The sequence below is a fragment of the Xiphophorus hellerii genome, chromosome 6, assembly GCF_003331165.1.
Source record: "Xiphophorus hellerii strain 12219 chromosome 6, Xiphophorus_hellerii-4.1, whole genome shotgun sequence".
Lineage (NCBI taxonomy): Eukaryota > Metazoa > Chordata > Actinopteri > Cyprinodontiformes > Poeciliidae > Xiphophorus > Xiphophorus hellerii.
In genome coordinates, this window is record NC_045677.1 from 12,673,857 (window position 1) to 12,907,310 (window position 233,454).

At 39.1% G+C, this 233,454-nt stretch overlaps 11 protein-coding genes and 1 long non-coding RNA gene across 28 annotated transcripts; 6 read left to right on the forward strand and 6 right to left on the reverse strand.

Moving 5' to 3' along the window:
- Positions 1-1,248: 1,248 nt before the first annotated feature.
- Positions 1,249-44,309, reverse strand: LOC116721750 (potassium/sodium hyperpolarization-activated cyclic nucleotide-gated channel 2). The gene is made up of 8 exons (XM_032565663.1): positions 39,488-44,309; positions 35,869-36,292; positions 32,044-32,205; positions 20,732-20,950; positions 9,839-9,985; positions 9,359-9,599; positions 9,105-9,269; positions 1,249-8,605 (listed from the first exon to the last, which is right to left on the reverse strand). Exons 1-8 carry the CDS (start codon positions 40,657-40,659, stop codon positions 7,653-7,655), a joined length of 3,483 nt encoding a protein of 1,160 aa, XP_032421554.1. The 5' UTR covers positions 40,660-44,309; the 3' UTR covers positions 1,249-7,652.
- A 125-nt stretch (positions 44,310-44,434) lies between these two features.
- On the reverse strand, positions 44,435-50,492 carry rnf126 (ring finger protein 126). 2 transcript variants are annotated; one of them, XM_032565665.1, is made up of 9 exons: positions 50,337-50,492; positions 48,681-48,739; positions 48,539-48,599; positions 48,221-48,459; positions 47,019-47,087; positions 46,848-46,917; positions 46,502-46,595; positions 46,187-46,302; positions 44,435-45,585 (listed from the first exon to the last, which is right to left on the reverse strand). In XM_032565665.1, exons 1-9 carry the CDS (start codon positions 50,409-50,411, stop codon positions 45,430-45,432), a joined length of 939 nt encoding a protein of 312 aa, XP_032421556.1. In that variant the 5' UTR covers positions 50,412-50,492; the 3' UTR covers positions 44,435-45,429. The 2 variants fall into 2 exon arrangements, with proteins under 2 accessions (XP_032421556.1, XP_032421555.1); XM_032565664.1 differs by having other exon boundaries at positions 48,539-48,602.
- A 467-nt stretch (positions 50,493-50,959) lies between these two features.
- On the forward strand, positions 50,960-59,803 carry sugp1 (SURP and G patch domain containing 1). 2 transcript variants are annotated; one of them, XM_032566128.1, is made up of 14 exons: positions 50,960-51,092; positions 52,262-52,430; positions 52,561-52,664; positions 52,865-53,113; positions 53,272-53,395; positions 53,488-53,588; positions 54,323-54,446; positions 54,560-54,885; positions 54,976-55,082; positions 55,869-56,046; positions 56,164-56,270; positions 57,890-58,035; positions 58,441-58,570; positions 59,281-59,803. In XM_032566128.1, the coding sequence occupies exons 1-14, from the start codon at positions 51,074-51,076 to the stop codon at positions 59,305-59,307; spliced, it is 1,911 nt and encodes a 636-aa protein (XP_032422019.1). In that variant the 5' UTR covers positions 50,960-51,073; the 3' UTR covers positions 59,308-59,803. The 2 variants fall into 2 exon arrangements, with proteins under 2 accessions (XP_032422019.1, XP_032422018.1); XM_032566127.1 differs by lacking the exon at positions 50,960-51,092 and having other exon boundaries at positions 52,213-52,430.
- Positions 59,804-61,295: 1,492 nt separating this feature from the next.
- stk11 (serine/threonine kinase 11) lies at positions 61,296-79,698 on the forward strand. The gene is made up of 11 exons (XM_032565029.1): positions 61,296-61,440; positions 63,046-63,994; positions 69,514-69,597; positions 69,772-69,861; positions 70,633-70,765; positions 71,695-71,831; positions 71,910-72,037; positions 74,399-74,456; positions 75,144-75,337; positions 78,113-78,359; positions 79,007-79,698. The coding sequence occupies exons 2-10, from the start codon at positions 63,711-63,713 to the stop codon at positions 78,319-78,321; spliced, it is 1,317 nt and encodes a 438-aa protein (XP_032420920.1). The 5' UTR covers positions 61,296-61,440; positions 63,046-63,710; the 3' UTR covers positions 78,322-78,359; positions 79,007-79,698.
- Positions 79,699-83,073: 3,375 nt separating this feature from the next.
- Positions 83,074-103,291, reverse strand: cbarpa (CACN subunit beta associated regulatory protein a). Of its 4 annotated transcripts, none has more exons than XM_032565031.1 (11): positions 102,760-103,291; positions 102,284-102,529; positions 96,802-96,873; positions 92,108-92,259; positions 91,926-91,987; positions 91,658-91,820; positions 91,399-91,579; positions 91,187-91,324; positions 87,903-88,101; positions 86,412-86,616; positions 83,074-86,343 (listed from the first exon to the last, which is right to left on the reverse strand). In XM_032565031.1, exons 3-11 carry the CDS (start codon positions 96,847-96,849, stop codon positions 84,495-84,497), a joined length of 2,997 nt encoding a protein of 998 aa, XP_032420922.1. In that variant the 5' UTR covers positions 96,850-96,873; positions 102,284-102,529; positions 102,760-103,291; the 3' UTR covers positions 83,074-84,494. The 4 variants fall into 4 exon arrangements, with proteins under 4 accessions (XP_032420922.1, XP_032420921.1, XP_032420923.1 ...); XM_032565030.1 differs by having other exon boundaries at positions 102,343-102,529; positions 102,760-103,290; XM_032565032.1 differs by lacking the exon at positions 102,284-102,529 and having other exon boundaries at positions 102,760-103,290.
- A 5,758-nt stretch (positions 103,292-109,049) lies between these two features.
- On the forward strand, positions 109,050-116,181 carry LOC116721367 (midnolin). The gene is made up of 7 exons (XM_032565035.1): positions 109,050-109,662; positions 109,838-109,925; positions 110,028-110,084; positions 111,745-112,236; positions 112,346-112,439; positions 113,617-113,850; positions 114,267-116,181. Exons 1-7 carry the CDS (start codon positions 109,454-109,456, stop codon positions 114,437-114,439), a joined length of 1,347 nt encoding a protein of 448 aa, XP_032420926.1. The 5' UTR covers positions 109,050-109,453; the 3' UTR covers positions 114,440-116,181.
- A 3,298-nt stretch (positions 116,182-119,479) lies between these two features.
- Positions 119,480-123,745, forward strand: cirbpa (cold inducible RNA binding protein a). 6 transcript variants are annotated; one of them, XR_004339708.1, is made up of 8 exons: positions 119,480-119,600; positions 120,235-120,347; positions 120,458-120,564; positions 120,659-120,797; positions 120,872-121,004; positions 121,083-121,141; positions 123,380-123,474; positions 123,561-123,745. XR_004339708.1 is itself a non-coding variant. In XM_032566141.1 (7 exons), exons 2-7 carry the CDS (start codon positions 120,248-120,250, stop codon positions 123,382-123,384), a joined length of 543 nt encoding a protein of 180 aa, XP_032422032.1. In that variant the 5' UTR covers positions 119,480-119,600; positions 120,235-120,247; the 3' UTR covers positions 123,385-123,476. The 6 variants fall into 6 exon arrangements, 5 of the variants coding, with proteins under 5 accessions (XP_032422032.1, XP_032422029.1, XP_032422030.1 ...); XM_032566141.1 differs by lacking the exon at positions 123,561-123,745 and having other exon boundaries at positions 123,380-123,476; XM_032566138.1 differs by lacking the exons at positions 123,380-123,474; positions 123,561-123,745 and adding an exon at positions 121,646-122,483.
- Positions 123,746-124,564: 819 nt separating this feature from the next.
- On the reverse strand, positions 124,565-127,229 carry ndufa13 (NADH:ubiquinone oxidoreductase subunit A13). The gene is made up of 5 exons (XM_032566143.1): positions 127,064-127,229; positions 125,721-125,799; positions 125,569-125,640; positions 125,418-125,487; positions 124,565-124,796 (listed from the first exon to the last, which is right to left on the reverse strand). Exons 1-5 carry the CDS (start codon positions 127,155-127,157, stop codon positions 124,677-124,679), a joined length of 435 nt encoding a protein of 144 aa, XP_032422034.1. The 5' UTR covers positions 127,158-127,229; the 3' UTR covers positions 124,565-124,676.
- Positions 127,230-127,809: 580 nt separating this feature from the next.
- Positions 127,810-152,144, reverse strand: LOC116722044 (transcriptional repressor p66 alpha). Of its 7 annotated transcripts, none has more exons than XM_032566133.1 (11): positions 151,982-152,144; positions 139,875-140,389; positions 136,172-136,301; positions 135,431-135,559; positions 134,801-134,878; positions 134,582-134,701; positions 134,090-134,287; positions 132,146-132,407; positions 131,624-132,048; positions 131,272-131,530; positions 127,810-129,028 (listed from the first exon to the last, which is right to left on the reverse strand). In XM_032566133.1, exons 2-11 carry the CDS (start codon positions 140,384-140,386, stop codon positions 128,889-128,891), a joined length of 2,253 nt encoding a protein of 750 aa, XP_032422024.1. In that variant the 5' UTR covers positions 140,387-140,389; positions 151,982-152,144; the 3' UTR covers positions 127,810-128,888. The 7 variants fall into 7 exon arrangements, with proteins under 7 accessions (XP_032422024.1, XP_032422026.1, XP_032422022.1 ...); XM_032566135.1 differs by lacking the exon at positions 151,982-152,144 and adding an exon at positions 151,690-151,853; XM_032566131.1 differs by lacking the exon at positions 151,982-152,144 and adding an exon at positions 151,570-151,853.
- Positions 152,145-166,120: 13,976 nt separating this feature from the next.
- Positions 166,121-170,143, forward strand: armc6 (armadillo repeat containing 6). Its single transcript, XM_032565542.1, has 8 exons — positions 166,121-166,235; positions 166,485-166,630; positions 167,722-167,807; positions 167,893-168,463; positions 168,553-168,698; positions 168,773-168,904; positions 169,050-169,187; positions 169,276-170,143. Exons 2-8 carry the CDS (start codon positions 166,510-166,512, stop codon positions 169,486-169,488), a joined length of 1,407 nt encoding a protein of 468 aa, XP_032421433.1. The 5' UTR covers positions 166,121-166,235; positions 166,485-166,509; the 3' UTR covers positions 169,489-170,143.
- Positions 170,144-171,121: 978 nt separating this feature from the next.
- slc25a42 (solute carrier family 25 member 42) lies at positions 171,122-182,599 on the forward strand. Its single transcript, XM_032565543.1, is given in 9 exon segments — positions 171,122-171,494; positions 174,463-174,628; positions 176,443-176,555; positions 176,707-176,732; positions 176,928-177,094; positions 177,176-177,292; positions 179,046-179,197; positions 179,765-179,883; positions 179,885-182,599. Coding segments are annotated over 8 exon segments (894 nt in total). The 5' UTR covers positions 171,122-171,494; positions 174,463-174,623; the 3' UTR covers positions 180,080-182,599.
- Positions 182,600-195,860: 13,261 nt separating this feature from the next.
- Positions 195,861-210,110, reverse strand: LOC116722189 (uncharacterized). Its single transcript, XR_004339728.1, has 3 exons — positions 209,915-210,110; positions 205,145-205,239; positions 195,861-196,586 (listed from the first exon to the last, which is right to left on the reverse strand). It is a non-coding gene; the product is annotated as an uncharacterized LOC116722189 (long non-coding RNA).
- Between the last annotated feature and the right edge of the window lie 23,344 nt (positions 210,111-233,454).

The following is a 233,454-nucleotide window of genomic DNA, read 5'->3' on the forward strand; positions in this document are numbered from 1 at the left end:
GACAGTGGATGGACGAATGGACTGTGGATCCTCAGCTGTATTTAGGTCTGGACATTGATTACCTCACATCAATACTCCAACTGTTCAATAGCACCTGGCTGAATGTCAAAATGATGTGAAGTGTTTTCTGGCACACGTAGTATTTTGCAGTCAGGCCGGGAAATTCCGCTTAAGTGACCAGATCTGACCAGAGCTACACTTTTAATATTTGGACAGTATTGTCCAGTATTTGTGCCCTTACTGTGCAGTTCTGTTTTTGTATAGTTTCTATTTTTATCTTTGTGTGAATCTTCATGGTTACCAGTCACTTCGCTGCCATCGCACTGGAATTTCCTCGCTGTGTGAGACAACACAGTAAAGGTTTTTGCTGTGTTGTCTAAATAGCTTATGGCAAACTGCAGACACAACTTCATTTGGCTTCCTTTCAACAACGGCATTCATTTAGCTAATTCTCCTTAATGGCCTGGTTTTGAGAGCAAACAACTGATTGACGTACTTTCCACAGTTTCTACCACTTCGCCTGTGAATTTCTGCAGCTCTACCAGAGGTACTATGGTACTCTTGGCAGCGCCCCTAATTAAGGCTCTCTCTTTAACTTCTCTTTATTCCTGACCTGTCCGCTGTATTCCTTTCTCTTAATGTTGCTATTTGTTTACTAAGGTTATCCAAGAAACCTCTGAGACCTACAGAGAACAACTGTATTTATATTCAGATTAAATTATACACAGGTGGACTTTATTAATTTAGATGATCTCTTAAATTAAACTAGATTATACATATACATATATGTAGGGATATCATGGGCTGAGTAAAAATGCATTCCAAACATTTCAGGTTTTGATTGGTTTCATTTTCCTTCCATTTCACAGCTTTATCCTGGGTGTTGAGCCATCATATAAAACAGAAATAAACAGTGCATTTGGTGGTTCTGCTGCAAGAAAATGTGGAAATGGTGCATTAATACTTTGGCAAGGTTCTCAATTACCCCGTTTCCACTGAGAGGCACGGGTCAGTGCAGTTTAGGCTCATCGTCCAGAGTATCCAGAAATGAGGCGGTGCGAGTCTGTTGTATGGGCCGCTTTAACAATAGAAACAGACATAATAGCATACCAAACGGCACTAACCCATGCCATACCGCTCAATGAAAATGAGGCATTAGTTAAATGTTCAACACTCACATGCTCAAACTACTGATTACTCAAAATACCAACAAATACAGGCTGACAAAAAAAGGTCAACACACAGGGATAAGTATGCCAATGCGCTCATTTTTTTATTGCACAACAAGGTATTTTATGTCTGTTTATGGATGCTGAAACAACATTGCCACTGACTGACAGACCAGCTTATTGAGATAAACCAGGGTGTGGTTCTGTGTTGTTGACCAACAAAGGTGGTGGACAAGACAGCCTTTTGGACACAGGAGCAAATCAGCCCCTCACCCCAGCCACCAGCTGTGTATCGCAGTCTGGAGAGACAAGACGACTACAAAGATCACCCAAACCAGCCCCGTTTTCCCACCACCATCATTTTAGACCAATTTGGTAAGAACTGCGGCTGGGGCTGGGAGCTGAGTTGTCACTGGAATATAAACATCAACTTAAGACAGAGTTGAAGTTGAGTAATACCTAAGCCTGTTTTTGTATGAGCAGAAGCCGAGCACAGCCTGAGATGTTTGCAGACTGGTTTTCATTGAGAGAAGAGACGTGTTTCAGAGATCTGTGCTGTCATCTTCATGGTGCTGGTAAAGTGTGTCTGGATGCCCACACTGAGCCGTTCGTGCAGGCTGTGGAATGCTACTAAGTCTAGGATGTGCTAGAGTCAATTCTAGAAAGCATTTCAATATTGTTTAGAAGTTTCAAAACAGCTGTGGTTGTGACCTTTTATAGGTGTTTTTTTATTATTATTTTATTTGTGCTGGCATCTCTCAGCTATGTGTGGGTTTCAACCCCCTAAATGGCATCATATTCTCAAGTGGGACCAACATTATAGAAGGAAAGGCACAGGAACACACACACACACACACAAACTCAAGCACACAGAGTCCTGAAGCAGAGAGAAGGCTTAGGTAAGTTAAGCAGGCTACAGTAGCTACGACACAAAAGTTAAACTGTAAGACTAAATAAAATCATTGTACAGTAGTTGGTACACAACAGTTTCTAGATTTGAAGGTCCCACAACAATCATACACAGAACTCTGCTTAAATGAGAAAAATACAAGCATGCACTCCTGCTTTGTCTGTCAGCTAACTCATCTGGGAGTCATGTTTAAGACTTGCTGTGACTCAAGATTTGGATTCAGTCTTGGACAGAATTATTTTTCCCTTTAATGGCCAACACCAGATCAGTGTGCAACCAGCATCAGTGTGAAGGGGTGTGCAACAGCACAGACCGACGATAATCCAGCATATGAACAGCCTTTTATTTATTTACGTATTTATTTTTTTTATCATTTTGTATATGTATTTTGATTTTGTGCAAGCATTTCCACAGTTTTGCTAGTTAACTTCTGCTGTTTTTGGCTCAAGCAGCTTTCCTAAGCTAATGTCTAGACTGCTGATATCCACCAGGAGCTAGCCAGAGCTCACCCTCTCTTTGTAAAAATGATGCTTAAACACCAGGTTGTGGTGAAAACCCGAGAAGGTGCCCCACATCTCTGTGTATACCATATGTACAGAACATGAACGAACCGAGTACAGCGCGCATGGTGTTGGAAGGTTCAACCCAACATAAAATGTGCAATTTTGTGTTTCCCCTATCAGGGAAAATTGTATATACTGACATTGTCATTGTAATTTAGCAATACTAGTCATCTAATGGTTTGTACATATATTGCAAGTTGGAAATAAAAACACATATTTGCAGTTTTACAGGCACATACATACCACAAAGGAGACTATGTGGAAACTAGATGTACTAGGCACAAGGTATATACAGTCCAAGTGCAGAGGGCACATTGTAAATATAAATCATAAATCTACAACCAAATAAAACTGACTGATAACTCAGAAAGAACAGACAAACATAAGACCCTGATTTGCTAATAAATCAACACCAAGGCATTCAGTACCCTCAACATCTGGTACAGCAAGAGTGAGAGGCTTGAAACTTTGAGATTCTCAATCACTGTCAGTCAGTGCCAAACACATTTGAAGGAATTCATTCCCACTTTACAGCAAAGTCCAGAAGAATAATTATTAAACAATCACACTTTGAACCGGCCCACCATCAGGCCAATACAGCACACACGTCTCAATGGCAGCTAGAAGCCGACACACTGAGCAACCCGTGAGACAAACACAAAAACAGATAAACTGGCAGTGTGCGCTTGGCCGGGGCTGTATCGGGCCTGTGGCTGACGGTTCAAACGGAGCGGTGCCGATCAAAGTGTCTCAAATGCCATCCTTTGAGTAGGAGGGAATTACACACTACATGTAGATGCAATGAAACAGAGACGGTGCCTGATATTGCCTGAAACATTAGCTCTTTAATTCTCCATTCATCTTGCTCTTGCCGACTGTGGACTCATTCAGAGACCTGCACAGTCTTGATAGCAGCTTAACAGGGCAAACTCTGGTATTAGCAAAAAGAACTCAGGAGAAGGACCAATTAATCAGACAGAACAGTACTGAAGTGCACAGAAAAACACAACTCAGACAGATTTCATTCAGAATGGTGTTGGTGTTTTGGTGTTCACTTTTCCCACAGGAAAAAAAAGAAAACAATTTATGATTCATGTGTCACTGAAAGGTTGGGGAGGCGGTACTGTGACTCAGGAAAGACTAAAATAAGTTTTTTTACTCTTTTGTGAAACAGAAAATTTAATTTTGTTTCCTTCATTGTAGGAGTGTCTCAGTTAGTTAGAAATGTTTTGAAACGTAGATTTACTTCAGTAATTCAGCTTAAAAAGTAAAACTCGTATTATAGATTAATTACACAATTCAAACTTTTGTTTCCATTAATTTTGTTGATTATGGCTTACAACTAATGAAAACCCACTTTCTCAAAAAATAATTTGACATGAGACCCATAAGTCAGAAAGCACTAAAACCCTCCACAAGGAGAACAAACCACAAAAAGCCACTGCTAAAAAAGCTGTCTGTTTATAGCATAATATCCAAGCATATTAATTCATATTAATGAGAATCTGAATGGAAGAAAAAACAGTTGTAAAGAAAGGTGCACAGCAACAAAGATGAGAATTAAATTATTCAGAAAAAAAACTTCATTCAAGATTCTGGGGAGTTTCAACAAGTAGTGGACTGGGGCTGGACTCAGTGATGATGATGATGATGATGATAGATACTTTATTCATCCCCAAAGGAGACATTTATGCATCCATTTCAGTGCTTTAAGAGCCACCACACAGAGATCTATCTAGGACAGACGTTGCATTATTTGTTTAAAGCCAGTCCTGAACCAGCGAGGTCAAAGATGTCTCATTATGACTAAGGAGAAAAAGGATTGGACAATTGCCAAGTGGCCCAAAGTACTTTTTTTCAAGATGGAAGGAAATAAAAATAAAGATCCTAGGGTATGGAAGAAAAGTGGAGAGGCATATAATCCAAACTAATTGCTGTCCAGGCTGAAGTTTCCACAGTAAGTGGTGATTTTGGGAACAATTTCCACTGTGACTAAAATCAGCACAGCCTTATACCAGGAAACTTCACGTGACAAGCTTTACAAAATTAATACTGATTTAATTTTCTAAAATGAAAACCCACACTAACAATGTCCTTGGTGTCACTGAGTTATACAGACCAAAAAGCTAATCTGACTTGTCAGTGTTTTCAAGGGGCAGATGAAAGACACAAGACTCAACAATGAAGACAAGCTGAAGGCAGCAGTTAAACTAATCTTGGGCTTCCTTGACATCTCAGCAGAACCTCGTGCCGAATACTTCCTTCTTGTGTTGCATTGATGCAGTAATTCATGCAAAAGGAGCCCAGTCAAATATTGAGTGCTGATAAAGTGCAGTACATGGACAGTCATAATCATCAAAACAAACAGAAATACATACATGCTTAAAATATTAAACTGCATAAGAATTTCAGTTTTTAATTTGAATCACTAAAATAAATAAACATTTTAATCACCTTCGAATTTTAGTTCCAACTGTACAAAAATGACCAAAGGTTCACAAGCCATACAGTGAAGCCCTTGGATAAAGACTGTCACCAGTTTTTAAGATCTCACAACGAGAGACCAACAATCTTAGGATTATTACTTCATGGGGTTTTTTTCTGTGCCAATTAGAATTACTCAAGACGATTACGTAAACGAGCTCAAAATATGGGAATAAACATGTCTACATAAATCAATGGAAAGCCACATTGTGGCAATCAATACATAGCTGTGAGAAGGTAGCAAACCTGAGTGAAATGTCCAGTGATTTTACAGTTTGGCTCCAAATCAATGTTCAGAGCTGAAAAAGTTGGCCACCATGTTTGTTTAACATAATGAACCAGCTGCCCCAGTTGACTTCCCTTTTACTCGTCTTTACAGTTTAACCATATATTGGGTCCAGAAGAAGTGTGACGACAGTTTTGAGAGAACAGAACATTGAATTTTTTTTTTCTTCCTTTTTTTCTTTTTGATTACAAGGTTGTAGTGCAACACAAGGTGCTTAAGTGGACGTCCTCACTTCTCACTTTGGACAGAGAGGTTCAAAGTAGTTCCAGCACGCTCTCATTCATGCCCTTTTCGGTACATTTTTTTAGACTTTCGTTAATATTCAGATCTGGGGTTATTGGGTTGTAGTTTAAATGGTAAATACAGCAACCTTCAACCCAAATAAGCATCAACAGACTATAAAAAAAGATCACACAGACACTCAGCAACTCATACAGCAATGCTCAGTCCCCCCTTGCATCATAAAATCCTCTGTCCCTTTATTTACATGGCAGTTTAAAACTGATTAGCTGTCGTCCTCCTCGTATGGCATACATTCAGCAGGAGAAGGAGTTTTTAGATTCAACAGGATCAGAATGTTTCGAATAAAAATAATCAAAGCCTCGACCCACTCTCGCACTTCGAACCAATGGATTTCTGTGCACCTAAAAGTGGAGACATTCACCGGAGTTCTAGGTGATTTTTTTTCCAACTGAGGCGTCTGTACCCCATATTGGCCACCCTATGAATTTAAACATTTGAAAATGCCTTTCGGGTGACATTTTTGAGGATCTGACTTGCTGAGCTCAAACGTGGATTCATCCTGTGTCTTTAAACCAGTTGTAAGCAGTTAGTCTAGTGTTTTGTTTTCTTTTTTTAACACAAAAATAACACAGCAACATACCCTTTCATTCCCTCACACATTTTTGGTTAAGGTAACAACATGGTCACTGGATTACAATACCTCAAGTGAAGCCACAATAGCTGCTGGATTCTTTAAAATGTCACATAATAAAAAACAAACGAAAAAAATACATAAAGAAACATGTCCACTTTCCTGTACAGCATAAGTATAGATATTCATATTTATATATATATATATTTATATATATAGGCGGGGTAGAGTATTGCAGAATTATATTGCATGTGTTAATCGATGAACCTAGACAGAAACAAGCAAGTATACAGTATGGGTTGTTCACAAATGTTTCCTTTCAGTAAAGCTCAGATTATTAAACCATCTTTGCCTTTAGGGTTACAATCAGTATGTTGAGCAAACAGCTGACCTCTTTCCAGATGATTCATGAAAACAGGGCAGTGCCACCGTCAGCATTTCCAACCAGTCATACTTGACGATGCGTCGTAGAGTGCATGAGTCCCTTCTCTGAAAATGGAACCAAAACGTATAAACAAAAACTCTCTGACGCACACGTACTCACACGCACGCACACACACAGCAACACTCACATATATGCATACACGCAAACCAAATATATGGCTTCTAACGTTGAATCAAGGCAGTTAAATAAATGGCATTTTCTTCTATGTTTCTTTTTTAGTTGATACAGACACAACCAGACTTGGTGTTCAAGCTCAACTTTGGTTTTGGGTAGATACAATGAATATAACGTCCTTCCTTACTTTTTTCATCGACTATTTACACATTGATGTAAGATCGACCAGCGGTCTAAAACACTAACTCCACTACTAGTTTGAACGGTATGAAGATGTGTGTTCTTTTGCTACGACAGCTTATACGGAGAAAAAAAAATTACATTTAAAACACTTTTGAACGCTTAAAATGTCATTGTCGTTTGACCTCAAGTCCCTGATTTTCATTTTTAAGTCCAGCTCCTGCTAGATTGCATTGCATGGATTCTACACAGTATGTAATTGGTACATTAATCATACTTTTCATCATATCTTTACAGTAAAGTCAGCGATATGCAGTAGGTGTTTGGAAGCAGAGTGAAAGGGGTGATACTAAGACTAAAGGTGCTGGCACAGTAGACCAGACCAGTTCAACCTTAATTTTATATACTAATATAATCGTATTGACTCCCTGTAGTCAAAGTACTTCAATACTTCGAGCAGCTCCTTTCTTCCTGCTGACACCAGCACACAGTGCACCAAGGTTGAAAGACTGGTGGCGCTGGCAGTAGCTGATTGGTCATTTAGCAAGCTGAATGATCAGCTGGACTGACCTTTACCGCACTGATTTTCCTACAAAAAAAAGGCCTCTCTACTGAACTCCACTAGGGTCACAAGTTGGAAGACAGCCGGGATCTGGCAGAGTCTAGCTCCGGAAGGCTGACAATCGAATCTTTCTTGGGAACTCCAGAGTCTGGAGGTCCCGGTCCAGCAGCTGCTGCTACTGCCCCCATTCCAGTAGGTCCACCTGGAGGAGGAGTGGAGGCAAAGGCCACCCTCTGCTGGGCTCCAGCTGGTCTCCCCACACCCGAGGGTCCCGGTAAGTTGTGGTGGGGAGGTTGTTGGGGGCCAATGGAGGAGTTGGAAGTGCGGGTGGAGGGCGGGGGGCTGGGGGCTGCAGAGGAAGCCTGTGGTGTTCCTTCCTGGGGGAGTGAAGGCTGAGATGCAGACAAGGCCCGGGTGTCCTGGCTCAAACTACCCATATGGAGAGAGTGGGTGCTTTTGTGTGAGGCGGGCCTCTGCTGGGTGGTCTGTGTGGGGCTGGGTGCATGGTGCTGGACAAGGGACAACTGGGACCCCGACGGTCCCACACTCGCCATGTACTGAAAAGTCCGTCCTGTAGCTGTGAGCGGGCTTTGGACCGGGGGGCTAGAAATAGCAGATCCAAATGCCCCTCCAAGTGTTTGGGGAGGTTGAGACTGAAGGGGAGACATTGAGATCGGACTGGACAAGTTCTGCATCACCTGAAACCGTCGCACCATGCGCGGGGACTGCAAAGTCCCCGGACCCACCAAAGGGCTGGCCATTTGAGGGCAAAAGCTCATGGCCACAGCTTGCTGGAGGGTGGCAATTGCAGAGCCAGACTGAGGCTGACCCGGAGGGGCAAAGATCCCACCTATAGAGGGAGTCATAGACATGGCCCTCGGCCGCTGCAGATCCACTAGTTTCACCATCTCACGGTCATATTTGACGATCTCCTGGATCATTTCGTTCTCCCTGTTGTTGAAAACACCGGAGTTGAGATCATGCTGAACCTTGTGCATCAGGATAGAGTTCTTTTTACCTACAGGAAGGAGCAAAGAAAAAAAAGAGGCGACATTAGAGAATATAAAAAGCAAGGACAGTACAGAAGGAATAAAACAGCTGAACAATGCATAAAAAGAAGCAAATTAGAATTTGCACAAATAAAGCAACAGTAGCTTGATACAGGATGTGATGTCCTTCACACCAGGTACATCCTCTGTTCAAATAAGCCCTAGGGAAAGTAATGGAGTCACTTTGTACCTTCATATATTGTTACGGTGTCCTGTGTCATTTTCAGAGAACAAAGCATATAATTTTACTGCCCCATCTACATTTACTGCCTGAAAACATTAAATTTTTGTAAATCACGATGCAAGAATTCGTTAATGGTGACAATATTAGACTTAGGACAACATATTTCATGCCTTGAATTAACCCTTAGCCTAACCTAGAAAACCTTTACCAGATCTTTGTATAATCATCAAAATGATGCTTTGATGTGAATCTAGTTCCTTTGGATATTTTCTCATTTGTTGTACCTATACGATCTAGCCGATCAATGGCGACGGTTTCGAAGGCTCTTCTCATCATTGGATACTCTTCTAAAACTTCGTTGAAGTTGTCAACAGACAAAGAGTAGAGCCGACAGTACGTCTCTGCTCGCACGCTGGCTGTTCGTCGACCCCTCGTCAATAAGCAAATCTCTGAAACAGCAAGGCAAAGCTTGAAAATAAATGTAGGAGCAACAGCACCTAGGAAAAGCAACATATCCAGGACAAAGACAATATCCCACCTCCAAAATAAGAGCCATCAGACAGTTTCATAGCAAGTGTGCCTTTGGTGATGACACTGCATACGCCGTGCTGGATGAAGTACATTTTTTTGCCAATGGTGCCCTCTCTTATAATATAGTCTTGAGGTTGGAACACCTCAAAACGTAGCTTAGTCAGCATTGCTGTAACAAAGTTTGGTTCTGCGTTGGCAAACAGCGGCATGGATGCCACCAGTTTTCGGCAGTTGAAGTTCACTATTTCCTAAAGAGAAATTAAGCACAATCAAGCACAAATATACATATAGATAGACTATGCTCTCTTTCTGCATAAAACCTGTCACAGGAGGAGTGTGTAAACACACCTTGTAAGCTAGACAAACACACATTAGCTAAGCAAAGTCTGCACTAAGAATGAAACCATCCATTTCAGTTTAACTAACGGATGAAAAATCAAAACTCTAACCTTATTTATGGAAAATAGGCCAAGTTGATAGATCTTACCTCTCTGAGAGGTTCACTGAGTTCCCCCAGGATGCTTTCTTCGTCAAACATCTTGCCCTGGTACCTGTGCTCATAATAGTCATGGATTTTCTGTCGGAAGTCGGCAGGCAGCTTGTGGAAGGACATATACTGCTCCACTTGTTTGTACTAAGAGAGAGAGTGGGAAACACAGACATGATGTGCTGTTAATGCACTGCGTAAAAACTGCTTTTATTGCTACCCTTTCAGCTACAGTATTAAAGAACATAATACGCAATAGAGGCTGCACATTAGCGAGGACAGAGATGTTGCATGCACACGGCCTCTCTTTCATTGTTTTTCAGTGCACCATGGTTTAATTTACTTATTTCTGTCCAAGGGTAAATGGAATGATAAAGTACACCGTCCTAGAAAAAGACCAAAGGAAGCGACAAATTGATTTGCACACAGTTAGAGAAGCAAAGAGTATTCACCCACAAAGAACAACCTTGGTTTAAGGACAACCCAAACTTGGACAAATGTCTTCCGACTCACCTTAAACCCAACTACATAAACTGAGAGATTATGCTCTAATCTTTGAAGTGTAGTAATTGTGCTGACTTGTGTTTGGAAGCCCAGTTCTGTTGCCATCCTGAGGGAGCCTGCCCCAAGCAGGCAGCTGGTCCAAGTAAAGATATGCAGACATAGCAGCGAAAAGCAAAGTAACAAAAATGAAGCACAAGGAAAAATATTAAGTTGATTCTGTCTCTGAATAATGTAGAGACGAATAGATTCTAACAAAGAAAAGCCACATTAATTAAAAAGATAGATGTGTTTGTTGAAATCTCTAGGTCTTAATAAGAAAAGTCAAGTATTGTTAATCAGAAAAACAAGATTGTATTTTATAGTTCAACTTATTTCAGAGGCTTACAGAGTGGACCAAAATTGTCAGGATCTGTGTTTTTCTGTGTTTATTTAGAGTTTTCTGTGTCCTTAAGTCTCTTCGTTGTCCTGTCCTCCCCTTGATTGTTCCCTGGTGTGTCTCGTTTCTGTGATTACCCTCCCCTGTATTTAACTCCACCTGTGTTCCTTGTTCCTCGTCGGGTCCTCGTCTATGTTTAGTCCGTTCGTCGTCGGTGTGTCTCTGTGCGAGCTGCCGTGTACTGGACTTATTTATTATTAAATCATCATAATTCATCTAACCTGGGTCCGCTGCCTCTGCCTCACCACCAACACCACCTGCACTTCATGACAAAAATATAAAAAAGTTAAACAAACACAATGCAACAGAAACACCGGTACTTCTAGCCAAATTTTACTATTAATGAGCCTCAACCCTGATGAAAGTTTAAACATTAAGCTTACAAAGAAAACAGAACTACATGTATCAGTGATGAATCATTTGGGCCATCATGATATTCAGTGTCCAATTGGACCATAATAAAAAAGTGAAAAAACATAATCTGCTTATTTTTGTTTTTCATTTAATCATGCCCTCGGTCACAAGAACGTAGAAGGTCCGGACATGCATGGCAAGAACTAGACAAGTTATTATTAATACAACAATGACCACATTCTCTAAATGTATCAAGAAACGTCCTCTGATGTTTGCTTCAATAAGTTTAGCTCACTGTAACAACACAAACCAAAAATGCACAGTTCCTTTCTGCAGCAGAATACACTGTACATACTGCCAGATGCCCCAAGCAAAACAAGTCCAACTGCTCAGTTTTACAAGCTCAGAGTCCTCAAGAGCAACATATAAACTCCTCCAAGGCAAATTGTTTGTCAGAAACAGACAGCCTATCCCTTTGCTTCTAAAACCAAGAACATTTGGCAAACAAACATTTCTGTTGAAACAATGTGGACACAGAATAACGGCTTCAAAACTTTGCTGCTCAGGGCAATGAAATCTTCACCTTTCACGTTCCCTGGTTTTATGATAGAAACTCAGTGATCTGTAATACTGAATAGAAAATAATCCAAGCCACTCTATACATGATTGTGCATATATATTACATTTAAATGAAAAAAAATAGTGATGAAAACCTTATCCCTTATAAGATGTCGAATGTCAAATTATTTTTTAAAAAGGCTGGTTTTCAGCTTGCAATTTGTGTTAATTGTGTATTTCATGAGGTTTAAATGAGTCTTACTGTTAAAAGATTTTAAATGAGATTTGACGTGAACCGAAGAAGCTTAACGTTGTTTGGTTTTGCTCTGCGTTGGGAGCTATCAGTATGAACATTAATGTGTGAGGCTTTCCTGCTTGTTTACTGAGAGGCCACTGCAAACTGCTGCCAAACCCAGCAGACTACAGGTGGTGCTTTAGGTGGAGCGTAAAAAAAAACCCTCCCCTGCTACTGAAATTGATCTTGTTAGTGTTTGTACTCTAGTGGTGAGGTGGATTGGTAGAACAGGCCTAATTGTTACTAGGAGACTTTGTCAGTGCAATACATTTCGCAGTCCCTGTAGTGCCTTTTTGTCTCTAATCATTACTCTTAGGGACAAGTATATCATGTGTGTTTTTAGGACTATCCTTGCCTGGAGACTTACAATATCTTATCATAACAGGGACACTTTGCAGAGACAAGCAATGTCTTCACTGAGACACCTCATGAGTCAAATCACTGGATCCAGCTTTTATATGAACACACTCCCACTGTCAATAAAGTCCTTTACAAACTTCTAGTGCATTAATGTACACAGTGAAGAAAAATACACTGCTAACCTTTAAGAAGAGCCACCTTCGCTGCTAGATCAACACAAGGCGTTCAGCATGGCAGGAACACAAACAGTCAGCTTCTATTGTTGAAATATGCTAATAACAATCCAAGAGAAGCGGCTGACAAATTAAGAAAAAAAAACAACTAGGAGCCAAAACTGCAGAGGGGAGAGTGGCAGAACAGTTTAGGTGCTGCTGGAGATTTCTCCTTGTACTTTGCTGTCAGACTGTGTACACTTCAGCCCAGCTCAAATGTAAAGCCTCACAAGACCACAGCTCAACCCAGAAGCTATAAAGCTGTCCAAAAATTTAGAGACGTTAACAGCCTGGGAGACACTGGGAGTACTCACAACTTTCAGGGACAAAGGAAAACACCATTAATATGCCGCCTATCACAGATGCACAACCTGAAGGTTTCAGCGTCCTCTGACGTCACCTTGGGTAGGTTCAACTCACTACTGAAAGACAGACCAATAAATGCAATGGCTTAGGTTCATTTCTTCTGCAGACAACTCTTATGTCCTGCCAGAGGCCCCAAGCAAAACAACGAGCTCTGAGTCCTCGAGAGCAACGTCTAAACTCCTGCAGAGGAAATTGTTTATTATCAGAAACAGGCGGCCTTGCCTCTCCGCTTCTAAAAGAAAGAACAATTGACAAACAAACATTTGAGCTGTGCTCTGCTGAATATAGGTGTACACAGACTGAATGTTTCAACTCCTCTCTGCTCAGGATAATAAAAACCTTCACCTTCCATATTCCCTTAGATCATGACAGGAACACAATAGAGCAGGCAATCATCCAAGTTGCTCTATTTCAATATTTACTTGATATTTTCTACAGTGCTTTGCAATGGCAGAGCAGTGGTGGGCTGAGCCACACTTTTCAGATATTTGCATGTAAATATTATTAAAATCCACATTTCCTTTTCCTTTCAGTTCACAATTATGGACTACCTTTTTCTTTGTCTGTTGCATAAAATCAACAAGTTGATGTAACACAAAAACATGACAAAAATCAAGAAACTTGATTAAAGAAAATGCTATTTTATCAAGCAGCAGTTAATACTTGCATAGAGAAAAAATGTATTCATAGTTCTTATTTTCCATTCAGATGGTTTAAAAAGACCAATAATAAAACATTTCATTTGCAGAATAGCACAAAACATTCTGATTTCACAGATATAAAACCGGAAAACCACGTTATACAGATTAGTTTGCATGATATGAGGGAAAATATGCCACCATGTTATAAAAAACTTTTTTTTTTTTTTTTACTGATACGTAAAAGAGAGATTCCTCAATAAGCATTAAACATCCAGCTGTGGTTCACAGCCTTAAACTAAGCCCCTATGTGAGGAAAACGTCTTCTTCACACAGCCGAGCGTGTTTGAGTTGCCCGACACAAACTCTCACCTGCATGAGTGACTCTGCATCCTGATATCTGCAGATGGATATCAGCCTGCAGAAACGACCCTGCGTCACAACTACCCGACATGCTGACACGGACTCTGAAGCCGGTGTTGCCCTGCAGTAAATACAAGCGCTGATTGTAAGGAAAAGTGTGTCTCTGGGTGAGCCTGTCATTGCGGGGAAATATCAAACAGGTAGAGCGACCGACCGCACAGCTGATTCTGCAGCTTCTGACTCAGCTAATTCTGGACTAATGAGGCAGATTAAAAACGAACCGCGGTAGATAGTGACACACCGATGACTTGGCTTTTCTTTTAGCCCAAAATTTCGATCAGCATTAATGAAACAATCTGCATTTGCTGCTTCATTTTACCACAGTTTTTCTCAGTCTAATTTACTATTTAGGAATTTGTTGACATTCACAGGAAGCATTTATGGACAAATTCTACTGAATTGCACATTTTCTTCCTCTCAAGTATTATCCCCATTAACCCAATTAAGCCATCTGTTTTTACTCTCCTCTCTTTCGTTACGCAAATTCTACTATTCTGATTTAGGTTTGCCCCGAACAGTCATTTGGGGCGCATAATTCATTCACTTAATTTGTTCCCAGCTAAATCGGCTCATTACAATATGAAGCTCATTCACCGAAAGACAGGAGGATCAGATAGCGGTAAGTCAGAGCTCGTCTTGTCTGCCTTTAGTTCGGAGATGCGCGCAGAGGCAGCGACAGCACACTGTGAGGCCTCACACAGAACAAAGTCTCATTAAATGAAATGGAGCTTCTTAGAAAATGCTCAAAATCCCGACGTGCATTCAAAGGGACCAGAAGATTCCGCCTGATAAGGGACGGTTCATGAGCCGCTTTTATTTATTTATTTATTTTTTTGTCTTCTTCTTCCTTTTAGCAATGATGTGAATATGATCCAATGCAACGGAAAAGGCCGTTTTTGCGGGCCGCTATCTGCAATGTCAGCCTGCTTCTGGGTAACTAGAGGGATCAATGACGAGCATACAGAGGGGGGAAAGGCTGTTGTTTAAGGTGCTGAGAGAACAAAAACATCCTGCAGATCCTTACAGAGCGCTCCGACTTCCGTCTGTTCCTCTGTTTTGCTGACTGAGCTCGGTCTCCAACACCTGATCTTTAGAGAGCTGATTCAGTGTTAAACCTTTTAGAGGAGGTTATCGATGCAACAGATGGATCTGTGGGGTTACAACACGAATCCGTTTTGATCAGAGAAAGAAAAGATCAAACTGTTACAAACTGTTACTTGGACGTCTCTCAGAAGGATTTGTCACCGGCGAAGGTTTCGGTGCTGAACCACACTGGTGCTCCAGTCACTCCAGTTTGCAGGAAACCAGTGCTGTGGAGGCTGGACTCTTGTTTCCAATCATGTGAACCAGTTTCCTCTGACCTGATGGTGAGCTTCAGTCTCTTTCCAGACCCAGATAAAATGGCCACACTTGTAAAAAGTTGTTTTCATGTGCAGTTTTTTTTGTGTTTTGTTTTTTTTAACTGGCTGTCTTTGAGTTTTTGGTTGCTTAAGACATTTCTGTCTGAAGTCACTCTACCATCTGCTTTCTCACATCAGCACTGATCTCCCTGGACTTTTCTGCCGGCCTGCAGCCAATCCTAACACTGCTTTAAAGAAATAAGCAAGAGAAGAATCAGGTTGGCACACATATGATCCGAGGTGTAAGTCAATCAGCAACAGAAGTCTGAGAGGGAAATGGAACATGGACAACTTTTAGGAGCGTTCCTTGAGGACCGAATTAAATTTTAATCCTTTTGTGTGATTTGTGTGTTGATTAAGTCAAATATCACAGCATTTTTAAAGCTTTCTAAATAAAATGATTATATCCCAGAAGAAGAGCAGAATACCTCATGTCTTCACAGATGCAATGTTTTTGTTTTTTTCAGTTTTGAGTTTTTGTGGGTTTCTCTGATAGTATATTTTGACTCAGTAAATGAGTATCAACAACTGAAAAATACTGAAGTCATAATTAATTATTCCTACTTAATTACACAGTACTTTAAAATTACTATGTAATTAATTAATTATTTAATAATTTTTTCATTAATATGTATTTGCTCTTTGTAGAGGCTTCACATGGTTGTTTGGTTTAGTGTGACACCTTTCTGTAGGGGATTTGAATTACTGCTGCCAATAAACCTAAACCTTCTCCTCATAGGTAATGAGCATAATCCTTTCTTTTAACCTTGTCTCTCTCTGTGAAGCTACTGGCTGATCATTTGCTGCGACTGACTGGATGTGATCTCTTTCCTCCTACAGACTTGTAATCTGGTTCAGAGTTTGGCTGCTCATCTGTTCACACTGAGTCAGGTTCTGCTGGAGGAATCATCCTGTCGACGGAGAGGTTTTTTTTTCCACTGTCACCTCATGCTTGCTCGGTATGAGGGATTACTGCAAAGTCAACAACGCAAACAATTTCCTTCTGATGCTATGTTTTCACTCAGGAGAAGTGAATGCTGCAAGTTAGAGACTCGATACAATCAGCCAGATTTCCTTAGAGACGGCTTTTTAAACTCATTTGAATAATAAACTAAACTTGATTGTTAGCTACGATCAACTGGAATGCGATTACTTTACTTTGAATGTTTGATTGGAATCAGTTTACTTTTTTGTGACGTGCCTTGAGACAACAAGCGTCACATAACTAAACTGAATTGAAAAATGAATTGAATAATTGGACAAAGAAGCAGATTACAATTTTGCTTGCACAATGCCATGAAATAAACGTCTGACTGTGGACAATACAATTCGGTCTTCCTTAATAACTATCTCCAACTTACCTCAGCCTGTTTATAAACATTTTATATAACTGGAAGAGTTTTTAGCAAGCATGTGTGCTTTATTGGAAACATTTAATTCTTTTTGCTCAATATCTCTAATCTCATCCACCAGCAACTCATCTGCTGAACTAAAATTTGTTATTAATTTCCGCAAACCTTTCTTTGCCTTTCTTCCCAGGTCTTAGATTCATTCATGTTTAAACAACATGAATGAATCTGAATGAATTAAGATACAGATTTATCTTTTTCAGATATTATGAGATATTTCCCTAAGTATAAAATACTTCTGCAGTATTATGATTATTCTATATCTTCATAACACTGTGCAGCCTTGTTTGGGCTGTCCCCACTTTGTTACGCTGCAATGTTCAAATAAGACATAATATCTTCACCAGAGCAACTGTAGCTAAATTCTCTATTAATACAGCCTGACATAACCTCTGGGTTGAAACTGAAACCTTCACACTATGGGCTGTTACACACTGCCAGCAGTCTTATTTTGCTAACACCCTCAAAATGATTATAATGTCACTTTTAGTCCTGTCTGTCGGCACGGCAAATCCCCCCAGCAGCATCAGAATCAGCCGCAGTCGCACAGCCTGCACTTCTCTGCATTTTTTATTTATTTATTTTCTGTAATGCAAACATCTTCAGCTAAAATACTAATCCTCCCCAAAAGAAGAAAATCTGACAACTGGTCAGGGGAAAGAGCTCTAAGAAGTGCACTTTTTTGCCCTCAGAAGGAGAAAAAAAACATATCTGTGATGGGAGGAAGTTATACAAGAAAAGGTTTAAAAGCATGTGGATACATTTAAAAAGCACCTCTATGAGCCCAGTTCTGACTTAATTGCATGTGCAGAACAATGTGAAAGTTTCAAACCACCTTTTGTGTCTTTAAATAGTACTTTTCCAAAGAATCAAGAGTTTCATGGCCTTTTAGAAAAGGTCTTCATCAGTTGTTTCAAAGCTGTCTGAAAGATTTTTTTTTTTTTTTTGGGCATTTTCAGTCCAGTCTTTGTCGCTGACCATGACGGCATTTTGTTCAGGTTCTCTAAAGCCGAAGGGAAAGAAGAGGTGTCAACAGATAAACAGTTTCTGAGAATAGTGTCTTAAAAAACGAGAAAAAAAAAAATCAGCCAAGACCTGAAATGAAATCTGAGAACCGTATTCTCAATTAGTTATAGAATGATAAGGGAAAAACTCTGTGGTTATAATCATGTTGGTGCTAGCAATTATGCTCTGTTTCTTTATCTTTTGTATTTTTATAGAATCAGTGTGAAAATAAAGATAAACTATCTTTATGGCTTTAGGCTGTTCTTAACAAAATGCCTGAAAATGCAGTTCAAACTTGGTTCTTTGCTAAATTGAAATTCAAGAGCCTTTTTATGGTTGAATGACTAATAGGTCATATCTGTGGGAATTAACTTATAGCAGCTAAAAAACCCAGAAGAAGTCATTAACAAGGTCATTACAGAATATCAGAATATATTTAGTGGTTTAAAAGCAAAATGGGAAGAAATTAGGGTTGATTCAGCAGTCTATCCTTTAAAAATTAATACAAATTCATGATATAAAGCTGATCCTCTATGTTGTGTCCCTGATCAGGCTTTAAAATCTCACAAATATTTTTACTAAAAGCTTAAACTAGCTGCAGGGAATTTAAAAGCAGGCCAAATAGTAAAAGAAAATTTCAAGCTTTAAACATGTCAGGAAGCTCTGTTCCATCCATCACCTAAAATTCAGGGAGTTTAGCATAAGTGCAAACCTACCAAGAAGGGACAGTCCACCTAATCTGACAGAGTTGACTCAAAGAGGGACGAACAGCAGCCCTGGAAGGAAACCTGGTACAGACTGCAAGATGGAGGCTTGTCTTCCAGCAGGACACTGATGCTAAACAATGAAATCGTTTTTAGAAAAATGCTGAATATTGTTGTGTTGGAGTGGCCTAGTCCAAGTCCAGATGGAGATACAATTGAGAATCTGTCAACCTGAAAGCTGCTGTTAACAGACATTTTACGTCCAGCTTGAGAAGCCAAACCTTCCTAAACCTGGTAGAGACGTGCAAGAGCTGCAACTGCAATTGCAACAAAAGTTGGTTTTCAAAAGTAGTGACTCAGACGAGCCTCGCTACAAATACTTACTACATTTTACAGATTTGTAATTGCAAAAAAATGAAAACAGTGTTTTATTTTCCTTCCACTTCACAATTACTCACCATCCTGAGTTGGTTTATTTCATAATTTCTCTCTACAAACTAATTTATTGACCATTTTATTGTACCATAGTTGTCTCTAACAACAATAGCTGTATATAAAACAACCCCTCGACTAAAATGTAAAAACACAGCCCTCAAATATCCAGGACTCCTTCTCCTACAGGTTTCCCCTCCCCCTTGCTTCGCTCCCTGTAGCAGCGGTACAGCAGCAGCTCCGCACCTTTCAAGGACACCACCAGCAGAGAGGACAGAGGATGCAGAAGACGAGAAAACAAAGAGAAATTCAGATCAGGAGGTGAGAAGGGAGCGCGATGGAGGAAAGCGATAAAGCAGAAAACCAGGTGGAGACACCGAGGTGACGGAGATACGGACAGGAGGCGGATGATATCACATGAAGTAGAAAAGCTTAAGACAGTGTGTGGTGTGGGTTGGGAGTTATCAGGAAGAGACTAAAAGGAAGGCAGCCATGCTTGCTTACGTCACCTTCAGGATGACATTGGCAGGACACAAGGGCCTGCTGCCTCATCAGTTCTACAGCTGCCCAAGGGGACATCATAGAGTGGGCGCACCACACACACACACACCCATACTCACACGCACGCACTCACACAGCTTTTATATGCTCAGCTCCCTGGCAGCATGGCTCTACCTGGCCAAACACACCCGCAGCCTCTGATTGGCTGCTGACAGCCAGCAGCGCGGCCCCTGCTCACCAGCGAACCAGACTCTGCTTGGAAACAGAGAGGCTGAGCTGCGAGCGCCACAGGCCACTGCTGCAGCACCCAGCAGCATGGCTTGGTTTCAAAAGACAGAAACAGCTGTGCATGATAAATACTACCTCACAGCTAGAATGAGATAAATGTGGGGTTGGGGTCATAGCCTAACAAATTGCTCTGGTTAATCGGTGTTGCATTTTTCTGTTGAATTTAGAGTCTGGAATAACTATGGTGGGTTTGGCTTGTATTAGTGTTACTAATTATTCATTTGTAAAACTTAGACAACTTATATAACTTTGATCACCAATCAGAGAGAAGAGAATTAAATAAATGAAAGTAAATAACATAAAATTAAAACCTGTAATTTCATTCCTTCTCTCCAACATCAGAAAAGTTACATATTAAACTGGTAAAGCAGCGATTGGACTGTGTTTTAGATAAATATTCAATTTGTATTATTCATGTTAAATTTAGTGACATATTCAGTTGTGAAAAATCAAAACTTTTCTCTCTGCAACACAAAACCATAAAACCTGACACTGAAGCATAAAAATCAAACATTACCAGGCCACAGTGTTTCCTTCCTGAGAAATTGTTATTATACTTAACTTTCTGTCCACATCAAGCAAAAAAAAGATATCTGGTGTACATATAGGAACTGGTTATGTGTTTCAAACAACTGTTCACGTCCCTCTCTTCCCAGAGTTTTTCTTATCCGAAAACTAATAACTTACTAAGCCAAAGGCAATAAATCCATGAAAAATCTGAGTAATACTGATGATTGCTGTCCATTTGACAAAAAGGGAAATAAAACAACTTTTTTTCTGTTATTCTGTGGAAAGGTGAGAGGTTTTCAGGTAGTCTGATGTTCATCATATTTAATCAATTTCATAAATTGATGCTTGGCAAAGTGTGCAAATTTCGCAAACCGCAAATCTTCTTTTTTTGAGAAAATAGAAGCGATGTAAACAGGTTTTGAAGTGTTTTTTTTTATACATTAATAAAAAAAAAAGTAAATGTAGTGTTGAGGACATGGGGCGCGGTTGCTCCCTCACCTTTTCTTGATACTGTCGTCTGGATGAGTCCAGGGACTGGATCAAAGCTGTTGCATGGCCAATAAAGACAGCATAGCAGGTCGCTCCCACAATCATACTCAGCATCGTCAGCCAGATATCTGACAGGCTCTCCGGGGCCTGCCGGCCGTAACCGATGCACAGCATGTGGCTCATTGCCTTGAAAACTGCAAAGGAGTAGAGTTCTGACCAAGTGTCATTCTGTGGAAAGAGAAGAAAAATAGGACAAACAAGCAGTTCAATAAAGTGAAATGACATGCTTGAAGAGAAAGTGGCTGCGGAGAGAGGACGGCTTAACTAACTCTTTGGGGACAGTCGGGTTGTGGAAGAGCATTCACACAAATGAGAACTTGCGGGACTGTGTTGCAATAGAAGGGAAGACGGAGGAAGTGGAAACAACATCAGCGAAATCCTCCAAGGCCTAATCAGTGAAGTAGAGGCGGTTTGGAAACGATTTCCTCAGAGAGATGATAATGAGAGGTCATTAAATATGCCCTTTCATAGCTTTGTGAGAAGGAATCTACTGCAGGCAGAGACAGGCGCGCGGCGGCCACCGGGCCGCGCTGCACGGAGAGTCAGGGCTCGGAAAGCAAACTTCCGATTGTGATTTACAAAGAGGCGTTAACAAGGTTGTTCGGTGAGAACAAGCGATGAACGCAACATTTATTACAACAACACAAATAAAACTTCTTCTGCTTTGTTTTTCCCAACAACACTGTTGCTTTAACACAACGCTAAATCAGATTGCATTTTATTTATTACTGTTTTTTTCGTTGTTTTTGTTTTGTTCACTTATCTTCACAAAAAACAGTTTATGTGACAAATGCTGGCACACATGAAAACCAAACCAAATACAAAGCTGTGAAAAAGCTTTCATTTGGCTTTATGTTCTTTCTGATTAGCAGTTTTAAGAAGTACACAGAAACTGACCTTTGACCTTGTCAATATGCACTTGAAAGTCAGTTTAGTCGGTTCCTTACCCCTGGGAAGGCTGACCATTTTCACTGGAGCCATGATGTTTGTTTTTCAAGATCCACTACTTTGTGTCAGACATGTTTCTGGCTGTAATTAGGCCTTGGTGGGTGTTAAGATTAAAGACGGGATGAATAATTACAAAGGGGGGATTTATCATTAATATATACATTTTAGTGAATTTTGAGGTAATTAAACCTGAAATAAAAACCCAACTGTGTGTGTCAGTCATGGTGCTCCTGAGACAGGTATTAATCTTCCCCGTAACTTTTCCCAATCTACCAGTAATAGATGAATTAAAAATTACAACTTTTCCCAGAGATCAGTGAAGAAAAAAAAAACTCACAAGTTTTAAGTGAGGATCATGTTCCACATAAAGGTTTGAGTCAAAGCAACGCCAAAGGCCCACCGAGTGATAAGGGGCCACTACATACCAGTAAAGGAGACTGGGAACTCCAACAATACGTACAGCTCCACCAAGTGGGCTGGGAGTAAATGGTGAGTTTGAGAACAGTAAGAGAAACAGTGGAGTGAACCATGTTGAATAATATATGAATGGTGAGCACTTTGATTCTGAAATAGCACAGCATTGAGAGCAGGAGAGACTCCATATCCACCTAAGTCTCAACAGTTCTCCTCTGGGATCTCAGTTTGGGAGCTATCCTTTGCTTTGCCGGTAACCAACATCTCCATTAGCGGCACAGAGGCTGTTTGAACCTGCCAGATAACAGAGGGGGCTTTGCATTCATCTCGCCGAGCTCTAAAGAGTGTCTTTGTGTGGGCTGCAACATCACTGTAGTGCATGCGGCCTCGCAAAAATGCTTTCATTTTTGAGACTTCATTTGTAACAGTGTTTGTTTTGGACTCGATATGCTGAATATTATAGAAGTATAGAGGAGAAGGATTTGGATTCAACTCCTAAAAGTTTATCTATTGCTAATAATGTTTTGTGGATTTCAGTCTGTAGAAAGTATTTTCATCAAGTTTTAACCTTGTTGAAATGTGTTGCTCTATGCCTTTAAATTTTATATGCACGACTCAATTAATATGCACATTTAACTTAGACTCTGCACGAGCTGCTCATCTTCAATTTCACTGTGATATTGTAAAATTCACCATTATCCATATCCCGTCAAATCAGATAATAACTGGATTTTATACAACATGCTGCCAATGCTAATATTTTTCCAGATTTTATTTTGTTTTGCATGTTTAAGAATGTCCAGCATGCTCCTTGCAACATTATAGCAACAGCAGAAAAAGCAAAATGTCACAAATCAACAAATTTAAAAGCTTTTAGCCTGCTAGACATTTAGGGACAATCAGTAAAATAGACTGACGTGGTAAACAGTCAAGATTGTTTTGTTTCTGGTCTCATCAGCTCTCACTCTAAGACTCTTGGTGGACATGGACGTAAGATAAATCAGAAAGAAATTGGAGCAACAGAGAAACTTTAAAGCTCAAAGTGGACAGTCTGGTTTTACACATCCATAAATCATTTTAAAAAGTTGTATTTTAACAGTAAATGTCTGCAGAGGATTTTTATTGCCCTCAATAATTTTCACAATTAATTGCACCGCAGAAACAGTATTAATCTAATCTAATTTCAGTACTTATAGAAAAGAAAGGGATACACAAAGATTGTCTATTCATGGCTTTATTCACTGCAGAAAAAAAGTATTCAAGCTTTTTTCCACAAAGATTTTAAAAAGTCATGGTTGGTTGGCCTATTTGCTGACTCAACAATCTTTAACCTCAGTTAGATGCTTTTAAATTTACATCTTCTAACATTTCTATTAGGAAAGAAGGTACTGCCATCTTTTCTATGGCTTCTCAGCAGGGAACCTTTCACATCTTGACAATGTTGTTCTCTGTGCAGAAACCAAAAAATGACTTTTGTTGTTAAAGATGAAAAGAAATGAAACATTCTGATGCTATTTTGTTTCACTTATCTTTTAAATTGAATACAGGGTTGATGCTTAAAATTGTCCAAGCATTACCTGCTTGCGATAAGTCAGCATCTGTAATGTATGCAGGAGACAGCGCTCATTGTCTAGTCAAAAATCAATAGACATCTCTTGAAAAGATGCTTGTTGTGCTAAAACTTTGTTCTGAGCTGCATAAATTCAAAGAGGAGTTAGTTACTTTTATCAAGGTCACTGATACAACATCGCAGCATCTCTGAGGATATCTTCTGAGCTTGATGACCTCTTCATCTTTGGTCTCAGTCTGATCCAATGAAGGGTTTAAACCCTGAGATCCCACCTAAAGATGGAATTAACATGACGTTTGTGTTTTTTAAATCCAGCATGTTGCTCTGTTATCTATTGATTAATAAACCTTTATTGAATTAATCGTTGTTCTCTGCAGGTTCAGAATGACATCAGGTGAGTCCAACTTCAGCTTGCAGCTTTAGTCTTTACACGTTAATGTTTTAACGGTGTTTTTAAATGTGAAAGGAAAAAAATGCAAATAAAATCTCAAACACTTCGATTTTTCTCACAATGTTTTTTAAACTGGAGTTTTTCTGCATCTTTTTGAGTTGTGGACTTCTTGGCACCTGCTCTGATAAAGACGACTTGAATAGTTCTAAAACTTTTTGTGTGAAATTATGCTACTGAAATTAGAAAATACGTTTATTTGTACACTTGCCCTCTCTGTTTCCTCTTCAAATCAAACTTGGATGGATACTGCTTTTACCAAATCCATCATCCACTATTTCTACCTCCTTGCCACAAATCTCCTTTACCCTAAACTGTTGCAAGCCCACAATGCTTAACTATATTTTCATATTCTTTTCTATGTCAAAAAACAGATGAAATTATGCATAATTATGCCAGAGCTTGGAGGCTGATAAGCTGAACAGATACCTACACATGTAACAAAGCCTCTCATGAGGCCATAAGCCAATAATTTAGTTTACTCAGGCTTATCTGAGTTTATTGAAAAGTCAGCGCTGTCTCCAGACTCTTTTTCACTCGCCTGTCTCGGTGTGTGTGGGATCTTTATAGTGTGGGCTGAGAAATGTTCTTATATTGAATCTGGAAGGAAGAGCATCCTTGTGATGAAAGTTCAGTATTTGTGCATCCTCTGCAGCAGATTATTCTGAAACAGGTATTTTCCTATGATTGATGGGAAACACAAACACATCAGGAGAGGATAGAGAGGACACACTGTGTTATCTGTAAAAGGAAACAGCAGGTTGACACCACAGTAATGCCCAATGTTTAAAAACTTAACACTTACTAAATCGTCTGGTTCTAATGTGTTTTTAAAAAACAGGATAATTTAATGTTATATAAAAAATTCCAGCAATACCACCATGCTCAAAGTTTTGAGAAAATGTCAAACTTCAGAAAAAAGACTGAAAACAAAGTATGGCCCTGCAGCTTCCATACAAAAGTGGCAGCAAAGCTGTCAGCAGCCACTTGACCTACTGTTCCAGTAAGAAGTTGGCAAAAAGTAATCTTGGGCAGGAATGTCAGGTCAGTTTGGGGCTTTTAATAATTTATTAGAATCATTCCTTTCCCAGGGTGGAATGGTTTTAGAGCAATAAAGGTCACTGTATTTTCTTTTTTTAAAGGTTCAAATATAGACACTACATACAAACTTCAGAATAATACTGAGAAGGAAAGAAACTCCCACTAATGTTTGACAAGTTGTAACTTAGACCACACACTTCTTGTAGCTGATGTAGTCCCTGCATAATTCAGACTGAATATTTAAACACTCTTCTTAGCAGAAATGGTAGAAATCATTTAAACTGGCAGGTTTCCAGTTTTAAACATTGTCTATAAATGCTCAATAAAGTTCAGTAAGGTCAGCGACACCCAACAGTGTCCAGTTCACTATGTGTTTGGCTGTCTAGTTATCCTTCATCCCAGTTTCAACCTTCTTTGATTAATGCTTGTAGAAACATAGAAGAACCTCAGCATAATGCAGCCACTACCAGGCTTTTGGCAGCTCAATCATGTGTCCTCCAACCATAACGCGCTCCAGTAGCACGCATTAGCTGAGTCAGAGCCACTTTGAGCCATGCTTGAAGGCACTGATGCCCAGTATCTCCCAGTTTATTTTGGCCTTGATCCTTTTGTGGCTGCTGGGTTGTTACTAAGTATCATGAACAATTTCCCACTCACCTGAGACAAACAATCGTGTCAGATGAAGTAAACTTAATTTGCCCACAACTACAAGGTTGGACATTTTTTCAAAGGCACATTTGTGACAAGAGACAAACCAAACTGAATGAAATCTATAATTTCTTATAAGACAATCAGTCAAATGTCCACCGATAATCCTTCAAGAAGCTTGTTGATTTCTACAAAAGAACGTGGCTGGGGTTTAACTTCCTACGGATATACACTTTGTTGACATTCATTTTTAACACTTTGCAGTGCACACACGAGCAAGATTAGATTTAAGTGTCTTCAAAAAATTAGAAGCACTGCAGTAAATATAAAACATTGGATGTAAAAGTGTTAAAACAAGAAAATATTTTAGAAGCATAAAAATCTGTACAAATGCACAAAATAGCACAAGAAAAAAAAGAAAAAGAGTCACTGACAGTTAAGCAGCATGAAGGTTGATGGCTGAGGAATAAGCTGTTTAAAAGTCTAAATCTTGTGATCTGTGTTTATCATTTTAGAAATAAACCCACAATAAATTCAAATTTCTGCACCTAATTCTGTTTATTAAAATGAATTGAAGTGGTGCTCGGTACAATCACTGAATCACTTACCAGGAAGTGCATCATTAAAAGCCCCTGACTGATGGCTTTTATGCTAATTCTTGTGCTAACTTCTGACCTGCGCTGCAAACGATGGCGTGGTAACGCTTCTTTTAGACATGAAGAGCTTCTTCAGAGAAATAACTAATATTATCATTTAAAAAAATCCCAGAATGAAGAAACCAGGGTTCTTTGTTTTTTGGTTTTTATACAAGCAAACAGCTGAGATTCGACAATTAAAATCCTAGCTAAGAGGTTTTTCTTCCTCCAATCAGGAAGCAAATAGGCTCCCTTGCCTCTTGTTTGTTTGTTTAGGTCAAACACCAACTTGCATTTCTCATGTCTACACTTTGTTACTGACACTAGTGAGTGTGTTAAATCAGATCTGCAATGCACAGCAGAACTGTAGTGCTGCTGTCTAGTCCAAAATATTAGCTGCACATAAATAAAGTGATTTACCGACATACGTAGTGATTGTTTCTTGATCTGGAGACCACCCTGTGTTGAAGCCCCTCCTGCTGATGGCAGAGGGAATAATGGGGACGAGATGTCTCCGTGATGAAGATACATTGGAGGATGGGTGCACATAGAGTTGTAATTACACAGCTGAAACTCGACGCTCTGTCAGTGTCTGTCAGTTAGCGCTGCTGTCAAAATTATTTCTGTGTTGTCTCTGTGGGGAAGTAAAACTCACTACCTCACTTTATCATGGCAATGATATTTACGGATAGTACAATCTTAGATATGCTGTGGAAAAGTATTTCAAATTTATAGATTTCTTCTGTTTTTGCCGTAACCCTGTAATGTTTCAAATCCATCCTTTCATCATCTATACTCACTTATTTTTGCAGGGCTTGAAGGTGAGTTGTTTATTTCCAGTTGCCATTGAACCCTGAACAGGTTGGGTAACAGAAACACAGGACCAGCAACCATGCACTCAACCCCACAGGCAATTTGGAGAGACCAATTAACCTAGTATTCTTGTTTCTACTCTATGAAAGAAATGTTCATATCATAAGAAAATCTGAGTATATGCAAAATTTTATTCTCAAATGATAATTTTAGTCAAATATATCCAAACTACTTTTATCTTATGTGAGAATGTATTGTCTGAGCTTGCTAAATCATGAATTAACTATAACTCCCCAAGAAATAATTTAAACATGTCTGACAAAAAAAACAAACAAAAAAAAAAAGCAGGTACCTCACAAGAGCAACACCAGGCTCCAATTTAAACCAATTCAAGAACAGAAGATGAAACAAAGTTACTGGCATGTTTTCAATTTTAAGGACATTTTTTTAAGATTTTGGGCCTGCAGCAAATTACAGTGAGAGCCATTAACTAAAAAAAGGAGAAAACATGGAATATTGGTGAACTGTTCAAAAACTGGCTTTCCAACCAATTTTACCCCAAAGATGCATTGATGAATCATCCAGGAGTTCACAAAGGAACCCAGAACAACATCTAACATACTGCAGGTTGCACTTTCCTCACTCAAGATCACAAGATCAATAAGAAAGAAACTACAACGTTCCTAGTAGTTTTAAATGTTATCAGTGGATATTGCTGTAATGCAGTGCTGAAGGGGGAGTATCAGAAAGGGTAGGATGTTCTTAAAGAGACAGGGGCCAATTTCAGCATGTTACACAACAATGCTGTGAAGTCCAATGTTTTTTAAGTTGTTTTTGATATATACTGCATTTTCTTAAAAACTGATGGCAGCTGTAGTTACCTGTCTATGGTATAAAATGGTACCAGGAGCCTTGAAAATACATAATAATTTAAAATAATAAAGAAGAGTGAGTCTAAGTTCCTGGTGTAAAAGATTTCTTGCCAGTTATGCTTGAAGTTTTGCACAATACCAAGAGTTACACGACAAATTATTACGTTTAGGGGCAATTACTTTTTCACATAGTGCCAAGCTGGTTAGGAAAGCTTTGTTCCTTAATAAATAAAATCAGAATTTGAAAATTGCATGTTGTATTTATTCAGGTTATCTTTGCATGCTGAGGCAGCCACTCTTTCATGGCACTGCTTTTAGGGTGCAGGTTGGAAACAACCTTTACTGCCTGAGCCATTTCATTAACTGGTTGGTGGACGTCACTTGAGGACAGGTTGTTCTAAAAGTCCTCCATGGTTCCTGCGTCTGAGCTTGACACTTCCCTAGCCGCTGGGGGCAGCGGGGCTGGATGGAGGGCCGGCTCCAGCACAATAGCGACTGTCACAAGTTGTCAGGCACTCAATAGGAGGGTGGTCTCTGGTGGCCCTATGCAGCCTGCACCGTGCCACGGCGTCTCTTTCGTTTGAGAGCGATGGCTCTCTGGAGACTCTCTCTGATTATGAAGTGAAGAGAGCACTAAAGGAGTCAGTGACCTGTCCACTGCAAACTTCAGCATCCACTTCTTTAAACTCTCACAGCACACGGTTATATCCAGAATGATGGCAAATAAACTCAGATGTACAAGTCAAGCATGAGAAATTAGTACAGGGGATGCTTTGATTTGATGTGTAATTGAAGTAAAATAAAAATGGTATGAAGGTGTGACACAGCTGCTATTCACCTGATCAGTTTCTCTTTCAAATTACAAATTGTTTACAGTTAGATTCTATATATTTTTTCATACGTGAGAAGTGAAAAAATATGTTCGAAGAAACTGTGTGCAAAGCAAAATGTCCAAATAATACAAGTCTGGAAAAAATTAAGAGACCACTCCATTGAAACTCCATTGAAAACCTTGTGGTTATTCCACCAAGAATTTATCTCTGAACTCTTCCTAAGTTAAAACATTAGTGTTGTTTCTAGATGCATATGAACTTGTTTTCTTTGCATTATTTGAGGTCTGAAGGCGTTGCATCTTTTTCATTATTTTGAAGATTTCTCGTTTTCTGCAAATAGATACTAAAGTTTTGCTTGGCATTTCAGACATGTTGTCAGTAGTTCATAGAACAAAAGTTTCATTTTACTCAAACATGTACCTTTAAAATGTTAAATCAGAGAAACTGATCATTTTAAGTGGTCTCTTAATTTTTTCCAAAGCTGCATATAAGAAAAATATAAACAGTGTGGCGTGCATTTTCATGTAGAATCCCTTATTACTGATACCCATGCAAAAAAAAACAAGGTTCATCAACTTGCCTTCAGAAATCCCTTACTTAGTAAATGTTTTAATTTCAGTATAAATCCAGGTGTTCTGCAAAACCCTTTGAGCTGTAGGAATGTTTTTTGTTGTTTGTCAGTAGATGAGATGAGACGATGAAAGGAGCTAAATACGGGGCAATCCTACAAGAAAGCCTGTTAGAGGTTGGAAAAAAACTTCAAACAGTGTGAGAAAGGACCACAACCCTAAACATGCAGTCAAAACTGCAACTGGAGGCCTTAAAGCAAAGCCTGTATCAAAATGGACCAGTCAAAGTCCAGATGCATTTCCATTTGAGAAATTTAAGCATTGATCCTTTATGTATAGATGTGCTCTCTATCCAGTCTAACTGAGCTTCCACTATTGCTCTAATTACAGTCAAAGGCTGTTCCTGAAAGTATTAACTAGGTGTAGGATTGAATTCAAATATGAGACATTGTTTAAGACATGTTTTGCAAATAAAAAAGAAAACAAATATGTATTCTTTTGCTTCCACTTGACAATTATGTCAAGGTTTGTGGATGTGAAGAGATGAAGTGTGCAAAAGGCACCAGCTGGGATTTGCACTGAGGAACTCCTTGTTGTAAACTCTCAATTTATAATCTTATTCACTAAAAATGACCCTACATTTCAATTCTCCTAAATAATCTAAGAAAAACTACATATCATGACATCTTTCCACCGTCTGAGTCCTTTGTCAGTGCAGTTTTTGTGCAGATTAAACAAGACAAATCAAACAACTCATGAATGAAAACATCACACTAAATCAATTTCAGTGAAAATATAATATCTACATATTAGTATTGCATACATTACACACAGTTATGCAGGATCTGCTATCAGATTACGTCTCCTCCAGGAGTTACATCTGTAGACCCTAAAACAGAGAGTCAGAAGTCTCAGCCAGAAAAACCTCAACACGGAAATTTACGAGGAGTCTTGCCCGACTTATAGTGGTCTTGAAACGGGACTCAATCTGTTTACAAAACAATTTGGACAACCGCCTCGTGTCCGGGTCGGTGTGGTCTTCCCTTGCACAGTAAAAGGCAGCCATGACAGACAGGCCTATAAACAACCGGCTTTTATCTCCAAGAGAGAGACGTGGCAACAAAGAGCCCAGCTGCCGGGCCATATTCCCCACATCCCTCTGTTCCCCCCTTTTATCTTTCCTGTCATCACCCCACGGCGCTGAAGTGGAGGCGCAGGGGGGACCGAGAGGTGCGCTTAAATCTCTAGCTTCCTTTTCTGTGCTTCTTCACTGGCAAACTTTGACTGTTCTCTGTCACAAGGGCTAAACGGCACCGCAAAACGTGGTGTTATGAGGGATTTTCTCCGTTAGAGAAGTGGGAGCATATGAGCAGCAAACATCAGCCAGACTAATAATGTATGCTACCAAGCAATGTAATGCTAAGCAGGTGCATATGGCAGAGATTTCTGTCTCTTTTAATGATGTTCATTAAAAGATATTCATTTTTAATAATTAAGATCCTGAATTTTCAGGCAGTGACACCAGGTTAAATGTACTTCCGGGGTCCTACTGAATGCATCGTATTGCTCTCCGTATAAGAAATTTGTACCGAAAAATGCAGAGTACTCCTACTTCCAGTTTCAAGCAGACACAGTTTAATCTGTAATCTGAGGTCGTACATCCAGTTCTGAGCTTTTTGTCTCAAATTGAAGAAATTGAATATCAGTCTTTATTACATAGAGGTCCATAAAGCTGATTTTTAAATTGACCAGGCTCTACCTTTAAAGTTTTACTATCATTGACATGAATGTCATATTAATTCTGGGCTTTTATTGATGCATTTGAACCCATATTTCTCCAGGATGTGCAAATAGAAAAATGTACTTCAATTAAATATGAATTTATTGTGAGTTTTCTCTCATCTATGCAGGTTCAGAAATAAATGTAGGCTTAAATATGTACATAATGTTTCTCTCACGCCTTTGCAGAAGTGAGACACTTTCATAAACATCTGAAAAAAAATATTTTGTTTGTACACTAATGTTTAATAAGAATAGTGAAATGACAAGTTGCATAAATGTAAATTATTTAATAATATTTTGACTTCTACAGGTCCTTGGTTTTTGTAATTAAGGTTTTATTTGGGGGCGACTCTCTCATACTAAAGTAAAAATAAGCCTCGTCTTCTACATTTTTTGTGTAAAAGGTTTTGAAAACCATCTAATTTCCCTCACTGCACATTGACAAACTGCTTTATGTTGGTTCATCACAAAAATAAAACTTCAATAAAACCTTGAAAGAGTTCAAGAGGTGTGGCCCCTTTTGCATAATAGAAGATGTTTTTTCACCCTTCAGCAGATGTAGAAGAATCAGACATCCTGGTTTTGTGCAGTTTTCCCCTCTCACCGTTTAAATGAGTTATTCCGCTTATTGTTAGGAAAATAACTTTGACACTTTTCGCACAGACCTGATTCTCTCTCACACACATACCTCCATCTTGTTAAGGGAAACCCAGCAGTCTGAAGGGAAGTCCTGCAGCATGGGGACCAGGAACTGTAGGCAGCCGTCCCAGTGGCACAACAGCAGCATCATGCCGATCAGGTTGATGATCCGCATCACCGCGCTGGCCAGGTCGTAGGTCATATGGAAGATCTGGAGTGTGACCATAAAACGCGAATAGGAGTGAAAGCATATTTGAAGTATAAGGAAAAGAAAGTCAGAGTAAATAAAACCGAGAGCCTTCAATCGCTGTTTTGCAAACTGGCATCACATTCAACTATTCTGGATCATGCCAGGTTTGATTAATGATCAGAGGGCGTGATGGACCATCAGTCCTAGCTCAAACGCAGCAGGAGCGGGCAAGACACTTTTCACACAGAGATACGTTACATCAGTCAGAGTCTCCATCACGCACAGGCTCCAGTCACAGCCATGCTGCACTCACGCAAGCCTGCCAGCACAACGATCCAACTAACGGCAGAGACAGATATGTCAGCACATAGACTTGCACTCATCCACAGAGTGATGGACAGGGACCATCGTGATCCTGAAGAACTGATAGTCTGGGTCGTCTCAAGCATCAATCACCCTCAGCCTCTGAGCAGCCCGTTAGGTCAATCATCCCCCAAATGACCCAAAGAAACCTCGCCGTGACGCTGCTTAGTTTGCCTGGATGCAAAAATAATTTAGCGAGAGGTGTAAACGTGTGATGCTGACGGCCCCCGTTCGCAGGAAAACACGTGTGACTGTCTGACGGAGTCGACTCCGAAGGAAGTGGGTCACTTCTTACTCAGTGCCGCACAGAGAAGTGATACTTGGTGATAGGAGTGAAGGAGAACAAAACTGGACATGAATCACATGCACTGATCTTTCTAAATGCAGCTTTAACCTTTATGAGGTTTTCACTGTCAGCTTCTATCAGTCAGGAACTGAAAAAATGGAGAGCGTGGTCGTGTTTCATCAGGACGCACGAGGTGACACTGTGCTGCACGCAGCTGTGTTGTCTTACTTGCTGAAGACGTTCAGTGCCATGGACAGCTCTAAAATGCTTGAAAGACTAAAAACTGCTTCAAGCCCAATTGCCCAAATCCTCCATGTAGCACAGAAAAGATGAGTTCAAAAACCAGAAATATGAACTGACCGTTTCCTGCACCATCTCAGCAACTGACTCGACATCTAATCTTCCCTCATTTTCCATGCATGCCTTGTATCAGTTCCCGTCATGCAACGCTATGTGTGTATCAGTGTGCGTGCTATCACATCACATCTTCAGAAATCCAATTATCCAAAGGTCAAGTGAGCAGCCGAGCCCCACTGTGCCGTTCACTGCTGCAAAATGCCAACGCCGGCCTGCCGACGGTGCCACAGACGAAGAGTGGAGTGATCTCATGACTCCACCGGACCGCTTGTGTCCCAGACTGAGGCTCTCCTTCAAAGAAGGATGTACTCCAAGGAGGAACACCATTCTGCCCATAACTCGTAGTACAACTTAAAATTTAATGACTTTTCATGTCTTCTTTTGAAATATCTGCCTGTGGAGCTTCCTGATGAAGACAATTTCCTTAATGTAAGGTCAAGAAAGAAAATAAATCAGCTGTGTTGACAATTTTAGAAGTTGCACTACTTTGTGTTCTTGCAGTATTAAAACTTGAGATTCTGAATTCATGAGGAAATACAGTCGAACCTCTCCTTCATGGAAGAATGCTTTTTTAAAATCTCATTTGAGAGACAAAGGAATAAGCTACCGACCTGCAAGTTGACTGAGCTTTATGCACTCTTTGATGAGTAGGATCAATTAGAATGTTTGTGCGACTAAATTGAAATAACTTGTGCCTTGAAAGGACATTTGCTTCTTTAAAAAATAAACTGAATTGTATTGAAATTAATTAAATTGATATTTTAATTGGTTTGCATCCACCAGACCTGCTGACGGTGCTGGAGAATATGTTTAAGAGCAATTACCAGTGGGAACACATTACTATTTATATTTTATAAAGTTTGATTTTTATCATTGCCACTCAGCAGAATTTGCCTCATGTTTCCTACTGGAACTAAGAAATATTCATTTGCTAATGGAAATATTACTGGTAAAACACTAAATCTAAATATCCTCATCTCAAAACTCTAAATGTAATCTGTGAGAGAAGTCATTATTGCTTGAATCCTCCCTAAGCGATTCTTAACAGTCTGTTGTAGTTATTAATGCTTATCTACAGTATATTAAACAGGAATCTCACAAGTAATAGTTTAAAGCCGCCTCTTTCTTTAGTTTGTTCTTTATTAATCTTCCAGGTGTGTGTCATGATCCTGGCCCTCCTCTGTACGCTGATTATCTATGAAGTGGATAAAATCTGTGACGCAACTACTAATGAACTAAACTTAGCAAGTTTAATAAATTAGATTTATCTCTAAACAGTAGGACAACAGTCATAATTTTCTTTTTTTTGTCTCTAAAAAAGTGTAATAATAATAAGCTCAGAATTTAGACTGAAGTTATTGAATGAATACAAAAATAAATATTTTTGGAATATTAGATTGTAAAAGTGTTTTAAATGTGTTTTTTTATATATATATATATATATATATATATATATAAAGATAATAGATAAATGCATTATGATGCTAAAAAAAATTACATTTGAAATATTAATTTTAAATTTAATGTTATTTTTCATATTTGATCTGAGTGTCTGGTCTCAAAGTAACCATCCAGCCACCCAATAATCCATGTTTAGGGCCTATTAATATAAATAATATAAATAATATAAATATAAATCTGTGGAGTCTCTTTATATTCGAACATTCAAGACCCTTGGAGGTGAGGGTCCATTACAAATACACAGTGAGAGTTTGTAATAGATCACCACCTCCCTGAAATCATGTCAGGACAAAAACAAAACAGTTTTTGTAGAAAACTCTTTTGAGCACTTTGTGTATTCCTAGAAGCAGAAATTCTTCTAATTGTGATTTTTAAATTCTGTTCAGTAAAATCTTCCAAACAGCTTTCTTTGTTAAGCACTTTTCAGAAATCTACATAAGGTTACAGAAAGATTTTTTTAAAGAAAATAATTTCTAAGTGTATAGATGAGTCATATTTTTAGTTGCATTGCTTTTGTATTATAAGCACGTTACAAATATTTAACAGAAAACTCCAACAAGGAATTTGTTCTGCAAAACAACTGCTAGCTAGAGTAGCCCTGTGTATGTCACACTTGTTCCCTTACAGCATTTGTTTTTTTGTTTTTTTATTTACATATGTTCCCATAATGTAGTGTTTTATATTTGGGTCTATAAAATTGCCCGGTCATTTGATCGGTGGTGCAGTTTGTAATTAATTTGTGACATGTCTAATCACAGCCAATGGCCCCTGCAGTGCTGAATATTATCATTATCCTCCACCTCTGCTGCTCCACCTGTGGTGCCTTAATTGATTAACTATGTTTGCCCTGATAATAGGCTGCTTATTAGACTGCCTGTTGCCACGGGCAGGACTGCAAGGTCACCGAGGCAGATGTGCCATGGACCCTGTTTTGGTTTTTTTTTGTCTGTGCTCCAAATTCCTTTTATTCTTGTATTTGTCAGGAACCTGTTTTTCTCAAGTTGGCAAGTGACAGCATCAATAAAGCCGCATTCAGGTGAAGGAGCGCAGGCTACTTGGAGCAGATTGAGAGGCAGATTGTCCACTTGGTCGTGAGCCAGGACCAGCATATTGGAGACAAATCCGAGACCTCTTATCCTAAACTACAAGGGACACGCTGTCCTCTGTGTCTGTCAGCATTATAATCAATAAGTGCAACTCTACAAACGTGTTCTTACCTCTTCCCACTGGTGAATGTAGCGTATTAATCTGGAGAGCCTCAGCAGCCTCAGAAGACTTAGGATCTTGGTAAAGCGGACAATCCTCAGGGCCCGAGCCGTCTTGTACACCTCCGAGTCGATCCCTTTCTCCACTATGAGGAATATGTAATCCACCGGGATGGAGGAGATAAAGTCTACAATAAACCAAGTTTTTAGGTACTTCTTCTTTATAGTTTCAGGGTCCAAAATGATGTCTGAGTTGTCCTCGATGATGATTCCAGTGCGAAAGTTGAGCACCAGGTCCATGAGGAAGAAGGTGTCGGAGACAACGTTGAAGATGATCCAGGGCGTTGTGGTTTCATCTTTGAAAAAAGTGATGCCCACGGGGATGATGATCAGGTTGCCCACCATGAACAGCAACATTGTAAAATCCCAATAGAACCTGAGTCGTTTGGAGTGGTGAGCAACGCCGGGCGTGCCGCAGTGAGGGGAAGAAGAGTGAGACAAACACAGAGTCAGATCAGGCAAGAAAAGAAAAGTTATAAACTCAGGATGGAAAGCCAGGAGCAAAGTGCAATATTTAATCGTTCCCTGCCTAGAAATGCAAATATTTATGATTAGTAAAGCTAACTCAGTAGCTACTCTCACCAAGCATAACATTATGACCACTTAAATGGACCAAATAACAATGATTTTCTACTTGTCGTCGCACTTGTGAGTGGTAGGATAAATTATTTAGCATGTTATCCTCAAAGATGTTGAAAAGTATAATCATTTGAGCAGGTTCCATGATGACCAAACTGTGATGGCTACACAGCTGGGTCAGTGGGAACATCCACAAAACTGCAGCTCCTGCACAGTGTTCCCAATCTACTGCTATCAATATCTAATAACTTTGGTCAAAGTAAGGAAGAGTGGTGAGTCAGTCACAGGTTCACTGATGCACTTGGGAAGCAAAAACTGACTTTTGTGGTCCAATGCAACAGATGAGCTACTGTAGCTAATAATGCTCAGGAAGTTAATCCTGCTTCTGACAGAAGGAATACACATTGTGTTGCAGTCAATGTGCCTGTATTGGTCATAATGTCATGCTTGATGTATGTATTTTATTATGCATAGTAGTTAAGTAATGAAATAAATAAATAAATGGGGAAAATTTAGTTTTTTTCAGTCTTTATCTGATTTTTCCAATGATTTTAAAGTAAGTACATTCTGCTTCACCTAACCTTGATTGAGTTGTTTGTTTATTTTTTTACATTGTCATTGTTCACCTTCTCTGCTGCCAGAAAATTGCACAAGTTTTTTATTTTTATTCTTATGTTTGTAAAATGCAGCTCAGGAGGGAGAGACTTTATTGTTCTTTTCTTGGTTAATAACAATTTCTAAGTTTTTCTGTCTGAGGTCTGACCTGCTGGTTACAATTTCGACCAGTTGCATTTCCCTAATGTCTATAACACAAATGAAGACAAAAAGAAGGGCTTCAGCTCATTTGATAGAGATAGTCCTTTTGATTCCAACTCAAAAGGAAGAAATTGCAAGTTTATCTCCATTTAAGCAACAAAAGCACAACTCACACCTTCAGCTGATTTTCACCAAGTAATAAAATGTCCGTCAAAGCACATCTGCATGTGTTTAAAGACTGAATCCTGTACTGTCTGACATTTTGATGCGTTTAATGGAATGATTGTCTGGATTTGACCTGCCAGTGAGCAGGCAAAAGTTAATTAAGTGAAAACTGTCCCGTTTCGACGATTAGCCAATGGATTGGTGCATCTCTGGAGTCATCTTCATTGCATGTGCTTTATTGTGTTTTATTTTCGGAACTCAATTGATAAAATAGGTAGAATAAATTTTAAAAAGGCATAAACTAAGTAGGTTTTCTTAGGGAAATGGACAGAATAGAAAGCCCTGCTGGTAGCAATCAAAGATATAAACCAGACTGATTGTTCTTCTTTTGTTGTTTTTGAAGTAGGCCAAACTTTTTTTTCTTTTTTTTCTTAATTTTCCAGTAAATTAGTGTCTTGGTGTTGCCAATGTTTCCTTAAAAAAATCACATGTAACTCTATTGCTTTTGTTGCAATTACATAGAACAGACGTAAACACTTAAATGAAAAGTTTGGTGAAAAAACGGCAAGAAAAAAGGGAAAAGCAGTCAGAAGATAAAAATGTTTAAAAAAACTATTATCAGTTGCCCAATGTCTGATGTCAATAGAGCCATGTGACTTGCAACATTTTACCATAATTAAACATCAATTTAGAACAAAGCAGCACAACTAATAGGGGGGGAAACTGGTAATCAAGTGTTGCCAGAATGAGTTTAGTTTATTTTATCAGGCAAATCGTGTAAATAGTGGTGATGTAAGGGTCTGGAGATGGGGATGGAGGAGAAAAGGAGTGAGGTTTCAGCCCGTCAGAGGAAGCTCTGCAGGACAGGTGCAGCGCTGAGTCATTACACTGCGACTTATGCAACAAGCTCTGCTTCCTGCAAAATAAATACACGCCACGAAGATAATATTTGATGCAACTTTGCTGCTGAGCCTTAATGAGAATAAGAAACGGCGTGAGAGGGGGGGAGAAGGGGGCGAGCAGCCGAAACGTCTCATTGTGTGGGTGTGAGGGATCTCTTAAGTGACTCGTCATCGAATTATATCCGGACAGTTGTTTTCAAGTTTGGCTTTTAGTGCTCATCTGACTCGGCGTTATGTGATACAAGTGGGCCAAACATGAATGGTGCCGAGAAAGAAGGAGGGGAGCTGTCCACTCCCTGTGGTGCTGATCCTCAGCCGGGTTCAGCCCACATTAATAAAACCCGCCGCTTTTCTAACCCCCAATACCTTTCATCAAATAAAACGCTTTCACGGGAGGACGTTAATCACACAGAGCGCTCTTTCTATCCAAATATATATATATATATATTTGAATAACGAAATAGCCGCTGGATCTCCAGACGGGATTCTCCGCAAGTCAAACAGGGCGCATCCATCGATAAACGGCAGGATCCCGGAGTCATTCGGGCGGATCTGTCTCCAGCGAGCACGCTTAGGGGTTTTTTCGCACACTTGGCTCAAGGTGACATTCCGTTACTGAGTGCATCGCGTAGACACATGCATGCACTCCCATCTACCCTACATCCTGTCAGCACAGCTCCTGTCGCAGAGCCGATGTTACCGCGATCATTAGCCGCCTTCTTATTGCAATAAAGACATTTTTTTTTCTTTTTTTTGCGTGATGAGCAATAAATCTCGTCGGAGCGCTGCCTTCTTTGATGAATGTGTGTGAGCGTCGGGCTGTGAGAAGTGGAGATGTAATAGCAGGCCTGGCTTGCGAAAACACCCCAGACAAGCTATTGTTCCGACTGCAACAGGATTTGTTTACAACCTTGAGAGGACACTCTTCGCTAAAGTGCCTGACAACAGGTTGTTTCGTGGGGTGGTGGGGGGTATGTGCTGTTGACGGCGTCTCTTTGGTAAATTGTATGCAGATACGTTTGAAATGCCAAATCAGCCGCAGGTAGCGCTGGACGGTAACAATGCATGTGTTTCCTGCGCTTCCACTGCACTCAGGTGTAAAGTAAGTTGTAGATGAGGACCTTTGCGGGCCTCTAATCACTTCAACCAATGGCAGCCCCGTCTCTTACCTGAAATCGCTATAAGGGTGTATAATCCAGTTTCCAGCTGATTTTACCCTCTCCTGCTCCTTCTCGACTGCTTTCTGACTGCCATACATGCGCAGGGAGAATTTGTTAACTCCAGGCTGCAGCATGCTACTGAACTGCCGCTGCATGAAGCTGGCTTGGCTGCCCCGAGGTTCTGCATCCTCGGCGGCCACAATCGGCGGTCCATCCTCCTGTTTCTGGAAAGTTACAGAGTTCCTCGGCTGCTGGGTCTGAGTCTGGGTCGGGCCGTGCAGCGAGGAGGAGGCTTTCCGGCTCGGCGCGTTGGAGAAGGACACCTTGGAGTCCTTTTTCTCAGGCACACCGCTGGACACGGGGGTGGCGCCCGGGTTGGCGCTCTCCCCTCCTTGCCCTCCGGTTAGAGACCCGCCTGGCGTGATCGAGCCGTCCATACTGGCGGTGGTCGAGTTACAGGCTCCCCGCTTGGCAGCGCCTCCGTCCTCGGCTCTCCCCGATCCCGCTGTCTGCTTCTCCTGCTTGGGGATTATTGAGCGCAGGCTCCCGGTACCCGAGTCCCTTCTGCATTCTCCGTTTTTGTTGCATTTCATGCTGGATGCTGGAGCGACTCCGCTGCGACCATCACCCGCTGTCGCGTTGGAAACCTCTACCCCGACCGCAGATTCCGACGCCTCCGCCCCAGACGCTCCGCAGGTCTCGCCGCGTTGGGCAGCATCGCCCGGACAGGGTGTCTCGGTCGCTCTGGAGGCAGCAGTGGGTCGTGAGGCGGAGGGAACGTCCTCTGTGTGCGTAAGGCAGAGCTCCTTGTTGGAGTTTCTCCTGAAAGCCGAGGACGCGGCTCCCCCTCCTGGCGTAAAGTTCTTCATCCTGATACTGCCGCCTCCTCCTCCTCCTCCACCACCTCCGCTGCTGCCGCTCCCCCCGGCTCGGCGCAGCCGCGGATGCTGAAACCTGGACTCCTCTTCTCCTTCCTCCGTCTCATCCATCACGACGTCGCTGGTCAGTCCGGGCTGGCTACCGCTGGCTGCGCCGGGGTTCAAGCAATTCTGTCCGCTGGGGCTTCTGGAGCATTTGGATGGGGCTGCCTTGGGTGCGCTGATGCGGCTACACCCGCTGCCGCCCACCGCCTTCTTTTTCACGGTGGTAGCAGACGCCGGTGAGACCTCATTCCTGTCCATGACATTGAGCGTGTCGAGTTTTGCCTCCAATTATCTTTGAGAAAGGCCAGCCAGCGAGGGGTGGGGGGGAGGATGCAGAAGAAAAGGGACAGTGGGAGAAAGGAGGGACTAAGAGAGGGAGGGATGGACGTGACTTCTTTCTTCTTCTTTTTTTCAAACTATTGCACTCCCCCCCCCCCCCCCCCCCCCCCACGGTCACCTGTCCACAAAGCACCATTCTAAACGAGCCGTTTACCGAAATCTAGACTAATTAGAACTACAGGTAAATCCTGCACAGATCACCGAACTTTAAAGGAGGTTTCCAGCTCACGCCTGTCTCGACTTAAAGATTGAATGTGAACCTGAAAGAATGACCTGAATACATTCCAACATATAACCAGCTAACAAAACACCGCTGAATCAAAACGTGTTAATAAACGTTCACATTAACTCGTTTTTTTATCCCCGTTTTTGACTATAGCAATTTCCTTTGGTCGATGGTACCCCAGGCATGTGTTTAGCGCCCTCTAGGGGCTACATCTATCTATTCTGACCCAAAGCAGATGGTCACAAGCAGAAGCGTAAGGAGAAGGTCAAATCATTGAGGGTTTGGCGGCCTGAAAAATCCGATAAATTAAAGCAAAACTTGCATCTGTATTTGTAAATTGTTCCTGCAGTTCATTACTGAAGTTCACTCAGGATACAGATCAAGCCATTGAACTTAATGCTGGGCTTTTGTCATCCATATTAGGCTTTTCTTTTTTTTTTTTTTTGTTGGGAGATATTGCAGTGGCATTGCTGATCACCAGAATGTTCATTAACTACTGAAAATTGTGCTTACAAGATTTGTCCCTATCAACTACATAGCCCTGCAAAGGTTTTTCCCCATTTGATCCTGTTACAACAATAAACTCCAATATTTGTTTTATGAAATCTCATGAAGTATTGGAAGGAAAAACATTCTATTTTTTCCCCTAAAGTAATTCTGCAAAGTGCTATATGCATTCATGTCATCCTCACTTTACTCTTTTCCCCTCAAAATATAATCTAGTGAAACAAAAACCCACCTAACGCGTAAATAGAGTCCATCTGATTTCATCTCAATTTAAATCCAGCGGTTCTGCCGACGTCTCGGAAGTTTGTTGGAGAACATCATCAAACAGGCACCATCATCAAGACGGGAGGAAAAGAACACAGAGATAAGAAGCAAAGTTAAAGTAGAATTGAATGGTAAACATCCAAACAAAGGTGGAACACAGAAGCAGTTAAGAGGCCCATGGCAACTCAGGAGAAGATAAACAGGAAAACTCCTATTTATACGCTGCAGAATCTGACCTTATGGAAGAATGATGAGAAGGAATCGGATGCAGAAAGCAACCGCAATAGACCCAAACTGTCACATGACATGTTGGGTCAGAGCAAAAACCTACATGAAAAAAACACTTTATGTGATGACAGAACAATAACACGGCAATGTTCCTAAACATGATGATTTATTAATTCCAAAGGGGAATTAAATGATTTTGCAAGTCAAACTACAAAGAGTCGTTTTAGATTGTGATGGCTGAGGTTGGGACTGATCTGTTGGAGTCTGTGTTGCAGCAGATCTGTAAGCATCCTTTTACTGAAGACACTGTTGTTGCATCACAGCATTGTGAAGAAGATGTTCAGGGTTGCCTGTTATGCTCTTCATTTTATGAAGTGTCCTACATTGATCTTCAGAGGTTCCAGAGCAGTCCTCACAACAGGAGCAGTCCTCACAACAGACCCGACTCCCTTTATCAGCTTTTTGGAAGTCACTGGCTCTGATGCCGCCACCTTTCACTTCACAGTTATGAACTACAGTACTTTATGCTGGACAGTCACATAAAGTCTCATTACATAACATCTGGTGAGTTTATTGTGACAAACTGAAATATTCTAGTTATTTATGAATACTTTATAAATGTATTTCCATTTCAGTTCAACCCATCCAAAAGCAGAGCAGTTTCCAAACACACGAATGTTGAATCTCCTCGTTGTCAGATGCATATGATCTACCTGAAAACAGATTTACCTCGTGACAGGTGAGTTTTAAATTAGAAAAGCTGTAGTTGAGTGAACCTTTCCTTACCTCACTATAAGAAGTTATCAAGCTGGTTTTAAACAGTACAGTAGACTGAGCGGGATCTCCTCTCCCACATTTTGAAAGCACATGTGCCGAAAGCCAAAGCCGGAGGAACCGCAGCGCACCGTTCTTACACATCTAGGCCATGATAATCGAGTGGTCTCGTAGAGTGGAGATAAAGTGTTTAGCCTGTTTTCTCTGATCTAGTTTTGATCTACTCTAATTTTGGACCCAGATTTGATTTTAGAGACTTTAGAAAAACTGTTGTGGTAGCTAACACCGGCACTTAACATTTATAAAGAAAACATATCGCCAAAGCCAGTAAACAGATTTGCAAAACAGCATTCTCTGCTTCATATTTCAGTTCACCTTTTTTTTTTTTTTAAATCGGCCCTGGGAAGTCCTGAGCTTCATCTCTGTTCTTCTTTTTTTGGTTTATTTGTTTCTGCCCACCTGTTCTTCCCGCTTCTCTTTGCCTAATTAGTCAGTAGCATGTTGCTGCACTGGGATTTGTTGTAGTTACCTAAAGTCACACTAACTCTCATAGTTAACAACAAATGACTTAAAGATAGCCAAAGACCGATGGCAGAATAAAGCAAACAGGTGGAGCTGCTGGCCTAGAAACATGTTGCTTTGATACACAGGTGGAGACACATCCTAATAAGGTTCATTCATTGATCATAGTGAAGTATGTTCACCTAAATAAGGAAGATGAAGTGATGACCTTGTTGGTCCCGAAATGTCCCGAAAACAAAGAAGAAGGGAATAGACTTCTACATTAAACTTTCTAACCACAGTCATAAAACTCACTGAACTTCCCTTTAACTACTCAATACTTCTCTCTGTCATGGCCGTGCAAACAAGTCACCAAATCCAACCAAACAGCTTTTTGCAACTGAAGAATGTGCCAACACCTCATCTAGTGGCACTTTGAAAGCTTCGGCAATAAAATGCAATTAGTTGTACCTGGTAATTTAAAACATGAAAGCCCTCACAGGTTGATCCGGTGACTCATCCTCCACCTGGATGTTAATCAACCCTAAATTCTCAGCCTTAGTCTGAGCGTCTAATAAATACATGATGTATTTTCAAATAGACAATCTTCATCAAGCAGTTCACTAATGTTCTCCAACCATCCTTGGTGGAGTGCTTTTTATTAAGATGTTTTGAACTCACGTGTCATTTTCATTCCACTTTAGTCACTTAAATTCAATTCAAATAAAAAAAAAAAAAATACTTTGATCCCAAAGGGAAATTAAATGTTGTTGGAACTCGATTAATTCAAAGTTATTGAAAGAGTTACATTAGATAGCGGCGGCTGAAGGCAGGAAATATCTCCTGCAGAGGTCTGTATTAATGCATGGCTTTGTTAGTCTATTATATGCAATTCCTACTAAATTTATTGATGCTTGTGGCTATGCAAATACAAGGAGGAAAAGATATGAATGCCTTAGGGATGACGTGCTAATGTAATTCTGGATGAGTAAGTCAGAGAAAAAAAGAAACATATATATATATATATATATATATATATACTGTACTTTTTTCATATATATAAATGAATTTGAAGTTTGTTAAACATCTCTCTAAATGAGGCAACATTTTTTGCACATCAAAATTTGAGTAATTTAATCTTCTCTGATGTCAGTAACATTATTTATTTATGCATCAACAATGGGGAGTCTGGAATTGGTTGTTTTTAGCACTTTATTGTGACTGTACAAAAATTTAGCAAATAAAATAACACTTATTATGTGAAATTCATTTGGCCAGTTCCATAGAGGTAAAATAATCCCATGCCATTTGCTTTTCTTTTCAATAACTAACATTGCGTACGTTGTGTTTCAGTGAATGCACAAGTTTGTAATTTTTTTTTTCCACTACAAAAATAAAAGTTGTGTCCACTGCTAAGCTGCAACCATCCCTACCGTCAAAATATAGCAAACACATGAGTGAGCTCTTCTCAAATGGACCATAATAAAAGAAAATGGGGGGGAAACCATCCTGCATAATTAACTTTATGGGACTTCTTTTTTTGCCTTTTCTGTACAGTAACTTGATCCAGATTCACATTCTCACCCTCAGACAAAATCCTGTGCAAAATAAAGAAGCAAATAAATTAAAATCAGACACACGGCCTCATTTTTCCCCAAGAGGCTTGGGTTGCTTGATCAATTAGATGCAAGTGGTTGACATATTATTTTTTTTTAGAGGATTTCCAATCTGAGCATCTAAAGAGTCAGTCCACCACCACTGGCAATGTTTTGTTTTAAAAAGAGCATTTTGTTGATGGTTTTTTCTTTTTTTTTTTCTTTCTTTTTTTTTTTTTATCTAAAATGTGTACCCGCCATATGACGAGAACATTTCCCACCAAAAAAAAAACAAAAACAAAAAAATAAAACCCAGTCCACTCTGGTTCTATACTGCTTCTGATCAGGTCACAAACCCACCTCTAATTTATTTCACATTCCTCTTTCACTCCTCATACACTAAGTAACAATAGCAGCAGGGGTTGGACCCAGCGTCTGTTCGGCACAGAGGGGTGGAATGAAGACTAAAAGTCAAAGTTCTTGTCCCCGAGAATTGAGACATAAAACTGTTGTGGTCTCAGCTGCAGAGAGGAGCTGGTGGGTCTCAGCGGGGTGCCGTCAGATGTGAAGGAGGACATGGGGGTGGTGGGAAGCCTATGAGTTGCTCCCTGCATTTTCATTGCTAGGTGAGCTTGGAGAGGAAGAGGATGAGGAGGAAGGTGGAGAGAAGTTGATTCCTGATAACACCGGTGGGTCTGTGGCCGTGTTCTGACCGCTAAGACTCTTCCTGCACACGGGACATGTGTCATGCTGGAAGAGAAAAGGATCAAAAGTGTCACTCAGTCATCACCATTAATACTTTACATATCTATTTATAGTGCTGTGAAAAGGCATTTGCCTCCTTCTGTTTTTGGTTCTTTTGATTAAATGTTTTAGGCCATCAAATTAATACCAAACCAAGATTACCAGAGTAAATGCTTAAATTATGGCTTATTTATTAAAAGAGCTAAAAAGATCTGAACCAATTTGGCATAATGTGAAAAAGTATTTACCCACTTAATCTAAAAAAATGTTTTGCCAGCCTATGCAGCATCAACTGGAATCAAGCATTTGTGATAACATGGAACTATTCTTTAACTTTCCATTTTGGACCATTTTTCACTGCAGAATTGTTTCAATTCATCCACAGTGGGAGGTTTTGAGTTTTGTTTGGAATTCGATCAAAACCAGATGCATCACTAATATTTTCTTTAAATACATATAAGCCATATATTAACTTGTCACTGCACAGGCTCTTTAATAAATAACTTCAGCCTAAATAGACACAGATACACCGACTGTTGTAACTAATGATATCAGCAACAGTATGATTTGAAATGAAGTTAAAAGCAGCGCTATTAAATATCCATACCTGCTCCAGCCATGGAACTATACAATCATTGTGAAACAAATGATTGCACGGTAGCTGCCTAACACTCTCGTCAACACTGTAGTCTTCTTTGCAGACAGGGCACTCTAACCCAGCACCTGGACAAACACAAAGCCACATACCATCTGTCTGTGTATATTTGCAATGCAGAGTCACAGAAAAAAGCTGCAAAGAGAAAAAGCTGTCAGACCGATTCTGTGCATTCAGGCTAACAGTGTATTGAGCTTTGCTACACATCACTAAACTAAAGCTTCTCTTGAGTTCAAACAACAACACCATGGTGTAAAAGGAACTTACCAACGTGTTCTTGTGTAATGGAAATGGTCGGTAAACTCTTTATTCTTTCTTTGTCAGCTGGCGGAGGACCGGTGTTTTCAAACTGGTTTAATAACTGCAAAGCAAAAAACAGAAACATTTTCATAGTTACAGACCGAGGAGAAATTTGCATGAAAACATGTTTTGCTTTCGTACGTGACAAATGCATGGATGAAATTTTTAACAAATGCTATAAATAAATAAACTGCTTCTTTTGTGGGTGCTTTTAGTAGTTAGGGTTAATCTGCACAGTGAAATTGTTCACTGAATATTTGAAATCTAAAATATTTTTATCTGCAGTCAGAAGAATGAGTAGATAATATTAAACCTGTGTAATGATAGCATCCAGTCCATTAGCCCCCCAGGCATAGTCCATTGGATTGGAATGTAGCATACCCCTGCAAAACAACAATACAGTCCTGTAAAAATATTCAATCACTCACACTGTACAATAACACATTTTTATTAACAATCTCACAAGTGACTTCTTGAACCCTACCATGGTCCCATCCCGGTATTTGGCATGGCTGCAGGTGCTATGATTCCATTAACGAGCTGCTGGATGATTCTGCTCAAAGAAAAGACAAAAAGCATTAATTTATTTATCATCACACTCTTGATAACATCTAATGGCAGAGTGAGTGTCCAGAGTTACTTCATTTTGAACCATTTACTGGCAATTCACAACATACGAAGAATAAAATATGTACACCAGTCTGTGTGTTCCTTAAAGCTATGGTCGATCTTAAAGCCAACAGAAAATGTCATCTTATTCTATGCAGCGTTTTGCTAAATATTCATATCCCTGAAGTTCTGCAGAGACTGTTACATTACGACCATAAATTTCAATGTACTTTAAGTGATAGACCAACAGAAAGTAATGCAAAATTGTGAAGAGGAAGGCTATTCAAAATGTTTCACAAATCAAAATCTGGAAAGTGTGGCAAACATCTATACTCAACCCCTTTTACAAAATATCCCTACTTAAAAATTTATGCAACTCACTGCCTTTAGTTGTTTAAAACAATGTAACCTATTTCTTATTGTGTGGGTCTATCATATATACTCCTTATTACATATACTGACGTTTGTAGTAGTGACAAGAAAAAATGTTACTACAAGGTACTGTGTACAATAAAAAAATGTTTCGTACAAGAATATACAGTTTTCTTTCCAAGTTTTAATCTAGACTGCTGTTTTCAAACACAAATGGGACTGTTTTATTTTCTAAAAGGGTAATTTCTGAAATAACCACAGCAGCCAGATGAACCAAAATCATCAAGTCAAAAGAATGTTGTTGTTCTAAGTTAAACCCACACTCCAATCCCCAAATTTTGTAATTTGCTTTGTCAGCTCAACAATAAACTACAGGTGCAATATTTTAGTGAAACAAGTTACGCTGTAATTTCTAGGGGGAAAGGGATCTGCAAAATGCTGTAGATCCAAGACATATAAAGAGTCTGCTCTCAGAAACAAGAACAAGAGTGCATTACTTATAATGTAGAAATGTTTGCTACATTATGTTAAATTTACTAAACTGATTAAAAGCAGATTTTGGGTGCACCCAGGTCTGCTTCTGAATAAAAGTCGCTTGGGAATTGTGATCTGGTTTATTACTAGAATGAAAGCAAAAAAATGAATATCAAAGATGAATACTTGTGTTGAAAATTTTAAGAAAAATTTCAATTTAAGATGTCTCACCCCTCCAATGTGGGCACTCCTTCGTGCCGCGAACCCTGCCGGCGTGGTACGTGTCGACCCCGCGGCTGCCTCGCACTGTATCGCTGCCGTGAAGCCATTTCCCTTTCTCGCCTGTTCTCTGCCTCCCGGTTGTCCTCTGTGGATAATCTCGATCGAAGGTCAAAGTTTTCGTCGAAAATCCCAAGGGCGAATGGGCCGTACCCCGATGGAAATGTGAATAAATGATGTTGATCCATGTTCTATTATCACACATTTAAAAGAGTAAAGTCAGTGTGCAACAACGTGTTCTCCTTGTACTGGGCTGACTGTCGTACTGACCTCAAAGCTGGAGCGATTCTGATCACTGGCAGAGGACGTGGACGCACACCCATTTTCAGAACTGCTAGAAAACACAGAAAATAAGACTCAGACATTTAGAGATCAAACTGATACAGTTCTTAAGATAAATACAAATCCTTGCCTTGGTTCTTCAGGCAGTTCCTCAATGAAACCAGACTCACAGCGTGGGCATGTGTAGTCCTACGAATAAGAATCAGAAAAACTGAATTTATTGCCAAGCATTCTTCCACAAGCTAGTAACGTTTCTAGACAGGAAAGGACAACATAATAAAACCGTCAAGATCATATTGAAAAGCTGACATGATGGTGATTTTTGCCTGTTAATAAACACCTACAAATAAAAATCTAAATATCTTTCGTGGTACGTTTCTACCTGCCTTGCACATGTTCTGTGCAAAATAAAATAAAGCATGGAGAGACTGGATGGAGAGCATCAATGTACATCATTTTCTGGTCTTGCAGAGATTCTCAATTAGATTTTGACCTGGATTTGACTAGACCATTTGAACACCTAAATATGCCTGGATCTGAACCATCTGGATTTAGCTCATTCGAGCTCCTCCAACTCTACTGAATACAAGAATTCCCACAACATGATGCTGCCAACACTGTTTCACTATAAACATGTTGTGCTCAGGGTAATAAGCCATGCTCTTTTTTGTTATTATTTTAACAAGTGCTCCACAAGCTGCCTAAAGCTAGTAATATTATTTTACAACTTAGTCCTAATTTAAACATCATAATAACTTTATTACTGACCGATCTGATGTCGTCATTACACTGTTTAAAGTCAATAATATTCTCTAACCAATCTTTGAGGCCTTTCCTGAACAGTTACATTTAAACTGAGCTTAGCTTGCACAAAGGTGAGCTCTAGTCAGCAATTAAATTACTTATGAAACCAATTCCCTCCACTGTAATTGAAGCTGCACACATATGACAATAAACTATTCATATTTTGATTTGTAAAATAAAGAAAGAGAAAAAAGAAGGAAAGAAAGAAAATCCATTTCTTTCCACTTGACAATTGTCCATTACTTTGTGTTGGCCCATCACTTAAAATTCCAATAAAATACACTTAAATATTTAGTTGTGATGTGAAAAAAAAAATTATAATAAAAAAAACATGAAAAAAAAGAGACATTTTTAAGGATGTGAATACTTTTGTAAGACAAATCTAAACGGTTTGATTTCCTAACAAAGAGCCGAACGGCAGACTGATTAGAAAGTAAATGTTACTGTAACATTCAAGAAGCTTCCAATGAATAGCCTGACAACAAACAGCTGGGGCAAGCTGCTGGAACAACAGCAATAATGACTGAATAATAATACTATATATATATATATATATATATATATATATATATATATATATAGTATTATTATTCAGTCATTATGGCATTATTGCTATATATATATATATATATATGGGATAACTTATTTTATCCAAACAAGTTGACCTCAGTTAGCCTGATGGTGTTCCACCATTATTAAATCCGTCGGGCAGTAACGGTTTCTTCTTTCTAGCTGAGTCTTCATTTGACAGTACCGCTGAAAATACACCTCCAAAACGCTCGGTTGTAACCGGAGTTTATCCTTAAAGTTTGTTACTGACACTGACACTCCACTGCTGCCCTGAAGGGTTAGCTGAACCGACGGGGCTTTAACCGCAGCAGATACTCAACGAGGCTCTGTGAGAGCTACACCTGTATCCAGACCAGTTCAAACATGATTGCCCACCCTTCTCAAAGGCTAAATATGTGTCAGTGATTCTTACCGGTAGACGGGGCGAGATCTCTGCTGAACACCGGTGACAAAAAAACCGGCTGGGCCGTGGAGGGGCTTCGGCCATTTCTAGTACTGGGTGAGTGCTACTGTACGGACGGATAGCAGCAAGGGACACTAGAGCCTGGCGTTTGCTTTAGCGACAGGAAAAGGAAACGGCAGCGCTAGAGAATGTAATGTAAAGTGTGTAAATATTACCAAAAAACTTCCGGTTTCGTGTTGACCAAAGAAAATAAAAAACGCTCCATACAAATATTCCTTTCAAATTTTCCAACTAAACAATTGCTTTTCAATTTGACAAGAAGAACATTTTTTAATTTTTTTGTTTCAGTCTGAAGGAACTGAGTCTTTCTGTCCTCATGACTCTTAGCTAATAGGTTTTCCCCTGCATCATACACAATGACATATTAAGATCTGCAGTGTGCTTTCTCACAGTTTGTGGGGTTTTCCTACCAATCTCAATCTCATATTATTATTATTATTATTATTATTATTATTATTAGCAATAATAATAAAGTGTATGAACAAATACTATTTTGTCATAAAGTTTTGTGTTGAACAGCGCTTGAGCAGACTCGGCTGTGCTTTTAATTTGAAAAACACAGACCGGAAGTGGCGTTTTAATTGACGTTAGCGTCAGTCCGTTAGCTGCTACTGTGGAGAGCTGGAGGCCTCGTTCTCTGCTTTTTTTTCCCGTTTTCTTTGTATATTTATCCTCTAGCTACGACCATGGAGTCTGGCGATGGAGGTAATTATTCAGTGTATCTGCAATATAAAAATAAATATGCTAGTTGCACTGCCCGACGAAACAAATTGGTCGGCTAGTTTTGCAATTACCTAGCTTATGTCGTATTTGAGACAGTGGTCAGCCAGTGTTAACCAGCTGACAGGTGAACTAACTAGCTATTACATTACACAAATTAAGTCAATGAATATTTCTTTATAAATGGAATGCATATCAGTTGCTATTTCTATCGGCAAAGAATTATCTTAAGATCCTTGGTTTCAGCACTCTCGTCTATTTGTATGCACCGTGTCACTTCAGAGTATACAAAGCTATACCATATTCACAATTATGTAAACGTATATATTGGCTTCCGCATTTAACAACTCTAGATACGTATTAATAGAGAATATATTAACATTAAATACTCTTAACCTTATGTTCCCCAAGAGATACTAATATAACTAAGTAAACAGAATGCTTTACAATCTGATATTTTTCAAAATATGGATATGACTGGGTTTTGAGTCCTTAAAAAGGCTAAATATTAGACTTCCTTTAATGTTCTTATTCACAGTAGCACTTAGCCATTTTAAACCCCTTTTTTACATGTGGGGATTTTGAGTGCCAGATCGACACAACAAGTAGTATGTACTTGTTAAGAAGCAGAAAAAATGTTGATAATTTTCAAATTTTTATCCATAAATGTATGAAAAGTGCAGTGTGCATTTTATTTTTGACATCCTGGCCACCATGCCAATGCTTTAAATAGCGGCATTTCGCTCCAGTAATAGCTGCAAGTCTTCCAACTTAGCACATGTAGAGACTGACATTTTTGTAGATTCGTCATTGCAAACTAGCCCAAATAATAGCGTATGAGAATAGCAATTTTCTAATCTTGTCACAGACTTTTTAAGATAACCTTCTGTGGTTTCCGCAGGGAGATGGTGTGTTCAATGTGATGTGCAATGAGGAGTTTGTGCTCTGAATTAATGAGTAATAAAGGGAAACAAACAGTTTTATCTTGTTGAAATATCCCTATGTAGCAATTTTTCGGGTTCCTTTGAGTTACCCGAATTGTATTATCAATGACCAATAAATGGATTAGGTAATTTGTAAACTTCATAGTAATTAGTCCTGATCAGAAAATCAACTTTTTATGGTTGGATGTTGTGCTTTCAAATGTGTCTTAGGACGAGGAGGGTGGATGTCCAAACCAGGTCAGCAGCAAAAAAACAAAATGAACATGAATATTCTTCGCCAAGAGAAACTGATCGCTCAGAAGAAAAAGGAGATTGAAGAAAGAATGGCAGAGCAAGCAAAACTGAATGCTCAGACAGCAAGCAAGTCCCTGCCTCCAAGGTAGTCAAACATCTGCAAAGCTGGGATTGACATTAAATATTTTAAAATATATTAGTGTGTTTTCTGGGGAAATTGTTTTATTCTCGTGATCTTTGAGTAAATTAAGAGATTTGCTTTCTTATTCCTGTAGTTTACCCATCCCTCAGGGACCTTCTTCAAATAAATTTGCAAATGATGGAAGCTTCTTACAGCAGTTCATGAAGATGCAAAAAGAAAAAACAAACAATACTTCGGGTAAGTTTCTTTATTTGCATTGTTTCCTTATTGAAATTACACATTCTTTCACTTCTGTTTGGTGGTCTAATGTTGTTACATTAGATAGTAGCCAAGTATGAGAAATGCTTTACATGGTTGTTTTAACTCATTAAAAATAACAATTATTGGATATGTGATAGATGCCAGAATAAATAAAATTTTCATTTTACACTTTCTAGATTCCACCAGCGACTCCAAGGCTCCTTTAAGTTCAGGTCCATCTCCATCGGGAAACACTTTGCAGAAAAAAAGCGCTTTGGTCGGCCAGCGGCCCGGGGTTAAAGTTAGCAAAATGCTCAGTCAGTTCAAGAGCTACGCCCAGCCCAAGAAGAACCCAGTTCTCAGCCAAAGGCCTAGCGTGTTTTCCTCTCCTGATGATGACGATGAGGAAGAGGAGACTGATTACTCCAGGTTCTTAGAGATGAAAGGTAATTCAAGGCCTGTATCTTATAAATCTGACTGTGGACCACTCCGTGCCTTGGACAGTTCAATGGTTGCTTTGCGTACTCCACTGGAACAGTTGCCTTGTGTCTGGCATATTGTCATATGTGCCTTTTGAGTAAATATACTCATAGCCTGCTTAAAGTTTCTCCCCCAGTGGATTCAGACACCAGACTCATTATCAACAAGATGGCCTCTTTCGTGGCAGAAGGAGGACCTGAGCTGGAGAAGAAGGCAATGGAGGACTACAAAGATGATCCTATGTTCTCGTAGGTTTTAATATCTCGGTCAGATTCATTTAACACAGATTGCATTTGTTTTTGTATACTCATAAGAATTCATTATTCTTCTTGCCTTCCAGGTTCTTATTTGATAAAAGCAGCTTGGAGTATCTCTACTTCAAACACAAAGTTGCAGTTTTGAAGAACAATTTGCAGAAACTTGAGAATAAATCAGAAAATGGTAAAAGTTCAATTTATTTTTCACCTTCTATTTACTTTTATCTGTTTTATATGCATTTTTTCAAACAGACATTTAGGGCACACAGACTGTGCTATTATTAGATTATTAGATAGAACATTAAATAATTTAAATAATTCTCAAGCAGCTTCAGAAGAGATGCCATTTCTTAAAAGCTGAGTCAGCTGTAAAATGTCAAAGTCTGTTCTCCATTGTTAGCAGTTATCAACAGTCTTGCAGCAGATTCAAATCATTTAATTGAACCTTTACTGTGCTAGCCACATTCACTGGCACACTTGGTAAAGATGCTTGAAAAATCTTGAAATAAATTAATGTTTTCTTGTTAAAATGTCACTTAAGGTGGTCTCAGTTATTTGAAATTAAATATATTTTCTAATTGTACTTGAATCTAGAAATACATAATCTCTTGTCAGTACAAATACTGTGCAAACGGTATTTGTACAAAACGTTTGTCTTCTATAGCTAACTTTGCAAAACATTATACATATAAATAGAATATTAAAGTAGTCTCATTTGGGTTAATTTGTTTATTTATTGTGCTAAAAGCCTCACATCCAAAGATTTCCCCATTCACCAGCCCTGTCCATCCTTGCTCCTCCTCCCTTTTCCTCTTCTTATTCCCTATTAGCTCTAGACTGGTGCTGAGTGAGGGCCAGTTGAGTACGGTACAGTAGTAGAGTGTGAATTGAGTCCCAGTACTAATAGGCTGCTTAAAGTCTCCCCCCCAGTGGACGTGGAAACCCAGGAAATCATTGAAAATCTGGCCCGGTTTGTGGCGGAGGGTGGCCCCGAGGTTGAAGCCATCGCCATTGAACGCAACAGAGAAAATCCCGCATTCAGGTTCGTTTGTGTTTCTATTACTTGTTTTCAAATTCATTTTCTGTCTTTTTTTTTTTGTACTATTTCTTCCTTTCAGATCTAACAAGAATGTTTTTCTCATCTCCATTCTCCAGCTTTTTATTCAACCAGCAAAGTCCAGCCTACTTTCTCTACAGAAAGAAACTACAAGAGTACCATTCTGCATCTCAGCGCTCTTCACCGTCACCAGCAGACTCCAGGACAGAAGTCCAGCGTCCAGTTGTGTCTTCATTACCTGTACGCTCTCCACAGCTGACCAGCACATCAGTGGCTCAACATGAGGAGTCAGAAATGCCTCCTGTCAAACGAAAGAGGAAGAGCAGATGGGGGTCTGAAGAAGACAAAGTGCAGTTGCCAGTTCCACCAATTGTTATTCCCCAAGATATTAATGTCCCAGATCCCAACACACCCTCCTTATCTGGTAAACCGTTTGCTTAATTCAGTTGCATTGTTTTTAATGCTGTATATGTACATTATATTTTGTGAATATTTGCTGTATGGTCTCTTTCAGCTCAAGAGCTGAGTGGACTTGGTTATAAGAAGGGAAAACCTCTTGGTTTGGTTGGAGTGACTGAGCTGTCTGAGGACCAGAAGAGACAAATCAAGGAACAACAAGAGGTAGACAGTTGCATATGTCATTGTGATATTTTTTAGCATGTTTTTTATATTTATAATTTTGTATAAAAAAAATAAATAAATTGTGAAACAAGGGTAAAATTATAGTGGAGTTTAAGCTGACTTTAGAAAATTAAAAAAATTAAATTATGAGAATAAAATCATATGAAAATAAAACAAGAAAAAAGTTCTACTATTACCAGAATTAAGTCACAATATTACAATTTTATTCTGGTAATATTATGACTTAATTTTCCTAAGAGTTTACTCTTGTAATTTCATTTTTTATTGTTTTTTAGTATGGCCGTATTGCTCTATTGTACTGTAGCGTCTTACATTATTGATTATTACAGCTAGGATTACTAAAACAACAGTATTTATGTATTTTCTCTATAGAATATTGATTTTAATGCTGAGATTCCCAAAAGGCTGCCATCATTTCAAAAGCCAAGATGTTGCATTATAGACAATAGTTGAATAAAGACTCTATTGGTTTCTTGAGGGCAGCAGACATATTGTGGAAATTAAATACTCATGACTTTATGTCTCCTTAATTTTAAAACCTTCTGACACTGAATATTGCTAACTTTGACTAAATGTCTTTGTATTCTCTTATTGGAAAAGATTGAGCTGAAAGTCTTGGTGTGTCTGTTCAAACAGCGCTACATAAATCTTACCCTATGTTATTGTTTTATTTTTTACTAATAGAGAAGCATTTAGCAGCCATAACCATTTAGAGCTCATCATTTTAGTTTTTACTAAACCCTCATCCCCCTCTTTCCCACACAGATGCAAGAGATGTATGAAATGATCATGAAGCACAAACGTGCAATGGCAGACATGCAGAAGTTGTGGGAGAAAGCCATTAGAGATCACCAACATGAGTATGACAGTGATGAAGAACTGGACCAGGATGACGGTACCTGGGAGCATCAGCTGAGAAAGATGGAGATGGAGAAGACGCGTGGTAAGCCAGAGAAATCCAATAAAACGTTGCTGTGCATTGTAATCTCGGCGATCACTTATGAAGATTTCATTACCATTTTTATATGACTAATTTCATTTTTTTTTCCTTCAATTCCAGAGTGGGCGGAGTCTCTGACAGAAATGGGGAAAGGGAAACATTTCATTGGAGACTTCCTTCCCCCTGAGGAGCTGGAAAAATTCATGGAGACCTTCAAGGCTCTCAAGGTTTGTTCTACTTTCTTTTCATTTGTTTTTAGTATTATGAGAAAGATCTATAAAGAGTAATCAAATTCATAAACCTTAGTATGTCATTTGTTGGGATTTACCAGATGACAGTGATGACTCTTTGAAATTATTTCATGTTAAGTGTCTGGTCACAGTGATATCAGTTGATTATCAATCATTATCATCTTGCTCTTTTTGAGGAAGTCTCACAGGTTTAAGCTTGCATCATTTTCAACTAACCTGCAAAATGATATTTTGAAATAGAATAGTCAACACAATGGATAAAAAATGATATCTAAAAGTATCAAGTAAAGAGAAGAAACCCTACAAATAAAAATGTCAATATCCAGTTATTTTTGCTCCAGGGCCTTAAAATATGTTTGAAATCTTCCACCTTCTGGCTTAATAGTAGATTTTTTCAAGTGGAAATGGAAAGAAAAGTGTTTTTTTCTTTTGTGTGTATTGGAGAAACAGTTTGTGTGAACAATGAAGGCCAGTTATCCAAAGAGTACAGAGTACAGCACTGGGCAAGAGGCTTGTCCTGTAATAAACTTTAGTGCGCCATAATGTACTACAACTACTACAGGACCAACAGGAACATTTGTACAAATAATATCAGCTTGAAAGAGCGGTAGGAAGGATGTTGCAACAAGTACATTTCTTTGCAAGCAGAATTAACTTAATTAATTTCTAACAAAGAACAATTGTTTCCTGGGTTTGAAACTGCAAGGAGTATATATTATTTTATATTATTTGAAAACATATACTTGGTTTTTTTATACATTTGGTAAAAATTTGAAGTGGGAAGAATATGACTATATGTATGAAATGGAACCTGAATAAGACCAACCTTTGTCATTCTACATTTCTGTCAACAGCATAAATATAGATATGAACAAAATTAACTAATATTAATTACCGGTATATAAAAACATTTGGCCCTAATGCAGGTCTAAAGGGGCATTTTTGGGACTTTCTAGTAACAATAAATAAATCCAATTAGAAAGATTATTGAAAACCAGTCAATGGCTCCGTTTGAAATGGCTGTATCTTAAAGTTTTTGGTAACCCTAGCAACTGATGTTTTTTGTTTTCTATCAATCAATCAATCAATCAAATTTTATTTGTATAGCACATTTCAGCAGCAAGGCATTTCAAAGTGCTTTACATCATATCAAACACAGAAACACAATGCAATATAGAATCAACAATCAAAATATGACATTAAGTAAAGTTCCATCATTAAATTGGTAATTGATTGTGTTTCAAATACAATCCTGGACAGGTGGGTTTTTAGTCAAGATTTAAAGGAAGTCAGTGTTTCAGCTGTTTTACAGTTTTCTGGAAGTTTGTTCCAAATTTGTGGTGCATAGATGCTGAAAGCTGCTTCTCCTCATTTGGATTGGGTTTGGGTTCAGTGTAATGTCTGCATCCATGTGAGATTTAAACGCCTGCGGCTGTGGAAATAAATCCAGTTATCAATTTAAAAAATCAAGATGCGTGAGACAAGGTGGACATGCATAATCTCCTGGGCAGACAATAAAAACATCTGGATCAAATTTTAACTGTGTCGGATATATGTCTCGGATACTTAAACAACTTTGTAATATTGACTTGCAGGAAGGCCGGGACCCCGACTACTCAGAATATAAAGAGTTTAAGTTGACGGTGGAGAATCTTGGTTTCCGAATGCTCATGAAAATGGGCTGGAAGGAGGGAGAAGGCCTTGGCAGTGAAGGACAAGGAATCAAAGCTCCGGTTAACAAGTGAGTCGTTCTCACTCTTTAAGTTTTGCTCTTATAGTAACAAAAAAGAAGAAAATTTCCTTCTATGTATATTATGTCCATACATTCATTTAATGTAGTGTTTATATTGCAGGAGTGGAATATGAATATAAAAATAATTTTTATCTGGGTTTCAGAACTTGAAAGACAACACACAACACAAATCAAACTTATATTTTAAAATATTTATTTCACAGTTTTAAAACTGCAATGCAGCAATTCTCATCAGTTTAGGCACAGGTTAAACTAGATATTATTAATTATTAATTCAGTCATTATTATTATTTACATACATTTTTACATTCACTTTCTAGATAAAACACCAGTATTTTGCTCAGTCATGAACCACAAAGGTGATTTTGTGTTTTTCTCTCCGTCCCGCTCCAGAGGAACTACCGCCATGAACGGTGCAGGGTTTGGAGTCGATCGCCCAGCTGAGCTATCGAAAGGCGATGATGAGTATGACGCTTTCAGAAAGAGGATGATGCTTGCCTACCGCTTCAGGCCCAATCCCCTGGTAATAAGTTTTTCATATTTTAACGAAGTTGAATTGTGCAAAGAGTGTTTGTTTAATTCTACTAATTCCTTTGTGCTACTATTGATACACTTTGAACTTCTCCACATTTTGTCATGTTACAAACACAAACTTTTAACGCATTTTATTGGATTTCATGCAATGGACCGACAAAAAGTAGCACATAAGAAGATGCTTCTGGTCAGTTAAGATCATAAGTACTTTAACTTTCTGACATCTAAATGCTATGTGTGACTGTGAACTAATATAGTTGTGTAAAGATGGTGGAAGCAAATCCCAAAACACTGGCTCTATGAAGTAATGAGTCAGAGAGGCTGAATACAGAATGCATGACATATTTTTTCAAAACTATTTGTATAAAACATTTCATACTACAACAGCAGAATAGTAAAAAAAACTCTACTGGAGCTTTCTACTAAATATAAATTTACAAAACACTTTTTTTTTTTTTTAAATAAATAGAATACCATGTTTTGCTTTAGCTTCTACTTTATACCTAATGCATTAGTTTATTTCATTGTCATTAAAATCCTAAAAACTATACTGAAGTTTCTGGTTTAATGTTAGAAAATGTGAAAAAGTGCAGTACTTTTACAAGGTTCTGTGTGTATATAGTCACTTTTGTAGTTATAGTTTGTACATTGTATTTCTACTGTGATATCCTAATGTGATCTACTGTCTTTTATTTGCAGAATAATCCACGGAGGCCATATTACTGATAGAGGACTGTTTCTGTTTATGCTCGTCATTTTATTGTAACAAAAGGATAGTTTGTGCATCCGCTGCTCATACGGTTGGTTGCAAAATGAAAAGTGTTTGACAGTAGAAATTTTTGCGTACTTGTCTGTCAAAGAAAAAGAAAGAGAACATCTCAAATGTTGAAAAAGATTGTTAGGAAATGTTGTATATTACACTAAACTATCAGGTTTCTATAAACATTTGCTAATTTTGTCTGTTACTTCGCGATGAATTTGTGTAACATGATAAAATATATGAAGAAGTCCATCTGGTTTTCATCAGTATTTCACTCCTGTATTTTCTGGCTTTCTTCTGGATCTGTGCGCCCTCAGCTAAATAAAAATTTTGTATAAGTTCACGGTCTTCTGTATAAGTTCTCACATTGAGTGAGGTTGTCACTGTGCCGCAATCATTACAATGTATCATAACTTCCATTGTTCACAATAATAAAAATAAAAAAAAACCTTACCTGAAATATAAAGCTCTGGAAAATACTTTTTGATTTCCAATTGCTGTACGTGTTTGTCTAGAAACAAATTTGAGGTACTCATTTTTTATGTTTGGGGGAAAACAATTTGTTCTGTGCACTGGTGTTCAAGTGCCTTTGTAACTCTTTATTTCTGGTTCTGGATGACTGCGTCAGTAAGCGGTGTTGACTGGAGAAACCAGCGGTAGGGAGAGTGACAGATCAGTGAAATCAGACCTTCAGTTTGCCATTCCCTAGAGAGGTTTACATGGGATAAATATAACTCAAGAGGTCCCAGCTAAGCAAGAGCTACTTTTTGGCCACATCATCAATCAGATACAGGAGAGATCATAAAATTGGTCAAACTGATGGCATGCAGCTAGTATTTTAATTTGTCGCTCATAAATCAAAATGGCTGAATAAATTTTAAAATGGTAATTTTCATTTAATCAGCAGGTTTGTCTCTGATTAGATATGAAACATCTCATAAATGATAGGACAGCGTTCAAGGGGTGTTACCTAAAACAATAAAATTCTGGTTTCATTCTTGATTTAGCAAAAGAAAAAATGTCACGTTGAACATTATTTATACCTATTTAAAAGAATGTGTGAAACATTTGTCATTACAACCCTTGTGGTTTATAATCAGCTTTGTGCATGTTTTCACTGGTATTTTTGATCATTTATCTTTTGCCATGAGTTCCAAGTTTTTAAGGTTGAAAGGTTCTCAGCTCCCAAATATTAGTACAACTTCCAACCAGAGGTAACATCCTGATAAAGTCAAGATTGCATTAAATCTAAAACTGCTAGGGGTGTAAATAATTTAGGCTTACCTGATTTTTTTTTTTTTTTAAGATGCTGGCTCAAACTATTAAGACAGCAATTGACCTTATGGGCATAAATGTTGAATGTGAGTACAGCCATATTCCCAATAAACTGTAGCTTTTGTTCCTTACTAATATATATAGTACTAAAATTACAAACCCAGCCACTTGTATTAAAATTTCCAACAGATGTCTGGCCCAAAGCGTGACCCAAATATCATTTTGAAATATTAATAGTAATTATTAGTAATCACACTGGAGATAGTTTTTATAGTTTATGTCAAGACTCATAATTGAGAAAAGTTTTTATTGCTTAATATTTTTCTTTAAATAACTTAATTTTATATATATATTTTTTTCCTCTAAGCAAAACTAATTGCATGAAAACATCGAAACTTACACAATTTAAAATAATTAAATTAATAGGTTTTTGGGACTATACTAAACTGCACTGGGCTCCATCTACTCAATTCAGGATGTTCATACCGAAAACAAGTAAAAAAAAAAAAAAGAAAATTTTGAAAAAAAATATAAAATGTGGTCATTTAAATATGCAATTCCATAAAACCTCTCCGCAGTAATCATTCATGTTTATGTAAATAAATAATTGAAGTGAATGACTAAGTGAACAAAAGGTAGCAGAGGTCGTTTCCTCACTGAAAACTTTGATTTGACGCAGTAACGTGTGGGGCGAGTTCAGGGGGGAGGTAAACAAGATGGCGACAACCTGAGAGGCAAGAGTAGCACGAATAGTCAGAAAATTTTATTAGTATTGTGTCAGACGAGAGGAGCAATAGTTTTTGTCGAGGACGGCCACGCAGTGGGTGAGTAAAGCTCATAGTTAAGACATGCTTGTAGATTTAGGCGAAATTCTGCAGCAGCAGCTAGTTAGCTTGTTAAATGGCTAGTTAGCAGTTTACATTGGAATCTGAGCGTCTTGCTAGCTGTCGGTTAGCTTGCATTAGCTTGCTTCACCTGCAGTATTTTGTGTATATGCATTTCTAGGAGTGTGCAGGTGGTTAAAGCCAGTGTCCGTTCAGCTGTGGGATGAACATAATGCAGCAAAGTCAAATAACATTGTTTTCATAACCCAGTATGCCGCCGATTCACCCGGCAAATGAAGTTGGATAGCAGCCGCCGCTGCTGTACATCCAGCCCTTAGCTGCACTTGTGTGACGACGTTTCGCTCGTCCCCCTCTTGATTTTCTACCGTCAGCCCTCGGGTGAACACAAACGCGTTTCTGTTGGTTTTGGTACAAAACAAGCTGAGGTTGTTGAGATTTTTGGCTCTTTATGAACCCACGAAGCGAACATTTCTATTAGAATTTTTTTTTTTTTTATTCAGCCAGAGTTGCTAAACAAACTTAGCCTACAGCCTTCAGATGTTTACATTTCTGCTAGTTCAGCTGTTTAGTAATACAGTTGTTACAAAAGTTGGCATCAGGACAACACCGTGCCTTGTGAAACATAAAATTATATTTGAATTTAAATTTTTTTACAGGTGCATTTCTGCCATTGTTATTTTTAAATGTAGCCACAGAAGTGGAATAAATGTAGCTTAATTGTTGAGGCTTTTGTGTACATACTTTGCAAAAGTACTCATTCCCCTTGATCCCATTTGTATTTTGTACATTGTAACTTCAAACTTCATTTTATACAGTTAATCAACACAAATACTGCATATTTGTAAAACGGAGAAAATAATACATCTTTTTCACAATGTATCCAAATTTAAGTAGAAAAAGTTTAGTGCATTTGCATAAAGTCCCTTTTGCTCTGGTGCCTAATTGTCTTCTTGGTATTTACTTGTGTGTAATTTAATGTCGGTATGAATCCAGTTGTTCTGTGAAGGCCTCAGTAGTGTGAGAACGACCAGCATCATCAAGAGCAAGAATCAAGTGTTGGAGAAGTTAAAAACGGAAACAAATCTCTAGCTTTGGACATCTCAGAGCGGCGATGCAATGAAAATGTTTTAGATCAAAGCAAGTTATCTTTCAACGTGAAAATGTGTTATGGTTTTGTTGTGGGTTTATTATATGAATAGCCAAAAACTTGCATTCAACAAAGAGACTGAGTGTGTTATCCACATTAGAGGGATTCTGCATGTTAGGGACTGTAATTTATAAACTCTTCCTCAAGTTAGGATGTAAATACCACTGAATTTAAGCTTTAAGCACATGCTTTGGTTGAATATGTTGTGGCAGACTATTGAAAGAAAAAGGTAAAAATTAATGCACATTTTAGACCCAAATGTTTCAGTAAAAAGCTCAAATGGTGGCGTCACATTGAACAGTTGCAGTCTTACCCCTGTTTTATGGTAGCTATGAAGTGAATAAGATTAACATGCTTATCTAAAATTGCTTATGTTTTTATTTTAAAGCAACTTATAACTGAATTAAACTGAATCTGTTATTGTGGCCATTCTTCAGATGCCATGCTGGGGAAACTGTGGTGACATGGAGGACACCTAAGAACGGTTCAGCATATTGGATGGTCCAGTCAACCTTCTGGAGTCGACTACAGCTTCGGTTGCTGATCTACACTGAATCCAGTCCAGCCATATGCACACTTTAAGTCCTTTAGTATGGACCTCTGATAGAAATGCGTTGCTGTAAAGCCTTAAAGAAAGACTGGTGGCCTTTACCTAAAGTCGTGGGGTATTAGAATCCTAAACAGATTATTGAGACTGACTGATCAGAATTAAATTGTGAAATCATAGCCTTTTCCATGATTTCCGTTCAGCATTAATCATAACAAACCTAGCTCACAATGAATAGTATTAAACACTAACTCAGCACTGGAGCCAGTTTGTTCTGCACCTTTTTTTTTAAAACCCTATTGAGTAAAAAAAAAGATCCTAATGTTTACAGGTTTCAGGTTGTTCACCCAGCTGTTTCCTCAGCCCTCAGGCTCCATTTCACTTTCACCTGTTTTCACAGTTTTTTTTTTATCTGGTTTTCGTTCGTTTATCTCCACTCATGGATCTACTTAGTCTAGTTTTAAAGGGTTAACAGCAGATTACGCTTCAGCAGCAGTCCGTTTGCAAACCTTTTGCCGTGCACCCAAGGATTAAGCTGTTGTAAATCTCGTCATCATGAGTGACGGCGACCTGCCTCGTCTCGAGTATCTCAATGAAAATGAACTCATGGAGATGGATACGTTCATTCACCGCATTGACTCTACCGAGGTGATCTATCAGCCGCGGAGGAAGAGGGCCAAGCTGATAGGGAAGTACCTGATGGGGGACCTGCTGGGGGAAGGCTCTTATGGCAAAGTAAAAGAAATGCTGGACTCAGAGACACTTTGTCGCAGGGCTGTCAAGATACTGAAGAAGAAGAAGCTTAGACGGATTCCCAATGGAGAAGCCAATGTTAAAAAGTAAGTTCTGCTTCTCTTGTTTTCATTTTTGCTTTTTCTCTGGAAGCTTTAAAGATTTCTCACTGATGATTTAGTGATATTAGTTTGTGCTGTGTCTTGCAAAAGTTTTCATCGCTATTAAAGATTTTCACATTTCAGTCTTTCGAAGGGGTGGACTTGTCTGTGAAAGATGCAAATTAACATGTATTTTTTTAAGGAAAATATTGTTTCAAAACATTTTTTATATGAACATTTAAACATTTGGGTATGAATTTATATTAAACCCCTCCAAGTCAATATCTTTTATTACGTCTTGGTGAAATTTTCAGCTGTGAGTCTTGGTATATGGCTCTTCCAGCTTTGTACTGAATTTGTTGCCATTATTGAAAGTAGCTCAAACTCTGTTAGCTTGGAGTGAGAGGATCTTAGATTTCCAAATTATCAAAATACAAGCTGGAGTTTTTAAGCTTACTTTTAACAATTACTTTCCTGTTGTCACTGTTTCATAACTTTACGAAGTGTACAACTTGTAGTCGTCATTGCAGCACATTCTTATCCTTGAGCTGTGGTTCTCTGCAGCTCTATTGGCTTATGTAAAAACCTAACAAAATGCATTGTTTTTAGTCGTAACAAAATGTCTAAGGGGATATGCTACTTTCGCAAGGCACTGTGCTTCATAGGTTTCTTATGACCTGTTAAGGCACGCTCATGTTTCTCACATTGTCTTGTCGTGCTTGTCTCATCATTTATTCACCATGTTTTAAACAACAATTAAGAATCCAATTAGCACACCGTTTATTGATTCTTTTTTTATGCCTGAACATTTTCTGACGGAAGGTTTGGTATCTCACCTCATAAAAGAATCACTGAAATTCATCGCTTTTTACTATATCTGTGAAGTGAATGCGTAGGATTATAGATTACAAACACGAAGTTTGTTTTTCTTATTTATTGAGCATTCACTTAATGTAGTTTCAGACTGTAATCTATTGGATGCAGTCCTAATGGGTTGGTTAAAGGAAACTGAAGTTAATGCCAAATATTTTTTTAACACTGAGTTCTTGTTTTGTATTATTTGTATTGTCTCTTTAACTGGTGTGAACAAGGGTTAAGAGAAGATGACAGAAAATGTTTTGTATAAAATCTTAACCATGATCTTCGTAGCAACTGTCTGATATTAGTTTTTGTTTATTTAGTCTCTTTACCAGTCGTACTGTCGCTCATGTGTGGTCATCCTGCATATCTACCCAAATGCTTTCTGCTTCACCCATTTTCTAACGAGCAGCCGGGGTTTTAATCACATCAGTCTTATTAAATATTACCTCAGTCTTTCACTGTGGGGCTGTACTAATATTAGACTTACTCTTAGAAAACTGTCAGAATGAGTTCACTCTGAGCCTACGAAGCGCTGAATGTTTTTAGGCCACATTTAAAACAGAGATCAGGCTGTATTCACTGTGAATGACAGATTTTGTGGATGATGCGGTTTCTGGTTTTATTCGATTCCCTTGACTTTGGTTGAAGTTTACCATTTTTATACTGACAACTTGTAGTCAAACTACAATTTGCTGTTGGTTAATGACCGATCTGTCCAGGCTGCAGCTGTAGTTCTCCATCACTACCACTGCTTTTTCAGTGCTACTTTGTCTTTCTAAAACTACTGGGATTAGAATACAGTGCAGCATATCCCACCAAACTGTGCCATGCTGTATATTTAGTTTTATCTGCATTAATTAGTGGTGTTTTATTTGAGATGGATTGCTCACGTTTTCACAGAATGAAAACGAAGAACCATTCAAACACGTCAGCTGTCGCCTTGCCGCACACTTCAGTTCATTCTTCAAGCATTGCTGTCAGAATGTGGCTTCAAGGCAGAAAATTCTCTCTGGTGGCTTCTGGGCAGAACGCACTCGAGGCGTGACCTGAGGCAAAAGGGTTCACAAATTGCAGTGCTTTGTCGCCGACCCATAGTGGATGAGGCACCTTCATACTTGATGATGTTTTCTGTTGATGTTTATGTCAACTTCATGTTGTTATAATGTAAACATAAAATACTGGATGGAAAGAAACACGCAGGAGAGCAAGGAGAAGAAAGCTACAGCAGTTATTGATCGGTATGCAGACTGCATATCGTCGTGTTCCTGCTGGTTGGAGAGCTGTTCTATAAACTAACAGCTTAATTGGAAGAGTTTCGTTATTTTGAAGGCGTCTTTTTTTCAGTATATAGTTTTGCTACATCACCACGGTAACACTAACTAAAAACAAGTTTTGGAGATTGATTTCAGAGTTTGTTTGTTGAGCAGATCTTTTCCTCCATATCCCAAACAGTCACCAGTCATCTAGCTCTCAGTCTACAGAAATTTGTTGGATAGAAAACTCTTGGCTCTCTGACACTTTCTTTGGCGTCTCATCTGAACATTGTCATTGAAAATGCAGTGCTGCCGAAAGAATAACTTTTTGTACCTTGATGCCGGTATTTGACTCATGCTTTTACATGATACAGTAAATATTGACCTAAATATTTAAAAGGTAGGTTTACTTAGCAGCCTAAATAGTAGGCCACTAACATGACTTGCAGAAAAAAATCTGTTTTTTTTGCAGCACCCCTCACTTTCCCTAATTATAGCAACAGTAACAGTTTCTCATTTATCATCTTTTCCACGAATGCATACTGCTGCTTTCTTTGAAAATTAGTCACATAACTTATTATCTCCTCTTTTATAACTTTATTTATGTAAAATATGTATTGTAGGCAGACATGTCAAATGAAGTATGAACTTTTCAAGTGGTTCATGTATTTTAATTATTACTTACGATTGGTTTTAGGTGACAACTTTTGCGTTTGCCTTTAGATTTGCGGATAGCATAGAAATGACCTCTGCATTCAGCAGCTTCACAGTGTCCTTGTTAATGAAATGGTTTCTCTTTCTAGCGTGTTGCTGTTGGGATGGGCGTGCTCACGCTGCTACTGATTGAGCAATGCCACTTCTGTTTCTATGGCAACAGTCTGTGAATGCCTGTCTGGAATGACAGGAACGCAGAATGAACACAAACACACCTCTGGAGCCCAGCGCAGCATAGATTGAGGTTCGGATAATCTGTTTGTGCCGCTGCTGCGCCGCAGCCACCTCAGTATCGCTGAGTGTTGCAATCCTGTCAGCGCCGCAGCCTGCGGGCCAGTAGTGCACAAGGTCTTTCGGTACAAATTTGAGCTGCAGATGGACTGCAGCAGTGACTGATCCTCCGGTGTCAGCACAGATTCTGTTATGTTACTCTGATGGAAATGAGTATCTGTGGGGATGCGGTGCCAAACACACAAGCGGTGCATGTGGGATGTCGTCTGAGCTTGTTCAGCTGGAGAGGAAAGACACTTTACGTCTTTGAATCGGGGTAGATAATTACTGGTTAGTTACCGTCATCATGTTTTTCTTTTGACTGTGCACGGAGAAACTACTTCAGCTGGTGCAGTGATGCAGCAACAACTGCTGGTGTGTTTGTGTGAAACAAAGACTCACAATATCCATTGTCAAAGATGAAGATTGAATTGAATCAAAGCCACAGTTTATGAAGTTACAGAAACCAGAGAGGTCGAAAGCACTACTGACTTCAGGACTTAAAAGCTGCTGCTGTCAACTCTGGGCTTTTCTATAGTGTAAAAGCTGCAGCCTGCAGTGATTTTAATTCAACAACCCTTTCTGCTGTGAAACACTTATAGTTTTCTCTGCTCGTAATTATATCACATGTTTACGTATGAAACAAAGAGAAGTTGTGTCACACAGATCAGTAAAGTAGCAGATTATAAAATAAGAACAACTTCTACTCAAAGATGGAACCACTTTAGTAGGTGTATTTCATGTGTTTTTCTACATAGTAAATATTAGGGCTGTTTAATATCTTGTCTGCTAAGATGCAGTACTTTCTACTATATAAGGTCTGAAGTGCCTTGCTTGCAAATTCTGCATCCTAATGTATTTTTGGCCTGTTGGGTAGATTGTCACTGCCCTTTATGCTCACACTTGGTGTTTATTTTTAGTGGCAGAGATACTAAAGTTTACACACTGGGTGTGTGTCAGTTTGAGGAGAGACACTGTAATGAATGAAAAGAAAGGAGAGGGAGTTAAAAGAATACGGGTTAGTCATTAATCACAATTTCAGCCATTATGTTGTTGTTACACGTTTTCCTGGAAAAAGAAGATTCTCCTTGTAAAACTCTCCAGCTGCCTGCCAACATTTACAAATCTGACTTATTTAATGGTAGAAAAGACAAGTCAAAAAAATCTCCATTTCACTAAACACCAGTGTGAGCATGGCCAGGATCTAAACTTCTTTAACATCATTTTCAGCTTAGAGAAAAACTTATTTCACCGTAGAGTTGGTATTCTCAAACTAGTGTTCATCAGACGTGCGTCGGTACCTATGATGTCGCACTCTTATCATTAACCTACCGTACAAAAGTATGCCAACAAAAATCTGTTTGGCTTTTTGGTGATTGTTAAACCACTTTAGATTTGAGTTGTTTCACGTGGTTGTATTGGCTTTTAATTGGACTTCGGAACCATCAGCAGCTCAAAATAAGGGTTGGTAAAATGGGTTAATTAACAAAACACCTGGGGTTTAGATTTTTGTGGTATATTTTGCATCGATACGCAAGAATGAAGCTAGCAGCTTCTCAGCTTTCAACAAACCTGAAATGTCACTTAAAACTTTGCTTGTGTCACTGCTAATGGTGGAATAAGGAAAATGTTAATATTTCTTAATATATTATAAATACCACTAGTTATGAATAAAATTTTGATGTATAATCAAGTCAGAAGAATCCCGTCTCTTTACTGTTTGGTACAAAACGTGTATCTAACACATTTGGATGTGGGGGCCTTTGTCTTTTTGAGTTTATAGTTTTTATTTTGTGCCGTTTCCATTAAGATCTAGTATTTTAAGTCACAGGTGTCAAACTCCAGGCCTGGAGAGCCACTGCCCTGCAACTTTTAGATGTGCTTCTGATGCAACACACCTGAATAGAATAATTAGGTCATTAGCAAGGCTCTGGAGAACTGATCTACACAAGGAGGAGGTAATTAAGCCATTTCATTCCACTGTTTTGTACCTGTGGCACATCTAAAAACTGCAGGACAGCGGCTCTTGAGGACTGGAGTTTGACACCCCTGTTTTAAATCCCAGGAGATTTTCATTGCTGCATCTCCTCAAATATTGATTTGTACCCATATTAGACGGGCTATACTGATAGAAATCACTGCAATATATGAACGTGTGAGTTAATGGCATAGCAAGCTTCAAATACAAGAAAGATCCATGTTTGGATCGCAGTGGAAAATATTCTCACATCTCCTGGCAGCAGTTATTAAAATAGACTGTGATCATGTTCTTTATAGCGGCACTTTTCAACTGGAGTCCTGATGTATATCTGCCATTTTGCCTGCATTCAAGCAGAAATGTGCCACCGTTAAATCGTACATCAAAGCTCTAATGTTGTAGTTCTTTTTTTTTTTCCAATGTCTTTTTTTTCTTGTTTTCATTTATAGGGAAATTCAGCTGCTAAGAAGACTTCAACATAAGAATGTGATCCAGTTAGTCGACGTACTCTACAATGAAGAGAAGCAGAAAATATATCCTCTCGCCTCGTATTCAATGAGATTTTATTAACATTTATTGTTATGAATTTAGGCTCATTTTCTTATCCCTATTTTTTTTGTTGTTGCTTGTTTTGAACCCTAATTATTGGCTCTTTTTTAATCAAATTATCAGTTTGTGTGGCAAATTCTCCTCAACTCCTACCTCACGTATATGGTGATGGAGTATTGTGTTTGTGGAATGCAAGAAATGCTGGACAGCGTCCCAGAGAAAAGGTTTCCAGTATTTCAAGCTCACGGGTAAGCCTCTCATTTTTTCCTCCCCTCTGCCCTTTCCTCTTCTTCTTCCTCCTCAAGTCGCTCTTTCTCTGAGCTTCTCGGCTATATTTAGTCTGAGCCCTGCTGCTGCTGCTGCTTCTCCAGGCCTAAGTTTAGATCGGCGTCTGCAGGGTCAATAATGTTAAAATAACCAACCAGAGACTCGACGCCTCATCGCCGCCAGAATGCTTCTAATGATTGATGAAGATCTTTCTAATCACACCGCTGTTTGTTGAAATTGGTAATTGTTTATGCGCTTTGCCATTAAAAAAATAAAACTACTATGTTGGTTTCATATTTTGACAATGCTCTCTATAAATTGGAGGGCTGCAACTGATTATTTTAGTATCGATTTATCTATCTCTTATTTTCACAATTAATCAATTAATTGGTAAAAAAAATTGGCATTTTGGAAGATTGTTAATTTAACCACTTTTCACAGAATATTAGAAATGCATTAAAAGGTGCAAATAAATAATTAAATTTTTTAAAAGAAATAATGATTAAGTTTTGACTTAATTACTGCTCTGTGTTCTTTCAGCAAGTTTTTTTTTGAGTCTTTGTACTCCAGTTAGCGTTTAATCAATTACTGAATTAGTAAACGATTACATCATTTAATTCATCATTATGAATCTGATTGTTTCAGCAATAATAAAATGTGGCTTTTCTCTGAACAGCTGCTGTATTTCTGCTTCTCTTTGAAGCACATGCATAAATCCCTGTGATTTTTTTTTTATTGCTGCTTCTCTGCAGGTACTTTTGCCAACTCATAAATGGCCTTGAATATTTGCACAGCCAGGGAATAGTTCATAAAGACATTAAACCAGGAAATCTGCTGCTGACCACAGATGGGTCTCTTAAAATCTCCGACCTTGGAGTAGCAGAGGTAAGCTGAAGTCCATCACGATTAGTTTTCATCACTTCAACCATCTGTCATTCGCAGTTAGCTGGAGGTTTTAATTATCTCTGTAAAAGCACAGATTATTCAATTACTATGAGTTATATGGTCAGTTCTTTTCTTTTGTTTACAGTTCCCTGCAAAAGCATTAATGCTTTATATTAACAGTATATTAATATAGTTTTAACTTTATCACCTTTTGTCAAGTTCAAGATGAGAGCATCTACTATCATTTCCACGGATTCCCATTTGTCTAGACTTTAAGTGTTCATTAATATGCGTTGATTCAAGCCATTTAGTTTCGGCTCTGGCTGAAAAACAACAATAATAATAATAATAATAATACAGACCTTTGGTGTCATCCTGTCGGAAGATGAAACTTTTCCCTGCAGCCTCTTGCAGGTTTCCTCCCAGGATTTATTTAGCTGTATTTTTATCTTCAACTTGGATCAGTGCTCTGTAAAACACTAAAATGTTTGCATATTGTTTTAGAACCAAATCACAGAACGGCTTCATTTATCCTTAGGTCACATTTCAGACTGTGTAGGCTTGCGTAGTGATCTCTATAAATAATATGTTGCCCTGGATTTTAGTTGCAGGTGTTAAGAGTAAAATTGTTCTTCCTGTCATGATTGTGCTCCGCTTTGTTGTTCTGTCATTTAAAATCCCAAGTGGATACACTGAAGTTTGCATGTGTTTTTATACATTAGAAAAATGCTTTATAAAAAAGAAACTATACACAAAAGCTTGAAGATTTCTCTTGTTGATAAAATTCCAGCCGTAGTTTCTCACCTGTATAATTTGCCTTTATGAATACAGTCACAATAAACTACAATATGACTTAATTACTCTTTCAGATGAAGAAATACTCAAGCAAAAATTCAGCACAATTGCATCTCCTCTCCCATCATTTTCAGGCCCTTCACCCATTTGCAGAAGATGACACGTGTCGTACGAGTCAGGGCTCGCCGGCCTTCCAGCCCCCAGAGATCGCCAACGGACTGGACACCTTTTCAGGGTTTAAAGTGGACATTTGGTCTGCGGGAGTAACACTGTGAGTCACTCTTACCAAGATGCTTACATCACTCTGTTACTAAACTCTGACTCCTGACTTGTGCTTCTTTGTGCTCAGATATAACATAACAACAGGTCTTTATCCGTTTGAGGGTGACAACATCTATAAGCTATTTGAAAACATCGGTAAAGGAGACTACACTATTCCTGAGGAGTGTGGGCCTCTCCTGTCGGACCTGCTGCGAGGTGAGCACGGCTCTGAACCGAGCCAGAACAAACAGGATTATCAAAAAAACACAATTCAGGCAACAGTCACATATATACAGTACAGACCAAAAGTTTGGACACACCTTTCTAATTCAATGGGTTTTCTTTATTTTCATGACTATTTATAAGGCAAGAAATCCCACTTATTAACCTGACAGGGCACACCTATGAAGTGAAAACCATTTCAGGTGACTACCTCTTGAAGCTCATCCAGAAAATGCAGAGTGTGTGCAAAGCAGTAATCACAGCAAAAGGTTGCTACTTTGAAGAAACTAGAATATAAGGGGTATTTTCAGTTGTTTTACACTTTTTTGTTTAGTGCATATTTCCACATGTGTTATTCATAGTTTTGATGCCTTCAGTGTGAACCTACAATGTCAATAGTCATGAAAATAAAGGAAATTCATTGAATTAAAAGGTGTGTCCAAACTTTTGGTCTGTACTGTATGATGATGCAACAACATCTCATAGGGGTTTCTGAACCTTTTTAATTTTTTCTTTTTTTACTCTGTAACCTTAATAAAAAAATTATTAGATATTATTAATACCTAATTTAAATTCATACCCCTTGAATTTTTCCATGTTTCACTTTCTTTCAAACGTCTGTGTAGCGTTTTATGCTATATATCAGAAGTTTCAATCTGTGGCTCTCTGGACCGTCCACAGTGCCGCTTCATAATCTTTGGCTAAAAATAATAACTGTGACCAAAACTTGAGAAGTAAAGGTATAATAAGCAAGGGCAGACTGAAGCAGATTTTCTTTTTTATTGCATTTCCATAACAGAATTCAACTAATAAGTTATTTTGTGATATATCCAATTTTTTTTGTCCTCTTTCTAAACCTAAAAATAGAAATAAAATGCTGGTTCTGAACAAATAACAAATTTCCTACTCTAGATGAAAAATTACAAGTCGTCTTTTCCCTAAAGATGATGTGACATTAGCAGCTCTAAATGAGTTTTATTTTACTGAACCAGGGACAAAAATAGCTTTTTGATTTTTGAAAGTGATGCATCCCTGTAATGGACTAACACAAAGTACCATGCTATTGTAAAGTAGATAGAAAATGATGGTTAATTTTCACTTTTTTACAGAGAAAAACCTGCAGTTTGTCTGTTTCACTAAGCAAGTAACTTCTGAAGGCTCCTAGTCACAGTTTGTGACAAAAATCTAAAAAGTTCAAGGGGTGTGAATACTTTTACAGATCATTCCTCTGCATGTAATTTCAGAGCGGTCTTATAAGGAGGGTTGGTTGTGCAAAATTAAGCAATTGTATGAAAAAGATTTTTCATCATTTTGTTGTTTTTGGATTAAAAAAAAATCCAAGTTCTCCTCTTTTGTGAATAAAATGTTCGATACTGGTCTTTCCAGTATACACCCAGTAGGTGGCGCTGTGACCTTGACAGTAAGAGTATCTGCTGTACATGCTTGGCTTCCTCCTAACAGTAGAAATCCCTTCAGCTGCTGACGTGGTTTCCATTGATCTGAAGCAGAATAATAAACACTCTATAGTCGGGCTTTGCTTTTACCCAGATGAACACTGCATTATTTTTTTCCCCTCCTTAAAACTAGAAACAACTCGAGAGTCTCTGGTTTTTATTTTCTGCAAAAGAAATTCTTTGTCGTGCATGCTTATAAGTCAAGAAGAATGTTGGGAAGATTATGTTTGCAGCAGCTAAGGTAAAACCCGTTAGTAGAAGCTAAATGCTTTAAGAAGAAATCCAGCCTCATGTGCAGATTCTTCAAACTGAAATCCACCTGCGCTCCATTTGAACAACCTCGTTCGCATCGAGCGTTGGATTCATAACAATGGAGGAAGGAAAAAAGAAAAAAGGCAATCTGTGCTGTTTGAAAACAGACTTGGCCCCCATTTTGTGAGTGTGACGTCTGTCTTTGATGACGCAGCACCTGAGAGATAGTCAGTCCATAATTGCATGGTCTAAAATAAGCCCAGCGCCACAAAAGGTGTCCTTCAGCACTACTATCAGCTCTCCGCATTCTGCCCTTTTCTGCTTAGCGGCTGACGGCTGCATTATTAGTAAAAAAGGCGCCACATCACTTCTGCATTATCACCCTGAAACTCAGCTTTACAACAATTAAGGCACAAAAACGCACTTGAAGGGCTACTTGTGTTCATGTTTCCTTACTATGACTAAAATTAAACAGAGTGCATTAAAATATTTGTCTTTTGAAAGAATGAATTAAAGAGCTTCTGAGTATTTCAGCATCTTTCCCCCCACATTTCTGGTTTCCAACCAGCTTATCAAAATTCGGTGAGAAGAGAGAAGTGAAGAATTGTTTGGTAAAGTGATTTAATCCACCGTTTAATGTGTTTTCCAGGAATGCTTGAGTATGATCCTGCAAAGAGGTTTTCCATACAGAATATAAGGCAACACAAGTAAGTGTGTTTTTGTTTTTCTTCCTTTTGAACAGAGAATGCGGTTGGCATAAAAGTATCTGCTGCAGTAAAAAGTACACCCAGAGAAAGACTTTATGTGTCACAACATATTGAAAAAATAATATTTTAAAGTGAAGACATTAGATTAATAACAAAAGAACTAAAACATAGGAAGCATACATTAGAGCATTGTGGCAAAAAATGAATCCCATTCTTTATATTTGCAAACATATCACTTTGTTTTAGATTTGTTTTACCTTATTGAACTTTTAAAATGCTTTATTTTTATTTTTAACACACTTCTGGATTTGTTGCCATGTCTTGCTTAGTTGTAGCTGTTGCACCAATTGCCTAACATAAGAGCTGTTAATATTTTGGTTTTAGATGTATTGAAAACCAAAATGTGAACCATGCTTTTAACGTTTTTGTAATTGTTTCGTTTTTAACTTCAGCACTATATATTGAAACCGGGGACCTTGTAGTCTGAGAGCCAGCCCATTTTCTCCGATAGTTTTTAATAATGACTTTCTAGGTTTTTCATGTTGTTGTTCATCCGAGCTCAAGAGGGTGTAGTTTCTGGCTCCAAATTTCGATGCACATTAAACCAAACCCAAAGGTATAAAATGCTGTAAACCAGCGGTTCCTGTGTTCTTGATCACACCTTCATCCCCGTCAATCTCTCGTCAGCTGGGTGCGAAAGAAACATCCTCCGTCGGAGCGCCCGGTGCCCATCCCTGCCAGTGCAGAGAGCAGGGACCAGTGGCGCAGTATGACGGTGGTCCCCTACCTAGAGGATCTGCACGGCTACACGGAGGATGACGACGACGAGCTCTATGATGGAGAGGATGAGATCATCTACACTCAGGACTTCACAGTGCCAGGTGAGTCAGAGTCTCTGCTATCGGCACCTCTGAGCTGTCGGTGAAAGTCTAAATTAGACAAACTAGCAAAACAAAACGAAAGATTTTAATACAGTTAAAGGCACCGGGTTGATGAATTCTAGTTGTCTCCTCGAAAACAGATAAAATCCAAGCTCTCTAATCTTAATTTTGCTGTTTAGATTACCTTAATTGAGGCTTCAGCATAATTAATGTCGGATGGTTTCTAGTTGTTTTTAGCAGCGAGTTAATAAGTTCATCATCTTGTAGCATGTTGAAGAGTTTAGATTTAAACCCACAGTGTGTAAAGTTGGATTTCTGAGACATAAACCTAAGTGGGATTTCACCAGACTAGATTTCTAAATCTAAATTAAGATTCCTGTAGATTCCTTCAACTCGTCCTATAAGAGTGCGATGAAGTGACGATTCAGTGGTTGTTTCTTATTATTTATTTCTCCTTCAAAACACTCATATTTCGATTTCTCTTTCAACCAGAACCAAACTAATTGACATTTTTGTTAAGGAAACTTATAACAAATCTCTCTCATTTCCCTTTTTATGAATCAGTTTTGTCTTTGAGGCTTTATATTCTCTTGGGTTCCAGCTGAAACATTTTGGTTTACAAATCCAGCAATAAAGTGTTGCTCTGGCTTTAATCTTGAAACTTAAATGTTTCCTACTTTTTTAAATTCATTCTCTGTCTGGTTTTGGTCTGAGGATTCAGTGCTGTGAGTGATCCGTCCATCTCACATCATCATTTCCACTTTACAGGACAGATACTCGGTTACCAAATTGAGCAACTTGAATGATTCTTTGAAATCTTTTGAGTTTCTTTGCAGATTTATTGATTTTTATTTTAAAGGTCAATGTTTTTGTTTACATAGGTGGCGATTTGGGTAGGATATGTCTTTATTTTTAAAGATCTCCAATATCACCTGACTGGATATTTTATTACATCCGTTTTAAAATGTTGGACGCATGTAGCCACTAAGTGTTACTGAAAATGAATTGAAACAACCTGCTGTGAATAAGGTCCATCACCAAATCAAGCGAGTGTGTGGGCAATATCCAAGCTGCATTTGTGTAATCTCTTTTTAATTTCCTTAACATGCAGCAAAGGTTTCTATTAATTAGCCGTGTTTACAAACTGTAGCCACAGTTGACAGATGTTTGGGAGAAGAGACATTAACAGAATGCTTTAACTCGTTTCCTAACTCTGTTTTCATCATACCTCCCCTCTACACTTGAGATCCTCCATCTGTTGCTAGGTAACAGCCTGTAATATAAATGCAGCAGTCAGTGTTGGGTATCTAGAAGTGGTGCCCCACATAAAAACCCAACAGAGCTGCAGAATGTGAATGAAGCCAGCTATAAATAGCCCAGTTGAAAGGGTTTCGGTTTGGGACTATGAATGGTTTCCCAAGGTTTACTCCCACACATGCTGGGCATTGTCCCTCATAGGAAGCTGTATTTGAATGAAACTGGAGCTTGAATAATAAAACGAAGGACTTTGTGTTTTTGCTGTAGCAGAAACTAGAACACCTCCAGGGACCAGGGAGGGGGGAAAAAAATAAAAAAAGATTTTATAGGTGATTTCCGACCCGTATTTTGCTGTGATTTTTACCTGAGTGTTGCAGTTTTTGTGTGTGGGGGTTTTCTCAGAGGCCCAGCAGCCACACATGCTGACTGATGCATCTGCATGAAAAAACAAAAGGTGACATTAAGGTTGGAACCTGTTTTTCACTTGATGGATTTCCTGTTAGTGTTTTTTTTTTTTTTAAATCGTGTGGGTATTTGACCTTGTTTCACTGTAAGTCTGTGAGATTCAGATTTTCTAGTTCTTTTGTAGAAAGATCATAAATTCCGATGTTCAGATGCTTTTTATGTGTTTCTGCTTCAACACATGCGATTATCAAGCATTAAGGTCAACAGCTTCGCTCTGTATAGGTTGAATGCTTGGTGATGAGGTAATTCAGCCGTCTGAGTCAGGTGTGTAGGATTAGGAATGTGTCTAAAAGATGCAGCACATCGACCCTTGAAGACGAGACTTTGAGATTCCTGTTGAAGTAATCGTTAGAGATTATAATAAATTGACTTACTGTCAATAGAAAACTCTCTTGACATCTTCTTTTAGTGTAAATCCAGATTAGTTGGTCATGGAGGCTAAGCTGCACAACCGATGGAAATTCACTAGTTGTGAAGACATTAATTGTGTTTCCAATTGGCCTTAAAATTTAGCAAATTCGAATTAGGAAAATAAATTTGCTGAAAGGAACCTCACCAATTTCAGGGGGGAAAAAAAGGTTTTTGCGCTAGGATGAGGTTGTTTTCCCAGCTTTGTTGAAATTAGTGTATTTTCAAAACTCCAGTGGAAACTTTTTTCATATTACACTAATCATGTGCTTAACTACTGGATGTTACTACTGGGGGGGAAGAGAAAGAAGACAACAGGAAGTGGTAGAAGGATGACAGTGTGGCATGTTTTTTAATGACTTATGGCATCAACAAACTGATTCACACGTGATTTTAATTGCATTTCTTATTTAATGGAAACACCGCAATGGCGAATTTGTGCAGTTTTTGCAACATTAGGGGAATATTGACAATGTTTTGCACACATTTGTAAAGGAAACGCAGCTTTAGACTGTTCTTAACCTCTTAGCAGCACCCGATCTGGGGAGACAAAATTATCCATGCAATGGTGCTTTTTATTTTTCAAAGAACGTCAGCTGTTGGGATTTTGGTTGCCATTGTTTTAAGGCTTTACGTTGCCTGCAGGGCAAGTGGCTGAGGAACACCAGGATCAGGGGAACGCAGACCACAGCCCAGCTGTCGCCAAGCCAGTTTGTGTGAACGGGACAGACGCCGGGTCTCTAAACAGCAAGACCAAAGCCGAGCGCAGGTCCTCCTCCTCGTCCAACCCCTCACGTAAAGGAGTTTCCACAGCCAGCAAAATCCGCAAGCTCTCCACCTGCAAACAGCAATGACAGCCCTCCGTTCCTCTCCCACGACAGCAGCCCATCTGGTAAGTGATCACCGCTGAGTTTGTAGAAAAGAAAAAAACTAACCTCCAATATTCCAATATGCTACAGATCCAGTAAACTGTAGTGAGGAACGTGTTTCAGAGTGGAGTGTAGAAGGGAAACGGACTGAGAGACAGAGTTGGTATTCAGCTTACAGCTCTCTGACTCATCACCACTTCTCTGACAAATACAAGAGCGATCTCTCTCGCTCTTTTCCTTTTTCTATGCCACAAAAACACCTCTGGACTAGGCTGTCAAATATCTTTTCAACTGCTTGTCAGGGCTCCTTGTTCAAATCAACTAGGACATGTTTTCGCTTCAAGCATTTTGCCAAATTTCGAACAGGTTGTCTTCTTTTTCCAGCTACCACCCACAGCCGCTCTCTCCGTCTTGCACACATCCGAAGCTCTCGCAGAGCGAGGCCGTTTGTCACGGGCGCAGTGCAGAAGAGATGCTGTGTATTAATTTGTTCAGGCAATGACTCATCCCGAATGAGATAAAGTGGGTTGTGGGATGTTTGTGTCTTTCTCACCCTGTGGGTTGACTCTTTCCGTTTAACGCTACAAATTAGTTTTCGCCTTGTAAAAATCCAGTCGTCTGAGAACGTCTGTCGCGTTCTCATCCGAGCCCCTCTTTCTCTCTCTTTCAGGTCATTCTGTCTTCGTCCCTTATTGTCTGGAATCCTGATGGCTGGGAGTGAAGCCTGCTGACATTAACGTCCCCGCACCTCCCCGGACCGCCAGCCTGCATCGCCTCTCTAGAGGAGGGGAGGGAGGCTCGACCGGGAGGAGAAGGATGGCATGAAAAGTTCTGTTTGCTCTGAGACTGAGGCACTTGCTGTGAAGATGTTTATTTTCTCCCAATATTTTGCCTCCTTTTAACTTGTGTCATCCGGTTCTGGTTATTCAGCCCCCTCTCTCCTGCCCCCAGTTCTGTCATCCTCGTCGGATGGCCAAGTATTGCACCGGACGATTCAGACGCCCCTCTAGCCCCGACCCCTGTCCTTCCCTCCCCCGACTTCTGTTTCTTCAACTACCTTTGTTTTTACTGAACCCTGATGGCCATTTTTAATACACATTGTGATGTGTAAAATATTAAAGTGAGGAGAAAAAAAAAAAAGCAAAGCTATGGATAATTCTGTATTTAAATCTACTTTGTGAGTAATCATTATAGCAAGACCACCAACATAAACTGCATGCAGTACAGAGCTGAATGAAAAGGGAAGGCGATTGGTTCGCGAAGCCCCGACTTAAATCTTAATTTAGGTTTAAATTTTATTTTTCCAGTGATTTTATTTTTTTTTTATTATTATTATTTATAAAGAATGTGTCCCAAACAGTCTGTTTTGCTCAAGTTTTTTTTTTTGCTAGCTGGGAATATATTTTGCACATTGCACCTCACTTAATGCCAATCAATAACTTTTATTATTGTATTTCTTTGTTACATTCTAATACAAATAGGCTTAGAGAAACGTACTGATACAGAGGAATACCCAGATTTAAAATCCATATGGTTTCAAAACCAAACAATTGACTATTACACTAACTAAAAGTACAGTAGGTAACCTGCGAGAGGCATGTCAGCTAGGAAATCAGGCGTAGATTACTCAAGCAAATAGGTTAATTAATAGCGATGCACCAATCAGGCAATACATTTTTAGTCATTCATGTCTGTCCTGCTGATTTTAAGGTTTTTTGGAAAAGAATTTAACAGGAGTAGCGTTTGCTGCAGGAGGTATTCATTTAGAGTCCAACACAAATGGAGGAATTATATTATCACTGCTTTGTAAAGGGTCTATTTTTCGAGCAGCGGTCTGCAACCTGTGACTCTGGAGCCACATTTTCATTTTTAGCTCCTCTACAGAGGCTCTCTGGCTTTAATCAAAAAATGATTTCATCATAATGGCTCAAAGAGAGGTTGGCTTTAGCAGCTCTGCAAAGTTGTCAGTGAATTTCTATGACAGAACTACTAATGCTTCTTTTCAAACTTTTAAATGCTGTTTTTTTTTTAGGTGAGCTGCACATTTTTCCTCATTAGTTTCTGTTTATATAGTTTGCGCTAAAGTAGCCTGGTTGCACAAGTGACTCTTGAACACTTTATTATAAAGGTTTTATGCTGTTTTGTATTCTAATATATAAATATTTTACTTTTACAATTGAAGGATATCTTCTTGGCTTTATGGACTGCAAAGGTTGCTGACTCCTGCTCTAAACTTATTGGAAAACTGGCAAAACATCAAAAACACAACATTTGAAGTTTCTACAGACGGTTAAGGATATTTCTTTTTTGTAAGAAAACTAATCAAGAGAAAATCTCTGGTTAGTGCGTCTCTATCAAACCAGCTGCTAACAGCTTAGACTGCAAACTAAAAACATTTAGTTGAGGTTTATTGCATATCTTGGCTGAAGTCATATCAATCAAATAACTGCAAATATTACAGATGCAATAACTAGTAAAACACATTAATCTTGCAATGGCAAGGAAAACATCAGCTCTCCAGGTTTTAATTAAAGGCAAATTGGTCTTAAATGATCAATTTTAGTTTTGTAAATCAAACCTTTTTTTTTTGCTCTGAATCAAATCTGTAGTTGTTTCAAGTGATAGTCTTTGCAGATGCTGCTCAGTTGAAGGCAGTCGGTGCCGAAAACTGCCCAGTAAACTTTTTTTTTTGTTTGTTTTTGGGGGGAGGTTTTGCACCAATCACATCTGTGGGAGCTCTGCCCCTCTCTTGTGCATCATGAGCTCCTGACTGGGAACAGATCAGCAGGTGAGTCACAACTGTGAGGGGAGGAGGGAGAGCAGCGCTTTCCACGTCAGCAAGGTCAGCCCTGAGCCTCCAGCCAGAGACAGGAAGGGTGCAGCGAGGATGGAGAGGCACTGTGAACGCTTCAGTCCAGTGGTTGGTACGGCAGGACACACTTCATGTGTTTGGTTTAATTGTGAAGCTTAGACACCCAGCTCTCTCTCACACACACACAAGCTCGAATGAGTCATCATGGGGGGGGAGGCTAAAATGTATATTTTGCTTCAGTTTGTGCCACAAAGGCTTCATTTTTGTCGATGCTGCAGAAACTGACATGTTTATAATAACATGAAGCAGTGTGGATGGAAAAGGCCACTGTTTCTATCTGGAAGTTACACAGGAACTCGATGAGTGAGTTTTATTTTTTTAGTTTTGGAGGAACATGCTGGGGTTGTTGTGCATTATGTTTGGTAATGATGCAGATAAAAGCAGCAGCTAATCTTTAAAATCACACTTTCAGTCGAGGTTGCACTGTTTAATAGTTTCAAAATATTTTCTTAATGTTGGAAACTAAAGGGAAAATTAGTGGACCTGCTTGAGTTCAGCTGATAGAAGATGTTTTATAACTGTAAAGCCTTACCTGAATGTAAACATTTTACTCACCCCGGTTTAATATGCCATGCTTCTGTGATGTTCAAAGTTATTTAAGAAGTCTGTCTTTAAGGTGTGAAATCCAGGAATAATGCAAAAGATAAAGAAGCAATCGGACTGTAAGTGTGAAGGCCTCCCTCGTCAGCTGCCATTTTTAATTACTTACTAATGTTTCCTGTCAGATTTTATTCTGGTCTTCTAAAATTTGTAATATTCTCCTGGTGAAGTAAGTAAAACTTTATCAACGTAGCACCTTGTAAGATTTAAAGATCACAAAGTGATGCCACTTTTAGTAGGTTTGGGAATCAATAAGGATATTTAAAAATAATTTTAAAAAAATAAACTCTTTAGAAACTTCACTTTTCAAGCAGAAACATAAAGGTTTAAACTTGTCAGATATTTGTAACGGAAAAAAAAAACATCAAAACAAAATGTTTTAGAAGAAAGTATTTTTTAAGTCAACTAACCAGCCTTCTCCATTTCATTGCTACTCGTTAATGCAGACATGGAGGACGCAGCATCATTCTCTCACCTGTATAAACCCGAACCCAAGCCATCCTTTTATCCATCCATTTTCTGTACACGCTTGTCCATTAGAGGGGTCGGGCGGGCTGCTGGTGCCTATCTCCAGTGAACGTTTCGGGCGAGAGGCGGGGTCACCCTGGACAGGTCGCCAGTCTGTCGCACTAACCCAAACCACAGCTTTGAAATCCATTTTCTTCTTCATCTTGGTGAGAAACTCAAATGCAACTAGGAGAGCTTTTCACCTTCAGTGCTGCCACCTGTGCCCTAATATACCAAGGATGAGAACAAGAAGGTGAAAATATGTGGATATGTTAATGCATATAAATGTTTATGCCCCCCACCAACTGCATCCACTCACTGATTGTAGCTAAAGCTAAATCGGGTAACATTTAGCTGGATGTATTCGTTCCTTCAAATGTTTCGGAAAAAAAAGACATTTCTGTCATGTATGTTGAGGATTTAGTTCTTTTTTACTGATTCAGTTTTAAAGAATGAAACAAATTTAAGCCATAAAATGGCTATAAAAGTGGCCATAAAATAATTCTTTCATCTTAAATTTATTTTTGAGATGCAAAAAAAGCATTTGCTCATCTGCCAGAGTGAATTGAGAGAATTAATTATTAATTCTCGCCTTTTTTCCATCTTGAGTAATAATGACATTTGGTTTGCACCATTACTTAATAAATATCACTGCGAACTTTCCAATAATATTAATTTCTAGTCACTTTCGAGCCATAAACACACATCTTATGTTCCACATTTTTTCAGTGAAACATTTCTGATTATGTGTTGGGGGATTTTTTGGCATTTCTTGGGAGATTATGCAGGGTTATGTACCATCGTACTCAAAAGAAACAAACTATCAGACTCTGCAGATTTGTTTTCGGGAGAAAAAAAAGGATTATTCCCACGTTTTTATTTGGACGTACACAGTGTGTTAATCGTTTCGTTTTCTCCTGGGCACAGGGCAAGGCCACCTCTGATTATTCAGCATGACAGCCTGAAATCCTCCGTGAGCAATCTGTTTAAAAGCCTCGGAGGCTTCTGTGTCACTCACTTCAAGCATCATCCGTCAGTCTTCCCTCTGAAGAGTCCCAGATACACTAAAGCCCACGCCTGAATGCCGTCTCCTCAGCCGTACTACATAACAAGAACTGATGACTAACACATATAAACACAACTTAAATATAAGGAGCAAATACAAAACCGCTCACATGTTTTTTTAAGTTTATTGAAGTGCATCTTCTGCTTTCCATCTGGTTTTATAGTGATATCTTGAGACCGGCTGATAAAGTGTAAATGAAAGAGAGGGTAGCTGTAAACATGTTTGGTATCGTTCTTCATACAGTACCTTGCAAATCTATTCACACCGCTTTTCTTTTTTTTTTACTTTACAACCACAAAATTATAGTTTATTGAAATTTTATGCAACACAAAATACTGCCTAATTGTTAAATGAAATGAATAAATGATCTAAAACTGAACCATTTGGCCTACATGTAAAATGTTGCACACCACTCACCTTAGCTGTCAGAGAACCCTAATCATAGAGCAAGAACTTCATGGCCCAGTCAAAGTCCATACCTAAATCCAATTGAGATTCCGTGGCAGGACTTGAAAATGTCTATTCTCATTTGTTCTCTCTGGTTCTACAGCGTTTTCATTCATTTAAAAAAAAAGAGAAAATCCAATTTTGCACTACTGCATGTGTGTCTGTCGTAAAATTCCACCTAAACACATTTTTGTGGTTGTGAGTATAAAAGCCAAGGGGCTGTGAGGACATTTGCGGTTCACTGTATCATTATTCGTGGAATCGACCGCTCTCACACGACCATTCAACCTCATGACGGCTGAGACAAACATGAGGTTGTCCTCCTTGAGGAGGAAAGGGACATGAGAGAAATGGCTGACAAACACCAGCGGTAGCTTTCATCCCATCAAAGTGCTCATAGAGGTTGAAACTGTACATTATTCACAGACACATAGGTTGGACTTGTAGTAGCATGCTGAAAAGTCACAGGTAGGTCAGAAAATAATGTTTTCTAAAGATGCATCTACATCTTTGAAGGTCGGCCATGAGTTCTCTGGTTACTGACGGAGGGACGTCACAGTGGCAGTTCAGATGTGGCTGGACGAGTTGGAAGCTAATGCTGCTAGAGATGCCTGACACATGATGTTTGACTTATTGTGGTTTTATAATAAATACAACGGCAGGGAATTATGTGGGATTGGACCCCGGTGAGGCAGTTTGCGTCACGATGACCTCTGACCCTGCTTGTCGGGCCTTCTCTGCACGGCGCAGCCCACTGTAGAGTCTCTCGTCCACCGACGCCACCAGCTTGTCTGCTAGGCTGTTCTGGGCCTGCAGGGAAACCTCTGACAGGATGGCCTGGCTGCTGTTGTTGTTCCTGTTGTCCACTCTGGGGTCCATGTGGCTCATTTGCGCTGACAGAGAGCTGCTCGCGATTCCCGCCTCCTTGCTTGTGGACACTTGGCAGCCATCAGTCTCACCAGCCAACTCTGGGGAGACGCTTCTTGTTGGGTCTGTTCCGTCGGACGTTCTGTCGGTCGGGCTCCCTGCAGCTCCTTCTCCTACCGGATCTTCTGCTCTCTCCATTGCCGCCTCCTCAGAAGCCGCGACCTCGCTGGCTTCTTCATCAGCAGCGCTCGCTATTCTCGACAGGGTGCTGTGGTACCTGGTGTCCAGCGGGTACCCTGCGCTGTCCCCCCTCCTGAGCGGGATGAACCTCTGTCTCTCTAGAGACGGCGAGTACCTTCCCCCTGAGGCCGAACCCGGGTCGCTGTATTGCTTGTGTCTCTGCCACTGCTTCCGGAGGTGAACCCTGGACCTGTGCCTGGAGCGCAGCGGGGAGTCCTGCTGGTCGAAGCGCGGATCATGACGAAGGAACTCATTGAAGAGTGCGTCTGTCTTCTCATCTATGCTGTAGTCACGGCGACGGAGACGGGATCGATGAGGACTCGGGGGCTGTGGGGTCGGGCTCACCAGCGGAGAAATAAGCTGAGTTTGTGTTTCTGGAGGCTTCTGAGGATGGAGGGACTTCAGCAGCTGATATGGCTCTTGAAGGGTGTGAGAAAGACCGTCACCCTGAGATTTCTGCTTTAGTCTGTCCTCTGTGTCTGCGCTGAGGGTCATCTGGTCCTCCAGCTCCTCCTGAAACAACTTGGTCTCCACGCTCTCACACACTGAGCCTTTCCTCCCAGAGCTGGTAAAAAACAGTCTCCTCTCAGAAGCAGTCTTCCCCCGAGGGGCCCCAGGAGTCCCAAACAGCCTCATATCTTCAGGGGCTCTGGATGGCGCTTCAATGGAGGCATAACCACTGTCCATTTGAAGCAACTTCCTGTTTCCTCCCTCCGCCTCTCCTCCAGCTCCATTCCCCATCTCCCCGTCTCCCCCTGACGCCCCTCTGGTTCCGCCCTCTGCCTCACCATCTCCTTCAGGCTCATCGTCCAGGTCTTGTGACAGGCCGGTGTCCAGGCCCGAGCGAGCTCCTGCGCCACCAAAGGACGAGACGCTGTCTGCGTCACTGCGGACCGACTCACGATCGGTGCTGCTCTGATCTGAAGAGGCATATTGCTCCAGAGAGGCTCTCAGGCTCCAGATGTCTCTGTAGAGGGACGGGGGTGCGTCTGAGCTCTCTTGGCGGATCATGAAAGACAGAGACGAGCCTGAGTCTGTCCTTCTTCTGGTCACGGCTCCCAATGGCGCATCGTCTCCCTCATCTGTCCCTGCATCGTTCTTTTTTCTCACACCAGCCGTGCCAACGTCTGTTTTTGCATCATCGGGTTGTCTCAACAGCTCTTCAAACCGGTCCCGCCTGGTCGGTCCTTGCTCTGCACCAAACAGGTCGTCATCTTCCGCAGACTCCGACTCATTTCTTGTTGCTTTGGTTCTTATCGCTGCTCCAAACACCGTTTCTTGTTCCGCACGGGTTCCATTGACGGCAGGCTCAACCTGACCCAGAGCGGGATCAGATGGGAGACAAAGTTCGGCTCTCTTGCTGCTGCTGGTGCTGCCGCCTACCTCCACCATGGCCTCCAGCTTTAGCCTGCATAGGAGAGGAACATGCAGTCAGAACCTGATTTTGTTGAAATCATTGTTATGTGAGAGAATTACCTCCTGAGGAAGACAGAGGATGTAGGAGCTGTCTCAGGATGAGGCAGAGTCTCAGCGGAGAGGGACTGGAGGCCGCTGGTCTGGATGGGAATATGTGGGAAAGACTCAAAGGCGTCATCTCGGAGCGGAGAGGAGTCTTCATCGGTGTGGTCAGTGGTTTCACTTGCTGCTCTCTGTCTCTGAAAAGGCTTTCTCTTTGGGGAGCCTGGAAGCAAATCAGACACATCTTCACATTTCCATCTAGTGCCAAATGTGTCACAATCCAGAGAAACCCTTAATAGTTAATCATTTCTTATTCTTACGAAACATGGGGAACCAATATGTAGCTCTATACTTTTACCTTTCTATAAACTTTTTATACTTTCTCTTGCTTTTCTTTTGTTGTTTTGATTATATTATATTATACTACTATATATAAGCTATATATATACTATATATAGCTTTGAATTGCCTTGTTGCTGAAAATGTGCCATATAAATAAAATTTCCTTCTCTGCCTTACCTTACGATAACATTAAAGTTATTACTTACACTTGTCATAACTGAAATGAAATTGGAAATGGAGTAAGAACATTAAAAAATAAATGTATTAATACATAAAAAATTATGACATACATAAATGAGTTAAGTAAACAAATCAATTGTAGATATCAAGGTAATTATATAAAGAAATGAAGTACAAGGTTGTAAAGTAGCACAGTTAAATAAGAAATTGTACCTTAAATGTCTACATATCAAATAAATTTGATTCTTTTTTTTAACAAAAGGCAGCTGTTTTACAATTTATGGATTTAATGTGCGTATGTATTTGTTTATCTATTCTTCTTAGAGCCATTTCTGGCATATTTACTAACTTTCTGAAGACCAATGGGCTTTATAGGGACCAAAACGCAGTTCTAATACGGTGGACTCTGTTGTTTAGGGTTAGAGGTCAGGTTTAGAGGTAAAGTGTTTTTATTAGGCATAAATTCACTCACTACAATGAACGAAAGTCAATGCAAAGTCCTAATATGGGTAGAAATAGAAATCTGTGTGTGATATATTACATAGTGGAACTGGATGATGCTGTAATTTCCTGTGCAGATTAACCAATCAGAAGTCAGACAGATCTGATGAGCCGCAGCGGCAAATAAATCATTTTATGGTTCAGTGTTACACAGGAACCATGAAATCACTTAATACTGTTATAATTACATATGCTCATGATATTTAATGAATTTTTAATGAATGAATTTCACATATTTATCGGCTCATATATTTGATTATTAACATAATGATAATAAATGCATTTATTTATTAATTTAACAATTTGTATTTGTATTTATTTTCATTGAGACAAGCATAAACAACAATATTTTGTGGTACTATAGTTCTGAATACATCTCATCTTTCTTTTCAAACCAGTTGAAACCAATTTAAAGTTTAGTTTTTAAAAACAAAATACATATTTATTTCCTGAAAACTTGTAGCTTTTCCATGAATCTGCACAAACCTTTGGCGTCCAGACTGGCGGCCCGATGGCTGGTGTCGAACTTCCACCTCCTGAAGTACGGCCCGGCCCCCTCCAGGCTGGCATGTCGCCGCAGTTTGGAGAGGAAGTGCAGAACAGACGTCGGACCCGGGGCCTGAGCCGACTCTCCCCTCGGCCCCCACTCGCTCTCGGCCTCACCCCTGTCTCCGATGGCCTCCATCTGACAGAAGAGATGAAGGCAGAGGAGGATGGAGGGGAGGTGGAGACGCATTAAGGAAGGACATGCGGCTGAGATGGATGGTGACGATGAGAGCCAGAGTCCTCAGGGGACGGCATTTGTCATGTTGTCACTCAGCTGCAGCGATTACTGATGCAGCAGCAGCTCTGAGCCTCTAGCAGGCGACTGAGTTTCACTTTGTGTTGGAAATCAGTGGATTTGTTTGCACTGTAGAAATAAACCAAGTTCAGTACAGACCAGCTTGGCTTTGAGTTTGAAAACAAAAGTTACACATTAGCAGATAAATAGCAGCTAATGACCTGGTACAGACAAAATAAGTGAAGCAAGATCAAGTTTGGTAAAGTACAGCTGTGGTTTATGTCTCATTATGTAACAAAGAATGTTCCCTGTGTTCTCGCAGCTTAATTAGATCATATTTCATAAGAGAAAAATGATCCAAATGAGAATTGAAACCACAATTGATAGAAATTGGATGTAATGCAACATCTTCAAAGAGATATGATATGATGTGCAGATTAACCCTCTTAATTTTTTTTTTTTACTTTTGGAGTTCAGGGGATAAAATCACAAGAAGGTTTGTGAACCTGTCATCTGTGGCAAATAAGGCGTGAGAATTGTTAATATTTTTGTTTATAATCTCCACAAATCATAAAGAACGTTTCCCTTGCATGCTTTAGTGATGAGTGATGGCTTCACAGTCTCTCTTTGTAGATTTCACAGTAAACGTGATGTTGAGTTTGACCTTCATCAGCCGTACGACAGAGGTATGACAAAAGGCCCGTTTTTCACTTTCAGCTGATAGATATTTGGGGGGTTTCATACATGTTTACCCAATATTAAGTCACATCACAGCATCTAAAATCTTATAATAAAAATTTTGATGGAGAAAATCTTAAAACAATCTTTAGCTTTTTTGAGATTTAGAATGAAAGGGTTCTCTGTGTGCTTTCGGAGTTCTGCTGTTCACTTTTTCTTTTCTGTCTTGCATTATAAATATTGATATACAACAGAAAGGTTAGCTTAGATTTTGACTTCATTGAATGTAGTGTAATAAAGAGTATTCCTCTGATGGAAAACTGCATCGGAGGCTGAAATGTGTCAACAAAACCTGAGTGAAGTTGGTCGCCCCACCTTCTCCAAATCAGACAAAATTGGTGTCAAATGTTTGTGCAACATTTGTGCTGGTATGTGCAGCAAAAATTTTCATTTGTGCTGCTATCATTTTAAAGATATTAGGAAATGTTTCCAGAGGTAATGAAATTTCAACCAGTCCCCCCTCCCCCCCACCTTCTTCAAATCAGACAAAATTGGTGTCAATCAAATTTGGCATTAAAGTTATTAATGAAAGTTTAAAGGTCATTTTGATTTAGTAAAAGTGGGAGGCTGGTTAACCGTTTGATCATTGAACTTTTAAAGTCAAAGCAGCACAAACAAAAACATTTGCTGCACAAACCAGCACAAATGTGGTCGAGTGGATTTGCACCAATTTTGTCTGATTTGAAGAAGGTGGGGGGGGGAGGGGCTGGTTGACCTTTCATGACCTCTAGAAACATTTGCTAATATCTTTAAAATGATAGTGGCCAAACAAAAAAAATTGCTGCACAAACGTTCAACAAAAATGTTGCCTGATTTGAGGAAGGTGGGGGGGGGGGGCAACTTCACTCAGGTGTAGGCCTGTCACGATAAACGATAAATCGATTAATCGTACGATAAATTAAAACTATCGACGTCATTTTAATTATCGGCATTATCGTCTCTTCCGGCCTTTTTCTCTTTCTGTTAATGACACTGAATGAAAAAAGGCTCAACTCCGGTGCTCTCCACTGACTCCTCCCTTCCTCATTTCCTTAGTGTAAAGCCCAGCGCACACTACACGATCTTAGAGCTGTCGGCCGATTGTCGGCCCATTTTCAAAACCTGACAGATCACACATTACCCGACAGAAATTCTAGGTATATCTGTTCGATCGGGATTCGTTCCTGCCATGTGGTGTCCAACAATGGGCACAAAATAATGGCTACAAGTTCAGTTAACTAATTTTAAAACCAGGCATTAATCAATGCTTTACTACAATCTACCTGCAATGCATGTGGCTAGTGTCAGCGTAAAGTCCTGACTGAATGAAAATCATTATAACCTATTTACGTCACGTTAACGAAGAACAGCTGAAAAGTTACCCGGTGCGGTAGCAATTTCGCTCCAACTCCTCCTCTTGTCATTTCTATATTCTTTGCATGTTGAATAAACATTAATGTTGTTTCCACATATCATCTCCAATGTCCGCTGGACTTCGGGTTGCGTCGTGTCAGCTGTTTGGGATTCCCCTCAGTAATTTCCCCTCAGAAAGTGCAGAGGAGAATCCGCGCTTTCTGATTGGCTGCCTGTCACATTCAACAGGCTGCGTTAAGATCCCAGTCGGTGAAAACCCCTGATTTGGATCGGAGCGGCCACGATGATCTACCGTAACACACCACACAATCTTAGAAAGACCAACGTTTTAAGATTGTTGTAAGGGGAAAAATAGGAGCAAAAATCATGTAGTGTGAACTATTGCATCAGGTAGTCGATGTGCCCATTTTCTCTATTTAAATCTAATTATTACTGAAGGGCAACATAGTATACAGACTTCATAATCTGCACTCTTTTGGTTGAATGCAGTATTTATTTCCACTTTTACTTTATGTTGTTTAGTTTTTTTTTTTCAAGTGCGTTTTTTGTTAATGGAGACCATTTTATTTTCGTTTTTGGTTGTTTTGTTTATTTTGTTTATCAGTTCCAGTGTTTAGTGTTCTTTTGAAAATAAAGTGTATCTAACTTTGGCAGGAAATCGCATGGATTATTATGTCATTTCCATTAAATCAGTGTAAAAAGGTCTTCAAACAATATTATCGTTTATCGCAATAATTTTTGAGACAATTAATCGCTCAGCAAAATTTGCTATCGTGACAGGCCTACTCAGGTGTAAACAAAGTTACATACAAACAACAAAAGCAAACAAAAGATGAACAGTAGTAAAGTATGCTTACACGTTCAAAGGAAACAAGGTTAATTAAAGTTAAAGACTCACTGTCTGAGAGCGCTGGGACTTGAGGACAGATGAGGACTGCCTGTCTCTGTGGTCCAGGACGGTGGAGTGGTGTGGATCTCCAGGCAGCCCCCCACTCAGGCTCTGTCCCAGCCAGTCAGGGACTCTTCTCTCAGCAGGCTGGAAAAAGGAGACAGAAAACTGCATCAGAAGCTGAAATGTGGCAGCTTACCGATCTGATGTTGATCAGCTACCTGGTAGATGCTGAGGAGCATCTTGGGAGCTGAAGTCTCGCTGATGTTGATGGTGCTGCTCTCCGTGGAGTCACACTCCATGATGGTGAGTATCTTCAGGTCACACGGAGAGGGAGGCAGGTGCAGGTGGGTCAGCCGGGCCTTTTTCAGGTGATGGAAGTCTCCTTCGGTGAGAGTGTACCTGAGGTCAAGGCATAAGCATCTGATCTCTGTCCACCAAAGAGGGAGGAATACCCAAGTTTGCTCAAGTGGACGTTACCTGCGTCCTTTTTCCTGAGTGTTTTTTTCCTGCTCATACAGCGCAGATTCATTGAAGGACACTCTGCGGCCAGTGGAGGCGGTGGAAACAAATCGGTCCGACTCTCCATTGTGACAACTCGACGCTGAGAGAGCATCTGATTCATCCAGACGAATTGTGATCTCTGAGCAACAAGGACGCGCCGATGAAGAGGAACAAAAGAGGTCTGTGACGACACCGAACCAGAAAGTATGCGTGAAACTGGAAAACAAAACAGCGCAGCTCTGACCTTGCGTGGGCTGAGAATCCTCAGCATAAGTCGTGTTTGTCTTCTCAGGGTCATCGCTCGCTCTGCGGGGAGGAAATTACTTTTTACTCTCCGTGTTTTTAAACACAGAAGGACTAGTGCTCTGTCACGCTATGGATGTCTAAAGTTGCAGTCCACACCGACCTGGTTCTGGCAGGACCCACCTGGAGTAGCGTCGTCCACCCAAGCAGCAGCGGTGACAGAAGAGCAGCAGCAGGGACAGGAGGACCAGCGTCCCGCCGGCGAAGACGCTCAGTAGCACCAGCAGCAGCACGTAGTTCTCTGCCTGGCCGGTCGACACGGGCACATCCTGTTGCTGAGCGATTATTGAAGAAAGGGGGGAAAAAATATGTTACAATTGCAGACTCAGTTGCTTTCGGCTGTTTTACATTTCATTTCAGAAACATTGGCTGCAACAGCAAATGACACAATGCGTATTGATATGCATCGTGGTTTCCTGTTCCAGTCTGAAGAACAAAACACAGAGGACATTTTGGTGAGGATTCTCCAGTAGAGAGCTTTGAACACTGGACTGGACTTTGACTAGGACGTTACATCTAATTTACTCCGGTACCTCTCACTTTATGTTTAGGGTTGCTGCCCTATTATTTTTGTTTTTTCAAGATTGTCCTGTATTTATCTTCTCTTCTACTCTGACCAGCTTCCATGCCCGTGCTGAAGAAAATCATCCCAAAGCATGATGGTACCACCACCATGTATCGCAGTGGGAATTGGATTGGGAAGCGACTTCCAGTCCAACCAGTCAGTCTGGATGGACGTACATGTCTTGGTACGTTTGCTGTTGTGGCTATTATTTTCTAACCGCAAGGTGCTTTAAACTTCTCCTCAACTTTCTCCCTGAACTTGCTGCTGTTCTTCCTTGTTCTTCATGATGTTGCTGCTTCCCTAATGCTCTCTAACAAACCGTCTTCATAGAAAAATCAGGCGACTTCTGGTTGCTGGGGATTCTATTTGGGGCATCACAGTAAAATAGGTTGAATGCCATACAATTAAAATGCATACCACCTTTTTTGAAATTTGAAACTTTGCAAGTACAGTATGCAGAACATTGTGTAGGTCTAAAGCAATAAAATACGTAGAAGTTTGTCTTTTTAACGTGACAAAATGCCAAAATGGTTGTGGATATTCTTTTTGAATTCACTCACAAGCGTACTTCATATTCGGAAAAAAAAAAAAAAGAAAACATTACCGGCAAATCAGTGCTATAAAGTCAAAAGGACATAATTAAATCCTGTTTAAATGCGAGCTGCACAGAACGCTGGAGTCGCTGGCCTCCCACGAGAGGGTGAGTGAGATACATTTGTTTCCATCGGGGCAGAAATTTTACCAAATTACACAGTGTAATCCTGTTACCAGCTGTGCGTGGGTTGGGGCAGATCCCTGGTTTTCCTTTTTTCCCTTTTCTGGACACTTTCCTTTTTCTGTGCATTCAAATGAAATGCAAAGGACTCTTAACCAACAACATCCAGGCTGAAGGATGAAGATAAAATACCCAGAGACAGTACAACACATTGAAGCTCATGATTCTCATTTGAATATCTGATCTTTTATCTATAAATATCCCTCTAAACATCATTGTAATCACTTAAACTTTGATCTTCTCTGTGGCGGTATTGCTTGAGTTGCGGCGCATGAATTTAATTTCCTCTCCTTGCATTTGCCCGTCATCTCCAAAGGCTCAGACTCATTCATTGACCAGCAAAGCCAGGCAGAGGCCTGGCAGAGTGGGTAATTTCCACTGCTGAGTTTTGTTAAGGGAACATGGTGGCAGAATTCACTCTGCCTGGACTGTAATTGATTGTCTTTCTTTTTTTTTTCTAAAGAGCAAGAGAGGACTCTCTTTGTGGTGTTACACTGTCAGCTGTAAGCACCATAATATTTAATGAGTGGAATCAGCACTGGAAGACTCTTAAGTCCTTGCCTCCTCGCTGCAAACACACACCCAGATACACACCGCCTGTTCGCTCACCCCCACACGCACGCACTCACGCCGACAACCAACTGCTCTCTTTTGATTAATACACTCAGTCTCGGCTGAGCAGGGCTGGGGATGCTAATCGAAACGTCAGCAAGACCCTTAATTCAATTTCCCAACTCTTCTCAATGAGAGGGAAATGAGGCCTTTGCAGGCTAAAAATGGAAATCGGAGGAGGAAGAAGAGGAGGAGGAGGATGAGGATGCCGACGCACATGAGCAATCCCCACTGAAGACTTTCCTGGCTCTTCTCCGAATGTCAGTTTCAATGGAAAGAGGAGAATAATTGGACTCTTTCTGACCGCATGAAAAGAATATTAATCAATTGAAATGTTTGATCTTGGCTAATGGATGAAGATGTATAAAGAGAATTATCCCGTGAGGCTCAAGAGGGGAGAGAAGAGCCCAGGAGTTCCTCATGGAGTGCAAAACGACTTCAGGATAATAATAGTGTTAACCGCAGCTGCATTTCAAACATCTTTCAAAGAGAGAAAATGTCTGTTTCTCCGCAGACAGTTGAAACCAAAAATGTACAAACTATTGGTGAAAAGACACATGATGCCATCTATTTGTGAAATGTACCAGTCAGTAATTTGTGAACGTTTTCATGCTTGCAGGCGTCTCTCTTTTCCCTCCAACAGAAACAATTACGGCCAAACGCTTCAGTTGGACTTTCATCAAACCAGAGGACAAGTCTCCAAAAATTAAGCTTCTTGTTTACGGCGTTCATCCGTAAATTGCACTTTAGTTTTTATGCTTAATTTGAAATGGCCTCTTCCTCACTGCGTGGCTCTTCAGGCCATGACTGTTCATTATTCTGGCTCAACACATAAAAAACTTGAACGACGACAGTTCAAGTTTAGTTTGATTTAATTCAGACAGTTAGAAATAATGTGTCTTCTGATACAGTGTATACATCTTGTTTCTAGTGCATATCATCATGACTCCAACATAAAGCAGGACCGGCGATAGATCCATCTGAATTCAGCCAAGGGTAATTTCAGACAATAAAATATGGGTGGGAAAGAGAAAGTCTGCCTTCAGTCCTGAGCGTTGTGGTTCTCTAGAACCACCAATCAGACACCCAGAAGATCCGTCTAACAGCATCAAGTCACTGGATATAAGTCAGGGTGAAATAAAAAACTTTCCTTTTTATCCTTCAGAAAGCAGACCTGGCTGGCAGTAAGTGTGGACACACATAAACAAATTTTTTTTTGTTCAATATGCCCCTAAACAAGTAGCCTCAGGTGAGAACATGTTAACCTAAACCAAGTTAAAGATGAAACAAAGTGTTTTACATCCAGCAGCCCTCATCCATGAGGCAAGAGAAGAAGCTGGAAGCTGAATATGGTTTGATAAGTGGCTTAAAGATTCGAACCAATTTCGCTTCTTTACACAAAAAAATATATACCAATATTTATATATACCAGTTGTTCCTTAACTGATATAAGGATAACCTGGATAGACTTAACGGTGACTGATTTCTAGTTAATTGGTAAGTTCATCTTGTTTTAATGTCTTGTTATAGGAAACAATGATAATGACAGAGTCCCTGGTGTCATGCTCTTTAATAAGATTCTCAGGGCATTTGAAAGAAAACACAAGCCCACAGCATCACAGATCTTCCACTATGCCTCACAGTGAGCATTAATTTTGCTTTATCATTTATCCTTAATCCAATCCAACCTGGACTGTTTGCTGAAACTTACTCTAATCTGACCAAACCACTCCATTAAAATCCAGAGTAGAGTTTAGCAATCTCAGTATGTTTATGTTAGTGACAGTAGGACATTCACTACGACATAACAATGTGGAACGCATCAAATGATTGTTATGGAGACTTGGTCTAACTTAAACACCAATTAGTCATTTTTACTGAAGCTCTCAAACAGTGAGCATTGGACTTTTTTTTTTTTTTACCTCTTTTATAATTCTAGTTTATCACGCTTTATATTGTTTTAACTTTTTTATCATTACTGTGACTCTATGGGCAAGTGGGAGTTTTGAAGATTATCGCACATTAGGTCACAAGAAAAACAGGAAAAGGTGAACACTTGGATTTATTTAAGAAAAATGCAAAGTATTCATTAAAGAAATGGTTAATTTAGATTATTTATGTTAAATGATGAGAATAGCTATGTCATAAAAGAAATCTTTCTCATACTTTTATTTAAATGTTTCACTGACTTTTGTTAGATGGTTTAACAAATTGAAAAAACACAAAACATTGAATGTACTGGATTCATGATGGGTTTGGGGCTCAGTAGTCTCTGGCAGAAGCTCAAGGAAAATGTAAAGAAACTAGGAATGAGGCATATTTGAGTTTGAAACAACCATGATTACATTTGTGTGTGTGTGCGTGTGTGTGTGGGGGGGGGGGGGGGGGAGAGAGTGTGCATGTATCGGAGCAGCTGTGACTTAATGAAACCTGCTGTTTCTACAAACTCAGCCAAACGGGAAGCAAAGCTCCATCAATCAGGCAGAGCAGCGAAGCCATCTTTCTGACTCACTGTGCAGAGCAACATGGAAGTCGATTTTCCGTCTCCACTGAGAACTCAAACTGACCAGCAATCAGAGCAACCAGCTCAGACTCCTCCTCTCTCTCTCTCTCACCCACCCAGACCCATATTCAGTTCTGGTTTTCCATCAGCTCCCCATCTGCCCGTCACCCCCGCAGCACCCGCAGATTGAAGCCGACACCTGGAACACTGTTTCCCCAACATGCCTTTCTCCGTGGTTCCCACCCTGATAGAAACCCAGCAGGGATTCAGAAAACATCGTGAGAGTTTCTTCAAGCGTAACATCAAGATCCAGCACCATCTGAAGGTGCGGACAGCATGTGTTGCTGGAGCAGCATACTCACAGTGGAGTTCTCTGTCAGACTTGTCAGGACAGGCAGATCATTGCTCATGGTCCAGGTCAGAGTGAGTGAGCCCTGTGGAGGAAGCGGAGAAAGACAAGGCCGCAGATCAACTTTAAAACATCCAGTTCAGATTATATAAATGTTATACCATCCTTTACAGAATACAGACTGTGCAACTGGACTTCTAAATACACTGAGATAAAGTTTGATTAAGCTGTGGAGCTACAAAGCTGGTCAGAAGTTTACATAAGTTTAGATAAATGTCACTTAAACTGCAAATACCGCAAACTTTTTGTGTCTACCAAGGAGTTTGTGGAGTAATTTAGGATTTACTTTTGACCATTATTGGCAGAAATTCTTCTGATAATTTAGAACAACTGGCTTCCTGTCAAACTTGGCCTTTAAAGCTGCAGTCCAAAAATTTTTTTTAAATTTTCCTCAAACCACCAACCAGCTAAGCTGTGTGTGTACAGCAAGGATGGAATTGTAGAGGTCAGAGCTGAGAGGTCAGCCTAATTTTGCTAATGTGCATACTAAAAACTGGACTGTGCAAAGTTAACACTGCCCAGCTTCTTACATGGCACTATGTTGACATGTGGATCCAAAACTGAAGCTTGGCGCTTGACTGTTACACCCTTACAGGCTTCAATTTGTTAAAAACATGTGTTGATGATGGTGACATCTCTTGTCCTTTTTAATCTGAAACCCCTGAAGTAGTTTCTGTCACTTTTAGGCGACCTCTCCTGAAAAAGTCACTGTGATGTGTATGCAAATACAACATAGAAAACAGCTGCTTCTTCCTCTTTGGACATTTGTTTGGAGTGCCGGACTCGCTGGTTGTTTGTTTAATCGATTTTTTAACATGAAATTGACACACAGAACGATGAAGGTTACTACACACCAGCATGACAGAGACTTGCTTTTACTCTTTCAATGATCTCTTCCTAAAACATGCATCCATGTTTTATTGCCTGCTTTCAAGCCTTTGGGCCTACTTTCTGCCAGATGTCATAGAGAACTGCACAATAACACTAGAACTGCTTCCAATTTCTTCCACTTCACTGTAAATCACATTCAGAATTAATCAAACAGATTGGGCTTAATTGACTGCTGCCTCAGCTTTACTTGATGTCAAGTTATAGTTACAGCGAGGAATAAAAAGTCACATGTAAAGTCATGGACTAGCACAAATATCATACAAATTCCTTACAAATATTTCTAAATGAGCACCACAAAATCTGTGATTTTGATTACCCCCCCCCCCCCCCCCCCTCCCCCCCACAAGAACAATCGTAAAATTCTAGAGGGACATCTATTTATTAATTAATATTTTAACAGTTTTATGGGTTTTATCGATACATTCTGGCTCAACCGGCCCTTTAAGAACATTCAGCTTTTTGATACGGCCCAAAATGAAACTGAGTTTGACACCCCTGCATTAAATCAACAACTTAATGGTTCAATCATGAGTTCCAACAGAACAATTATCCAAAAACACATTAAAATTGGTTCTAGAAGAGATGAACCAGGCTGAAATTAAGCGTCTGGAATGCATTTTCCAAAGTCCATGACTCAACCTCTGTAAAAATGACAGATCTGAGGTCTGCTTTGTACCAGGAAACCATTGAATTTATACTTGTACAAATTCAGCCAAGAATAGAGGTCATGTGAGCAGGTCAGGTAGTGAATGGTCATGGTGAAACTTGATAAGAGACATAAAAAAATAAATAGTTATGGGAATTTATGCATATATTAGTGCCTATGTGTATTATTCTGATTTTGTGGTGATTTGAGAAAATTCACAATAAATTTGGTGCCAAATTGTTTTGCTTTTTCCCAAATTCACTGCAGTTGAGTTTGGAAAAAAAAACCCATGGCTCCAATGAATCATTTGAAGCCCAAAATTAATCTGACAGTCATGCGCATGATGAGTGTAGGTAACCTTGGTACTGTGCTTCCCACAAGCATTGCAGAGAGCAGGAGCTGGCTTTGCAAAGTGTTGTCTCCTGAGGGAGAGAATCGCTTCCTTTGGTGTTGATTCAAACTTGCACCAAGAAAGTGTACATACTGTAACACATCAAAGAAAAATGAAAAGATTCAAACTCATCAACTCTGTCCTTTTTAGCGCTTTTTAGCTGAAGTTTCTATTGAAGAATCTTTTCTGCAGCAGCTATGATATTCAGTCTTGTATCCTTTAAGTAGTGATATGTGTGTGAGTGTGTGGATATTAACAAGGAGGGGTGTGTGTGTGTGTGTAGGCATGTGTGCAGGCATGTGCGTGGGGAGGGGGGTGTGGGCAGGCATGGCAGGTGTGTTAAGGCTGAAGATTAAATGAAAACGACTAAAAAAAAGCGTAAAAAGATCAATTAGACACAAATGAAACTGCATAGAAGTGAAGTTTTTGATTGAGTTTTTCTGTAATTGGATCTGAGTGTTAAATCGATGCCTTCTCAGACTGCAACGAATTCTTTGCCAAAGTTGCAGAAATGATTTTCTAATTGTTCCCATCCCAGGCTGTACTTTATCATTCAGAGACATCAGCTGCCCAATTTATCTCTGTTTGAAGGTTTTGCATTTAATGTCAGCTCAAATTTTATTAAAATGTTCCACACAGTTCACATTTTTGTCCCAAACTTCTGTGTTTATATTGGACTTTCTGAAAACACCCAACACAAAGTACTGCACTTCTGTGAAGTGGAATGAAAATGTTTGTCATAATGTTGCACAGACACAGTTTAAAACTTGTAATGTGCCTGTGTATTCAACTTTTTAGTTATTGTAACTCCTCTAAGTATAACCCACTACAACAAACTACCTCCAGAAATGACTTAATGAATTAAAAGGACTTGTTGGTTTGTCATTTAGTCTCAGGATAAATGAAGCTGTTCTGTGAAGGCCACAGTGGAACAAACAGACCAAAATTTAATGGAGAATCTGTGGCAAGACTTGAAAATTGATGTTTAGTGATTCTCGATATGCAAACTTCCACAATTTGAGCCTTTTTGCAAGGACTCATGGGTAAAAAATTTCTGCAAAAAAAAAATTACGCAAAGCCTAGATCTGTAGGCTTTGTGTACAGAACGTTACAGACTTTCTGTAATTGCAACAAAAGATGGTGGTGCTAAGTATTGACTCAAGATATGGGTGTCACATTTTCAAACTTCTGTTTGTGACATATTTTTTAAACCATGTTTAATTTGCCTAACATTTCACAATTATGTACTTTGTGGAAGTCTGTCCTGTAAATTTACCAAGAAGATGGACCAAACGGTAGAAAAATGAGCATTTATTTTCTAAGAGGACTGGTGGTGAGTGCAGAGGATGTTCAGAGACAGAACGGATCACTCTTAACCGTTCAAATCACGTAAATCTTTCTAAAATCCATTACGGGCTGCGTGTGAAGTCAATGAACGGAATCTTGAACTAGAGTAATGTCTCCATTTTGTGTGATTGGCCTTATGATCATCCGGCTCCATCTCTAAGGTTAAAAGGACTTTTCTGCAGTAAGGCGTCTATGCACCTTGTGTAACGTCAATCCAGGACTGCATTCCTCACACATGCTGATAACCCGGCTGCACATTCCCTCGCCGTGAGGGAGACTCATATTTTATGTAATATCTCAGCTCGAGGTAACTACGACGAGGCCGCAGCTCTGAACAACACACCATCGCTTCACACGCTGCACATGGCCGCGAATCCTTGCTCTGATAAATAATCTCCCCCGGTGATTTACTCATAATCACAGCCCGTTTGTTATTCTTGTCCTGACATTTGTGAGTGTCTTTTGAGAGTTTTCTCTCATTCACACCTAACAGGAATAGAGCAGCCTGATATTCAAATGTTTTTCAGATGCAATGGTTGAAATCTGAAGTGGATTTTCAGAAGAACTGGATTGAATTTGTGATCACACTAAAAGGTCAGATGGAGTGGAGAAGTAAAGGGAATTTAACATAAATGTGATGACCTCATAATTTAATTGGTTAAATTAAATTAGGAAATATCAAAGTTTATATTAAACTACATGTTTTTATGAATTTTATTTAAGGGAGTAACAGTAAAGGGAGAAGAATACAAATGCATGCCGCACTTCTCAGATTTTCATTTATAAATAAAGTACCACCAGTTATACATTATTTTGTTTCAGTCTGTCAAATATAATTCCAAGAAATACATTGAGGCTTGTGTCCTGAGACAAAATGTGAAACATTATGAAAAGTGAATTCTGAATTTAGCAATTCACACAGAGGTTATACGTATTAAAACAACATATATATTTTGGGTTTTTTTATGGCCAGAGTTGCAATGTGGCAAGAAGAAAGCCCCTGTATGAAGAAAGCAATAAAAAAAACCTTTATGGACACAGCAGACATTTGCAAGAAGGTGGTTTGCTGAAGTAATACCAAGTTTTTTTTATCTGAGGCATAAAACTAAAAGAAAAAACCCACTGAACCATGGTAACCTTACTATTTGACCCAGGTGTTGAAGCAAAAACACATCTTAAAGTTGCAGGACACCAGTCCTCTGGGACTTGAGTTGAAGTCCCCTGCAGTATGTGAAGGTCCTAGTGAAAGTTCAGGCCTAAATCCAATCTAGAAGACTTGAAAAAATGATATTCACAGACGCTCCCCATCCAGGCTGGACGAGCCTGAGCTCTTTTGCTCGATGTGCAACGCTGAAACGTACTTAAAAAGCCTTTCAATGCAGCAAAAGGTGGTTCTTGAAATCCATGCTGCACTTTTCAGGTTTTTATTCGTCAAATAATTTCCAATTTGTAGTTTTGCACTACTTTGGGTTGGTTTGACACAGAAAATTCCAAGCAAACATGGTGAAGCAGCAAATAGCAAGATAATTTAACAAAACAAGATTTATTCCCTATGGATATGAACTCCCCCTCTAACATGGCGAGTCATAGGACACACCTTATTAAAGCAAATTCACTTAAAATTTGCTTTAAATGATTTGACCCCAAAACATCAAACTGTTAATCATCGGACTTTTGTTGCAACTCAAATGTGTTGTGCACTAGTAAGATTTAGTCAAATTCATCTATAACTTGTTAGCCCTTTCTTAGGGCTAACAACATATAAAAAACATATATAATTATTGATTATTACTATAGCAACATTCTCAAAAATACAACAATGCTTGTATTTCTAGACTTTACAGTTTCGCATCCTATCTGCCAGCACTTGTTTTGAAGTAAGCTCAAAAAAATAAATAAAACTATATCAACACTGACTCTATGTTTTTGAAAAATGATAATCTGGGATTTGAGAACATGTTAGATTGTCACTTCATCTCCGGTTTATCATCCAGGCAGATGGGCGTTTGGAGCTCAGACACACACTTTCTAGCTCCCAGCGCTTCAATCACACTGATGGTGTTTGTGTCTTTATAAATACCATCAGCGGGAGGAAAGCAGGAGGAGGGGGAGTGTGGGGGTGGGCGTGGGCGTGTGTGTGCGTGGGGGGGAAGACTTTACTGCATAAAACCCTCAGGTGAGAGTGGGTGTTGAGGGGCTCCAGATGTGTTGCGTCTTACGGTCTATAACGGGAGGTGTCACAGGAGCTTCCCTCCGCTGTCTGCGTGCAGCTGCTGGACTACAGGGACGCGCTGCAGCCGGCGGTCAGCATCAGCACCATCAGCAGCAGAAGCATCTTCCCTTCTCCGCCGAAAACCCCCCGATCAGCAGGGCTGTCCCATGTCAATGCACCGCCCGCCCTCAGCCCTGTGGGGAGGTGGGATACATCACGACGTGGACCCCGGCTCATGCAGGGAAATTCCGCCGTCTGACACCGCTCACATAAACACGGGTCAGCTGTGTCGCCCGAGTCTTACATAATTTGAAACAGAACCACGTTGAGACCGCGAAAGAAAAAAAAAAAAAAAAGCCAGAGCCGGTCCGGGTAAAGTAAGAGGGAGGGGTAAAAAAAAAAACAAACAAACACAGGGACTCACCTCGTTGTAGACTCGGAGTGAAGCGGTCCACAGCCAGTCTGCCCCGTCTGCATACTTTATTCTGGGCTTCAAATAACGACTGTAGTTATGAATGAAACCACACGCGATTAGACACACCCACCCCCCGCTCCCGAAGCGCCACGTGACCAGCACTGATGATGATGATGATGATGGTGATGATGGTGATGGTGGCGGTCATGATGTGAGATGGCAGAGGAAAGCCGTCCTCATTGAGCAGCTTCGTGAATGGCGTCTCTCATCCCATTTTCATCATTAATGAAGCTCAGACTGCCACATTCAATCTGCAGGATTTTTATTTTTTACTTTGCTGTGCTTCACTCAGCCTCCGTGTTGGGAGATAAGATGCTCCGACAGACGGACGGGTGCGGTAGAGCTTTGTGTAATTTCACACTTGGCCACTTGGTGGCAGCATTGCACTTTTGCCTCTTCGGTGGAAAGGAGTCTAAAATTCGGTTTGTTTTCTGAATTAGATCCAGTCCACCTCATAGTAGATCAACACAGTGTGTTTTAATTTATGCTGCTCCCTCTAATAAAAGTCTGTTTGTAGGATGATTTACATTTTCTTCAATGTTCGTGTTAAACTAATTTGGCCAAAAGGACACTTTGTGTTGCGATTTCACTTTCACATTCACATGTATGCCTTGGAAAAATATTGAAAATCTTTGACATTTTGTCACACAGCAGTCACAAACGTCTGTGAATTTCACAAGGATTTCCTTTCACAGAACAACAACACATTACAAAGAGTTGTGAAGTGGAAGTAATGAATATCATTGTTTTTAAATAATCTTTGACAAAAAAAGAAACCCAAACAAAATAAATAATTTATGCTTTTACTAATCATCCACTTGAAATCCTGAGCAACTATTTGAGTTAATTTTTTGTAACACCACATTTTCTTGAAGTTAAAAGTCTCTTCAAGGTCTGTACATTTAAAAACTGAAACGTTTTGCACTGCATTCACTGGAGTGCAGATGTGAACATCAGTTTCTAGGTCTTGTTAAAGCTATCTTCTGTTCCTTGACTGAAATGCTAGCACCTGAAAAAGCTATCCTGCATAACATCTCGATGTGTCGGTGTCCTGCTGGACAAAATCATTTTTACTCCATTAGTCAGCATCCCCATAGCATGACGCTGCCACTTTTTTGTCGTAGGAATGATGTGTTCAGAGAGATGTGCAGTGCTAGGTTTTCTCTATTTGTAACATTTTCCATAACATATTCAGTCCAGTGTTGAACATAGCTCTCTGTGAGACGTTCAAAGCTTGCAATATAAGGCTTTGCTGAATGTTTTTACTTATGCTACATCTTTTATCGTCTGCAAGGTAGAATACTCAGCTGTGTTTTCAGACAGTATCTAATAGAAAAAAGACGTGTTTCCATTTCAGCATCTGCAGTGTGCGCCCTCTGAGTCTGCTACATAAAACAGACAGAGCATCAGTGCTGGCATGGCAGGAGGCCTAATTTGAGACTTCATGATATCAAGAGAAGGAAAGATATCACATCTGAAGAACTCATTTTCTCTTTCGGCACAAAAAGCGTAAACAAAACAAAACTTTGGAAATCTGCTTCATAGTCATGGTCCGGTTTGTTTATTGGCAATCATTTTTCTGCTTGCCTGCGAGAAACTGATAAACGCCTAACCTCTCAAAGCATCTGATTCAAGGTGCTTTCAGAAAGATTCTGCCACAATGGTATATGTAGCTCTCCCTTTGACTTTACGGTTCACTGTGACAGCTATCAGTGATCTCCTAGATCAGCTTTCTAACTAGGACAGCAAATAAAATACTTCTGACTTAAATATATATATATATATATATATATAATTATATATATTTTCTATTTGTTAGTCTTTTTCAAATTGTCCTATTTCAAGGAGTGATACTCTCAGAAAGAAACTTCTGATTTACTGATCTGAGTTTTGTGGGATCATGATGACTTTGACCAATCTTTGGAGACAGGAGTGGGGAAGTGGCAGGAGAGCAAAGCAAGCAGTGTTCATCTCTTCAATTAAAAGATTATTAATTTCACTTAAAAAGGCTGTGGAAACCATTCCTCCTTACAAAAAGAAATTTGCCTCTGAAAAAAATTACACAAACCAAAAGCGAATAAAGTGCTTTCAAACTGAGCTCAAAATGCCTCTTTTGTGTTAAATTTGTAATATAACATCTTTTGAAAACGCTCAGTTACATCTTTGTTTCTGTTGATGATGAGGCTGCTTGAGTTGGTGCATGTTATTTTCACAAAAAGGCAAATCAAGCCTCCATACCTATGTGTCCTGCTTGCACATAAAAACTTTAATTATTGCAAAATGCAATGATGGTGCAAGATGTGTAACTTTTTGAGATCGCTTAGCCTGCTTCATGTTGACATACAGTTTCTGTTTAATTGAATTCTTGACTGGTTAGTAATCAAGCTTTGAGCATGACAAGTGACATTGAACAAAATTGAAAATTCAATTGTGAGAAAAATAACAGCTAATTTATAACCTTGCATGCAGCCTGAGTTTAAATTTCACATTACCCTTATGTCTCTATGCATGTCACTCTCTGATGGAGAGATGATGGCTTGTCTCAAAGTGGAGAAAGTATGCAAAGCATGAAAGGTCTTTTCCCTAAATTTAGACAGGAGACGTCCATCATATCCTTACCTCCAGATGCAGATATGCAATAAATTCTTTAATAGTGAGGCTCATTTTTAAACAGCCTTTGCATCTCTTTGAAATGAAATTATACTTCACAACACTCTGTGCCAAGAAACTTATTGCATATCTGAAGCCATGAATGGACAGTTGTCATTTTGCGTTTAATTTACCAAATTACAAGTTTAAAGAGTTCCAAGGAATTATTATGACAGCAAATATGCTGAACAAATTTTCCTACATGTGTATTGCTGAAGGGTATCCACAGCATGACTCTGCCACTACTATGTTTTACCATGGACATGGTGTCTTATAGTGATTCGAGGTGTCATGTTTCTGGCAGATACATACAGGCCAGGAAGTTCAATTCTGGTTTCACAACTAATTCTTTTCCATTCAGTAGATTCTCACACATAAACTATAGATTTCAGCTGTTCTCTATGAGCATCTTGCCTCATTCCCAGATTAAATATCTGCCTGTGAGTTTATGCAAATGGTTCTGTGTTGGTATGTTTGCAGTCATGCCATGTTCTTTTAGGTTTTAAATGACATACCAAATCTTGAGATATAATTTTGTAATTCTACCCTTCTTTGCATTAAAAACACAAAAAAAAACTAAAAAAAAAACTAAACGTTGGCATCTGTGGTGATTAAATGTGAAAAATGTCAAGGCATGAAAAGGCTTTTTTGAAAGACTGTATGCTTGATTAGATATTAAAAGTGTATTTTTTACATACAAGGTTTTTTTCCTTTGAAAATTTCCAAGATATCAAAAGCATGCGATCTCTCAAAACTGAGATATTTGGGAAAAGATGCCAGCAGAGGCCATAAAAAGAGGTGGAATGTGAAGGAGAGGGTGAGTGCAGTGTAAAAAGTGTGTGTGGGGGTGTGCGTGCGTGGGTGTGTGTGTGTGGGCGTGTGCGCGTGTCTGTGGGCGTGTGGGTGTGTTCGTGTGTGTGTGTGTGCACGCGTGCGCGTGTGTGTACTGTTTGACGTCAGAGCTGCATCTGTCTGAGCAGGACATCCTGTGGAACTGTTCTCACCGAGGCTCGAAGCATTTAAAGCAGCTGCTTTTCCCACCTCAGAGAAAAGCCTGGATGAGATTGGGGGAGATGGGAGGCAGAGGAAACTCTCCATCAAAATATCACAAGACCGTTGAGGTCATAACAGAAAATTAAAAAAAAAAAAGAGGGACCACAGAGGGAATCCTTCATAAGTTCAGCAAATATTTAAATGACATTTAGGAATTTGATGAGATCTTCTGATGAGATGATTTCAAACCTATGCTGCTAGTAGCACTTAATTGATCTTTGAAGGCAACATGAAATCTGAAGAATCAAACCCAACCCGTCTGCCCTGAACAAACATGTAAGGTAAGATATGGGAGGGTGGTGACGCAGGCGAGAAAGCCGGAGTGTTGCTGCTGCAGCTATTTTTGGCTGCGAGGAACCATAAATCAGCTCCATTTCTCCGCCCTCACTCACTTCCTACGTCACGTTTTACTCCAAGCTCTTCTCTCTGCTCTGCATCATATGACCTCACTGCTGAAAATGTGAGAGACTGCAGAATACTAAGTGCTTTCTGTGTACATCTCCTGCCAACGACTGAACCATGAAACTGGGCAAGACTCAGATATGCAGCTAAAATCTTCACTATGCTTTTCTGTGCACAATACCAGCCGGACAATGTATGCAAATCTGGAATTTTCATGGCAATTGATAAATTAAAAGGGTAACTTCTCAATGCACCCCCACAATATGACAGTTTTTTTGTTATGGCTTTATTGCAAAGTTTCGCTTTACCAAAATAATACACAAAGTGGTACACTTGTTAAAAAGAAAAACCTTCACAAAAGAGTGGTACAGTTGCTAAACATGATGAAAGCCGTAGTTACAGCTCCATATCTAAACTTCTGAATGTTGCAGTGAAATGGAAGAACCTCATTCCCTTAACTTTTTCTCTCATGAAATTCCTGATAGAGTCAAAAGAAAACAAAAAAAAGGAACAAAAACCGCTTTACAAGAGCAAAAGAGCATTTACTGAGAGCTTCCAAAAGACCTAAAATAACTTTTCACATAAAAGTAATAAGTAATGGACTTAACTTCAGTGGTCCCTATACACACTCTCTGCACAAGACTCCACTGCTGAAGAAAAAGTATGTTGAAGCCTGTTTAAAGTTTGCAACAGAACATTTAGATAAACTAGCAAAATACTACGGGAATATAATCTATTTAGATTCTATTTAGAGTCTATTTAGATTAGGCCAGTGCTGAGCTATTTTGATTTCACCATTTTTGGAGGACAAATTGTTCCACACATCACTCTGAAAACTCCCCACAAAAAGTGAAGTTTGTAGACGGGAGCATTATGGTGTGGGTTACCTTCATATGGTTCTGGCAGGTTCATCTAACTAAAGGAATGCATGATGGAGAAACACACCAACTTTTTGTCACATTTAAAACACAAAGTTCGGGACATATTATTAGGATTTTTGTAAGTCTTTGGAGGTAAGCCTCTACTTTTCCAGGACTTCTCTGGATTCTCATTCATCTTCCCTTCAACTTCAGCTTCTCTGGTCCTGTTGAAGAACAGCAATCCCATGGCATGAGGCTGCCACCACCATGTTTCAAAATGGGACGTACTGTTCCCACCAAATAAAACCTTCTGTGAGTATACAGGCCACAACAAATTCAATTTATGTCTCATCTGATACAAGCATCCTCCTTGAGGTTTTTGTGTCTCACTACATTGCTGCGATCTTTAAGTTGAACTTCTTGTGGCTTACTTTCATCAGTATTCTGGCTATTCTTCCATAAAGTCCAGATTTGTGAAATGCCTAGGTTATTGTTGTATTTTTCAGAAGATTCTCCTACCTAAGCTGTGCATCTCTGCAGCTCCTCTAGAGTTGGCACGGACCTCTTGACTGCATCTCTGTTTAAAATGCTGCCCTATCCAGCCAGTTTGTTTAGATTTTGCAGTGGTATCATACATTAGCATTTTCTGATGATAGATTGAAAACAAACATTGGCCCATGAGATGTTGAAAGCTTGGGATATTATTTTAGAGCCTATCTCAGCTTTTTTAACTTTTTAAAGACTATATACATGACCTGCCTGGTGTGTCCTTTGGTCTATTTCTTGGTCTATAACAAACCTCTGAGATCTCCACAAACATTTATGACATTTGATTACACACACCTGGCGGTTACAGGCAGACTTCGTTTACCAATTTGGTGGTCTATGAAGGCAGTTGATCGCACCAGATTTTATTTAGGGGTATCAGAGTAAAGGGAACATAAACACAAGTACACAATGCTTTTTTAAAATTTTTTAAATTTAAAACGTTTTCTGCCATAAAAAAAACATTGAGGTTTATCGTCGTATATTGTGACAAAAGTTCAACAAGTAAATAATTCCAATGGTGTGCCACAAAAAACATTTTTTAGTTGTTCGACAGGTACAAGCGGAAAGATGTGCAGTGTCAGCGAGAGACTTTACTCATTATATACAAAACAACAACAAACTCAAACGTAAAAATTGTAAACTGTGGAGGTGATCTAATAACTATTTCAATTTTTTCCTTGTGAACTGCAGACAATTCCTAGATATTTAAAGTATGTTTTATGAGAAAAACGGACATTTCCACATGGTGACATCCTGTACGAACCTGATTATGTTGCATAATTTATGAATGGTGAGGAAAGAACAAACATGGGTGGAGCAGTGTAGACACAACGGTATCGGATTGGACAAACTGCTTCCTCAGTAGTGTTGTAGCGCTCACTGATTGGCTGCTGGTTTCAGTGGGCGGGGCTTATTCCTAACAAGGATACGTTTTACTCTTAGCTTAAATCGGCTCTGTCACACTCAGAAAAAGCAGCTGTCACACCGTGTGCTGCAGTTAAATCGCTTGTTTTTGGAGTTTTAGAACATGCCTAACCACGGATGAAGTAGTCTGGCGATTCAATTCGATTGCAGCTGCTTGTTTTCACCAAGGTTCAATTTTTAAAGACCGACTAAAACAGTGACTCTGCATGGAGCAGCCGAAGACGCAGCGTCGGGGCTTCCCTACTCCACAGCCTGCAGGCGGGGAGCCACCGATGCGTTTGACCATCACTTCAACAACCGGCTGCCCGGTGGAGCTCAGTGTCCAGCGGGGAGAGACTGCGGAGGGGCTGAGGAAGCTCGTCTCCCAGAAACTGGGGCTGCAGACAGACAGAATCATAGTGGTGCATAAAGACAGGTAGGTTAGCTCTGACTGTGTGTGTGTCTATGTGTGAAACCAGTGGGATGCTGGCTTGAGACACTTTACCCGCTTCCACTGCGGCTGGTGGTCGTGAATGGGTGAATGAATGTAGTGTGAAGTATATATGTACAGGTCACTTACCATAAACTTGTACCCTTTTTGTGTTATAAAGCCACCTGACTGCAGGGACACTGATGGAGCAGGGTGTGACAGATGGCAGCAGACTGACTCTAGTCCCAGTTATTGAAACTGGTTCAGTAGTAAGTTTGTCTCCCACGTTCTCTTTTTACAAACGTAGCAAAATTATATGCAGCCATGAACAAAAACTAAGCTATTTGGGGGATTGCCGTTATTTATTGCAGAGTTCAACTAGAGAGAAGACGGTGATGGACACGTTGGAGAGTTTGACAGAATCCCAGGTGAGAACCTGCATTAGGCGCTAAGTGGACGTTGTTTTGTTTATATATATATATAATGAAAAAAATTATTTTCTTGTAAAATATTCTATCATTTTTATTTATAACTGAAACCTGAGCTGAACTGCATGCAGGTGATCTTAATTTGTAATTTAATCTTCATCTTGCACCAAAATTAGCACCACAAGGCTCAGTGTTTGGTACAGTCCAGTTTACTGAATCTGCTCATGCTTCGGTTGAGAAAATTTATATGATCCATAAATTATAAATCTATAATCATTTAATCAGATTAAAAGCTGGTACTACAAACTTGTTGACTTAATGCAGAAAAGAAATATATATATGTCTTTGGGCTACATCTTCTTAAGAACAAACTACTTTTTCACTTTGTTATTAAATAAATAAATGTCTGGATGGCATTCATTTGACTTCAAGTACTAAAATAAAGAAACTTATTATCTCCGACTATATTTTTGACTGGTGTAATATTGCCTGGTCAAATACTTTGGCATTTTAATTGATTTAAAGTCTGTGACTTCAATCATTTGGGCTTACTTTTTAGCATTTAACTGAGTTGTTTCATAACAAATTTGTTGATTTTTACGAGTTTTAATCAGAATGTTTATATGATTGGATTGTGTTGAATTTATACAAATTCAATGGATTTGAATATATAAACTTTACACAAAAAGTGAGGAACTGTGTGGTATTTTTTTTTATCTCTCTTAAATTGTACTGCATTTGTAAGGAAAACACAGAAGTGTTGTACCCAAGAAAACTTGACAAATATCTCTGCCAATGCCAAACAGTTTATGGTGGCGGCACTATGATGGTGTGGCACAATACTAATAATGAATGCCATCTGTGTCACCGGAAAAACAATGATCGTCATCACTGGAGGTAGTCTAGGTTCAGGGGAATGTCAAGATTATAATAATAATAATAATACATTTGAATTATTATGCCCTTTATGTCTTGGGGCAAAAGGCAAAAACAAAACTAGCAATTCCAATGGATAAAAAATAATTAAGTAAATGAATAAATAAGAGATTAAAACCAATATCTAAGGAAATAAACCAAAAATGTTGCTAAAAATAAATGTCTTGATGCCTTTTTTAAACAGTCGGTGGATTGTGAAGATTCACAGAGTGTCAGGGCGTGTCATAGACGGCAGTAGAGAAGGCCCTATCTCAGTTTGGGTTTTTTGTATAAGGAGTGGAGGGAGTGTGTTGTTGTGTTAAGCAGTTCGTTGACCAAGGTGGGTCCCTTTCCATAGATGCATTGGCGTGTGAGGAGGGAAATCTTGAATTCAATCCTGGTGGAAATGGGAAGCCGTGAGATTCTTTTTGACATTGGGACCATTATAAACGAAATAAACAGGGTTTCTAACACAACGCAAATTTTCTTTATTTTGTAAATTGCAGCTATAATAATTGATTTATTATGTTTACTATTGTCATCAAGACAAACTCATTTTTGCTATTTATTATTTCTTTAAACAGAGTTTTGTCCTTCTTGGCCTCAAATTTTCTCTGAGCAGTTCTTAACTCACTTTCATTGTCAACAAGACAATGGTTTTCTCATCAGCAACTTTTCTATCAAATTCGGGATGAAAATCTTGAAGATTTCTTTTTCCCTGATTATTTTTCCGCACTTCTTGCAGATAGAGGACTTCCTTTCGGGTCGCCTGCCTCTGACCCTCAGCCTTGGAGCCGGGGCCCACACGATGTATGTGCAGCTCCAGCTGTCGCAGGAGGTCAGGGAGCTCCAGGGAAACATGGACTCAGTGGTTCAGACCAGATGCAAACCTCAAATTGCACAGGCGAACAATGGGAATCTCCTGGAGGCATCCTCTGCAGGGTCCTCCTTAGGATTCACCAGCTCACAGACTTCCTCTCCGCCCTTGCCCTTGGCTCGCTCTGCATCCTCCCTCCAATGTAGCACTCAGAAACCCAGAACTTCCTTTATCTCGTCCACAAGCGTAGCACGTGAGCACTGCATCGATCCTCCGTTAGTGCGGCACTCGCAGTCTGACTGCAAACCTGCTTTGCCTTTGGACTCTACACATCCTCCAAATCTACCTCCTGCAGCTACACCAGTCTGTTCATCCAGACCCACCAGTTCTGAACCAGGACCAACTTCAGCCTTCATAGAGGTCTGTGATTATACCTGTTTTCCTCTTCCAATGACTGTAGTTAACAGAAAACATCCAAAATTCACTTTTAGTTTTTTATAGACATTATTGACTTATTTTTTTTTAACAGGGAGATGTTCCTGCACATAAGCCACAGCCTCCAGGGGCGGTCATTGACAGCGTCGTGAATCACTCTCCAGGCGTCTTCTCTGGAACGTTTTCTGGTAGGTCTTTGTAGAAACAGCAGTCTGTAAATACATACAGTAGATCCTTCCAAAAGTTATTTTCACATTTCAGGTTAGAAAAGCAAACTTTAACTAAATGTATTGGGGGGGGTTTTATGTGATACACCAACATAAAGTAACATATGTGAAGGGGAAATAGTTTTTTTTACTAACTTAAATCTGAAAAATATGGCAGAGTTATGGATTCTGTTCCGTTTATTCTAATACTTAATAAAATTTGATGCAACACCTCCGGAAGTCATTTACTTAATAAACAGAATCCTGTGTGTGTAGTTTAATCATGATACAGATCCATGATTCATGCTGTGGAGCTGTTCAGTAAAGGCTTCAGAGTTCATTAGTGAACAAACATGAAGAACAAAGAGTGCAGCAAGCAGATCAGGGAGAAAGCCTAGGAGAAATCTGAACCAAGTTTGTGTTTGGAACATCTTAAAGAACACTATCCAGTCTATCTACTGAAATTACTGTAGAGTGACTTTGGGACAACTACAAACCCACCAAGACATGGCTGTCACGTAAACTAGGAGAGGAAAGGAGAGCACATAGCGAGGCCACCAAGAGGCCCATATTATCTCTAGAGGAGCTGCAGAAACCCACAGCTCAGGAGTCAGAATGTGTCATCAGGAGCCCTATTATTCATGCACTTTATGATCCTTGCCTTTAGGAATGAGCAGTAAGAAGAAATCCAGATTCAACATGCAATGCAAAAGATTATATCTGGCAGGAAACTAGAACTGCATATCACCCTGAAAACGCTGCGAAATGTGGTGGCAGCATCATGCTGTCGAGATGATTTTCCTCAGTAAAAACAGGAAAGATCGTCAGGATGATGAAGCACATTTTTCAGACTTTATTATTAAAAATGTTGATCATTTTCCATCCTCTGTGTTGCAATATAATATATCACATAAAATCACAATAAATGACATTGATTTGTGTGGTTATAATATGATACTTAAACTTCAATGGGTACTTTAAAAATGTGCCAGACTTTTTTCTTTTTAATGTAATCAAAATGAATAAATAAACATTGTAACAAGTTTACCAAGAAGGTGAAAGTTTACACAAATTGTTACCAAAGACCTAGCTCGACAGCTTTTACCATTTTATCTGTATATCAATCATTAATATTTCTAATAATTTCCAATCCTATCAGGGACTCTGGCCCCGTGCAGTCATGGAGGCATCACTCATCCTCGTCGCGGCATCGCCATCATTCTCCAAATCCTCAACGACTTGCTCAGAGCTGCCTGTCACCACCAGGGGGCGCTGCTGCCTCCTTTATGTAACGAGTGCACTGCCTCAAACCTTCCAGGCAGCCATCTCACCGCAGAGGATCCCTGCATGGGAAGAAACAGACAAACACCAACCCAAAGCACAGCGCGCAGCGGTAAACTAACATTTGATGCATAATTCAGTGTGCTGATCCACTGTTTTATTGTTGTCAAATTATAACAAATGTCATCTGAAAGCATTTTTTTTTTTAGACAAACTGGTCCAGTTTAGACTCAATGTCAATTTGTATTAATTAATTTTATTCCAAAACTATCCAATCATCTACGTAATTGCATGTTTAAATACATTATTTCGAATATTATTATAAGATTTTCAGCTAAAGTGTTCAATTAGTCCATTTTCCAACAGAAATGTGTAAACAAATTCAAAATTTTGAATGCTATACATATAGATATATAGATATATATATATAAACGTGCAATTTCACTCTTTGCAAATTAATTCTATAAAACCTATTTGTTTTCACACACATGCATTGAGTATAACACAGTTTTTTTCTTCTCTCTCTAGGAGGGGATGCGAGTCAGACGCTTCACTCTTCTGAAGAGAATAAGACGATGCACTGCAAGATGGAGCGCCTGCAGCTTCTGATGCATCAGAGGCGTCGCCATAGGCGGATTCGTAGGTGTTCTCTCCTCCATGGATTCGCTCAACCAAACCAGCACCGGCTCCACCGTTCCTAGTGTACGCAAACAGCTCACTGTGATTTCTTCTTGTAGCTATTTGAACAGAAGGAAACATGTTCATAATATGCAGTACATAAAACCAGAGCAGGTTTTTTCTGTTTATAGTGACGTATATTAGACATACAAAAACGTATAAGGTTTATACAGCTCTTTTCCTGCGTCCGTTTACTGAGCATGATGGGGATAGCTCTTTATGTGGTATAACATTACAGAAAGTTCTTTTTTGTTTGTTTGTTTCTCTGTTCTACATTTTTTAGAGTTTAGTTACTGTGAGCAGAAACGAAACATAAGTACTTCTGATAAAGAGGGTTTCTGTCAGTTCTGTGGGCCTTGGGGGCTTGTTATTCTCTGAACACAAAACAAATAGCAAATCAACCTTGAAAATGATGCAGGACTATGTCGTTTTTAACTCATGAGTTGTGCCTTACAACAACATGCAGTATTTACAGATGGTCCTTCTAGTTTTCCTCCTTCACCAGTAATACTATCCTTAGCTCATGAAATATACATTATGTTTTCCTCCTCATCCTTAAAGGGATATTTTAGGATTTTTAAATTGAGGGTCTTTTAAGGTTTTACTATCTCAACTGAAGTTAATAACCCTTCTTATTTAGTATAATCTTTGCAGACATGTTTTCAAATAACGCCAGGATTATGTGTGCAGGTTAGAATTTAAAACAATTAGTGTTCTAGAGCCTTACTGAAATCCCTTTAAAAAAGGGATTAATCAACTAAATTGATTAATATTAAAATATTTTTATATTCCTAACAAGCCTCAGTGGTCACTGTTACTGTAGGACATGATATTTTCACAATCAAAAATGACGACAGAAAATATTCTGCCTTGAAACAAAACATTCAACTTGTTTTATTTCTAAATCTTTGGTGGAAATAACCTTGAAAATGATCATTGAGGATGTGTTTGTGCATAAAATAAGCTGATTTTTAGTTTCTAGCTCATTGAAAATACTTTTTTTTTTTTAAAAGTCATTTATGTTCTGTAATCAGAACATGCTTCAGGAGGATCATTGGTGGCGCACCGCCTCCAGCCTACGCTGCTCGTGTACATCAGCTTCTTTGTAAATAACCACTTGATGGCTTGACATTTCATATGAGCATTTGCATAAACTTCTACCACGTTTATGAGACTTGAGTACTTTTAAGCTAGAAGTGTACTTATGTCGTGGCTCCTCTTGGGCCAGCATTAGGTTCGGCCTCCAGGTCTGTCTAATCTGATTATTGAACGGATACTAGAAGGGTTGTATTATATATTTATAATATATTAGCAGCTCAAAACCTTTGAAAACCTTTTAAAATCTTGAATTATCCCTTAAAATATGCATTGATATGTTTGTGTTGGTTTCTGGTTTACCTCCACGCTGTAATTCCTGTAATGTGAACGACACAGTCCAAACACTGTGACTTGTCTTCTTTGACATACTGTTCTGTAAATTTTATGTAAATATTCTACTTGGTGATGTAGTCTGAGTTAATTTTAACTTCAAAAAGTTGAGATTTATCTGTGACTAGATGAGATCAATGTATTTGATCAGGTGACTTACCTCTTTCATGTTTATTAAAGAGTGTGCCTCTTACAACTGACCACAACTCTAAGCAATATATTGCCTTATCGTGAATGTTAAGAGTCTGTGTCATCTTTGGAGAATATTCCCTTTAAAAATGAAGAAGAGCATATACACAATAATGAAAGCAGAGACTTAATAAAACCTTGAAAAGACTTTATTAGTTCATTCGACTGTTCTATGTGGAGTTCACCCTTTCATGTTGAGACATTTATTGGAAGAATCAACTGGTTTTGTGATATTTGTTGACTGAAGGAGTGTCCTCTACGTGTTATTCTGTCTTTTTCCTCTACCTCTTTTATCTGCTTACACGCACAATATTCCACGCTTACATAACCATAATATAAGACTGGCGTCAGTCACACATAGCATTAGATAAAACTGATAAGGATTGTCAACACTTTTTGGCGAGGGTGGGGAACAAGGAATAGATCAAATCAAAACTGGCTCTTCATCCTTTATTTCATTCAGTGTCATCTTAAAGGTGTGCTGAGTGGTTGACTGTGACTGTATCGCTGCTCCAAAATGAGTTTGTGTTATACACTGCATCATTTGACATTAAATCTTTTTATATATAGCTAGCAAGATCCTCACTTCTTTACGTTGAAAGACAAATCTCTGGTCTGGAAAAAGATCTCCAGGTGAAAATTCTTTTAAAAAGTATTTAAAGGAATATTCAACTGAATGAATATTTTAAAAATATATTCGTACCATAAAAGCAAAGAATGCATATTTGTATATTCTCTGTCTCACTGACAGTGTTTATTGCTTTGCTTCCTGTGTGTTCACGCATGTGAAACGCACAGGAGATTTTTCTGCTGGGTTTTAGTGTGTTGGAAAGAAAGACATCCATTTCCTCCTACGCTCTCCTTCATACTCCTCCTCCTTTTAGCACTGCAGAGAGAAGCTCCCCTCCCCCACACCTTTTGTCACAATCCCTGCCCTGTGGTGAAAAGACAAATCTCATTTGTAGTGTGACATGCAAATACCAAGTCTGAGCCAGACTATTCTCCATTAGCATTCAAAGTGTGGATTTTGTTCTTTTTCAAGGAGAACCTCCCAGATCTTCTTCAATCCCAGGATATATTTTTAGCTCTCTGCAGTGTGGCTATTAGGCTAACGCTAGCAACATACATGCTTTGCTTAAATAAAGAGAAACACAGGTTTGTCTAAATCCTGCCATTTATAGCTGTTCATAAAACTCTCCTGTTTCACTACTGGGGTGGATCAAAAGTGATGAACACCAAGCGTTCAGAACAGCATCGAGAATACAGATGGCGTCGTAGGTGGAGCTCTGCTTATAGAGACAAATCAGTTGCACTGAGAGGAGCTGCAGCAGCCGGGGGTGTGCTGATAACTGATAAAACACATGAGCATGAATGAAAATACTGTCTGGGCTTTGTACCCAGTGTTAGAGAGGTGACATGATGCTCTGTAAAATGAAGACTATGTGTCACAGAGACCCTAAAAACAAGAAATGCATTGGGTAAATCCAAAGCAGGGCTGGTTTCAGGTTAAAGGACCATCGCTCAGAGGACTACAGCTTTTGGAGAGGAGAGAGGCTGATTTCTGTGCAAACCTGAACAGCCAGTTTTCAACCAACGGCTCTGTTTGAATGTTGAGAGACCTGAAAGGCCTTTTCAAATGCAACTACACCTCTGCAGGATAGTAACAACTGGCTGATGACCCTCTGGTTTATTGTTAGGCTTCTCACCCCCACGTCCTGTCTTTTTTTTTTTTTTTTTTTACAGAGACAGCTGCAGAGAGACAGAGCTGAAACTCCTGGGGGTGGCTTTACATATTGAAGCACTGAGAAAGAGCAGTGAGACTGTAACCAAAATTAGTCAAAACAAGGTAAAATGGGATGCTTGTGACAAGGTCATCTGATATGCAACACATTTGATTCCCCAATCTACACTGTCTTGAAAAAGTATAAATGTACATTTTTATTTTGTCAAACTTCTGCATCACTCTACTCCCAAGTATTTTATTTATTTTGGTAGACAACATTGTGAAAATTGTTTAGGGCTAAGAAAATGATTCATGCTTTACATTGACTTTTTTAACAAAAATAAATCTGAAAAGAACAACTTGTAATTCACCCTGGTTAGACACATCTGAATAAAACCAGACCCTCTCCTGCTTGGTGAATAGAGTTCACATATGTCCTAACTAATCCATTTAGCTGTTGTATCCTCCTGCTGCTTGGAAGACATACTGTCTCTCCAGTGTTTAATATTTTTTGCCCTTGGTATAAAACTGTTATGTGGTCTGCCTGCTGATGGAGCCAACTCGGAGCCAATAGAGACTCTGCGCCTTTCTTGGAGATTTAATTTGACCTGTTCACGGGTTTCTGATCTTGTGGCTCTCATATCATGTGCATGGTATAAAATAAACAGTGCATGGCAATATTTTTTTGTATTTTAAGTAGTAACCACAGTTTTTCAATTTTACACTAAATGCCAAAACAACCTACTCCAAATCTCAATTGCCATTTTAGTTCCTAATATTTGGTGGCCATTGTAGCTTTTTAATGTTATGGATGCTTTTAGAGATTCGTTTACTTCACACACTGCCACGTTGGTTATTGGTCTTCATGAAAATTTACAAATTGGTCAGGTCTTGCTGCTTGAGTTCACATAATCTAACCAAAAGAAACAGACAAATAAAAAAAAAAAACAATTCTAAGAGGGGAACCCTTAAATTCATATTTTTAGTAAATGTAGGGAAATGCCAGTTTGTGTAGCATACACATAATATCTAAGAGATTTGTTTTCTTTTTCATATTAAATATGAAACCGATGAAGATAACAGTGAAGTTTCCAATCCTCATTTCACAGGCAAGTGGATTATAACAAAGTTCATGACTGACACCACCCAAGAGAAAGAAGGAAAAACACGTACAAATGGTGTGTATTATTATCAAATAGAATATATGTAAGAGAGAGATGAAACACGAGATATCTCAACATGTTTTATATATATATATACTGTATATACATAAAAGACACTACGTAAAATAGGCAGACAATGGAAAACAAAATGCTAAGACTTTCATACACAAACACATTTGTCGCGGTGACAAAATGACAAATGGGTATTCCAAAATGGGACGTTTGTGTTTTTTGGACAGTAAAGAAGTTGGATCAATGAGGTTTGCAAAATGGAGGGAACATGAGGACGAGATGCCACGAAAAAAAAAAACACCGCCCCAATAATTACCACCCAGAGATTCGAAATGATAAATGTAATTATGCTATTATATGGTTTGCACACAACAAATATGGTGGACACTATGAAGAACAGTTTAGGTTTGAGTGCGAAAAGTGGAAAGACTTCTCGTTCCGTAATCGAAACGAAGTGTTTTCAGCATGCCCACAAGTTGTTTTTCAGCCTGGATTAGTAGTTGTTCAATGCGCTGAACGGGAGATGGCAGTAGAGTTACCATACTGTTGAACAGCAGAAGAAGTGTTCTGAGCCCAAGCTATAAAAAGGGGCGCCTCCCCTTTCCCGGTCTCACTCGTCTCTTATCGGCACCACTTTACGTTCTCCTGTTCTCCACATAAGGACAAAAGGTATTCGCGCCGTTCGCATTTACTGTAATTCTGATATTTACGTAGGGGGAGGTCGACCGTTCTGCATTTATCATTGTATTTTGATGTAAGGTATTGGTGTGTTTGAAAGATGTTATATTTTTAGTAAACGTTAAAGATTAAAATTCTAAAATTCGTTGTATTCTTCGTACAGAACATATGAGAAAACCAGACCAGGCAATTCTTAGCCGGATTTGGTTGTTTTGAATACTTATGTAACCCTAAAAGTAGGGCAGCGTGCTGCACTTAAGTAGGTCACTAAGACAAAGACCAGCCCGGTTACACAAAATGGCGACGAGGAAAAACCCGGCTAATGGCTAAATCAAACAAAGGCATCCCTTGTTATGAAATCGAAACGATGTTGGGTTTTAATGAGGATAATTAGGTTTACACCGTTTATTTCCCACATTTTACTAGCCAAAAAGGCATTTGTATTACTTCGAAAAAACGCGGTGAGCGTCTGACCAGAAAGTGCGCAACTGCCAGGCGCCATTTTGTAACTGACCTACTTTGTGCTAAAGCTGCGTCATGGTGCCTGCTGTTTACTCGACGAGGCTGGAATGCGACTTGTGGGATTTTCTTTAACACTCTTAATATTTTTTTAAACCTCTTTCAGTTACTTTGTGAAAATGTCGGATGAGGGTAAGCTGTTCATCGGAGGGCTGAGCTTCGAGACCAATGAAGATTCTTTGGCTGCAGCTTTCGGCAAATATGGAACCATCGAAAAAGGTAGCCTATTTAGATGGATTTATGTAACTGTATTCTATTCTGGAAAAGGGTTTCATTATATATTAAATGTAAGTTTAAAACTTAAAAAAAAAAATTTTTTTTTTTTTTAGTTGATGTAATCAGAGACAAAGAGACCGGAAGATCTCGTGGCTTTGGCTTTGTGAAATACGACAATGTTGAGGATGCTAAAGATGCTCTGGATGCCATGAACGGAAAGGTAATTTTTATGCCTACATATACCACCCTAGCAGTCTGCAACTGAATATTTTAAGACATAAAAGCTTATTTTTGTATCATTTAATGCCCTCCAGACACTTGATGGACGGGCAATTCGAGTTGATGAGGCAGGAAAGGGTGGCCGCTCCAGAGGAGGCTTTAGCTCTGGCCCACGTGGAGGCAGGTTCAACTCTGGTGGCCGTGGGGGGAGGGGACGTGGCTTCTCCAGTCGCGGTGAGTATTACAACCAAACTAATTCACTTTTTTTTCTCTCTCCTTTGTATGTAATATTTGCTCTGTGCATTTAGGTGGCAGCTACGGTGACAGAAGCTACGGTGACAGAAGCTATGGCGACAGAAGCTTTGGTGGTGGAGACAGAAGCTTTGGTGGCGGTGGATACAGAAGTGGAGGATATTCCTCAGGTGGTTACAGGGACAACAGGTAAGTCTGCTAACCAGCCTTTAAATGGCAATGTCTACAAATGATAAAGACAGTAAAACATACTTTGTCATCTTTTAGGGGACAGGGTGGATATGGAGACCGCTCTGGATCCTATCGTGACAGCTATGACAGCTATGGTAAGCATCTTTTATGATACTTAAATGTAGCTATTTTTGTGGGCTGTCAAACCTTAAGTGATACCATATGTTGTAGTGCTGTACTAAAGACGTTGACAACTTGCCATAGCACAAATTTGGAGGATTTTTAAAAAAAGTTCTTTCAAACTGCCATATTTAAGTAGTATTAAGGATACCTTTTGTAGCCCTAATATTTAAGACTCATGTGTGCCCCTCAGTTCTGTACCTGAGCCCAAGATCAAGCCTCATTGCATACAGTTGCCTGTCTTTGCTGTCCCGTTCCACACTGAAAGAGGCTGGCGGAGACATTTAAGCTCTAAGGCAGATGACAATGCCACCTTCAAAAGTCGCTCACTTCTCAACTGATGGAGCCCTTTGAGCAAAAAAAAAAAAAAAAAAAAAAAGGGAGGGTTGTAGCACTAGCTCTAGTGGGTTGAATGGATATTGTGAAACACCAGTGTCAACATTCAGTGTCTTTACCTGTGCCCACTTCTTATCCTCCAGCGACACACGAGTAAACCTCCCTGATTCAAGATTCATCACTTGGCTGGCCGTATTTGAAAGCTGTGCTCCTCAAGGAAAAAAACATGTCCACGTGTATTATGTAGTTCTGTTGTAGAAGCTTGGCATCTGACTTAAATGTAGCCATGAGTTTTGGTTATTTCTCAACCATGTTACAAATTATAATTTAGTAGTCTTGCTCAATTGACCACTCCCATCGTTCAAAACATCTGTATGATCTCACTACTGTACGATCCCCTTCTTTTATTACGTGGGGATAAAGCAGCTATCCACATTGCTTTCTGTCGATCAGTTAATCAGCTAATTTCTTTTGTCCAGCACTTTAAAGTGTTTTGTTTTTTTATAAGATCTTAATGGGGCTTTTTTTTGTTATCCTTGTTGATAAACTGACCTACCTCCTACCAAATCTTTAAACTGAGGAAAGAACTAGCATACTCAGATTAACCTTTGGGGGATTTTATTGTTAAATTTCTTAAACTATTGAGAACCTTAGCTTACCCAAGGCTCATTTTGTGTTCAATCTCCCAAAAGAGTGAATTCCTGGTGAACTACACATCCGAAGTGGCCGGCTGTTCATGAAGTTGCAAAATGCAGCATGCTACAGTCTGCCCAAGGTATCTTCTGTGCTCTGCTCAACATCTGCATCTTAACTGTGCTGTAAATGGACTCTTGTTTAAAGTGATCAGAAAATGTAACTTCGTTACCAGAGTAAACTGAACGGGAACAGTTTTTTTGTACTTTATGTTCTTTGTATGATCCAAGATTTTTTTTTTCTTTGTCAGTTTGGCTTCATGGAGCCTATTAAAACAATGTGAAATGATCCTGATTCCGTTGCCTCTTCAAAATGATCACATGGGAAATGTTAAGGTGGTGGCTAACTCGTTGCTGCGTGGGAACACTGTTTTATTCCCAACATCACTTAAAATGGATGTTGTGGAATGGCACTAAAATTTGGCTTTCTTCCATGAAAGATTAACTTGTGCAGCTGCTTAATTTCTATCATGTAAGGTTAGGCAAATTTTCTTTTGATCAAGTGCCTCTTGTACATTTGTTAAGGGAATTTGATTTAAATCCTATCAAGTGAGTTCAAACTTCCAGTGAAATTAAAATTGAAAGTGACACGAGTTTTCAAGCCATCAGCTGGTGTCCTGTCAATGCTTCAGTATGTTCCAAGACCTCAGCTCCTTCAAAAACCTACAAGTCCTTGGAGAGAAGTGTTGCGCCTGCCAACAAGTGCTCAAAGATGAAAAGCTGCTCTTGCCTATATCATAAATGAAGAAAGTAGGCCAGTGCACGTGAGGTAAAAATCTCCTTTTGCTTTGCTCACATCCTTGAAACGCAGTTCTCATTGTTTCCATGAATACCTACAATTGTGTAAAGTCCTGTGCTTCAGATGTCTCCTGCAACCATGCCATGGCCTCTTCCCCGAATCAGATAATGCCATAATGAGGGAATGTTTTAAGGAAGCTTCCGGATTGTAGCGCTCTAAAAGTCCGCAAACATTTGCCTCTAAGTCACGGATAGAATTGTGCTCGGTCAAGTTCTGTTCACCCCCCATTGCTCCTCAAAATTTCCTCCAGTAATAACTTTCCAAGTCACCCATATTACTGCAACCACACTACTGAAATGTCTGTTCTCCTATGGCAAGTTTAAGTGTTGCATGCAGAATCTCGTGCTGCCTGTGTGTTTTTAGGCCTAATTGATGTCTTTCTCTAGGTTGAACTGACCAGCTGAGACTTGACTGGATCTCATCACAGCGTGGTCTGATGGCTACAGCTGGCACAGTGCCTAAAGCAGACTCACCTTAGCAGGTAAAAAAAAAAAACACCACATATAGACCTGTGCAGGTGAAACTACTTGACATTTTGAGTAAACTTGGCATGTTGATGTGTTGCAGGTCGCTCTGAAGGAGTGGGTTTGGTGCAGTCGGCACCGAAATGTACTGAAGGTCCTTTTGGATGGCTTGTCAGAAACGAATGTGTAAAATCTAAGCAACTGAAATGTTTGACATCAAAGACGATTGAGACATTCTGCAGCTAATGCTCCCTTTTATTTTTGTAAAATAAAGCGAAGACTAAATCACTTGGTCTTGTTTTCACTTTAAGTATTTATTTTTGTGATACTTGGGGTTGGAAAAATTAAATGGTTGGTAAAAGGGCCCAAAAAGGCTTTTCTACTTGACGGCCTTCTCATTTGGGAAAACTATTTCCCTTTGATGGGTACCTGGCAAATTAACGGCTGTTACTATAGTCCAAGAGCATCCCCTCATTGGTTGCTAAGGCAATTGTCCATAGCAACAGATGACTCGATGCTTTGACGTAATCTGTTACTAAGGGTGTTGACCAATAGGTGGAATGTTTGCACAAGTGCAATAATAGTTGGAGGATTTACAACTTTGCAAGTGAGCATCTCTAAACAGTCCTCATTAGTCTGCAGTGTTTATACTAGATGGGCAGAAGCCAGTTGACAGGCTGGGTGCTTTCAAAATCTCAATTTATCCTGTTGCACTTGACTGGATTTAGTGGCATCACCATCAAGTTTTGTAATTCTAAGCACTTGAATCTTTACAGATTTGTAAAATTTGACACCTGTCATGCTTTTCAAAAAGCTCAAATCTATTTTGTTGAAAAGTTTTAGATGTTTTCCTTTTTTAATCGGCTGTTCTGGAGCAGAAAACAAGCAGGACGGTGATCCTGGAGCACCAGGTTTGAAAAACTGATCCAACATCCATCCCACAAACTGACAGCTGCTATATTTAAAGCTGCCCCAGTGCAAATATCTGCCAAAAACAGATACAATGAAGAAATTAAGAATTCCAGAATTTCTTTGAAAAGTGTACTAAATTAAAATGTGAATTTTTTTACACCTAAATTAAAGCCAAAGTTTAAAAAAAAAAACAGATAAGGGTAAAGAAAGAAACTTTATTATTGAACATTTACAAGCTGAAGTGAGCGAGGGCTCAGGTCCACATGGGCGCTGATGGAGTCTGGGACGATCTTCATCACAGCTGGAATCACACATACCACAGGAAGCCAAAGCGCTTGTGCAAGTACTGCTCACGTGGCCGGAGGCTGAACATCTCGTCTGACAGAGGGGGAACCCAGCGATCAGTGTGGAAGACCCTCTCACCCACCTGCAGGAAACATCACAGCGGCAGATTTTACTGGGACTTGAATTTGAAGTCAGATAAGATTGGAAAACATTGGAGTCAGAATTTTGATGAGATTTTACTGAAAAGGATATATAGTGGTCATCTGGTCAATTTGATCTCTTTTCACTCATTTTCTGATGAATTTATGGCATTCATGAAAGTATTATCATTTTTCCAACCAGAATATTCATGGGTTTAATTCTACCTGGCAAACAATTTACTAAGTGCTACAGTGTAGTAGAAAATTAATATACTTACTGATCACCATGTTTACTCAGCTCAATTCTGTGTGATTGAGTCTTCAATTTAAAACATTTTCAAAATATTGTGGCGTTCAAGTAGGTCATTTATTACAAAAGTAAATAATAAAGATAGTAAAGTATGAATATTAATGTTCCCTCTACCTCACTTTCTGTAGTTTGATCTTAAGATATTGGAATAGAAGGTGCAGCATTGTAAACTTGTGTATGAAAATAAAAGCTAATGCAAGAATTTAGAAGTTTATGCCCGAGAAGTGCATGTGATGCCTCAGAATATTATATAACAGTTATGAAAAATATAATATATATTATAAATATAATTTTGTGGATATATATTCGCTACCTTCCAGCCTGGCACATCTTTCATGATGATTGACTCCTCTTCCAAGTTTTCCCTCAGCATCCTTAAAGTTCTGTGGGAACGTGAAACACATTTTGTTACACGACGATCCGATCCCACTTCTGAACGTCGCCACGCGCGTCCTTGTCCTCACCTTCGGTCGTGCTCTGCCTGAATAAGCGGCATCAGTGCTATCCTCGCCTCCAGCTCCTCGATCAGCAGGCGCCTGCGACACAAACATCACAACCCCGCTGTGGCCATCGCAGACAATCTGACAGAGGATCCAACACGAGAGCCGTGCCTTACCTCCTCTCCCTGTTCCAGCTAAACATCCGCCAGTAGCCGAACGCCATGATGCCGATCCCGATTCCAAACATACTATACCCTGGTAATTAGAAGAATAAGTCACGCGTTACCTCTTGACTCTCCTCACATTAATTTCAGCTGTTGGAATTCACAAATATAAAGTGGATTACTTTGCATTTAATTGAATTTCCCTTTGGGATCAATGAAGTATTTTTTTTTTTAACTGAACTGAATTCCACATGTTTATATATGTGCAAATACAATGAAAGATCATTTTTCTTTAAGTAACATTGATGCATTGTGTGTTAACAATGTAGATTAGATTTGACTACTCTAACTTATCAAGCAACACCCCTCTTGTCAACTACAGCATCAAAACGGCCTTATTGTTTGTAAAAACAGAGTAAAGGCTTCAAAGACTTTTAAAGAATCTCTAATCAATCTAGAATATTTCAGTCCCATTTTAAATTGTCTTAAATATTGGACTTTACACACTTGATCCGATCTAAGGACTCAACGTGATGATGATGTCTGCCTGGAGAGCAGTAGTAAACAGTAATATCATACAAAGATAACATAACTACACCAGCAGTTTTTAATGAAGATTTTAAGTATTATGAAGAAAAGTTCATTCAAACTGAGGTACACTTAACAGGCAAGGGTGTGGTTGGTTTATTAAACTAAAGAAAAAAAACGCTCATATCAGATCATTTATAGTCTACCAACCGGCATAATACAGAGATTTTTGGACAAAGTTCCCTCTTAATAAGTGCATCATTATTAGACTGCGTGTTGCATTAAATCCTGGTTATCTTTGCCTGATATTAAAAGTTGTTTGATCCATTAAACTATTGTTCTGTCTTACAATAGACACATTTGGTAGTCGAGATTCATTCAAAGCAGTAATTAAACCGAAGTATTCCAGGAATTTCCAACTGCAATTGAAGTAACTCTCGCTCAGCTGCAGATATGCGTTAAACGAATCAGATCATCACAGTTTTTCACCCCAAACGAAGCTGCATCCTTGAAAGGGACCGAAGTAAACAAAGCAAACATGCTAGCAGTTTGGCAAATCCCATCGCTTAAAGTGTTTTCCTAGAAATGTATACGTTTAATTCACTAATGCACAGCACCGGTGCAAATCATAATACTGTTTCTTTACGGGAGAAGCACAGCTAGATAAAAAAAAGTACCAACTACCAACAGCGAGTCTTTCATTTCAGATTGTCTCTATATGAGCTATACACCGATCAGTTAGCATGGGCTAATGTTGGGACACTGCAACCTCTCCAGTCGGACTGGAGTTTCTCTGTTTTCCCGGATATAAGAAGGTTTATATGTACCCGATAATCCTCGTTTCGGAAGATTTCTCTTGTAATCAAAAGCAGGGTATCCTCCCGAAGGAGGCATGTCCTGCTTCACCTTGGACCCCGCCATCTTGCCCAGGCCTCCTCCTTCACAGACAGGGAGAGTCTTCTTCTTTAATGCACAGAGAACGGACTGCAGATGCGCTCCACATCGCCCCCACGTGTTCGATCAAGAAAAAACATTTTAATGCACGCCAAAGACTAGTGACAAAATTATGTAGATATATACTGTAGAGGTGAGCAGAGTAACTAAGAGTCTTACTTGAATATTATGTTAAAATTATGATAATGACGTGGAAACAAAAAAGCAATCCAAGTAAAAGAAAAATAGTATTGGGCAAAACAATAAACAGACTTGATTGTAATCAGACTCTCAATTACCTGCAACATGTCCATTAAATCCAATAAGATGGTAACAAGTCAGACAAACCAGGCATGTCTGAAGACGTCATACATCCAGCTAGACATTAACAGATTTAGCAATAGCTGCAGAGTTGAGATGACAGCTAGATGTTCTTTCAGCAACAAATCCATGTTTGTACTGGAAAATAATTCACTTCCTTGTTTGCTCAACAATGGCACATTGGTGCACAAATGGCTGCTTAGAAATTGTTAATAGAATGCCCTTGAATGACAGAACCAGTGCACTAATAAAATGTCCAAAGATTAGTTGTTTGTTGTAAAACCTACTCCCCCCCCACACACAAAAATGACAGGAGCCATTTAAAATGTATATTTTTTTTATTTCTTTAGGAGCTAGGAAAAGGTAAACCAAATAAACTTTAACATAATTCCGAACAATGCAATAAAGATTTTGGAAAGCAGAGAAATTTACCCATGATGGTGAGGAATTCTGGATGTTCTTGTGCAGTCCCAAGTCTTGGTAGCTGGGAGGTGTAAGAAAAAACGTCTACCCAGCTTCTTGGATTCTGAATTATTGGAGGCAGGAGCTCTGGCTCCAGTGCAGAAAAATTCAGCTCCGTCAAGAGTTTGCAGTGATGACATATTCAAAGTCTTACAATGTTGACAATAATATAAAATAAGTAGATGGTAATTACAGATGAGTTAAGCAATGACACCGCGCTTCTTCTGCTAAGGTGCAAAACAGGCGTAAGGATAGGCATGCTGTTAAACAGGGAAAAAAAACAACAAAAAACAAACAAAACAAAAGCTAGAATAAACTCAGTAGAAAACACTTTCATACTGAGCGATTTTTAACATCAGTCAAAAGCAAAATAACTTACTGTAAATACAACGTAAATTCAAACCTTTAACTACACAGAGAGGATGTAATGAAAATTTTACAACTTGGTGATTTTACCTCAAATAAATGTATTTTGTTTAATGTGAACTCCTGGGTTACAACTAGAACTATTCAAGTGTCAAAAATTAGGGTTCATCTGACCGCCACAATGGCTGATAACCCTAAATCTCAATACTTTTCTCTTTAACAGCAGATGTTAAGCTCTTCTCACACCATTTCCCTGCTCAGTCTGAAAGACAGAGCTCAGGGAAAGCCCTTCAAGTATTGTTTATTTTTATTATTTTTTTTATTTTTTGACCCACTCAAATAAAAATGGTTTGTCCATAATTACCAAAACAACAGCGTGAACTTCAAAAATAAAAACAACAAGAATAATGAAAACTAAAACATAAAATCTTACAAAGAGATTTCAGGAACGTTTCTTCACTTTGAGAGATTGTAATTGCTTAACAGTCCTGTGGGGGCGCTGCGGACCAGGTTATCTGGAGATGAGGAGCTTGGACACAATTTCTGAACAGCAGGGCACCATTGATGCAGTTATTTCCACGTGTTTGCAGTCTGCGAGATGGAAGAGCGAGAGGGGATCATGTCCAGCAGGTACTCTCTCTGACGGGCGTCCACAGTGGCCGAGGTCTTGTGACCGGTCAGGCTCGGGTTCACGTAGGCCATGGTCACTCCTGCGAACAAGCAGCGGTCAGTCTGTGGAGCTCGTTGTGGAGAAATCGGTGGAGTAGTACGACTACTTGAATACGAAGCCACCCAAGGTCCCCACGATGCGCAGGCAAACACAGGTGCAGTCAGAAGTTTACATACACTCGTTTTTTTTTTTTGTAATCAATTTGAAAAAGGCCTGGGTCCAAGAGTTTCTTTTTTTTTTTTTAAACGTACAGGCTCAAATCTAATAAATATTTATACACATATAAATGATATAATGTTACCAAATGTTCATTTGCGAATGGCACCTCGATCAGATGCTTTCTAGCTTGTGGCATAATATTTATGCCTGAATACTTGACCACTCTTCCTGCCAGAGCCAGAGTTTACTTACGTTTATTGACTCTTTGGGAACTGACCTGATATTTATTTAAATGTCCCAACGTTTTAAGCAGAGTTGAAGTAAATTCATCCAACATCTTTTCCACATTGCGGACTAATCGTTTGTCTCCTTTGATCATAAAAGCCCTCCAAAGAAGGCATATTTCTGTCCTGATTGAGGATGTCAGTTGTGGAAGCAATGCCCTCTTACCTCCCTTTGGAAATTGGCACTACTCTGCCAAAGGTTTCTAGTTCATGTCAGACTTGGGCCTTGGTGGTTCCTGGGTTGCTCCTGAATAATCCAAGGAAACCCCTTTCATCTGAGGGTCACAGTTTGGGTCAAAACTGTGACTGTGTCCAACACCTAGTTGTGTTGGACACAACTGGGTGCCTCAACAAGACAATGATCCAATCAAAACTGGCTTTGGAATAAATTTAGCAGGCTAGCAGTAAGCCTTCAGAAAGTCCACAACTATAAGACAAAAGTATTTTATAGTTAAAGGCCAGCATCGTTCAAGAAAACAAACTAGTTCAAAATATCATTACCTAATTGGGCCTCCTTTAGCTTTGACTGTCGAATGCATTCACTGTGGTATTGTTTTGATGATCTCTGAAATGTCTGAAGATTCACTTCAGCACATCCCAAGGCTTCTCAATGGGGTTAAGGCCTGAAATTGATGGTCGTCGACGTATGTGTGAAAATCATATTTCATGCTCCCTGAATCACTCGTTCACAATTTGAGCCTGATGAGTCCCGGCATTGTCCTCTTGGAATGTGAACACGCCATCAGGGAAGGAATAATTAACTGGTGGAAAAACCTGATCATTCAGTATTTGGGTAGTCAGCTGACTTCATTATGTTGCTGAAGCTGGACCTGGCAAACTGCAGCAACCCCAGATCACAGCGCTGCCCCCACAAGCTGTTACAGAACACTCTCCGCACTTCTTGCCCTGATGCCCCTTTCCCTCTGGGTAAATCTGGACTCAGACCACATGACCTCCCTCCGTCGCTCATGTTTATGATTCCCTGCAAGTTGGAGCTTTTTTCTCCAGTTAGCCTAATGTATTATTAGTTTTCTTATGGATGCGTAGCTGTTTGGTGCTTTTATACTATTAAAAATATGAGTGAGTTCTAGTGGTCTTTTTCTTCAATTTGATTTCAAACATTTAAATAATTACTGATTATTCAGGATTCCTTTCTCACTGTATTTCCTTCTCAAAGACGATGGTTTCCCACTTCCAGTTTCTATTGATGCGTTTTGACGGTTTGCAACCCAATTTTTGTAGCTTCTTCAATCTCGTCAGAAGTTTTCTCTGCTTCATACCGATGATTTGACCCCTCTAAAACACACCTTAACACCTCTTCCAGGACCACAGGACGATACGTGAAATAAGAAGCTACTCGTTGCATCACTTGGGGTTAAATAACTTGTCACCTTGTATAAATTAGAATTGGTTTTCTTTTTCTAACTTTTGGTGTAATCGTATTCCTCACTGAAAATAGGAAAAGTAAAATAAATGATTGAACCATGTTGTAAACTTCCGACTGCCGCTGTGTTGGAAAACTGAAAGATTTTCTACTCTAACACACTTTACAGCAGACACCCAGGAAAAACATGAGCTCACCAAAACCAGGGGACTAAAGTAGGAAAAATGGGATCAATTCCAGGAAGGGAACTCCAGAGTGGGTTTGCCTTGTCCGAAAACATTTCCTCCCGTGTCATTTTGTCTTTCTGATCTCAGCTAATGTTTTTCACTTAATGCGTTTCTAGGCACTACTAGAATTTGGACGAAACGTGCTCAAGGATTGCTTTTGGACCAGACAGGAGTTGAAAGAGAGGAGATGTCAGGCGCCAGAGTTGGGCTGGCTTTAATGCGGGTCTACCTGCGTTACTGCTGCTCTGCTTCTTCCATGCAGCTGATGAGGCACTACCTCCGCTGACATTCCTGCCGCCGCTGATCCCACTGCTGCTCACCTTTGAACTCTGGACAGAGCGGTGGGAAACGTGGGCATGCTTACCTGGCCGGCTAACCAAAGCTGCGGCCGCCACCGCACTCTGCAGCTGCGAGGAGGAGGAGAACGAGTGGGGGACACCCCTCATCCCCAAAGAGGAGACGCCGTGGGACAGGTGGCCCTGTGAGCTCTAAGGCGGACACAAACGGACAGCTTGACTTGCACCAACATTTGCTAAACAAACTCTTCTCTTAGATGAAAATAAAAGCATTGTCCCCCCCACCTGCTTAATGGAGTGATGATGGAGGATGTTGGCTCCCCTGTTGGCCTGGTGGTGGTGCTGGAGGGAGGAAACTCTGGCCTGAACCTGCTTCAGCTGCTGAGACACCAGCTGCTCTGCCTTCAGTGACGAGGCGGCAGATGAGGCGGATGACGAGGTACTGTGGGAGACCGGGGAGGACACCTGCTGGATAATGCGCTGATCTATCTCTTGCTCCTGCTGCAGCGCTTTGACGAACGCAGCTTTCAGCCGATTGGTGTGCTCAGCTTTCAAAGCCTTTTTCTGATTGGACGACATGCAGTCTTCGCAGAGCACAACCCCGCCTTTAGCCTTGTCCTGCCTCCAGCGGCAGGTAAAGTCAGTATTGCACTGGGTGCAGATGAAAGGGTCTCGGATGACTTGCTTAGAGAGTGGCACACCCGTTTTTCCTGGGTAGGAAAGGAGGGGAAATTCTTTAGGACTGACGGAAAAACAAAATCTTGGACTAGAATGGTTTGCAAACTTTCCTCTGTCTGGCCAACACACCTCTGTGGATGGTATCAAGCAGGTTCTGCACCACTTCCTCCAGTCCCACCAGGTAGATGAACTCATTGTTGGCTGCAGAGGGCAGGAAGTTAAACTCTGGCGCAGGTGGCTTGGGTGGGGGGATCTCCAGCAGGGTCTTCTCCAGTTGTTTCCGCAGGGCTAGCTTAGCCGCAGCCTGGCGGCTAGCTGGAGAGTCGTTGACACCGACCACAGAAATACCACTGCTTCCCAAGGAGGAGGCCTTCAGACCGGATGCAGACGCCTTCGTAAACAAGCAGAGGCAGGAAGGAGCTAATCATCAGGAACAGCTTTGATTACCGTGAGCTTTGACAGTTATGAAATGGTTCTTTGTTTCACAATGCAAAAATAATGACACTCCACAGATCAGCAGAGGCCTGTTTAAAACCTAAACTGATTGACAGTTTTACCGCCATCATTGGCATAACTGTATTTTAAGATTTCAACTGAAAAAGGATCATTTCTAGACATCAAAAGTCACTTTAGTGTAAACTTTCAATGTACTTCTAGTGAAAAGATTTGATTATCCTATTGTGAAAATTTTATGCATTATAGTGCCACTTGATTAATTTTAGAATGTTGATTACTGTTTTAGTTTGAAATTGAGCCGCAAAATATACTGGATCACAATTTTAATTGCAATAGACTGCTTGGATGCAATTGTTTGTATACATTACATATAAATATACATATAAATAAAGCATCATTCATTCAATCTCTGTATGCAAAGACCTTCTTTGGCTGGTTGGAGGGACTAACTCCCCTTTATGCTCACGTCAAGTGTGTATTTTTAGTGGCCAAGATGCTAAACCTCATGTAAAATGATTTAGCTATCACAATGCTGGTAAACACCTAAACAAGCAAACCGTGGACTGGCTTATATTGAAATGACGCAAGATTCCAAGTAGAGATTAATAATACTAGAAAATCATGCAACTGCAATATTACTGATGAATATGTTGATGCTGACTGTGGTTAACCCACATTCTCAGTCCTTTCTGGGTGCTTCAACATCTTGGTCACCAAAATCATTAGCAGGCAGTGAAACACTTGCTAAAAAAATATTAGCATGAGATAAGATTACTCGAGCAATCGTAAAAATATTCTATAGAGTACTCGATTACTAAAATATTCTTTTTCCCAACAGCCCTAGCACAAATGATGGAAAAAAGTAGATAAATTCTGAAATTTATAGCGTAGGAATATCACGTCTGAAAAAATATATATGAAATAAAAAAAGGGGAAAACAAATGCATGACTGAAAAACAAGACTTTTTTTTTTTTTAATTACCAGTTCCATACTGACGGTAGTTTTACTACTTTTTACTTAAATCACATTATTATGAAGTATTGCTACTATTACTTGAGCAAAATTTCCGGATATTTTATCCAATCCAAGAGGCTTAACAGAATGAAGAACAAGTTTGTTTTAACCATCCATTGATAATTATCCTACTACATGTATTCATTTTAGTATATTATTGAAAAATGGCTGGGAAAAGCGTTTCTTCTGCCCGAATGTATTAGGTTTTTTTTGTTTCCCATACTTTTTTCATTTTAGTTTTTAAAGTGCCACCATTTGCATGTAACTTCACATTTTTAGATGAAATCAGATCAGATCATCAGTTACTCTATTGCCTTTTTACTTTTACATGAGTATTTTTCTTTACATTTACATTTTACCTTTACTTGAGTAAAAATATGTTGAACAACAGAGAAAAAAACAGGTTCTCAACCAATGGCCTACTTAAAGACTGTAGGCCATTGGTAGTGATTTATTGGATGTCTGACATTCTAGGAATGTAAAACAAGTGACTTAAAACCTGTTTTCTTTTCCATTTCTAAAACCTCTGCTTCAGTTTAAAGAAACTCATCTTGATCTTTTATTTCCTAAATTACAAATCTGAGCCCCTGATAGATACGAACCAGCGCGTTTGCACTGTTGCCGACCCGGATCAGGCCCGACTGGACCATGCCTCTTTGTCCCTGGGCCGTGGTGGCCGAGTTCCTGGTGCCCAGTAGCAGAGGAGGGGGGCCAGATCCTGAACCTCCGGTTGCTGCCAGCTGCTGCTGCTGCTGCTGCTGGCGGAGAGCGTGGATCTGCTGTGGAGACACGGAGATGGGCTAACCAGGACAATGAGAGGGAGGACACGGAGTCACGTCATGGATGAGGGAAGCGGAGGACAAGGGGGAGGGGACATAAAAAGCACCAAAGCAAAGAGAACGTACACAAAGAGACAGAGGTGCAAAGAGAGATAAGTTCTAGTTACCATAATTACTTTGCAATTGGTCACTTGTGACCCAACTGCGAGCAGTAAGACTGAATATTTAGACTGTGTATATCCAACAAACCTAACTGTGTAAAGACAGTCAGATTAATACAGTACCAGTGAGATTATTGTTACTTTCGTGGCTTACCTGTGCCCCTCTAACCAGAGGAGGCATTATAATCTGGGAGCCATGTTTGGACGACACTTGCTGTCCTCCTCTGACCAGAGGGGGAGGGATGACGGTCCCTGAACTTCTTCCTGTCAAAATCTGGTCAGAGATAAATGACACCAATGTTAGATGAACAATGACTGTCCTTTAAACACCAATGACCAGCCTGAAAGCATGCGAGGAAAATAAAACATTAACCTGCTGAGAGCCTTTATTGCTTGAAATGGTTCCTCGAATTAGAGGAGGAGGAGCAGAGGAACCGGATAAACCTGAGGGCTGAAAAATTACAGAGAACATTAATCAAAAAAAAAAAAAAGAGTGCTCATCAAGTATTTGGTGCTTTTACAAAAATCCAATACGCAGATTTTGTAACTGCTGAACAACTCAAAAAGGTTTCCTCCATCAGAAATTTATTGCTTTTGAGGAAGGAGTCATAAACATGGGCGGTGTCACACTTTATGTTTTATTATTTAATAAATCAACTACATACATGACCATGAAATATTTAGATGCTCCTCCAGTGACTCATTATGTTTGGCTCCACACTGACCTGCAGTGAATGACTAATCATGACTCTCCCCTCCAACTCCTCTGATCTTATAGTGGCACATTTGACATGACCTCAGCCTCATTCAGGTTCACTAGAAACGGACAATCTCACAGGAAGCCTTAGCTACCATCTTTGTCATCCCAACACAAGTGGAGACACTATGAACCCGTGCTCCAGACTTCATCAGAAGAGCAGCTAAACCCTCTATTCAGGTATCGGTCACTTGCACAACCGTAAGTGCGAAGATACGGTGGCTGTTGGTGAAACGTATCGTTTACCTTTTGCAGAGTGTCCCTCTGAATTTGGCTCTGTCGAAGTTTCTTCAGCAGCACCAACTTGGCCTCCTCTAGTCTCAGCTCCTCTTTCAGCTGCTTGATGATCCGTTCTCTTTCTGCTGGGCTGCTCTTCTGCACACAACAGTAAAATGAGAAAGTCACTCATTTTGAATGCAAGATAAAAAAAAAACAAAAAAAAAAACTGTAAATATGTCATACTATGATCAATTGTTCACTGAAGGAACATTGTATTATTATTATTATTGCATTATTTTTTTGAACAATAAAATGTTTAGTTTCTTATTTAATAAAATGCAGTGAATTATCTGTTTGTTTACTCCATCTAATGTATTTCTACAAAAAACGTGCCAAATGATACAATCCAATTAATCACCACAATAACGGCCACAATTGTTAAAATAATTTTAGGAATTATTTTAATTACTAAAATAAGCTAAAATTGTAGCAAAATGCAGTCTAAACACATGAATACACATTTTTCATTTTGTTATGTTATTGTTTCACAAGCTTCAGTGTATTGTATTAAACTTTATGTGACTGGCCTACACAAAGTCGTGCAGGAAAATTATACATGGTTTTCAACATTTCTTTTTTACTAAAAATAATCTTGGATTCAGCTCCCTTTACTCTGACACCCCCTCAATAAAATCCAAGTGTTTCATTAATACTTGTGCAAAGAATTGTAAATGTGCAACTTATAAACATTGTGTGTTTTTGTCCAACCATGAGCAGGTCCGTGTCCAGCTCCTTGAAGTGGCTCAGGCCGTTCATCGGTGGACTCGGGGAGTCGTTGTCAGACAAGATGATGACGTCGTCGTCTTCTGGGGACGGAGGACGCTTCTCCCTTTTTATACTGCAAGTCAAAAGAAGGCAGCAACACTCAGCATTATGTTTCAGCAGCGTTTGAATACAAACTTGAAGGAAGAAGTGAAAGAGACTCGTTAAAATGTTTTTCAAGAACGTCATGAAAAACTTCGAAGAGAAGCTTTTAATCCTGCATGAATACGCAGAGCGATCCCGCTTTCATTTTTATTATTTAAAAAAAGGCTTCAGGATTAATATAATTCAAATAGTGTCCCGCCATTTTCCTTCAAGGAGGTCTGCAATACTGCAGCAATTATACTTTATGACCACAGGTTTATCTGCTCCACTGTAATCTAACAAGTCTAGTCATGTCTATGCTATTCCAACTAGAGGAAAATACACCTAAATGCCAAGGAGGGGCAACGTAGTCCCTTAAAGCTCCAGAAAATGTCTTAAAGTCACAATGAAACGGCTGTTTTAGAGGGAACCCATTTCCTTCTGAAATGGGACAGAAGCAGGGTTTTAGAAAAAACAAAAAACAGGCGTCTCAGGCATTTGGGAGTGACCCATACAGGGGCTAAATACGTCACACAAAGAATGCAAAGAAAACGAAAGCAAATGGAGATCCAGAAGAGAGTATGAATCTACCCATGGCGATCAGCCTTCGCTCTGCTAAACCACACTGTTACACATATTTTATTCAACCCCTCCGCTGTATCCTCTAATGCAAAGTAACAGGTTCCGCTGCAGGGTTTTAATCGCTTTTATTTGCTCAAAAACCAAACCGGTGTAGAAATGTTTCCAGAAATCAAGCAATGATTGCAGACATTAAACATTCCTACAAGGCATAAACATTTTCTTGACGATATGAGGCCTGCCTCCACTAGCTGTCCTCCTTGTGTGTGTGTGCAGCGCAATAATCTCTCCTCAGGGGCTTAGCGCCATCATCATCACTTCCTGTGGATTAATCACGACTCTTCCAAAGAAGTCACATGACCTCAAAGTCAGAGTCACGTGACACATTAACTCCCCCCTGTTCCTTCCACGGTGGAAACCATGGCAACAGCCGGCTGGAACCAGTTTGTGACACACGGCTTCATTTTGTGTGAGGGGAGTTTTTAGGGTTCAGGTGGAGAGTGGAGGGAAAATGGAGGTAGACTAAAAGATGCGCCCCCACGCTTAGCCTCCCATCAAAACAGAGTCAGAAGCAACATAAGGGTTACTGAAGTGTCCCAATACAGCCTTGTATGTTCACATAATTAAAGCTTCAAAAAGTGAGGTGTAAAGAAATATAAAGTAGACACCAAAGTAGCTGGCAGTCTTCCAGTGAACAAAATAACTTTTGAAGCTGAAACAACTGATCATTCATGTGATCAGACACACGAGTTAAACCTCGGTGGCATCAGGATCTACAGCTGGGAAAAGCCAGCGTTGAACACATCGAAAGTTTTTCCTCAGTAAATGTGTATTTCTATTACAGCTGTTGACATGAAATTCACACCACATGTTGGGAACAAGCCATGTAACTTGCGTAAAAGAAATCAACACAAATTAGTCCATAACCTATGAGTAAAGAAGCAACGCATAAGGCAGAAGTATTAAAAGGATGAAGAAAAGCTGCAAAAAAGACCCAGAAAGCCAAGAGAATAGTCTGAATCTGTCAGTACTTAGAAAGGAATCCTGCTTCTTATCCATAATGGTTAATATTCATTGGTTTTGTGCAAACTAATGGCCTATAAAAAGGTTTCTCATTACTAAGGTATCCCACAAGCACCACGTAATGATGGGTAAAAGCAAACAGTTCTTATAAAACCTTCCTAACCCTGAAGTTGCAAAACGCAGTGATGCAACGGTTTTAAAGGCATATTTCTGAACTTTTGGAAATTCCAGTGAGCACCATTAGGGCAAAAATTCAGAAGTGGAAAGAACGTTATTTCATCATAAACCTGCCACAATCACATGCTTCTCCCAAGATTACCAAAGGAAGAGTCAAGCAATTATCACAAGAGGCTCCAAGAGCCAATGACCTTCTGGGGTGACCTTTACAAAGACCTGGAATTAGCAGTTTTTCCCTGATCACATAAAAGGTACAGTGCCCACTATGAATGCTCACTGCACAAAACTTCACTCCTGAAGAAAAGGCTAATTTAAAAGTTTGCTGTAGAAAAATTGGACAACGGCAGGAAATACTGAGAAATCATCATCCAATCACATGGCACTTTCTCTATAATTTGGCAAAATTAAAATTCTCACTTTACTCCCATTAAATTTCTGTTATACCCAACATAGAAATAGAATTGACACATTTTAGTTCAAACCTCTTTTAACCTGTGAGTTGGTTCGATCCAACTCACCCTGTGCACTACAGTCTAAAGATGAAGTAAAAAGCCTGTTCATCTTGATGCGATCTGTCCAGTGATGCAGCCCTGAGGAGGAGCGGTAAAGGAATCTGGATCTCAGTTAGCTTTATGAGGGTTATAACAGTGTTGAAAACCTGGCACAGCTTGCACTGTTCAGGAGGAGGCTGCTCAGACCTACCAGTCTGCAGCATCACCATGTGAACACACACACAGCCATCTTGCATTCTCTGACTCCAAACACCCCGGCATTTGTAGAAACAGAATCCGATTGACTATTTTCTGACCAAACCTAGCTGTGATCTCTTTAAATAGTTTAAAGCATGCCAGAGATCAAACTCAACATCTCCCACACATTAGTAGAGTTCAGTTACGCTGCGTGACTGAAGCATCTTTTGTGTCAAAGTGGATATCCAAAGAGCACATATTCACACATAAAAAAAAATAGAATAACTTCTTTTTTTGTGGGTTTCTTTTCAACCCACAAACCACCACGTCAACAGTAAAGTTAGAAGGCCACTGGGGGACCATCATGGTGTTTCAGCATATTGTATTTTCCCATTCATGTAGCTGAAGGAGGAATGTCACAGGGATATTTTTGATAGGAATCTGGAGAAAAACTAAACATGGATTTTTCAGAAAAAAATTCCTAATCATACAACCAAAGGAACTCATTTGGTTTTCGAAAAAAATAAAATATAAGAAGATGAAAAAATGCCCCAGTCACTCACCTGACCTGAATCCAATTAAAAATCTATGGAAAGAGATCAGAGTCATGGATGGGGCCCCAACAACCTTCAATATTTGGTTGTTTGGAAGGATGGGTCGGAAACACACAATTCATGTGACTAGTTTCTCCATTTAGGAGACATCTTGAAGATCTCACTACCAGAAAAAGGATTTTCTCCTAATTATTGTAAAAAAAAAAAAAACCTGTTTATGTGTTAAATGCTTAATCTACCACTGCCCTTTATTATACATAACTTTTAAATTGATCTGTTTTCATTATTTTTCGGTGAGGATTACTTGTTTTGCTACAGACATCTGGTGTGAATAGCCCCAATATAAATAGATTCACTAAGAAAAAAGAGAAAACTACTATATTTGGAAGTGCATGGACTGCATAGGTCTTAAACAAAACAATGCAAAACTATCAAAGGTTTCCTTTAAGTTTGAAATGCCTTCTACTGTTTGGTTGTAACAAAATAATCTAAAATGTCGATAAAGAAACTTTGAGAGCGTCATTGCTTTGTTTTGTGTCTCACCCTTTAGTGGTGCTCATGTCCACAGGCTGCTCTGTCTGCACTTCCACTTTAATGGTTGCCTTCACCTCGCCTGCAGCAAGAATCCCACCAGAGGCCTTCGGCTCCGACTGCCGGAGCCGGCTCTTTTGGTCCGTAGTCGGCTCCGTCCTTGCTCTGTCATTGCAGTGAATTCGATTGTCTGAACCGGACTCAGCCGTCTGGTGTCTCTGTGTCCGATCCCGATCGTCCTTCACCGACTGGGAAGTTGGGGGTAACACTAAGGGTAACGGCAAGCGGCTCTGCTCCGGCTCCGTTTCAGGATCTGATCCGGGTCTAGTCCGGCTCGCAGCATCCTGTGCCAGTAAAAGATCAGGCTTGGGTTTAGTTTGTGCCTCTGACGCAGGGTCAGAAGGGTCCAGTTTGGGTTTTTTGCTTTCATTGTCGACATTGGAGAGGTCCACAGACTGTGGGGCAGCCTCCCTCTCCAGCGCCCTCTTCTGGCTGCGAGTCTGGCGGACAGCCTCCTCAGACATCCCCTGCAGAGAAGGAAAAACATTAACTGAGCTGCTCCATTTTCACACAAACCAAGGTTATATAATAACTTGGAGTTATATAATAATTAAAACTTAGAATATTAATTTGAACTCAACTTAAAAGTAATGGCAAACATTTAAATCATATCAGGTCTATAGAAAAGGTTGATTTTAGACAATTAATCTGTGAAAAATCCTGTTTAATCTCGTTACATCAGTTTGACAGTTCCAATAAGAACAGGCAAAACATAATTACACACAGGATAACTCAGAGTAAAGATGGAATATTAATTTATGAATATTTTTACACTTCCATTCAATACTTTCTGATTGTTTTTTCTTTTCACAGCCATCTATTTTTCTTAAATTGGGTCTCTTTTACATAAGGCTATTTTAAAGGTATTTTCTATCCCGGAAGACAAAAGTTTGGACTTCAAAAAGTCCAAAAGAAACAAAAGTTGGACATGGACATGCTGGAAAGGAAATACTGGCAAGCTATTGGAAAGAGTTAACATTTGGGTCTACAAAAATACACATGGCGCAGAGTTGATCACTAATTAGATTCTAAATCAATTAACAACATAATCACATCTCATTTTAACACACATGCATACAGTGAATAATATTTTTAAGGTAATTATTATAGTGGCAAGAAAAGAATATCTTGGATGCGAGTCAAGGTTGAATTTTTAGAACCCTCATGATTTAAACTTAAGACCTACATAAGATGTGAAATATAAAGTAACCAAATTAAACAATATAAGTAATAACTATATACTCATTTAGATATAAAGGAGCCCTAAGAAACAAGAGCAGGATTTCTTAAGGGTGGGCCAAACGTACGACAGCCATTGCAATTACCCATAAACAAAAAACAAAAAAAATCACTTTAAAATATTAAAATTAAAAAAGAACGTTTTTGGATTAAGTAATTAATGAACAAAAACAAATTTAAGATGCAACTAAATGCAATTTATGGCCAAAAATCTAAAATGTGAGCAACTCTGATTAATGTCTTCTGGTCATTAGAAGAACATTAAAAATCAGCAAATCAGACTTAAAAGAAAACCTAATATCAGCACAATCCATGTATTTGTACTAAATACATTAATATAACAATTTCAGTCCACAATAGTGAAATCTAATCTGTCACCTCCTCCTCTTTAACTGTCATTGTGAAACCACAGACCTCCATTACTGAGGGATTACCTCCAACAATATGATTCTCTCTTTCTCCCAGCTAGCACTGTTTTGAATGCACACCTACCATTAAGCAACTGCTGGAGACAAATCTGACCTTGAATCTGCAGCAGGGCACAGAGCCACACTGACATGGCCCCAAGACAAAACAAGTTGGATTAGCAGCCCGGGCACATGACCGAGATGTTGACTCCAGCGTAATTCCAAAACATCTAATTATCCAAATTTCAGTCTGAACCAAAAACCAAAGTAAGAAAATCTGACGCAAACATGGTACTATTTAGCAACTGTTCAACGCTACGTGCAAAAAAATAAAATAAAAGAAGAAAGAAACTGAAAAAGACATCTGAGGATCATTAAAGTGCTGCAAGTTTTTTTTCCCTTCTCCTAGAATGACTTTTAACAAACATGCTGAGAGTGAGACATCAGACAGCTAAAATGACAACGTTATCATCACTTCAACTAAACTAAATGATGGACTATTTAAGCACAATTTCAGTAAAAAAAAAAAAAAAACCCCTCCTAATTTAAAATTTTATTTGTAGCTTGTGGGTCTCAGACCTTTTTCTCTGGGTCAGATGATCACCAGATCCATTACATGGAGCTGTCCTCCCCTACTGCAGATTCTACCCCATCAGATGCTAAAACACCACCAGGAGTTGAACCAAAGACAAAAGGCAGCTCTCTCTCTGTCACATAGATGAGCATTACAGAGTGCCCTCGCAGAAGTGCTCCAGTGCATGGCACGCAGTGTCACACATTAACCCCGACACAGACTGCTCTGAATCCCTCCTGTCATGTCGGAAATAAGAGAGAAGCAGGCAGACGGCGGACAACATCAGTCAATACATGATGTCTGCTGCTCTGGTCGTAACGATGCCCTCCATCACCATGTCCCCAGCTCAAAACTCGCATTCCCCCAGTAGGCTGAAGACCACTTACACTTTTTTCCTTTTCATGCAACAACCATATTAAATTTTAGTCCCACTTATTTTGGATCACAAAACAATGCACAGTTGTGAAAATGAAAATTTAGAAACAAGAAAGAAAAAAACAATCTGAAAAGTGTGGAGTCCATCTGATTCGTTTGCCCCCACCAAGTCAGTACATTTTGCAGAAGAAAATTTAAAACTTTGTCTTTCGACCAAAGCCCATTTTTGTCCCCTACATGGCTTTATAATAATGATAAACTTTATCTAAAAGGGGACACTGTACAGCTTAAACATAAATGTCACCATGTGAAGCAATGTAAGAGATTATAGGATAAGCTAATTCACATCTGCAGTCTCTTTAAACAGGACTTCTAACATCTATCTTTCCACAATGCCTTTATTGGTGCCACTCTTCTAATAAAGGCAGATTTATGGAGTGCCCGGCTCCCACACACTCGGGCGTACTTCACTCCGCGTAGGTTCGCGCCTGCTCAAGGAAGATGTGAAGCAAATATCCACCGAACCTATCCGTGCTTTGTGGGAAACAATGTTCACATTGAACTGTTTTGTATGTCACACCGAGCAGATGAGGTTAAAAGTCGTCGCGACCAATCACAAGGACCTGCATCAGCCAGTCAGTCACTCTCAGTACTACACTGGCAGGTCGGTGATCTGATCTGATGGCGAAGATCAGATCAGATCACTGATCTGATGGCGAAAAAACGGACTAGGCACTCAACTAGCACAAACTTGCTAGTATTGGCTCCGGATTGTGGGAAATGAAGGAATTTATCATGAGAACTGTAGGCAATTGGTAGAACTGACTATGAAATCTCAATCGTCCACAGACAGTGCGCACCGTGTCGACGTCGTCGCTATTGCGTACTATGTGAATCAACCGCTTTACATTTTTCAACTTTGTGTTGCGTCGTTAACCCGTGTGCACGTTTACATCAACATTCCACGTGTACAAATTCCACTGGTCGCTTAGCTGAAGGAAGGCAATAGACAATGAATGGAGAAGGAGCGACTTCGCTGCTTGTATGTTGAGAACCTTACTCCAAGGAAACAAGAAGGGGAGAAATAACTCAATCCACTCTTTGTCAACCAGTGTCTTTGGTAGAAAAAGAGCGAGAGACAAAAACAACCAAGCATGCAACTAGAAATTATCGCCCTCATTTTAATGTATCATGTGATTAATAGATTTATTGCTTATCATGACAGGCCTAAGCAGCATAATTCAGACAAAGCATGTCTTAGAAGACTTGCAAGTCAGTCAACTTGCAAGTCACCTTAATGAAAAAGCACCCAACTTCATTATAACAACCATTTCTAACACTTGGATATATTGGTTTGGATCACTTTGATACACACACAAGTGGCCAGACGAAGAAAAAAAACCATATGAAGTGCATCAGGATGAACGTAGCCAGAAACTGGGCTTGAACCTCTGACTCATTCCTTTCTTCTTCCCTCATATTTTCTTTGTATAGTTTGTTTACACTTCATGAATGCATTCCAACAAGATGTTTGAAAGTGCCAACACATATTTTCCTACAATGTACCTACAAATTTTAGTCAAAACTTACAGCATAACCAGAACATCAGAACATAAACTGAATCCACTGATAATAGATGAACAGACAATAAATCTGTCATCAGTGGTAATACAGGTATTCAGGAAAAATGTAATCAAATTGAGCAGGAGTTTCTTAAATACAGCCTATATTTGAGCACTTAATAACAATAATTAGAGTTTGAACTGAATTTAAATATCATGAAAGTTTAAAATTGACTTTATTTTGAAAAACCAACAACGCCGGCTGTTTGTCTGTCTGACCGTGAAGCTGGACATTGTGCGCTGCATTGCTCTTAGGAGTGAAGGCATAGGTGGAACGAATATGAGTTTGACTTTCTGAAATATAACATTTTATCATGATATTCCGATTTTTAAAAATCAACTTGAATCAAATAATAAATACTCATGTCTAACGCAGAACCACTATGCGATTTTGCAAGCAGATACCTTGGATCGACTTTAGCCATTAATAGATGTGTTGTCCAGCCTCACATGATGCAATAAGAAAGGGTCCGCTCAAAGGTCACTAAATGTCGAACAGGAACAGCAGGTAAGACTCAAACACATCTCAGCAGTCACTGGATGATCCCAAGTTGCAAAAGCTGCACAGCTATGATTCAAATCATAAAAAAAGGACCCAGCCCTTCATATTTGTTGAGGCATGCCTGGAGTCATTCTACAGGAAACTATTGTTTCTTTTGAAAGTGGGGTAACAAATGAGTACAACCAACCCCAACAACCTGGCTGCCCAGACCTTCTGTCCCCGCCCCTTCCTCTGCTCCAAGTTGTTACAGTGGTGAGCATCCAGTCCAGTTGGCATATTCAAAGCATACCTATAGAGGACATACACACAGTGCCACAGCTCAGTGTGCAAAGCAACCATCTGATAACCTAGAGCTGATGAAGTTTTTTTTAATACTCTGACATCACTGAGACACACATGACATGACCCTTCCCAGGATTCAGTGGGACACACAAAGCACTTTTCCTGGGAACCGGTTTAAACCGGTTGTCTGGTGTGTGTGTGTGTGTGTGTATATATATATATGAGTGTGTATGACGGAGAGAGGCTGAGGCTTTTGTTAACCCTTCAGGTGCTGGAGTGAGAGTGGAGCTTGTACACAGAGTCATTATAAAGTGTGTGTGCGTGTGTTGATTTGCTGTTATGATTCTGATAGATTCAGAGGTTTGGGGTAGGTGGTGGGGGTGGGGGGAGTCTGTGGCAGGGGGATGACGCTGCTAGAAGAAGTTTGGACCGCCTCAACCTTACACGGACACCAGACCTATCTTTGTAATGGGGGACGTGAATGGCTGACAGGTCTCGCATTTCATCTCCGTGGCAGTTTACACATAATTCCTTGTATCTCACGCACACACACGCACGCACGCACGCCCACACACCCCAACCAGCCGAAGAAACTGACCTCACAGACGCCCTAAAAAGAAAAAAAAAGCCCCTAGAAGCCACTCCCACCAAACATAACTTCACCATGTAGCCAGAGTTCAGATCAAACGGCTTTTGTCAACAAATGCACCAGGAACCCCAGCAAAATAGTCCATTTCACTATTATGCAGTCTTTGAAATCAGGAAGTGCAATTCTCGAAGTGTCACAGCACAGTTATCTGTCCTGTCTAGCATACATTACCCTGATAATTATTCAAAAAAGATGAAAATACTCTAACAGCTTTCAGGAACAATGAAAGCCACCACTGACTGCTAACGAGGATGCATATTATTCCGATTATTAACATGCAGTTAAGGCAAATTTCTCGATATGGGATAAAGAAACACCTTGCAAACTCTGTTTCTCTTCCAAGCAGAATATACAGCTTTTACCATGGATAGATAAGTAAGATGCATGCAAAAACCTAGATTAAAAATTGCTTTAAGGTTGTACCATGTGTCCAAAATAGTGTTTCTCTTTAAGAAGACATGTCAGCAAAGAATACTCAGACGTGCTGCTAACCTGTTTAGAATGAGAACCGCACAAAATATCAAATCACAAATGCCATCAATATCTGCAACAACGCAACCAGAAAGGACTAAAAATGCAGCAAAGAATTATCATGGACTGTAATTGTACAATTTTCAGTTTCAACCTTTTAGGAAGGAAGCTTCAAAAGCTGATCTTGAGAAAAATACTTTTTATTCAAGTTTGGCAAAAAAACAAAAAATAACAAAACAAAAAGCACTTTCGACCTTCGGGGGTTTTTTTGTAGTTTTCTTTGAATCATTTTGATAAAAACTAGAACAGAATCTGAGCTAAATGTCTAAAGGCATCTATAAAATACTTCAATAACATTAAAATGACAAAAAAACAACAACAAAAAAGGCAAATCTGTGTGCATTTACAAAAAATATAATTTGAAAGCAAATCAAAAAAAATGTTTTCAGGCAGAGTTGAGCTGAAATTTCATGAGGAACTCTGAAACTAAAGTATGAGTATCACCATGCTCGTACTGATCAGACAATGATTTTGAATTTGGTATCAATATTTGCGATATTTTGGATTGAGTTGTCCACCTCTGATAACTACTAAAAGATCTCTTGACAACACATTTCGGTGTTGATGCAACTTAAAAGATAGAAATTTTAAGTATCGGTGAGGTATTTAAAAGGTCAAAGGATGTTTATAATATGTAGCCAGCTATTTGAAAGGTAACCATTTTACACAACATATTGAGTTCATTTAATATGATAAAGATAATCATTTGCTACCAGATATCCAATAAGAATGTTGCTGTCTATATATTTTCAGCTCCATAAAGTTAAAAGTCTCCAAACTTAAAAGAAAAACTTTGACAAGGTGAAACCTCTTTGCCACTTTGCTAAACTCCTTTTTGAGGGGATAAAGAGACACATGAATAGTAGCTTCAAACAAACATGTGGACAACATCTGCATATTAGCTGGTGTTGCAGTTTCTGCAAATCGTAGTCGTCACAGTTATCGTCAAGAATAGAGGCACACTGCCATTTTCCAGTTCTTCCCCATGCTTGACTTGCCGACTTTGGTTCTTTTAAACCCCAAATTTTAAAAAAATAAAAGTAAACTGAAAAATCTGTGCTTTAAGTGTTGCGACCTGTTGAGTAAACTAACCCAGTTTGCACACAGAGGCCAGTGTCATACATCCAGCACAAAGCAGGGCTTGTTTAGATGAAAGTTGGGCTGCAGTTTCTCTTACTGCAATTGGACAGAGGAAATTTTAATGTCCAACGACAATTAGCATGCGAGTAATTAATATGGACGCTAAGTAGAGATAATGCTCTGAGCTAATCTGTTCCGGTTTTCAGGACAGAATTATGCAAAAACATTTCAACAAATTGTGAGATTAATGACAGAAATATTTATAGCGTGGATCAGGCAGTGATATTACTGACTGTGTCACTCTGTGTGATGTAAACTGCAGCGTGGGTGGTGTGTAAATCATCTATGTGGTCAGGTAACATCCGAAAATTACCAGTCATTCACCAAACAGGTCAAGTAACAGCCACTTAGCGACTCTGGTCAGTCTATGTAATTAACCAACAAGAATGGCCCAGTTCCAGTTATCAAAGTACACCAAGCTTTCTTTTTATTTTTAAGGATCGCTTCAGTCTTCCATAGCACCACTGCTGGTGTTTTAAGGTCCTAGTCTTTGGAGTACAGGTGCACCGATTGCTGTTTTGTGGCGGATTACCAATTTTTTAAAAGCCTGCCTATGATGATTTTTTTTTTTTTTAGAAATATAGCAACATTTCACTAAGTTGGCAACAGCAGGTTGACTATTGTTAACTGTGCACATGAAGACGTGTCCTGCTGGATAATCTGTCGGTCAGCCCTAGCTCAAAATAGGACACTGGGTGATTTTCAGACCTTTGAAGAGGCCTGAAAGGAGAGGCCGATAAGATCGGTTTCTCATGTAAGTGTCAGCCGACCTCCAATCTCCCCAAATTAAAAAAAAATCAGGATCGATTTATTGGTGCACCCCTAGTTTGGAGCACAGAGCAACACAGTGCTGCTCCATCCCAACTTGTTGCCTCACACTGACATTCTTGGGAATGTGTGTGGGTGCAAAAACTAAACATAGTTCATGCAAGCAACAAAGATAGCTTATTAAATATAAGAATATTCATTGTAGTTACAGAGTAGCTCAGCCATAAAAAATGGCACAGAACTCATTAAACAAGTTTTAATTGAAGGTTACCACTAAATTTGTGGCTTAATATTCAATATTCTTGCTGTGAAGAAAAGTATTAACATGTAACAAATATTAAAACTGTAATCAATAAGTCATGCTATTTTACCAGCAGCTGTATTGATTATCCCTTCCTAAATAAATAAAAACAGTTACAATAAAGTAATATATCAAGATATTTCTCCTAATATTCTCAATATTAGCCTTTTCGAGGGACTTTATGAAATACACTTTTCTACAGTGTCATTGCTAACTAATGCTCATGATTAAAAACGATATTTTTTTTATGTTAGTTCCCTATAATTCAACAGCAGTGAAGGAAACTGCTTGGTGGTTGCTTTGCTCTACAGTCACTTCATTGAAAAGGCTGAGTGCAGAGATACACAAAAGAGACAAAAAGATCGCAGTTCTGCTGCAGCCCTCGTTTCTATGTGTATTCATTGCTCAAGGTACAGTAGCATCATAAACACAGGGCTTACTCTGTGGAAAACATCAGCTCCGCCACGTCCCTCCTCATTACACCAGTAACACGGAACATTATCATGTTTAGATATGTTTTAGAAATCATACTGCAACCTATATCGCAGGTTGATGCTTAACACGTTATTCGTCCCCGTTATTTGGGGTGATGGTGAATTTAACCCATCATCTCACTAATATCTGCTGTGTAATGAAGTTGCAGTTTTCACCAGCAGATTTCAACATTCCAACATACACAACCTTTCGCCTGGCCGCTATCGTGGCACATTTCATCTGATTTCTTGCTTGGAGGTGAGTGTTTATACTGTCGCTCTCAGATCCTCAGTCGAACCTACAGTATGTGCTCAGCATGCTATTTACACACAGACAGACCTCTAGCCTGCGAAAACCAACGACTGGATCACACAAAGATTTCAAAAAGAGAGCAAGTATGCAGCCACACCACCTCGTCAAACTGCGGCGCCTGCACAAAAAAAAAAAAAAAAAATCCTTTCTGAGAACCTTTTTGACCCGGCTCTGTCTATACAATGAATTATATCGAACATACTTTCCATAACTGACCGTAGAGCCAACCTGTGACCCCGAGTTGTGCTGTGCAGCAACTTAAAATATGGCCAGCAGATGACCCTTTACAAAAGCATGGATGATTACACAACAGCGCTAGACCTGAATCATGTGTGATCGCTGGAATGGTGCTTTCTGGGAAGGTCATAACTTATGAGCAGTTTCTGACTCACATTTTTAATGTTCATACAACGATAAAACCAACACTCCTGGGTGGACAGTACTTCTACGGCACCAAATTTCCACTTAACCGCTGTAGTGGAGAGGTAGTCCAATACAGCAGACCCAGGGTCAAAGCAAGGCCTTTTCTAACAGCTGGCATATTGTTAACATGTAAACAAAACTTTACACGGCCTTTGTTCAGATAAACAACTGATGGTTTATTCTGGATCCTGACGGAAAAAAAAGGCTGATTGTGTTTTGGAGCAATCTGGTTATAGTACTAAGTATCCAATAATGACTGATAAAAAAGACTAAACATTGTCTGACTGATTACTCAGCAGAACTGATAGCTAAGTTTTATAATTCTTCCCTCAAGAGAGTTAGAAACATGATGGAAAATTTTGAGATGTTGCTTTAAAAAAAAAAAATGCCCCAAAACTATTCAATTGTAAAATTTCAAAGCCACATTATTCAAGATTTAAACTGAGTAGTGGCACATCTGCAGTTCTACCAAATAATGGTTGTTCACAACACCAATGAAAACTTTGGAGGAGCTGCAGAGATCTAAAGCTCTGGCTAACATAAAAACTATTAGTTGTGCACAACAATGGAAGAAAAGCCATAGTTTAAAGAAAGCAATAAGACGCCCTATTTACAACATACCATGTAGTACTTGGTCGCAGACGTAACTGTCTGAGCTACGTGCAGAAAGTTATATGTGGATAAAATCAACACTTCATATCACACCACATATTTTTTTTTAGCAGGAATAGACATGGAAAGACGATGAGAGGATGGATGGCAATAATCACAAAGCAGGCCTACAACTACTTTTGAATAAGTGGCAGGACTTAGAAATGGCTATTTAGAGATGTTCTCTATTAAATCTGGTTGAGTTTGAGGTACTTTGCGAGGATGAATGGGAAAATGGTTTCAGTTTATAGATGTGCAAAGATGGTGGCAATACACCCACAAGACCCACAGCTGTAACAGAAGAGAACGGTGGGTCTACATAGTGTTAACACATTACATCAACACACTTTTCAGATTCTCCCTAAACCACATTTAAGCACTCCTTTGTGTTTGTCTGTTACATTAAATCCAAATAAAATACAATAAAAAATGCCAAAATACTACCACAAACAGCTGTTACATGATATAACTTTGTAAATTAAAAATAGTATTTAGGTTTTTACCATGAATGCAAATAAAAAAAAGTTGTTATAACTTAATGTAAGAGCAGCAGACACCAGAGTCTGCATGGCGTGTTGCTGGATGCTGAACGTGGTTCCCGCCGGCTTCAGTCATATTCAATCATCAATTATTAACTGTTATAAATCCACCTTGGCGCGTCATCATAAGCTAGAGATCAACTTCTTAACATAAACCGGTTCGATGGCAAAGAAAGCCCTGAGATACAGCTTTGTCCTGAAGCGCTGGAAACTCGTGTGGAGAAATGTGTGTGTGTGGCTGTCTGGCTGAGAGGGAGAAGCAGAGTGGGAGTGTGTGCGTCGTGTGTCACCGAGCGAGTGAGTGTGTGTGTGTGTGTGTGTTCAGCTTTAAGAGGAGGAAGACTACGGTTGTCACAGAGAGAAGTAGGAAGATTAGCTATCAGATAGCAGAACCAACGGTGGTGCCACGGGGCTTAAAAGCGGGCAGCCGCGTCCACCATTACCGTTTCAGCAGCCTACACACCGTCCAACACCACAGTCAGCCCTTTAAAAACTAAACCCAGCCCACAGTACATGTGCAACTAGCCGGCTTTTTATTACTGACGCCGCCTCGGAGGAGGTGTTATTAGTTAGCGAGCTAACGTTAGCTAGGTCGCACAAACAAAAACACTAAGACCCTTTAGCTTCGGATAAAACACGGTCAATGTCCGAGCAGCATCAGCTGACAGACACTTTGACTCCAACTAGTAAAAGTCCTTCATCCCAGCTCCCGTTCGACACTGCGACCCGAACCACCAGAACCGAGCCCGAATCGCTGACCTGGCTGCACCCCGATGCGGGACAGCTCGAAAGGAGGCACAAACTTTCACCGTAAAGCCCTGAAAGTGGGACTGCTCGACTCTGGCTGGGACTGTTTACCTGTTTGCCTCCTCCCGAGGTAAAATCTTCCCACTCGGAACTCATAAATTTCACCCACCGGGCCCACGGACTGAGCTTGCCGCCGACGAGCCGCCGGCAGTGTAACGTTGTAATCCTCACCTCATTTAGCGACTTCTAACGCACGGAGCCAACTCCGGCTGTCACATTTACACACCGGCGAGCCTGAGGAAGGGTAAAATAAAGCTAAATTTCGGCTGAGCGAGCCCCCCCTCTCCCTGCCCAGCGCTCAACCTTTGGCTCTGCGGAGAAGTGTTACTTTTCAACAGCCCATCAGCTTCTTTATCGTCACAGATAGGTGGACGAAAACCTGGCTCCTCTCGTCGAGTCCGAATAAAAGGCTCCCCTCGAGCCACTCACTAAAAAAACTTAAGCTTCGCATAAGTCAACTTACTTTGAAGCTTTGTCGCCCGTTCTTCGCCGATGGTCGAAGAGGGAATGTTTAATCTGCAGTTAACCTCGATAAATCGTTGCTTTTTTTGAAATCCAGGGGATATCCTCTTTTTTTCGGCCCTCCCCGCTGCCGCGTCTGTTGCCAAATAATGCGCCTCAACACACATGGAGCCGCTGCGTCCTCTTAGTGGGCATGCGCACCTCGGCATACCAGGGCGACGGGAGAACATCATGTAAGCCGGTGGCCACCAAGGGCCAAAGCGGGGCCAAGGTGTCAGGGTCTTTGGGGTGACCCGTAGAAGGACCAGCGAATTAAAAGCACATGCTCACACTCAGACACACAGGATGTCACAGTGAGGGAATAATCATCTGAGTACAACTAAAGATTTCCCCTCCAAATACTTATGTTTTCGTCGTAAAAATGCAACCTCAAGTCAAGATGTGGAGCTTAAGCTCTACTGGGAGAGCTCTACACTTTAGTGGCAGAGGCCATTGGGGCGTCACCTGAAATAACCTACTAGTTCAAACTTAAAGATGCTTCAGAAAGCTTCAGAAGAAAAAGAGGTCAACTTCACAGGTTCTCTTCCATACTTCTGTGTAAGTTGCTTCAATGAAACATACTTGTTAGAGAAAGTTCTGTTAGCCACCAAGACAATCACCAATTAAGCCAAAAAATATATCTAAGATAAGACATGCCACAAATCGATCATAGAATTGCATGAAAGTCTGCAAATTAAGTTGGGTGGAGCTGCCTTGATTTGGCCATCTGTTTTTGATCAATGTCCTGATTAAAGACTCATTGACAACCTACTATCATTTTCTTTCTTTTAATAGGCTACCTGTTTTTTATTTGAAATTTCCTCATACCAACATCTTGGTACTAACATTCCTACAGCTTTTTAGAGAGAAGCACACCCTCAGCATAATGGGTCCTCCACCCAACCTAATAGCTGGTTTGAAGTCCTTTTCCACATTATTCATCCTCGCTGTAAGGTGAGGTCCAACCAAACTGGAGTATTCTTTACAGATCATATAATTCCTTATTCCTAAGTTGCCGTCATTAATCACCAATAAAACAGAGTTTGTAAAAAGGGGAAAGAATAAATCCACTAAACTGCCAAAATGTTTTCATTCCAACAGATCCCTGAAAGAGTTATATCCACTCAAATTTTGATGAATTTAATATACAGATATCAGAAACAGATAACTGTCCAGTGGAAGCAGTTCCACTTAGACTTTATTTATGTGGTGATATTGGGCTCGACAAATGCAAGAAAATTTAATCTAAGAGATTCTCTGTGTGGTACTGATACAACAATAAAGCTTTGACTATGCAGTAATCAGGCATAACATTATGACCACCAAGGACACTCTGACATGTCTGCATACACAACAATGTGTAATGTGCTTTGTGTTCTGACAGAACCAACCTCAACTTATCCAGATATTTGAAACACAGATTGTCTGTTGAATCAGACCACACTGCCAGCCTTCACTTCCCTATGTGCATCAGGGGGCCATGGCTGCCCATGACCCTGCCAGAGGTCACCGCTGTTCCTTCCTTAGACCCTCTTTTACTAGATAGTGGGAGCTGTAGTTTTGGGAATACTCTGACCTAATAGAATACAATGTGGTTCTTGTCAACCTCACACAAATCCTTATGCTTTCCCATTTTTCTTATTTCTAATCCACCTTGAAGACAAAATGTTAATTTGCAGACTAATATATCCCACATGAAGAGATCATTAGTGGTATTCTCTTCACCTGCTGGGATGAGTAGGTGATGTCTGATTGGTGGAGACTTTAAAACACCCGGAAGATGGAGGTGTAGAAGTAGTCAATCCAAATCCTTCCTCTGAAACCGAAACCACAACGTAAATTTCTGTAAAGAGCACATGTTGCATTCCTGTGGAAATGTAATACATTTGTGTTTCCCGCTTCTCAAAAGGTTTATGAACTATAGCACCCAGTTATCCACTGAAGTCATGGGTTCACCATAACAACCCAATTTGTCCCTGTGACCTCAGATTAAGATCTAAATCACCTCACACGAGAAACCATTCAGTTTTCTCCTCATTCAAAACCTCTATTACGTAACTACAAATAAGGGTCAATGAACTACGGTCATGTCTCACTTTTGAGTTGTCTTCAGAAGAGTTTTGCTTTTATAAAGGTACATCGTGGTCCAAACGTGCAACTCCAGAGCGTTTGTAGCAGGGTTACTCCATTAACAACATGGTCGTCTCTGTAAAGACTCCATTTGGCATCAACTCTCCTGATGACAACTCTGTCCACTTAAAGCATCCCTCTCTGAACCAAACTAATCCTCACTTATCCACAAGCAGGCACGGAAAGGCACACATACGATATATGAAATGCTGCGATCTAAGTAAAAGCCTAAAGTGGGGAAGGTATTCTCCAGCCCCGCAGAGTGGGGGGCATGAAGTGCTTTGTCAGCCTCACCCCTTCGTTCTTTAAATGACAAAAAATAGCTCTTTCTAGATGTTGCTGTGTCATCAGGTCTAGTTGTTTGGGCCTCATCCTAACACTCCAGTCTCCTGAGGTTGGACAGTATGTAGAAAAGCAATCAATGCTGCAGCGAAGGTCTTCTTTTAGTATAACTGTAACAATGTACGTTAGAAAATACTCTTAGCTAGTACATTTGTTCATGTGGATCCAGAGACACACAAAACCTACCGGCCAGAATGAGCTCCACAAAAAAAAACTGTCTGGTAACATTAATTATAAAGATAAGGTTAGTCTTTTTAGATTATTGTCATATGCACGCTTTTTTATATGTTTCTTTCAGAGATTTTGGCAGTTTTTTTATGACTCAGGGAGAATTAAAATAATTGAATTGTCATAGTTTGGTGAGGTTTAGCATAAACTCATGGACTCAGCATGGGGCTACCCTCAGATATAGTGACAAACTGGATAAGTGACTAGTTTACCTTCAGCCGTTGATCCATAAATGATTAGACAATGCTGTGAAACCCGTTCTCTGAGGGGTGAGAATGTCTGTGAAACAAGTTCTTTAGATCAGTTTCACATGTTGTTGTTTCACTGAGTGGTTTCAGTGCAGATTTAAATGATCAGAATTTTAAGGACTTATTGTGCAATAAGTCAATATTTACCCACCAGAATGGCTTTGTTCAGAGCACGGAAGAAATGAAATCCACATATGATAAGGATTTTGGTGTCTGGTTCATGTTCTTATAGGTGAGTGGTCCAATTCTTACATGACAAGGTTATTTGTTGTTTAAATGAAAAAAGAGCAATCGCTGACAACAATTAGCGGCTTACAATAAAGTTTATTCCACGTGGGTTATAATTCCTTTAAACATTTAGAAAAGGTTACAGGCAGAGGTGTATGTTTAAACAACCCTGAAAAACAAAGTTTGCGTATTCAGTAGGCATAGCCCATATAAATCTTTAATTTTTTTTTTTTACCCCTCCAGGGGGTCTTTTGTGGGCTCTAGTGTCCCTTATACGACAGTAGGCTGACAGGAAACAGGGAAGGAGAGGGAGGAAGACATGCGGCAAATATCGTCGGGTCCGGGAGTCGAACCCGCGACGGCCGAGTCGAGGACTGAAGGCCTCCAAATATGGGTTGCGCTATCCCCTACGCCACCACGGCACGCCATCTTTAATTATTTTTAACAAAATCGCAAGCAACATACTCCTCCAGTGGTCAGAGGAGCTGAAAAAACTACCCTTAGCTGAAGTCCAGTTATCCAGTCTGTTCTGTCTTGACACACTTCTGCATTGCCTGTCAAATGTGTGTTTATGGCAAGAAATGATGCGTATGTGTGTGGCATGTAGTTGTTTCGTTGTGTTTGTGGCACAAATTCCCCAGCCAGCTGGTCGCACATTTGTCTTTTTTACATCACATTTTCTTGTCACGAAGCCAGAATGGACCGTTATGAGACTGTCAGTTCGCACCTCTGACGTTGTGTGAAAGACTATTCATACGCCACAAAAGCAAAGAAAAGTTTATTTTCCTCAAAGTTTTAAGAATAACAACACGTTTGTTTTTGGTCAAGGTTAAATCAAGTTAAGATTCAAGTACAGAAATATTCACACAATTATGCTTATAATATCAAAGACGGCTTTTTCCAGGCCTGCTTTCTTGAAAAACTGTTTGGCATATGGACTTTTAATAAATGTTATGGGAAGATGGACACCCAAAGTTTTGCAGCATTTCTCTAGTGAGCGGTGGAGAAACCTTACCCTGCTTTACCTCTCAGTGCATGAAGACTGGTGCATGATGGCAAGATAAAAATACATGTTGTCACTCAACCTTGTATGTCGTGGTTGTTTCGTTAATTATGGCTCTGACTGTACTTGTGGGGTAGTTTAGGTGAGTCCAAATTTTCCTGAAGTCATTTCCTGGCTTACAAAGGTCGCATCACATCTCTCTTACTCGAATGACATGTTCTATTGTCTTTCTTATGTTTAATAGGATTAAGAGCAGAAATGAAATTGACTTATGTCATGCTATTCATACCCCAGTAAAACGGATATGTGTGTATTACTAGAACGTCCTAGACTATATCATCAAATAATAAAAACATGCATTAAAAAACTATCTATCTATCTATCTATCTATCTATCTATCTATCTATCTATCTATCTATCTATCTATCTATCTATCTATCTATCTATCTATCTATCTATCTATCTATCTATCTATCTATCTATCTATCTATCTATCTATCTATCTAACTAACTAGCTAACTAACTAACACTTGCGGTGATGGGGGTAATTTTCAGCTTGCAGATAAGACTTGAATTTTTCCAAAATATAAGATCAAGATATAAATGGGCACATGTATTAAATTAAGCACATCTGTATTTGTTAACAGAACACAATTAGTGAGCTGGTCCTGTGCAGGTATCAAACCCTAATGAGATCATCAAGCCTCCACGGAGATCCTCCGTCTCTTGCCCTCCGTGCGGAGCACCATGACAGCTTCAACTTAATCCTCATTAAGCACTGTAACAATGCAGGAAGTAGCTGCTGCAGTCACGATTATATGGGCTCACTATTTGGCAGGAAATGGCTTCTTTCAGCTACTGCGTCCAAGACACTTAGAGCGTCCAGAAACTTTTCTCTTCTCGGAGTCGCAACCTCTCTCCTCTCTGCGGGGGGAGGTCTGTCGTGGGGGCCGTGGGGCACGAAGACATACAAAAGCGCAGAAGGAAATATGTTTAGTGAAATCAGGGCAGTTTATGAAAATAGATATGTTGATCTTTGTAGTTGATTTTTACACAAGACAAGAGCGCAGGCTGCATTTCATCTCTAATTAAAATAAAGCCAAAAGGAACGCATATTTAAGTTAGTCGACTTAAATTTGCTTATTTGATTCAGACTAGTTGCACATAGATGCATTGTAACAATAGAAAAAAATAATTTATTAATCAGAAATTTAATGCTTACAACATTTTTCACTCTGATTTTAAATGATTTATTTGCGTAGCGAATTAATAAATTCATTACACTTTAACATTTAAAGTCTAAAACTGATTTATTCTGTCTGTCCCCAGCTGGGCCCTTGGTTGCATTTACTTATAACAATAGCATCAAAGACGGAAAATTGGCAAACACATATTTTAGCTGGTTCTGCTTAATGCATTTCTTCATCTGTAATCTAAACTGAAACTAGTCCAAGTTCAGTTTTAGTTCTGCAGGAAGAGAATTACACATTAACTTTCCTTAAGAGGAACCAAAAGATGTCTGTGCTCCCAGTAACCCTTGCGCTTAAAAGTGAATGTAAGATTTGATATCTTCATAAAATTTTCAAAATTAATCAAATACAAATTTTGGACCAAATGGCAGTGATGTGCACTTCCTGGCTTCTTGTCCAAAGTCTTTGTTGCTTGATTATTAATCATCTTTAGTAGTTGTTTGGGCAGCTTATAACCGCAGGCCTTTAAACAGTAACTTAAATGTAAAAAAAAAAACACTGAGTGCATAAAAACATTCAGAATGAAATGACTGACTGTATCTAATCAGTCTGATATAAGTTGGCTTTCACAATTCTGCTCACCTTCTTCACTTGCTTGTTAAATTTCAAATGAGAATCCAGCATAATGGCAAGAAATTTTATTTCTGAAACACTCCATATTAATATTTAGATTAAGCAAATCAAAATAGTTGAATCAGCTTTTAACATAAACTTTAAAACTAAACACTTTGACAGGTGCATGGAAACAATTACAGCACCAGTACTGGCTCTATGTTGTCACCACTGGAATATAAATATGGTAAATTAAGTACTCTGCATCCACAAAGTATTCACAGCATTTCACTTTTTCCACATTTTATTATTTTACAGCTTTATTTGAAATTGTATTAAGTGAATCTCTTTCCTCAAAATTTCGCAGTGAATATTCCACTGTGAAAATGTGGATAAAGGCTTTTGAAATTTTTGCACCAAGAAATCATAATTAAGTAAGTAATGGACTGAATTTATATAGCACTTTTCCAGTCATTTTTGACCACTCAAAGCACTTTACACTAGAGTCACATTCACCCAGTCGCACTCACAAACACACACACATTTATAACACCAATACGCAGATCGGTAGGCAATTTGGGGTTAAGTGCCTTGCCCAGAGGCACATCGACATGTGGCAGGAGGAAGCTGGAATTGAACCTACAACCTTCCGATCACAAGACGACTACCAAAGAGCCACAGTCGCCCCGTATTCACATCTTTGCCACTCAAAATTGAGCTGTTTCAACTCATGATCCTTTAGTTGTTTCTGAGGCTTAAATGGAGTCCATTGTTGGTAAATTCAATTAATTGAAATTGGTTTGACAGAGAAAATTGACACACCTGTCAGTAGAACCTTCCAGAAGAACATCCATCTCTGCCGCAATCCATCAAACAGGCATATATGGTAGAATAGCTCAGACTAAAGCCACTCTTTAACAAAATGGTCACTGATCAGGAGTTTGCCAAAGGACAAAGCAAGGACTCTCAGATTATGAGAAACAAATATTGAAGTCTTCGGTGTGAATGGCAGGAGGAAACCAGACATGGCTCATCATCGGACCATTCCCATCCCCATCATGCTAAAGGGATGTTGTTGAAGCGGCAAGGACAGGCAGACTCATCAGAATAAAGAGAAAGAGGAATGCAGCGACATACAAAGACATTCGGGATGAAAACTTGCGTTCGTTGTTCAGGAGGACAAGGCCTCAAAGCACATGGCTAAGATCTCAAAGGAGCAGCTTCAGAACCATTCAGTGAATGTCCTGGAGTGACCAAGACAGAGTCCAGACTTGAATTCGATTGAACATCTCTGGAAAGATCTGAAAATGCTGCAGAGATGTCTCCCACCCAATTTGATGGAGTTTGAGAAGAACTGCAAAAAATGAATGGGACAAAATGCCTGAAGACAGGTGAGCTAAGGTGGTGGCAGTTGCTGCCAAAGGTATTAAGCAAAGACTGAATACTTTCTGGATGCACTAACCAAAAAGAAGTGGATCAAGAACTGAGTGTTAATTTTTCAAAATGTTGATTTCTTACCATCTCACCACACACTTTTCACAGTCAATAAGATATATTTGTAACTACTCTAAACTTAAAATAAAAAACTTGTTTTTTTTTTTCAAATAACTATTCCGAGATTTAAAGTACCAAAATTATTTTTAATGATAAACTCTTTCAACACTTTTACTTTGATCAAGAAGTAATTTAATATGCTAAATTAAAAAGCAAGACTAAGGCTCTGTTTAATAATGTGGATGATATCCAGATTGCAAATGATGCAGATAATTATGAACTTGTAAGTGTCTAATGAGTTTATTTGCCATCTTATCCAGAACCTTTGGAAAAACTGGCAAAATCCTAGCTCCCCTGTTGTAATGGATAAACTAATGACACATGTGAAAGGAATTAAAAGTACATCTTTGTGTTTTGTTTAGAAAAGACATACCTTGATAATTTATTATTCATTGCAAATATAGTTGAGACCATAGACAAGCAGAAATGTGCTGGAAGCGTTACTGTTTCCTCGTAAGCTCTATGACAGAGTGTTTGTGTGTTTCCAAGGTCTTCTCTCTTCTAACAATAGACTTATGCAGATGTATTACAATGGAATGAATTACTCAATATTCTTGCAGGATTGTTAATGTTTTTCTTCTGTGGTACCATGTTTGGGAAAAATTAAACAAAACCTTTCAATCCTCTGCACGTTGTCTTCCTTTGTTATTCTCACGTCCAGCCAGTCAGACTCCGGAGGGACAGCAGATTTTCAAAACAGCTTTACAATATTGCATTTCACCAAGGGGCACATATATTATGTGCAATAAGCTGGTATTGTTCTGTCTTCAAATTGCAAACATCTGGTTTCAAATATGTTGTGACATTTACACCACATTCCTACATCCTGTGGAGCTCATTCCTGTGCAACTCATTTGCTGAAATGACTCCAGATGACCTCATATGACCTCTCAGATAAATGGCTTTCACCTCCCATGACCTGAAACAAGAAGCCTTTTGATGACGTTTGCTTCAAAAAGGCAATGGCCATAGTTTTCTCTAAAGTTCACATCCACAAGTGTTAAGGCTTTGTTGTTTAGATTTTCCCAAATCATTGGGTTTGTTCAACATCGTTTGGTACAGGACCAGCATGATGGTGCAGCTGGTAGCACCGTTCCTGGGTTTGACTCTCAGCCTGAAGTCTTTCTGCATGGGATTGCAATGTTCCATCTGGTTTATCTGGTTTCCTCTCTCAAACAAATCCTAATAGGTTAATTGGTCTGGCTAAATTGTCCTCTGGTGTGTGCATGGATGGTTATTTGTCCTCTGTCTTTCCCAGATTTATCCCTCTCAAATACTTGCCCCTACTTCTGTGCAATATAGACTCCATTGAAAGTGTCTGTGGAAAAACAAAAGCAATTTTCAAGTCCTACCACTACAAATTGTCAATTGTATTTTTGGTCTAGACTTTGACTGGGCCATTCACACACACCATCATGCTTGAATCTGAATCATACCCATGTAGTTCTGCTAAATTTTTATGGTTGCTGGCCTTTTGTAAGGTTAGTTTCCATCTAGTCTCAAGTTTCCAGAAGGTTTTTCTTCCGGTATTGCCGTGTAGTCAATACTGTTCATCTTTGCAACAACTGACCAACTAATATTCTCTAACAAACCTCTGAGGCCTTCACACAGTAGTTATATTTATACACAGAATAAATTACACACAGGTGAATTTGTTATTTATGTTGTGAGTTCAGCCAGGAGGTATTGCTTTGGATTTTATGTATGGGTATCAGGACTTTGAGTGGAAATACACACCCCACTTTTCAGACAGTATTGACAGCCATGTGTCATTTTTCTTTCACATCACAATTATAATCGACTTTGTGTTGGCCTATCACGTAAAGTTCAATAAAATACAGTAAAATTTGTGGCTGTAATGTGACAAACGAGGTAAAAGGTTCAAAGTACAGTATACCCGGTTCTTACTGCCTCGCATGCCAACAATAAGTTTGATTACTGAACCTTTCAAAAACGTTTTCTTTGCTCCACAAACTTTGCTTTATGGGACTTAAGACTTTTATGGCAAACTGAAAGACAGAGCAAAGAACAAACAAAATTACATTTTTAGCCATTTTTTTGGTCTTTCAAACAAAATAACAGACACATGATTTGTGCATAAGCTTATAATTTACAACACTACTTCACATTTCAAGTGCTACATCTGACTAAGTTGTACAGCTTAATAAACTAAGAATGTTAAGAATTAGTTGTTTTTTTTAAACTAATTCTTAAACAGCTGCAAAATCATTTTCAAAGGCTAACATTACTGTGAGAAAAACATTTGATATATTCTCTATTTATTTTAAGGAGAAAAAAAGCATCTGCGTCACATTTCAACCACAATAAACCCTGTGCAAAACTTCTAACCTGGTAGGCTACATTATCCTCCATTTCACTGTCACTCTGAAATATGCGCAACAGACTGTACAGTATAAAACAAAAACTTAAATTTTCAACTCTGGCAAAAGAAATTTAACATCTGAGCAGTAATTTTACATAATATTGAAACTTTAATCAACAATACTCACAAAGTGCTAGTGTTTCTGTAATGAAAACCACCAAATTTACATCAACGCAGATTTATACTGCCACCTTCTGGAAGAGATGAGAAAAACAGGAATAGAGACAAAGGCTTTTCCACTGGGTTGAAGAAAATCAAGAAAACAAATAATCATTCATTGTATAAGAAATAAGACAAATATATATGGCTACAATAAGTAACAGAGGCCTTTAATGACCAGATAAATCATTACATGTTTCTTCAGCCCAGGTAAAAATGATGTAACATAGAACAATGGAGAGCAACCCAACTATGCACTGCAAAATTAAACTGATTGAAAATACCTCAATATTTTTCTGATTAATATCAGTTTCAGTACATATTTACACTTCGAACAATATGGAACATTAAATTACGTACGGGATATCAACAGTTTTACAGCCTCTCTTCAATTTGTCCTCCATGAAAGCTCACACTTAGTTTTCAATATTTAAGCACAATACTACAAAACATATAAATACTTACACATATTTAAAAAACAGGATTGTAATTCTAAACTTTCATGTTTAATACAAATATGGTAGGCATGTTTATGAAATACACTAATGGAAGAATGTCACTCCTCCAAAGGCTTAAATGGATTAAGATACACACATAATTATGACACATATATGACTCAAAGTCATGTGTGAACGAAAACAAATAAATGCTTCTTCTGGGAATATAAGGTATGTCAAACTACATTGTCTGACATCCCCACATTTCTTTCCTGTTTATGACACAAACAAATTACACTTGTGGTAAGTTTGTGCACACAAAGTCATCACTCAAAAAAAAACAAACAAAAAAAAACAATGATTGGTATTATGAGTCAAGTTTTAATCAGTTATCAAATGTTTGGGGGAGAAAAGGCCTTGTACTTGGCTACAAAAGTCCTGAAATTATTAAAATAAAAACTATGACAGTTTTAAAAGAAAAAAAAGAAGCTAAAATAGGTTCAGTGCAAATCACAAAAATCACAATTAAAAGATTAACATCTAATAGAACAGAGAAGAAATACATAAGAAGAGGTGCATTTTTAGAGCAGTATGTGTTTAATTTTATTCATTGTCAAGTTTTTAGAGTTTTCACATCAGAATTGACTCATTAAAAACACATTTTAATGTTAAACATTTAAGCTTTAACATAAATATGCAAGTTTTCCATACAGTTCTGCTAAGGGCAGAATGTGTCCCATTCTGAAAAGTAGTTGCATCACTTTGTTTGTATATCAGGAAGAACACTTTTTGAAAATGTGAAGCTTTCGCCACTAATATTTTAAGTCACTAAAAATCTATTTTTGATGGCCCAAAACTCTTAAGATTAGAAAGTAAGGATCTTAGATGTAGTCTACCAAATGACACCACGAAGCTTCTGTATTTCTAATTTCTTAAATTTTCATTTCTTCTTACACTGCTCTCAGTGGCTCTTCCTTCTACCCTCTGCAGTGTGTTATGACTGTGGCGTTGCATCAGCTCTCCTGTGTCTCATTGTCCCAGACAGCATCTTGTTCTCAGAGCACACTGCACATGCTGTTAGAGGGTCTGTTCTGACTGAGGCAGAAACTAAACTGCAGGGGTCTGCCTGTTCCCGAAGTACTTAACACACCACCAAATATTTTCACTGTCAGTCCAATTAGGATGTAACAAGTCATGATATAAAAGGCTAGTGTTGCATTCAAATGAGCAGGATCTATATTCAAGAAGCCTGAATCGCTGCACAATTATTCTGTGGGGTCTTTTTTATAGTGATTATTTGAAACTGGTGCAAGTAGGGAGTGCAAGTAAAACATAACATGTAATGTCTTTGATAGCAAAATATAAGCATCTTAATTCTTTGAAAAGGTAAAGTGTTGTTAGTGTCTTTATAAGGTTGCTTGTCTCTGATAACATAATGGTAGCAGCAGTTTGCTTTAATATAATGTTGAGTCTGGTTTGCAAGTGCAGCTGGCGACAAACCCACAAAACATAAGTAATTGACTGTAGTAGAAATATTCCCAATTTAATTGTAAAATCTTCAAAACGAAGTAATGCAGAGGATTAAAAATAGCAAGGTCTGTATTAAAATCGGTCCACATATCTTCAGCTGAATTAAAAAAACATGTGAGACCAAGTTATTATTTTGAAACAATACTAATATGTTTATACCCAAATAAATGTTCACAATTTTATCACATCATTATCAAACATTTCAATATGATTTATTGTGATTTTATTTGTTAGACCAGTAAAAACAGACCTTTTCAGGTTTTTATTTTCAAATAAACATCTAAAAAAGTGTGTTAAGTGTATATGCATTCAGCCGGCTTTCTACTGATTCTCCAAAAATAAACATCCAGAACTTCAAGTCTGAGATCTTGGTGTTGCCATGTAATTGCTTTCTCTCATGCCTTCATGCAGAGCAACAGCTGCAGTTATGATCCCATCTGCTGCTCTAAGATTGCTGTGCAACTGTTTGCATGTTTTGATGGATAAGGGATGTAGTGATCAGCAGACACACCCTGTGGTTTCCCAGAACAAATAAGATGGGGGAAGCAAAACTGGAGCAGATGGGCCAATCTCTTTAGATCCTCTGCAACAGGCATCTCCAAACTCCTAAAAAAAAAAGCCTTGCTTGATTACGTGGTTCTAAATCATTTCATCTTGAAATTTACAAAAAGTGGACTTAAGAAACTCAGTGTTGGAATAAAACCAAACACTCTCCATCCTCTCTAAAAAAAGAAGTTTGTGGCTATAATGTGACAACCTTTGTGAGAAATGTACACAGACATAGATTAGATTAATCTGTTTTGTAAAATTTACAATTGTCACACTGTGGTATTCCCAGTGAGATACACCAACAACAAGAGAATTTGTTATTTAGAGTTGATCTCCAAATCTAGATAAATCCATGAGTTCAAATTAATTTAATTCTGACACCTAGGATGAACATGAGAAATTGAACTGTAAAGGAGCCGTTTGCCTGTGCTTCAGCACCAGAGGCCATGAGAAAGAAAAAGATTATATATTTGTTAACATGTTGTAGCTCCTGCAAAAGAGTTAACTGAAAAAAATAGGAGACGAATAAAGAAATGTTTCAGTATGCTCTTCTCATGCAAACGACCCAACAGCATGTGAAGCCAGTAAATGAGAACCTGGGTTACAAACCGTCACAACTCAGAGAGCATTCACAATGCATCCAAAAAGTCTTCACAGTGCTTCACTTTTTCCACATTTCTTTTTCCAAATCAAGCCACATCAACTGAATTTACCACAGGTGGACTCAATTTAAAAGATGATCAGTGGAAACAGCTCAAATTTGAACTTCATGACAAATGAGTGAATACTTCTTAGTTTTCTGTTTTTAATATATTTGCAAAACTGACAAAAACATTTTTCCTGCCCTTATAGGTTGTTTGTGTATGACATTTTTAAGGAATAAGATTAATTAAATACAATTTGGAACGAGGCTGTAAAGCAACAAAATGTGGAAACAAAGAAGCACTGTGAATACTTTCCAGATGTGCTGTAAGAGACTAAAAGTGTTTTCTTTTTTTCAACAACAGTCTGATGATCTCTACAACTTATGACTCACTTCTTAAATGGACTTGTGCCTTGACAAGTTGGTACATGGCAATGGACTCCAGATGGATGATCTGGAACGTGGACTGGATCAGAATATTATCCCAAGAGTTGAGTAAAAGCAAGCAGATCTATATAATTTAACACTTTCATGTTAACAGATTATAATAAAAACTTTAATAAAACTTTAAATTTGAGCTCACTAAACATTAAATTGTCTAATATTGTCGCCACGCTTTTCATACATTTATTTAATCACCATGTTCCCTTTATTTTGAAAGGACGTTCATTGAAATAACCTTACAAAGAAACACTGCCGCACTCTGCATTACTTTTTTTCCAGTTTGCATTTTATGCATATCTGCAGAGAACTTTACTCACCTAAATGAAATGTTTGTTTATTTACTTAAAACTGCTTACAGGAACGAATGTTTGCAGTCTTTGTTTTAACGGACAAAATATCTGCGTGCACAAAGTTGGGCGGATTTTGCTATTCACAAAACTCACTTGCGTGCTAATGCCCGCTTACTGTGTTTCCAGCTGCGCTACTTTCGTACATCCAATCACACCGCGAAGCCGGTTGTCTGTTACTACATAGAGGTAACTGTTTGCTGTTTTTCACAGATGTTTTTCCGAGGTTGCTATTTTAGATAAGAACTTTATACTGTACGATAAAGACTTTATTTAACTGTGGGTTTACTGCTGCTAACACAGTGAAAAGGAGAACTAAAATGAGCCATCCCATTAGCTAGCAATAACGAGCATCATTTATGGTTATCCAAAGTGTGGCTTGCTTAGCATTGAAGAGTGATCATCTTTTAACACCGCCATGTTCGTGTTTTATGTCAGAGTTGGGAAGTAACAGTGCGAAGAAATGTCGAAGCGACGCATCACCCAAGAAACATTTGATGCTGCTGTCCGGGAAAACATGGAGGAGTTTGAGATGGATCCAGATGAGGCTCTGAGGGAAGCCGTGGAGCAGTTTGAGTCTCAGGGTAAAATAACTAAAGAAATGCACACTAAAATCAAGAGGCAAAGCCACAACATGTGGCTATTTAAAATATTACTTGTACTTGTTTTTGTGTCACTGGATACAAAAACATTACAATGATCTATTCAGTATTCAGTCTATGTAAGTATATAAAAATTTGGGATTCTATTTTATGGAATCCATCCATTCATCCAACTATCTATTCTGAAATTTGATATTTGAACTAGAGCATTATTATATTGAAAAGCAGTCATAGTCACAGTATTACTATGTGGAAAGTACTGTTTGGATACAATATTCTGAATAGCATAGAAAAAAATCTTAAAGTCCTTACACTGACTCCTTGTATCTCAGAGAATTTACTTTAAAAGACTTTTTTTTAGTTTTTAAATTACTGAATGGCATAGCCCCAAGATACCGTAACTATTGAGCGCATCTAAATACAAGCAGCAGCCGCTAACTTTAAAAAGAAAGTTAGTGGGTTTTTTGCCAGGTGCATTAAGAATAGCCAAAAACCAGTCTCTTAAAATATATATTTAAGAGACAGAGATGTTAAAGTTTACAGAGAGTGATGGGAACCTTGTGATGATGGACAAAAAGGAGAAACCTGGGGCAAAGTTGGGTTGATGAATTCCAGCATCATCATCACTATTCAGCAATGATATCCCAGCAATCTGCAACCCTAATTCCTACTTTAAAATTTCAGTTTGTAAAAGGTTGTTATTTTGACCCGAAAAATGTTTAGAGCCCGGCACCAGTGAGTCACAACGGATGAATGAAACCTCTGTCTCCTGTTTGCATATATTTTAGCTCAACACAATAAGACCGAAATGATATTCAAATCTATACCAATTCAAATTATTTGCAAATTACATATGAAAAGGTGCAACATTTGTCTAAGCTCTAAAACAAAAGCAACAACATTGAAAATGTACATCAACAAATATTGAACATAGTTTAATAAATGACAAGGTAAAATATAGGTGAAACACTCAGAGATGGAATGCAAACACAAATCTGTTTACAAATTGTTTTGGAGCTTAGATCATCTTAACATGGGAATATGGCTGATAACAGGTTTATTTGCTGATGCAGGTGTGGATCTCAGTTGCATAGTGAAAGTTGTTCCTGCTGCATCATCTGATGACAATCAAGAAGAGCAAACTCACGAGGTCTTACAGGTGAGTCTTGATCCAGCTGATAAAAACATTTGTTTTTTACACAACCTGTAATTTTTACTGTGTTCACGTCTTGTCCTGATCGCAGGCTTTGGAATCTCTCCGGATTGGAAGCGACACCGCCGCTCTGCCTGATGCGACAGCAGACATAAAATGCTTCACTGAGCAGTGCTCACTTGGATTTGCGCAGAGGTACTTGGCTGCTCAGAAAGGCGCGTATCCCGTCATTCTCTCCTACTGCAAAAAGAGCGTGGAGGAGCGAGATTGTGCCTTGGCTGGGCTGTCTGCTCTGGCCGCGCTGACAGACGGACAGCCAGACCTGTTGGACAAAGAGGGACAGCAGTTTCTTGTAGATGTTCTTCAGAAGTACCAGGCAGATTCATCGGTGACGTGTGTCGCCATCTGTGCGGTGCGTCACTGCTGCATAAAGCATGAGCAGAACAGACAGGATCTGGTAAAAGGCGGAATGCTGCCGCTGCTTACCTGTGCCATAATGCGACACAGCGGCTGCGCTGTGCTTGTCAAAGAGGCCTCCTGGGCCCTTCGGGCCATGACATTTGATGACGATGTCCGGGCTACTTTTGGGCATGCTCACGAACACGCCAAGAGTATTGTTCTAGAGCACAATGGACTGAAGATTTTAATTGAGGCTGCTAAAGGTGAGGCCATCTGATCAAGTTTTTGGTCTATAAATAAAGTACATTTCATTGCTGTAAGAACTTTTATTTTGTGTGTATCTGCTTCACAGCTCATCTTAGCAACACTTCTGCTCTGAGTGAACTGTGTGCCACTTTATCCCGACTGGCTGTCAGGAACGAGTTTTGCCAAGACATCTGTGATCTGGGAGGATTAAAATTCATGATGACTTTACTTGCGGACAGCTATGAGTCACCGGTAGCGTACACAGAAAAAACAAACAGATTCAAGTGTGCTTTTCTTCTTCTCTGAATTGTTTATTGCTCTTGCAGGAGTTGGTCCGGCAGGTCCTTAGTGCCATACGGGCAATAGCAGGAAATGATGATGTGAAGGACACAGTCGTTAATGCTGGTGGGGTTGACCTTATTGTTATTGCCATGAACCGACATATCAACAACCCTGCTGTGAGTCCTACATGAATGTTACTTCTCTGGCTTTAACTTTAAATGTCTTGTGCAGTACCTTGTGAAAGTATCCACACCCCAACCTGTTGACATTTTTGGAGATAAACAAATGACGATGCTGGACTGTGTCCATGCTGTCCTGCAGGTCTGTGAGCAGGCCTGCGCGTGCCTCTCTGTTCTTGCACTGCGAAAACCCAACAACTGTAAAGTCATCGTGGAGAACGGAGGTGTCATAGCTGCTGTGCAGGCCATGAAGATCCATCCAGGTTCTGTGAATGTACAGGTAACACGAGATGACTAAAACTAGTTATGCTCACTTAAAGATTGTCAGCTCTTAATGTCTGATTTTTTTTCTCCCTTTTATTAAACAGAAACAAGCATGCATGCTGATAAGAAATCTTGTTGCGAGAATGCGTAACTACTGCCAACAAATCCTGGAACTGGGAGCAGAAGCTCTGATATGTCAGGCTGTGCAGACACACGAAGACTGTGGAGACATCGGTAAAGCTGCTCTCAGAGATCTGGGATGTAAAGTGGAGCTTCGTGAGCTCTGGACTGGGAAACATGGCAGCATTACCAACTAAGATTGGAATAAAACAACAATGGTCATGTTACAGCTTTAATATCGTCAAAGAATGCTGTAAGATTGCTACACTGTGTTCATGGACAATGATGAGTACAAATACACCTATCTGGTTTCAATGTAGATGTTAGTACACAGTTAATGTCCATCCATTAGAATTAATGTACTCTGGTAAAACCCAAATATCAATACAAAGAAAAAAGAGTGATACAGTATTGAAAACGTGAAAATCAATGCAAATAGGATTTTGTACAACTTTTTTATTTCATTTTTTTAATGTTCATTAGGTGTACATTTTTGCTTCTTTCTGTATGAATTTTCTGTTCAATATTGTAATAATTTATCTCCTATATTGGCTGAGCCTCAACACCAATTGAACGCCTTGCACTGCTAATTTTCTTTTTTAGTTGGTAGTTTCTTTCTGTTTAATTTTTATTCTCCACTTACCATCAAACATCTTCATATTATTCAATTTTGTTTACTCTTCTAATTTGCATTCATATAGGCATATTCAATATAACTGTGAATATGTCACGTTCATAGTCTTTGTGAATATGATCGTGGCATTTCCCAGAATGCCACATTCATATTCATAAAACAGGCACTACTGAAGTTATGAATTGACCCTAAATAAAAAAGTAAACAAATGCAACATATTTTATTTGGTTATTTATTTTGTACCTCACTTCTCACCCCATGACAGCTGAAGATAGGCAACATCATCCTCTTGTGTTACATTATAAGAGAGAAATATATGTAACATGGATTCCAATTGAGTTGTGTAGAGTCAGATTTACATACTAAAATGTATTCTTGAAAAGTTTTATCAAGCTAGCCAGAATGGAGCATGTTACTCAGAACTGACTGTCACCTGAATTAGTTAAGTCAAAGTTTAGAAAAAAAAGTAAATCAAAAATCGGCCACAAAATTTTTATCAGTACATTTCTAAGTAAATATGATTAATACCATCAGCGAGATACGTAATGTTTTTGAAGATTATTGCAGATATGGAGGTATTTTTTAGCCTAAAAATAATAATGGAAAAGAAAATCCCATAGGAAAGACTTCATTTTTCCAAAAATAGTATCTGAAAAGTGTGATGAAAGTTAGAAGGTTTTAGACTTCCTGGCTAAGACATTACTCTGTATTATGACTTATTTGTAAAAATCTAAAATCAGAAATCTACTAGAGTAATCTCAATCTATAGAGTGGGAACAACTTAGATCAATTGACAGATTATTTTCCTGAACTTTAGTTTGCAATGTTATGTTGTTTTATTTACAGGCTATGCACAGAAAAATAGAAAAGTGTTATATATATATTTGTGTAATTTATTTACCCCGGTTCTATTTAGGTATTATTGACTAAATAGCCACTAAATGACTGAAGGACTGTTAAAAGTAACTACATGATCATAATGATCTTTTCTCAGCAATCTCAATTTATTCACAGCAGAATAATTTTCCACAAAAAAAAGAAGAAAAAAAACATCAGTGCCCTGGAAACATTACAGTAACCATGGGAGAAAATAAAACTAACAGGGAAAGAGTCTTTTAAGGCTGTCGTTCACGCCCCTCTAACCCACCTATCCAAGCGTGCTTCGTCTCGTTTACACTCCATTTCCCACAATGCCACGCTGCTCGTCCTTGTCAAACCTGCCTTGGGTGGCTGACAGGAGTAGTAACGGTGGAGATACAAGAGCGTGGATGATGTCTGTCACATGAAGTCACTGCTGGGCGGCTGGCGTTTTAAGCTGTACAGAAAAATAGTGCCTTGGAAGTCCAGATATAACTTCTGTTAGCATTCCTCCATAGTTTATGTCTGAGCTGCGCTGTAGAACAGAGTAGCGTGGACGGTAATGTAGCGGGAGGAGCTAACAGCTAGCTTACATTACTTAACCTAGTACCGGTTGGTTAAACATCCGCTGAAGATCCCGCAGACGACTCAAAGTTAAACATCAAGAGTGGGATAGCCGTAAGAACCATTCGAGCTGGTGTGAGCTTCGAGGTAAGATACCGGGTGAGTTTTTTTTATTTTTTTATAGATGGCTTCATCCAGCTGGATGCAAATATTCACTGGGTTTGTTTGTGGACAAGTTTCAATAAGCCTGGGGCACCAAGGAGAGCGAAACACTTAAGTTATTTCAGCAGTTAACTTTATAAATGTCGTCACAGCCTAGTTGAGTAATATGAACAGTCACAATACAGAGTATTGAGTAATAAGTATAAAAAGAGCCCCATGTTTTATATGTTGCTCCTCTTTAACACGCCAGATTCAGATGAGTGCAGCTCAACCAAAGCCTGCTAATCAGCCATCAAATGAATTCAGGTCTGCTAGAACAGGGAAACGCCTAAAAAACATGTAGAGCAGCGTGCCTGGAGGACCAGGGTTGGGAAATACCGGTTAAAGGGATGAGTGGTGGTTATAAGACTTGTCACTTATGAGCAAATACCAGAACATTTTAACAGATTTAAAGTAAAAAAAAAAATGTTTAGGTGGACAAAGTTTGTTTGTTTGTTTCATCAGATGAGCTTAAATTATTTCTCCTAAATAATACAATTTATTAGCGTGGGGAAAAATGTAGGAGCCTTAGTTCAGCCAGCTGAGCAGCAGTTTGCAGCAACAAGTGAGGTAGGGTTAGCTTAGTTTTTCTTTAAGTGCCATACCTCCTCTGACATTTCATTAAAATACTTTTAAACCATACCGTAATGGTGTTATGGAAATATTTTCTCTGCTTTCTTAACTAATGAGTCTGTTTTTGCATTTTTCATCCATATTTTTCTTAAATCTGTTAGTGATTGTCTTATCAGCAGACATTAGGTGGCCCAGTTCAACCAGAATGGTGGCTAAAATATGAGGAAGACTTTATTAGATAGGCAGGAATATTAGTCAAGAGAGGAGAAAAATCTCAAGCATAAGGAAGAATTGGGGAGGATGTGAAACAAAGGCCTCTCCTGGTTCTCTAATGTGTTCATCTGAGAGTCTGTTCTCTTAAAGCTCTGGCGTACTGAGGCCAGAGTTGGTTACCTCTAACAACACGACTTTCCAGGAGACTCGCTGTTTGTACTCATGTTTCATTGCTCTCTTTGTCGTTCTGCTTCATTTCTGCGAAATGTTCAGTTTTAATTTGTAAAAGTTTTCAGCATCCAGGGAATTTAAACAGAGAAGTCAGCAATCTACCAAAATAAAATTTTCTGAAGTTTGGGTTTGATTTAATTGTTCTGAATCTCTTGTTATTGTTTGTATATTAAGCTGAACTTAAGCACTGCTTTTTGCAGATGAACTGTGTCCTAGTAGACAGTGACTTCAGTTTGTGGCTCCTCTCAGGTCTCAGAGCATCACAGAGGGTTTTATCTCATTGTCTTTCTGGCTAACCCTCACTATGCTGCTTTTGTTCCCTTTTGGCACAAAACAAAGGACGCTATTGTTCTTCAGGGCTTTGCTGATGAGACACACAGCTAAATGCTAGCTGGGACAAAGAGTAAAGAGCTAGAGAGAGATTTCTATCTGTTCTACTATCCTTTTTTTTATCGCTATCTCAGTTTATTGTGCAAATAAAGTTTTTGGATTAGTTGTCAAAAGGTCTCTTGCCAGAAATTTTAGGATCTGTTCAATTAATTTTATTAATGCATGCAAAAACAAATAAAAATTTTATGGAATGCAGGAATCTTTTAAAATAAATGTACATGTTAGCACACAGATTTACATTTAAAGACAGATTTTTTTTTTCATTGCATCAAACAAAATATTTGTTCCCTTCCTGTTTAATAAATTGTCTGAGCTTTTCCTGTTCAGGTTGAGTTAGGATTACTGGAATAATTTCTAAATGAAATTGATGACACCTGAGATTGTTTTACTTTTCTCAAATTTAGTACTTGACAAAAGTAAGATTACTATGCCTTTAAAACTTTGGAAAGCCCAGTTGAGGACATTACTTGTTTAGCTTAAGCTAAACGAAGACACATATGATGATGTATTTTGAGGCACACCTTAAACACACTGCTTCCTTAAGTGACATCACAAAAAAACTATTTGCAACAAATTACCTAAACTATAAAAAGATTACTCAAAACATTACACCCAAGTCATCCAGTTCCCAAGTTTAAGACTGGGCAATTTAAGAATTGCCCAGTCTTAAAGGGCAATTCTATCAAATACAAAGAAGATTTCTCAAAACTTTTGAATTTAAAAAAAATCAAAAATAACCCATGTTGCTATTCTGGCAACTGAACTGATTTTAATGTCTGACTAATGTCTTTTTGTTCACCTTATTTGAATATCTGCTTTAAATTGTACATACCAACACTCTCAGGCTTACGCATGTGATTAAAAGTTGTGAAGCTGACCCAATGTTCAACAGCCACTCAAAGGGTTAAAGGTTGCATGAATGACCAACTTGTGTGGTGAGATGATTAGCTCATGGGAAAGCAGGCAAGTCCCTTTGTTTCCAAAAGTAATGGCATTTCAACTCAAAAGGTTTGTCACTAAAACCTGATCTCAGTCAAGAGTTTTCAGATTAGATTGTCCTGATAGTGGAGGACGTGTTGTAAAGCCGAGATCTGGTGTCTTTGGCACTGGAGTTTGCTGAAAAACACAACAGACGGACACCTTTCACCTACTTACAGCTGGAAGTCCTCAGCTGTGTCCTTCCAGGGCCTGTTTTCTTTACTACAGCATAACATGTTGATGGTTTTCTCGGCAGTCATCTGACACAACATTTTGACTACTCTGATTCTTCTTGCTCATAGTGTCCTAAATGGAATAGATCTGTTTGTGTTCACATGATGTAGCTGTTCTTAAGGCAAACCCAGGTTTCTAAACAGTGTTTGCATGGGGGCAAAGTCATGCTTTGTCACTTGATCCTGATGCTTTTCCATAGTAGCAAGAGAATACATTTAGTCATGACACCATGCTTGTTTTATATTTAGTCCAACCTGAAACTGAACTGTCTTTTCTTTCTGCTGACCTCTTGCAGCTCTCACCTTTCTGTGGTACTTGCACCCCCACCCTCCTCGTGAGCTGAATGCATGAGTGGTGAATCCGCGGGGATGGGAAGTGGAGTCCAGAAACAGCTGTCCCCGCTGACGAAAGGAGAGGTGCTGCCTATCACTTCCTCCAGCCAGTCGGAAGCAAGCTATGAGGTGACGTCCCTTTTTTATGAAGATCTATGCATTCACTTATCTTGAAAAGGGGAAAAAAAATAATTTGGGCTATTTGAGTTAGTTGTCCATTAGACTTAAAGCGATTGATTAAGTTAATAATCTGTTATTTTTAGTAAGCAAGCGTTTGCATCGTTCTACATCACGTTTATTTTTTCCGATAGTCAGAAACCTAACTTGATTAAAAAAGGATATAACAGTTTGGTATGCATTTATAATTAAAGCAAGTCATTATAAATAAATTTGTAAGTAGAGATGCAGTGACCAAAACTTACATCAAATCACCAGCCAATACTGATTCTTGCCTTTAACCACTTTCATTTGAAGATAAAATGTTTGAAGTAAAAGGGAACAATGATTCACAATGACTTCCATAAAAAACTATTTAAATAAATCCAACTAAAAGCGGTGAGCCTCCTTTATCATTAAATGTAAATGGTTGTCTCTTTGTTTCCAGATTTCCAAAGTCTGCCAATATTTCTAAGTCCAGGATGTTCCATTTCAGTTTAAAAGTGATGAAAACTTTTCTGTATTTTAATCAGTAACTACTTCCAGACCAGAGTGTTGTTGCTGGCATGAGGTACCTCAACCAGTTTGGCTAAGGTGAATTCACTGGTTACAAAATCTGAATTTTGTGTTCTTGCCTGGCTAAACACCTGGTAGAAATTGTAAATGGTCCATTTCCAGTTACAAACTATTTTTTGGTGTTTAAATTATAGACTAAAGTCTTTCTTTCAAAAGCTATGATGACACTAGGAATAACATTTAAAACATAAGCATACAATAATTTATTCTCCTCAGTTCCTCAGTGGGAATAACTGCTGAGTTTTGTTTCTTTATGACATTGAACTCGTTGTACATTAAGGCTGTGACTGTATCGCTATCAGAATATCAGTGTGTCCGATGTTCGTATTGCAGACGACTGTCTGGTCTGCAATAATTGTTACTCAATATATTGTAAGTGTTATGAACTTACATTTACTTACCAGTGTCATATTTAGCCAGTTAGAGTCTCATGGGAAAAGATTCTCACCCTGGACACAAAATGCTGAAAGTCACAGAGTGACAGAAGCACAGATGAGAAACAGAAAGAAGAAAATGGGCATATATGCCAAATGATGTCATCATGACAAGCGTAGAGACAAACTACAATATAAGATTCAATTGAACCCAAACTTGTATGTAAGCAGACCCTGGACTTTCATGCCAATTATTCAGTGAATCTGGTAACCTGGCCAAGAGGTAAAACACACAAATCAAGCATCTCTGACGAACACATACATTCAGTTAAACATTAACTCACTTAACATTATCTGCAGCCACAGTGAATTAAGGCGACATCTGAAGGCGGAGGGCTTGACTCTCTTAAGCGTTTTTCTTTTCTATGTGTATTTTTATGCTGAAAATGTTTTGTTTTTATATTCCTAGTAGTACCATAAATTCAGGTTTTCAATGGATTTAATTATATGATGCAGCCTTTATTAATACATTTTGATATCAGTAAAGGCATCTTTTTAAATATTGCGTTATGAATGCCTTACAAGGCTAATATTTTATTTATTGTAGGATATCAAGTTCTACTGCCTGCAATCCATCCCCCTCTTACTGTATCTCAAATCAACTATCTGATTTTCACTCTGCTTCATGCTAAGTTTGACTAATTTAACATCCGTTTATGGGATGATTTGCGTTTATCCAACAATAACTCTGGCTTGATGGTAAACAGCATTTCAAACACACCTGTGTTCCTGTACAGACATTGTTTAGAATAACAGGATTTCTCCATGGCTATGCAGGACATCAAGGCGCAGTCGATCAGTCCTCAACTCGCTTTTCTCTGGGGCTTTAGCCGGAGCCGTGGCCAAGACCGCCGTGGCCCCGTTGGACAGAACGAAAATCATCTTCCAAGGTGAGGGACATGCTCTGCTGAGCTGAATTTAGTTTTACATGGTAAAAGACCTTAAGGAATTGGAGGTTTATATTATTTTCCTTCAAAAAAATTGGATGAATGATGTATGGAGATTAGTCATATTTTCTTCATCTTTGTGGTTTTCTTCCAGTGTCCTCAGCAAGATTCTCTGCCAAGGTATGTTCATTAAATATTTGAAGCTACTCGAACCAAAAAGTGGAATTTATCCCATTTTGGTCTGGATATAAAAATCTGATTTAAACCGTTGGCATATTTTTTCAGACTATGATATGGTTTAGAAAGCTATGAAGGTAAATAAATATCTTCTATGAACTATTACTAATTATTTATTTTGTAAACACTATGCTACAGGAAGCTTATAAGCTGATCTACCGCACCTACCTGAAGGATGGCTTCCTCAGTTTGTGGAGGGGGAACTCCGCTACGATGGTGCGAGTCATCCCGTACGCTGCTATCCAGTTCTGTGCACATGAGCAGTACAAAAGGCTGCTGGGGGGATATTATGGCTTCCAGGGGAAGTAGGTGTACTTTATTTTGCTCAGCCTGTTGGTGAAGTTTATTATTCATGACGAATTGGTGCCGTTATCTCTTTGTTCCAGGGCCCTCCCTCCAATCCCCAGGTTGGTGGCTGGGTCTCTGGCTGGGATCACAGCAGCCATGCTGACCTATCCTCTGGACATGGTGAGGGCCAGAATGGCTGTCACTCCCAAGGAAATGTAAGGCCATTTTTCATAGTTTATGCATATTCTTCTTTTTTTTTTTTCCAAAATATCTTTATTAGAATTTTAGTGGTTTAAACAAACAACTTGATCAGTATGCAAATTGTGGCAACAACAATAGTAGTATTACTGTTCAAGTCAAAATAAAATGCAAACAAAAAAGTACAACAAAATGTCTCTCACAATCCTGGTTCCAATACAACCCATCACATATTTTACATATCGTCTTTAAATTGAGATTTTAACAGTATATGCCCTCAAAAAGAATTGTCTTTGGGAACTGCAGTTAACATGTTCTTCAGTCACTTGTACCGTCTTCCGAGATGTTCAGATCCTTGACATACCTAATGAAGGGATTCCAGATGAACTCAAACAAATCTTGTTTTCCCTTTAATATATACGTAATTTTTTCCAGAGGGAGGGTAGATAACATCTGCTGTACCCATTGGTTTATGGTCGGTCCATGAGTCTTTTTCCAAAACATTGATATACATCTTTTCGCATTAAGCAAACTTAAGTTTATAAATGTCCGTTCATTTTTAGTATAATTATGTTTTTCAGGGTACAGTCCAAACACAAACAGCTTTGGCTCAAGAATTATTTGTTTGGAAATCATTTTCTCAATTACATCTTTTACCTCTTTCCAAAACAGTGTAATTATCCTACAATACCACATGCAGTGAACCAGAGTTCCTCTGTCCTCTGTGCATTTCGGACATACATCAGGAATCTCCCTGTTATACCTATTAAGGTCCACTGGTGTTATATAAACCCGCATTAACCATTTGAATTGAATCATTTTAAGAGATGTGTTGATAGAACTGGTGTGGGCCAGTTTACATGCTGTTTGCCAATCTTCCTCAGATATCTCTAGCAGTAAGTCTTCTCTCCAAGCCTTAAGTCTATCATGAGGTCCTTCTGATATATGTAACATTATTGAGTGATAAAATTCTGATATGATACCTTTCTTCAAACTGTCCTTTAACATTTTTTCTAAAGTTGACTTGGCAGATGCATATTCTTCTTAAATGTTCTTCAGTAAGCTTCACAAGATTTTCTTAGTTGCTGCTGGACCAGTATGTACAACCACTTTAGCACAAATAGGATTAAATATGCAGCAACATGCCAGAACACCTGTACCTGGACATAGTCATGCATCTTCAGAAATAATTAATTATAGTGATTTTCAAAGTCTAGACTCAAGACTTAATTAGAAGTCAGGCTAGGCCCAGTTCACACTTCACTCTGAGGCAATGTGAGTTCTGTGGTGCAAAAAGAATAAATGAACTGGACAAGTAAGAGCAAGAAATGCTGTACAATTACACAATTTGTAGAATTGAACAATGTTTCAGCAATTTGTCAGTGTGCGATGGCAGACCTCAGGGGACGATTCCCCGGTTAAACACACCTAATTAAATTAAATGAATGATTCATTAGGCATCTGCTACACTAGACATAAAGCTGAGTAGGTAATTCAGTTCAGCCATGTTTGATGAGGGGCACAGCTAAAATATGTAGGATTTAGGCACAGAGTAAGATTGTTGCTGCTTCCTGTTTGTCTTAGTGATGTCACCTGCTTGGCCAAGACTCGACTGCCCTTCAGACTGGCAGCCATGTAGCAGAGACCTGAACTCAGGCTTTGCTGAGTTCAGGTCACCCAGTAGCACCAGAGACCCAGAAAGGATGCTGCTGAGAGTGGAGTGACCCGATACTTGTTTTTGATGTTTTTGTTTTTTCCCCCTCTGTTTAGGTACAGCAACATTTTACATATTTTTGTGCGAATCTCTCGAGAAGAGGGCTTGAAGACGTTATATCGAGGTTTCACTCCAACTATCCTTGGTGTCGTACCCTATGCTGGTCTCAGCTTCTTTACTTATGAAACGCTAAAAAAGTTGCATGCAGGTATTAAATGCTTTGAATTAATTTCTTACATAAAACAAATTATTTCAAGCAAATTTTTTTTAACATGTTGTTACATTGCAACTACAAAGTTCAATGTCTTTCTTTGGGAAATTTATGTAATAGATCAACACAAAGTAATAAATAATAGTGAAGTGGAAGGAAGTAGGAGTGGATGATATTTACTTAGATTTTGTCATGATATCTTGTGGTCCTTATTGGGATAGCAGTAAAATTATTGATAACAAAATACTTTTCAAAGCCTCACAAATACTGCTTTTAAAAACCCCAAAACAAACACATAATCAGCATAAAATTACAAACAAGTTACATTAATAACTGTGATGTATTCACTAAGCAGCACACAATAACTCTATTAAATAATTTTTACTATAAAACATTTTTAAACGGAAATCTTTTGCTATGACTGCACAATTTTGTGTTGGTCTATCAAATAAAATCCCAATAAAATACATTGATAATAGTGCAACAAAAGATGTGAAAAAGTTCAAGAGGTGTAAATACTTTTTTGCAGTGTGCTCCTGCCTTATAACTTCCTGTCTCATGCAGAGCAAAGCGGACGCTTGCAGCCTTACTCCTACGAGCGTCTGGCTTTTGGAGCCTGCGCCGGCCTGATCGGCCAGTCGGCGTCCTACCCTCTGGATGTGGTGAGGCGGCGTATGCAGACCTGCAGGGGTCACAGGTCACACGTACGGCACCATCCTGGGCACCATGAAGGAAATCGTGTCCGAGGAGGGGGTTGTCCGAGGCCTGTACAAAGGTCTCAGCATGAACTGGGTCAAAGGACCTGTAGCAGTGGGGATCAGCTTTACTACCTTTGACCTTACACAGATCCTCCTGAGGAAGCTGTATCAAAAGGGATAAACCCAGTAGCACCAGAGACCCAGAAAGGATGCCGCTGAGAGCGGAGTGACCTGATCCCATGAGCTGCTGGACGTGAAACAGAACAGAAAACTGAGAGAATGTTTATTAGTGGAAAGAAACAAACGCACAAAGACTAACAACGGGCTCCTTAGGTTGAAACGTGAGGTGAATGTACCTACTACAACCAGTTGTCAAGTGCAATATGGTCACTTTACTGCGTGCTTATAAATTGTAATGCTCCAGGCCTGTGGAGAGGATTTCTGTGAAAGTTTAGAGGTACGGACATGGAGGTCTCACATTGGGTTTAAGCTGTTAAACCAAAGGTAATAATCTGAGTTTGTTGCAGATTATATGTTGGCATGTTTAAAAAAAGAGTTGAGTTTTTTTTCCCCCACCACTGCATAGCATTAACCACAGCAATTTGATCAAAAGTTCAAGGTCATGTGTTTTCAACTTCACCCACAGGTAATTAAATAACACACAAGCTGTTTTATGCCAGTGCCAAGACAGTTGAGTATTAAGTGTCCATATTATTTATGTTGATTTCAGTGTAAACATGTTAGCTTTTTAAAAAGAAAAGTGCATCAGTGCAAATTTCGTTCCCCTTGACATGTGGTTGTCGAGGAATAAATCATTCTGATCTTTTAATCAAACACTTCCTGATGTAATCCAGTAAAACGCCCCCTAGTGAATATCACTGTTGTTAGGTTTACAGTCCTGTTGCTGCTGGTGCTATAGCAATGTGCTAATTTGTTTTTAACTAGTGTTGAGGATTGAAGATGTGCAAGACTGAGGCATTTTAATGACCCTCCTTATCTGTATACAGGTGATGTCTTCCGTTTGCTGTCAGTACTGATGGCTTCTTGGTGTGTTTCTATACATACCTTTAGAAGAGAAAAGATGATGGCTGTGGCTGTGAAAGGTCACTGAAACAACTTTGAAATCTCCGTTTTGGGGAGGATTATGGGTGTAGAGCTGTAGCAGCAGGTACCGACTGAATAAGTTGACTGGAAATATGCAAACACCTACCTAATATGTGATTTTGAAATGTTTTGTTGTACTTTTTTTTGTTGTGTTCTCAGTGTTGTCTTTATCTAATTATAACACCTTGTGAGTTGGTGTCAAGCAAACGACTCTTTCTATAGCCAAATTGCTCATTTTGCTTTCGGTTCAGCAGCTTAACAAAGCTTGACATTATTGATGCAAGCTGACTGTCGCTGAAGAGTGCCAGTGGTTTCTATACTTAGAACTGACATACCAAGGCAGGATGGTTGAGCTGCTAATGCACAGCCAAGTGGAGCAGAGTGCAGGTCCAGGCAGACTGGAGAGCAGATATGCAAGATATGATTTGTATTTTATGCCCTTATGGAGCTGAACAACATCATTTAATGTTTGTTTGACGCATTTTCTTTCTGTGTCCTCCAGAATTTTTTGCAGCCCTCATAAAGATGTGTAAAAAAGCGTTTGGACAAATTAGTTTTTTCTTTATTGCATGTGAAAATGAAACAACTGAGCACATTTATTCATGCGGTGGGGGGGAGAATCCCAGTTAAATCCCCTTAGGGTAAATATACTCTGATGCAATCCAATGGGATTTTTATATTTTTTGCCAAAAATCTTGGTCCCAGCTGACCAAAGCACAAGGTTTCAGTAAAATTCTAAGTGGGATGCTTTTGAGCTCATCTCCTACGAGCTACTGGGAACCAGTTACTGCCAGTTGCATTCGTATCAATTTCCGATCCAACTCTGTAGTGGCAAACTTTGATCAGCTTTGTGTCTGTAACCATGGTGACGTCTGAGCCAGTGTATGAGGCTTAAATAACACGGTAACTACAGCCTGAATGAAGGCTAATTTCTAACACTCAAGTGCCTAGCAGCAATAGCTTCGTTTTTAATATAACAGCTGATTCTGCTAACCTATGTCGAGATTTTGAACTGTCGAGTGTTTAAGAAACAGCAGCTGTTTGAAAGGCGTTTTAATATCAATGACTGAATGTATTAACTAGTGTACAGGTCCAGATTTACTATGTGAATTTTGTAAGACTAACTGCCTTGCAGAGTATTTTTGTCTGAGGTTTTATTGTTCTTATATAAGATTCCCAGTTCATTCCAACACTTTTTGGGCTGATATTTAAGGACAGCTTCATTTTAAAATGAGCTTTAAAAATGACATTTAGTGTCTGCTTCTCTACAAAGAGAACAGAAAGACAATCAGAAAAATGCCAAAAAAGTTGGAGGTTTTGCTTGTTAATCGGATAAAATTGGACGACAACAGCTTTAAAAGAAATAAAGTAACTTTAATTTCAATAAGAAGGCTGCAGTTGTATTCTGCGGCAGATGATATTGTGGAGTTTACTTTGGTTGCAGCTGTTTTTGTAACTCCATGATTTGTGCCAATTGAATGTAACATAGCTACTAAATAGCATCATCATTTGTCCAGTCTATAGTGATGACTGGTGTATATGTGGGAGTATGTTCAAATATCAGATTCTTCAAATAAAACTGGATGTTCAAGGTGCAGTGATTTGTATTCATCTGTTCCCTGTGTGTGTGTGTTTCATATACCGTATTCATGTATAATGCAGCGCCATACCAGACAAAGAGGATAAAATCCTGAAGAAAAAAACTGATGCCACACATTCTGGAATAATAACGACATGGTAGCTGTTCAAGACAGGAAAGACAAAAGAACCTGTTATTCAGTTGATGCAGACGTGAGTTGGTTTTTGTATTTTAGATCCATGTGACTCAAAGTCAGAGGTACGATTTAAAATTGGATTTGTTCAAACTAGACTAGTTGTTTTGCCATCATGGAGCAGGAGGATAAAGGAAATGAAAACTTACAAAAAGTGACATCTTGGAGTCATCAAATCTCTATAGCAACTTTCAGATTGATCTGCATGCCAACCATATGTTTTACAGGCATATTAGAGAGGTATTAATATTTTCATATTAGAAAACCCTTTAGTCAACATGTAATTTGATAAACTGTCCTGCAACTTTGTCTGGAATAAGGATTTTGGGTCAGATGAGATTAAGATTGAGCTTTTCGGTAATTGAGATTTGTCTGGTCTAAAGTATAAATTATGAATATGTGGGTCCAACTTCATAAAATGTTATAGGAGAAATGCATGAACTGTCCTATTGGCAAAAGGGTTTTATACAGATGCATGTAAAGAAAATTTGAATATTGTGAAAAGGTTCAATACTTTTTATTACTCACTTTATAATATAAAACTCACACAGTGAAACATTTCAAGCCTTTTTTGTCCATGTAATTTTCAAGGTTATGGCTTATAAATATCAACACCTGAAATAATTTGGTGGCTCAGAAAAATAAAATATTACATAAGATCAATTATATATATATATATATATATATATATATATATATTTTAGACAGACATGAAAGGATTACACTATGCAACACAATGGCCCTTGAACCTCCTTTTTGCTATCTGTGGTACTTGGTTTTGAAATTCACCTTTTTGTTTTTATTTTAATTTAGTCAATAGACTTTTTTGGTAATGCAATTTGGAATTGAAGCTAAAAGTGTGCTATGCAAATAAAGTCTTATTTTTAGTATTGTTAATTATTTTCTCTGTGCTGCCCTTGTTCCCTTCCAGGTAACACTCAGTCTACAGATAGCCAGTGTGTAAGGACATATTTTATCCACTGGAGGGCGCTTCGCTCTCATTATTCCGTGGCCTTCTCTGGGCTGCAGCGCCTCATAAAAGCCTGCAGGGGGCGGAAGAGCCTCGTTCTTGTAGAGGAAGAAAGAGACTCAGCTCAGGAGCTTCGCTTTATTTGACCGAGGCCGCGTTCACGCTTTGAACTTGACCGTGAAAGCATTCAAACGCTGTGAAGTAAATGAAAATGGATGAATAATTAAATTAAATTATATTAAATCTTTTATTACGATGTCTGAGGTTTGGTTTTTATTTAGATTCTTTTTTTCTCTGCCTCAAGAGTCATTTTGAAATTTGATTTGAGCGTGAATGCTTGTATTCTTTCTAAATCAGCAGTTATATTTGCATTGCTCTCCTTACGGACAGCCTCCTTGTGTGCATTTTTCTTGATGTGGGAAACAAAAGGAACAATAAGAAAGCAGCCAAAGGGAAGACAGAAGGCTAATTAGAGACTGAAGGAGAGAGAGAAGGATGGGGGCTGTTGAAGGATGTGGTTGCTATAGATACTTGGCATGATGCCGGATGGAGGCAAAGCCAATTTGCATTCATTCAGATGATGGTTGCACACACAATAAAAACGTCACTGGACACATGGCTTTCATTTCCATTTCGGATCCTTTAAGTTAAATGTTAAAACTGTTCTGTTTTTTAAATTCTCATTCAGAAAATATTAAAAACTAATTTAGTGCATTAAGTTGACCTACCTACACCTAAGGAAATTTACTAATACCTACAAATAAATGTATTAATATTTGCACTGTTCAAATCTTTCAGCTCACATAGTAATTATTTTGTTGCTGGTCTAAGTACAATAGTGCCTTTAAAAATATATATTGTTAGATTTTTTTGACACTTACAGCAGTGAAAGCAATTGTTATTTTTATCTTTTGTTCAAATCACAAGCAACTTCAATAAGAAAAAAAATATAAATATATATATACACATATTCCACACTGTGAAGGCCAGTGCAGAGCTTTGCAGGCCTAAATGATTCCCCAAATTTGACAGCCAGAAAAAACAAAAACAAAAAAAAAAACAGCAAAAAGGAACATTTTAGATGCCATTTTCTTTTTTTAAAATGGGAACTATTTTATTTCATTCTAGCCAATCATATTCAATATTTTTGACTTGGGTTTAAACCAGAGATTTGACTTTTAATTATCTCAGCAGCAGCTTAGCTTGACTTCATCAGGCCTCTAAAATAATGGCACAATGCTATTCCTTTTTTTTTGTTTTAATATATTGTATAAATTATTTTTCCTTTCACTGATTAATAGTTTAGGCTTTTAAATGATGTTAAAATTAATCACTTGAACAAAATAAACAATAATAGGAGCAGTGAATAAATTTGACAGTTATATGTTTGGCATAAGAACTAAAATAGAAGGCAAGCAAATACCAAAATTAGAGACAAAAGATGTTGTATAAATATATATTTACTTTACATTACATTTTACATTCGCCAACCAGGGCCATTTACGAACACAGGAATACATTTGTAAAACAATTCAAATGAAACACATCATCCTAAACAAGAGTTTAAACAAAGACATAATTTTTTTTTATAATTGTTGTATTTCTGTTCATTAGATTGCTAAATTAAATGAAACAGTATTTTTACTTCTCAACACAACAAATATAAAATCTCAAACAGTAGAAGCTGACAGTGCAGGGAAACCTGAAGGTGCAAAAAATAACGCAATCTAAAACCGTAACATAAAGTCAGCTGAACTTATTTTTTTTATGTATTAGTTATTAACCAAGACATCAATTTGTTAGCATTAAAACACTGTTCAAAGCAGAACTGAAGAGAAAACATTTTTATGTACGAAATAGTTAGGCTGTTAATGCCAAGTTAAATGGTAAGCTTAAAATTAAAGAAAGACTGTTAAGAAAATGTAAAACAATGCCTTAGTTGGTCATATCTGTGAGTCAAATGTTCCAGCATCTCTTCAATCTGCAATACAAGAAGAGAGACAAAATTAACATGATAATTCGGTAACAAAGTAAAGAGACAGAAACTTTAAAAATATTCACAGGATCACAGAGATTCCCTAAAATATAAATGAGGACCTTTTTTTTTAATTGCTGGTGGAGTTACGAAGGACACACCCTCCTCATCACCACCAAATCTGTCTGTATCTCAGTCTGCACTCAGTCACCTCTGACCCCAAAAGTCTGGAACATCACGAGAACGCACACACACTCACAAGGAGACCCCACCATTTCCCTACCACACCCTGCCAGCAGGGAAACCAGACACACTCACCGTTCTGCTGTCTGGTTTTGCAATGTCATGACGAACATGATAAGAACCTGACTAGTGGAGGAACAGGAGCTAATCCTGATTTGTTCAGACTTTCATCATCTAATCTATGAAGGAGGAAGAGTGTGCATTTGAGTGATTCAGCATCACCCATATGTCTGACAAACCCACTGTTCACTTTTCAATCACACTGGACTAAGAGTAAAAACATAGCAGTGGATCATGGTTATTTTAATTTTTTTAATGAAATGTGAGGCTACTTTTGGGGAGAACACAAAAACAAATTTTAGAAGAAATTAAATATTAACCATGAAAATAATTCTATTTTTAAACAGTCATATTAGTGCGTAAATTTAATGTGCAATAGGAATTAAATAGGTACATTTTATTTTCGTTACAAAACCTGCATAAACATTTGGTTTTGAATATATTTGGAGAAGTTGGCTCAATGCAGGGTCTGGTACAAAATTAAGAACTGTCATAAGACTTGTTGTTGGAGCAATAATTTAGGGTTTGTATCCAGAATAGCTGGAATGACAGTGTTAATGCTAATGTCAAAATTGCTAACAAGCTGAGCTTCTTAACACATAGGCAGTCATGGCTAGCAAACAATACAGCTGTGGTTTTCAGGGAGAATCTAATATTTATTTTCTCACTATTGCTAAGCTATTTAATATTGTGTTCAATATTAAATAGCTTAGCAATAGTGCCAATGCTAAATTCACACTTGCTAGCTTGCCAAGTTTCTTAACATTGAGCCAAAGAATGACACATCTTAAAGGTGTTTTTCAGGAAAAAAACCCCCCAAAACATTTAATGTCTAGTTGCAAAAACAGATTTAAGACGTTTGTGTCTAGATTTAGCTAGTTAAATGTTCAAGAAAAGGACTTGCTTGCTAGCTAGCTGAGCTTTTGACTCTGATCCAGTTGTTGCTAATGGACAGAATATTTTAGCAGGAAATTCAGTTCAGGTTGATTCAATTCAAAAATACTTTATTAATCCGAGAGAAAAATTAAACGTTGAAACATGTAGCATTTTATTCAAACAGTTGTTGTAAATGCTAATGGTTGCTGGCAGGAAGGATTTGGTCTGAATACACTTTGTTGTTGTATGAAAACAATAATAGAATAGAATAGAATTCAACTTTATTGTCATTGCACTGTCACAAGTACAAGCAAGTGCTCTACGAGATATAAATATTTATTTACAGATGTACAAGACTATGTATGTATGGACTATAAGGGGTTATAGCAAGAGATATAGATATTGTGTATAAATATAAATATGGGAGCTATATGCACAGATTATACAGATTGTACAGAATATACAAGAATGTTAGGGAATGGATTATAGATAAATAATGGCAGATAAAATTTACAGGTTGTATGTGTGTGTGAAGAAAACAGTCCGTGATGTGTGTGTGTGTGTGAGGATAGTCCATGTGTTATTGTTGTATGAGAGGATAGGGGAGTACAGTCCTTATAGTTTATGTTTTATGTCAGGAGGCGTGCATGCTGTGCACTGTGATTTATTACAACAGAAAAAGATGTCAAAAGTTCTATTTTTTAAAAACTTTTTCAATAATGTTTTAAGTCCTAACTACAGACATTTTTTTTTTTATCGTGGGGGTCTGTTAAACAGAAGGCCAAACAGATGATTGAATCATGAAAGAAACAGTGGAATGCTTCTTAGTCGTTCATGGCTCTACTGCCAAAGAGAACCCAGCAGGTATTCTTGCTGTGATAGGAAGATTTTTCTGCATTCATAAAACTTGATTGTGGAGCTATCAAACAGGAATAAACTAATTCATTTCAGTACAAAACTAAAAAAATAATCTCTATATACATATAAATAATTCCATAAAATATTACAAATAACTAACTAGAATATTCTTAAAATTATTTAGAACTTTAACAGTTTTGCTTAGCATTACATTTTAAAAATACTTGGAATTTATTTGTCTTATAAAAGTATAGAATTTGATGATTTGGCAGAGCTGTTATGACCAAGCTTTGGGTTTAAGCCATCTTAAGCAGAATCTGACAATGAAGTTCTGTATGATTACCGAAATGGTTGTTAAACTTTTCACATGTCTAACAAAAATTATCCCGTCTCCTGTTATATTAAAAGGTAAAAAAACAAAAAGAAAAAAGGAAAAAAGGCAGAGTTTGCTGAGGTCGTGCTAAAGTGTGAGATGAAACTGTAGGACTAATTCGAGTTTCTTTAAATCCAGCATCATCGAACACACACACACACACACACACACCCCTTCTGAAATTGTGTCTGTCCAACAAAGACGTTCCAGAAGCTCCCTCATTATAAATACATGTCATTGGATCACAGCTAGTCTGAATCCCTGAGTCTGCTGCGCTCTAAGTGGCCGTGACTGAGCCCTGAATGGGTGGCCGAGCCACGGCTCTGCCAATAAAGCCAACCATGTTGGGGTGTGTGCGTGCGAGTGTGTGTGTGTAGCTTCGGCCTGTGAGAAGAAATGCCTCGTAGCAGGACAAGGTCAGAGGTTTGGATGACTAAAATATACAAGCATGTGTGCAGTACGTGTCATATATATATATATATATACATATATATATTTAAAAAACTATAAAAAAAAAACCTTAAAAAAATGAATAAATAATTTTGGTGCAGAAATGGCTGGATTCAGCTGAATTGCGTTAACTGCTGCATGTGCGATGGTGGTTTTACTTCAAATCTGGGGCAATAAGTTTCCTGCTGCCTCAACAACAAAGCTGCATAAATCAAGTCCTAGCTCCCTTAGAGGGAGTGTGTGTGTGTGTGTGTGCATATGCATCATGTGTGAGTGTTAAGGAGCTCCTCCTATCTTGTTATGCAGGGGACATGTGAAAGTGTCTCTATCCCTGTGGAACCACAAACCAGGCCACAGTGTTGTTGTACCCTCATTCCTCCAACATCTACCACCACGACTTCTATTTCTGACTCATGGCTTGGATCTCTTTCTGGGTTTTACAAACTTTTCCTCACTTTCACTACACTTTGAATAAAGTCCAAAGAAGATCAACAAATTATTAGCCTGTTGGATCGACAAACTGTAGGTATGCACAAGGAAATTGCTCAGTGTTGGTATATCACGGACAGCAGCCAGTGCTCAATTATAAGGTGGAAGAAGAATGTGAATGGAAATCCTTCACTGGTTTGAAAATCTAAGGCAAATTCATATGCACGGCACACTTACCAGATTTTATTTGAATTATAATAATAAAAAATCATGCATCTTTTTTGTTCCATTTCATAATTATGCACTACTTTGTGTTGATTTATCATGAAATAAGAACAAAACATATGTATGTTTGTTGCTAAAATGTGAAAACATGAAGATAAAGTCAAGGGAAGAGCAGCACCTTTTCATCAGGAACATCAGGAATCGTATTGCATTAAAGTTTATCTGTTTTTAATCATTTTAAGTTTTCATTCTTGGCCTGAAATGAGACCTGAGCTCTAGAAAATGTTTGACTTTTGGAAATCTCAAAGTTAAGGTGAAAATTACAGAACAGATGAAACACAAAGAGTCCTGGTTTGGTAATGCTAGCTATGCTAGTCACTAACAGAGAATAAAACATTATTTAAAATATCAGCTTGACGACCACCATCTCTTCTCTTTAAGAGAAATCAGAACTGGCTAAAATGGTGTGTACAAAACTTTAAGATGTTCTCGCTGGAGAATCTCAAGCCAATACTGAATGCCAATAAATAATATATTCATATTTTACATAAAAAGCCAGGGATTTTGCATGTTTCATATTTAGGTACTACCTCATAATGTATAAATGCAAATTGAAGATTACTGTATCACTTGTTATGGTGTACAAACAACAAGATAAAACAACAAAAGTCCATATTTATTTATCCGTTATCAAATTTCCCCAACATATGTACACCATTAAATGGTGTTAACTGCAAATGCATGCCAATATTTTACATTTTATTTGTAAAACAATTTGAAAAATATGTATGTATGTAGGTTTGTGGTGATGACATGTAGAAATCTTCAAGGTCTATGAATAATATGCATTAATGCTTTAGATGCATTCCCTTCAAAGCCCACTGTCTCCTCAGATAGATCACACGATGGAATGACCACAAAACGGTTTTGTTTATCAGTCACATCAAACCATTTCTGTCAATGAGAAACTAAAATGTCTGTGTGAGAACTAAGAGGAGATTTTTTTATTTGTGTTGCTTTATTTTGTTTATTTGGTTTACTTTGCCAATAGTTTCTGTCCAGCACCACTGTTATGGAAATGTCAAATTCCTTGTGTGGCTTTATAGATGCAAAAACACATTTATTGGCTTTGGAAGAAATAATTATGGGATCTTTAGAGTTTCAAGGAAAGTTGAAATAAGTCCACAAATAAAATAAAGCAAAGGCTTTCGGATGATGAATCAAGTCACCAGAGGATGAAAAACCCCCCACCAAGAATGGAGATTATTGAACAAAGAACAGAGCAGGGTGTGTGTGAAACAAAAAACAAGAAAATTATTTAGCATATGAGAGACAGACAGGTCCAGGTAGCGTTTTAGCGGTGCAGGGACCCAACATGCAGACAAAGCAGCAGCAGAACACAGACATTTCCGCCCTCTCTTTTCCCACAGAGGCCGAGGCTGTGCCAGAGCCAGCGGGTCTGTGGGCCTGTTGAGGGGACCGTGAGGGAGCTGTCCCAGTCTGCGCAGCTAATGAAGCCTGAAGCCACCAGCATGAAGAAGTGGAGTGAGCCAGCTTTGCTCCTTCGACCTCGATCTCCCCTTACAAAGCTCCTAAAGAGATCAGGTACTCCTCACTGAAGAGACACAGTAAAATTCACATTCAAAAATGTGAATGTGTCTGAAGATGTAAAGAGGCTGCAAAGATGGGAGACTCGAATGGAAGTTCACATTCCTTCAACTTGCAACAATAGCTACAATGGAACGGTTAAATCAAAGCATACCACTGTTTCAGAATGGCCCAGTCAAAGGCCAGATTTAAATATAGATTGAAATACTCGGAAAGATTTGAAAGTTGATGTAACGTTCATATGATCTTACAGAACTGAGTTTGAACTTTGTTGCAAAAAAGGACAGAAATGTAATTCCAGAGCAGTACAACACTGAGGGAGCCAAACGACAAGATTGTTCTGCAAATCCTTTTTTAGTGAGACCAAATACAAAAGCAAAACATTGTTTTCAGATTTTTCCATTCTAAAATATTTTTAAAACCACTCATCATTTTCCATCCACTTCACAATTGAGCTTGTTGATCCATCTGATAAAATCGCAATGAAATATACTGATGTTTTAAGCTATAATGTGACAAAATGAGAAACATTCAAGAGCTCTGAGCACTTATGCTTTAAATCGTTTTTAGCTAGACCAGCATTAATATTTGTTTTCCATTCATATGTTCAATTAAAGATATTGCTCCTGTAACAATAAGAAGCTGATGATACAAAACCAAAACATGATGTCAAGGTGGTATTACATAAAAAAAAGAACTAAAAATCTGGACATTTTCCTCCACATATATTATTTTGCTTGTGAAGCTACAGAAGTGATTTGTAAAGTTAATGTTTTATTCTTGTAAAGAATATTGTAACGTATGACCATTCTTTCTCTTCTCAACAAAAGATGGAGAAGTGCAAGTTTATAAACCAGTGCACTCTTGGCAATCTCCTCGGTCATGGAAATGCAGAGCCTTGCTGAAAATGTTGCCGTCAATCAGTGAGAAACAAAGACAGACGTCTCGCTGCAGAGACCAACATGTCAGTCAGAGAAAAAAAATGCCACAGAAAGGCAGAGGTGTGAGAAGAAAAGGCTTAGCAGACAACACAGTCCCTCCTTTAGCGAGGGTGGTTTAACTACAGCCTGCCCGTCTTTCTGCCTGTCTGCAAGAATATGATGAAGGACCCGACCCGATCCTCTCCGAACAAACAAAACGGAGCCAATAATGGATAGGAGTGCTTATCAAATAGCCCTGTGATTTCATTTGCATTCGACAAGACCCAGACGATCGCCAAACACGCACGCACACACACACACGGATGTGCGCCACTCATGAACCAGACAACCTCTTGACTGGCCTTGACCCTTGAACTCCAGGGTCCTCTTTCACCTGCTGCAGGACTATTCATGCTGGAAGGGCCGTCTAGCCGGAGCCTGGCTGATCTGCATATGTCCTCGCAGGATTCCCACGCTCTGAGCTCAGACCTCACCGTGGCGGTATTCATAAGAAAACATTATGAAGATTTGCATTGTGTCTGTGCTGTCTGACTTTTTGCTTGATGACCCTGGTTGCCATGGCTCAGAGCCATTGAGGCTTTTTTTGCTCCCTTTCAAATGATCTGTAGGTATTCTACAGGACCATGTCTGACAGGGACACAAAATTTAGCTGTATTTGCAACACACAAGCGTATTATAATATAATGCCCGACTTGCATTGTCCCTCCCCCTCCCTCAGTGCCATGCTTCCCTCTCTTTGTTTCCATCCTGCACTTGTTTTGTTGTTTCGTTCTCCAGCACATCAAGGGTAAACTCCTGACTCGCCTTGCCTTTTCCTTCCTCTTCCTCCTTCTTGACGACCTGCCCATTGGCTGAGAGACGCTCGGAGCGCTCACACTGGCTGCTGTAACCCACGGAAACGATTATGTGGCGAGCACCAGGCTCCCGTGTAGCAGGGGGTGTTTGAGGATTATTGTGAGAAATGGGTGAGAGCATCTTCTTCTGATAATGTGACTGTCAGATGGGAAAGGGTGCAAAGCAGATAGAGGGGAAGGCGACGGAGGGCGGGTAGGCGCGGCATATGGACATCTTCGTCAGCCTATGCAAATGGGTCAAGACGTGTTCGCATATGCAGACAAATTCACCCCCCACCATTCTGTTCTTCATTAATGGATCCTTCTGAAATCCAGACACCCCCAGCCGCCACCATCCCCTTCCTCAAATAACCTTTCGCTCCATCTACCCCCACCCCATAGTCTGGACCCTGTAACCCATGTCTCCCTCAAACCAGACACCCTAAAAAACCTCCCCAGCCCCCCTACGTCCTCCCCCACATGTCGTCCTCTCTGCTCTCTGCTCCTCAGCTCCCACGACCAGCAGACAGAGCCCATGATTCACGTGACCGCCATTTTGCTGCCCACACCAGACCTAACTGTACGACGCAGCAGCTGCCTCGATGGGCAAAATGCAAATAGGAGCGCTGCTTTGTTGCTCAGCTGCCCTGATCAGATGAAGCAGCATCCCCCCCCCCCAAAAAAAGCACCAGTTCAGGCGAATGCAAAAACAGCTGCTTGAGGTTACATATCAACTCGTGCAGGATATTATTTTTTTACAGTGCTACTCCAAACTCTAAAAACCACACCAAGTGGTTAATTTGACTCATTTACTTCTGGCTGGTGGGTTTTTATGTTTCATATGAGACTCTTTTTCTAAAGAACTCCATCACCCTATGGTTTGTTTAATGCCATGGTAACCAGACATCCATGTGCATGAACACAAGACCATCTCGGTCGGCGTGCATCTGGACTTCATTGGGCCCGCAGCCCTTCGTCTTAATTAGACTACACCAGACCTTTTTTTTGGTTAATCTGTGCATTATGTATGTCTGTGTGTGAATGCGTGACGGGGAGATATCTGATTAAACAAAGCTCTGGCTTAATCCTTTGTACAGTGTCATTTGCATGCGAGGAAATCACATGCAAACACGAGCACCATATGGCACTGAACGTCTAGACACTTGATCTCATGTACGCTAAAACTCCCATCAAATGATTTACGAGGTTCCCAACAGTTGAAGCCCGGAGTGGAAAAACAAACATCCCCTCGCTCCGGCTTGTTTTCCACCAATGCCGCCTTTGCTGGATCCAGCTTTGGCGAAGAACGCCACCGCCGCCTTTGGTTAGAGGTTATGCAAATGCAATTAGCCCCAGATTTACATACGACAGTTAACGGATGCACAGATGGCAGACGATAGCGATGCGCTCGCCATCTTTGGCAGAGGAGGAAAGACCGGCGGCCATTTTGTCTGAAGCTCTGCCCATCTGGATGGAAACGAGCCATGCTGCATCACGCTGATGGTGACAGCAGTTTGGGAGCTTTGGATTTTTACAGTGTTGCTGCTGCAGATTGCACTCAAACACTCTAAAGGCCAAGCATGTACAGTACATTCATGCACACACTGAGCTTTCCTATCATAGAAAATGTACTCCATCTGTTCATAGGCTTTCTCAAATGATCATGTTTTCATTTTTGAGCAAAAATTCTCCAGTAAAGTCAGCTGATTTAGTTCTTACAGTTACTCTGTCTCTCATTCATAAAGCGTCTTGCAAAAGCATTCACACCCTTGTCCATGTTTTGTCATGATACAGCCGCAAATCCCAGTGCATTTTAAAAGAGATTTTACACAACAAACCACCACAACATGGTTCATGGAAATAAAAAAATTTTTTTTTACAAACAAAATATGAAAGTGATTAGGGTGTATTTGTGTTCAGGCTAACTTCTCCCCAATACTTTTGTTTAAAAAGCAGAGCAACCAAATAATCCAGTAGATTGTAATCTCATCTCAGTATAAATCCAGATGTTCTGTGAGGTTTGCTAGAGAATATTAGTGAACAAACAGCATCACAAAGACCAAGGAACGCAGCAGACTGGTCAACAATAAAGTTCTGGAGAAGATTAAAACAGGGATAAGGAATAAAACATTAACCTAAATGTTGAAGTGCTCTGTTCAATCCATCAACCGTAGTTGTAAAGAGCATGAAAAACTGCCCAAATATGGCTGTACACCAAAAAAGACAGGTCTGGACAAGGAGAGGATTAATCAGAGAAGCAGCTAAGAAGCTCGTTTAACTCAAACATCGATACGCCGCATAAATCTGGTAAAAAGGGGAACAAAGGGAGCAACAGGAAGTCTAGTTTATAGTTTGTTTCAAGCCATTTAAGGGACACAGTAAACTTTTTTTCCTACATGCAAAAATCTAAATGCATCAGAAAACTAACACATCACCTTAACAAAGCATCTCTGAGGTGAAACATAGTGGAGGCATCATCATGCTGTACATGATGCAAAAGACTTGAGACTAGACATATTTTTACCTTTCAGCAGAAAAATTACCCCACGGAAAGTCAAAAGGGTTTGGAGCAAAGAATATTCATATTCTATTCTATTGAAAGTGAAAGCTTAATCTGAACTAAAAGGTGAGACTTGGTTTTACCTTCAGGTTAATCAGAACGACATTTTTGAAAAAGTCCAGGTCTAAATGCAAATGTGAGATTCTGACTGAGCTTGAGCTCTTCTGTCTACATGTTCAAAGTTGGCGGAGACAAACCCCAAAATATCTGCAGCCTTAATTCTACATTAACTACTGAGGGTTTCATACATATGTAAGCGACACTAACTTTAAAAATTATGCATAATTTCCATTTTACTTTACAACTATCCATTACTTGGAGCTGATCTGTCAGATAAAATCCTAATAAAAAAGATTGTGTTGGTAATGTGACAAAATTCAAAAGAATACAAAAGGTGTTCAAACTTTAGCAAAGCAACTGTACACACACACGCACACACACACACACCCACGCCCCCCCACACACACACCCCGACAATTACACACAGGAACACACAGAGGGTATTTCTGATAATTTCTGATTCTGTTACATAGATACTTGCCATTTTACTGTCTCCACTGAAAGGTTTCTGATCTTCAGTCCTCTTCTCTTTCCAGCCAGTTAATAATATGAACGGTCTCAAATTGAATAATAGGCATGATGGGGGAAAAAAAAAGCAGAAAAAAAAAGTTCAATCGTCATTTTCCGGTGTGTCTGCTTTTGAAAGACATCTGTCTGGAGCTCATCATTGGAAGTGTGAGCCAAGAGTGGAGGTGGAAAATAAAGATCGCAGTGTCTGTTTGTCAAATGTGAAAACTAGTTGGGGAATAAGCCGCGGATGAGCTGAAGATGGAGAGTGAGTCAAAGGCAGAACTTCCAAGCTGGTTGCCAGAGGCAGAAGGTGGTGGGATGTGTCAATCTCGTGACGGGTGGGTGGGGGGAATATGCCTCAGAGCGGTCTTTTAAAACTCTGGGTATCATTTGGGGAGAAACACCCTTCAGCAGAACCACACACAGCCAGTGGAGATCAGGGCTCAGGTCCAGAGAAGGAGCTGGGGCTGAAGCTGATAGAGACACGCAGGGGATGTCCTTTGCAGGTCTGCAGGGCCTCCAGGCCACACACTTAAAAACACAGGAAACCCCACTCAAAGCTGTGAAGATTCTGTGTTTCATATCGATTTCTCTAGCACGCTGATAGCTCCAGAGGTGATTTTTGCCTTCAGGGACCTTTCCCATCCTTCCCAGCCCACTCACTAGCTCCCCGGCTGGGCTTCGCTGGGCTCTGCTAGACCCCTGGATGGAGGTACGAGCCATGGGAGACGAGGAAGAAGACGAGAGGCCCCCGGCAATGATGATGAGCTGCACTGGGTCGCCAGGTTCAGTCATCCACCAGCCTTTATCCAGCCTTCCAGCCACCCACCCTTGTTTCCATCTGTAAAAAAATACAAGGCAAAGCAGAGTGTTTTTCAAAATCTCACCTTTAGCACTCAGCATCCCTCTGCTCAATGCAAATGCAAATGTAAACACTAACACTTTGATTAAAAATATGTGGGAAGAAAACACCAACTTGCTCTTTTGTAACCCGCCCCAAGGCTCTCGCTGCTGCAAACACACACACACACACACAAAATAAATAAATAAAAAATAAAATAAAAATGCTCATACTGCTGTGTGCAAAGAAAAGCAGCCGTCTCTGCTCCCATGTAAAAGGGCTACATATAAATCTAAATCTTCCAGGTTAAAATAATCACACTATAACCTCTTCATTTGGAAAATAGCGGTAATAATTTAATCTTTACAGAGTTCTTTGTTGAGATTCATCTTGAAGTATTCTGAAAGTATTCTGAATGCTGTTATCATGCTAATACGATAAGGTCCTTTGTGTGCTTCTTTGTTCTTTTTTTTTCTGAGGAAAAAAAAATGAATTGCTGGGGCCTCCTTTTTGCAACCGTACACCCACCAGCCCTCAAATTTCCTTCGAACCAGCTACAAAGCATATACATCGCAGTTTGAGTTGCTTGAAAAATAATGAGATACAAAAAGCGGCGGGTTAAACGGTCCAAGGTCAGATATGAGAAGGGTTTTAGTGAATTTCAGTGTGTCATTACGTGCAGCTTTAAAAACTAAAGAAAAAAAAAAACCCAACAACAAAAAAATCTAAACATAATAATATAATAGCAAAGCAGCCCGAGTCGCCTCTGGTTCGCCCTGCTGGGGAGGAAGGTGACGTGGGGGCGAGATCGGGTGAGCTTGAGGAAGATTCAGACACAATGCCCCCATTGAGGGGGTTCAGGCATGGGTGTTAACTCGCCATTCCTTCACACACAATGGCCCCCTTCCCTCCACCAGAGGCAGTGCAAGGGACAATGTTGGTTCAGGGCAGCCCTCCACGCGGTGTGAAAGAGAAGAGCGGCATTATTAAGATGGGAGCTGAGAGAGGGCCCAGGGAGGGGGGAGGAGAGAGAAACAGGAGCAAGAGTGATATGTTTGGGTGCAGGAGGGACAGAGGAGAGGCGAACACTGTGATCCGTGGCTTTGGACTTGAGAGACAGAAATAAATCTCACAGGCAGCATCACAAATCATGACGTTTGAAAAATCTCTGAAATGCTTTTTAGCAATATTCAGAAACGTTACTGTGATAAAAAAAAATTTATCAGGGTGCAAACGCTGCGTAAATTTGAAGGTTGTATAAATTCTTCAGGTTTAAAATGAATTATGCAAGACGCATCATGTAATAATTTCCTTAACAGTAATGATGACCTTTGAAGCACGAAGACATCAGATACTTTCTTTTTATATTAACTAGTTTCTTTAGCAATATTTTAATAACATTAATTACCTGAATCTGTCTGAATAATATAGCTGTCCAAGAAATGATCTTCTAGAGATCATAATGTTAATTTGTTTGTGATTTTTGTTCAATATTTAGCTTTTTTTCCTTTTTATTCTGAGCAAGCAATGTTACATTCTTTTTCATATTTTGTCACAAATACAAATATCTGCTTTCATTCACACATATGAAAATACAACAGATGGACTGAATAATATCTATTGAATGTTAACGTTATGCACATCCATGTTGTGCAGTCAGCAGTAAAGTTTTGTTGTTATTTTTGTTGTTTGTGTGAAACATTCTTTTATATGAATGTGGCAACAAAGTTATTACATTGATTAATTATCATTACTCAGCCGTTCAACGTAATGACATAATGTGCTGCTGTTTCGACATTTCACCATTCAGTCCTGCAGCAGAGTTAAAGAATACAGACGACACATCATAGTAAGACCAGGAATTTGGATACAAGACCTGAAGCTGGGATAGTTGACCATTCAGGATGCTGCTGCTCCCTTTGCTTGGCCTTACAAGGTTGAAAGACTAAAAATCAGTAAGTCTCGATTAAGTTGTAGAGTGGATTTGCAAGAAGTAGATACACAGATAGCTAAAAACCACCAAATTTAGGGAGAAACCTACTAATAAAATTACCAACAGCACTTAACTGCAGCATGCCTTTATTTTTATTGAAGAAAAAAAAATTCATGTTCTTATATCTGTCTGATATTTGAGGTGAAATGACAACTAATGAAAGCTCTAAGCTGCCAAGTTTTGACGATTCAAGGCAAAGCGGTGAGTGTCAGCTTTCTCGTTGACATTTGGTTTGAGTTGGTAAAAAAGAATCCATATTATGAATTCAGTACAGAATTTGTACCCAATATAAAAGGACAAAAGTGTATCCACTGATTTTGATTTCAAAGTGTAAGGTGCAGAGATTAGACACTTGCAGTATGATAACCTAGAGTAAAAACACCACAGGTAGTGTCAATAATTTAAATGAAAACAAATTTAACATTATCCAATTGTTCTTAGGTAAAAGAAAGAAAAGCAACAACTATTTACACTGCTGCTAAAATAATATAACATTTTGGTTAAAATGTTAACTTAAATGTGCTTATAACTAAAACTTAGATTTTTGCCTCTCAAGCCTCTCAAGCTGATTTTTTAAATTTAGTCAGGCTATCTGCTAAGGTAGCCATTCTGCAGACAAGCCACTAGCAACAGTTAATTGTAAACTAGGTTAGCTTTGTAATGGCGACAAAGACACACTCTTGCTCATGTTTGTTCGTGCCCATGAATAATTAAGAAGCCACATTTGTTTTTGTAGGCAAGCTGAAATGCTTAGAGGCCTTCTTTCAGCCAGTTGACCAGAAGTGTGCAGCAGCAGGTGTGGGACGGGAATACAGCCCAAGAAAACTCTCGTCATGAAAAAAAGAGAAAAAAAATGCCGCTTTTGAAAGTATAATTCTTCAGTACGTATTAGATTGAGCTCATGCTTGTTGCTTCTGCTCAGTGCAGATGCATTGTTTTGAGAGTGAAGCTGACAGTTAACAAGATGTTGGTAAGTGCATTTGCTTTTACTCTGCAGGTAAATCTCCTTAATCATAATGAAGGGGGGAGGTTGTCATTTAAACCAGAAGAAACTCCCAGCCTGGATGTTTGATGCCACGATACGTGGTTAGGAGGGAGTTGCAAGAGAAGCTCAAAAATGTTTATGGAGATCCCGTGCCTCTCTGGGAGACTAATAGAATCCTGTGGCTGGAGTGAAAGCTCATTGTGCCAGTGTAAAGGATTACACTGGTAAACTGGTAAAACAGGGGCAAAAGAGCCCAAACACTCCCTGCCTGCCTCCTACGGAGAGGCAACGAACCATTGAACAATGAGGGGGAGAGCATGCTGCAAGCTGACTCATTTTATCAAGAGAGAGGAGAAAAACCTCTCTGAGGGGCGGCCAGTTCATATACATGCATGTGCACGGGCAGAGGCACAGAAAAATACCAGCTGCAGATGGAGGGGGAGATAGGAAACAAGGGGACATGTTAACGGCGGCTCCTGTATTGGAGGGTAATATGGGCAAATGATTTCTGTCTTGCTTCTGTGTCTGCATCCTGAGTGACAGTTTACAATCTCTGAGGCAGCAGGCAGGCCCAGCAGGCTGGCTCGGTGGCTCTACAAAATCCCTCATTTCCTAACCTATTTTTCCCTTTTCCTCCACCTTCATCTGGTTTCAGCCCTCTATAATCGCTGCTGTTTTTCTGATGCAACCACACTTTAACTCTCTATTGTAAAAATCACTCTTTCATTTTTTTTTTATATCACGTTTTAAGCAGAGATGCAAGCTTTTATTTTGTTAAACAATACAGCAGCCTCTTAGGTATGTTTTCTCCAGGATAACTCGGTAAATATTTGAGTCTATTTCTGACAGGAACTGTAACCGGAGTAAATTTCCCACAGTTATCCCGAACAGTCTGCATGTAAAGCACAATCCACCTCGCGTTTGCCATTTGGATGGAAACCACGCGGAGCATAATGCATCATCTGCATCCTGCAACCTGCCACACCACACTGAAAGACTCCTTCGCTCTCTTCATCTCTGTTCCTTCAAAGGCAGCCGTAAACGCGTTCAAACAGCGGGATACGCACTCCGCTAACAAACCTCATTAAGGGCCCTATACACACTTTCTCAATGCCAACACTAGCTGTCACACATCTTCCTTTCAATGCACACACCGGCGGCCGCACTGACCACAACAAAGCATCTTTACAGAGCTAATTAGAAAGGCTCTCCCTCTCTATTTTGAAGCTCATCTGAATAGGAGGGAACATGATAATGAGGAGAGCAAGATGAGTTAGAGACTGAGGGAGAGTCAGGCAGGAAGACAGAGCGAGTGTGACGATATTCACTGTTCTTCTATTCACAAGGATAGACGGCACATTTTTCTTTTTTCCTCAGACTAGAATTAAAGCAAAGGGCTCCAGGAGGCAGGGGGACCTGAATTAGTGTGACACCGCTCTGCGAATCCCTGATGCAGCGATGGAAGTGAGCCGGGAGGGAAGTGAACGCTGCACCATTTTGTTTGGTGTGCCATGCCTCATCCAGAGAGGGATAGAAGGGATGTATGGGAGGGACCAAGCCAAAAAAAAAAAAAGTAGTCAAATATGTGTGTGAACTCATTACAGACAAATGAGGCAAATCTGATAAAATTATGAGGCATGTTTTAGGACAAAAGCAAAGCCCCTAAAATGTAAATGTGGAAGTCTTTAGGTGATTTGAGGATTTGGGTTTACTTACATTTTCAGAAAATGAGTAGAAGTTCCACTGTGGTCATGCAAACATAACTACGAGAGTGAATTTGAGGTGAAACCACTGATGAAACATGAAGCCAAGTTTAACTGAGTGAATGGGAGCAGCAAATTCTGCAAAAATAATGGGAATAATGCTAAAATTATTTAAAATGTTTGGATTTTGAATAGAAACTTTGAGCTAATGCAATACAATTAATCAATCAACACCACTGCGTTATGTGCAAGAAGGTCTGTTTTAAAAATTTCTTTCCTATTCTATTTCCAAAAAGAGTATATATTCTTACAGTAATCTGTATGTATTGTTTTTAGGAGAGAAATGTTAAAAATATTCTCAAAAAGGGCAAAAACACAGTGGAAGTCCTTTACTGTTTCAGTCTAAATTTTAAGTTCAAGTTGAAGTTATGACCCAACTGTTGTCTCGTGAAGCCCGCTGACCCCTGATGGGAGTGCAACGCATTCGGGAGGGAATAGCAAGCGACCGCACCCCCCTCCTCCGTGTCACCTCCCAGACAGCTTGTTAATTTGCACAACTTTTATGCTGCACCGTCTCTGCTTTCTAAGCGTGTACATGTGCCTATGTATATGTGTGTATATATTAGCGACGGGACTTGACCCTAGCAAGCCGCGGCAGTGTTTCGCGTCTTGCTGGGCGTGGGAAAAAGACGGGACCCCTTTTCACAGCTGCCTGGCTGAGGCCTAGACTGCTTGGGGGCCCCCCTTCATAACCCCCACTTTTCTGTCCATGCACCCCCTTTTTCTCTTGTCCAAGAACCCCCCCTCACCTCCCTCCTCCTCTTTCTGTTCCATTCAGACTCCAGCATGCTGTTTCAAAAGCAGGACCCCCTTCCCAGCCCTTCATAAATACATCTCATTATTCAAGCCCTAGTTTGCATAGCGATTCCAAAGAGATCTCCACTCGGCTCGTGAGGCCTGAAGACCCTCAGCCTTTTCGGACCGCACAAGTGTAAGTTTCGATTTACTAATCTCCCCCTCCCATGTTAATATTGGTTTTAAAAAGCCAAGTGCACACTTTCTAAACTGTCTCACCGACGACACAGCTGTACCTAATGCCTGTTCTGGGGCCAACCTTTAAGTTTTCTCACAAATGAAGCAAAGAATCTGCAAAGCAAAAGCTGATGAAAGGACAGTTTAGCATGACGGATAGCAAGAGCTTCGCTGGTCTGTATTCCATCTGTCACTTGCTTTTGTACAGTACCCCTCCTTCACACACACACACACACACACACACACACACACACACAAACTCAAAATCCTCCCCCCTCTACCCCCACGATTGCAACTGGCTGCATTGCATTACTGCAGAGATTTATCTCCCATCAGCCTGTATAATACTGTGGTTATAATTTACATCCACTTTAGAAAACAGCAGGACAGGCTCCTCCTTGCATATGCTAATGTAAAGCTTGGGAAAATCTTGGTGACTTAAAGAGTTCCCCAGCAAATTTGAATAACTGGGGTTTCTATTGAGGCTCCAAGGTTGTGCTACCATGAACATGTGACCTAGACTTGACAATATGCGGTTAACGTCTAATTCCTAATTGCTCGGCTCGTCATGGGAAAATCCTGAGATTTACCATTTTAAGATTTAACAAAAAATATTTTTATTTCATTCATGCATCTTTGAAATCTGAAAGGGCGAAAACATCGAACACAGTGTGTAATTTTGGACTCAAAATATTTGCACACTTTGCTAAAATACGAATGTGCTCTTGCAAATTGTGCCCATGCTAATCACACGACTTTAGATAAGGGGAGGTGGCTTGTTGAGGCATTAGGGTAGAAAAGGACAGAGCCACCCAAACACTCTTTCCACATGAGCAGGTCCAAACCCTAGGCGAGCCTCCATGCTCCTAACGGGATAAAGAACTGCAGCAAAGATTACACGGCCACCTCTCCTGCACCTACGGCACACTCTACCTGACAAATGGGATCACGGTGGTTAAAGGGATAAAACAGCTGAATGCAAGAGAAGGAAACAGAAATCTGCGTGTGTCTGAGAGTGAGGAAGGTGAGGGGCGTGATGCACGAAATGGACAAAAAAAATGCAAATACTTCAAAGAAGAGAGTAATGATGGGATTCAACATGGAGGCCCTGGTTCATTCATTCAGATCAGGACGTTTACACTGCAGCATGCAGCCTAACGCCGTTACACACTGTGCGTTTCCTGTAGTGTATACAAATGTTATTCATTTGACATTTAGCTCTTATGCTAAAAAGAGCAGATGTTTTAAATGATCCTTTTTATTTGATTAGAACTTGTTTTGTTGGGATTATGATATAGTAAATGTACAGAACAGGATTTTCTTTGCAAATGGTGAGTTTTGGTTTTCTATGAGGTTCAAGCGATTTAGATTTTTTTGTCCTAAAGTTTTTAAGATGTAAAAGAGAAAATTGTGTGCCATGTTTTCTTTGAGTAATAGTTTTGAATCCAACAGAAAATCGAGGAATAACAAAATTTCCATTTTGCATCAAAACATTCTTCCCAAACATTTATCTGAAAAACAATGGGAATTTTGATGCATGAAATATATAGGAAATCAGAATTTTAGCTGCATTTGGACTGTTGATCACCAGTCAGATCTGATTAAGGACCAATTGTTTGACTCATCACCAACTGATTGGTACATCTTTATAACAAAGTTGTTCCTCTTGTTCGCAGGTTATTTTACACTTGTATAATGTTGGTCACTTTGTTACTAAATATATGAAACTGATACAATGGAGGATTTTTGATGCCACCTTTAGTAACTTTTCATGACTTATGGTTAAATGACGTCCTAGGTGAGTCAGCCTTCCTTTTTATGTTTTCAAAAGTAGAATAAATTACTGAATTACTTTTAAATTATTTCTGTGAAAAGCAGAAATTCCCCACATTTTATTAATGCAGGTTTTCATATATTGAACAGGAAAATGCAGTGCAGATTCAGATCCAAAGAAGCAGCCAGTAGCATTGAATTTAAAGATACAAATCAGACACTAACTTCAGCATGACTCACTACATACTGTTTAGCTGTTAATGTTTTTTTGTTTTGTTTCGTTTACAGTGCACTATGCACAAAACAAGATTCACTCATTCTCCATTTACTGGACACTTCATAATATAATACTTGTTCAGAGACAGACTAATTTTTTGACTTTAGTTATTAGCCATGCAGTCCTAAGCAGTGAGACGTATTGCCCAATGAAAAACCACAACTGGTGACAACCAACAACTAAGTAATTTTTTATATGTTACTGATTGTCAGCTCTATGAGAAATATTGTTCTGAGAGTCCAATAAATATGAACCACAAGGAGGAGGAGGTTCCTTAGATTTATATTGGTTTGATCAGCGGTCATAATCTTTCTTATTTCATAAGAATCAACTAAAAATAAGAACCTTTTTAAGAATGTAGGATACAATAAACTAAATGTGAGATTTGAGAGTTTTCATGACTATTTATTTACCTCCATAATTAATGAAAAATGCTTCAAAGAAAAAAGAAACACTGATATTTAAAGGTTTAAGTACATAGGAAATGGTTTAATTGTGGGAACAGAATGGGAATGTGAAGGGTATTTGTGGTGTGAATTCACAAAAAGGCGAATTGAACCAGAGACTTTTTCAATTCATGCTTTCTTCATTTGTCTTTTTCACATTCATACAACTAAAACACCATAAAATGGATAACAATCAGTCACCTGCAAAGCTCTGCAGCAAGCTAACAACTCTAAACAAAATTGTCTTCAAGCTTCCAACATCTCCTGCTTTGTTTTTATTTGCAGCGGACGTAAAACCTCCTGCACATCTGCACTCGATATCATGAGTTCTGCCATTTTGAATATTTACCTGCAGGCTGACAGTCGCTCCTCATCCTGTTTACTGGCAGATTTTCTTCAACGCTGGCTAATGCATCCTTCTGGAGCAGCACTGACAACATTTTCCTACAAATACAAAATAAAACACTCATTATTGAAGCACCTGTATATGAGAAAGAGTATTCTTGATTATTTTCACAAAGTAATTCATGTATTTGTGTTGACCTTGCCACAATGGCATTCTGTTGAGTGTGTTTTATATTTTTCTGGTTTCTCTTAATTGTCTACTTCACTAAATAGGATATTATGCATAAAATAAATCTTGCTTAATTGATATAGAAATGTAATAAAAAAATTGGAAGTTACAAAATCCAGAAAGATGGTGGACTAAATAATATTTTTCTAGGCAGTATAATGAAATGTGTGACAGTGTATAAATACAACGATTGTAAAAAAAAAAAAAAAAAAAACACCCTTTGATCTTAAATTGAGCATAAAATACAAATTGCATAACCTCAGCATAAATTAACCTTCCACCAATTTATATTTGCTCTGCCTGACATCAAAACCAGAGATACGTACACAACAACAAAAAAAAAAACAACAGATTTGAGCCGTCTTGTTCAACAGTGCACATCAAATACTGTCAGTCATGGTCTAAATGGAGCATGCTGGGACTTCAGGGATATTCAGTCATCTTTGAGGCTTTCCAATTCTGCGCCAAGAATAGATCAAACTCTACAGCCGATGTCCTATTTAGTTATTACCGAGCAGGCGAATGGAAAAACAATTTACTTATAGTGAAACAAATTTGAATGCATCTTCCATGTCCAACTATGACTGAAAGCTTGTAAAAAATATTAAAAAAAAACAGGTGAGCAAGGCCTTTGTTGTGTGATGGACCAGACTGTAGGCAGGGTTTTTGGTTTCAGATTCACAAAATATGCATTTTTACTTATCTTTCTAATGAATGGGTGATTGGTGAGCACATTTTTCCAAAGTAAAGTTTGAAAATATGAGATGTTTTATTTCATTGTTTTTTTTATGTTGGATGTTCATTAAGCAACTAGATGAAATGAATGATGCAGCTCCATCTCTGAGCCAATTATCAGTCCAATTCACACTGCACAAAAGAAAGCTTTGAGCACATGACCCATGACTCCTTTTTTGTTTTTGGTAAATTTTAGTGCCTGACTTGCATCAGCACACAGACATATAGCTTAGCTACAATAATATACTGTCTTATTTTACAAGAATGAGGATATCTATAGATTATATTGCTGCCTATGTGAAGCAAAGGTCGTTTTAGAAAAAGTACGGTATTTTCATATGGACAAGGCTTAAAAACCTAGAAGTCGATATGTACCTCAAAATCAAATCCATCCACAGCTGCATGCCTAACGGAGTGTGATTCAGACACCAGGCCTCTCTCCAGTCCCACAAATCCTCCTAAACCAGAAATGCACCTATTATATCAGAGACTAACAGGTCTATTTTGATACATTTCTTTCAAAGAATAAAAACTACGACTCTCCTAATCAATAGGAATGCTCGTTGGGTTCAATTCTTTCTGACTGTGTTTTACTGAGATTTATCAAACACTTGTGATTCTGTGGGCATCATTCTCTCCATGTCAGTTTAGTTAAAACCACTGGCAACATGGTTCAGTGGGCACAACTGGTGGTAGTTGGGTTGCCTTTAGTGGTTAGTAGAAAACGATATAAAATGTTAACTACAAATAAATCAGCTGTGGTGTAGAACTCAATAGCACCAAAAGACAAAATGATGTGTTCTTTCACCATATTGATCATTGCAACAGAACCGTCCCTACAGAGAAACAATGAAAAAATGGCAAGAACTCGCACTATAAACTACAAAGGCTTACATCTAATCCATCTTAAATGTTTTAGTTCCAGGCTTGAAAAGCAGTTGGATTTGGTTGCAGGCATGCTCTGTGATTAGGATAACTTAATATAATCTCATACTATGATAGTTTTAACATGGTAGCACCCGTTCACAAAAGGTTGTGTGAAAGATTGAAAGAAATGCAGATAAATTGTTTTTTACAAATTTTATACACAAGGCGGCCATTTTAAACTGGAAAGTTAGTTGGTTGGAAAGGAACTATCACTCTTGCAGTTTTGACAGCAAGCCAGCTTTTAGTTATTTTTTAGTTCCAGTTTCAAAACTGGACACACATAACTCGTAATCTTCAACCAATCATACAAGTGCAATGGACAAATACATATTTTTGCTTGCTATATTTTTTATGACATGATACAGCAAACTGAAATATTTCAAGTCCTGTACAATCCTAGTTTTGAGAAATCTTTCAAGTTTGGCCAGTAGTTCAAAAACATTAGTGTTTAGTGAGATAGTACCTCTCAGTCAGTGTGTGTGTGTGTGTGTGTGGGCCCCATGTGGGTGGGTGACCATTGAGTGGGCCCACATAAGCTGACTAAGGCCTAATTCATACCTCATGGTTCGCTCTACAGTCCGCTCGATTGCAAAGCCTTAGTAATGTAAATTTTGTCAAATGTACCTAGTCACTACAGAATTACTGAAGACATCTGCTGGCCAGATTTTTGACTTCAGTGAAAGTGGTGCACACAAGGAAACAATGATGCTGCCATACAAAGGCGCTATACATACAGCACACACAGAAAATGAAGAGTGAGTTCACAGTTACCAGAACAACGTTTGTAATTTCCCCCAATTTGAATAATTTGACCTTCAGGAACAACAAGGCAACTAAAACTGAAAAAAAAAAAAAACATCCTGGAGAAAAATCTTTTTTCTTTCTCCACTTCTGGGTAGACAAGAATACAAACACACTTTCATCCCTTATGAGGCTGTAATGAAAACTATCACCGAGTGGACACAGCTGTGACTTACCTGATCCAAAAATAGTAAAAACACAGAAACAAGTTCCAAGCGACATATGCTACGGCTTTAAATACAAACCATGACAGCAAAACAAGCAAGGAGCTCTATGGACGTCTCAGCTGGGTCTAAAGTGGTTGATAAGAACAATCTAGTCTGGATCAAGATGTGCTGACGTCCCACACTTTTGGCAAACCTGCAACAATATTGCAACATAACGCAATATCTGCATGAAAGCTGTTAAAAGCTGGAAGGCTGCCCTTGAAGTCCGCTGACATTTGGTAGATTTTTTTAGTTTGCTTTCATAGGGATTAAACTAAGAACGTAATAGATCAAGCAATGCTATTTACATATCCAAAAAGCCAAAAATGCTGCAACAGTGTTTAAATTCCCGAACGAGTATTTTGGACCATTGTAGAAAAGGTACATGTAAGACTCACATTTTACCCAGAGTGATCAATCTAAAACTATAAGCAATTCACATGCTTATAGTAAAGTGTGTAACCTGCAGATAATCCCAGTTGAGGCCCATTACCTGCATGTGGTCCATATGGAAATGTTGGCTAAATGTTTCAGTATCACCGTCTTGGATATTATCGTTTTAAAGGAAGAAGGCATTCAGACATTACTTGCCTAAATTAAGTCTACATGCACTTTCGGACAAATATGTAACCACAATAACACACGTGACACGTCACAGAAAGCCCTTGACTGATTCTGCTGCTGCCAACACTGTCACGTGAGCCGTGGATCGACCAATCACATGAACCCTTTAACTATTTCTGTCGCTCCCTCAACATATTACCGGTGTAACACCCACATAGTTATGAGAACTAGAAACATCCCGCTTTAAGGGCGTTCAGGGTTGTTCCCAACACGCAGCACGCCCGTATGTCCCAAAGTTGGACAGATTTGTTGGACATAAACAGGCCGAGGTATCAACGAGTCCAGCAGGCTCAATCACGCCCTCACACACACGCACGCATGTGGCTTCCCGTAAGCGTTGTCGGCAACGAGGATGGTTTCAAATCATCCTGGAGGTAGTTTCACCCCAGCTCCTTCCATCACTCCTCCTGCTCCAGCTGCGGCGGCGCTCACCATCCGTCCCTGCCGATTCCTCCTCGCTGCTGCCCGCCCCGGCATCCTCCTCCTCCTCCTCTTCCTCCTCCTCCTCCTTCACGACGAGCGGAGAGTCGACCGTCAGCTCCGAAGTGCTCGGCGTCAGTTCGTACTTTCGGTTCTCTAGCTTTATGAAATTAAAACTCATACAGCTAGATAACCAAAGACACAATCTGACCCGCTGTCTCTTAAAAGGGCCGCCCCGCAGAGGAAATGCATACAGAGGAAGGATAGATGGAGAGAGCCTTCCTGTGGTCCTTCTGCACCGACTCCCCTCCACCCCCCTTCTCTCTTTCTCTCTGTCTCTCTCAAACACACACACACACACACACACACACATATTCCCTCACACACACATAGCTAGAACTGGATTCTCACCATAATCAAACACATTCACTCTCTTTTATGGTTTATCGCTACATTCAGTTGAAACAAAGTTACGCATGTCTAGGTTGGGGCAACCAAACGCACCCATCAACACTTTAACTTGCAGATTAACTCCACTCTACAGCATGTGCTTAAAGTCTTCCCACCACTTATGTGCTGGTCAGACCTGCAGCTAATGTTACATAAAGGTCTGGAAACCCCTCTGAGCATGGTGCAACCCACCTCTACACATTCAGATGTGGCAGCTTCTTTTGCAGTCCCCCCCCAAATTTCAGCATCAAATATATGACCTAAACTGGCATCACAAATACTATAGCTCAGCTTTTAAAACTCAAATGCACAATTGATGCTGAAAAGCTAGTCATGCATGTTAGAAACACAAAACTTGTTAATAAGCTGGTATCCTACTTACTTGCTCATTGGGCTAACTCCATTCATTTATGCTCTTCAGGTCCTCCTTTGGAAATGTTATCTAAATTACATCGATAGCTGTATTACCTCCAATGAACTCGCCGATTATTAATGCAACAAAGTGTCCCCTATATTAGGGCGGACTGAGCAGCATCCTGTGCCTCACACATGCAGGCTGCTACTGACTGAGAGCGCACACGGGAAAGCTGAGGGGATAAACTCCGCCTCGGATGGAGAGAGAGAGAGAGAGAGAGAGAGAGAGGCGGGAAGCACGGATTATCAAAGCCAACGTGAAAATGAATGCAGGTGTCTGTCAATCAGGGAGCCGATTGTCCCAATTATCCTCATTATTGGGGCTCCAAGCACGCACTGCTGCGTGGATTATTACCAGCAGCCAATTAGCACCGGCGCAGATGGGAACGAATCAAATCTGATTCTGTAATTACATACGTGCTAAAAAAAAATGATGCCCCTTTTTGGAAAGCTGAATTATTAAATAAAGTTCAGAGAGAATATTCGGCTATAATCTCCTTTTCAATCTGTAACAGTTCAGACTGACCTGGAGCTATTTGGAAATATAAAAATGACCAACAACTGCTGAGAAATCTTCATTCAATTCTAGCTGAAACAGGAACATGTTGCAGTTGTCCATCCATCCATCCATCCATCCATCCATCCATCCATCCATCCATCCATCCATCCATCCATTTTCTAACACCCTTGTCCCTAATGGGGTCGGGAGGGGTGCTGGTGCCTATCTCCAGCTAACGTTTTGCAGTTGTTTACATTAAGTTATATATATATATATATATATATATATATATATATATATATATATATATATATATATATATATATATATATATATATATATATATATATATATATATAGTTGTGATTGCATATGCTCCTCCATATGTAATTGCAGTCTACACGTATTAGAAGTAGCAGTGACTGGTGGCCTATATTTTCATGACAATACGTGATCTGGTTCTTGATGTTTGCTGATACATTATTTCAAAAGCGTTTACGTAAATATAAAAGACATGCATTATCCCAGATCCTGTAACGCAAAGCGCCAATTTTCAATTTTAATATTACATAACCTGAGTGCTCAGTTGCTTTTCTGAGAAACAAGGGCTTTCTGTTACTCTAAAAGCATTTAGTCTCGCTGCATTCGCGGCCAAATTCGGTTTGATGATATTCGGGCTTCTGATGTGACTGATACCTGCAGCTGAAGAGAAAAGATGTTGAGCAGCGATTACAGTGATGGCTTTTGAGTCTCTGCATCTGGCAAGCAAGTTTCTCAAATTCAATTTTTTTATTTTTTTTATTTTTCGTGTGCATGTGAATTGCAGCAAAATACCAGGACTACAGTTCTTAGTTGCAACGGCATCAAATATAGTAGACGCTACAAATCTGATTATTGCGCCTGAACAATCTGTTGGCATCCTGGAGGCTGCAGCAGCACATACATGCCGAACTGTATTCCTTCATATAGCGTTGCTACTGCTGTCACGCTGCAGATCTTCCCATTACCACACTGTGGGCAAGCGTAAAACAGGAAGGGAAATTAATCTAGCGCTTATTTTTCTTTTGCTAAATTGTGTATTACTTGCACAGCATGCTCAGCATTGGGCACACGCGTCCAAAACGACTGCATGCACTTGCATCCTCATCATGCATCTCATTTAACACTCCAGCATGATGGTAACTGTGAAGTTAATAACATAGGAAAATAAACAGACACACACACACACACACACACACACACACCCACACCCCCCCACACACATCCCTACGCACACACACACATATATATTATTTTTATCCATCGACAATTAAAGCAACAAACTTCACTGGACGCAGGATCTGCTGTTTGTGATCTACAATCACCTTTTTTAGAGCTTAAAGAAATACTGTATACGAAAATGTTTTGGTTTTTGGAAGAAACTTTAGTTGTTGTCATATAATCTTCGGGTAATTTATCTTCTTGGAAAATTACACTTTATAGGGTTAAATTAATTTCTCTAAACCTAAAGTTAGTAAAATTTAAAAAAAATTAACTTGTAGTTTATAGATGTTATATAGATGTTTATACACACATATGGTGTGTGTGGGTGTGTGTGTGTGAAAGAGAGAGAGAGAGAGCGTACGTGTGTGTAAAAGAGATGAACTTTCCCACAAATAAGTGACAGAGAGACACCCCTCCTCCTCCCCTCCACCCTCCAACCAGCCCCTTTCAGAAGGGGGGTTAAGAGCGAGCGAGAGAGAGAAAAGAAAGAAGTCAACATCAAGTTCAACAACGCACCGAGGGGAAATTAACATGACAATCCGGTCTGGGATCCTCCAGGTCCCCCCCTCGCCTCAACTCTACAGAGTCTGGCGTCAGCCTCGCTACACTTTCCCAGGCTCACAACAATATCTCCCCGCTGAACTCTGCACTGCAGCGATGCCTGGGGCCTCCTCATGCTCCTCATCCTCCTCCTCTTCTTCCCTCTCACGCCACATCAGCACATGGCAGTGGAGGCCCTCATTAGACGTTGCAGTTTGTTTAAAACTAATTGGCAGGTAAATGGAAAAAGTAATGTGTGCGCGGATCAAGAAAACAAGATCAGCTGGTGAATGTTTTAGTGTTTTTGGTAGTTCAATATATGCTTTGTCACGATTGTGTTTCTCAAAAATGCAAACCTGCAAAACCTGGGAATAAATGCCAATGCATCTCGCATTTTTTCAGCCATTTAAAATGTGAGAAAAGCTTATAATTAAGCCATTTTGTTTGCCGACTTTACAGCTGAGTTCACATCATATTTCCACTGTCAATCCTGCCCTTTTGAAAGAAGCAAAACTGCTCAACAACAACCATACCCTTATGCTAACATTCTTGACAGAAATCTATAGCCACGAAAATTATTATTATTATCATGAAAGGAAAAAGGAAATACATAATTTCTTACCGGATGGAGAGGGTCAGAGAGGAGCTGCGGCTGAAGCCAGCAGAGAAAGAGAGAGAGGTGGGAAGGATCCGGGAAGGGTGATGATGATGAAGATGATGATGAGTATAGAGGAAGGAGGAGGGCGGACAGACGGCGCGTGGCCTATCAAATGTGTCATGGAGGAGGATTAATAATTTCTATGCACGTAAAGAGGTTCAAAGCAGACAAAAATAGACATTTTGAGGGTTTTATTTTGAAATAAAGCTTTGGGCTGAGGAGAATTTAAAATGACCACGTGGTGAAGAATGTGGTATAAAAAAAATAAACAAGAGAGTCACGAAGAATGCCTACATGAAAACATCATTACGTTTTTTAAAGCATATAGCTGCGTGCTACCAGAATTAATTTATCGTAACCGTAGTTTAGCCATTATCTGACATTTGATGCATTTGCTGAACTTGCATTCATCTAATCTGACAGAAAGAAGCAGGTCACAGTTAGGCTGGATTCAGTAGCTTCTAATTTTGTATCTCTGCTGTCGGGGAAAAAAGAAAATACAATTCACTAGAACTCTGAGTGGAAGGCTGCAAACTGCAAAACTGCTGGCCAAATTCACATTATTAAGGAAAGGGAACGGACATTTTATTTGATTTAATATATACAGTAAATATTTATACACATATATATTTAGTTAAAGCTAAAAAAAAAAAAAAATCGTAAGTAAATCATTGTTATTATTATCTGTTTTAGGCACTGTGACAAAATGCGTCTGATACTAGTGTAAGTAAAATACAGACATTCAGGGATTAGTTTGAAAATGATTAAAATAAGAACAGCATGTGTGTTTTAAAAAGGCAGAGCAGAGCCTTTAAAAACTAAAGCAGAGCAGCGTACAGTAAAATAAGGCAAACTCCATGGCGTGAAACAGCGCCACGCGTCGGTGAGGAAAACACTGCAGACTTCTTCATTTCAGAGTAACCAAGAATGAAACCAGCAAACTTCCCAGAGACAAATAAATAACCACGACGACATCAGCTACCAGCAATATATTTATACAAAAACTGTGTTTCAATGGAAGAACAAAACAACAAAAAGCAGTAACAGGAGCATAAACAAATAAATTATCATTGATGTAAAGAAAAAAAAAAAAATCAGTCTTCAATTATTACTAAACTGCTTGTTTTTAATCGAAAAAAGGAGAAAAATATTGTAGCATTGTTTTATTCTTTGCTTGAGAGGTGCACCTGTTGAACCTGATATTAATATTAAAAGTAAGATTATTATTATTATTATTATTATTATTATTATTATTATTATTATTATTATTATTATTATTATTATTATTATTATCTTCATTGGTTCTGCTATTCTTGTGATCAATTCTAAGACTATTTCCAACTAATTAAAATAGATATTTATTGGTGGAATGCGTCATTTTCATTATTTACATGAAAAAAAGTCTCTGAATTGAATCTTTTCTATCCTCTGACTGGATGGAGGATAGAACACTACTACATATTATAGTGTGCAGGTTTTACACTACGATATTTAAGATCACTCTGCCTTTAACTGAATATAGATCAATTTATTTCTATAATTTTGGCCTGACAGTCTTGATTCTTTCTCTTATTTCTATCATTAAGTGTTAAAATTGGTTTTTATTTTTTACTTTATATCCAGTTTTTGATTCTTTTGTAAGCTGCATTCTATACATTACAATACAATGTTGGAATTTTGTTGTGAAAACTGCGTTTTGGAGAACATTTCTTTGTAATGTTGGCGGAACAGTACTTGAGAATTGATTTCTAAACACTACCACCTCCACCACCTACTAATTATAACAACAACTCTTTTATTTGAACAAACACCTGAAAGGCAACCCCTGGGTCAGAATGATATATTTCCTGAATTTCTTTGAGCAATTCATTTAACATTGTGCATTAAACAGTTGTCTAAAAGCTACAAGCAGTCCTCTAGAGACTGCAATAACACATAAACATTTAACCTTTATTTTCTGTTGACAGGTTATTGTATTGGTGCTTTTCAATTTTGAATCATTTTAAAATTACGCAAATATGACTGTGTTTTGGAAACAACTTTTAGGGATGACTGCAATGTTCTCTTCCACACAAAAATAAAGCAGAGAGCAACATTGTTTTATCTTGTGATCTATTGCTGCTTAAATGAGCATCAATCATAAGATTTAGCATAAAAAAAACATTCTTCCATAAGTATTTTGTTGTTTGTCAATTTTGAATGAATTAGATTTCTGATCAGTCTAAACTGAGTGAGAAAAATGTCATTTCGTGTCAAGTGTTTATGCTGCCACTTAAATCCGTTTTATAAAAGCAAAATGGTGCATGTTATCTTTGCATTGGCTGTATTAGACGGGCAAAAGAAAACAAACAAACAAAAAAAACAGGTCAAGATACAACCTCAGACAACTTTCTAAGGTGGAGTAAAATAGCTATAAACTAATTATAGCAAAGAAAATAAATGAAAGATTGGCGTGTTCTACTGTTGTTACTTTTTTGGGGTTGAGAGTTTTAATGTTTTAAAGCTTTTGGTTGGACAGGAAATATTGCTTCTCTAATTCATGTAATTCATTCTAATACCAACAAGAGTTCATTCAACAATATGAAAGGTTGAGAAACAGATTCATCTCAACATGCAACACTTTTACACTAAACATAAATGAATTTAAGTCATTTAATCTAAAACAAGTCAACTTAATTTAAATAAACAAACAAACAAATAAAAAATGTAATCTCACTGAAAAGGCTTGTTTTGTATCTATAAGTATCCAATCATGAGAAACAGAAACAGCAACAAATATTTACATTAAAATTCAGTTCAATTATTTAATCAGATTCAAACATTGAAATAAGTTCAAAGTAATCTTGATTTTTTTTTTTTTTTTTAAAAAAAGCAAAAGCAGCAAGAAGTACTAATGCTAAAGTTGGTGAAAAAAAACTGTTTAAAAGCTAAGTCACAAACCATGGGTGCGCGCGTGTGTGTGTGCTGGGGTGCGTGTGTGTGTGTGTGTGTGTGTGTGTGGGCTTTGTAAAAGTTGTGAATAATGAAGCTCTTACCGCGGCAGGCTCGCGCACACAGAGACCTGTTAATTCCTCCTCTGCCTGGTGTGAAAGGGGGACCGCGAGCCCGAGTCCTCGTGCCTTAATTTGAGGCGGGCTGGGTTTTATGCTAATCACGGCTGACACCGGCCCGCGAGCCCCGAATGGAGGAGGGCAGCCTCGAGCCGACGTTCCCACGAGTCGCATTCCTCTGGTCAAGTTCAAGCTCAAAGCGCAAGGCGTGCCGCGTGGCTAATTCCGAAAAGGCGCGCACTCCCCGCCGTGGGAGAGTTCGCCACCTTGCATTCAGAGGCAGACAGAAACACACAGGCCCAGTGTGAGGCTGTCAGCGGCTCTTTGAGCTGGCAAACAGAGAAAAGAGGCTTCTGTTGGGCTTCAGTTTCCACTTAAAGAGTAAACAAATAAATAGAAAAAAATATATATGCTAACTTCATTTTCTCCAAACCGAACAAAAGTAAATTCAGTAATAAAAATAGTTCTTAATGTTACGAATAACACTTGAAGAAGGCAGTGATTTCGGTGATGAAGCCATTAAGGTTTTCCGTCACATTTTATTCAGGGTCACCCCAACACACACACACACAGCAACCGCCCACCCCCGTACAAACACACGCACACACACGCGCACGCCCGCATCCCCCCCACACACGCATACATATGAGCCATGATAGCCACTGTCTAACAAATGAAGCATCTCTGAGCAATTTAACTTTAAGTTTTCAACATAAACAAAAAGATAAGCATGATTATTTTCTGTCTGGAATGTGTCAAATATATATATATAATTATTTTTTTTTTTTCTTGACTGTGTTTTAAGGTTTTAGGCAGAATTAGGATTGAGAGCATTTTCTTGACAGCAGTAGTAGGTCTAATCTGTGAATAAATGCACAGATTGTTGACAGAATAAGATATGAGACTGTGAATAATATAAGAAAAATATATTTTACCTTCTAATTTTTCCATGTAATTTCTATCAGATTTACTGAGGCAGAGCTGCACATTAACTGGTGTAATGTCATATGATTCCTCAAAGAGTCAGCTCAAGGTAAGCAGACTCAGATAAGTTTGAAATAAAGTTTACATCAGTGGTTTCATAGATGTAAACAAAAAGACAATTTTACTACAGACAGCAAAAAAAGGTGATCTATTTAAAATCAATATATTTAACCTGACATTTTCCAGCCTTTTGCCTCATGCTGATATTTTGAGCAAAGTTAAAAAAAAAAAACAAGCGAATGCAGTCACAGACGTATCAATAATATTTTTTTTATCTGGATAGAAACAAATATTTAGGACTTTGCAGACAGGATGAGCAGTTTTTGTCAGCTATACTAAATTGCTATTGTCATGTTTATACAGTAAAGTTGAGAAATGAACATGCTCAAAAATAGTTAGTTAAGCCTACTGCTACAAATATTGAAAGTTTTTTTTAGAGAAAACAGATACAGGACGGAATCATTGGTAGAGTTGCATCAGTGCTTTTTCAATTTGAATCCAGTCAAATTGTGCATTGTCAGCCTGAAATGAAAATTAATCTGATACAATGAAAACCATAATGGAAAGGGTGGAAATAAAAAGAGAGTTTCACTGTGCATTTTATTTTCATTTTTGCAAGAATCATTGTAAAAGCTAATTGCAGCTTGTTGGAATAACTTCCTGTAGCAGCAGCTGTTAGCATGACGCTGAATAATCCTCCCTTTAGACCCTCAGCATGTTGGATATTAGAAGTGCAGACTTGGTCCCTATGTGTTCAGAAGATGGAGTCATTCTAATATCTTTAATCAGCTTTAAATTGTGTTTTTTCTTGTTACTTTCACTGAGTATTTGAGTCTCACTCACTCTGCTTCTGCTGAGCCAACAGATGGTTGCAAAGAAAATGCCATGCCTGCTGCTTGCAGCAATGTAAAGCCTCATTTCTTCCAATAACTTTATCACTCGTCATGTATCTGAGCTCCTTCATCACGTCTCCTATTTCAGATGAAAAGTGCTCTGCTCGGCTTTATTCTGCACCCCCAAAGTTCACTAAATCATTTAGCTTTCCTTTGAGTTCATGGAGTCAAAGTAACTCAAAGTAAGGAAAGGCTTGTTAGTTGTAAAACACATTCATGCACAATATGAATTTATTTACAGCTCGAAAAGGAACAAAAGGCAACAGAGGATTAAATTACTGAAAAAATGCAATAAACTCAGGGAATAAAAGTAAAACTTAACATTACACAACAGGAAATGTAGATTAAAATCTTAATTTCAATGATGAAATGCACTAAGAAGTTTCTGGGATAAATCCTTAAAATTGTATTCTGTTTCTTACTCGTTAAACATTTAAGCTTTCTGAAGTAATCCACAAACAAGAATAAAGAAAAATGCTTCCATTTTTTAAAAGCCTGGATAATGATAAAAAAAACAAACACCAAATTTGTTGTTTAAAATGCATTTTGTGAATGATAATGATATAGAAGATTAAAAAGTGAATGTGAAATAACGTGGAGACGAGAGGCCGACTCCTGTCAATATATGGAGGCCTTTGGCTTCCTAACGTTGGGAATTGATGTGGAGTTTGATATGAACTGCTGCAAAAAGACATCAGCTGCAACTTGAACGAGTTTTCTATTGTTTAGCCTCATGTTCCAACACATGTTCAGTCAACGAGGACGACACTTTCCACCACCTTATAACCGGTAATGTGTGTGTTTTTCTTTTTACACTGTGATGGAGGAAGTTATTGATGCTGGAGTTGGTTTGTTTTATGGATCTGTGTTAAAATAAGAAGTATTTCACTCTTTGTAATACACCTCAACATTTAATCATATTTAGTTCAGAGTACTTGAGAGTTTGAATGGTTATACCTAAATTATATAACAATGTGCAATAAATTCTTTAAAATACAGCATATATGAAAAGGAGGAACAACAAACAAACATTCAGTTTTTCACTGAGATATTGAAAAATATTGAACAATTGCTAGCATATCTTTGTTTTGTTTTTTTTAAACAAATTTTAATGAAAAAAATAAATAATCTAGTCATTGGGACATTCTTATGTCATTATTATATTTTGATTAAAGTGATTTATTTGTGATGTTTGCATATTTCAACCTCCATCTGTTGTGCTATGTGTTTCTGCAATTGTTTTGTGCAGCTGAATATCTTTGATAAAAACTGACGCTTTAATATGAATGTGGAAAAAGTCAGCGTGCATTTTATACAATAATCATAAACTCAATATCTTTTAAAAGAAAATGTAAAAACACATACAAAATATTATAGCAAATCCTAAATAACAGAGTTAAACTATCGGAAGAAGAATAAGAGTATATGGAAATTAAAAGCACAAACAGAATGTTGAAAAACTGATTGTTTATTATTGTCAACAGCTTTTTAAAATGACTGCTTTCAGCCCTTCAAAGACTGAGTATGTTGCAATTCCTCACAAAATATTCATATTGTTTCCATAGATATGTTTCAAAAATGTTTTATTCCTCACAGTGAACTTATTTTGCAGGTTACATAATTTATACATAAATATAGATAATATCAGTAGGCCTATGTATCTAGAATAAAGCGACAGAGTGCTATTTATCCATTAAGCCACACATTTTTAAAAATTAGAAGAACATTTTCAGTTTTCATTTCCCTTTTCCTCTCTTTTTCTGCATAATAATGAGCAGGACCTGAGAGTTGGTAGATTTCAGGGGATTCCCACATGCATGGCATGTAAGAGTGTCTAGCCAGAGTATAATTGGCTGACTCTGTCCCAGACAGCCCCTGTCCCACCTCCCCAAGGTTCTGAACATGAGGTCCCATATAGCTGTCTGGCTCGCTGATCCTCTCCAGGGAATACATTGTTCACTCATAATTTAGTTTCTTTACTTCTATCTCTGAAGAGGAGAGTTTTACCTAAAGAAAATGTTATTTTGAAACGACAAACTTCAAATTCTGCTCTCTCTTTCTGCCTGGGAATTTCCAGGCTGCCGTCACTACAGTGTATCTGAAATTAACGCTCACATCTGCATGTCATCTCCTCAGATCGGAATCTAATAACTAGTATTTGATTGTACTGGATTTACAAGCTTCCGGCCTTTCACTGGCCTGTTTTTAACGGGCATGTAAAGTTGGGTTTGGACAACCTCATTAAGACGTTTTATATTCGTGTCTCTGAGGTCCTCCTGAAAGGAACCAATTGATGAGCGTGAGGGGAAACGTTTTATTACAGGGGGCTGGCCAGGTCAGAGGTGAACTCAATCCTTTGACCCCTGACCGAGCGGCAGAGTGTGCCGCTGACCACTGGGGTGTTGATGAACTCGTAAACAAGTGGACACTGCATTCTGTGACCTTTGGAGTCAGCAGATGGATGCATCTTTAACATGTTAAGGAATCGGGTCAGTCGCTCTGTGAAGGTCACAGAACAGTGATGGTGATGCTATTTAACAAGATCGCAGGATTTTTGTGTTAAAAATTGTCTCAGGAAAACATGAGCCATCAAATATGTACGCTTAATTATTCACAAAACTATTACCTGATCTGCATCTAATAAACATGTGACCAGCATCTAAATGTCACAAGTTTGAAATACATTTGCTGCTGCCAGTTTTCACAATAAATACGTGAAAAAAAGTTTCTTTATTGCAGCACTAAAGGGTACATTTTAAACATTTCTTATTTTGTCTCACGACAGCCAGAAATGTCACAATAAGGAAATACATGCAGGACATAGGAAATAGTGTGCCTTGCTTTGTGTTTATGTTGCCCCTAAATGAAAAGCAGTGCATCCAGAGAGCACATTTAAACTGAGTCAAGTTGTGAATAATTTAATCCCAGTACAGATCCAGCTGTTCTTCGAAGGCCTCTGAGGTTTGTCGGCGGACACTAACCAGCATCATGAAGGCTGATCAACACAGCAGACGGGTCAGGAAGAAAACTGCTGAAACTTTTAAAGCAAGTAATGTTATAAAACACTAACCCAAGATTGTAACTACTGTACGAAGCGTTGTTAATTCAATTGTCTGAAAATGACAGGAACATGCCACAACTGAAACTAAAGATTGAGTTAGGAGGTTGCTGCTGTATTTAGCTGTGCAGCCAGGAGATAATGGCATCTCCGGAAGAGCTGCCATTACAGACTTTGGCGGGGCAATTATTCATTATATAGACTTTATGGAAGGGTGGCAAAAAGAAAACCATAAGAACTTCCATTCATAGTTTGTTGCACCATGTAGGGACAGAGTGAATATACAGTAGATGCTCTGGTCAGATGAGACCAAAATTATTATTTTTTATATATGTATGAAACCTTGCAAGACACAGTGTTGTATAGTAACGAAGTAAAAATACTTCATTACTTTACTTAAGTATATTTTGGAGTACTTCATACTTTCCTCGAGTATGAAAATTTTTGATGACTTTCACTTTTACTTCACTACATTTCCGAACTTAATTGCGTACTTTTACTCCGATACATTTTCAATGTGTGGTTTAGTTACTCGTTACAAAAAAGCGAGAGAGAGAAACAAAGTGTTTTGACCCCACCTACTGATTAGCAAGTAGGCTACCGAACAAAGTCCGTAGCCTGCTTGCCTGGGCTTGTTCATCACCTCCAATAGGATACACCTGTTTCGCTTCTCCCATTGTTGGGGAAATCAGAAATCAGAACACCGTACAGCGAGTGGGAGGGAGGGACGAACACAGAAGAGTGCTGCCCGCACTGACGCGGCTCAGGGATTACGTGACACGCAGCGCCGTGCCCTATAATGCACTGTAAGCTATGTAATGTGTTTGAGGCAGTTGACCAAAATCCCGGACAATTTTTAAATTCCCCCCGGACATCTTTTTAGGTCTGAAAAGTAGGACATGTCCGGGAAAAAGAGGACGTCTGGTCACCCTAGTTCAATGGGGGACAGAAGCCATAGCGATAGCAATTTAGACTAAATTTAACGAATATAGGAAAGGCATGCAAGTTCAAAACCACAAACCATTAACATGTGCTACTCTTTAAAACTGGAACAATTTATTAGCAGGTTTAATTTTGTCTGCACTTGGTTGGGTACATTATTTTAAGTTTATTTGACAAGTTTACCAAAATATAAGAAATGTCATTCACATTTGCCTTGTTTTACTTTTTACTTGTACTTTTCATTACATTACTTGAGTACATCCATTTTTACAGTAATTTCCATACTTAAGTACAAGACGTTTCAGATACTTTAAGACTTTTACTCAAGTAACATTTCAGTCAGTGACTTCGACTTTTACCAAAGTCGTATTTTGGAGAGGTACTTGTACTTTTACTTGACTCTGAGATTTCAGTACTTTATACAACACTGGCAAGACACATCACTGAGAATAGGCCATAGCCTGGGAAAACTATGTAGTATTATTGTGGGGCAATGCTTTCCATCAGTGTGTGAAAGGAATTGAGCTAGAAAACATACAGAACAATCTGGGAAGAAAACTTGCTTAAGGCTTCAAATCACTTGAGACTGATGTGGAAGTTCTCAGTCCAGCAGGACAAATTGCACACTAGTTCTGAAAGTTTAGATGAAAGCATGTGGATGTTTCAGAATGGTCCAGTCCAAACCTAAATCAAAAAGAGAATTAATGTCAAGTCTTGAAATTTGATTTTAGCAGAGTCTCTGTTCAATCTGTCTGAGCTTGAGCTATTTTATTTCTCAAAACATCGGAAAGCTGAAAGAGACCAACTCCAAAAAACCTGAAAACAAATGCAAACCACATTTTATCAGACTTTTATTTGTAAATAGGAAAAATGAAAACAATGTATTTGTTTCCTTCCACTCCAAAACAATGCTCTGCTTTCTGTTAATTTAAAATCCAAGTAAAACTCATCAAGTCTTTTCAGACAGAGGTCTGCAAAGGTCGCGCCAGCAGTCGATAGCTGTAAGCAAAGTTATGAATTTCTAAATGTATATGTTTTAACAAGGTCTGGTGGTTGGGAAGATGAGACGCAATTTGACGGTCACCCAGCCGTGTCAGTGAGACAGTGCATGGATGAGCTGTCAGGCTCACATCTCACTCATGTAAACCAAGAAACACACAGCAGTGACCTCTAAGCATGTTTCATATACAGGGGAGTTTTAAACATAGTGTAGATTAGATATTATTTATAAAGACAAAAAAAATCAAAAAAATCAGGGGTTGTGTGGAGTAGAGAGGCAGAAAGTTCCCATCTCAGACCCATACCACACACACGCCTACACACCCCCACACACACACACACACACACCAGAGGACAGTCATTTTTTACTTAGCCCTACAGACCCCTGACAGGTCTGGGAGAGGGTCTGCCTCCCCGTAAGGCAGACTGGCAGCACTGACACCTCCATATAGCCACGTTAATTATGGGCATCTGTTTGGATGTTCCAGTCTGGGGGCCTTCCAGGGTCCTGGGCGGTTGCCATAGGGACAGTGGAGAACCGTTGGAGGTTTGGAGAGCAGACAGAGACCCCGTTATTCTCCTGAGAGGTGGCCAGACGTGACCCCCCCTCCTATACGACTCACCCCTTTTGATTTGGGTGGGAAACAGCGAGCAGCCAGCCAGCAGAGAGACAGATTGTTTCAGGTTCATTTTGCGGACTGTGGGTTTTGGATCCGGTGAGACAGAAAAAAAAAAAAAAATTGCCAAAGAACAAAAGCAGCAAGAAGAATTTTATTGTGACATGGCAAGACTGTGTAAAAACAATATATACAGTCAGATTTAATTATTCTGAATATTCTTGAAAAGTTAATTTATTTCAGTAACTGAATTCACTGAGTTCTGTTAATTATGATGGTTTATGTTATAATATTATATCAGACCAGTAAGTTTGGGATATAAGATCAGAAGGGACACGTGATCTCCATGACTCCATAAACTCCCTTTATTCCCACTTTGCATACATTACCCAGTGCCATTTCTCCAAAAGGCATTGTTGCGGTGTCCCACTCCTCCCTATTTGATTATTTTTTTGTTGTCAGTATGAATAAAGGTAGACTGATTAATGGGAGGTGGGCTGCGGATCCATCTGAGAGGTCGATGCGTCTCACGGTGACGGGGACCCACAAGGAAGGAGGGTGACTCCTACTGGACACAACGGGAACAGCAGCAGTTAGGTGTAGCTGGTGGATTGGTTCCTGTCTTGCTTTAATATTTGATACTGCAGGTCATGTTGTCATCATTATGCAAACAAACAGCAAATTAATTAATATTTTTAGTATCTCAAGACACAAAAGACATCAGATTTTAGTTGAATTTGCCATAAACAGCAAATAATGATCATTTTCTCACATCTCCTGTGCTTTTGTGACAGCTTGACTGCGTTGGTGCATGGACCTGAATATCAAATAGTTCATCAACCAGATTTCAGTAAACTTGTATAGCAGTTGTCAGGCAATTTATACATTCTGTAATTATTTTTGTTTAGTTTCCAGTGTACATTTTTAGTTGGATTGAGATTCAAAATGATTATTGGCCATGTAATTGAAATTATGCCAGTACTAAAGAATGGCTTTAGTGGAATTACTTGCAGGAAATTGTGATGAAAAATGACACGATACTTGGCAGACCAAATTTTGGGCTGATGAAAAACCAAAACTAACTAAAATGTCAGTTTGAGAACCGCCTTCATCCACAGTCCATGACTGTGTCTCTGACCAACTTAATCATGATTGAGGCTTGGCTTTTATCATTTAGATCCCATGTCATTCAGAAAAACGTCAGAAACAAAATTCCTGGTATCTATTCTTGGTCTGTGTTACGGCCCTAGACCTTATAAGCTGGGCTGCAGGTGTTCGTGTGTTTCCCCTCCTCTGTGCAGGTGTGGCTAATGCAATAATCCAGAGCGTAGCATACTTAAGCCTGGCTGGTTCCTCCCCTGGGGTTACGCTCGCTGTCCACTCTGCCTGCTGATGCTTGTTGTGCTCGGCAGACATCAGCTCCCTTCCACATGTACATTTTGTTTCGGTATCTCAACATGTCCATATGCGTGCATACAACACATTCAAACATTAGCATTATGTTGCTGATACTGACTCACATTCTCTGTAGTGTTATATTCCTTTTTTTTTTTTTGCACCTTTAACATATAGCTTGGTCTCACATTTTTGTTATGACTCTGAGCCAGTCGTAACAGTCTGTATGGATGTTTCCATTTTACAACCTTCCCACTTTGTTCATTTCTGCTATTTGATCAAGTTTTGAAATCTTTTCCAGTGTTTCAGCTTTTCTTGTTGGGTTATTGTTTCCTGTTAATCAGACATGTGCATCAGCTTGTTAAAGACATGGTTTTATCTGCAGAATCAATTGTATGATTAAAATTGTGCCAGCATCCAAATTAGTACAGTTTTATTCTTTATCTGAATAAAAGACATTGCTTTAAATACAGCATGATTTAGAGTTCTTTAAAAGTTGTTTGTTTTTCGAAAGCCAGTTTATTCAGCTGTACAGCTGCTAAAATTAGGAGACAATAGTAAGTTGTGTCACATCAGTAGATGTATGTGTAGACAACTGAACATCTTCCAGCAGCATCTTTTTTTCAGGGTTGTAAAATGAAAAATTAAAACAGCAACACAAAGGTTTTCTCTCTGTTACTGTAAATCAAAAACTTCTCTCCTACAAAAAGGATAAGTCAGAAAAACTGACGCACTTCATGGGGGAATCACAATGTATTAATAAAAGACAATAGTTGTAACAAGGAAACTCATAGATATTCAGTTTTAGCTTAAACTTGATCTATTTAGTGGCTTTGATTTTGTTTATTTCAGTCTGAATACAATGTTTTTAGACTTTTACGGCTTTTCTAACTTTTCAGTTAAGTACTATATACTGGGCATGAACTAATTCATATAGATGAAATAGATAAATAATTCTTAAATGGGAATAAAATAGAGTATCTCACTTAAATAATTCTGAAAAAAATAAATATATATGATATTTTTCAGGTGATGACCAAGCTCAGCTTGTTCTGTAGTTTCCATGACGTGTTTTATGGAGTTATTTTAATTCTTCTCATGCATTAATACAAAAACACAGCAGAACTGACCCTAGAAAAGAAGCAAAAACAAATCTGTAATAATTGTTCAGTTTAATTATTGTTTAGCTTTGGGGGAAAAAACAAAAAGTATAATAAAATCAAATTAACTAAAAAACTGTATGGTCATGAAAATAACTCAAAAACGTCAGAAAGATGTAACAAGTAAACACTTGATATCTGCTTAAATCAACTTTATTGCCTTTTTAAAACTAATTTCCCTCCTTTGGTTTTTGCTTCGTTTGCTTGTGATACCCATTATGCCCACCAGGTGGCCCTAAAGCACCACTTTTAATGGACCATGAAGTCCTGTTGATCCTGATTCTTCTCTCTCCTTATTCTGAACATTGAATTTGTGCTAATTGATGAAATAGACTAAACCTTTTTCGTTTTTTCTGCTCTATCTAGGTTTACTAAGGAAAAAAAAATTATTTAAAATTTTTTTATTTCAGTCCCTGTGGTGTTACAGAGAAAACACAGAGTGAAAAACAAATCCATTCTCCTCTGTCCTTCAGCTTAATCAAACTGATATTGTGATGCTGAATCTCTGGAGCGTCGTGTCTGAGGACAAACACTCAGCATCCTTCAAGAATGTCCCTCCTGATGTTTGTGAGCAAAGAAGTGACAGCAGGAGGGAGAAGAGTGGCAGATGTTGTCACAGCTCTGCAAAAAAAAAAAAATGGACGAGAGGACAGTGGGAGGGGGCCAAGATCCAGTTCAGCTTCCTGAACCCTCTGGCACTTTAATGAGATTGCCGCTTTTGCCCCCCAGAGTCCAATGCATTAATCAGTGGGGTTGTTAGCCAGCTGGACAGGTGTGTAAGAGTGCATCTTTGCATTGAGATGTATGAGCTTCATGCTCAGGGATCAATAACACGTTGGAAGGAGGGAAGGTGTGCTTTAACACAGCACACAGTCTCATGGAAGATACCAGCAATCCTAAATGCTGCTGATTGTTTTTTTCTCATGGAGCTTTATGCTAGAGTGCGTCTGTAAAATCCTCAAACGGCATGCCCCCCCCCCCCCCCCCCCCCCCCCCTCCACTTATCTTCACCGCACTAAACCCAGAACAAGAGCACAAAAAGACACAAAGCAGAAAGATGTTCCTAGGGTTGGTTATAATTATATTTCATAAACAGCTGAAGGACGAATCTCTTTGGTCACCACAGCAAATCCTTGGCAGGAAAGTTTAATACAAAGCAGGCTCAGTTTAACTGTTTCAGTGAAGGAGAGGACAAGAAATTACATAATTTCTCTTTATCACACGATTTGCTTAATGCATGCTGTCTGCAAATTGTTAAAACTGTTTATGCCGAGGTCGGGAGCATGCATTTCTCTCAAGTCTTGAATGTAAACAAACAGGGCTGTAAAAGATGGTCAGAACCATGGCTCTAAATGAAAACTAATGTTTCCATGTCATCAGTTTGCACACACACATCAGCTGTGACTTGGTGATCATTACTCAGTCTTATTATCACACCTTGTTCCTGCTGCCAAGTGAAAGTGAACCAACATACTAAGGAGTCACATCTATCAGATCAGACTTTATCTGAGGTTCTGAATGCTTCTTTTTAACTTTCATTTTAACAAACATGCACCTTCACCAAACACAGAGGCTCCCATGGAGTTCTGTGCTTTCAGAAAAATATGTTGGACTCCTGCTGAGTTGATTTTCAGACAAGCCAAATGTGTTGTAATTAGGAGAAACCAACAGATGGGCGTATTCATTAGAGGCGATAGACGTGGGAGTCTGTGAAAAGGAGAGAGCGCAGTGGCCATGTTAAAAAGAAAGTAGAGCCAATCACAGTGTCTGACTTTATTGACATGTTAGAACAAGAAAACACCTGATCATTCCTCTTTACAGTAACAGTGTGTCCACATAAAGGAGAAATATTTGAGTTAAAACACAAATTTTTTTCTTCAAATGATTCATTATTCAGCAGAAATATGAAGAGATAGATCATATACAGGGCATTTTTCAATAAATAATCTGACAAGTATGATATGTTTTTGTATGTAGACCTTTTGCTGATTCCCCTAAATAAAACCCAAAGCAACCAGTTTTTATCTGAAGGCAACAGATGGTTGTTTTGATTTTGTGTTTAAATCGATGTGTAGAGCAGGGGTGTCAAACTCATTTTCATTTTATAATATATCTATAAAAATCTGTATATTCTTAAAGGGCCGGTTGTGCCATAATATATTGACAACATCAATTAAACTGTTTAAATATCAATAAATAACTTTTACGCGAGAATTTTGTGATTGCTTTAGTGTTTTCTTTGCAATCAAAATTACAGATTTTGCGACGGCAATTTAGAAATGTTTGTAAGGAATTTTTACAATATTTGCAATATTTACAATGTATGATGTTAAATGTGACTTTTTGTTAGTCGCCATATTACTCACTATTACCTGTAAATCTGAAGCAGCAGTCACTTCAACTCAATGTTTTTGACCAATTTTGAGAAAATTTGCAGCAAAATCAGAAAAAAGTTGCTTTTGTATGAATTTTTGCAGATTTGTAAAAAACTGGAGGGATTTATTGGTGCAATCTGAAGTCTAGATTCCAGATTAAAAGGCTAGATTTGGTGTAGTGTAGACTGGTGTAGAGTCTGCATTGATTTAACTGAATCTCATTGAAAATGCCGTTGTGTGAAAGCCTCGTAGTCTGAGAACATTATTATCATAAAGACCAAGGAACACACAAGAGAGGTGAGAGGTCAGAGATAAAGTCGTGGAGATGTTTAGATTATAAAACAATATTCCAAACTGTGTGATATTAGAGAGAGTAGACCTGCAAGTCATGGCCGTCCAGCTAACCTGGCCGAGCAAAGAGAGCGTTAATCAGAGAAACAGTCTGGAAGATTAGAGTAAAGTACAATAAAGTAAAGCTGCAATGGCTCCACAGAAATAATCTTTTTAGAGGAAAAGTGTTTCTGCTGCACTTCATAAATCTGATTACACCCACAGACTCTAGATGTAGCCTGATTTCCTTAGGTTTTTTATTACTATAGCTATCTATATGGGAGTCAGTCTGCTTCCGTTTGCTGATCACTTTGCTGCTAATATCCTTTATTGTGAGCAACAATAAAAGATATTTCAATTCTATTTTGAAACACGGTGGTGGCACCATCATGCCTTAGCATGCTTTTCTTCTGCAACCATCTGAAAGCTGCCCAAAGTGACCAACCTAAACATAATTACTTATTTGGGAATGGTTCAGTCAAAGCCCAGACCAAACACAATATGTGGGAAGACGTGAAAATGTCAAGACAAAAATGCAGGATGGAGGCAGAAGACCAGCAGGTTTAATTATACATTTCACAAAGAAAAGATCAGATGAGAAACAGCAGAAAAATTTAATATGCAGTTTGAAGTATAAAAAAAATCTAATTTTTAAAGTTTAGTATATTTTTTCCACTCCTTCATTAAAGTTTTCAGGTACACGGTAGTCAGTTTTAAATCCTGCCTCTGGCAAACTTTAATATGACTCAGACACAAAATTTTAATCAATAATTCAAGATCTTTCTGTTTCATTAAAGTTGATAGTGCTGTGGATTATTATCCAGTTGAATGGTCTGGCCCTGGTTTATTTTCAACCTTTAGACAGCCAGTCTCCTGCTGATATGACGCTGATTTCACAGCTTAATCGATGACCACAAACTGCTCAGTCCTTCAGTCAGTGAAACAGCCATAAGCAGGACATTTCCAGCCATGTGAATCACGGCGAATGGCTTTTCTTTCCTGAAAAGATGTCATTGGTCTGCAGCAAAGATCTATTTCTGGGTTTGTGGAACCGCTCTCCTGAATTTCTTTGAAGCACATAAACGGGACTCCCATGAGCTCAACCCGAATATTAAGCGGACCTGAGCTGTTGATTACTCTCACAATAGCTTTGAACTCTGTAGGGTTAGAGACGCACAGACATTCAAACGTAAACTCATGCACAAGGCCTCTTGATATCAAATGAAAGTAAAATTATATTTCATCTTGAGGGTAAAGATCCTTAAATTGATCAACCTGTGTGAAATGTGATGTTTGCTAGATGTTGTTTATCTGTGTGTATATCAAGAAATGTCCAGTCAATACTGCTTAAATGAATCATCTTATTCTATCTATTCATCTTAGGAAAGTTTTTGAAATGAATAAATTTCAATAATTTATTGTTATTAAACTTCTGCTTCTAGCCAGAAATATAGTATTATGGATTTCTTTTCTCTGAAAATGTAAACAATTAAGTGTAAAAAAATAACCAATTCTGTTTCAGCCTTGGTGTAATAATGTCCGTATAATAGTACTAACTGAGAGGAAAGGAAAGCGACTCTCCCATAAACACAGAGACAGAACCATCAAACAAAAGCTTCAATCGAATTCATCAAGATGAAACAAATGTGAGTTTCTAATTTTCTCTTGCGCATTTCTTTAAAGTAGTGTCATTATGTGTTTTTCAAGCTCATGGTGCCATTTTATAGCACAATCAAGTAACTATGTTACCTTCAGTTATATAAAGAAAATTTGACTTTGTAATTTGATGCCTTGAAATGGGCCTCTGTCTCTTTAAGAAGCTCCTGCTCTTTCTGACACTCCGCTTTCATCGCGTCATCACAATGTGCTCCTCCATTTTAGCATCGTTCTTAGAAGCGTCGCACCGAGAAGCAGTTTGTATAATGAGCTCAGTAGAAAGTTCCACCAGATGTTTGCTAATTGCTGCTGCCGCTAGTCTGAAGGAGCCTGTGTGTGGAAGGTTATGAGGGATGGGTCCTTTGTGAGGCAGAAACTTGAAGACTGCAGCTCCAAGGAGGAGCTTTGTGGAAAAGGCGATTTGTATGAGAAGGTGTTCAGGCTCCACTGAATGGTTGCCACAGGAGATTAAACATTTCTCATCCATTCATGAATCCATTCAAAGAAACACTCCTGGTATGTTTTAGATGAGGGAATAGCATTATAACATGATATAAAGCTAAAAAAGGTTCATTTTACATTATATCTGAATAATACAAAAGTTATTCATTAAGATAACTTTTTAAATAGCTGCTCAGAAACCAGTGAGAGTCGCTGAAGAGAAACCAGCCAACCTGTGCCTCTCCTAGCTGAGCAGCTGTGTCTCAGTATTTTCCCCATCTGCAGTTTCAGAGACAAGCGGGGGGGAAATTGAACCTGCTGAGACACAAATTTGTCTCCCAGAGAGAAATGACACTGCAGTCGGATTGCAGAGCCAAAAGCACGGCCCTTCTTATCGGCGATTCAGGGGTTAGGGATCCGATGGGTCAACACTGGCTCACCTGGAGTTGCTTCCTCTGCCACTTAACTTTCCTTTAAACTCTCCAGTTATTCACAGAAGCTCTGAGTTTATACTTTAGAGAGGGGGAGACTTGTTCTATTGTTTGTCATTGAGGAAAACATGATAATTTACTGCAGAAAGACACCAGGTCAGGATTTGAACCCAGGACCTTCTTGCTGCGACTTACCAGTGCAACTAACAGCACCACTCCAGTGCAGCAGTGAGGCTAGTTTATGAAGTCAAATGTTTGAACAGCCTTTTAGATGTATTTGTTGCAACTTTGTGCTATTTCAATGTTTTTTTTGTAAATAAATCAATTCCTGTTCTAAACTCTGTAGTTGGAAACTGTTGCATTAAAGCTGGTTCTTTAGTTCCTTCTCATTTTTTCCTTCTTTTTCCCCTCAGATGAACATTTAACATCATAACTCATTATGAAAACTCCTTTCCTCCAATAAACCCAACAAACTTGGGATAAATTTTGGGCTGTAATTAATCATAATTCTGGTCATAAAACTTCCACTGTACCCTGTTAGTAATATACTTTTGATGTTGTTATTATCTATGTTCTTGTCTTATATCTGTGCACTTCTGACAACTTATGTAAATCATTAATAAGCACATTGGTGATTAAAATTGAAATGACCAGTTCCTGTGGGATTTTCAGATTTCCATTGTATTGAATCTGTTGCTGCTTTATTGTTTATCATCTGTTAATAGATTTGGAGGCATATTTATTTATGTAGCTTGATTTAGTTTAGTATATCTTTGTCATGAAGTGGTGCGGGTGAGGTGGTGAGGCAGAGGCAGCGGACCCAGGAATGATGAATGTGATGATGAATTTAATTGTAAATAAGTCCAGTAACAAGCAGCAGGCACAAGGAAACACTGACGAAACATAGACGCTAACATTGACGAGGACCCGACGAGGAACAAGGAACACAGGTGGAGTTAAATACACAGGAGGGTAATCACAGAACGAGACACACCTGGGAACAATCAAGGGGAGGACAGGACAACGAAGAGACTTAAGGACACAAAAAACTCTAAATGAACACAGAAAACACAGATCCTGACAATCTTATGAAGGCCAATCTTTACAGAGATGCAGATATATTTCTAGATTTTGTCAGCCAATACACTTCATTGTAAATCTCAGAGGAAATTAAATGAAGTTTTGGGCAAAGGCCTCTGTCTTTTTGAGTGACAGTAAATGGTGAAGGTTGGTGTTTTTTTTGTTGTTGTTTTGTTTCAACGTCAGACAGAAGAGAGAGAGAGTTGATAACAGACAAGCGTGATGAAAGCCTTCCTGAGAGCTGTTTACTCTCTCATGAAATACAGTGCTTGAACATGGTGAGAGATGTTCAGACGAAGAGCAGAGGAAGTGGAGCATGTTTTCTGGCAAAAGGAAGCAGAAGATGAGTGCAAAGAAACTGGGTTTGGGCTTCGGCGAGAGACACGGTTGTTAGGCAATAAAACTGAAACACGCTGTCAGACGCACAAAGAGAGAAAGTCCAGCCTGTTTTACTATTTCACTATTTCATAATTCAATCAAGAGTGAAGTTAGAGTTGTATACAGCGAATGGATGTAGAAAAGAGGTGCTAAAGTTTTTCTTACATTTTCAGTGAAATTGTGCCACTGCAATATCTTTACTGCAACAACACGGAGGTCAGTGGAACGTCAGCCAACATGTAATTATCGGTGAACTCTCTCTTGACCTAACGTCTCACATTTCAAACAAATCACAAATTTATTTATTTTTGATATATGGTGGCGTGTAGCTATGGAAAATAAAATGCTTGTACAGGAGATTGGTTTTGTTAAAAGCAGTGTAAAAAAACCCAATCAATAATAGAGTTGCAGTAAAGCATTGCAGGGAAGAACGAGAGACAAGAGAGGAAATTGGATTTAAAAGAATATAGTGGCTTGGAGTAAACAGAACAGAACAGAGTTTGTTCTGATAAATTGGGAAAAATAAAGTTTCAGTGGGAGAACAGATGATTATGTCAGTAAGCTATTTCTGAGAATATAATATGTTAATCTTTTATTATGGAGAAATGTATCAACAGCAAAGTAACATGACAAAAAATAAGAAAAACTTTACTTTTATTTCAGCATAGGAGATGAGAAATGATAAAACTCAAGACTATGGATGTATCTGTGTGTTTTTCTGTGAATGCATCTAAAAACCTTGACAGCAGAGGTTCCATT

Coding starts and splice junctions, on each gene's coding strand:
- rnf126 (XM_032565664.1), bottom strand. CDS start 50,411: ATGGCCGAAGCCCCTCCACGGCCCAGCCGGTTTTTTTGTCACCGGTGT. Junction 46,596..46,847: donor TGGATGCTATCATTACACAG/GTTTAATATTAT, acceptor TTTGCTTTGCAG/TTATTAAACCAGTTTGAAAA. Junction 46,303..46,501: donor CATTACACAAGAACACGTTG/GTAAGTTCCTTT, acceptor GTGTTTGTCCAG/GTGCTGGGTTAGAGTGCCCT.
- LOC116721367 (XM_032565035.1), top strand. CDS start 109,454: ATGGAGCAGCCGAAGACGCAGCGTCGGGGCTTCCCTACTCCACAGCCT. Junction 109,663..109,837: donor ATAGTGGTGCATAAAGACAG/GTAGGTTAGCTC, acceptor TGTGTTATAAAG/CCACCTGACTGCAGGGACAC. Junction 109,926..110,027: donor TTATTGAAACTGGTTCAGTA/GTAAGTTTGTCT, acceptor TATTTATTGCAG/AGTTCAACTAGAGAGAAGAC.
- sugp1 (XM_032566127.1), top strand. CDS start 52,228: ATGGTTGGATGTTGTGCTTTCAAATGTGTCTTAGGACGAGGAGGGTGG. Junction 56,047..56,163: donor GGAGATGGAGAAGACGCGTG/GTAAGCCAGAGA, acceptor CTTCAATTCCAG/AGTGGGCGGAGTCTCTGACA. Junction 58,571..59,280: donor GCTTCAGGCCCAATCCCCTG/GTAATAAGTTTT, acceptor TTTTATTTGCAG/AATAATCCACGGAGGCCATA.
- ndufa13 (XM_032566143.1), bottom strand. CDS start 127,157: ATGGCGGGGTCCAAGGTGAAGCAGGACATGCCTCCTTCGGGAGGATAC. Junction 125,800..127,063: donor TCCGAAACGAGGATTATCGG/GTACATATAAAC, acceptor TCTAATTACCAG/GGTATAGTATGTTTGGAATC. Junction 125,488..125,568: donor CAGGCAGAGCACGACCGAAG/GTGAGGACAAGG, acceptor ACGTTCCCACAG/AACTTTAAGGATGCTGAGGG.
- LOC116721750 (XM_032565663.1), bottom strand. CDS start 40,659: ATGGACAGGAATGAGGTCTCACCGGCGTCTGCTACCACCGTGAAAAAG. Junction 36,293..39,487: donor CACCCTTATAGCGATTTCAG/GTAAGAGACGGG, acceptor CAAACGACTCAG/GTTCTATTGGGATTTTACAA. Junction 9,986..20,731: donor GACGACAGTATCAAGAAAAG/GTGAGGGAGCAA, acceptor TCTCTCTCTTAG/TACAAACAAGTGGAGCAGTA.
- stk11 (XM_032565029.1), top strand. CDS start 63,711: ATGAGTGACGGCGACCTGCCTCGTCTCGAGTATCTCAATGAAAATGAA. Junction 69,862..70,632: donor CCAGTATTTCAAGCTCACGG/GTAAGCCTCTCA, acceptor GCTTCTCTGCAG/GTACTTTTGCCAACTCATAA. Junction 71,832..71,909: donor TGGTCTGCGGGAGTAACACT/GTGAGTCACTCT, acceptor CTTTGTGCTCAG/ATATAACATAACAACAGGTC.
- cirbpa (XM_032566137.1), top strand. CDS start 120,248: ATGTCGGATGAGGGTAAGCTGTTCATCGGAGGGCTGAGCTTCGAGACC. Junction 120,565..120,658: donor TGGATGCCATGAACGGAAAG/GTAATTTTTATG, acceptor AATGCCCTCCAG/ACACTTGATGGACGGGCAAT. Junction 121,005..121,082: donor GGTGGTTACAGGGACAACAG/GTAAGTCTGCTA, acceptor GTCATCTTTTAG/GGGACAGGGTGGATATGGAG.
- armc6 (XM_032565542.1), top strand. CDS start 166,510: ATGTCGAAGCGACGCATCACCCAAGAAACATTTGATGCTGCTGTCCGG. Junction 167,808..167,892: donor AAACTCACGAGGTCTTACAG/GTGAGTCTTGAT, acceptor TCCTGATCGCAG/GCTTTGGAATCTCTCCGGAT. Junction 169,188..169,275: donor CAGGTTCTGTGAATGTACAG/GTAACACGAGAT, acceptor TTTATTAAACAG/AAACAAGCATGCATGCTGAT.
- cbarpa (XM_032565031.1), bottom strand. CDS start 96,849: ATGAGCAATGATCTGCCTGTCCTGACAAGTCTGACAGAGAACTCCACT. Junction 88,102..91,186: donor AGTCCCAGCGCTCTCAGACA/GTGAGTCTTTAA, acceptor CTCTTCTGTCAG/ATGGAGGCCATCGGAGACAG. Junction 86,617..87,902: donor CGCCAGTCTGGACGCCAAAG/GTTTGTGCAGAT, acceptor ATTTGCTTCCAG/GCTCCCCAAAGAGAAAGCCT.
- LOC116722044 (XM_032566131.1), bottom strand. CDS start 151,614: ATGAGTTCCGAGTGGGAAGATTTTACCTCGGGAGGAGGCAAACAG. Junction 135,560..136,171: donor TGGACACGGACCTGCTCATG/GTTGGACAAAAA, acceptor TGTTGTGTGCAG/AAGAGCAGCCCAGCAGAAAG. Junction 131,531..131,623: donor ATCATCACTCCATTAAGCAG/GTGGGGGGGACA, acceptor TGTCCGCCTTAG/AGCTCACAGGGCCACCTGTC.